The sequence below is a fragment of the Prionailurus viverrinus genome, chromosome E1 (assembly GCF_022837055.1).
Source record: "Prionailurus viverrinus isolate Anna chromosome E1, UM_Priviv_1.0, whole genome shotgun sequence".
NCBI lineage: Eukaryota > Metazoa > Chordata > Mammalia > Carnivora > Felidae > Prionailurus > Prionailurus viverrinus.
In genome coordinates, this window is record NC_062574.1 from 33,947,746 (window position 1) to 34,186,622 (window position 238,877).

Sequence of the window (238,877 nt, forward strand, 5' to 3'; positions counted from 1 at the left end):
CCCCCAATTCCATCAATTTCTATAAAAGATACGTATTGCTTTTTTAATAAGAAATAGGTTTACTTTTTTATTAAGATATAACCCTTATTGTATGGGCTCTTCATAGTTTATGTGTGGAGAGTATCATGACCCAAAAGGACAATCCAACAACTAAATGTAATAAAAAAAAGCCCAAAAACCTGCATTTCTCAAAAAGCATGAATGGAATCCAAATGTAGCCCCGGTTGACTTTAAAAAACAAAAACAAAAACAAAAACTCTTTCTTTCCCCTCTTAGCCATGCTTGGCCCAGCACTGATTTTCTCTCTTTCTCTCTCTCTCTCTCCCTTCTTTCCCAGCCCCAAACTCTGCTTTCCTGACTCTCCAATCAGGAAAAATAAATAAATAAATCGAGAATTGAGCAGGAAAGTACAGGATTTACTTTGGTGGTCTGCTACTGTAGATACATTATTGGGGGGGCTGTCCTGTCCAACTCAGGGAAGCCCCCCCACCCAATTCTGTGTGCAACTTAGACAGCTGTTCCACAGCCGCCCCTGCTGGGAGCAGGTGGAGAGTGGGACTGTCTAGTGGAGGTGCACAGGAAGTGCCAAACTCGATTTATTTTATGTGTTTATTTATTCTCATCATATGCGTGCAGCACAATGGGGGAATCTACTTTTAGTTCAGAACTCCAGCAGCACATGTCCCCTCCCATTCCAGGAACTGAAGACCCTCTTCCTTTGGCACAGTTTAGGGACCATTGTCACCGACCTGAGCACTCTGGAGAAAAAGAGTCAGAAAAATATGCAGATTTCCCATTGATAGGGACACAGACAGTCCACATTTTGCACTTGTTGGATTATATTAGAGACAAGTGTTGCTTTCCTTGAAAGTCAGTGAAAAATGACCAACTCCTTAAAGATTTCTCTGAGCAGGTGGGATTAATTATTAGAGCCTCTTGCAAGAAGTCAATTTGGGAAACACGGATGATCCCTAAAGCCTAAGGGAAGAAGAACCATCCTAGGCCAGCACTGAGAGTTACTACTAACCCTCTCCTAAGGAGGGGCTCTAGATTGGTAGCATCATTTATGTATCTTTCGGGTTCATTTCTATCAAGTGTGCATGGTAAATAATTTTTATTCCAGAATGAGGTTTCAATCATCTTTCACAAATCTTTCCCATGTGTTACTTTAGAGCAACGGGTATAGACCTACGTGTCTTGCTGGCTGGCATCTGTTTTAAATGGTCAGGGCTACGACAGACCCATTGTTAGTTTTTTAATAGCAGGACTGATATGCATACGAGGATCAGTTAAGATTCTGGTGTCTATAATAAGAAACACTAAGGGGAACATGTTGACTTATAAAATTCCTCCCTAATGAAATGTATCATAATATGATTGCACTGCCCATTATATAAACTCACCTATTTTCTTGTTGGAAAAAATGTCAAAGATGAGATAGAAATTCTGTGTCACAGATGTGGTTTGGGGCATCTATCTACTCACTGTGGGCCATTATCTAAATCTACATGTGGCAGAAACTGCCTTCCTAATAGCCATTCTTCCCTTTTGTCCTGCATATTACAGAGAAGCAATGTGCCAAGCTAAAACACTGCATTTCCTGGAGGATGAGAGTGGCTGCTGGCACATAAACAGAATTAATTTTGTGGAGTTTCCAGGAAAGTTACCTAAAAGACTTCCTTTTTGCTTTTGCCCCTTCCTCTGATCTGATGCTTGGGATGTGAGTGTGATGGCTGGAACTACAGTGGCCTCAATGACACCATGAAGCAAACTTGAGGATGAAATCCATATAGTGAGAGTAGTGGGACAGAAAGATAGCAGGATCCAAGTCCCACTTCACATCCTGAAGCTACCATATTAGCCCTAGACAACTGGTTGAGAGAAAAATAAACACCTATATCATAATCCCTACTTTTGGATTTTCTCTTACATGAAGACTTCATTATAATTTATATACTAAATTATCCTCAAGATATGAGAAGACAAAAACTCCCTTAAGTTAAAAATTCTTGTGCCAGTCAGCAACTGATTATCAGAGATATATAATAAAATCTTAATAAATTTAATAACAATAAGGATCATGGCAATAATAATAATCCCATTTTGCAGATAAGAACATTGAAATCCAAAGACATGAAGTGACTTATCTAAAATATCCAGCTCCTGAGGAAATATCCTGAGTCAAAACTAAATTTTCCATCTCCCAACTCAGGCTACCTCCAATACAAAAAGGAGGCCAGCTTCCTCCAGCATGGATGAGGGTCCCTCTCTGTCAGTGCCCAAACACAGCACATGATATCTCCTTGCACCAGACTCCGTCTCCCCCTGCCTCTCTCCCTCACAAGGTGACCTCTGAGAGTATCCCAGGATAGACTGCTAACCTATGTCTGAAAAGACATATTCCAGCAAACAAATGCACAAATATACAAGGAAAGGTAAGAAGCTAGAAGATAAAATTACTCTAAAACAAACGTCAACAAACTAAGGTTCCTGAGCCAAACCTGGCCCACTGCCTGTTTCTGTTAATAACTGGAACACAGCCCTGCCTATTCCTTTAGGTGTCATCTTTGGTCACTTTTGCACAACAGCAGGGTTGGGTAGTTGCCACAAAAACCAAATGACTTGAGAAGAGGAACATTTTACTATGCAGTTCTTTACAGAAAAAGTTTGCTGACCCCTGATATACAAGAATAAGCATACTTCCCCCCCTTGGTGACCCTCATCAACAATGACCATCTGCCCATCTAAAAAACCCCATGAGCTTCAGAGGTGGTTCCTGAAGGTCACAGGTCCACGTGGTGGCTCCCTCCAGCTCCAGCAGGTGCAAGAAGGGAGATACACACACAGCCAGATCCCTTCTCAAATGATAACACTCAGACAATGACTGTGCATTTAATGTTTGTAGTTTTCTTTCTTTTTTTTAATAAGAGAAAAACACAAACCGCTAAAATACAACTAAAGGTCACTGAGACAGTTAAGAGAGAGTGAGAGGGCAAGTTATGAGAGAAATACCGTCAGGGCATCTGTGGGATTCCAACCAATCACACCACGTGTGGAAGGAACAACGGCACATCCGAAGAGTCAGAAAAGGTCAGGGCATGCTACGTGGGTGATACTGAAAGGAAATAAGGAAAACTGGAAAAGGCAAAGTATTCGTAAGTGGGGGCAGGGGAAACGGATGGACTGTCACGGAGGGTAAATTGCTCTGAGAGAGGATGAGAAATGTGACAAAAGCCGAGAGAAAATCAAATCCTCGGCCTACCACGTGAGGCAGGGAGAAGAATAATAAAGACAAGTCTGCAAGCAAAATGATGTACAAATGGTATTTTTTCCAGAAATAGACTAATAAAATGCAGATGAAACCCATCAAATTGAAAAATGCTTTTCATCACTTGAAACACGGCACACTGTGCGGAAGAGTGTGGGGCCGCAGGAGCCACACAGGAAGGGTTTTGCATTCTGGCTTTAACGCTTGCTACAGCACCCGGTTCCCAATTACTTAGTGAAAGATTCCACAAGCGATCTTGCTTACCCTGCTTGGCTCGCCATAAGGACCAGAATCCTGACTGATCCTGGTATTTCTATCAGGGTGACTATTCAAAATAGCCAATGACAGGTATGCCAATCGCAACAGGGGTGTACCATGTAAGTACTGACACACAGCAGCAGCCGGGGTGGATTTGTGAAGAATGACCGGAGCATCCCTCTGAAGGGAGAACTACTACCTCAGTAGGCATGTAGTGAGTGAACAGGAAGAAGCTGTGAACTTGTTACCAGCTTGTGCTTCCTTCTCAGGAAGGGCTGGTGATAACTCTCAGTGCTGCCCTGGGGTAGATCCTCCTTCCTTCGGGTTTTGGAGATCTTCCCCATCTTTTCCAAGTTGGCTTCTTACTGTACGCCCTAATCACTAACCCCACCTGATCCAAGAGAAGTCTTGAAGGATTTAGTCATTTTTAATCGATTTCTAGGAAAGGCATGCCTTTCTTCTGACGTAAGCCACCAAGCACAAAATGTGGTTGGCCGTGTTTCTATCCGTGAGAAATCTCCATATTTTCTCTGACTCTCTTTCAGGTGTCCCCACACTGAGACAATAAAAGGGCTTTCATGTCTTCGAATAGGAAGAGACATTTGCTGATTGAAAGCTGAGCTGAAAATGGAGAGAAGGTGTATCACTTAACCCTTCTGAGTCCCAGTATCCTCACCTGAGGATGATTGGAGCCGAATGAAGGAATTATTTTAGCAGCTGGCACATGTTTGAGACAGGATGACAACATGAGATACACATTTGAACCTGAACTTTCTGGTTGAAAACATTCTTCCACCCACCCAGCAGAGAACACCTGTATCTCTCACCTTATCAGTGAGGGGGGGTGGGCAGGGGGAATCAAACAAAACAAAAATTTGGATTTAGGCTAATGTAGCAAAGTGGAAAAAAACTCCATCTGAAAGCCAAGTCCAGAAGCCCAGGTGTGAGTGTCTTTCTGGTGGTAACTGGCCATGTATGTGTCCTTGAGCTGACTATGCTCCCCTTCTGGGCCGTAGTTTTCCCATCTGTCAAATGGAAAGCTCAAATCTAGAACTATGTTTTCTCTGAGGCTCCAGTGAGAAGCTTCAGGAGCCACAGAGGATGAGGCTGGATATTAGGGATGCCATCTTCTCCCCATTGGTAATCCATCTCTACTTGAACAATTTGCCATAATCTGTTTTATAATTATCCGGTCACCTAACATTTCATCTGATAAAAGACACCCATTCTTTAAAGAGATAAAAAGTTGTAAAGCCCCTATTAATATTCTATGTTTCCAGAGTGCCCAGCTGTCTCAGTTGGAAGGGCATGTGACTGTTGATCATAAGTTTGAGCCCCACATTGGGTGTAGAGATTACTTAAATAAATAACACTTTTAAAATATATTGTATGCTTCTATACCATGAGAACTTTTTTAACCATTTGAAAAAAAATTGTCACACAAAAATGTAATATTTGACATTAAAATTGAAAGGCAGAAGAGAATATATGGAAGATTATGGTATGGTACTTAATACTAAATACTGAAATGTGGTATTTAGTGACAAATCATAAGAATAAAAGGTTTTTTTCTCTCCACACCAAAATGGTGGTGGATAACTGGGGTGATCATTGGACTGATACTATTTGTAATAAATTGCCTGTGTACCATGTCTTTTTGGAAATCCATATTACCTCATTTTCCTGTCTTTAAGATTGGACCAATCCATGGAAGAACAAATGCTGTTAAAATGTCAATACTAACCAAAGCAATCTACATATTCAATGCAATACCTATAAAAATAACACCAGCATTCTTCACAGAGCTAGAACAAACAATCCTAAAATTTGTATGGAACCAGAATAGACCCTGAAAGAGCCAAAGCAATCCTGAAGAAGAAAACCAAAGTTGGAGGCATCAAATTCCAGACTTCAAGATGTACTACAAAGTTGTGATCTATAGTACTGGCACAAAAATAGACACTTAGATCAATGGAACAGAATAGAGAACCCAGAAATGGACCCACAAATGTACTACCAACTAATCTTTGACAAAGCAGGAAAGAATACCCAATGGAATAAAGACAGTCCCTTCAGCAAATGGTGTTGGGAAAACTGGACAGCAACATGCAGAAGAATGAACCTCAACCACTTTCTTAGACCATACACAAAAATAAACTCAAATGGATGAAAGACCTGAATGTAAGACAAAAAAACAATTAAAATCCTTGAGGAGAAAGCAGGCAAAAACTTCTTTGACCTCGGCCGCAGCAACTTCTTACTCAACACATCTCCAGAGGCAAGGGAAACAAAAACAAAAATGAACTATTGAGACCTTATCAAGATAAAAAAGCTTCTGCACAGCAAAGGAAACAATCAGCAAAACTAAAAGGCAACCAATGAAATGGAAGAAGATACTTGCAAATGACATATCAGATAATGACAGATCAGATTTTGGCTAGTATCCAAAATCTATAAAGAACTTATCAAACTCAACACCCAAAAAACAAATAATTCAGTGAAGAAATGGGCAAAAGACATGTATAGACACTTCTCCAAAGAAGACATCCAGATGGCAAACAGACACATGAAAAAGCGCTCAACATCAGTCATCATCAGGGAAATACAAATCAAAACCACAATGAGATACCATTCCACACTAGTCAGAATGGCTAAAATTAACATCTCAGGCAATGACAGATGCTGGCAAGGATGTGGAGGAAGAGGAACCCTTTTGCATTTTTGGTAAGAATGCAAACTGGTGCAACCACTCTGGAAAACAGTATGGAGGTTCCTCAAAAAGTTAAAAATAGAACTACCCTAAAACCCCACAATTGCACTACTAGGTATTTATCCCAAGGATACAGGTGTGCTGTTTCAAAGGGGCACATGCACCCCAATGTTTATAGCAGCACTATCAACAATAGCCAAATGTCCATCAACAGATGAATGGATAAAGAATATGTGGTACACACACACACACACACACACACACACAATGGAGTATTACTCAGCAATCAAAAAGAATGAAATCTCACCATTTGCAACAGCATGGATGGAACTAGAATGTATTATGCTGAGTGAAATCAGTCAGAGAAAGACAAATATCATATGACTTCATTCATATGTCAAATTTAAGATACAAAACAGATGAGCATAAGAGAAAGGAAGCAAAAATAATATAAAAACAGAGAGGGGACAAAACATAAGAGACTCTTAAATACAGAGAACAAAATGAGGGTTTCTAGAGGGGTTGTCAGTGGAGGGGATGGGCTAAATGGGCAAGGGGCATTAAGGAAGACACTTGTTGGGATGAGTATTGGGTGTAATATGTAGGGGGTGAATCACTGGATTCTACTCCTGAAATCATTGCTAACTAACGAATATATGCTAACTAACTTGGATGTATATTAAAAAATAAATAAATAAATAAATAAATTACATATGAAAAATAATAAAGCATGCATCCTGTAGAAAAAGAGAGAGAGAAAAATGACTGGACCAATCCACCAGAAAGCACACAGCTCACCTGAAAAGACAGAGCATTCATTTCCTATTGCTTCTGTGAAAAACTACCACCAGATTAGTGGCTTGACACAATGCAGATTTATTAACCTCACAGTTCTGGAGGTCAAAAGTCTGAAGATGGTCTTGTTCTGCTAAAATCGAGACAGCACTGTGTTTTCTTCTGGAAGCTCTAGGGGAAGATCTGTTCTTTTGGCTTTCTGGCTTCTAGAGACTGCCCCTATTCCTTGGATCACAGTCCCTTCCACCTTCATCACCAACAACAATGGCCATTTGAATCTCTCTCACACACCTCCCTCTGATCTGACTCTCCTGCCTGCCTCTTTCCCATATATGGACACTTGTGATTACATTGGCTCACCCAGAGAATCCAGGATCATCTCCCCATCCAGGAGCAGCTGATTGGCATCCCTAATTCCATCTGCAAATGTAACTCCCCCTCACTGTACACCATAACATATTCACAGGTTGTGGAAATCAGAACAGAACAGGAGGACATTATTCTGCCCACCACAGGCACTCTACATGGAAGGAGGTCTCAGGACCTGCCAGAGCAGGAGGTAGGTGGGAAATAATGGAGGCAGGGAGGGTCATTACCAGGACACCTGCAAGTGCTAATATCAGAGTAGAAGGCTGAACTAAAATTAAAGTATCAGACACCAAGGCTCAAGAGTTGAGCACTCTGCTCGAGCAAGTTGGCTACAGGGCTGGAAGTATTTATTAGAGGTGAGGATGGAGAGAAGGACTAGGGTCAGCAGTAAGGAGATGGCCAGAGTCAGGAGAGGTGTGGATAGCAGATCAGGATGAAGCAGGACTGGGGCTGGGAAACCTGTCTCAAGAACCCCAACAATGATCACAACTGCCTTTTATTGGGTGCTTATTACATGCCAAATATAATATTGAGCATTTCACAATCACTCTGATTCTATCCCTAGAACAACCCTATGAGATAAGTAGTGTTGACCCCATTTCAAAGATGAGAAACTAAAGCTTAGAGAAAGGATGTGACTTGGCTAAGAACACACAAGTTTTCGAGCTAGGATTCTTTTTTTTTTTTTTAAGGTTTATGTATTTTTGAGAGAGAGCACATGAGAGAGCAGGAGGGACAGAGAGGGAGAGAGAAAATCTGGAGCCTTCTCTGTACTGACAGCGGAGAGCCCAACATGGGGTTCAAACCCACAAATCATGAGGTCATGACCTGAGCCAAAATCAAGAGTCTGACGCTTAACCAGCTGAGTCACCCTCTTGATTTCACCTCCCCACATAGGGCTCCATGCTGACCACACGGAGCCTGTTTGGGATTCTCTCTTCCTGCCCCTCCCCTGATCATGTGTGCACACATGCTTTCTCTCTCTCCCCCCTCTCTGCATCTCCCCTGTTTGCGTGCGTGCTCTCTCTCTCTCAAAATGAATAAACTTAAAAAAATAAATCTAAAATAATTTTTTTAATGTTCTATTTATTTTTGGGAAAGTGAGAGAGAGTATGAGCAGGGGAGGGGCAGAGAGAGAGGGAGACACAGAATCCAAAGCAGGCTCCAGGCTCTGAGCTGTCAGCACAGAGCCTGACGTGGGGCTCAAACTCACAGTGAGATCATGACCTGAGCCGAAGTCAGACACTTAACCAACTGAGCCACCCAGGCACCCTTAAAATAATTTTTAAACATTCCCAACTTGAAAGGTTTCATTTGAAGCATTTTTGACTATATTCCTTCTAGCGTCTAATCACCGAAGACCACCATACAAAGTACCTTAGGCCACGTGTTTGTATAACATTGTCCCAACGACAGGCAGTTTGCAAGTGTGAGTTACACTCGCATTGGAAAAACACTACCCCAAAGTGTTTGGTGTTAGAATCCTCTCCAGCATGGAGCTACAGACAAAGCCTTCACCTCCAGGTCTTCTCCCCATCCCTCCACTCACTTCTCTTTCACCCCTAAAGCTGTCGGTCCTCCCCTCCAGGTTTCTGAACACGAGGCAAAGTATTCAGTTCGCTTCAGCTTCAAGGGGAAAGAGAGCCAATAATTTAATTTTGTTTTCCAGAGTTTATTGCATGAATCAAAATTGTCATCGATTTACCTCCAGCAGAAAATTCACCCACAGAATGCCTTGACATTTGAGGCAAAGGCAGCTTTCCCTCTAATCTCAAGTGCAGTAGAAAAGTACCTTTCAAGACTGAGTGGTGGGGCCCTCCACCCACAGAACCCCATTCAGGCTCTGACATTATCTGTCCTTGATGTATCACCTTTCATACACAGGCTCTGGCTAAGCACAGTGAGAATCCTTGCCTGCCAAAGAGACAAGGTGTTCTCCCAAAGGGCACTCCTCGCATATCTGGCCAGTGATACTAGTCATGTCAGAAGAGTTAGAGACAATATGCAGGGAGAGAAACCTTTCTGAAATAAAGCCAGATCATGTCACTCCCCTTCAATTCTTCAGTGATCCTTCATCACCTACAGGATTCATTCCAAACTACTTAGCAAAACACAAAGGCTCTTCATACTCTGGCCTCTCTTGACCTTCCCAGCCTCATTTCCAGGCCTTTCTCCAACCTGCAGACAGATCCTATGCTCTGGTCTCACCCAACTACACAGTTTTCAAGTGCATCATGTCTTCAGGCATTCATCCATGCTGTTTCTTCTGCCTGGAAAGCCAATTCTTCACCTCAACTTCCACCCTGCTGACTGAGCTAAGTCTTATGAAGCCTTTCAGACCCTGGTCAGATGTGACCTCCTCCAACTGTCCATTTGGTTGCCTACTGTTGCCATAATGGTTGTGTCCAATATATGTCTTCACCCAAATAGGTGTGACTCAGGGCAGAGAAGGCAGTTTTTCTCTCCACAGCTGTTTCAGTTTCCTATAGTCATCCCTAACCCAACATCTGGGTTGAATTTCTCTCCCTTTATGATTCCTCATAGGAATATATACTTCTAGAGAGGCCAGCCTCAGAGTATCTATCTGATTGAGGGACCAGAGAGACCAGAGTTCCAATCCAGGACTGCCCCTTATTAGTTATTTCATCTTGTGTAAGTTATTATTCTGATCCTCAGTTTTTCTCTTCTGGAAAATAGGGGTATTAATATCTACCATATAGAAACTTTATAGACATTAATTAAAGTGGCTTATATAAAATAACTAACAGTGCCTGGTACATAGTAGGTACTCAGCAAGTGGTATTAGATGTTTTATATGTAACAACTTAAAAGCTCACGTTTTAATGAAAAAAAAGGAAATCTATACATAGCATGTTTTAAACTTAGTCTTCTTCAGAAGTGCAGCTAAAAGTGTTGAAGACATTTACCCAGGAAGAAGTGGGTGTGTGTATATGGAGTGGTCCCCAGATGAGTGGTCATTAACTGCCTCTACTTTGTGAAGAGTGGTTCAAACTGTCACAACTATAAAAGAGCCTAGAGATCATCCAATCCAACCACCCAACGTCGTATTCTTCAAAAAGGAATCAAAGACCCAGTGGCACCACTGGGAAACCTCACCAGGTCTGAAAGCTTCAAAGGGCAGGGTAGAAAGTAATTAAGAGAAGTTAGCTGCCTCAAATTGGCTTGAGAGCAGGGGGGGTGTAAATAATACATAAAATAAATAAAGAAGATTAATATTTTTCTTCTTAAACAGCAACAAACACTGCCTGAAGCTGATAAACCAGAAGCCAAGTAAAAAGACCTGGGAGATGAGCTGCAGATATCAACCTACCTTCAATCATAAAAGAGAGGCAATGTTTTAATAAGGACAGATCATAGTAAAACAGCCTTCAAAGAAAGAGTATGTGCCTTACTTATAAGCAAAAGCTAGAAATTAAAGTATCCTCTTTCTTAATAAGGAAAGGCTTTTGTAGAAAAGCATGGGTGAATGTGAAAGTCCATTTACTATAAGTTAGTACAAACAGAAAGTTCCCCAACGTGCTCACATTATTTCTAAGAGGATCAATGTCCCTGCCTCAGGCTAGCATTTCACCCATTAGATGACATTACTGATGAAACATTCATTTATTTGACAAATATTTATTGAGCACCTATTAAGTATCAGTCCTGTTTGTCTAGACACCAGGAATATACTAGTAAATAAAATAAAGCAAGATTCTGACGAAGAAGGGAGATAGAGTAAACAATTAAACACACAAATGGCAATTTTTAGGATGTGACAAGTGCTGCATGGAAAATAAAACAGGCTGGTGAGGAGAAGATAAAGAAAGACCTTTCTGAGAGGGAAACAAACCATAAGAGACTCTCAAAGACAGAAAACAAATTGATGAAGAGAGGTGGGCAGGGGATGGGCTAGATGAGTGTTGGGTATTAAGAAGGGCACTTGTTAGGATGAGCACTGGGTGTTGTATATAAGTGATGAACCACTGAATTCAACCCCTGAAACCAATATACTGTAATGTTGATTAACTAGAATTTAAATAAAAATTTGGGAAAAAATAAAGAAAAGAAAAAAAAGAAGACCTCTCTGGCAAGGTGAAATCTGCACTGAACAACAATAGATTCCCAAGTGAAAATCTGAAGACAGTGTTCTAAACAGAGGGAAATCCAAGTTTAAAAGTCCTAAGGAATGGGCCAGGATGTTGTTCAAAGAACAGAAGGAAACCAAGTATGGCTGTAGGAGAAAGAGCTGAAACGAATGTAAAAGAGGAGGCCAGAAAAGTACAAAGAGAACAGATAGTGTCCAGACCAGTAGGCCAGGAAAGGGAGTTTGAATTTTACTCCACATGCAAGAGGAAGTCATTTGAGGGTTTAAGCATGGAAGTGAAATGATCTGATTTGCATTCTCAACATCAGTTTTAAAATCTTCAGTAGAATGGCAGTCAATCTTTAAGACAGGTAGTCTTAGAGAAGGAGCCTGATGCCAGGAAGCAGCAGAGTTTTCCCAAGTGAGGCTAAAACATCAGTTTAGAGAATATGTGCATGTAACTCAAATAAACCCCAGGGCCCACATGGCCCAGTGTCAGTATGATTCATTCATTCATTTTTTTGTTCATTCGACAAATATTTATTGCAAACTCTGTTCAAAATTCTAGGCATACAGCAGTAAAAAAACAAAGAGGAAGGAAAGAAAAAAATGTTATTTCCTGATGGATCTTACCTTTTAAGAGCAAGACCACCAATAAACAAACAAATATTTAAAGTTAGCCAAGAACTGTTAAGAAATATAGAATGAAGTGAGGAACTAAAGAGTAGCTAGAAATGATATTTTGGATTTCCCAGTTTTCAGAGGAAAAGTCCTTCTGAGGGACTGAGATTTGAGCCTAGGGTGAAGCATGCAGATATCCAGGGAAGAACATTCTGAGGAAAGGGATAGCAACACAGAAGCTCTGTGTCCAACAAGCAACAAACAGGCCAGATGTGTAGTAGGAGGTGTGGTCAGAGAGCAGCTCCATTTATAGAAAAGACCATTTTCTCACCACTGCTCTGCAGGGTCAAATTTCTCATAAACTAAGTGTCCACAAATGGCCTGGGTTCACATGGGCACCTTCTATTCTCTTCTATTGGTCTATTGACCTTACCTGGTGTCAACACCACTGTATCAGTCAAAATACAGTCAGGAGACAGAAATAACACCATAATTAGGATCGAGAAAAATTAATATTAATCATTATTAACTAGTAAAAAGTGGTTAATTGCTAGAAGAGTTCAAAGAGGGCTCTAAAGAAGATGGAAATATAAAATGTAAAGAGTGGCTACTGCCCCTAGTGCTAAGAAAACGGGCCCTCCCACCAAGGCTGAGATTCAGACTTCCAATTACCCTAAAATTTGTGAATTGACTTGTGACATATAGTAGGGTTCACTGAGAGCCCATGTGAGACTCATGGCCCCGAAATTTAAGTAAGAATCAGTACAGTTCCAATATCTGTTAGGCTGCATTCCACTCCTTGGGTGTAGATATGGTGTTTGAAGAGAGATTTCACTTGGGGTGGTGTTTTTCTGGTTGAGTAGGACAGAGGGAAATGGGAGCAAGAAAGTTGAAGATTTATCCCAGGGGTTGAAATGATGGACCATGAAACTTAAGTTAGGTAAGGTAGAAACTGAGGATATGTCAAGGAAATTAATGGACAGTGAAAAGTGCTGAGGTCAGTGGATTGAAGGTCCTGGCAGAGTCAAAGAATTATCAGAGTCGGGTACTTGAGGGAGTAAGCTACTTAAGATGGTGGTCTGGAAGCATAATTCTTGAAACTGGTTATTATCGTGCTAAGTTTTTAGTGTAGTGCTATTCCATAGACTTTTTGCAATGATGGAAATGTTCTGTATCTGCATAGTCCAATATGGTAGCCACTTGCCACAAATGGCTATTGGACACTTGAAATGTGGCTAGTTCTACTGAGGGGCTAATTTTTAAATGTTATTTCATTGAATTCAAATTAAATAATAGCCTGTGGCTAGCAGCTACAGTGTTGGACAATGCGGGTCTAACATATGACCATGGGGATTGTGGCTGAGTGTGGTGAAGAAAAAAATCAATAGAGGTGAGAAGGTCAAGGAACAGGGGGACCAGGAAGATGGATGAATCATCCATGTGGAGTTTGAAAATACCAAGAATGATGGCAGGACTAGCAATGGAAAAAAAAAGTCACAAAACCAGGTTCTTTGATTTTCAGTGAATGAGTTTAACCATAAGAACTGAAGATGACTGCAACAAGAAAGGGTACTGGGTGGTACAGTCTGAAGGGCTGGCTTATTTAGGAATGAGGAAGGAAGAGTGATCAGGAAGTGGTGAAAAGGAACAGAAAGGACACCTAGGCCCACCTCCAATGGGGTGTGGGAAGTGAAGGGAAAAAACAACCACCACATGAGAAGCTATAGGGGAATCAGTGGCCTCAGGGAAGGGTCAGTTTTCAGATACAGCAAGAAGAAGAAGGGCATGTCCCAAGAGGGTTAGAGAATACTGGAAATTTTGCTAATGACCAAACCATGAGTTCCCAAGGGCAGAGTGGAAAGGTCTGAGAAGTCAGGATGGGTGATGTATTGGGTCAGATTGGGAGATGTACAGATCCACATGGGTATGAGAGTCCAGATGACAAAGGGTCAGCTGAGAAGCTTGAAAGTCTTACCGATTATGGAGAGTAAACACAGGTAAACGTAGGGTACGATTGGCTTTGTGGTCACTTACAGCAGTGACTTTCAATTGTTTCTTATTGAAACTCACAATAAGAAACATCTCATATAAGAAATACTAATATAAGAAATACAAGAGTATAATATCAATAGCACTACACTCATATACACATAGTGAGACAAAGGCTTTAACAAATGTCTGCCCTCACTGTCTGCCACATACTCTGTTTATTTTCTGGTCTATTCTTTTGCAATAAAAACACAATATGCGATCACAAGCCATTAAATTGATTTCATGACCCTATAATATGCAAAACACTGGCTTACAGGGAGATGGCTAATCAGGTCTTGTTATATCCTTCTTCTTGTAAATGGTGTCGTTTGAAGGGATCATGCAAGGAGCTCATATATGGGGGGTATTAGAGGGTGAGAGAGGGTGTGATACATAGAGAGCTCTGTGGTTCCCCAACACCAACTTAAATTCTGTAAAAAGGACTGTTAAAGCCAAAAGAAGGAAATTCTCACCATGGTATGATGTTGTCTTAGAGAAAACATGGATCATCAACCAAAAACAATTTTAATCTCTACATACATCTCTTGGGGAAAAAAAATTAAAGACCTTGGACCTAACACACATCTACAGAACATTCTATATGATAACTGTAAATCAACAATAGGAGTAAAACTAGAAAATGCATAAGGGCTCCTGGGTGGCTCAGTCAGTTAAGCGTCCTACTCTTGATTTCAGCTCAGATCATGATCTCATGGTTGATGACTTTGAGCTCCATGTTGGATTCTTCCCTGACAGCACAGAGCCTGATTGGGGTCCCCTCTCTCTCTCTCTCTCTCTCTCTGCCCCTCTCCTGTTTTCTCTCTCTCTCTCTCTCTCTCTCTCAAACAGACTTAAAAAGAACTAGAAAATGCATAAATACATGGAAATTGAACAACACTCACCTTAACAACGAATAGATCAAAGGAAAAAAATAAAGACAAAAATATGAAAGTATCTTGAGACAAATGAAAATGGGAACATGACATACCAAAATTATGGGATGCAGCAAAAGCAGTTATAAGGGGTAAATTCATAGCGAGAATTATCTACATTAACAAAACAAGAAAAATCTCAAAGAACCTAACTCTATGTCATAGGGACTAAAAAAAGAATATACTGAGCTAAAATTTAGCATAAGAAAGGAAATAATAAAGATTAGCAGTAATAAATGAAATAGAGAATAGGAAACAATAGAAAATATCGATAAAAGTGAGAGTTAATTCTTAGAAAAGATAAGCAAAAGGGACACATATTTAACTATAGTAACCAAGAAAAAAAGAGTACCCAAATCAAAAAATTTTAAATGAAAGAGGTGACATTTCAAGTGATACTACAGAAATACAAAGGATTATAGGAAGCTACTATAAACAACTATACACCAACAAACTGCACAACTTAGAAGAAAATGGGATAAGTCTTAGAAACATAGTATCTACAAAGACTGAGTCAAGAAGAAATAGCAAATCTGCATAAATCATTTACTACTAAGAAGATTGAAATCAGGGGTCCCTGGGTGGCTCAGTCGGTTGAACATCTGACTTTGGCTCAGGTCATGATCTCATGGTTCGTGATTTCAAGCCCTGCATCGGGCTCACTGCTGTCAATGCAGAGCCCACTTCATATCCTCTGTCCCCCTTTCTCTCTGCCTCTCCCCGACGCGTTCACTCTCTCTCTCAAAACTAAATAAACATAAGAAGAAGAAGAACAAGAACAAGAACAAGAACGAAGAAGAAGAAAATTGAAATCAGTAACCAAAAAATCTCTAAACACAGAAAATCCCAGGACCAGATGGTTTCAGTGGTGAATTTTACCAAACACTTAAAGAATTAATAAAAAATAAAAATAAATAAAGATCCAATGTATAATCCAGAGAAGTACTTCTTAACACCTCTTAAAATCCTCTTTCTCCTGGTCATCCTTCACGTTGACCCTGTCTTTGTTTCCGTGGCTTGGCATCAAGGGGCCATGAAGAAAGAAACTCCGCAAGACTAAGATTCCCCACTCCAGAATTAGTCCAAGCAGCACCTTGCTCACTAATTCCAACCTATTCCTCCGCATTTTCATCTCCTGTCATTTTCTGACCTCCCATTTGATTCCAAATCTTGGGCCCACATTTGGTGACCTTTCATTAACTACCCACTTAAGGTCTTGCTGGATCTCTGCACTGTTTGAGGGCACAAAGTTGGTTCCTTGTTATGTAATTCCATTCAGGAGCCAAGTAGTACGCCTACTTCCTGTCCATCTTCACCTTGGGAGAGAAGAATTATACATGGTCCACTGCTCAGGGGTTAAAATCTAATGCACTTCTTGCCTCTCCCCATCTGGTGTCCATCCATGGGGTTGGGCTGTGCTGTCTACAAGGGGAAATACACAAGTATCAAATGAGCTCGATGTATGCCAAACAGGGGGCTTACTCCTAGAGATAATTCCCATGAAACCTGCACAGAAAGGGGGAAAAAGACACCAGGGAACAAAGCCAGGGTAGACACAGGACACTACAAGGTGAAGATTTTAGATAAAAGAAAAGCCTGACAATAGAAAAGGTAGATACCATGAAGGGCACAAACTAAAGAAAGGTGCACCTGTAGCAGTTTTATGTCTTATTCTATGATATTGAACATCTATAAGCATTTTCTAGGTCCAAATTAACCCTTGGAAGAATATTGGATCAATACTATCCTTGCTTGGACTCAAACATTTCCACTAACAGACTGGCCCTCTGCATTCACCTTTTCTAAAGCTGTTCTGCCTATCACATGTCAGCATGATACAAGTGGTGTCAGCTTATAATGAGGAGAAACGTAATATTTTCTCTGTTGTTCAGCCACTGGGATGTTACCCCAGTTCCCTCTCATTCTTCCAAGGATCTTTGGTCAAATTATCTTCGAGAGGCAGTAAACAAAATTCTGCTTTCAGGGTAGTTGGCTCTGTGAAATTCAGTCACCTCCTGTGGTGGAAAGAACAGAGCAACTAAGATGAAATTGCTTTATGGGCTTTTGGGTTTGCTTTGGTTTTATTTCTCACCTCTTTGCTCAAGTAAGAAGCAATCTTCAGAAATTAAATGTAACATGAAAATAAAAATATAAAAACCTCCTCCTTTGGCGCAAATAGAAACCAAAGCATGGCACAACACCTTCTACCTGCCCATGGCCGCTAAGGAATTGTAGGTGTGAAAATCATGCGAGATGCTAACATCTCTGTGTAGGATGGATTAAGCATATATGCGGGAAATAATAGAACACTACGGCATAGAGATCAGACAACCTCTTGACTGGGTAGTCAAAATTAACGTCATCAATGAGGGGCAGACGGACACTGGGGGCCTCCAGATGTGATACCTTGAGAGAGACACAGCGTCCATCCAGGATGCACAATTCTAGCCATGAAGAAACATCAGATGGACCCTCAAATGAGAAACTCTCTATTAGCCACAGACACAGGAGTATACCTTCAAAAATGCGACAAGTGACAAAAAAAAAAAAAAAACCGCTGCCAACTCTTCCAGATTCAAGGAGACAGATATGACAAATAAATGAAATACTTGATCCTACGTTTGTTCCTGTGCTGGAGGAAAAAAGCGATGCTCTACAGGACATTACTGAGTCAATTGACAAAAATGGAATATTGGAGGAAAGGCTTGTACTGATGTTAAATTACTAAAGGTGACATATAAGAGACTATTTCTATTCTAAGGAGATAAGGCATTTAAGGGTAAAAAGGCATGATGTACGCAACCTAGTATCAAATGACTCAGAAAAAATTATGCGTGTGCATGCGTGCGTGTGTGTGAGAAATAGAGAGAGAGAGAGAGAAAATGAGAATGCCCAGGTTATAAAACAAATGAGGTAAGATGTTAACAATAGGCAATCCAGATAAAAGGATATATTGGTGGTCTTTGTATGAGTCTATTTTCTTGCAGCTTTTCTGTAAGCCTACTTCCAAATAAAATGAAGGGTATATTTTGGTTTGGGGCTTGTTTTCCTGAGTTCCTATGGAGTCTTACTTGATTTACCCTGAATTTCACAAGCAAGAGCCTTGGAGATGTTCTTCTTTTAAGATGAACCAAGGCAACAACAGCCCAGGAAATTCAGGCATTAGTGGAATTTAATAAACATTAGAGAAAACAGCAAGCACCATGCTCTCTTCTGCCTCCATTGTCAACCAAATGTCTTTATTAACCCAACCATTCAGGCACACGTATAAAACAGGATGTCACCCTGTCCTTGGAGACTTTTTAATGGGCTCATTCCTCTATCCTTGCCTGGCAAAAGAGTCCAATGTCTGTCCCCCAAGTAACCTGAATATCCTGAATTTCCTCATTCCAGTATCACTTACAACATGCCCAGAGGCACCTGGGTGGCTCAGTCAGTTAAGAGTCCAACTCTTGATTTCAGCTCAGGTCATGATCTCATGGTTCATGAGTTCAACCCTCGTGTCGTGCTCTGCGCTGACACAGTGGAGCCTGTTTCGGATTCTCTCTCTCTCTCCCTCTTTCTCTGCCCTGCCCCCGCTCAAGATAGATAGATAGATAGATTTTTTTTAAAAAAAGGGTGCCTGATCATCCTGATCTGTCTGGAATTGAGGGATTTTCTGGAATGTGGACCAAGACAGTCCCCAGCAGTCCCTCTCCATCATGATACAGCGTTCTGGCTCCAGATGAAAATCTAGTTTCATTCCTATTATCTACAGCAGCTCTTTTTCTTCTGCCCCTCACTGATGCAGATCTGGAACTCGGCCCCTTTTCTGTGGTGACACCTGCCATCTGCCCCAACGTGACAACAAGCCTCTAAAGTCATTTGAGGAAGTAATAAACATGTTTGAGGACCTGACACAGTGAGGAGCTTATCACCAGGTTGTTCAGTTCCTTCTTGTCCCCAAAGATTCCCTGCATCTTAGTGTCTGCACCCCCTTCCCTCTTGGGGTCCTTCTGACACACAAACCCTCTCATTTTATTAGGCAAAGAGCTTACCTCTGTGACCTGTACTTCTGCATGATCTAAAACATCTTCAGTGTCTCACTAAATAGGAGGTCAACTCCTGATTTTTCACTTTAGAGCCCAAACCCTACACAGTGGCTTTGAATTCCCACGTTTACTTTCTCTCCACCATTGCCTTCTCTCCATGATACCAAAAAATGTTCTGTATCATGAGGAAATAAAATCTCTTCTGCACAGTTTGAACTTTATGTGTACTTCATCCTATTCTAATGCTTTCGAACTGGCAGTTCATGGCTGGTGTATGTGGTAAGACTACAAACAGCATCTTACATATACATGTGCCTACATTTGCAAAGCTCTCTTCCACATGTCACCTCACTTGATCACTGAATCATCACCGACAAGACAGGACGGGTGTATGACACCCATTTAGCAAATTCAAAACGTGAAGCTCGGCAAATCGATGTGACTCACTAGAAACAATAGAACTATGACTTTGGACTCAAAGTCCAGGACTTCTGTCACCATTCTGCAGCCTCATGTTAATTCTTTATAAACAAAAATGTCCGATTAATAACAAAAAATTTTGATTGTTCAGCCTGTTTTACTTGAGAAGGTGATAGAGCAGATCTGAGTAGATGAGAGGAGATTCCTTTTGACCTTGTTGAGAACTGCTGGTCTTGGCAGGTGTAGACAGGTGCTACCCTACAGGAGCCTTTGCCTCCAGACCATGGGCGAATAAGGCCCTGGACAGCCAGTGATTATTCTCTGCTACCCTGGAAGAGTGCTAGAGGCTTTGCAGGACAAGTTTTGTCTCCATTTCCAAGCGCTCTGACCTCCACCTGCCCATGTCCACCTCTGTCTCTAGATCTCCCGGGCTCTCCTCCCTGCATCGTCTTCCACTTTCTGTGCAACGTGATAGCTTGAGCAATGTTGCCCTTCCATTTATCTCCTATCAAGCCACCCTAACTGATTCCTTTGCATGCTACTGTGTATCAATTACCCTTTATGGTTTGGTTTTTACAGCCATTTACCCACTTCCAATCCTTTCCTGTAACTGAGCCTCCTAGTTCCTTCCACCTGACACAGTCAAGATCCTATTTCACCTCTACTACTTAAACAGGGCTCCCTTACACTTACCCTAATGATTTCTGTCTCAGCTTCTTTCTCCCTGGGCTTGCCTGGAAAACAAGATAAATCACTCTGGCATACCTCATCCCTATCTGAGTCCCTTTTTCGAGGATCAAGTTAGTGGGAACAATGACCCAATAGTGTAGCATTCTCAGGTCTGGGCTATATTTAGTAGAATCCCTCAGAGCCAGGAGTTACTGGGGACAGAGTTGAGTGTAAGCTAAGAGACAGATTTGGCTTAGGATTTAAGCCAAAATGATGTAGTTGCTAGGTCTAAGGCAGGGCTTCTCAAGCCAACGCTGGTGACATATTGGGTTGGTAATTACCATTGTGGGGAATGTTCTGTGCCCTGCAGGGTGTTTATCAGTAATTCTGTGCTCTGCCCATTAGATGCCAGTAGCACTTCCCTCCAAGTTGCAACAACCAAAAATATCTCCAGGCATTGCCAGATGTCCCTGCGGGTGGAAGGGGAAAACAAAATCATCCCCCATTGAGAAGCCCTGGCCCAAGCTGTGAGCACAGGGTGGAAAAAGAGAGACAAAGCCATAAGGTTAGGGTCGAGTAAATAAGGAACAGAGAAGAAAGCAAGTGACAATGCTGGGTCAAGTAAGAATTTTTATTGTCTTTAGGAGAGGGATGTCACACGTTCACATGGCCCAAGAGCTCAGTATGAACTAATATGGTTTAAGGGAACTGAATCTAAGTGACCTCCTATTTGTCTGAGCTGGTTCTCACCACTAGCCTAGGGTACCCTGTGATCAATCTGTAGTGCATTAGCCATGCTGCTCAGGATGTGGGCTGCAGGGTGGGACAATGCTTAACGTGCTGCATTTCAGAGAAACCTGGTGTTCGTGGTTTAACTTAGGAGAGCTGATTGTTTTCACATAATAGGAAGTCCAGAAGAGGATGGTCCAGGGCTGGTGCAGCTAAGTGAAGGAAATCAACAAGGTCCTAGATCCTTCTAGCTTCTAGTTCCACTGCATTTGATATGTAGCACCCTTGTGGTTATAACCTACTGAGCTCATCCCAATTTTACATTTTACATTTTCTTTCATAAAAATAAACAAGCAATTTAGTTGTTTTTTTTTTTTAACGTTTTTTTCATTTTTTGAGAGACAGGGATAGACAGAGAATGAGCAGGGAAGGTGTAGAGAGAGAGGAATACACAGAATCAGAAGCAGGTTCAGGGCTCTGAGCTGTCAGCACATAGCCTGACATGGGGCTCGAAATCACGAACCGTGAGACCACGACCCAAGCCTAAGTAGGTCGCTTAACCAACTAAGCCACCCAGGTGCCCCGAGTTGTTTTTTTAAATTAAGAGTACAGAGAATTATAAACAAGGAAGCTTAAAAATGATGCCACATCTCATCACTGTGACTATTTGGTGACTATCATTTCTAGTAATGACCATGCATATATATGGATGAAAGGATAGATGGACAGACAGAATAGATAAATAGGCACATAGATAAACAAGATGAGGCTGTGTTATGCATGTTATTTTTAGTTAAAACAAACTTTTTTAAAAAAGGAATAAAGAGAGATTATACAAACTGAGTTCATGCAGGCTTAAAATGTTTGTATGCTGCCTTCCCTCTATGGCCTTTATATGTGAAAGAAATCTTGGCTGAGTATGAAATTTGGGGGTCCCCATGCTTTCCTTGTAGATCTCAGTAGACCCTTCCCTGGCATTGGTGTAGCTGTGGAGAATTCTAAACCTCAGGGCTCCAGTCAGATGATTAGAGAAGAGTCTGTCGGGGTGCCTGTTGCTGAGCTTCCAGCTCTTGATTTCAGCTCAGGTCGTGATCCCAGGGTCGTGCAATCGAGCCCTGCATCAAGGTCTTGTGGTGAGTGTGGAGCCTGCTTAAGATTCTCTCTCTCTCTCTCTGTCTCTGCCCCTCTTCCCCCACTTCCCTTTCTCAAAATAAATGTTAAAAAAGCGTCTGTCAATTTGTTTCCTACTTGAGCTCTGAGGGAAAGTGTTAGATTGCAGCATCTCCTCTCATTTTGGTCCAGATTGCTCCGTTTAAGGCATGCGTGCTTGATATTCATAATTCGGGGCTGCAGCCATGGCTCCATTTCACCAAAGGTGGAAGTTTCCAATTTTTGTTTAATTTTTGTTGTTTTTCCAAACGTGGGGGGAAAAGGAACTGGGATAAAAAATGACTTTACGTCATCAACTTAATCACAAATTTCCCTTGTTTTTTAATTTTGGTAACTTAAGAAACAATGAGTAGGAAAAAGAACGCACTGAAACGAAATCGCTATTCTTCGTGTACCACAAGTCCATACACTTTTCTCTGTATCTACGACGTTATCCCTCTGTGACAAATCTATCATGCTTGCCTGCCCAGGCCACTGTAATCATTTCTCTCTCTCTTTTTTTTTTAATGTTTTATTTATTTATTTTTGAGAGAAAGAGTAGGGGAGGAGGGGCAGAGAGAGAAGACGACAGAGGACCTGAAGTGGGCTCTGTGGGGCTCAAACTCACAAAGCATGAGATCATGACCTGAGCGAAAGTCAGATGCTTAACTGTCTGAACCACCCAGGTGTCCCATCAACTGCAATAGTTTCTTAACTGCCCTACCTCTTTCCATTGGTGCCTCTCTTTGCTCTGTCCTCAACACAATAGCCATGCTGATCTTCCCACATGTAAATCACATCACGTTATTCAGTCCCTAATGAAACCTTGGTTCATTGGTTCAAGCCCACCTTTGGGCTCTGCACTGACAGCTCAGAGCCTGGAACCTGTTTGGGATTCATGTCTCCCTTTCTCTCTGCCTCTCCTTTGCTTGTGCTCTCTTTGTCAAAAATAAATAGAGGTGCCTGGGTAGCTCAGTTGGTTAAGCGCCGGACTTTGGCTCAGGTCATGATCTCATGGTCGGTAGGTTCAAGCCCTGCATCTGGCTCTGTAAAAAATAAGTAAATAAATAAACAAACAAACAAACTTAAAAAAAATAAAAAGACAGGGGTGCCTGGGTGGCTCAGTTGATTAAGCGTCTGACTTTGGCTCAGGTCATGATCTTGTGGTTAGTAAGTTTGAGCCCCACATCAGGCTCTGTGCTGACAGCTCAGAGCCTGGAGCCTGCTTCAGATTCTGTGTCTCCCTCTCTCTCTGCCCCTCGCCTGCCTCTCTCTCTCTCAAAAATAAATAAACATTTTATATATATATATATATATATATATATATAAAACCTTCCAGGGGTTTTTTTTTTACTTGTTATTATTTATAATACCCAAAAACTAGAAACAAGCCTAATATCCATCAACTGGTGAATGTATCTAAAAAAAAAAAAAAAAAAAACAAAAAAAAAAAAAAAAAAAAAACTTGGGCTATTCATAAAATGAGCTACTTGGTCAAAAAAAAGGTGGAGGGGTAAGTAATGACGTACTGATACAGGTTACGGCATGGATGAATCTCAAAAGCTCATGAAAGGAAACCAAACACAAACACTACATATTATATGATTTCCCTTTACATGAAAGATCCGGTAAAAGCAAATCTATAGAGACAGAAAGTAGATGAGTAGTTGCCAAGTGCTGGGGACAGGAAGCTGCAAAGGAGCAGGAGGGATCTCTTTGGGATAATGAAAACCTTCTAAAACGGAATAGTGCTGATGGCCGCATACCTCTGCAAATTTACTACAAAGCATTTAATTATACACTGAAGGTGAATTTTATAGTATGTAAATTATACCTAAGTAAAACTGTTTTTTACAAAGAAGGGGCCTTCAAGGGTATCCATAGTACTTAGAATAATCGTCCCCTGACTTACAAAACCCTACATGATGTGACCCTACCCACATTTCTGTTCTCACTTTCCACTCTTCCCCTGTTCACCACACCCCAAGCACCAGTGCCCTGCTTTCTGTCCTTTGAACATACCATTGTTGATCTCATCTTAAGGTTTGAACTCCCCTGCCCTCCAGCTAGCCGAACCCTCCTTGACCTTCAGACACTGGCTTCCTAGAAGGGCCTTCCCTGGCTACCCAATTAAAAACAGCCACCTACTAACACCACCACCCTGTTTTCATTCTCTGCATTGCCTCATCTCTACCTGATATTTTTCTTGTGGTTTAATATTTGTCATCATCTACCAGAATGCCCACGTGAACTGGAAACTTTTCAACAGGGTATCCTTCATCCTAGCATATTCTTTGACTCATAGACAGTATCAATAGATATTCATTGAACGAATAAAGGATTGAATGAATGAATGAATAATTGAGATGGTCAGAAAGCCATGCAGATAAAAATGCTGAGATAATCCCATTCTCTCCAAGGAAGAAAACAGAAGCTTCAAGTGCTTGCCTCGAGCTATAGAGAGGATGCATCACAAAAACACAAGATGACTTCCCTTTGACCCGGGTAATACTACTAAACAAGACCATCAGCTCTCACTACCAAAGAAAATGGACTCCAGTCAAAACTAAAAGCACAGAAGAGCCTCCGAAATTATTGTTATTTGGGAGAATGCGGATTGCTTTGCTAAAGGCACATTGAGTGTCAAGGAACAAACCCATTTCAAGTGGCCCCTGCAAAGAGGAGTTTATTCAAAATGTACAAACAACAGGCAACTAGAAACATAAGGCTTCACGGAGGCGGGAACCACAGCCATTCTCTCCATGTCTCGGGAGCTCTGTGGTTGCATCTTCATTTATTTGGCTTACTAGCAATTTAGCTCCTGGTCATTTTTCCAACTCCTTCATCAAGACCTTGGCCCTGAGCAAGTGTGACAAAGGGGAGGTAAGAGTTAAAAAGACAGGTCCTGAGGACCAGAGGAGCACTTGATTGGGGTGCCCTGAAAGAATGAGTAGGGTGATGGAGGCTATGGACAGATTAGAGCGGAAAGAATGGATAAAGTGAGAGAGAATGTATAGTTGGAAGACACAACAAAGCTGGATGTGGACAATTGCAGGTTACTGGTTGGGTCACCAGATCTAGAGGGGGAGAGTCCCACATACATATGAGTGCTTCCATTCGGACCAGCACTCTGTTTGGCACAGCATCACTGTACCAAGTTAGAACAGTGAAATTCCTGACCTCAATGGCCTCAGAGCCAAGCTTGTCAGAATCTTGAACCTAATTTGTGCCTATCCCTGGGATTTGGAGGAACCCAGAGAAGTTAAGTGAACTGGATCTGTAAAAATTTCCTGAGAAAGAATTCATCCTACAGAAATAGAGCCAGGGAAAAAAGCTAGTAAGGGATCTAGGACTAGTAAGGGATCTTTGGATTATTGAAAAAGGGCGATAATTTAAAAGTCAGCATAATCTATTTGAAAATACAACTCAGGTCCTCACACGCTCCCTGCTCAAATGACACCCAAGTCTTATAGGGTGTTTGTTTCTTTTTATTTTTCTCAAAAGTTTATTGATTTATTTTAAGAAAGATAAAGAGAGTGAGAGAGACAGCACAAGCTGAGAAAGGGCAGAGAGAGAAAATCCCAAGATGACTCTGTGCCATCAGTGCAGAGCCTGATGCAGGGCTTGAACTCATGAGCCTTGAGATCGTGACCTAAGCCAAAATCAAGAGTCAGATGCTTAACCAACTGAGCCACCCGGGCACCCCACTTTTTTTTTAAACAATGACCATGTATTTCTATTATAGTAATAGTAATAATAATAACAACAACAATAATGATAAAGTTCTCTTAAAGAAAGAGCGTTTATGCATATGTGGAATTTAAGAAACAAAACAGATGAACATATGGAAAATGGGAAGCCAGGGGTGAGCGGGGTGAGAAGAGGAGAGAGGGAAACAAACCACAGAGACTCTTAAGGATAGAGAACAAACTGAGGGTTGACAGAGGGAGGTGGGTGGGGGATGGGCTAGATGGGGGATGGGCATTAAGGAGGGCACTTGTTGTGATGAGCACTGGGTGTTGTATGTAAGTGATGAATCACTGAATTCTACTCCTGAAACTAATATTGCACTGTTTGTTAACTAACTGAAATTTACATAAGGAAGGGAGGAAGGGAGAGAGAGAGGAAAGAGAGGAAAGAGAGGAAAAGAGGAAAGAGAGAGAGAGAGAGAAAGGAGGGAGGGAGGGAGGGAGGGAGGAAGAGAGGGAGGGAGGGAAGGAGGGAGGAAGAGAGGGAGGGAGGGAGGAAGGAAGGAAGGAAGGAAAGAAAGAAGGAAGGAAAAAAGGAAGGAAAGAAGGGAGGAAGGGAGAGGGAGGGAGGGAGGGAGAGAGGGAGGGAGGGAGTTTATGTTGTTAGTAATCTACAAAGGTTGAAGGAGGTATCCTTTGTGAAGTTTTCCTGGGACCCAGAACCTCTCCTCTTGTCCACTGTTACTGTCTTGTGCTCTCTTCAGAGGCACCACATTCAAGCCTGGAAACAGATGTTTTCATTCCACTCTCCACACTCTGCTTCCTGAGAGACATCCTCCACACTGGTGACAGCAGATGGCTGCTCCCATCACGATGGCAGCATTGCCGTCTGTCTGTCTTCTGCAGCGATTTGTGAGCCTTGGAAGCTGGTGTTTTCAGTGCATGTGCTTGTTTTATGGCAAATCACCACCCACACGAGGCAAAACACCAAGATGGCACCATTAAGGACACAAGCCCAAAGCAGAATGGCTCACTTAATAGTCACATACAAGTCACCTTAGTGTGAGCCTCATGTGGCAGCTACAAGTGACTGAGAGGGAGTGACATTTGGTCCAGGCTGGGATTACCTCTAGAAACAGATTGGGGTTCAGAGCCAAAAAGCAATGTGGCAGGCACTTGGGGAAGTCTAGAATCCAGGATAAGGTATAGAGAAGTGACACTAATTCAGGACAGGATCCAGGGGCCAGTGGTCAGGACAGAGGAAGGTCCCAAAATTGGAAGAATGTTCTAGAGCAGGGATTGGCAAACTTTTTCTGTAAAGGGCCAGATGGTATATATTTGTGGGCTTTGCGGGCTGTATGGTCATTATAGCCACCATCGAAATCTGTGGTTGTAAAACAAAAGCAGCCATACACAGTATAAATGGATATGTGTGTCTGTGTCCCAGTAAAACTTTATTTAGGAACACTGAAACTTGAATATTAGTCTTCTTTTCATTTTTTTTTTCAGCCACTTAAAAATGTAAAACCTGGGGCACCTGAGTGGCTCAGTGAGTTGAACATCTGACTCTTGATTTCAGCTCAGGTCATGATCTCATGGTTTATGGGATTCTCTCTCTCCTCTCTCTCTGCCCCTTCCCCCACTTACACACTCTCTCTCAAAATAAGTAAATAAATATTAAATAAATAAATAAATAAATAAAATGTAAAACCCACTGTTGTCTTATGGACCACATCAAAGCAGGCAGAGAACCAGATTTGACCCACGAACAGTTTAGCACCCTCCAATAGAAATATAATTTAAATATAAATATAATCCACAAGCAGGAGACAAACACATAATTTAAAATTTTCTAGCAGCCAGGGGTGCCTGCATGACTCAATCGGTTGAGTATCCGACTTCAGCTCAGGTCATGATCTCACAGTTCATGAGTTCGAGCCCTGCATCAGGCTCTGTGCTGACAGCTCATAGCCTGGAGCCTGTTTCAGATTCTGTGTCTCCCTCTCTCTGACCCTCCCCTGTTCATGCTCTGTCTCTCTCAAAAAAAATAAATAAACATTTAAAAAAAATTTTTTTTCTAGCAGCCAGATTTTAAAACATAAAATAAATAAATAAAACAGGTGTTTAAGGATTTATCTTAAACTCTTTAAACCCCAGTTTTCTTAACTGTAAAATCAGGCTAATAACAGTAACTTATGGGACTTGGGGGAAGATTTAATCACTCAAGCCATGTGATGTGCTTGGAACAGCGCCTAGCACATCTTGAGTCCCCAGTAAACTTAGCTTTATTGGCACCATTTCAAAAAAAGGAAACAGGTAAAGTTAATTTCATATATTTTATTTAATTCAGTACATTCAAAGTATCATTTCAATAGGTAATCAATATCAGCACATAATTTATCAGTTATTTCACATCTGGGGAAAAAAAAGGGTCTTTTACATTTGGTTTTTAAACTAAATCTTTGGGATTCAGTGTGTATCTTATGCTTATGTCACATTTCCAGTGCTCACGAGCCACATGCAGCCAGTAGCTATATATAAGACAGCACAGATCTCGAGCAAAGATGAGTCCAGGTGTCAAAGATCAGAGTCAGGCTTCAGAGCGGATCCAGGGAGACCAGGAAGAGGCAGGCTGCATCACACAGAAAGGCCAGGTCCAAGGTGAGGGACGCAGGCAAGTTATAGGCATCTGGGAAAGTGCCAAAGCAGACCACAATCCAGGAGAACATCTGGGTGGCAGAGAGAAATTTCGGTACAACCCCTTATTTAGGACCTTCTAGGCCAGGCATCATAGGAAGAAGCACTTCACGCTCACTCTCTCATTTAATCATGAAGACAGCCCTGTGAGGCCAGTGCTCTCACCCTTACGTTGGAAATGAGACTCAGGGGGAAAAAATGAGCTGTTTTGCTCAAAATCATACCACTGGTGAGTGGTAGAGGTGGGATTTGAACCTCTGGCTGTCACACCTCCTCAGCCTCTTCATTACACTATGTCCTGCACAGTGAAGGCAGGGACGGTACGTAAATACATGATCAGAATTCAGGGAAAGACGCTGAGCCGTGATGTCTCTTGAATCCGCTTACTTCCCTCGGTCCTCACTGCTTGGCTCCAGCTCATTCTCTCTTCACCTCCCACCTGAACTAGAGCAGCAGGCTCAACCCTGCTCTCCCTGCTCACCCCCCACCCCACCCCTGTCTCCTTGGCTTCAGTTTGTCCAGTGTTCAACTGACAAAATAATTTGCTTAAAGCCCAACTCTGGATGCATTCCTTTCTGGCTTAAAACCCTCCGCTCGCTCCTCTCACCTGCAGAATAAAACCCCAAGTTCAGGAAACGTGGGTCCTAGACTACCTATCTTACCCAACCAGCTCACTGACTTCCAAGCATGGCATTGCAGAGCCTCCACATTCCATCCTATCAAGCTGCCTTCGTGGTCCTTGATCTCCCTTTACAGATTTCAAGCAGATGTTCTAGCATCCCGTCAACCAGCCATGCATTCCTGACACTGACTTTTCTCTGAACACGATGTCTGATTTTCTTTTTTAATGTTTAGTCATTTTTGAGAGACAGTGTGAGCAGGGGAAGGGCAGAGAGAGGAGGACAGAGGATCTGAAGCAGGCTTTGCACTGACAGCAGCAAGCCTGGCTTGCTTGCAGCAGCAAGCAGGGCTCAAAACCACAAACCAGGAGACCATGACCTGAGCCGAAGTCGGACGCTCAACCAGCTGAGCCACCCAGGTGCCCCACAACCTATGATTTTTATAGCAGTGTCCCACATCACACTATTCCTTCAACTTGAAATGCCCTTTCCTTTTACTTGTCCCTCTCACCACTGCACGGACCCTAATGACCTCAAGCACATTTCTCCATGAAACTTGGGGCCCCTTGTCCCCTTTCTGGACTTTTCCAGCATCACGTTCTTGTCACTCTTAGAATTCTTATCACTTCCTACCTTGTTTTGTGACATATAGATGTGTCTATCATCTCCCTTTCTACACTGTGAGCCTCTCAAGGAAAGGTTCTGCATCCTCTTTCCCAGAGCATATGCCATAATGTTTCATGCTGACAGATGAGGCACTCAGGAAGCTTGTTTAATTAAAAGAATAAATCAATGTTGGTTGAATTAAATTGATCTATCATGATGCTTAAGACTTTGCCATTCGAATAATTCCTTAAGAATGTCCAGGAAATTCTAACTGAAACAGTGCACTGTATTAAACCTTAAAGATATAAAATTAAGTGATATTCAGCAAGATCTTAGAGAACCACCATTAACCAGAAGAGGGAACCATACAACTCATTGTATTTTCTTTTTGGCTTTGGCTGCTAGAAAATTCAATTGAAAATGTTGTTCTCAAAGATAAAAATATCCTTAATCTAGGCTTCTAGCACTGCTCCAACCCCGTCTTCCACTTTGTGGTTCAGTCTTGTATAGACCAATTTTAACTACTGTTTACTGAAAGCTGCCTGAAGTGCTTTTGAAAGTGTATGCAGAAGAGAGTGGCTATAAATCATAAATCAATGCTATTGGTAGGAATTGTTTATGAGCTTAGCCATGAGGCACAAGCATGAGGCGTTCTGGGCACTTGGCCCTATGAATGTATGAGCAAAGGGAGGGGCCAAGATGAAAAGGGTCTTGAACTGAAAGTGGCTCAGCAGTAGGGCTGGCTGCTGAAGGGGAAGCCATCAGTCCAAAGCCATGATCCAGCAGAACCCTGTGGCCTCAGGCTTGGCTGGGTTGTAGCTGCAATGCAAGGGAGCCAAACCCAGAGTGTGGATGAAGCAGCAGGAGGAACGAGACAACAGCAATACGCAGAACCCAGCAATGAGCCTCGTAGGAACAGAACCCATCTAATGGTGAGAAATTACTGGGATGAGGACCCGACTTCCAGGGGAATGGTTGGCAAGACCTGGAAGGGGATCAAAGCCCCTGTTTCAAAACTGGAATTCAGAACCAGACTCCAGCCCCAGAGTATAACAGTAGACCTGATCAGGAAACCAATGCAGAAACAGCTAAGAAGAATGAGCAATGATGCTAAGCTTAGGGGAAGGCCGTGCCTCTGAATGCCACAGGCTCCAGCTCCTCGGCATATCCTGCCTGATTGTCAGTGGGCTCAGAGCCACCCACCTGCCAACAAAGTCTTAAATGGATGGCTCTTACCTATTAGCCTAAAGATTGAAGCTTTCACTCCCTTACAGGAAATGTAATAAGATACATAATTTCCATTCTTGACCAAGGATCTGAGACAATGCAAGATAGGATGGGTCAGCTTTGATGAGGGGCAGTGGGCAGGAAAGCTCCACAGAAGAAGCAAAAGCCAGAGAAGGTGCCTGAATAGGCAGAAAACAACATGGAGTATAGAACCTGTTAGCAAGAAGGCAGAGGAGTGCCAAGCTGGTGACTTCACCATTTATTGGATCAAGAGCCAGCTCTGATAACAGTAAGGAAAACACATAAGAGGGGAAAGGGAGCAGCACTTCCTCCCCACCACCCCCCACTATGACCAATGCACTTTCCCTTCTCTACTTTTCTCCCCATTCTACAGGTGGGAAAATGGAAGCTGAGAATGCTATGTGCCCAAGTCATCCCGCTATTATACGGCAGGGTTAGGATTCAAATCCAAGTCCCTCTGATCTCGGGCTGGTTCTCCTCATGCACACAGGACTTTTATCCAATGAGAGGTGAAGAAAAATAAATGAAACTATTGGTGCTCACTAAAGACCACCCTGGGCCCTGGGCTGGGGTAAGGTCAACCCTTTTCCACTCTGGGACTGGAGGTCTGAGTGGCTTCTGAGAGAAAACACATGTCCCTGAGGAAGCCAGAGAGAAATTCCAGTCCCCACAGGCGCCCTCCGCGGCTTCAGCTCATGGAGCACATTAGGTTTGCCAGTTCTTCAGGCAGAGGGCTCTGCTGCAGGACTGAAAGGTCAAGAGTGCTGTTCCTCGTCACCTGATGGCAGGGCCAGGCTGGCAGCCAAGGGCTTCAATCTGGACAGTTACACCACTGAGAACACGGATCCTTCAGGCCCGCCCTGCCTGGCTTGACATTTCCTCTTCAATTGCTAACCCTTGCTTTCTACCTCTCTTTCAGGAGCTGACTCATCGTTTCAAGCTATGTAGCTGGCATTTTCACACATGCTGAGAGCATTGGGAAAAGCTTGGGCATAAAGCCTTTAACATGCATTTAACATACACTTACTGCTTGATGTCTTTCTGTTCACAAGCAACTGTGCAGGCATGATAGTGGACCCAGAGTCCTCCAACCACAGCAAAGGCAGAAATGTATATCATTATGATGCCAAACTTGCTTAAGAAATCTCCAAAAGCTATAGTGAAGGTGAGGGGGAGAGCAATCCAGTAGAGCCTGAAACCCTCACCTTGTACAATCTATGGGATCCTTTCATCCAGCAGGTTCTAGGAAGATAGCATCCCCTCCTGGCCACTAAAATCTTCCACCTTGTGCTAAAGGTGCCCCTCTCTGTTGTGCTGAAAGGTATTATAATCAACTGCTGCTAATACTTCAGGAAATCCTTTGAATGCCTCATTTGTTGACCCATCACTTCTGTATTACCATGGAGATGGGGGAGGGAAAGCCCTCTCTCTGCCAACATTAAGACAATTTCACTCTATTTCCAAGAAACGGGCCTCATTGTGTCTGTTCTTCACTAAGAAACCCAAGACAAGTTTCCATCTGAAGCTGGGTTGCAAGATAGTTGAGCATCACTGTCTGCCGTGCCCAAAGCCTCTCTCCTTGTTAGTAATCTGTGTCTCAAGACAAGAGGAGACTCACCTTCAAGGGGAACTTCTAACCTATACCAGAAACTTCCCGCAGTGATGGGTACCATGGGTTGACCCCCTCTCTTTGTTGGTGAGACCAACAAAGATTCAACCATCAGTTTTGGCTTCCCAAGATTCAACCATCAGTTTCGAAGTGCCCTTCTCTAATATCCCTGAAGTCTCTAAAGTCCCCAGATAGACAGGATGCCTGGCAACATGCTCCATGGAGCCAAAGTCCCCACAGGAGCAGACGGATTAGGCTTCTCTCTCAAAATCACACGGCACCGGTAGAGTTAGACACACACACATACATATAGTTATTTATTAAGGATGACATAAAGTCCAGGAACACTGGACCCCAAAAGCTGTGAGAGGCAATTTCTGAGTCAAATCTAGGAATGAGGCAATATTCAAGTCAGAAGCCAGGGAGACCGGCAGCAAGTTGTTATGGGATGCCTTCCATAAATGGTTCACAAGTCTGGCTGTGAATGGGGAGAAGGTGCAGGGAGCACAGTTTTACATGCTGCAGACTGTGTAACCCAAGCAGGCCCAACCAAGCAAAGGGCTAGAAGAGAGTGTGGTCAGAGAGGAACAGGCCCACGGGTCCCCCAAGGGCAATGAATTATGATGGTCAAGGTCTCATAGCTTCACACTGATCTGAACTGAGAGATACTTCCTCTTCTTGCCCATGCTTACACTGGGCCTTCTTTCAAAGCTGCCCTGAGGGGGGAGGGAAAAAAAAAAGCTGCCCTGAGAGAGGGGAGGGAGTGGGGCTGGGGCACTTGCAATGAATTGGCTGCCCCTGGAGTTCACCTTGATTGATGCTAATTGAATTCTAATTGAAACCATCCAGCCAGGCCCCAAGTGCACCTGAAAGAAACTTCAATATCCGGAAGCCACGCCCCAGAGGGTTTGCAAGCATCTCTCTCACCGCACAATTCTACCAAGTACATTATTTGCCTATTAAACCTTGATACATCTTTAAAGACTCCATGGACTGCCCTGCTACAGACAAAAGGATCACAGCCTCTATTTTGGGCTGCCCTACAAAGCTGGGTTTTGACCTGATAAGACTATTACAGTTCATTTAGCATCACTGCCATGCACCATGCTAATTAGAACTTAGGGACTCTTAAAATCACTGGATTATGGAGTGTTTCCTCCCAAGCCTTTCTGTGTTGTGGTCCAAATCCTTATGAAATTTGTATTCAGTGAATACGGAGGGGGCAGGAAAAACATGGAGAGTCAAGGGGAATAGTTAGAGGTGAATAGGAATCTTATATTGCATCATAGGGTAAATAGGTTCTTCCAAGAGCCTTTGTGCATTCATTCTACAAACATTTACTGAGCTCCTACTACGTGCAGGGTGTTAATTATTTCAAAACTTGGGGGTACAGCCTCCCCAAAAGGCATATTTTAACAGAAGGAAGCAAACATCAAACAAGTGAAAATGAGTAAATGAAACACTTTCAGGTGCTAAGTTCAATCAAGAAAACAAAATGGAGTAATAAGGTAAAAAGCAAATTGGGAGAACAAAGGGTCAATTAGGGTTGATGGAACATTTGGGTTAAAAGCTGAAGGATGGGAAAGGGATCTGTGAAAAGGTCCAAGGGAAGGGTATTCTAGATGAGGCACAGCAGGTATGTATAGACAAAGGCAGGAAAGAACTCGGCATGTTCAAGGGCCAGAAAGAAAGTCACTGTGGATGAATAAGGACAAAAGGCAGATAAGACTAGAGAAGTAAGCAGGAGCCAGATCCTATAGGGCCTTGAAGGTCATAGAACAGAATGTGTGTGTGTGTGTGCATGTGTGTGTGTGTGTGTGTGTGTGAGAGAGAGAGAGAGAGAGAGAGGAGAGAGAGGCAGGGAGAGAAATTCCCAAATGGACACCATTCAAGGGTTTTAAGCAGGAAAGTTTATGGCCAATGCCCACCTTGGGAAGATTATTCTGGCTGTTATATGGAAGGTGGTTTGAGGTGTAGAGGGGACAGAGGCAAAAACAGCCAAAGAGACCCGTTAAGAAGTTGCTGCAAGAGTCCAGCAAGAAATAATAATGACTTCTACTGCATAAGACCAGTGGAGATGGAAAAACACGGGCACAGAGTCCATGGAATGTATGAATGGATTTCATTTGTGAGTGCATGAAAAGAGAAGGAATAGAAAAGCTCAGGTTTGGGACCTAAGCAATGAAATGGATGCAGAACTCTTTCTGGAGGTGGAGAGACCTGGATGGGGGTGGGGGTGGAGTTGGAGGAAAGTCCAAGAGCTGCGTTTGGCCACATTTCCTCTGACATGACAATTGGCTATCCAAGAGGAGATGTCAAGGAGGAGGCACTTAGACAAGACTGTGCTCATGGGAGAGCCCAGCAATAATGCCTCAGCACGTGGAGCATGGACGGAGGGAATCACAAGAAAGAGGGTGGAAGCCCACTGAGGTCAGAACCCAGGGCACTGAGTGTGAAGTGGGGAAAGGGGTCCCATAGAGGCCTGGAGAGAGTGGTTAGCCCCGTCAGATGCTGCTGAGAGGCCCAATAAAGTTGTCTCTAAGAAGCAACCACTGGTTTTCACCGGATGTGGTTGCTTGGAGAGTCCATGGAAAGGAGGTGGGGATGACCACCCAACCAAGGGGAAATGAGAAGAAAGCGGGCAGTGACAAACTGGAGACAGTGAAGAAAGACAGCACTGCTTACTTACAAATAGAAGCAGAGAAATGGGATGATAGCTGGAGGGAGATGTGGGGTCAATGGAGGGTACGGACTTTCGTTTTAAAGATGAGTGACATTATGGTATGTTTATGTACTGGTGGATATAACCCCACAGTGAGGGAGAAATCGATTACCTAGAGAAAAAAAGAGATCATCCTGGAACAGAGTCCCTGAGGAGGCAAGAGAGGACAGGATCCAGGGTTCAGGTAGATGTATTAGCCTTGAACAAGGTCAAGGACACTTCCCTGGAAAAACTGACAAGGCTGTTCTGAAAGCTTATTTGCAAATGCGAGGGTACAGACAATAAAGACACAGGTATGTAAACAGGAAAATCTCTAAGAATAGTGAGTTTTAATGAGAAATAAAACAATGACAGGGGCGCCTGGGTGGCGCAGTCGGTTAAGCGTCCGACTTCAGCCAGGTCACGATCTCGCGGTCCGGGAGTTCGAGCCCCGCGTCGGGCTCTGGGCTGATGGCTCAGAGCCTGGAGCCTGTTTCCGATTCTGTGTCTCCCTCTCTCTCTGCCCCTCGCCCGTTCATGCTCTGTCTCTCTCTGTCCCAAAAATAAAAAACGTTGGAAAAAAAAAATTTTTTTTTTTTTAAAATGACAAAGTGACAAAGGGCAGCGAGACAGTAAAGCATGGCTACCTCAAGCCATAAAGACCTCAGTCACCATACCACAGTGGCCCCTGATGCATTCATGGTACTCTGTGACATAGGCCCTCTGCTCCAGCTGAAGTGGAAACTAGTTTGGGAAACCAATAACCCTCAAGCACCTTTTATCTGCTAAATGCCTTATCAGTATCTCTTATGAAGTTCTACTTTGATCCTTACAAGAACCCCATGGGACAAATATTTGCCCCATTTTATAGATGGCAATACAGAGGCTTAAAGAGTCTCCTGCCTTTCCCAGGGTCTAGCAGCCAGGGAGCGTCAGAGCTGGTATCTGACCTCAGATCTGCCTGATTTCAGATATCAGACACTCCAATGTCCCACATTGCATTTATAGTAGGAGGAATTAGGTGGGGAGGCACAGGAGATGGTAAGCGGGCACTTCCTGAAATTCTTCCTAGCATAGAATGCCCTCCCCATGTTCCCACTCCTGACTTTCAGATCCTAAATTAAAAATTCACCCTCCTGGGGCACCTGGGTGGCTCAATCAGTTAAGTATCTGAGTTTGAGCCCTGCATTGCGCCCCGCACTGACAGTGCAGAGCCTGCCTGGGACTCTCTCTCTCTCTACCCCTCCTCCCACCCCTCTCTCTCTTTAAATAAATAAATAAACTTAAAAAAAATTCACCCTCCAGAAAATCTTCCCTGGATTCCCTTTCCAACCCAGTTTCTCAACATATGACTTCTGCATCATTTGGTAAAGGGAGGATGATATTCCTTACTTGGCAGAAGAGACACCAGAATTAAGAATGAAATATGAAAGTGCTTGGCACTGAGATGCTCATTATCACTGTATTGTTATTATTATTGTTATTGTTATTATTATTACTCTGGCCTTTATTACTGTTAGCGTTATTAGCAGGGCATTGATTGCTAAAGGCTTTCTCAGACATGGTTTTCTGCCTCCCTTCACTCTAAGATACGTGGACCACAACAAAACAGAAAAACAATGCAGATAACGCTCATTTGTACACAAGTAACCAAATCCTTGCTATAGCCTGCTATCTTGTAAAGCTCATTCATAATGCAAAGGTACAACGAATTCCATCCACATCACAGCTTTCCATTTTCCCTAGCTCATTGCTTGGAGTCACACATTATAAATTGCCTTTTATGTTATCTCTCTATTCCAGTAAACCCTTCCCCTAATCCTTTTACCCTGCCCAGAGCTCATGCTCTGGGGCGTCCAGCAGCCGCCCACTAGCACCCGGGTGGACTGCTCTTTGTAAAGCTATCGATCCCTATAAACTACTTTATTAGTGGTCATTATTACTCTGTTTCTAATCACCACTTTAATTAAAGTTTTATCATCCACATTAAAGAGGGTATATGACTTTTAATAGGCTGGATGGTTTTCCCTCAGCCATGAAGCATTCCCATGAAATCAGCCAACAGACTCCTGGTTTCAAGGACTTTCTGAAGCTCGTCTCCTTTCAGGGTACAGGTGTGTGTGTTTACGAGCGAGAACGGGGGCATGGTGCATGGGCCAAGTTCCCTCCTAGGCAGCCCCCTCGTCTCCCCAACTTGCGAACCGCCCCCCCCCCCCCCTGGGCAGGGAGAGCCAAAAGTGGCTCATTAGAACATTCTATCCACAGTACTAGAGGCACCAGTTCTGTAACTCAGAAGTCAAAAGAGGATATTGATCAGGACTCCACACTTCTTATAATACATACTTTAGCTAAACCTTCTCTTATGGGAGTTACCTGCTCATTCAAGAACCAAAAGAATAAACGGAAGCAATTGCTTCTCTTAGCAAAACAACATCCAAGCAGAGTCATTTGTTGATGAATTGAACCTGCATTAAACCAAGTTCTTGGAGAGGAGCGGCACGTCTTGTTCGATTTTGTATCTGCAGCAACAAATGAAATACCCACGACACAGTGGGTCCTCAAAGGGTCTAAAGTGTCCAGAAGGCTGGGGTGCCTGGGTGGCTCATATCAGGTTCTGTCTGTGCTGACAGCTCAGAGCCTGGAGCCTGCTTCGGATCCTGTGTCTCCCTCTCTCTCTGCCCCTCCTCTGCTCGTGCTCTCTCTCTCTCTCAAAAATAAATAAAAACATTTTAAAAATTACAATAAAAATGGTAATGGTGAATTTTGTATTATAGATCTAAAATTTGAAAAGTGGAAGAGTATTCCTTATAGTTCGGGGACAGGGAGAGATAACATTTTTTGCAGATAGCCAGATCTTTTGAAAATCTCCTCTTGGGGACCCAGGAAGTCTAATCATACCATGGTACGTGAATTATGTTCATACTTTTACTGCATGGACAAGGAGTGGCAACCACATGTTAAGAACTTCAACAGCAAAGATTAACCACACATCGTGAGTTCACTCCAGGGAGGCCAGGCTCCCAATACTGCCAACCCCTCCAGGGGCCACATGTTGTATATCCCTCAGTTCCTAGCAGGCCGAGTCCCCCTGGCTCCTACAAAAGAGGGGGGAATGCCCCTGGCCAAAAGCTCTGTCACACTTTGTCACTGGGTCTAAAGCCTCTCTGTTTTCCAAATCCCATGACATCTAAGTAAAAACAGTCCTTTCACCTGAAACTGATACCTCTTCTTACTCCAGAAGGCTCAGAATGGAGCTGTCTTGGGGTCAAACCCCCTCTATCTACCACAAGGGGCTGGGACTGGCCTTGGGCACAAATTTTAAGGGGGTGCCAAAAACCTCAGGACTCAAGACAAATAATATTTTGATGCTGTATTTTTTTAAAAAATCAAATTTGATGCAAAAAATGGCAAGAGGTACAAAACACCAAAATTTTAAACAAAGACAAAGTCAGTAACTGCCTTGCCAAGGCCACCTTAAAGCCTGAGGCAAAACACAGATCAGGAATGCTGATCCTATCTTCATTTAAAATGCTGATATTTTGTTCATCGTGACTTTTTGGCATTGATTTTTATGTTTTAAAATGTTGCATCAGATTCTTACCTATCTCAATCCCTGAGTTTTTGCCACCCGAGCTCCTTCACGTCACCTTAATCAAATCCTGCTTCTCTGTGTCATTGTGTCTTCCCCAGCAGCCTGCACACAAAGCCTCCTCCTCTCAGACCTGCATCATCTCCTGCCAACAAATACTCAGGGGTCCATCTGCTCGGCAGAGAGAGTGTGGCCTGAGCCAGTCCAGACTCACCCCTCACCCCTCTCAGAACAGAGAGTGAGGGCATCTCTCCCATCAGCCTGCAAACCCTTGAAGATGGGATCTGTGTTTCTTTGTTAACATCTATATCCCTAGCACCTAGCACAGCACCTAGAACAGGGCAGGATCTCAAGCAGTGTGGTCAAACCCAATTCCATGCCTCTGAGAGCTCCTGGGGAAACATACAACCAAGTACATTTGCTTGCACGTTTCCTCTCTCATTCCCCTCTCCCCAAACTCATGGTGAGTTTCATGGCAGCTTTATAGTTTCCTTCCTTCCTTCCTTCCTTCCTTCCTTCTTCCCTCCCTCTCTCTCTCTCTCTTTTCTTTCTTTCTTTCTTTCTTCTTTCTTTCTTTCTTTCTTTCTTCCCCAAATCAGCTTTCTTGGAGAGGCTAAGTTGCTTTTTAATCAAATGAATTTCCCTCACTGCCTGTTCCTCTTGTCTTCTCTACAGCATGGGTCACCAACTCTTGCCTTCAATCACCCCATCCCCAGCTTTGCCTTCAAAAGCCTGCAGTGTGGAGTCCAGCCACTGCGGGTAATTTTCAGCTCTTCTGTGAACTCCAACAAACTCCCACCCCTACCCCCAACAACCTCTCATGGGTACTTCACCGTTCTCTATTTTATTTCTTTAATTGGATTTTAATTTGTCTCACTAAGCCCAGATTTACTTGAAAAGTCCTTATCCCATGTTGAAATTGTAAATGGAAATGATACACACACCTCACAGAAGGAAGAAGAAACAGGATACAGGCCAGGATACAGGCCAGGAAAATTACAAAGGGCAGAAAAAAAGATGGATGAAGAAAAAAGGAAAAGAAAAGAAAGAAAGAAAGAAAGAAAGAAAGAAAGAAAGAAAGAAAAAGAAAGAAGAAAAAGAAGGGTCAGGGATGACCCCTAGCTCAATTCTGGAACATTTTTACACTAGGAAAATGTTTCAGAAAGCCCACCTCACCTGCTAATAGCAAAGAGGGTCTCTGGGTTTGCCTTGGCTGGCCCAGCTGCAAGAATCAGACAACATTCCCATTGAACATCATCATGATAAAAAAATGCCTTCCCTTACAAAACAGCCTTGATGGGCAGGACTACCACCTCTGCGCTTGGAAATGGGCATCAGCTAGGATCAGCTTTCTCAAAAAGTAAGCACAGGGGCACACACTCTCTTATACCAATACAGTCCACACTGTGTGTCCCAGGCTGGCTTCTCCAGAAGCAGATGCTGAGAGGCAATTTGAGGAGAAAGTGGTTTATTATGGATCAGTACCGGCAAAAGAGGGGAGGTGTGCAGGATCAGACAGAGAAAACAGTCAAACCACAATGCAGGTGCAAATCCAGTACTTCCTGTTGGCATGTCCACATCAGGACAACATGTCCAGGCCTTGATATCCCCTTATATTCCAACCTCTCTCAGTCACCAGATATATCAGGTACGGTGGCTTTTCGGCAATGACAGATCCTGAAGTTGCTGATGGTTAGAAGGAAATCCTTGAGGGGGGACCTGGGTGGTGAATCTCTGTGTCTACCACACCATGGAATGAGACGTCAGTCTTAGCAGTCAGTGGGTTATTTGGTAAGACTCAGCATCAAATGGAAGTAAATAGGGCTTTAAACTCCTGCAATATCCCTTCTTTTTTAAAAAAAAAATTTTTTTTAATGTTTATTTATTTCTGAGACAGAGACAGAGCATGAGTAGGGGAGGGGCAGAAAGAGAGGGAGACACAGAATCAGAAGCAGGCTCCAGGCTCTGAGCTGTCAGCACAGAGCCTGACACAGGGCTCGAACTCACAGACCGCGAGATCATGACCTGGGCTGAAGTCGGACGCTTAACCGACTGAGCCACCCAGGCGCCCCTCCTTCCTTTTATAGAGTCCATTATAGGGTCAGAGACTATGGAAAATTGGGAGATGAACTTCAGAGAGTACAAGTGAGCAGAAGGAGGGATTGAGGACTTCCAGTTCGAGAAAACTGACTCCTTGAGGAGTGCCAAATGGATGTCCTGCCTCAACAGATCTGTCAGGAACGCATCATCAACACCTCAGAAAATTAGATTCTCAGGATTTCTGTTGTCATGATCCGTTCATGATTTCCCTGACCAGTGGTTCAGTCAAGTCCAGGTCCAAAACATGTTTGAGGATGTCCTCAAGATCAGCAGTAGGATCCCAGTGCCCAGAGGTCACAATGCTTCCTGTTGATCACCTTTTGAAAGGCCATGGACATGTTCCAGATGGCATCCCTGGGTATTAGAAGGTCACATCATCTTCAAAGCCATCTTTGATTAATCTCCCTCTCTGATCCAGATTAATTAAGGGCTTATAGAAGCCCTAGAGGTTCTACTTCACCCTAAACACCAGGGAATCACCCTAAACACCAGTGAAAACTCCCTAGGATGGCAACATCAAGGTATCAGGATCCTAGCATGGACAGTTACCTCTGTCTGTATGAAACCTCACTGGCAGCCTTAACCTTCAAATGTATAAAGGGTTCTCAGAAATGGAAAAGTCATGGGTATCAAAGTAGGAACTGCTCAAATCCAAGGGAAGTAAGTGTGTATAGTCCGTATGGGTGTCTCAGCCATTCACTGTGATACCCCTCCCCTTCAGAAGGCCCCCATCCCCAACCAGCCCAACCACTATCCCTCAAACAGGGCCATGTTGTGAGTGACTGGGCCCTCCTGGATGTGTAGGTGCAGTCCATCATCCACCTGCATGGAAGTGGGTTTGAGTATAAGAGGGCCACCTTGTGGCCATTTTCAACTTTACATTCAGAAAAACTTCCAATCTGTAACCCAAAAAATATACACACTGAAAAGTAATGTTAAGTCTTTACTTTGTTTATCACTCCTGTCTCTCACTACCACCCTCTCTTTGTAAATCAATATAACAGCTCTTCAGCCTCCTGCTGAGCCTCCCCATCCTTTACCCTAACCAGCTCAAGGAGGCCAGGAGCCAGGTGGATGATTACAGGATCCTCCCAGAAAGCCTTGGAGAGGTCAAGGCTATGAATACTTAGACACCGAACTATTTTTGTCTCGGTCATGTCTTCCATGCCTCTGAATCCATTTCTAGGTGAATCTCTCTCCCTCCCTCTCTCTCTCTCTCTCTCTCTCTCTCACACACACACACACACACACACACACACACCTCAGATGGAGCTAGAATACAGGATGCAGTCCAACTGCTCGACAAGAAGCAGTGTGGTTTTCCCTTACACCCCAGTTCCTGAGAATGTATGACTGGGTTCCAAGTTGTATCTCCATCCCACATTCAATTTTAGTACATATCTAGGGATGTGTTTTCTAAATTAATTGTAACTTGGCATCTGTGCCCTCTCTGGCCCTGGACTAATGTTTCCAAACTTCCGTGCTGATAAGCATCCCCTGGGAAACTTGTTAAAACTGTGAATCCCCACCCCATCCCAGACCCAATGGCTGAGAATCATTCATGGAAGGGCCTGAGGAGCTATATAATTAACAAGTATCCCAGAGGGGTTCTTAACATCAGGAAAATTAAAAAACACTTGTGGTCCCTATTCCCTACCCTCAGAAATCCCAGGGCAGAGTTTCTCAACTTTGGTATTATTGTCATTTTAGACTAGATAATATTTTGTTTTGAGGGACTGTCCTGTGCACAGGAAGAAGTTTATCAGCATGCCTAGCCTCCACCCACTGGATACCAATAGCACCTGCAACCAGTTATAACAACCAAACTGTCCCCAGACTTTGGCAAGTGTGGGAGCTTGGACAGGTAAAATCAACATGGTTGAAATCCACTGGTCTGGGGTATGACGTGAACACTGTCGTTCTTTTTAAAAGCTCTCTAGATGTACAGCCAAGGTGCTTTAGGCTAGAGCTTCTCAAACCTTCTTGTGCCTCAGAATCTCGTGAAAATGTAGATTCTTATTTCTGTGGGTCTGGGTGGCTCCTGAAAGTCTGTATTCCCAACAAGACCCCGGAGGATGCTGATGCTGCTGGCCAGCACTTTGAGCAGAAAGGCTGAAGATCAGCTTTGAATTGGGCCAGTCATGAGGGTCATTTTATCCAACTGTTATAGCAAATGTTTCCCCCCGAGTCAGCAAAGAGGGGATCACCATATAGCAATGGTTAAACTTGCTAACATGGTTCATGTAGATAGGATACAGAAAGTTTCTACCATGGAGGCTTCAAATTGTAGAAGCCAGGATTCCCACCATTCAGTCTCCTGGAAAATGATTTGTAGGAAAAGCCACCTGCATGGCTCCCCTGAATACCATGCTGCTAGCCATGGGATCCATAAATTACCCAATGATATGAGAGGATCTCCAGCATTAGCTAGAATCACCCAACTCCTTCCAGGGGACAGACAGAAGGGGTGAGCACCGCCATAGGTGACTCTGATCTTAACTGTGTCAACTAAGATAGGATCAGTCTTCTGTCCATAGAGTTCTTCACTTTTCTTCCTCAGTACCAAGCAGAGAGAGGGAGAGAGAGAATCCCAAGCAGAATCTCCACCCTGACAGCGAGGAGCCCGACGCAGGGCTTGAACATGCAAACCATGAGATCATGACCTGAGCAGACATCAAGAGTCGGGTGCTTAACCGACAGAAGCCACCCAGGTGCCCCGACAAAGAGTTCTTTTAAAGAGAGTGGCAGAACAGAGGAAGAAAGGAACCTGGGAGCACTAAGTTCGAAGCAAAATGTCTGAATCTCCCTGCCTTACCCTGTGGAAATGGGCCCTGGCCTAGCCCGGTGCCAGGACTCTGGGAGCCAGGAACTCTTCACTTGAAGCTTTAGGAAATCCAAGTGTGTTTAATGCCTGAAGCCTTGCAGTAAAGCCAAGCTCTGAAAACCAGGAAGAGTTAAAAATTCTTCTTAAACTAGCACAAGAAAGGTGCTTCCTTAACATAATAAACCAAGAGCAGCCTACATTGTTCTTATCACTGAAACATTAAAGACATTCCCATTATAGTGAGGAATGAAACTAGGATGCCCACTACCACCACCATTATTTATCTTTATTATTTATGGTTATTATTCAGATAATTCTAGTCAGTGGTAGGGAAAATGAGAAGAAAAAAGACCCATATAAATAGTAAAGGAAAAGAAAAACATGATTATCTACCTGGGAACCCCAAAAGAATTAACTAAAAGCTTTTTGACTTAATAAGAGTTTAGCAAGTGGGCTAATTAAAAATGCAAACAGCAAAATCAATAGCTTTCCTAAGCATGAGAAGTATGGAAAGATAGCCTATAATAGTTTTCATTCTTCCCAACCCATTATAAGAAAAGAGTCATGATAGTTTTCAAGATATTCCACAATGCTTTGATACCTCTTCTCTCAAGAGGTGGGGCTTAAGGGGTGTCTGGGTGGCACAGCTGGTTAAATGTTCAACTCCTGATTTCAGCTCAGGTCATGATCCCAGGGTCATGAGATGGAGACCCGCGTCTGGCTCCATGCTGAGTGTGGGGCCTGCATGGGAGTCTCTCTCCCTCTCTCTGCCCATCCCCCCTCTCATGCTCGCACTCTCTCTCTCTCAAAATAAATAAACTTAAAAAATAAAATAAAATGGTGGAGCTTAATTCCACTTTCTTTGTCTTCTTACTTGGGATCGATCTCTCTCTCTCTCTTTCCCTCCCTACCTCTCTCTTTACTCTCTCTCTCTCTCTGCCTGTGGAGATGCCCATATGGCAAAGAAATACGGCCCACCAGCAGCCACACCAGAAAGCTTGGATCCAGCTCCTCCCCCTAGTTGAGTCTTGAGATGACCATGACCATAGTCCCAGTCAACAATGAGACTGCAACCTCATGAGACAGCCTGGACCACATTCACTAAGCTAAGCTGCTCCCAGATTCCTGACCCACAGACACTGTGAGATAATAAATGTTTTAAGGCATATGTTTAGAGTAATTTGTCACACAGCAATAGATAACTAATACAGGCTTCTTTGTCACTCCAGCCACCAAGGATCTTGGCTTGGGTGGTGCTGATCAGAATAATAGAGTCGGAATAAACCTAGAAATAACTAGTTTGGGTGACATAAAAAAGGGCCTGGAGCTACCCAAGAAAGAACAGAATAGATCTGGAAGAAGAAAATGGAGAAAGAGAGAGGGGTACAGCTGACATGATGGGAGATAGATGAAGAGGAATTTAGCATGTGTTTCTGTGCGCCATGTGATGTAATGCTCCCCTTGCACCATTCTGTGAGCCTTCAGGGAAGATTTTAATTGTTTTTCAGTGTTTTTGAATATCACCCTTGTGTTCTGTTCAATGTGGCACTGCTAAAACCTGCCCAGAGGCAGTTCAGCTGAATACAGTTCAGCTGTATTTGCATATCAACAAAAGCAACAGCAACCAGTTGGAAATGTAATGGAATATGGGGGAAATATTCCATTTATAATATTAGCCAAAAACTGCAAAATATCCAGGAATCCAGTGAACATACAGGATTCATATGACATAAGTGATAAATGGTTACTATGGGACATAGAAGCAGATATGAATAAAGGATAACATTATTTATTCATTTCATCAACAGACCCTTGGTTGAAAAGTCAAGGTCTCACAGAAAATAAAGGGGAAGCAATTTAAAGGATATATAAGTTTAAATATTAATATGTATAGTAAAACAAAATGAGTAAAAAATGTAAACTATATTTCCTTCCGAAACAAACCATACATGTTGGCATTAGAACTCTTCTTTAATAGGAAACCCTTCTCTTGAAAAGAAAATTTTGAATAATCACTGCTGTGGGGCATCATAGTGTTCCAGGCACATTATCCTCAAAATATCATATTATGTACACAGTTACATTTTGAATGCCATTCCTGAATTTAAATATCATGCCTTCTCACTTGTAGTCCCTCTTCTTTGACAAGTCACCAAAAAAAAAAAAAATGCCTTTGCAGAAATTATGATGGTCTAAAGATAAATTATCCAAGACCTCCTATCCTATCTGTGTACAGAAAATTCAAATTAGAGTATACACTGATTTTTTGTCTGCACTACCCCATTAACCAATTCGTGTGGCCTACAAAAGAAGCAATGATTGTTAGAATGTTCACTTAATGACAGGTTTTTAAGTCATCATTCTTAAATTTTGTTATGCAAATATATGAAATTAAGTAATTCAAAACTGAGATAGGCAAAATCATTGTAACCTATGCATATGTGTCCCTAGAGCTCTCCTATGGCAGTGGATACTAGTATTATTCCCATTTTACAAAAAAGGAAACTGAGGCCGGGGGCACAGTTGAATACATAGCTAATAAGTGGCAGAGCTGAGATTCAAACGCCAGCAGGCTGGCTCCCACCTTGTTAACCACTTCGTAATCTCAAGGTTCAACAGTAGAGAACTCGTTGCAGCCATTAAAAATAACCTCTAACAGGGGTGCCAGGGGTGGCTCAGTCGATTAAGTGTCCGACTTCGGCTCAGGTCATGATCTCATGGTTTGTGAGTTCGAGCCCTACGTCGGGCTCTGCGCTGACGGTTCAGAGCCTGGAGCCTGCTTTGGATTCTGTGTCTCCCTGTCTCTCTCTGCCCCACCTCTACTCACACTCTGTCTTTCTCCCTCAAAAATAAATAAATGTTTTAAAAAAAATTTTTTTAATAATCTCTAAGAGCCCTTTGAAAACATGGCCTTCAAAAGCACACAAGGGGGCCAAGTGATCTGGCAGGAGCCACTGCACCCAACTTCTACCCAGAGAAGCTCTGCTTCCCATCCTGTAGATTGAGATTCCACAAAAGATTTCATTTGTAAGCAGAGGTTGTAGAGGAATACCTAACGATGTGAAGAAATGTGGAGAGAAAAAGTAATTTTCAAAACTGAATATACAGTAAGACACCAACTTATGAAAAAGATGCACAGCAGGTACTTGGACTGAAGAAACATCAAATGGTTAATGGTTCTATCTAGATTGTGGAAATACAAAGGGGTATTTTTTCTTTGATTTTTCTGTATTTTTTTAAAATTTTCTGTGATGGATATCTTTCATTTTAAATGAAAATGAAATGCCCTTCATTTTAAAGGGCATAAAAATGCTCAACATCATTAGTCATTAAGGAAGCGCAAATTAAAGGCACAGCAAGATACCACTTCATACTTGCTGATGGCTATCATGGAAAAGACAGGCAATAACAAACGTTGGTAAGGATGTGGGAAACAGGAAACCCCTAATTCATTGCTGGTGGGAATATAAAATGGCACAACCACTTTGGAAAATAGTTTGTAATTTCTTAAAAAGTTAAACACAAATTTGCCATACGATCTAGCAATTCCCCTCTTAAGTATCTACCCGAGAGAAATGAAAACATATGTGTGCGCAGATCTGCACATGAATGTTCTTTGCTGCACTATTCATAACAATAAAAAATTGGAAACAACTCAAATGTCCAGCAACTGGTAAATGGATACACAAAATGCGGTGTAAACGTACAATGACAAACTATCCAGTGATAAAAACAAATGGGCCGCTGATATATGCTACAGCATGGAAGGACCTTTAAAACATTATGCTCAATAAAAAAAGCCAGAGACAAGAGACTACATATTGTATGATTCCATTTATATGAAATGTCCAGAAAAGGCAACACTATAAAGACAGAAAGTAGATTAGTGGTTGCCTGGGGGCAGGGACGGAGAAGGAGGGGAAAGGAGAATTAACAGTAAAAATGCATAAGGGATCCTATTGAAGTGATGAGAATATTCTAAAGCTGATTTATGGTGATGGCAGCACAACTTAGTAAATTTAACAAAAAAATGATGGAATTGTGTACTTTAAAAGAATGAATTATGTGATAAGTAAAACATGCGTCAAAGAAGTCAGTTTTAAATATTTTTTAATGCTTATTTTTGAGAGAGAGAGAGAGACAGAGCACGATCAGGGGAAGGGCAGAGATAGAGGGAGACAAAGAATTTGAGGGAGGCTCCAGGCTCTGAGCTGTCAGCACAGAGCCCCATGCAGGGCTTGAACCCACAAGCCATGAGATCATGACCTGAGTTGAAGTGGGACACTCAACCAACTGAGCCACCCAGGAGCCCCAATGAAGTCATTTTTAAACAAAAACAGCATTAGGAAAACATTCAGGTGGACTCAAAACCAAGGAGGGGCAAAGATAAAATTGCAAAGTTGAAAAGTAAAATACCAAAGTGAGGACAAGTGAGTCCAACGAAAGTGGAAGAGAAGAGAGATCATTCTAAAAGGTGTTCCTCTGGGGCGCCTGGGTGGCGCAGTCGGTTAAGCGTCCGACTTCAGCCAGGTCACGATCTCGCGCTCTGTAAGTTCGAGCCCCGCGTCAGGCTCTGGGCTGATGGCTCAGAGCCTGGAGCCTGTTTCTGATTCTGTGTCTCCCTCTCTCTCTGCCCCTCCCCCGTTCATGCTCTGTCTCACTCTATCCCAAAAATAAATAAACGTTGAAAAAAAAAAATTTTTTTTTAAATAAAAAAATAAAAAAAATAAAAGGTGTTCCTCAAACTTTTCTCAGAAAGAATCCCTCTGCTGGTGGGAATGTGACCCACAAGTCCCCTCCAGAAGGTCTTCTGTCCACAGGTCCATCTGTCCACGCTATGGGTGCCTGGGTGGCCTAGTCGGTTGAGCGTCCAACTCTTGATTTCAGCTCAGGTCATGACCTCACAGTTGGTGAGTCCCAGCCCCGCATCAAGCTCCAAGCTGATAGTGCAGAGTCCAATTGGGATTCTCACTCTCTGCCCCTCCCCCCACCCACCACGTGCTCACAGCAGGTTCTCTCTCTCTCAAGATAAATAAATAAACTTAAAAAAAAAGAAGTGCACTGCTACTTTGCTCCCAATTCCACTTCTAGCAAAATATGCTCTGGGAAAATGCTGCCCAGATGTTCAAAGATACATGAACAAGAATGTACATCACAGCATTGTTTTTTTGTTTTTTTGTTTTTTTTTAACGTTTATTTACTTTTGAGACAGAGACAGAGCATGAACGGGGGAGGGTCAGAGAGAGGGAGACACAGAATCTGAAACAGGCTCCAGGCTCCGAGCTGTCAGCACAGAGCCCGACGCGGGGCTCAAACTCACGGACAAGTCGGCTGCTTAACCCACTGAGCCACCCAGGCACCCCACAGCATTGTTAATAAGAGCAAAATATTGGCAGCACCCAGGAAGTGAGGATTGGCTAAAAAAAAAAAAAAAATAGGGTGCACTCATATCGTGGAACACTATGCAGTTATTTTTTTTTAAAAATCCTCATTTGAGATGACATATATTGATATGAAAACATGTCCATAAAGTATTATGAAAGAAAACTTCAAAAACTGTAAAACAGCATAGAAAATGTCTGGAAGGCAATGTGCCAAAATGTTAACAGTTTCCTTTGATGGATGGAATTGTGAATGCTTTTCTTTCTCTTTTTTTTTCATTAAAGAATTTTTTAACTTTTTTTTTTATTTTTGAGAGAGAGCACGAGCAGGGTGGAGAGAGAGAGGGATACACAGAATCCAAAGCAGGCTCCAGGCTCTGAGCCGTCAGCACAGAGCCTGACGTGGAGCTTGAACTCACAAACCATGAGATCATGACCCAAGCTGAAGTTGGGACGCCTAACCAACTGAGCCACCCGGGCGCCCCTCTTTCTCTCTTTATAACAGCCTAGATTTCTATCCATGGAAAAGGCATTAAGGCATTTTGATAAAAGGAGGGCCTTTGAAGCAAAGTGTCATTTCCGTCCTCTACAATGCTAGCTTATGTCATCAGCAAATTATCTGGGTTTTCTAAGTCACACTTTTCCCATCTGTAAAATGGGCATAATAGTAATTTTCCCTTCTAATGTTCCTTGTACATGTAAAGTGCTTGGCCCAGTTCTGGCACAGAGTAAGCACTGAGTAAATATCAATTATGATTATTTCTCAATAACAACTCTTAGAATACATAATTTTGGGGAAAAGAAAAGTAACTTGGCAGAGAGGAATGAAGGGGCATAAAGTGGTAGAAAGGAACAAACACCAGATATGAGCATCTTTTCCTTCACTCTTCCCCAAAGCCCAGTGTGGCCTCATCTGCTCACACTGCCCTGGCCTCTCTGCAGACCCTGGGATTCCCTCTGGGAGACCACAGAGGCCAGACATGGCCAACACCGCACCTGCGCACTTGGCAGGAAGAAAGGCACCACACTGTGGAGTCTAATTTGTTTCAAAAGCCTTTAACCGTTTCTGTAACGGATGCCTGGTCTGCACAGAGCTTCTGTTTGTGGAAAAGAGCAGGGGAAAAACCATGTTCTGTTCTGCCTGCTACCTCACTGACTCCTCTCAACCTAGCTCCAAGGAAGGAAGGGGTCGCAGCTAGAATTTCAGACTGGGGAACAAAGCAGAGAGGTGCCATGGCTCATGAGAGGTGCCCCCCCTGGTGACTGCCCGGCCCAGGACTTTTGATGCTAACTCTGTACGGCCCTTCCAGTTTACAGGCTGCCTTAGCATACGTTGTCTCCTCTGCCCCTCCCAGCAACTGCCCCTCCCCAAGTCCTCCAGCCCGCAAGCCCATCCCCACAGCTTGCAGTCAGCCGCCAGTACACCAGAACTTGGTGCTTTCATGAGGGTCACAACTGGTGAAACTGCTCCTGAACCAGCCCATTTGCCTCTGTCCCTAATAACCCTGGTTTCTGAATTAGTGGCCCATTTCCCATCAGTGACCCTATTATTCCTCAGATGTCACCCCAGTGATTGCTTTTGCTGGGAGGGTGTCGGACCACAGGCCCTGGGTGGAGGGGACGAGAACAGAGGGATAACCATCCCATGAGGTCCTTTGAGAAGCTGTCTCTGCCCCTATCATAGGGTTTTGTCTCTCCTGGACCCCCTGAGCATTCTGGGGACCTACTTGTGTGCCAATATGATGACTGGGTTCGAGAACCACAACATGTCCCAGCATCCCCCTGAGAGTTTCCCATCACCTTCCAAGGTATGCCACCTCCTAAGGCCTAGGCAGTAGGACTGCTGGAGGTCTGTTGTAGGACCAGCTTGCCTTCTAGCTGATATGGTGTGAACACTTTAATCCTTGATCTGCAAGACTTACACACATTCAATAAAAGCATTTGATTCCTGCTCATGGGTTCCTGTGAGTTGGAAAGAATGCCTCCCACAAATAAGATCCCAAAGTAGGAGGACTTTTCCACAGCCAGGTCGCACAAGGAAAGGCTGCCCAGGGCAAATTATGCAGGGCACAGAAGTCATGGTCGTAGCTGTAGGAACAATGCCAAGTGTCAAATGTGAAGGGTTAGGGGATGACAAAGTCAAAAGGATGATCAGAAATAAGCCCCTCTGAACCCTCCGAGGCAGGCTCTGCCTAGAACAAAGTCCTCCTGGCCCTCCCCTACCTTGTCTGTTCAGGTTCCCTGAGAAGCAGCCACTGACCCAGGAGTAAATGTGCAAGGTGAATGGCTGTGCAGGATGAGGAGCAATGCAGCCGTAAACAACACAGTGCACACAAGTCCACCATGCAAAGCCAACATCTGTGAAAGGAAAGAGAGAATGAAGAATTGCATAGGAAGAGCCACAGACTGCAATGCATTTCTGGGACAATCTTGACCATCCCAATGGTACATCCTCAAGCAAAAGCCGTCCATTAGAGGAATCCGGCACTGGGCTGAAATAGTAAGCCTGCTGTGCTCATCATTGGTTGGAAGCAGCCTGGAGGACAGGCAGCCTCCACATTCACGGACTTATAGCTGGAAGCTGTCAGTTAACACTTCTCCCTGTAGTTTACCCTCTTGAGGTACATCCTCTACCACAGCCACAGCTGCCCACGAGCTTTCTGGAGACATGCAGCTCCATCCTGTGGGAGCCTTTCCCCAGCCTGGGCCTTTGCTATCACATCTCAAACTATGAAACAACGTTGGCCCAGGACTAGGCTCTTTCTGTCTCTCTCCACAAGCCCTGCGGCAGCCTTCACTACTTTCCCAAGACCAGGCTAGATACTCTGTGGGATCCTCAGACCTTCCTGGGACCAAATCTCCTGGTGAGATGTTTTGGCTTTTGCCAAAATTAGGTAGTTGGAGGCACGTCACTGCCACTAGACATCTCATCCTCCATCACCCAAAGAAAAGGAGAGCCTGAGGCTGCTTACTAAAAATGAAATACAAACAAACAAATCTCATAACTATGCCCCCTGCAAAGCTCACTCCATCATGAATGTTAACAAACACACCCGTATCCTCAGCTTCTTTGCAGAACCTTCTCAATTGCACCTTCATGAGAATCTGACCCTCACCTAAGAATCCCAGATAGCCCACTTCACATCAAATTGAAGTCGGACTTTCACTGGATCCCCTGCCACTTTCTAGACTTTATCCTTCTCATTTTGCCCCAAAGCTCATGCCATTTGGCTCAGCCATCCTCAACCTCACTCATCTGACCATTCAGAAACCTCTTAGTCACGTCCCCTCATTCCATGAAGACAGAGGCACCAGCTCACGGTCTTTTGCTTCACTTCAGCAGGAGGTGTGCATTGGCCTGCATATAAATGATACATTCAGAAATCTAGCCTTAGGCTTGGAGTAGGTAGGGATGCATCTGGGGGCTCAATGTTAAGAGCAGCAGAGTGTTGGAGAAGCAGTTCACGAAGTGAGCCTGGGAAGACCAGACACCTGGAAGAAAGGAGGCTGTGTGGAGAGGGGAGGCTGGTAGAGGGTAATCCACAAGGCATTGGAGGCTGGTGTCCTGTTTAAAAGAATATCTATCTCACACCTATTTAAATGGCTAAAATCCAAAAAACTGGCAATGCCAATGGCTGGATATCAAGCCATGGGAACTCTTAATCATTGCTAGTGAGAATGCAAAATGTCACAGCTGCTGTGGAAGGTATTTTGGCAGTTTCTTACAAAGCTAGACAGAGCCTTATACAATCCAGAGCCTTATCACACAACCCAACAATTGCACTCATAGGTATCCACTCAAATAACTTGAAAACTTAAGTCCATACAAACACTGACCAAGAATAGTTTGGTATTCCCCTCAGCTCAACTAGGCTTTAGACAGATTTCTTCCTGATCCCAAGCACCTGACCCCACTTTTCTTAGAGCATTTACTTTAGAAAACTTGCAATTGTAAATTCTTTCTCTGCTCCTTTGAGATGTAAATCTTCTCTCAGCCTTTTGCCGGTTTTACAACCCAGGAATGTCTTTCTCAAGGATGCGGGAGCCATGCCATTGAGATGTAATCATCAAGACAGATAGCCCCCCTATCTCCCAGTCTCTGTGGGAGGGTAGGTCTAACATCAATAAACCAGCAATTTCAGAAGTCTTAGTCACACTGAGCAGCTTCCCTCCAAAAATCTCCCCCAACAAACCCCTCCTTTTCCACTAATGAACCCCAGCATGTAAAAATTCTCCCTCCTTGTGTTTCATTGGAATTGAGGTTGACCTCTCTCCCCAGATGCAATAGTCCTTTTTTAATTTTTTTATTTTTTATAACAATTCTCCTTACTTTTATTTTTATTTTTTTTTAATCTTTATTTATTTTTGAGAGAGAGAGACAGAGACAGAGACAGAGTGTGAGCAGGGGAGGAACAGAGAGAGAAGGAGACACAGAATCTGAAGCAGGCTCCAGGCTCTGAGCTGTCAGCACAGAGACTGACGTGGGGCTCGAACCCAGGAACCGTGAGATCATGACCTGAGCCGAAGTCAGACACTTAACAGACTGAGCCGCCCAAACTGTGATACATCTATCCAATGGAGTACTATTCAGTGATAAAAAAAAATAATAATAATGATCTATCAAGCCATCCAAAGTCATGAATGAATCTTTATGCACATGGTCAAGTGAAAGAAGCCAGTCTAAAAATACTACATACTATGCAATTCCATTAATATGACATTCTAGAACGTCATATAAGCAAAAGTTGGTAAACAGATCACAGGTTCAGGAAGAGGAAGGGATTTTTTTTTTTAGGGCAATGAAACTATTTCATGGTATTCTAATGGTGGATACATGGCACTAAACATTTGTCAAAACCCACAGAGCTTTACAACACAGAATAAATCTTAATATATCAAATTTCTAAAAATTCATTTTGGAGGTTGGGAGATCCCAGAATGGATCTGTTGTATTGTTGTACAAACGTATGAATTAATCTCACTGAAAGCGATGGGAGAACAGGATGTTGAACTAAATCACTTTGGAAATGAATACTGTCTGCAGAACTAAAGACAAAAGGAATTGTACATTAGCACTATACGATAGCTGATAAAGTTGTTTCCCATGTAACTATGAGCTAACTTGAAGCCATTATACATGAATACTGGAACTGAACAATTAAGAGAACAGATAGCAGATGGTGGGGGCTGGGTTTCTCACTGTTGGAGTGAGTGGTTACAGATAAGCAAGGAAGTGGCTAGAATGATCCATGTAATTCTACTTCAAAGTCAGAGAAATCAGTATGAACTCAGTTAATTTAATTTACATACAGGTGGATGCATACAAAAAGAAGGTGCTGATAGAGAGTGATAGCACATTGTCCATCTGAAGAGAGAGAAGGAGCCCACCAGGTGTGAAAAGCCTGGAGGAGCCTGAAGGTGCCACCAGAATGGCCCACTTGAAAGATTTGCCTGGAGTCAGGCTTGCAAGGCACCCTGCTTGTGATGGCTCATCTACTTCTCAAACTTCTGCAGAAAGAACGGGAAGACGGAGGGTGAGAGATGAAAGTGAATTTTCAGGTAGGCAAAAGTGAGACACTATACATGAAAAATACCAACCCCAGGACTGCCTGGCAACACACAGCAACCCGGTTTTAAACCCACATAAAACCCAGGCATCCATGTCCCCCTTGGCCACTGCCTGTGACTTTGTGAATACAGACGTGACTCTTGCATAAGATTTTCTAATGGCTATAAAGTTTCTTCTTGACAGAATTTAGATTCATTAGCATGGCACTCAGGACTCCAAAAATATATTTCTATTCTTGTGTGACATTCCCCAAATGTTTACTCTGTGCTCCAATCACAAGACTCACTGCTGATCCAGGACCCTGAAAGGATTTTCACATCTCCCTCATGCTTTCTCTCTGAAATATCCTTCCTCTTTTACCTCCTTGGCCTAGCAGATTTGTATGCTCCAGCCTGGTGAATGCTTCTCTTGTTTCCCTTGCAAAGTTTTTCATTAATTTCCTTGTTTTCTCGGTGATACAGTAGTCAGACTTTATTACGGTGTTGGAGATATAAACTGTCAAGTACCTCCCTTTCCTCCCCTCTTGGCTCTAACTGATTGAGAACAGATACCAGGAGTCAAATGGGGTTCACAGCCAAATAAACCTCATTAATGATAAAACTAGGCTGGAGAACATAGCTTGAATGGAGCCCTACATGAAGCCTTCTTCTCCCTGCCTCACAAATGGAAGACAATCGGTCTCTGGTAAAGACCTGACATGATCTTCTTCCACCATTCACAGGCTGAGAAGCTGGAACCGAAAGAGCCAAGACCTGCAGGCTGAGCAAGAGGCAGGTCCTACCTGGTCTGTGTACCCTCTAGAGGCTGGACTGTCAAAGAGCCTGATTCTATCAATCCAGTGGTTCTTGGCCACGACTGCATGTTAGAATCACCTAGGAGCTTTGGAAACATTGCTACCCAAACCTCACCCAAGACCACTGGCGTTTGAATCGCTGGAGGTGGGGCCTAGTGTCAATAGTTTTTAAAAGCTCCTCCATGTGATTTTAATGTGCCACCATGGCTGAGAATCTCCCAATTAGTCCAAGATGGCAGAAGGAAACGTGAACTTGACCCAATTGATAAACTAGGCTAACGAATGTCAGTGGCTTCACCTGCTTCATTAGTCAGGTTAACACTGCTCACCCCTTGGAAAGAGGTGAATAATGAATGAGTAGAGGATTTCTTTTCAGCTCTTCCCTGCTAGCTAGGAAACAGTGTTCTGTTTATCCGCTTATGGACTGAGCAAGATATGTGGGAAGAGAATAAATGTTGCTGCCCATTATTTCATTTGAATTTCACAATACTTCCTGTGAGGTATACAGGTAGGCAGAATGGTCTCCATGTCACAGGGAAGGGAAATTATTTATACATTATCATTCTTATCTTCCTCTTTGATCTTTGCTTCTTTTTATCTGATTATAAAAGATATACGTGGTCATTCTGGGTAATTTAACAAAAACAAAGCAGAAAGCAGAACATAAAAATACATAATTCTACCACCAGCCACTGCTATTATTTTGTTGTATTTCCTTCCAATTTCATTTATATTCTGCCTCTTTCCTTTCACTATATATACTTTTGTATACATACTTTTAATGACAACATAATCTTCTGCCATATGAATATACCACAACTTCTGAGCCATTCACCCAATGTTAGGTATCTAAAATATTTCCTAATTTACACCAGAGTAAATAAAGTTGCAAGTAACATCTCAAGTATAGAGCTTTCTGAATTTCACATTTTTTTTCCATAGAATAAGTTATTATAGGTGTGCCTGAGTGGTTCAGTCGCTTAAGTGTCAGCTTCAGCTCAGGTCATGATCTCATGGTTCGTGGGTTTGAGCCCCGTGTTGGGCTCTGTGCTGACAGCTCAGAGCCTGGAGCCTGCTTCTGATTCTGTATCTCCCTCTCTCTCTCCCATCCTCCCCTCACAGTCTGTCTCTCTCCCTCTCTCAAGAATAAATAAAACATTAAAAAATGTTTTTAATAAAATATAAAATAAAATAAAAAATGTTTTAAACAAGATATAAAATTAAATTAAATTAAATTAAATTAAATTAAATTAAAGTTAAAATTAAAATGGGGCACCTGACTGACTCACTCAGTAAAGCATGCAACTCTTGATCTTGGGGTTGTGAGTTCAAGCCCCATGTTGGGTTCTGAGCTGTGCTGACAGCTCAGAGCCTGCTTGGGATTCTGTGTCTCCTTCTCTCTCTCTCTGACCCTTCCCTGCTCATTCTCTCTGTTTCTCACTCTCTCTCTTAAAAATAAATTTTAAAAAAACATTAAAAACTTTTTTAAAAAGAATAAGTTATTAGAAATGGAATTCCTATGTCAAGGAATACAAAGATTTTTAAGGGTCTTGATATGTTTTTCCATATTGCTGTTTGAAAAAGGTTTTACCAACAGAAGCCATAATAATTTATGAAAACAGCCAAAACACAGGAGTCTTCTTTACTAGTGACAACTCAGAGGGTTGTCCTCACATACTTTAGCAGCAAAAAGGATTCTGCTTTTATCCTTCATTCAGGGGATGTTTTCATTCCATAAGAAATAACAGAGGTACTTCTCAAGTTGGTTATCCTTACAGTGACAGTCATTTGCTTCTCACTACTCCTGGTCAAACCTCCAAGTGATTCCACTAGAGCCTGGGTAAAAGTTGTCACTCTTCCCAAGGAATAACAAGCTTTCGTGTACTCTCCCTGAAGCCACAAAGCTCCGTAAAGCAGTCATGGCAAGGTTTACTAGCCTCATGCCACTGCTGGAGGGAAATGGGGCTCAGAGTAATTGCTATCCAAGGTCAAACACTGGTGAGTGTCCAAGCCTAGAGAGTAGCCGGGCCTCCTGGTTCTGTATCTTGGTGCTTTGCCCCCTTCACCTCTGCTGCCTCTCCTTTGTCATGCACTATATAAATGGGATGGATACATCATTGCTTGCCAAAATTATTTCAGGTGTCAGCTGAGAGCTCCCTGCCTCTTGAGATCTAGGCAAGATGGTCTAATTCCTTGTATTAGTTTGCTAGGGCTGCCATTAAAAAAATTCCACAGACTGAGTGGCTTAAACAGTAGAAATTGATTCCTTACAGTTCTGTAGCCTGGAAGTCCAAGATCAAGGTGCCAGCAGGTTGTTTTCTCCAGAGGCCTCTCTTGTTGACTTGTGGATGGTCACCTTCTTGCACATGGCCTTTTCTCTGTGTACATCGTCCCTGATATTTCTTCCTCTTCTTATAAGGACATTAGTCCTGTTGGATTAGGGTACCACTCTTATGGGTTTATCTAACCTAATTACTGTGTCTCCAAATATACGTTCTAAAGGACTGGGGGTTAGGACCTCAACATAGGAATTCGGGGGGAGGGTACAATTCAGTCCATAATATCCCTCATTCCACATCCTACGGGAATGTAAAGCACTCCTCAACATGACATCGGTTCTTGGTGGTGGAAAATAAGGGGGGAGCAAGGAGGGGAACTGCAGCTCTCTGGTTCCAAACTCTTGCTTTTACCAGATTAAACCAGCGTATTAATCTTGTGTCCGTCCAACATCTACTCTTTCCACCCTACTTCCTGTTGACATAGAAATGAGAGCCAGCTCTTCTATTTTCCAGGGTAAGATTATTCTCAGAAGCCATGTGGGTGTGTGTTAGATGTTACTAAGAAGTCCAAGAAGAGAAGGGGGAGCAACGGAGTCTATATGAACAATTTCAAATAGGACTCCAGATAGCCTTGTCCTTAGGAGAGCATGCTTACTACATCTGACTCCTGATATCTGTTCTCAACCAGTTAGAGCCAAGAGGGCAGGAGGGGTGGTTAATTGATTGTTTATCTCTCCAACACTGTAGTAAAGTGAGTAAAGTGTGTTCTGTATCACAGAGTAAACAGGAGAAGTAGTGAAATTTCACCTCTGGGAATTTTTCACTGGCTACTTCATCCTATGTGGTCCCAAGCCTAGTGCACAGCATGGGTTCTTCTCTCTTGCTCAGCCTTCCTTTATTCCTTCTGGTCCTCAACCTCTAGAATTGCCACTGGAACCCCCAAATTCTTCTCATCCAATTAGGTAGAGTCTTTGACTCTCCATAGCTCCTAACAACAATCTCTGCTCCAGACTGACTTTGAATAGCCAGACCAAACCCCTTGGGAGTTCAGTAAGAGGGAAGACCTTCTCGGGCTCCTGGGCAGCTCAGTCAGTTAAGTGTCTTGCTTCAGCTCAGGTCATGATCTCACAGTTCATGGGTTCAAACCCCATGTCGGGCTCTGTGCTGACAGCTTGAAGCCTGGATCCTGCTTCAGACTCTGTGTCTCCCTCTCTCTCTCTGTCCCTCCTTGCTTGCACTCTCTCTCTCTCTCTCTCTCTTTCTCAAAAATAAACGTTTTTTAAAAATATGGAAGGCCTTCAATTTAAACAGCTCCACTTTCCTTAGATGCCAGTCACAGTTTTAAATAGTATTTGTGTCTTCATTACTCAAATAAACCTAATGATTGTTGATATTAGTGAGGGTACATTTTTAACAGCATGGGACTGAAGTGATGAAGTTGCTAAATAAAGAATGAGGTCAGAGTCACTAAAATGCTTGAAAAAAATGTCAGCTGGGATGGATAAAAGTGCACACTGTTGATGAATCGCTTAAGAATATAAACTAGAAGCATCTGAGAAAGTTAAGTGCTACACGCTACAGCCCTACAGTCCTCGGTTTGCATTCAGCTACAGCCAGAGTTACAGTTTAGTCCTGCTTGTGACCCCCAACCACATGCCAACCACATGCCAGGCATTGTTCTAACTGGAAACAACCAAACACAATGAATAAACAGACTATGGTGCACCCACACATCGAAATATTACTCAGCAAAAAAAAAAAAAAAAAAAAGAAGCAACCCCTGATACACACAATGACTTGGATGAAGTGCAAAGGCATTATTGTTGAATGAAACAAGCCAGTCCCAAAAGATCAAATGCTACTTGATTCTATTTATTTGACATTCTCAGAAAGACAAAAGCACAGTAATGGACAACAAATCAGTGGTTTCCAGGGATTCAGAGTGGGAGAGGTTGTGATGATACTGATAAATATAAAACTGATCTATATATTACTATCATAGTAGTGGTTCTACAAATCTGTACCCATATTAAAACTCACAGGACTGGGGCACCTGGGTGGTTCAGTTGGTTGAGCATCTAACTCTTGATCAGGTTCAGGTCATGATCCCAGGGTCATGGGATCAAGCCCTGCATCAGGCTCAGTGCTGAGTGTGGAGCCTGCTTCTCTCTCTCTCCCCCTGCTCCCTCCCCCTCTCTCTCTCTCTCTCTCTCTCACTCACTCACTTGCTCTCTCTCTCTTTCCCCTCCCAATAAAATCTCATAGGACTGTACACCCTTAAAAGGTCAATATTAACTGCATATTAATCATAAAAACACTTTTTAATTCCTCAACATAAAAAATAAAAAATGCATTGACACACACAAAATATCTATATGATATGATTCCACCTGATGTTTCTTCAATCCCAAGGCTCCTCACAGATGCCCCAAAGACTACAGTACAAATATGGGAGGAGGCCCAGCAGACTGGCTTCCCATCCCCTTTCAAGTAGAATCTTCCACTCTGACTTTTTTTGTGTGTGTTTATTTTTAAAGAACACTTATTTGGAGAAGAAAAAAAAAGCTTGCTATAATAAAACCTAATGATTATTTAACATTCAAGAGTTTACTCTGTCCCCAGCACTGTGCAAAATGCTTTTTTATATGCATCATCTCATTTAGTCCTCCGTACATATAATCCCATGAGATGTGAATTCTCTTATTTTAGAGAAGAGGAAAGATGAGGCTTAGAGAGATTACTTAACTTGGCCACAGTCACCCAGACAGTGAGTTCCAAAGCAGGGGGTTGGACTATGGCAGTACCTCTTATATCCCCTGTTGCTGGGAGTGAGGTTGGCCAGCAACCCCAGTGCTGTACTCTAGAATTTATCAGTGCTTTCATACAAGGCGACGCACGTCATGGGCTGCTCTTTGTCAATGACTGAGCATGGCAGGGGTACTAAAGACAGGCTTATTCCTGGGAGATGGGCATTCCTCTCATGAGTGACTCTCAAGATTCCCCATCAACCTGGCTTTGAGAACTGTTACAGTCTTCCTCCTCCCCTCCCTCCCTCCCATCCTTCCCTCTCTCCTTCATAGAAGCCAGACGGGCAGCAGTCAGATGGCTCTCCCAGCCTTCTCTGGCTCCCTTCTCATTTACCCCAATGAACCTCTTACTCGGCATCTGTTTCTTGAAGGACCCAAACTAACACATCTTACTCCGGAAGCAAAGTTCTTACAAGCTTTGCAACAGGAGAGCAGTCTGAGTCTTTGAGATGATAATACCTAAGGCATAAGGTTGTCCTTAGGATTAAGCTCCTTGTCACAGATGAAACACCACCAGATATCCCTCACCTGGCTTATAGTGGATACTCAATAGTTACTGGATGAATGAAATGAAATGGAGCCTGTATGACCATTAAGCTAGGAGATACTTAGTAAAGGCTTATTTCCTTCCAGTTGTTAAAGAAAACAGAGGAGGGAACAAAAAGCAGATTTCCTCCAGGCATCTGGCAGTTCCCATCTAAGTGTCCATGGGACCACACAGCTATCAGCTTCTTCCTCTCTCCAAACCCAGCCAGACACAGACAGGCCTGGCTGATTCTTCCCACTTCCATCAGCTTTTTATACAAAGAAGAGTTTTATGCTGACATCCCAGCTGGCCCCCATATCTCATGAGAGTCACTTCCATGGGCTGAAAAATCTCTCTCTGAAAGAATTACTCTCATAAAGTGCTGTGAATTGGATGCTGACCTGGAGCCAACCAAAGGAATTTTTCAATACCCACTTTTATATATAAAATTTGTAACCTTTTTCTTCTCATTGAAACTAGGTGGTATTGATTGAGCAGAAATTTCAAGAGAGTGTGTTTGGGGGCTTAATAGGGGTGAGCCTGTGGTAATCGTGGCTACCCACAGTTCATTTAAGATTCCTCACCAAAAGGAGAAAATAAAATCAGAATCAATACTGCCACAGGCACACAGTTTAAAATTTTTTGTGGTGATTTGAGCAGAGCCCCCTTCAGCCACAGGCTGCTCCAATTCCCACCATGGGCCTGTTTCTCCATCATTTGTCAATCAGAGGACAAAGAAGGAAGAACCGAAGGGGGGAATAGATGGAAAGCAATTCCAGCAGAGAGATAAGACATCCAACCCAGTGACAGCAAGGAAAAGAGAGCATAAGTAAGAGCCAACCAGAGAGCAAGACAAATGTGTCCAGAGAACAACAGAGTTCCAAGTGTTCCCAGGCAATGGTGAGCAAGGAACCCTCTCTCCAAAGCTTGTGGGAAAATTAGAAAATGTCAGATCTGGAAGGGTTCAAGAGACTCTTGGTTTGAAAATAAAACTGAAGCTTAGAGGGACAAAGCAGCTGACCCAAGATCTTGAAGAAATGGATGAAGAAGGGACTAGAATCCAGTCAATCATGTTACACCACTACTTTTCTCGGGCAAAACAATCTCACTTCTTATCAGCCTCCCTCTTTCCTACCCTATAGTTGTCTGGAGGACTCTACTTTCAACTTTCTTTAAGCCTTCCAAGGCCCAGGTATCCAACAGTTATCCAGCTTTTACTTCCACTGTGCTATAGGGCTTATGGACTGGTGCATAAAGCATCACATTACTCAGAGAACCCTGTCGGCAGTGTCCGACAGGTAGAGTCATGGTGCACAGTGAGAGGATGGGGATGGGACTTAGTGTTAAGGGTTCCTCTTTCTTAGGTTGACCAAAAAAGGTGGGCCCCCTTCCAACCATAGCTTTCACATTATACCCTGAATTGTCCTCTCCACTGGCCCACTATACCCTCTTCTGATAATGCATGACTAAAAGTCCTAAAGAACTGAGATCCTCTCCCATTGGTCTTGTTCTGATTATGCACTACTGTCTTGTGTAGAGGCAGGGTGCAGGATGAGTTGATCTTTTGCTGACCAAAAGAAGCCAACTTTACATTATCTTCTCCAACTCATGAGCCCTTTCTCCACAGTCCCATTTTTGGACTGTTTGGTCCATCTAACATCCAACACAAAACTTATCACTCGGTAGAGGCACCCAGGAACTGTGTTGAATGAATGCATGAAAGGGTAAATGAGCTCACACACACACAAAAAAGTAGTGTTGCTCAAACAGTGACTTTAAAGATAGGGGTTCCTTATGATAAAATGCTGTAGGGTCTTAGAATTCTTGTGGTTGCCTTTAAAAGCAATCACATTTAGGGCACCTGGGTGGCTCGGTCAGTTGGGCAGCCGACTTCAGCTCAGGTCATGATCTCGTGGTCTGTGAGTTCGAGCCCCGGGACAGGCTCTGTGCTGACAGCTCAGGGCCTGGAGCCTGTTTCAGATTCTGTGTCTCCCTCTCTCTGACCCTACCCTGTTCATGCTCTGGCTCTCTCTGTCTCAAAAATAAATAAACAGTAAAAAATAAATAAAATAAATAAATAAATAAATAAAAAGAAAAAAAAGAAGGCAAAATAAAATCTAATGTGTTTTTAAAAAATAAATAAATAAATAAATAAAAGCAATCACATTTATAAATACAGAGAGAAAAACAGAAAAGCATGGACTTTGGAGTGAGATAAACCTCATTCTGAAATCCAATTTCTCAACAATGAGCCATGTGACCTCAGTTAAATTATTTACCTGAGTTCCAAGATATCATCTACAAGGATAGACTAATGGTACATATTTCATGCAGTTGTCATGTGCTAAATGGGATAACATGTGTGTAATTAAATGGGGGAGAACAGCAAGTTTAAAACCATTTAAATAAATGGAGTCTTACCTGGAGATAAGAATCTTGAGCTGGCAGGAATCTAAGTGAAGAGTGGCCTGGCTTAGCCAGCAACCTCATAGTAGTGGCCAACAGAGATAAAAAATAAGGAATTTTAATAGTAAATTTGAAATGACTGACATTGATGTGATATAACTCCTTCTCTCCTCAACCTTCAGTAAAGTCTTCTGCCTTTCTTGCCCCAGAAAGGCCCTTTGTAACTGGAGGGTGGGGAGGAGTCTGTGGAGGGAACTGTCCCACATCCAGGTTGGTATGGTGCTTAACAGTCAACAAGAATGATCCAACCAACACTTACTTTCAGCAGAAAAATGAGCTCAGAGCCAGAGCAGACTATGAGAACTTAAGCCTTCAGGAAATTTTCATAAGTTTGGGGGAGGGCTTTGGATGTTCCATACTTCATGGAATAGCATTTTGAATCAATTGTATCTAGATCTTAAAAGATCTGGAAGAGTCAGCTGACTGCGTTACATGTGAAATGCCTTGACATTATAAACCCATGATAAAATATTGTTTTCTTTCCCTTCAAAGACACTATTGACAGATTATGTCTCTTGAAAAGCTTGTTCCACTCTAACCGCTGGCAACTTAGAATAAATGAAAAACAAAGGAATAGGTGGACAATTATCTCAAAGAAAAACACTGTCTGTTCCACCTGGGTGCACATGTCCAGCAAATGAAAGAACACAATAGTTGGTCCATCAATTTCCAGTAACACAACATTTTTTTAAAGGCACTTGGAAACCCAGATGGCTCTCAAATAGCTGAGCTGCAGCCTTATATGAGTCCTTTTGCCATAACTGCTTTGGAAACAAGTAAAGTGCTTAGTTAACTAAGGGCAGAAAAGGAAAGACAAAAAATAAAAATACTCATTTCTTCAAGAAATAGTTCACTCAATCCTCTGGAAATCCTAAAGCTACTCTACTGGGACTGAAATTACTCAAATCATGTGATGACTTGAAGCCTGCTGGTGCACTGCTTGGGCCTGTGGATTGCGAGGGCCTCTTGCAACCATGTCTAGAGTGAGAAGGTCCCTACACAACCTTCTGTGCCCTTAGATGTCACCAGTGACATCTGGCTCCACTCTGGAGATGAAAGTGAGAAAATACTTCTCAGCAATCCACTTCCTCCTCTGACCACCACCAATGACACCAACAACAACAATCCTGAGCTTCCAAATGATGGGAGAAAGGTCAAGAAAAGAGAGATTTTCCTTCCCTATCCATATGAGCTGGACAGTATAGCCTTGCTACTAAGAAGGTCTCCAAGTCAACTTCTCCCTTCTCACAGCCCCATCCTCTTCATTCCATTATGCAACTCTACAAATTTTATTGATTGAGCACTTTCTATGTTCCAGGAACTGTGCTAGAATAATAGGGATCAATGGCAATCAAAAAATAAGACACATGGGGCGCCTGGGTGGCTCAGTCGGTTAAGCATCTGACTTTGGCTCAGATCATGATCTCCAAATTTGTGAGTTCAAGCCCCACATCAGGCTCTGTGCTGACAGCTCAGAGCCTGGAGCCTGCTTCGGATTCTGTGACTCCCTCCCTCTCTTCCCCTCTCCTACTCATGCTCTGTCTCTCTCAAAAATAAACACTAAAAAAAAAAAAAAAAAAAAGACACTCTCCCTAATGTCATGGAATTTAACTAAGAGAAAAATGAAAAACATCTTGATGTGGGAGCTCCCCACCGTGCTGTGAATTGGGATTCATTTTATTAGCTATATCATTGCCGGTAAAACATGTCAACCTTAAATTAGCCAGTTCTTTTACTAGCAAAGTGAGTTTATTCAGGAATAACACAGGAATTGCAATTTGGGACAAGCAAACTATGGAGAACCCACAGGCAAGTCTGAAGAGACCAATGGAAGGCCAGCTTTTATTAGGTTTTAGGAGGAAATTGATTGTTCTGAATAAAAGTTCATTGGAGAAGGACAAACGTTTGAGGTAGAGGAGGTTTTCTGATTGGCTGCCAGTGGTGGTCAGTGCATTGTTGCTGGGGCAGGAAGGGTCTTCCTTCTTTTTCTAAAAGCAGGATTTAAAATTCCTATGTGAAAAATGTCCTCTCTTCTCAAAATAATCTTATCTTCCTTCTGCTGCTCACACAGGCTGCCGTGAATGGGATGTGCATGAGAGCTCCCCCTTCAGGACTTCTCGATTCTGATTTTGTTTGTTTGTTTGTTTGTTTGTTTGGGAGGGTTTTGTTTTTGGGTTTTTTTTTTTTGTTTTTTGTGGGGTTTTTTTTGTTTTTTTGACAGGAAGCAGGATTTCTTGGTGGGCATGAATAGGGAGAGGCAGTGACGAGGTTCTCATGAATGCAGAGTCTGCCATTTGTCCAAGGGGCCATGATTAGGGATGTATTTGACCCCACAGTCATCTGGGATGAGTCGCTTTTCAGCCACCATACCTTCAAATTTGTCCACATTACACTTAGTAAAGCTCCTGGCACAAGAACAGACACTCAGATCAATGGAACAGAATAGAGAACCCAGAAATGGACCCACAAACATATGGCCAACTAATCTTTGACAAAGCAGGAAAGAATATCCAATGGAATAAAGACAGTCTCTTCAGCAAATGGTGCTGGGAAAAGTGGACAGCAACATGCAGAAGAATGAAACTGGACCACTTTCTTACACCATACACAAAAATAAACTCTAAATGGATAAAAGACCTAAATGTAAGACAGGAAAACATCAAAATCCTCAAGGAGACAGCAGGCAGAAACCTCTTTGACCTTGGCAACAGCAACTTCTTACTCAACACATCTCCAGAGGCAAGGGAAACAAAAGCAAAAATGAACTATTGGGACCTCATCAGGATAAAAACTTCTGCACAGCGAAGGAAACAATCAGCAAAACTAAAAGGCAACCAACAGAATGGGAGAAGATATTTGCAAATGACATATCAGATAAAGGGTTAGTATCCAAAATCAAGAAAGAACTTATCAAACCCAACACCCCAAAAACAAATAATGCAGTAAAGAAATGGGCAGAAGACATGAATAGACACTTCCCCAAAGAAGACATCCAGATGGTCAGCCGACACATGAAAAAATGTTCAACATCACTCATGATCAGGGAAATACAAATCAAAACCACAATGAGATACCCCCCTCACACCTGTCAGAATGGTTAATATTAACAACGTAGGCAACAACAGATGTTGGCGAGGATGTGGAGAAAGAGGATCTCCTTTGCACTGCTGGTGGGAATGCAGGCTGATGCAACCACTCTGGAAAACAGTATGGAGGCTACTCAAAAAATTAAAAATAGAACTACCTACGACCCAGCAATTGCATTACTAGGTATTTATCCAAGGGATACAGGTATGCTGTTTCTAAGGGGCACATGCACCCCCATGTTTATAGCAGCACTATCAACAATAGCCAAAATATGGAAAGAGCCCAAATGTCCATTGATGGATTAATGGATAAAGAAGATGTGTTTTATATATATATACATATACATATATATATATATATATCCATCCAATGGAGAATTACTCAGCAACAAAAAGAATGAAATCTTGCCATTCGCAACTATGTGGATGGAACTAGAGGGTATTATGCTAAGCGAAATTAGTCAGTCAGAGAAAGACAAATATCATATGACCTCACTCATATGAGTGAACATAAGGGAAGGGAAGAAAAATAATATAAAAACAGGGAGGCGGACAAAACAGAAGAGACTCATAAATATGGAGAACAAACAGAAGGTTACTGGAGGAGTTGGGGGAGGGGGGATGGGCTAAATGGGTAGGAAGCATTAGGGAATCTACTCCTGAAATCATTGTTGCACTATATGCTAACTAACTTGGATGTAAATTTAAAAAATTAAATTAAATTTTAAAAAAAGTAAAGTTGGAACAGCACGTGACTCTTGATCTTGGGGTCACAGAGTCGTGAGTTTGAGCCCCACGTTGGGTGTAGAGATTACTTATAAATAAGTAAATAACATTTAAAAAATCAAAACAAACAAACAAACAAACAAACAAAAACTTATTAAAGCCCCCCTTCTTGGAAATTTGGATCTTCTGGCAACCAGGAAACTTGAACTTGGTCATATGTAGGACCTCAATCACATGCTCCTTGTTCTGCAACTTGGTTCAGATGGACATGATGACTTGGTCAATGTGGACCCTGGCCACTGTGCCCCAGGTCTTTCCAAAGGCACCGCACACACCTGTCTGGAGCCTAGATTGGAGAAGGCATGAGGCCAAACTTCAATGTCCACCAGAAAAAGCTCTCTCCAAGGTCCCTGAGGGCAGCCCATACAATCAAGAGGCGCATACACTACCAAGGAGGCTGCTGTTTGCAGCCATTTTACTCTCTTTTAAAAAAGGTTTCCTTTATTCATTTTCACAAACACATCCACTACTCTGCACACAAGACTCTTCCCATAGAACAACCACTGTACAGAATCATTTGTGGAAATGTTTTATTCCCACTCCCCTGGAAGGCAGCACAGACTTAAGCCTCCCCCTTTGGGGATGTCATACTCTCACATGCAAACAATACCAATATTTTGTGGATCTGACTAGGTGCGTCTATGAGGCATGATTGTCCTTGCTCAATGACTGCTATGTAGCAGGCACAGAAGTTGTTGCATGCACATATATCGTTAATGAGTTCTCACAATAGCACTGTAAGATGGGTACTATTATCACATTTTTAAAAATGAAATTCAGGTTCTGAACGTATGAGCAAATTTGCTAAAGATCACACAGAAAACAATTAGTGAAGGGGACTTAAAGAGAAATTAAAAAACAATCCCACTTACAATTGCATCAAAAAGAATAAAATACACAAGAGTAAATTTAACCAAGGAGGTGAAAGACCTGTGTGCTGAAAACTACAAGGCAATGTGGAGAAGACACAAATAAAAAGAAATATATTCTGTTTTCTGGAATAGAAGAATTGATATTGTTCAGATGTCCATACTACCTAAAGCAATCTATGGATTCAAGGCAGTCTCTATCAAAATTCCAATGGCATTTTTCCTAGAAATAGTACAAATAATCTTAAAATGTGTATGGAACCATGGGGCGCCTGAGTGGCTCAGTCAGTTAAGTGTCCGACTTCGGCTCAGGTCATGATCTCGCAGTCCGTGGGTTCGAGCCCCGCATCAGGCTCTGTGCTGACAGCGCAGAGCCTGGAGCCTGTTTCGGATTCTGTGTCTCCCTCTCTCTGACCATCCCCTGTTCATACTCTGTCTCTCCCTGTCTCAAAAATAAGTAAAACGTTAAAAAAATTTTAAAAAAAATGTGTATGGAACCATAGAATATCCCAAATAGTCAAAGTAATCTTGAGAAAGAACAAAACTGGAGGCATCACGTTTCCTGAGTTCAAGCTACACTGCAGAGCTGCAGTAATCGAAACAGTATGATATTAGCATAAAATTACACACACAGATCAATAGAACAGGATTGAGAGCCCAGAAATAAACCCACACAAATATGGTCAATTAATCTATAACAAAGAATCCAAGAATAGACAATGGAGAATAAACAGTCCCTTCAATAAATGATACTAGGAAAACTGGACAGCCACATGCAAAACAATGAAACTGGACCACCGTCTCCTACCACATACAAAATTAATTCTAAAAGGGTTAAAGATTTGAATGTAAGATCTGAAACCATAACATTCCTAGAAGAAAACATAGGTGATAAACTTCTTGACATTGGTCTTGGCAATGATTTTCTGGACTTCACAAAAGCAAAGTCAACAAAAGGAAAATCAAAAAGTGGGACTACATCAAACTACAAAGCTTCTGCATAGCAAAGGAAATTATCAACAAAACGAAAAAGCAACGTATCAAATGGGAGGAAATATTTGCAAATCATATATCAGATAAGAGCTTAACATCCAAAATGTATAAAGAACTCTTACAGGGGCGCGTGGGTGGCTCAGTCGGTAAGCATCCGACTTCAGCTCAGATCATGATCTCATGGTTCGTGAGTTCGAGACCCTCCTCGGGCTCTGTGCTGACCGCTCAGAGCCTGGAGCCTGCTTCAGATTCTGTGTCTCCCTCTCTCTCTGCTCCTCCCCCACTCACTCTCTGTCTCTCTCTCAAAAATAAGTAAACATTTTAAAAAATTAAAAAAAGAACTCTTACAACGAGAGCAAAAAAAAATTTTTTTATTAAAAAATAAGCAGAGAATCTGAATAGAGGGTTTTCCAAACAAGACATACAGATGGCCAACAGGTACATTAAAAGGGGCTCAACGTTACTAATAATCAGGGGAATGCAAATCAAAACCACAATGAACTATCACCTTTACACCTGTCAAAATGGCTATTATCAAAAAGACAAGAAACAGCAAATGTTAGCTAGGATGCGAAGAAAAGGGAACCCTTTTGCACTGTTGCTGGGAATGTAAATTGGTGCAGCCACTGTGGAAAACAATACAGAGGTTCCTCAAAAAATTAAAAACAAAACTACCACATGATCCAGCAATTCCACTTGTGGGTATTTATCCAAAGGAAATTAAAACTCCCAACTCAAAAAGATATACACACTCCTGTGTTCACTGCCGCATTATTTAGAATAGCTAAGACGTGGAAGCAACCTAAGTGTCCCCTGATGGACAAATGGGAAAATAAGTGTGGTCTATATACAACAGGATATTATTCAGCCATCAAAACAAAAGAAGAAGAAGAAGAAGGAAATCCTTCCACCTGCAACAATATGGATGGGCCTTGAGGGCATTATGCTAAGTGAATAAGTCAGACCGAGAAAGACAAAAACTCTATGATCTCACTTAGATATGGGATCTAAAAAAAAAAAAAAAAGAAAAGAAAGAATAAAAGAGGCAGTGGCAGGATAAGGAATGCAAAGAGCTGTTAGTAAGCTGGTGGTTGTTGTCAATAAATCTTGGTCCCAAACTACTAAAAAGTTGCCAGAACTGTGTGAGAAGTTTTCTACTGCTCTCCTCTTGGGAAGGGGGTTGGCAGGAGAGGGAGTAGGGAGAAAGGAACTCAAGGTGAGATGAAAAGCTATTGCAATTATTCCCTACACTGGTGTTTACTGAGAGGCACCAAAGGGGAGAAAAAATATCTCTCCAGCCCAAGGCGAAGCTATCTCAACACAGCTATTCCTTATTGAGCATCTGCTATGTGCCTACTTATGGTATTACCTTTAATGGTCACAATATCTGTGAAAGTAAGGTGACATCTCTATTTTTAAATAAACTTTTAATTTTATAGTTGTTTTAGATATCTAGAAAAGTTGCAAAGATAGTGCAGAGATTTCCAGTGTATTCCTCCTACAGTTTTCCCCATTGTCAATCTCTTAACATCACCAGGGTACATTTGTCAAAACTAAGCAACTGACATTGTTAGGTTACTATTAACCAAATTCCAGACCATATTTGGATTTCACCAATTTCCCCATTAATGTCCATGTCTGAATCCATTCGGGCTGCTGCTATAATAAAAATACCATAGGGGTGCCCGCGTGGCTCAGTCAGTTGAGCATGCGACTCTTCTTTTTGACTCAGGTCATGGGATCAAGCCTTGTATCAGGCTCTGCACTGAACATGAAGCCTGCTTGGGATTCTCTCTCTCTTTCCCCCTCTTTCTTCTCTCTCACTCATGCTCTTTCTCTCTCTAAAAAAAGAAATAAATAAAAATAAAAATGCCATAGACTAGGTGGCTTAAACAGTAGAAACTTATTTCTCACAGTTCTGGAAGTTGGAAAGTTCTAGATTAAAGTGTAGGTAGATCCAGTGTCTGGTGAGAATCCACTCTGGTTCATAGAGAGTTGTCTTCTCACTATGTCCTCAACATGTCAGAAAGGGCCAGGTTGCTCCCTGGAGTCTCTTTTATACAGGTAAAAAAAAAATTGTAAATATGTGAGAAGCTGGAGCTGTTAACTAACCTTATTTTTATCATATAATTTTGATATATATCATCATATTGTGTCCCTTAAACATATATGCTGTATGTCAATAATATCTCAATAAATCTGTAAAAAAAATAAATAAAACTTCTTCCTGATTACTGGGCTATTCAGAGTCCCTACTTCTTCTTGAGTCAATTATTGTAAATAATATTGTCTCAGAAAATCGTGCATTCCTTAGAATCTCAAATTTGTCTCTGTGTAATGGAATTGAATATCCCACTTTAATATCAGTTACTAAATCCTCTTTCTAATTCTTCACTTTCTGTGATTATGTTTTCTCCTAATTCTTGATTTGAGTTGCTAGCAACTTGTCTAATATCTTACCAATTTTTTTAAGTCTGCCATAATTTTGGTTTGCTTTACATAAGTCTATTTTGTTTGCCAATTATTGAATTAAATCCTGCATACAGTCATTCCTTATTGAAAAGCAAAGTATTTCAGACTATGCATTTTCTCTGAGTACAATGCTAGTCATTCTGTAAGTTCTAATATCTAGTGCCCTTAATGTCGTTATTGTCTAATAATACTCTAATTGTACCTCTTATATTCCCTCTGACCTAAGCATTATTTAGGTGAATGGTTTGCATTTGTTATGTGTTTTTTTTTAAATTTTTGAGTGGTTGAGTTTTTAGTTCAACTCTTTTTTTATCAATAATGTTGTCCTTAGAAAATATGACCTGTATGATTTCCCTATTTTAGAACATGAGACAGTTTTATGGCCCAGTTTTTAAACAGTCTTTTAACCCTGATGAAGGGGAGAAAGAACAATTTCGATTTACTGCAGAATTCCAGAGATCCAGCAGACTGAGGGAAGAAGCTGAAGCTGTAAAATACCACAGCGGAAGTTTTATCTCTGTGTTCATAATCTTCTGCGCCATGCTGGAGTGGCCGCCAGGAGTTGCTGGGGAGTGTCCAGTGTTTTGCCTCGTGGGGACATCTGGGCCAAGTGCCGTCTGTAAGTAGGTACCACGTGGGCACAAGGCACTTAATGAGTTCTTGCAGGATTCAGATAGGACTCGAACTGCCTGCAGCCCACCCTTGCGTCTAGTTGGCGTCTCTCAGAGTGAAGCAGCGTTGCTGAATTCTGAAGAAGTCTCCCCTACTCACCTTCCAGGCAAGCTTTTCTCTCTCTCTTTCTTTCTTTCTTTCTTTCTTTCTTTCTTCTTTTTCTGAAGCTCAAAACAAATAGCCTATTGGCAAAGTACTCATAGAGGTATAGGTTAATATTTCCCTTTCGGACATATACTTACCATTCAAGGATACGAAATCAAAGTCATTGAAAGGTGCGACCGTTACAGAATATGTTCTGCCTGAGAGTTTGGTTTTAGCTGAGCCTCAAGATCACATCCCACCCCTACCAGAATAGCAGATGTCCCTTAGTCACCAGAGCTCACTGTCAGTAATATCTTACATCTGAAAATAAATCCAGCTTTAGGCAGCTTGACCACATATGCGCCTCTGAAACTATGGCAACAGAAAGTCCTTTTACCTCTGAGTCCCAATTAAAAGTGTTCTGTTGGCTATAATTGGAATGTTTGGTCTCCAAAACTAGTATATCAAAGCAATCATGTAAGCCTCAAATGTCACCATCACACAAATTGATATTTCCCATGCAAGCGGCTAATGAGTGGTCAGACCAAAGAGCATGTGTGATTGAGGTTACAGAGAACAACTGGATAAATTCATTTGGGGATCTTTTTCTCTAGGCCCCATCTGACCCACCAAAGGGTGGGGAGAGAAAAGGTGGAGATTTTCAAGTCTGGGTATCCAGGAGGGTAGAGGGGCTTTTAATAGAAATTATTAAATACTTGAAGAGTAGGTTTCATGTAAAGAATGACACTTGGTGAGAAATGTATTTGATTTTACTCTACTAGAAAGCCAGGCGTCTGGCACTGAACCAGGACACATCATGTTTGAGTTTTCTGCCTGGTTAAAAAAAAGAGAAAAAGAATGTGGGGTGGGGGAAGGAGGAAGGAGGAAGGAGGAAGGAAGAAGGAGGAAGGAGGAGGAGAAAGGAGGAAGGAGGAAGGAGGAGGAGGAAGAGGAGGAAGAGTGTTGATTAGTAATAAGAATGTCTTTTTTTGAACATTATACTTTCAGATTGGTTTTATCTTTGTTTCTGATTGATTCTTAGCAGTAGCATGGAACAACTCAGCTTTTAGTCTCTCCTCTGTTAAGTATGAAATGATCTATAAACAAACACTTAAAAACATGCAATTGAAATGGATCTTGTGATCCTTTTGTAATGTGAAAATCTCCTGGTAATGTAAATAATTTCACCTTCTAAAAATCTGTTCGCTAACATATTCAGTGCTGTTTAATAATGTTAAAAGACTATTTTCTGGGCCTTTATTTTCTGGGAATTAGGAGATATATAGATAGATATATAGATAAGATAGAGGGAGGGAGGGAGAAATTTCTTTCTTCTTGGATGATATCATAGGAATATGCAAATTAAAAAAAGATCAACCGACAGTGGTTTCATCGACTCAGAAGGTAGACATTACATGTCTACAACTCACATGCTCATCCCTGGGAAATGTGCTCTTTTAGTGGACATGCCACTACCTTTCAGCTGGGGTTAGGTTAATGAAGAAGGGAGAAGAGTTATTGGGTAAGCAACTACCATATTCCCTCCCCATCTAACACATCTAGAAGGCATGGTGCTTTTTAGAGCAATGATCATTCAGCTTTCAATTGAGGATTTCAAGTCGTACACCATCTGTCACTATTTTAAATGAATTCAAGTCAAAAAACTTGGGATCACATGCTGGCCTGGCCACTAACTCTGTGACCTTGGACAACAAAGTGATTTACTTTTATTTCTTAGTAAAATGAGATAACTTAAAGCAATCATTGGAAAGACCCTGAAATTCTATGCTTCCATGCTACATCCTTAGCTGGTATATACCCAGGTTCTCTGGTATTGGTCTCCTGAACCCAGATCCCCACCCTTTATTCCTGGGAGATAGTCTTCCAAGGACCTAGGAGCATCGCTGCAGGAATCATAGTGCTTTGGAGAAATGAAAATATCCCCTTGTATCCCTTATACAGAGAAGATTGGAAAGCAGTGGTGGTTCTAAGGTGACATACCTGATCCATTTCAGCAAGGCCCCCGGGCTCTGTGTGACCAGCACACCTGTGCCAGAGGTAAAATGATCTCCACTGGAAGTGAGGAAGACAGAACCAACCTCTGCCACCACCACTGCACACGGACTGCTGGGGAAGCTCCTAGAAGAGAAGTAGCAAACAGGAAGGAAATGAGAAGAGAGGATTGAGAAAAGTTTAGGGTGACATGTGAAGTCTTGCTCAGATACAAACCCTACGGCATCCACGGTGCTTTCTGTCCTCCCGCTGTCTCCGTCCAGGAACCTCATCCTCACATAGCTAAACCCCCTTTCCAGTGAGCTGGAGAAAAGGTGAGAGTTCTATTTGTTACATGCAAGAGGGGCCTATTACATTCTGCATCCGGAACCTGTTTTACTACTTACACCATTGTGGGTGAACCCTGTTCCATCCAGAGAAGTTTCGCCCTCCACCTCTTTCAGCTCTGCCTACCCACCCTCTCACTGCATCCGATTTATCGGTGAACAGAGACTTTCCATAGCTGCCTCTGGTTAGCTGATAAATTGGGCTTTGCAATGCATCTGTGGCTTTATATCACCCACTAAATTTTTTTAGATATTTAATAAGAGAGAAAGCTGGTCTCTGCTGGAAATAATCCTCAAAGGAGTACAGCAAATAGAAGAATAAAAAAGGGCCCTTTTCCCATGCAAACTGCACATGTTAGAACCAGATCTACCAAAGTATCTGAGAGATCTCTGAAGTTTCTGGAAGGAAAGAGATTGCTCAGACCTCTAAGGACTCATTAGAGAAAGAGAAATAACAGAAACTTCATCTAGATACAAAGAATTTCTTCACTCTTTTTTGGACTACTATTTCACATCTCACACCAAAGTGAAACCACAAAAGTTTCATGAGAATCCATGTGAGAGGGGCACCTGGGTGGCGCAGTCGGTGAAGCGTCGGACTTCAGCCAGGTCACGATCTCGCGGTCCGTGAGTTCGAGCCCCGCGTCAGGCTCTGGGCTGATGGCTCAGAGCCTGGAGCCTGTTTCCGATTCTGTGTCTCCCTCTCTCTCTGCCCCTCCCCCGCTCATGCTCTGTCTCTCTCTGTCCCAAAAATAGATAAATGTTGAGAATCCATGTGAGAAAATAAAAATGGCACAAAGCCTGGAAGTCATAACTTCCAGTTGTAACTCAGTAAAAATGTTTCTAAATCTTTGAAACATTAGCCAAGTCAAAAGATAAATGAAAACTGGAGAGAAATGTGTAAACTGTATTACAAATAAAGACATAATTCCCTTCATATATAAAAAGCACCTGCAAAACCAATAAGAAAAAGACCAACAATCCAGCAGAAAAAAAGAAAACTGGCAAAGAATAAGAACATGACTGTTCACTGAGTAGGTAATACAAACAGAAAGCAAACATTAAAATGCTCAACTATGAGAGCTCAGTTATGCTAGGGAGGAACAGACACACTTTTCCTCCCTCAGCCCAACTCTGTCTTTCAGAAATAAATTTTGGTATTCAGAGTCATTTTGCCAAAACTTTTCACCCCACACGAGCCTACCTCCAAATCACACGTGAAATAGATGAGCTACAGATTGAACAAGGCAGATAATTGTCTATTTTTGGTGGGATTTCAGGATTGTTAATAAGGCTCCCCCAAATGATTCCCATGTTGCCCACCAATGTCTGAACTCCCACCATAGGAGACCTATTCATTTAGTTTACAGACTTCCCTGTTGAAAGAAAATAGTCATGAGAGAAACAGGCCCTGAGCCTTCTAATTATTTCTTGGTGTGAGCAGCACAATAGCAACTTCATAACTTTGTGTTATGTTTTGCCATTTACAATATTCTGTCACAACAGGATCTATCTTGTCTTGTCAATCACTCTGTAGAATAAGAAAAGGGAATATGATTCCAATTTCATGGATACCTCTTCATTGATGGAGGCACACCTCAAGTGCAAGCTTTCTGATTCCTAATCCTAAACACTTTTTAGCACCCTGTGCTCTATGTAGATCTGTAACGCCTTTCCTGGGATGGCATTGTGGCGGGGAGGGGGGTGGGTGGAGTGAAAGTGTAATACCATGACGTGCTGTTGTTGCTAAGAGTGAAGGGAAATGAAAGAGAAAGAGCCACCAGAGAGAAAATGGCACCACAGTCGTGGTCAACCACACTAAAGACACATTCAACTCACAATTTCATTTGCCAATCTGAAAATAGACCTGGTCATTTGTAACCCCTTCTCACCTCCCAAGTATGCCATGAAAAGAAAGTAAACACCTCAATGTTTCCCAAAAAGGGATTGCTGGAAATTTCTGAGCACCTGCTGATTGGAAGCATTTGAGTTTACTCATATTCTTGCCACTGTGGCCAGCCCACTCTTCATCCTGCCCACCGTTTTCATCTCAATGACCACATTTTTTCATTTCTACAAGTTCTGCTTTATTCTTTTACACATTCTCATTTCTTTCTGTTATAACTTTGATGATTTTTTAGTACACTCATTTCATGGTCTCCATCAAATAGCTCTGTGATTGGATGTTACTGGGTTCCATCCCTACTATATGCTTTGCCTGATGACCCTTAGATATGGCAGATGGCTTCCTTGTGCATTTTGTAATTTGGCTTTTGAGATTATTCTAGCGGAGCTTCATCTATGGAAGCACCAAGTGGGCAGAATTAAAAATCTACCCAGCTTCCTAAGGTAGTTTTATATTTGCAACTATAGTCATTCTGAGGGTATCACCTGCACAAAACAAGTGGTATGTTCATTTTTCGGTTTGGGGGTTTCCAAGACCTTGCATGCAGTATACATTAGAACCCCAAAGTTGTGCAAGGAGTCTGTTATAAATGTATACTGTTATGAATTCTCAAGAGGAAATTAACCCCCACTCAGAACCCGGGAGACAGATAAATTCCATTGCAGTATCTCTGCCATGGAATATAATATCTAATCATTTCTCCAAGTACATAGCCTTTCAAGTACCCCAGATGTTTTCAGAGGTCTCAGTTCCAATTCCCTGCCACACAAGAGCCCAAGATCTCATCTCCCGTCTCTATGTGAGCTTCGGAATCTAAAACCCTTGTTTACCAGAAACAGTAAACTCTCGCCTCTCAACATTGCTGGACCATCATCAGTCCTTGTCATTATCCCCTCTGTTTTCAGCTCCTGGGAATTTCCTCTTACTTTTTAGGCATTTGAAATGATGTTTGTTATAGTCTACTCAGCATTTCTAGGCATTTTCTAGTAGGAAGCTTTTCAGACTACTTAGTTTATTATATTATTGAAAATGGAACCACAAGTCTCTTTATATACATTATTCAATTTAATCCTCATCCTATTCCTGCAAGATAGATAATCATAGTCCCATTTCACAAGTGAGGAAATTGAGACTCACAGAAGTTAAATAATTTTCTCAAGGTCACACAACTAATCCTGACCTTGAAGATCATGTTCTTTCCCCTATTATGTCTGAAGAGCTAGCCTGTTTCCTCTACTGTGTCTGAAAGGAGCCCAGAGCTTTTGAAGAGTTTAAACTGAAGAGTCCTTTGAAAATTCTCCTTGAAGAACATTTTTTTTAAGTTTTGGCAGGGTTCCATTATTAATTATAAGGGTGAATGGTAAGCCAAAGAATTACAAAGCCTAAATGTGGCTTGATGTCACCTTTGGGGAAAACATCAAGAATCACTGACTAGGCTTGTGTTTGAACATACTGAGAATGTGAGAGAGGCAGACCTTCCCTCCCCAAGCAGTCAACCTCATTATATCCAAGGGTGGGTCAGCAGAAGGTCTGGAGGACTGGCTCTGCCTGAAATGTGTAGGAGAAAGTGGATCAGGAGAGGTTAATGTCCATGCTGTGGAATCATGAAACCAATGAAAACCTGGATCATTGGGTAAGAAACTGGCCCAAGGCCAAACACAAATATAGTCATAATTGGAGCCTTCCCAAGTAGAAAAAGGTTATTAGTGGAATCACATTAATCACAATGATTAATGCTGAAACCCGAGCTTTTTATTATGGAAAAGGCTAGGAAGAGTCTATTGACAGAGAGAAATAAAAAGGTTCCAGTTTTGCAGAAAATAGTGAACACAAGAAGGACAGTAAATATTCAGGATGTGATTTGAAATCAGAAACCTGGATGAGTCACACAAATCATGCTTAAAAGCCGCTTATGCAAAGAAGTTTGCCAGAAAGCAAATGTGCCTACAGATGGCCCATCAGGAGGCAGTTGGGTAGTCCCTGAGTGCTGCAAGGGCAGCCAGACTAAAGGACAGGGCAGAGGGGAGGAGGGGAGGAGGGGAGGATGAGCCCAGAACAGGGATCAGGGAACAGGGATCTTGCCATCCACCAGACTTCCTTAGTTCACAGCCTGCCAAAGGTTGTGCCCAGGATAGGTCATCTTGGAACCCCAGAGCCTTCACACGCTTTTACTCCAGATAAGCAGGACCAAAGACACAGGGCTAACTGGGTGCAAGCTGTGAGTTTAAGAAGAAATTGCAAGGAAGAGTGATTAATCAAAATGAAAGTACATAGATCGAAGCCTCACCCTTGAATCCAAACCAAGCTAGATGAGAGGTTTGTCGGTGACTAAGAGGATGCAGAAAAATGAGGCCACTTAAAAAGGAAGGAGAAATGTGACCCCGGAAAAACCTCTAAACTGGAATTAGGTGCTCAGAAGGCTTTTGATGGTCTGACCATCACCATTGACGTGGGCCCAAACTGATAGGCTTCCCAAACTGAGAACAAACCATTAAATAATTTTTCCCTGACTTATATTTTATAGGAAAAAAAAATTCTGGAAGAAGAGAGGCAGATTGTGTGTCTTTTAAAATTAATTTATAACATGCCTGTTTCCAAAACGATCCAAAGTAAGTCATAATATTAAAGTATATGCACAAGGTAGTTACATAAAGATTCTTGGCAAAGTCTGGCCCACTCTTCATCAAACTCATTTCCTCTTCTTACTAGATATAAACTAGACCACATTTCCTCCTGTGCAAGTAGGAATGACTGAGTTCTAGCCAATAAAACATGAGCAGAAGTATGTGCTCAGGACTGGCCCATAAATACCTCCCTAGCCTGACCATCCATACCCTTTCTTCATCTTCCATCTACATACGGAGGACTCTGAAGCCCCAAAGTGGAATGAGCCTAAGTCCCTGATCTCTGCTTGTGGAAGAACCACCTGATGATTGGGAATACCCATTTGAACTTTACATGAGAAAGAATTTCCTAATGTGATGAGCCACTGGAACTTGGAAGATTATTTGTTACAGCAGCTAGCATTACTCAACACAGAACTTGGTAACTTGGAGAGGAATATTGGCATAACAAAAATCTAAAATACACCGCATTGGCTTAGCAATCCGGTGGCAGGCAGAGAGGAATCTGTGAGGCCCATAATACTCTATGGCAAAACATTAAAACGGTTACATGCCATAACCTTGATGGCAGATCAGGTACAATGGATCATGAGCCTGTAGCTCTAGATAAGTAGTTGAGAAAAGACCCAGATATCTTTTGGTTTTTAATAAGGAGAGAGGGAGGGGGTAGAAAGAGAGATTGAACTTGGAACCTCTAAAGACTGAAAAAGCTTACCATTTCAAGACCCCAGATAGTCATAGTTTAGAACAAAAAAAAATTTAAAGAAATATGCCCCCAGCAAGACCCTGCCCTAGGATAAAGCTTAGATTCAGGAGAGGCACCTTCCCACCAAAGCATATTTTTGCAGATGGCATCCAATTATGACAAGTATGCAAAGAAATAAGCCAGATCAGGGAATTTTGGCTGGAAAGGATTTGGAACACGGCTCCTGGTAATTGGGACTGCCTGGGAGGAAAGAAACGAGAATTGATTGAGTTTTGAGGATTTTTTCCCCCAAAGAAGTGTGACTGGCCAGATTTGTGTGATCGGGTACCAGGCCAGAAAAGCCCTACAATCCCCAAGAGGGGGCATCCTCCCAAAGCCTACTTTACTTTAATATGAAATTTATTGTCAAATTCGTTTCCATACAACACCCAGTGCTCATCCCAACAGGTGCTCTCCTCAATACCCATGACCCACTTCCCCCCCCCTCCCACCCCCATCAACCCTCAGTTTGTTCTCAGTTTTTAAGAGTCTCTTATGGTTTGGCTCCCTCCCTAACTTTTTTTTTCCCTTCCCCTCCCCCATGGTCTTCTGTTAACTTTCTCAGGATCCACACAGGAGTGAAAACATGCGGTATCTGTCTTTCTCTGTGTGACTTATTTCACTTAGCATAACACTCTCCAGTTCCATCCACATTGCCACAAAAGGCCATATTTCATTCTTTCTCATTGCCAAGTAGTATTCCATTGTGTATATAAACCACAAGTTCTTTATCCATTCATCAGTTGATGGACATTTAGGCTCTTTCCATAATTTCCAAAGCCTACTTTAGAAGGCTGTGGAGGAAAAGGACTTGGTAGACTCTTACAGAGGGTGCAGTAGGAGTTATACAGGACAATGAACAAGGAAATAAGGAAATTCTTCAACCAAATCCGAGTCAGGTCAATTCAAGAAACTTCCCCACTAATAGGCAGTGACAGGCCTCACCCCACGTCTCTGACAAAACGCCCTTCTTGCTTTGAACCAGCCGCATGTGGTTCCCACCTTGCCCTTTTTTGAATGAGAGTTTTTTGTGAGGTATCCAGTCCCTGCTGTACATGGCATGTTGGAAGTTGGGATGGGACATGACAATCATCTTTTCAGATCCACAGGAGTCACCTGCAGACATAAGGGAGACAAATGCATATCATCAGCCAGAGATCCTGCACTTGGAGTTTGAGGGAATGACTGGGTAAGACTTTGGATGGTCTTTCTTGGGGAGAGTGTTTTCCGTGTGTGGGAAGAACAAAATGGGTACCTGGTAACCAGAGGAGAGATAGGCAAATGCCTTAGTTGGCTCAGGATGTTATAACAAAATACCATTAACTGGGTGGCTTAAACAACAGAAAATTAATTTCTCACAGCTCTGGACCAGCTAGGAAGTCTAAGATCAAGGTGCTGGCTGATTTGGCTCCAGTTCCTGGTGAAAGCTCTCTCCCTGGTGTGCAGGCCACTGTCTTTTTTTTTTTTTTTTTCTGAATCCTCACACACTGAGGGGAGAGAGAGGATGCTTTGGTCTCTTCATATAAGAACACTAATACCATCATAAGGAACCAACCCTCATGATTTCATCTAAACCTAATTAACTCCCAAAGGCCGCACGCCTAGTACCTTCACATTGGTAGTTAAGGCTTCAACACATGAATTTCATGTCAACACAGACATTCAGTCCATAACAGAGGTTGACTATTCATCAGATAAGTTTCCTTTTCTTCCAGCACACAATGTGTCAACGGTTCTCAACTTCCCTTATTAATAGGTGGAGGCTCTGTGTGTGATTGAATTCTAGTCAGTGGAACATGAGCAGAAGTTATGTGTGCCATTTCCTGATCTAGCCGCCATTTCCTGATCTAGCCCATACACAATCCTGCATTTCTTTCCTCACCTGCCCCTGGAATTCAGAGCATTTCCCCTAACAGAGACATAAAACAAAAACTGAAGACCACTGGAATTAGAAAATATATAAATGTACAAGACAGAGAATTAAGGCACTTACTAACTTAGTATTTGGCTCTGAGCTTCATGGAACCCAAACAAACAAACAAGCAACAAATAAATAGCTGGTATCGTTCACAATATCTAAGTTAGAAAGTATGTAAATGTCAAGAGACAAACTTTGGCACTCACTGCAGGGAAAGTTCATCCCGAAGATCCACATCTTCGGGAAACTACAAAATGGGCTTCTTCAACTACATTTTGGTAAATCATGGAAAGTGAGTCTTATTGGACAATTTCAATAAAAGTCACAAGCATAAAATCAAAGATTGCCTGAGTGAGGGGAACCAAATGATTTAGTGACTGACCACATATCTTTGCATATTTATTTTGTGGTCTTTCCTTACCTGATCCTATGCAATATTTCAATAGCTCTCCAGTGCCTTCCATATTAACTTCAAGGCACTAACCCGTTGTCCTTTACCATTCTTTCCAATCTCATCTCTCTCTCTTCCCCCACAGGTACCTACTGCTGTCATCAAACTGTCCTGCATTCTGTTCTTCACATTCCCAACTCTGATACTTTCCTCATATTTCTCCCTTACCTGGGACTCTATCTCTTCATCTCCAAACTTCACTAACCTCTACCCTTCCTTCAAAACACAGCTAAGTTGCCACCTCTTTCCTAAAGCCATCAGCCAGGCACCAGTCATGTGTGTGGCCTTGTGGGAGAATATATGTGGTAATTAGAACAATGCCTTCCCCTGAAAATACTCACGTTCAAGTCCCAAAACTTTTCACTGTGTTAGGTTCCATGGCAAAGAAAGTAAAGGTTGCAGACAGAATTAAGGTTGCTTATCAGCTGACATTGAAATGGGGATATTAACTTAGATTATCCAGTGGGCCCAATGTAATCATGGAGATAAATACAAGAGGGAGGCAGAAGAAAGATCAGAGATATGGCATCATGAGAAATATTTGGCCCTATGTTCCTGGCTTCAAAGATGGAGGAAGGGGCCACAAGCTAAAAATGTATGGTCACTAGAAGCTGGAAAAGCAAGAAATGGGATTCTCCCCTAAAGACTCCAGAAAGAATGCACTTCTGCGAACATATTGATTTTAGCCCAGTGAGATCATTTTGGACATCTCACCTCCAGACATGTAAGACAATATACTAAGTGTGTGGTAGTTTGGTACAGCAGTAATAGGAAACTAAAACAGCATCCATCCATGGGATCCAAGGGGGTACTTCTGATCACAATCCCACAGACCCACATTCATGCCCAAACCAGCTCTTTTTTGAGACCATATACTTCTGCTATCCAATGCCTCACTTCATATGACTTCTGTGTTCTCCAAACCATTCCTCTGTACTCTTGCTCTAGACCACTGTCTAATGAGAACTTACCACACCCATCTACCAGCTCATGGCTTGTCTCCTGTCTCAAACTTGAGCATTGATCCAATCATTAATGTGATGAATGAGATACTCTTAGGAATGGCTGACCTGGTCTGGCCACTGAGTGCTATACTGGCATTTACTACCACGTGATTAATTCTGCCCAGTTCATTTGGGGCATGCCAATGGCATTCACAGCTGAGGTATGGCCTTCTTGACCCAGAATCAGGCCTTCTAAGCCCATCACTTCTGTAGCATTTGCATACCCCACCCCACCCCCCACTGAGATACTCAGGAACCTCTGATTCCCTGGATGTTATGCATGGACGCTGGAGTACTGGAAAGTGTCTCAGGTCCAGATATATGGACACTTCCCTAGCCACTTCTAATATACATTCCTCCCTCAACCAGCACCATGTTATCAGGCACAGCAGTGAAACTGGAACATCTCTAAGGGTCCCACAATTTTCTCAGGTTATGACTTGGAAAATGTAAAGAAGATGTTTCCTGCACTAGGTTTTTCCCAAACCCCTCTGGGAGCTTCTTCTCTCTACCCCCAAATTCTTTCCTCCCACACCAGAAGGGAGTCTTTCTTCTTCCTCTGTTGATATGAAAGGAACTACCTCTAAGGAAGGTCTCTTAAAAAATATTGACCCTCTTACATCTACACTCAGCTAGACTATAACATCCATGATAGCAAGAATTCACCTTCATGTATTTATTCCCCACCTAGTGTCTGACATTCAGTAGGCACTGATGTGTGTTGAAATACATCTGAATTAAATAAACTGATTTATATTGAATTGAGGAATGGTGATATGGGCTTGGGAGCTAGATGTGAAAGAGGAGCCTCAAGGTCCCAGTATAATATAACGCTGTGTGTGTGTGTGTGTGTGTGACAGAGAGAGAGAGAGAGAGAGAGAGAGCACCAGGGTAACAAGGTGAGGCTGGCTCTGGTATAAACTTCCCAAGAGGAACTGTGAATTCAACTTGTTGCCATCCCTTTTTTCCCACAGATCCCAAGGCAAAGTACAAGCATGACACTCACAGAGGTTCAGGCTTAAAACCCTAAGCTGAATTCATTGTGATTCAAACACCTCCAGGTATGAGAGGAAGGTTGGTGGGGCAAACCTTCCAAGGGTCAGTCTGCAAGAAGCACTAAGGAGTCTCCTGAGACATAATTCATCCTAAGGGAAGGAGTTGAAGTGAACAAGTCTGGACTAAAGAGGATAATGAGTCAGGAAGGGAGGGGCAATTTTGAGCACAGCATAATGGCTGTCTTTCAGCTCATTGTCTAGTCCAGTCCTTACGGATGCATGCCAGAAACCAAGATGAAGGACACTGCACACTACATTAAAGAATAATTTTTAAAGGGATGTGTTTTTCTTTTTAAAAATTATATATATATACACATTTGTGTGTATTTATTTATATAAACATATATATGATAAAGTTGTACTCTAGAGATTATAGGAAAATTTGAGTTCTATATAGGGTGACCATATACCCCAGTTTTTCTGAACAGTCCAAGTGTACACCTGTTGTTTCAACATGGAAACATCTTCTCTCTTCCAGATGCATTGTAAAGTGCCCCAGTTCAGATAACAAATTACATGGTCACCTAGTCCTAAGGACTATGTTGGGATAAATTTAGGTAACTCATACACTCGTTCTCTGACACATAAGGTCCTTGTGTTCATAAAGGGAGCCACTTATTGGAAAATATTGTAGAACAAAGAGAACAAGACAAAGGAACATAAACAAGCCCCATTTTTATGAGACTAGAAGACATCTGTAGAGCAGAACCACAACATATGAATCCAGAAAGCAAAGAGAGGAGTGCACTTAACAGAGCAGTCAAGTAAAACCCAAACGTCTTCAAAGGGAGAAACCAGTGAAGAGAGAACTAATTGACCTGAAGAGCCTACAAAAGATTAAGAAACTGAAGTCATCAAGTACCAACATGGCAAGAGTAAAACCATCACCATGTGCTACAAAGAAGTTACCCTCCTCCATCTTGTTGGGAGATAGATGTATACTCTCTGGATGGATTAAATCAGACTGCCTCCATCTCAGGGATGCCAAGCACAGAGAAGGATGTGCATGGGATGCCAGACTCACATCAAGAAGAATTAACTGGACACTATATTTTGAAGGTAAGACCTGCTGCCTTCTTCCTTATTCCAGCTTTAGAACACTGTTATCGGGGCGCCTGGGTGGCGCAGTCGGTTAAGCGTCCGACTTCAGCCAGGTCACGATCTCGCGGTCCGTGAGTTCGAGCCCCGCGTCAGGCTCTGGGCTGATGGCTCAGAGCCTGGAGCCTGTTTCTGATTCTGTGTCTCCCTCTCTCTCTGCCCCTCCCCCATTCATGCTCTGTCTCTCTCTGTCCCCAAAAAAAAATATAAACGTTGAAAAAAAAATTAAAAAAAAAAAGAACACTGTTATCTAACTTGATTCCTCAACAAGATGTAAAAAAATAAACACCCTCATGAGAGAAAGAAGACCTATAAATAATGACATTTGAGGGAAGTCTGGTTGGCCAACAAATTTCCCTACATGAAATCCAGAGAAGTCAACAAGGCCAAAACAAGCCTAATTACCTTTTTAATGCCTCATTATTAAAAATGAATGGACACCAGGCATTTGGGGAAAGCTGAAGACTTGAAAGACAAAGACAAAAGCAAACAGAAAAAAAGACATTAGAAAAAGAAAAACAAAACAAAAAGAAATGAAGCAAGAAAAAAATTTCAAGAAAGTTATAATTAATGACTTCAGAGAATGAAGAAAGATAGCCTGCTATCTTCTTAAATAATCAGATTCCAGTAATAAGACCTTAAAATTTTAAATATTATGTCTGGCTTCCTTAAACTATTCAACAAAAAGATGAAGAAATGGACACTAGGAAAGGAAAGATAATAAAAATAAAGAATCAGTCCAAGAGGCCTAATATCTGCCTAATAGGAATTGCAAAAAGAATGAAAAACAACAACAAAAATGGTAGGGAAAATTGCTTCAAAGAAATACTGCCAGCAAATGCCCAGAACTGAAGGACACAACTGTTCCAATTAAAAGAGCTCACCAAGTATACAATACTTAATGAATAAAAGCACATCATTTGTGAAATTTCAGAACACCGTGCATAAAGGGAAGATCTCAAAAGATCTTAAGAAATTCCAGAGAGGAAAAAAACAAGTCACATACAAAAAACTGGAAATGAAAATGGCATCAGATTGTTGTTGTTGTTGTTGTTTAATTTATTTTTGAGAGATAGCACAAGATGGGGATGGGCAGAGAGAAAGAGGCAGACATAGAATCCATAGCAGGCTCCAGGCCCTGAGCTGTCAGTGCAGAGCCTGATGTGGGGTTGGAACCCACAAACCGTGAGATCATGTCCTGAACTGAAATCGAATGCCAAACCAAGCTACCCAGGTGCTCCAAATGGCATCAGATTTTTTTTAATGTTTATTTATCTTTGAGAGACAGAAAGAGACAAAGCATGAGTCAGAGAGGGGCAGAGAGAAAGCAAGACACAGAGTCTGAAGCAGGCTCCAGGCTCTAAGCTGTCAGCACAGAGCCTGATGCAGGGCTCGAACTCATGAACCACAACTTCATGACCTGAGCCAAAGTCAGATGCTTAACTGACTGAGCCATGCAGGCGTCCCCCAAATGGCATCAAATTTTTAAACAGCAATACTACAAGCTGGAAGAAATTAGAATACCTTATAAATGAGTAAAATGATCTCCAACAGAAAATTCTATACCCATTTAAACTATCAATCCATTTTGAAAGTAGAATAAGGTAAACAAAGCCTCATACAAGTTATCTCTCATATTTTTTTTTCAGAATACTGCAGAAAAATGTACTTCACCAAAATAATGGAGTTAACCAAAAAAACAGAGTGCATGGGATCCAGGAAATAGGAGATTCAACAGAGAAGAAAGGCAAAAGGAAGGTCCAGGATGGGAAACCATCCAGGGAACAAATAGCTATGATTAAAACAAGGGAAGAAGGCCCCAGGAGAGCAGACTCCAAGAAAGGTTAAATTGTTAACCAACAGATTATCTGACAGATGTGTGCATAGAAAACTGAATTGAGTTGAATTTCATAAAACTATGGGAAAATGTAAGAAGATTTAGCCAGAAATCCCACAAAGTCAAAGAAGTAAAAAATCAATGAGATCACTATTAATTCTAAGAAAAACAACTTGCCCAAGTAGGAATTAGAAAATATACTCTTAACCCAGAAGTGGACAACATTAAACAGTTATACAAAAAGTGGAAAATATGGACTTCATTATAGTTACAGTGTATAGTGCTCTCATTATATTTGAAGTGTGAAAAGAGAAAAAGGAGTAGCAGAGATTTAAAGTTCTCATTTCCCCATAATGGGAAGCCAATAAATAATGTCTAAAGGTGATTAATCAAGAGAGAGTAGTGTATCCATATTTAGAAATATAGAGGCATTTAAGAGAAGAAAAGTTTAAAAGCTCAAAGACATTGCTTCTGGAGAGGTGGAGTAAGGGCTGTTCAGCAAGGGAGAGCCAAGTATTTTTCAAATAAGTCTTTTAGCACTGCTTGACTTTTTAAAATTATGCGCATGTAGTTTTTAAACAAAAAATAACAATACTCTCTTTAAAAAGTAAGACTTCTTTGTAGGCTCTTTTTCTTCTATCTAGTAATTTTTAAAATTATAATAATAAATCTATGTAAGATGATAGGAGCCTAAGGCACTAATGAGGGGTGAAAGGCATTATCTCCATTTCAAAGTCATTGTTGAAATGCAGAATAGACCTGACAGCCTGAACAGTGAGTACCAAGGATATTTTTCATAGTTTCTGGCACCCAGTACTGTTTGAATAGCCTTCCTGAGTTTAGAAAAGTTTCCACCTTAGGACTACTGCCTCCTCAGGGGAGAAGTCAGAACCTTGCTTTCCCAGCTTCTTTGCAGCCAGGGCACAGGCATGACAATTCAGTAGGAAAGGAAATGATATGAAATCTCGGATATAGGAAAGAACACTCCAACATACACACACACACACACACACACACACACACACACACACACCAAACCATAGGTAGTAATTCTCCCAAGATTTGAGGAGTTGACTTCGTACCAAGCCTTAAATACAACTAAATATCCAAACACTTGAATGAACTGAGAATGGACATCCTCTCTGGCACAGAATTCCATTCACTTTAACATTTCCAGCAGAGTTCAGATTTGAAATGAACATGAATTAAGTGCTGCCAGTGGCCTGGTCAATGCCCCTGAGGGGAATTCAGATGAGCAGCTGCTCTATCACCTCCCTCAACTGCATGCTCATGAGTGGTCTTGTGCCCACCTGGGAAAGTGCCAATGTAACTGGAACCCACGAGTATCTGGAGGGTCACGTAGGGTGTCTAAGCTCCCTCCCAGACAAGTGAGGCCCCCACTCAGCCTGGGGTTGCTGGAGCATGCTGATGGGCGAGAGGCCAAGGCTGGTGTATGTGGTGAAAAGCAGGACAGAACGTGCCAAGGACAAAGAGCTCTCAGAAGCAGGGAGCCTTCTAGATCATTGGTTTTAAGGAATCAGGCAGAGAGACCACAACAGAATCAAGGTGAGAGGTCTCCACCCAAATGCAGGTCAGACGCAGCAGGAAGGTTCACGAGTCAGTGCCAAGAGCAGTTCCCTGGACACACAGGAGGAAAACCTTTCCAGAGCCCTGAGGCCTCACTCTTGAACAGGAAGAGAATCACTGAGGGCACTGAATCACACTGAACTTGGGGGAGGGGAGGGAGAGAACAGAGTGGCTGAAAAGGCAGCTGACATCATTGTCATCAAGAGTTGAAGCCCATATGGGCCAAAATGAAGTAGATGGAGAGCACTGAATAAACATGTCCTGGACCCAACATGCAAGGTTAACCACTCAAAAGGTGTTTCAAAAATCGATTTTTGGTAAGCCAAGGTTTTTAAAAAGTATATCAAGCAGTGATTTTTTTAACGGAGCAATGATTTTTTAAAGGAAACTCTTGTAATATAAATAATCTTTGAACTGTGTGTAACTTGAAACCTCTGGATATTTGAATTTCTGGAAGCAAGTCAAACAAGTACGCAAATAGAAATGACTGCTTCTAGTTTGCACCCTGCCTGCTGTTGGGAGGGTATATGTAAGAGCTACGTCTCCCAGACAAGCAAGAAAAAAACTTCATGGAAGCAGAATTCTGCAGAGCAGGAGGAAGGGAGGGGTCCTTTTATTTGATCGTTATGAGGATCAGAACCTTGACTATAATGATCATTTCAGACTCACCCAGCTTGGTTATCTGCATAGGATACCTGAAAACATTCTTTAACTTGAAATTTTGTGAGGGGGACAAAATCATTTTTTGAGAATGCCTAAGTTTCTTGTCTGTAGTGAGGACACCATGCAGATTATTCTGCTTGTTGGTACACAACAAACGACAGGATATGCAGGAGGTTCTCCTCCTGAATTCCCATTTCCTCTGCTTTGCAAAGCTGGTAAGTGACTATCAACCAGCAGGCTCAAGGGCAAGCATATTTGCCCCGAATCTCTTTGTTTATATTTCAGATTGCTCTTGGCAAATGATGCTTGTTACTTATCCTCTACCTTTACAGCCACTCAATATATAATTTCTAAGCACAGAAGACTTCTGTCATCTACAAGCCTTTTGGGTTTAGCATTCTCCAGTCTTGACCATTCTTATTTTATTTTATTTTATTTTATTTTATTTTATTTTATTTTATCTTATTTATTTAATTTACATCCAAGTTAGTTAGCATATAGTGCAATAATGATTTCAGTAGTAGATTCCAGTGTTTCATCCCCTATGTATAACACCGAGTGCTCATCCTAACAAGTGTCTTCCTTAATGCCCCTTACCCATTTAGCCCTTTCCCCCCACCCACAACCCCTCCATCAACCTTCAGTGTGTTCTCTGTATTTAAGAGTCTCTTATGTTTTGTCCCATTCCTTGTTTTTATATTATTTTTGCTTCCCTTCCCTTATGTTCACCTGTTTTGTATCTTAAATTCCACATATGAGTGAAGTCATATGATATCTGTCTTTCTCTGACTCACTAATTTCGCTTAGCATAATACCCTCTAGTTCCATCCATGTTGTTGCAAATGGCAAGATTTCATTCTTTTTGATTGCCGAGTGATACTCCATTGTATATACATACCATATCTTCTTTATCCATTCATCCATCGATGGGCATTTGGCCTCTTTCCATACTTTGGCTATTGTTGATAGTGCTGCTATAAACATGGGGGTGCATGTGCCCCTTCAAAACAGCATATCCGTATCCCTTGGATAAATACCTAGTAATGCAATTGCTGGGTCGTAGGTAGTTCTATTTTTAATTTTTTGAGGAACCTCCATACTGTTTTCCAGAGTGGCCACACCAGTTTGCATTCCCACCAGCAGTGCAAAAGAGATCTTCTTTCTCCGCATCCCCACCAACATCTGTTGTTGCCTACGTTGTTAATATTAGCCATTCTGACAGGTGTGAGGGGGTATCTCATTGTGGTTTTGATTTGTATTTCCCTGATCATGAGTGATGTTGAACATTTTTTCATGTGTCAAAATGGGTTGAACACATTTTTCATGTGTCATGCTTTCATGACATCTGGATGTCTTCTTTGGAGAAGTATCTATTCATGTCTTTTTCCCATTTCTTCACTGGATTACTTATTTTTTGGGTGTTGAGTTTGATAAGTTCTTTATAGATTTTGGATACTAACCCTTTATTTTATATGTCGTTTGCAAATATCTTCTCCCATTCTGTCGGTTGCTTTTTAGTTTTGCTGCTTGTTTCCTTCGCTGTGCAGAAGGACCTCCTGATGAGGTCCCAATAGTTCATTTTTGCTTTGGTTTCCCTTGCCTCTGGAGATGTGTTGAGTAAGAAGTTGCTGTTGCCAAGGTCAAAGAGGTTTCTGCCTGCTTTCTCCTCAAGGACTTTGATGGTTTCTTGTCTTACATTTAGGTCTTTTATCCATTTAGAGTTTATTTTTGTGTATGGTGTAAGAAAGTGGTCCAGTTTCATTCTTCTGCATGTCGCTGTCCAGTTTTCCCAGCACCATTTGCTGAAGAGACTGTCTTTATTCCATTGGATATTCTTTCCTGCTTTGTCAAAGATTAGTTGGCCATATGTTTGTGGGTCCATTTCTGGGTTCTCTCTTCTGTTCCAAAGATTGGAGTGTCAGTTTTTGTGCCAGTACCATACTGTCTTGATGATTGCAGCTTTGAAATACAACTTGAAGTCCACGATTGTGATGCCTCCAACTTTGATTTTCTTCTTCAGGATTGCTTTGGCCATTCGGGGTCTTTTCTGGTTCCATGCAAATTTTACAACTGTTTGTTCTAGCTCTGTGAAGAATGCTGGTGTTATTTTGATAAGAATTGCATTGAATATGTAAATTGCTTTGGGTAGTATCGACATTTTAACAATATTTGCCCTTCTAGTCCATAGCATGGAATATTTTTCCATTTTTGTGTCTTCTTCAATTTCTTTCATAAGCTTTCTATAGTTTTTGGTTTGACCATTCTTGAATAGCACTGAAGGCCCACAACACATATTATTTTGTAGTGTCTTTAAGACACAAATTTGCAGTCTTATATTCTGTAAGATAAGTAGTCTGAACCAAGTCATCAACCTAGCTAGTGAATAACCCTAACCAAATCCCCGATTATCAACACAATTCACTCATTCTCTCTTTTGTTGTCTTATATGCCATAACCTTTATGAACTGACTTAAGTTTTGTTTCTGTGTGAAAAGTAGCTCCCAGAAGTCAGCTGCTGGTGCTAATGATAAAAATGAAGAAAAGGTGAAGATACCTGAGAAAGCACTGGTTCTTATCAGAGATCAAAACGTTGGATATGTGTAGGATAGAATGTCAAATTTGGCCACACCCACACCCTGAAGGACTCTACTATGCCTTCTATATAAAAACAACAAAAGGCAATTTGTAAAACTGCTTCAGGACCTATTACATCCAGTGTGAAAATTGCTCAATGAGTGAGCAATAAATCATTTTTGTAAGAGTCACTGAAATTTTTCCATTATACTTACGGAGAAAAGTAGACATTATAATGTTGGAGATTCTTGTTGCTCTTGAGACATACCTTAAAGAGCAAAAAAATATCTCAAACATCTGTTCTATAGGTCTTTATTAGCTGGCAGCTGGAAAGGGTTTTTCTTTCCCCCAGCTCACACTACCATGTGATAGCCATGTCTGTGATGTCGCAGCTCTTGGCCATTGCTCCCACCTGAGGACTCTGTGCTGATGTAGGCATTGCCCTGTATCACCCTCATTTACTCAGGAGATGGGTAGAGTCACAGTCGCCTCAGGCTGCTCTAACAAACAGAATAGAGTGGGTGAGCTTAAACAACAGAAATTTCTTTCTCATAGTTCTAGGGGCTGGAAATCCAAGATAGAGTGGCAGAATGATCAGGTTTGGGAATGAGCCTCTTCCTGGGGTTGTAGGCAGCTGCCTTCTTGATGTGTCCTCACATATAGGAGAGAAAGACCATCTCTCTCATGCCTCTTTTATAAGGACACTAATTCTCATGATCTAATTAGCTCTCTAAGAACCTACCTCCCAATAGCATCACATTAGGGATTAAGGATTCAACATATGAATGCTGGGACAAGGTAAGCATTCAGTCCATAACAAGGAGGATGTTCCCTAGGTGGGGGCTCTTCCTGCCTGGAGTTCATACTGAAAATAGCTCCCTCCTGAGGCAGAAAATCCATGTCCTGACACCCCCTGGGTAACAACACTGAAGAATTAACCATGATTATTCCATCACTTCGTTCATTCACTGACAAATTTTTCCTTTTTGTATTAGGCCCTTAAAAAATAAACAGCATAGGTCTTCATCATCTTGAAAAACAAATTGCTTTATAAGTTATCCCTAGACCCTTTGTGTACACATACATGCATTATTGCCTGGGAACGGTAAAGTCTACAGTCTTGATGGGCTTAACCTTAACCCCCTGAGACCCACCAAATCCTGTAAGTTTTCATCTCTCTTCAGAAGAAACTTCTGGGGTACCTGGCTGGCTCAGTCAGTAAAGCGTACGACTTTGGCTCAGGTCATGATCTCACGGTCCGTGAGTTCTAGCCCCGCGTTCGGCTCTGTGCTGGCAGCTCGGAGCCTGGAGCCTGTTTTGGATTCTGTGTCTCCCTCTCTCTCTGCCCCTCCCCTGTTCATGCTCTGCCTCTCTCTGTCTCAAAAATAAATAAACATTAAAAAAAATTAAAAAAAAAAAAGAACCTGCTTCAGACCCTCTGTCCCCCTCCCTGCCCTTCCACAGCACTCTCTCTCTCTCAAAATAAATAAATAAATTTAAAGAAGAAGAAAAAACTTCTTCCTCCTTTTTAGCATTTTCACACATGCCAGGACAAGGTTCCCTAGTTCCATCTCCTCCTATGCAGGGCATGCTTAGCATATTTGACACCTGGGACAGATTATTTTATAATACCACCCTCCTCTACAAAAAGAAAATTATTTTCAGTAATAATCATAAATAAAACAAGTGACAATAATAGCCAAATGCAGACAATAATAAATTTCTTCTATTGAGTTTTGTATGCATAAAATCATGTCAGTAGGGCACCTGGGTGGCTCAGTCAGTTGAGTGTCTGACTTCCGCTCAGGTCATGATCTCGCCATTCATGAGTTCGAGCCTTGTGTCAGGCTCTGTGCTGACAGCTCAGAGCCTGGAGCCTGCTTCAGACTCTGTATCTCCCTCTCTTTCTGCCCCTCCCCTGCTCACACACTCTCTCTCTCTCTCTCTCTCTCTCTCTCTCTCTGTCTCTCTCTCTCTCTCTCTCAAGATAAATAAGCATTAAAAATTTTTTTCAAATCATGTCAGTAAAATTAACAATGATAAATAAAATATTACACTATAAAAAAGGAAAAAGTAATAGATGAATGCTTTTTAATTACTTGTACTCACCTCCCCAATCTATGTGCCCCCCAAGACTGAGAAAAGGGGTAAAGGGACCACAAAGAAATGCCACAAAGGGACACTGAGGCAAGTAACTGTCTTGTTAAGATGGTAAGATGACTCCCTCTGGCCATATCATTCTTGTTTCATTTATAGGAAGGAATTCAGACCTTCACATATTTGTCCTACATAAGCTTTTTGGTCTTATCCAGAGCATCTAATATATTCAAAACTCTTTTGGCAAACATGTGTCCAAGACTTCTCCTGGGACAACACAGTGTCCTTCTGGATCTTCCCTGCTTTGGGGCCAGATTAGTTCAGATTCATGTTTGGTTCTCTAGTTACTGTGGATAGAAATATATAGTGGCTTATAACACATTCCTATTATGTGCTAGTTATTATCTTGGCTGTTTCATCTTTTCTGAAATATGCCTGTGCATAGGATTTGGTCCTCAAGTCAGAAAGTCCATGCACAATAGTGCTTCCGGGGTACAGAGCTGCTTGGTCTACTTCTGCAGCTGCCCTCTCAGTCTGAGCTTTAATTCTGCATGTATTACATAACTGTTGATACCTTGATTTCATATCCATCACTATTCCTAGACAGTAAAATTAGTCTCTTGCCAATTCACTTACTCAGTAGGTATGTACCAAGTCCCTACTTAAGCACAGGGAATGTAAGAGCAAACCAAATCCAGTGCTTGACATCAAGGAACTTCAAGTCTACTAAGGATCCAGAAAGTAGTAAATGACAATATAGGGGGCTTTTGTGAAGCCTTGGCTCCTTGCCACAAGACAGTATTTCTTCCCTCTGTGAACCTGGTAAAATATTCACTAGATCAAAAGACTAATTCATATAAGTTACAGCAGGGAATTGAACGGATGCCTGTGAGTTCAATAGTTTTTCTTTTGTGACCTTGTTAATTTGTAAAATCTCTAATAGAGAATTCAGAAATATCAATTCTCAGTACCCAAAGAGAAAGAAAAATCTATAATGGGGTGACACCACTCGGGATAAAACAGGCAGGTTACATCAAGAGGCAGCAATGATTTGGTTGTGTCTGCAGAACCTGATGGTGGGCTGTCCTTCTACGTTACCTTCATAAAATGGACCTAGGGTAAGGTGCTCTCCAACTCTGTGCAGATACTGCAAACAGTTCAAGGAGAGAGATCACACCCACAAAGAGCTGAGAATGCACTGTTGCCAAGTCCTGATTATTTAACGTTATCTTAAGCAGAAAATGAAGAAAGTATTTCAAAACACTTATGTAGCTGTATCTTAGAATTCTGAATCATTCACTCAGTGCTTTATTTCAAGAATCTATTAACTTAATTTGAGGACTGTAAAGAAAAAGAGAATGTCCACTGATCTTTGGCTAAAATTTTTCCCAACACAGATGGGTAGGATGTAGAAACCATTGCTTTTGCCACAACAATCAGAAAATACTCTTTAAAACCATCAAAAAGCTATGAATGCAAAAAAGTCTGAATGAATTAAATTCCAGAGAAGGACAAGCCCTTACTAGAGGAGTAAAAACTGGTGATCGCTTTTGTTTCCAGAAGCATCAACCAAGTCAAGGCAGGGCAGGAGAGGATCAGATTTGCCAGAGATTGAGGGACTTTTCTGGGGTAAAGAAACTAATAATAATAAGCAGCCAAATGCCACATGTGAGCTGATAGAGCACATAGGAATATGGGGAAATTCCAAATGCTAAGCTAGTTCTTTAAGCCAGCCAATTTTTTCCATGGGAATTTTGCTTAGGAAGTGTTGATGCAGCAGCAAGAGCTAGACTGGAAAGCAGGGACAGATCTTTCATGAACTCATAGTATTTATATTCCAAAACTTTGCTGAAGGGAGGGACTTGATCCCACTGTGAAGACCCTTGAAACCAGAGGAGACCTGAAGCTAATTAAGCAACAAATGAGCCCCAACCCCACTCATCTCCTGAGTTGATAAAAGAGATCAGTCTTCTACCTAGCTGCCTGATGGAGAAAAAATTTCCCCCCTTCTGTGGGAAAATATTATCATACTCCACCATTTTCTTTTATATAATGTGTCCCATCATCAGGAGAAAAAGCGATCAATGCAAGCAAACCCACAGATGACTGAGATATTAGAATAAGCAGGAAATATCTTTAAAATAACTATTACACAGGGGTGTCTGGGTGGCTCGGTCAGTTAAGTGTCTGACTCTTGGTTTTGGCTCAGGTCATGATCTCGCAGTTTTGTGAGTTCAAACCCTGCATCAGGCTCTGAGCCTGCTTGGGATTCTCTCTCCCTCTCTGTCCCTTCCACACTAGTGCTGTCAAAATAAATAAATAAACTTAAAAAATTAAAATACATAAAATAAAATGAAATAAAATAAAATAACTATTATACATACGGTAAATAATTTAAAATAAAAACCAAAAAATTGAATGAAAATATGGAGAATTTCCACAGATAAATAAAAACCAAAAAATAACCCAACTGAAAAATAAAATATATGAATTAAAGAACTTATCAGATGGGCTTCATAGCAGATTGTACACAGCAGAAGACAGGATTAATGAGCTTAAAGACAGGTCGGTAGACATCATCCAAGCTGAAGCATAAAGAGAAAAAAATAATAGGGGGATGAAGGGGAGAAAAAGCATCAGAGACCTCTAGAACAATGTCACATGTAATTGGAGCCTCAGAAAGAGAGAAGAGAGAACATTTGAATGTTCAAAATGTTTGAAGAGACAATAGTCAAGAATTTTCCAAAATTGGTTAAAGTTATCAACCTGCAGATTCAAGAGGCTAAGTGAAACCCAAATAAGATAAACCCCAAGAAATCCAGTCTAAGAAATATGATTAAATTTCTGAAAACTAAAGACAAAGAAAAAATCTGGAAGCAGCCAGAGAAAAAAAACACTTTGCCTATAGGGGAAAACCAATTCAAACGAACAGGTTTTTCATTAGGAAAGTGGTTACTTCTGGATGTATTACCAACTGGAAAGGGAAACAAGGGAAATTTCTGGGGTGATGGAAATATTCCATATCTTGATCTGAGTGCGGGTCATGTTGTAGAAATTCATCTAGTTGTACAATTAGAATGTGTGCAGCGGACAGTCTCTCCTTTGCTGTCCTGCCTGCAGCTTCCTTGCAGTGTATTCAATAAACTTTTATTTCTTTAAAAAATAAAATAAAATGTGTGCATTTTTGGTATGTGAATTTTTCCTCAATGAAGTACCATAAGAAAATGGGGGAGGTTTAAGTGTTGATTTGGAACAAGAAGAAGAAACATGAGAATAAGTTAGTTATGATATGGCCTAGTACAATTTTTCCACAATGTCTTCTCCATCACTCAGCCACTGTGGGAGACTGTGGGAGAATAAGATAAAGCTGTCTATTCTAATAAGTTTGACTGTGATTCAAATGAGTCCCTCATCATTTTAGGGTGGTCAGACTATAGGGGACAATGCCTCCTTTAACATCTTTTTGTCATATAATTAACTCCATCCCTTGTCAAAACTAACCACTGTTTTCAAGGGTGCCTGGGTGGCTCAGTTGGCTGAGTGGCCACGTCTTGATTTGGGCTCAGATCAGGATCACAGGGTCATGGGATTAAGCCCAGCATGGGGTTCTGTGCTGAGCATAGAACCTGCTTAAGATTCTCTCTCTCTCCCTCTCTCTGTCTCTCTCTCTCTCTCTCTCTCTCTCTCTCCCCAGCTTGAGCACGCTCTCTCTCTCTAAACTAATTTTTTAATTTAAAAATAAATAAATACCTTTTTAAGATAAACCATTTCATACAAAGCTTATAAAAATGAATATTAATTAATGCAAATGTGCAGGCATCCATTTTAATGTTTTTATTTTCAATTTACTTAACAAATGTTGGTCTTCTTACTTTCTTTTCAGAAAAGTTTTTTTCTCAATGCCTGTACTAATTTGATTATACATTTTTTAAGATTTTATTTTTAAGTAGTCTTTACACCCAATGTGGGGCTCAAACTTACAACCCTGAGATCAAGAGTCGTACACTCTACTACCTGAGCCAACCAGCTGCCCCTAATTTGCTTATTATATTAATTATATTAATAGTTATATTCACTGGATACTTTCCTGTTAAGGACTTTCTGGACTTTATACCCAGTAAACATCTGAAAGGGAAATCCTGTTAGAAGGGAGGGGATGTTAAAATACAGCAGTGGGAAGGAGAGAAACGTTCACTGACAATACTTAGGAAATATAATGTTTTATATTATTACTCTTTAAAAATTAATTCCCTGGGGCTCTCATTAATCAAATTATAGAAGTTGAAGGGATGATAACCAGAGATTACTTCAGTCATAAAATTGTTTTTAAAGCTCTTCCTGTAATGGTAATATGCAGCCAGGATTGAGATTCACTGCACCAAGTACATGTGGTACTGACCCCTGATCCCCAAATGCAAACGGACCCCAAACGGGCAGCACCAAATTGGGTCCAAAAAAGGAGGAGACCTTTCCCAGACTAGCCATAGTGGGGGAAGCGGCAATGATTACAAAAGAGCATGTCAAGGTGTGTAAGTGTTCCAGGCAGACCCATATCCTCCGTTGAGCTGGGTCCCCAGAGCACAAGAGACAGCTGGGGAAAGAAAACCATGATCCACACTTCCTATTGGATTCAATCTCCTACCCAAATCAATCAAAGAATTTTTCCCACAAGATGTATAAGACTTCATGTCCTCAGACTTCAGCATCTCTGAAATAGCTTGGAGAAGACACCCATACCCCCAACACTGAATGTTGTTTGTTTTTTTTTTTAAGTTTGCCCTGAGACAGCTGGATGACACTGCAGGAGATGTTTGCAACTCAGGAAGATCCTTGGTTTTAGGTGTACACACCCCCAGGACATGAGTGTTATGAAACCCTTGCCCTGGGTGACAGCCCCAGCTTTCTCAGATTCTCCCTGTAGAGTCTAACATCAAGTTTAGTGTCTCTGCCCTTGCCCTGGGGTTGAGTGTCCTGGGGCTATGCCCTGAGTTCCTGCATTCCCTGGAGATTGCAGTTTTTCCTTTCTAGCTGCCCATCTGAACTCTAGCCCTCACTCAAGCCCATCCTCTTTGCTGGGGCTCTGACATCAGTCTCATATTTGCAAACTCCTTTCCTCTGGAAGCTAAATCCTATGTCCTGTGTCCCTGTTCACTGACTGAATACTTGCTCTGGAGGAATATGAAAATGGGCACCTTACCCTCTTGAATATCCTTGGCTGCCTTCTGCTCACAGGTCCATGAGGCTGAGTTCCAACATCAAGCTCAAGTGTTTCATGGCCATTTTAACATAGATGTTGGATCTCTAAGCCACCCTTATTGAATCTATTCACTATGGTTTTGGCAGTGTCCTTGACCTGTGTCTTCTGTCTTCATTTTCTAGCTTTATTGACACATAACATTATGTAAGTTTAAGGTATACAACATGATGGGGCGCCTAGGTGGCTCAGTCGGTCAAGTGTCCGACTTTGGGTCAAGTCATGATCTCACAGCTGAGTTCAATCTCCGTGTGGGGCTCTGTGCTGACAGCTCAGAGCCTGTTTGGGATTCTCTTTCTCTCTCTCCCTCTCTCTCTCTCTGTCCTTCCCCCACCTTCTCTCTCTCTCTCTCTCAAAATTAAAAAAAAAAAAAAAACTTTTTTTAAAAAGGTGTACAACATGATGATTTGATGTCTGTATATATTTCAAAATTATTACAATAAGGTTAGTTAATACATTCATCACTTCACATAGTTTCTTTGCGTGTGTGTGTGGTAAGAACATTTAGATCTAATCTCTTAGCTACTTTCAGATATACAATATAGTATTGTTAACTATAGTCACAATGCTGTACATTATATCTCCAGAACTTAGTTATCTACAAACTGGAACTTTGTATCCTTTGACCACCAGAACCCTTTTCCTCCACACTTCCCCCAACCCCCGGAAACCAACCATCAACTCTCAGTTCCTCTGAATTGGGTTTTTTTAGATTCTACATATAATTGAAATCATACAGTATTTGTCTTTCTCTGTCCTACTTACTTTATTTATCATTAATGCCCTCAAGAAGTATTTCCTTCTTTTTTATGGCTGAGTAACACCCCACTGTGTGTATGTCTGGGCGTGTCTGTGTGTGTGTGTCTGTCTGTGTGTGTGTTTGTGTGTTACATTTTCTTTTTCCACATATTCATCACAGACACTTAGGTTGTATTTCTATATCTTGGCCATTGTAAATAATATGTCAATGAACATGGAAGTGTAGCTATCTCTTCAAGATAGAAATTACATTTCTTTTGGATATATATCCAGATATGGGATTGCTGAATCACATGGTAGTTCCCGTTTCAATTTTTTGAAGAAACACATGCTGATTGCCATAGTAGCTACACCAATTCCCATTCCCAGCAGTACAGAAGGGTTCCCTTTTCGATACATCCTCACCAATGCTTGTTATCTTTTGTCTTTTTGATAACAGATATCCTAACAAGTGTGACTTGATAGCTCATTGTGGTTTTGATTTGCATTTCTCTGATTAACTAGTGATGTTGAGTACCTTTTCATGTACCTATTGGCCATTTGTAGGTCTATTTTGGAAAAATATCTATTAGGTCCTGTGCCCATTTTTTCCTTGGATTACCTGTTGTTGTTGTTGTTGTTTTTATATTGAGTTGTATGAGTTTCAAATATATTTTGGATATTAACCCCTTAACCCCTTATCAATAGGTGGTTTGCAACTATTTCCTTTCATTCCATAGGTTGCCATCTCATTTTGTTGATTGTTTCTTTTGCTGTGCAGAATATATATATATATATATGTGTGTGTGTGTGTGTGTGTGTGTGTGTGTGTGTATACATATATGTATGTATTGTGCCTCGCACCTTCGGTGTCATAGGCCAAAATTACCAAGACCAATGTCCAGGAGTTTTTTTCCCTGTGTTTTATTAAAGGAGTTTTACAGTTTCAGTTCTTATGTTTAAGTCTTTAATCCATTTTGGGTTAATTTTTGTTAATTTTGGGTCCAATATAACTCTTTTGCATGCCAATATCCAGTTTTCCCACAACCATTTACAGAAAATACTATAGCTTCACATTGGCTATTCCTGGCTCCTTGGTCAAATATTAGTCATATATGCATGGGTTAATTTCTGGATCCCCAATTCTGGAGTCTTATTAGTTTCTTTTGATGGTGTTATATTTGCCTGATTCTTCATGATCCTTGTAGTCTTGCATTGGTGTCAGTGCATTTGAAAGAGCAAACACCTCTTCCAGTGTTTACAGATTAGTTTTGGCAGGTAAAGACCCTCTCCTGTCAGTTCCCCAGGCTGATGAGATTACCTCTGGGATCACAGTCATACTGGGCTGGGGCTGACTTACAAGGCTGTTGCTGCATTCACAGTCATATCACTAGAGGCTCAAGCAGGCATGAATCCCATTCAGTCCCTGGACGGGTGGCACTACTTCCAGGGTCTTGTTCAGTAAGATGGCCCTGGGACAAGGGTCTGCTTCAGAGTCCACAGCTGGGTCCTTAAACAGCTCACCTATTACCAGCTGCATGGACAGGTATGGTTCCTACCACATCTCTGGGAAGGCTCCTGCCAAGTCACTGGGTAGGTCCCTGGGTGGACAAAACTAGCCCTGAACCATGGTTGAGAGGGGCTAGACCCAAGTCCCAAGGCTGTTTTAGGATCGGTAGCCATGAATGAGGTCTACAGACCTGGCTTTGGGAGACAGATGGGTGTGTCTCCCACCACATTCCTGGACAGCCTGGATGGCTCCCTGACAGTGACTGAAGCTGGAACTGATTACAGGGCAATTTAAGAATTTCTGGAGGCTCAGACAGGAGTGTGTCTCACAGGGTGCCTGCACCAGCTGGACTGCTTACAGACTGTGGCTGGAAAGCTTGGGACCTAGTCTAGGTCCTTTTCCGAATGTCCAAGACTGCAGAAGGGAGTGTCTCCCACTGGGTCCCTGGGCCAGCAGGATTGCTTATTCAGCCCTGATTTCCTGCACCTCCCCAGGATCCAAGTTCCTGAGATTCCAGTATATCCCATGAAGATCCTATCAGAACTGTAACTCCTGGAAATTGAGAGTTCTTCAGATGGGAGGAGATTGCATTTTTCTGTTACTCTTTTTTAAAAGGATAAACAGTGGACATTGATATACCTCATGCACAATAACAGAATTTTGGATAGGAAACAATTGCTCTGTGCTAGAGTGGCAAATAGTTTTCATCTCTAGTAACCCCAATCAATTAGCCAATCATTTTGTCTGCCATGGACAAGAAGAGGGAGGAGAAGGAGGTATGTCAAATATGTGCAGATACAGATTTTATTCCAAATTAGCCACAAAGTCAGGCCAAAAACCCAGGTCTTGTGGCACCCAGTTGCTCACACATTCCATTACATCCAACCAACATGCATCTGAGTTTATCAGACAGAAATTGGGCATGATCTGTTGCATTACAGAACACTTCTTTGCCTTAAAATGTTTTTACGTGGAAAATACAAGTGTTTGGTAAATTAAAGGGCTGCTTGGCAGATCATTAACTACTTGACAGTGAGACCTGGGAGCAGAATATTAGGGGCACACACTGAATGACCATTAGAGAGAAATTAAGCTAAAATGTAAGGTCAGATATGATAGTGTAAACTCCTGGTGAAATAGCACATAGTTTGTAAGAATTCCATTTACACAGAGCTTTTTCAGAATCATGGCCCCTGAGGGGATAACTATAGAGTCCAATTGCAAAGACAAAAATGTGTAATATCTTATTTTTAGGTCTTCATAAAATATGAAAATGATTCTTTTTGATATAATGATTTAAGTTAAACATTCATTTAAAAAGTGAAAGAAAGAGAAGAGTTTTAAAGTGTGAATACGCTTTGAGCCAGCAATTTTGCTTGAGCTGATGGAATAGCCAGAAGTCACAGGAAAAGATTTAATACCCATCTCCTGGGAGAATAAACCTCCAAGTGACTTTTCTAATTGTAGCTGAGGTGTAATGAGACATGATGAAATAAACAGTAAATTAAGGGAAAGTACCCAGGGACCGAGACTTGATAGACAGGAGTTTCTGGGAAAGAGTAGGAGGAAAGAAGGGAGGGGGGGAACTCTGGTCATGAAGACTCTGTAAAGCAGACTCCCCACTGGCCACTGAGCCCTGATAGGCTAGCACTGACTATGGACCCCTGGCTGGTGACACAAGAGGTTCTCAGAGGGGATAAAGTGATGAGAGAAGGCAGTCAGCTGCCTATGGAATTGCTGAGTAAGTGTCTTCTGGCTGATTCAATGGCCTGCTGGTGATCTGGGGGCCTGCAGTACTGTACTATGGGGCTCCAGCTCACAGGCTGGGATTTAGCTACAGAGTCCCACACTTGCCCCCAGAGAGGAATCAGAACCAGCTGCCCACCCCTGGTCAAGGGCATAGCCCAACCATCACCTTTTTGAATCTGCAATACAATCTACATCCACAGCATCTTGAAAGAATTAAAATCCCCAACAATAAATGAAGAGGGTGTTCAACTTCCATTGAAGCAAGAGAAGAAAATTCACACACTTTTTAAGACCCAAGATACAATCTATGTTATACCTATAAAGTTCAGGCATTGAAACTGCATTGGGATATCCATGGACAGTGGTGCTTCCCTTATCCATGGTTTCGGTTACCTGTGGTCAACTGTGATCCAAAAGTAGATCCTCCTGCTGACTTACTGTCAGGTCAACAGGAGCCTGAAGCCATATCACATGCCTACATAATTCACCTCATTCGTTCTCATCACATGAGCATTTTATCATCTTACATCAACACAAGCGGAAGGGTGAGTGCAGTACAGGAAGATATTTTGAGAGAGAGACCACATTCATGGAACTGTTATTGCAGTATATGGTTACAATTGTTCTATTTTATTATTACTGCTGTTAATCTCTTATTGTGCCTAATTCATTATAAATTAAATTTTATCATAGGTATGTATGCTTAAGAAAAAGCATAGTATATATCCCTGGTTTCAGGCATCCACAAAGGGTCTTGGAACATATTCTAGAGGATAAGAGATAAGGGGGGGTGGGGGGGGGGGGCTACTGAACATAGAGCTCACTGATTTTTTAATCTCTTTTTAAATAAAAGAAGGCAAAACAAAATTATATCAATGATTCTTGCGGACTAGAACCATATATCTATGTCAAGTGACTGCCTTTGGCAATTTTTTTTTCATTTTTTAACTGCATAATTACAAACCTGCAAGGTGTATGGTGTATAATGAAGTCGCCGGTGTAACCTTAACTGACTCCGTGCTAATAGGTGTCTCTCTCATTTTGCAAATTACAACCTGCAAAATGATGACATGCCTGGAAAGTAGTGATTGGGACTCATGAAGCTTGGCACCGAGAGTCAGAAAACGCCCATGAGAAGCCATCACAGGCAGATTGATGATGACATTAGACAATATGCGTATGGCATTAATTATACCCTCCGAGTTTTGCTAGATTGCAGCCCCAGACAGTGTGTCAGGCAGTAACACCCCATCCACGGTGTCTCTCAGCCACTTACTGGTGACATCTTGACATCTTTGTCAAACACAACATGAGCACTAGAAGGCCCCAGGCCCAGGTCCAGAGGACGAAGACTCTAAATGTTCCATCCTTCCTCTGTCTGGTGAGCCGCCAGGGGAAGCTAAGTGAATGAAAAGAAAGCAGGGCCTCTCCCCCAAAAGAGACATCTCAAGACTGAAGGGGGGAAGGACGGAATACCCGAGAAGCTGGAAACAGGACTAGAGGAGACGGAAGAAGGAATTTGGAATTTTGTAGGTCAGGCCAGAGAGGGCTAGAAATGGCAGAAGGAAAAGAGGTATCTTTATATCCTTAAATCTTTGAACTCTTAGTCCTCATGACTAGAAGGGACCTAAAACTGCAAGCCAATCCATTATCCTTCAATCCTGGTATAACATCCCACCAAAAGCCCCCTGAACCTGCCTGTACAACCCCAACCACAAAAACTCACTACTCGGAAGGCAGCCATTTTTGCTTTTGGGCAATTGTGATGACGAGCTCATTTAGGAGTTCATCTCCCTGTGGAGCCCAAACCTGCCTACCTGTAACTGACAGCTGCTGATGGAGCCATGGGATGAATGGCTCTGCCCCTCCTGCACATGGCACCCCACAAGTATTTTATGAAAACTGTTGTGTCCCACAGACTGCCCTTCCTCGATCTGGCATAGATCTGTCTCTGACCCCATTGGGACATGAGCATCAAAAGCAGAAAAGAGAAAAATGCTAAATAAAGCAGTGTATAGAACACGTGGAAGAACTCACTGATAATGAGGAATTGGTAAAGGATAATCCACCCCCTCTGCCCCAAAAGTAAAGTCATGACTCTCCTACAGATATGAAATAAACACGCATTAATGATTTTAACTCATTATCAAATGAGGAACCCAGTAAGATGTTACATCCAGTTCAAAGAATAAACCAAAGAACGGACACACTTCAAGATGAAGAACATTGACATCAGTGTGCAAATAGGAACAAAACTGGTTTCTCTTGCAGTAGGGGAAGGAAGCCAATTAAACCTCTGTGTGGACAGGACAAAATTTGCATATCTATGGACAAGAATTATTTTGCATTCCATTACCAGCTATTGACCATTCACAGACCTTAAAATAGCTCAAAGGCAATGAAATATGTTACTCGTTTTCCAGGCTGCCTTAACAAAGTGCCACAAACTGGGTGGCTTAAAAAATAGAAACATATCGTGTCACAGTTTTGGAGGTTGAAAGGCCAAGATCAAGATGTCAGCAGGGCTGGTTCCTTCTAGGGATGGTAAGGGAGGATCTGTTCGTGCCTCTCACCTGGCTTCTGGAGGTTTGCTGGCAATCTTTAGCATTCCTCAGCTTGTAGATTCATCCTCCCAGTCTCTGCCTTCTTGTGTCCCATGGTGCTCTACCCATGCATGGCTATGTCTACATTTCCCCTTTCTTCAAAGACACCTGTCCTCTTTGGATCAGGGGCCCACCCTACTCCAGTATGACCTCATGTTCAGTTTAATTACATCAACAATGACCCTATTTCCAAACAAGGTCACATTCTTAGGTCCTGGGAGTTAGGACTCCAACAGATGAATTGGGTAGGAACTGGGGGACAAAAGTTGACCCATAATGGGCTCAAAGCCCCCACAGAATCAGAATAAAATAATCTGAAAGGGTATGCTCCAAACAATACACATTTTTCCACTGAAACATAAATCTCTTCCTCACAGAGCTATGTAGAGAGCGTCCATAAAACAATTTCAGGAAATATTGGAAAAGTGGAGGCTTGGAAATTCAGAACTTGCTCCCAGTTTCTTTGTATAATTTGTCAAAAGAATGTAAATTCTGTTCTGCTGATCATTCTCTAAATAGCCTAAAATGAGGAGAAACAGTCATAACTCAAAAAAGCTCAGGAAGTTGCCCACTACTCCAAATTTACCCTAAAAATCTTGTCTAACTCATTTGTAGTGGAAGCTGATTGGGCTGGTTTGGGGGAGCAGGGAAGAATCTCAGCTTTGGTAACCATAATTCATTCATAGAGTGATTTCTAGTGTAATTCTCGTGACCTTTTGAGGGAAGCTTTGGTTCCCATTTTTTAAACGAGAGAGTTGAAGGGTTTAAATGAACTCCCTAGAGCCAGAAAGCTGTCCACAGGATGTATGGCAAGCACCCTTACTCTGCTTTATCTTTTCCCCTTTGTCCAAATGTCCTGATCAGTTATTTGAACTGTTGATCAGGGCACCTGAGTGGCTCAGTCGGTTGAGCATCTGACTTCGTCTCAGGTCATAATCTCGCAGTTCGTGGGTTGGAGCCCCACAAGGGGCTCTGTGCTGACAGCTCAGAGCCTGGAGCCTGCGTCTGATTCTGTGTCCCCCTCTCTCTCCGGCCCACCGCTGCTTGTGCTCTGTCTCTCTCCCCGTCTCTCAAAAATAAATAAACGTTAAAAAAAATTAAAACTGTTGATGAGTATTTGTTTCTCATGCCATATCCAAATGCTTTCTGGAAATGGAGCAAGGAGTAAATTAGTTAAAAGCCATACAGGGGCGCCTGGGTGGCGCAGTCGGTTAAGCGTCCGACTTCAGCCAGGTCACGATCTCGCGGTCTGTGAGTTCGAGCCCCGCGTCGGGCTCTGGGCTGATGGCTCAGAGCCTGGAGCCTGTTTCCGATTCTGTGTCTCCCTCTCTCTCTGCCCCTCCCCCGTTCATGCTCTGTCTCTCTCTGTCCCAAAAATAAATAAACGTTGAAAAAAAAAAAAAAAAAAAAAAGCCATACAACCAGGACTTGAACGTAGGACTACTGCCTATGTCAGCACAGATACTAAGACAAGGAGCCCTGCCTCCCCAACCACTGCCATCCTACCCCAGGCTCCTTTCTCAGTGGGTCTGGTGAACAGGGCCAGTGGACAAAACTTGTGGTCAGAGCCCTGCAAAAAAAAAAGAATAAAAAAACTGACAAGTGTCCCAGATTCTACATATCACACAAGTAGTCAGACATTAGCCAAAAACATGAAAAAAATTATAGCCCCTTATAGCCTCCTCATATCAGCAAGATCAACAAAAATGAGAAGTGTGGGATCTCAGTACCTGGATATGCTGTGTGGCGGGGACTCAAAAAATATTAGCAGGTGTTCAATAAATAATAATTTGGTTAGTTTCCTCCTTTCTGCTTTTTGAGTAAAACCAGACCCACAAAGTTTGTATACTTAATTCATCTCCTTCAGAACATATTTTTCATGCATTTTCCAGTGTTCAAAGTAGAAGGGATATAGGGGCACCTGGATGGCCATCCCATTTGGCCATCCAACTCTTGATTTCAGCTCAGGTCATTATCTCGCAGTTTGTGAATTCGAGCCCCACACCAGGCTCTACACTGACAGTGCAGAACCTGCTTGGGATTTCCTCTCTCCCTCTCTCTCCCTGCCTCAATCTCTCTCTCTCTCTCTAAATAAATACATACAAATCAACACTTTTTTAAAAAAGTATAAGAGATATATAAAGTATCCTTTTTACAAGGTGAAAAAGTTCTAGAGCTCTGTTACTAATAATGTAAATATACTTAACTGTACACTTAAAAATGGTTAAGATGGTAAAGTTTATAGTACATGTTTTTTTATCAGAACTTTTAAAAAATAAAGCTGGAGGGAGATCTGGAAGCTTCCTAATCAGTTATGGTTATTCCTCAGGTGTTAGTGTTTCAAGTAATTCTTTTTTCCAATGGGAGATTGGTTGTCCCACATGCACAATCATAATTGACACACAGTGAAGAAAGGGGCACTGCTAAACTTTGTTTTAATAGAGTAACCTAGCGCTGGTGATGCCTATATTATGCCACACTTTATTAGTATGTGCACATACTAATTAGTACTAATTAGTACTAATTAGTATGTGCACACACTACAAAGAAAGGGGGAGAAAAAGTGAGAAAGTCATTTGAAGGGGGACTGTTTGATCTAGGTATTTTGGGGGGAAGAGGCTGCTTTTCAAGAGATTCTCATGAGAGCCACTTCCTTTCTCAGACCGATGGTAGTTGGGATTTTCCAAGGAAACCCGTGTATGGACCCTGGCCCCTCCAAGCCCCTGCACCCACCCTGACCCCACCCCCAAACATACCTACTTCTTCAAACCCTCCCTCTGTGAGTGAAAAGCAGCAGCGGGCCGTGAGGCCAATCACTCAGACACAAATTGCATAGTGACAGCAGAGGAAACAGCTATTTGTCTCCCCAGGCGGAGTGAGGAGAATCGTCAAAGAAACCCCAAATGGATCTTTTATTCATCAAATATTTTGAGTACCTACTACATGCCAGACACTGCGACCGTTTCTGCAGACCATCATTCTGGGAGTTGGCACACGTTTCTCTACAAAAGTACCATGACTGCCTATGGGATGGGCAAATTCGGACTCCTGGGAGCGAATCATTTGCTCGGACAGAGAGACGTGAACCAACGTTGCAGTACGATGCACATCCCTCTCTCCCGGGCTAAGCAGTGTCTTTCTACTTCCTACAGCTGCAGGCTACATACTTTTTCTTGCGATGAATTCATGTGAGTCTAAGGCTTTACCATGCTTCGGAGACCTTTCACAAATAGAATTAATCCAGCAGGAAGGAGGCATGCCCACCTGGGCGACACCCACAGTGAGGGAAGAGTGGAGGACCAAACCCTCTGCTGTTTTGTTGTGTGTGTTTGTTTGTTTGTTTGTTAAGAAAAAATAGAGATAAAGGTGAAAGAGAGCCCAAGGTCACAGGTCAACAAGCAGAAGCCACATCTTCTGCCACCAAGTTCAGCCATCTTTCCACTCTCCAAAGCTGGGCTGCTAGAGGCATTCTTGCTCAAACGCGTGCATTCGTGAAGCTTTCCAGTGAAAGGGCCTCGTGTGTTAATAGATGTTGGGCCTTGCAGTATTTGCATTTTATATTCAATTTGGGTGTTAATGGCCTCCCTTTACTCACTTAGATGGAAAGATGAGCCACGGCTACTCCTCTGAAGAATGTGATCTATCTTAGTTTCCTCATCTATAAAATGAATTGATTGAACCAATTGATCTGTAAGCTTCCTTCATTTATTCAGGCAGTTGGTCAGCTATGTGTTTGGAGTTTTCACTGTTGGCCAATCTCTGACCCTCTATCCCTTTCAGGTCTCATGGCCCGTGGACAAATCGACCCAATCATTTATTCTATTTTGAGGGGATACAATTTAACCCATAATATGGAGCTTTGAAAAACAGCAATACCGGGGCCCTGAACAAAACCTGATTTAGTGGGACACTGGCACTTTTTTTAATACTCCCAGGGGACTCTACTGTGTGTCCAACATCAAGAGCCACCAGGGAGAACCCTCAATGGAAATTCTAGTCCCAGTTCAAGCTAAAAGAATGTGGACCATAGTTTTCCCAACTCTAAAATGAACAAAAGAATTTTAAAGCCTCTTTTCAGCATTGGAATTTCATGGCCCAGAGGAAAGAAAATAGTCCATAGCCTGATTCTTCTTTTCATCCTGGATCCTGCTACCTTTCAGGGCATCCTCATGAGAAGTGGCACATCTGGGGTTCAAGAGTAAGTGTGAAGAAAGTCGGAAAATTGCAGCAGGACCAACTTGTAGCCAATGAGGTAGTCCCCAGTAATACAGTGAGACAGGATACTCATGGCATGGTGCCCAAACACTTTTGCAGATAAAAGCTATCGGGAAAACATCACGGGGCCCTGTCATTACTGTCTCCACGCGGTTGCGATGGGACTCCTCTGAGAGCAAATTTGCACAAAGAGTGTGGTATGCTAATTAAAATGGAATTCTGTGTGGACGTTTCATTTGTGGATTAGTTAAAAGCAATTAGCATTTGGGGCAGAAGTGCTATGGAAAAGAGGCTGAGCTGGGGACTTTGTCTGATGGAATGGAGGGCTGAGCTTTGGCTAGGGTGCTTTAGGGAGCTGAGTCTGCAATCTCGTTGGGGGCTCTGCCACAGTGAGGAGAAATCCACAAAAGCAGGCTGGCAGAACCCAAAGGTCAGGCCCCATGTGACAGATTTGCTACATTCTTAGGCTTACGCTGGCCTTCTTTCTACTTCTTGTCTTGCTCACCACCATTGAAAGCATAATATAATAAAAGCAGAGTGCTACCTGGCATATTCACTTGTGGCCAACTGGTAGACTAAGACATCAAATATCATGTTTCTAGAAAACCCCTACAAAGAATCTTTTTTTAAAAGTGGGTGGGGTATGCCCCCAGGTGCTAGATACAGTGGACAGGGAGCCACCGAGACAAATTTGTGGAGAGCATTGGGAGAATTGATTTTTCAATTCAATTCAATTCAATTCAATTCCAATAAATTCTGGGAGAATTTATTTTTTTTCCTCCCTCTGCCCAAAGGCAAGATAGAAAGGGCTAGAAATGAAAGACAAGGGTTGACAAAAGATGAAGCAAGTTAGAGTTTAGTGGATGAGATTTTCAGTTAATGAGAAGAAATCAGGGGAAAGGGAAGACAACTATGAGAGAATCCCCAGGAGTTTGAGTCTATCTTTAAATGGGTGAACCAAGGTGTTCTTTCTTGACTGACATTAGAAACCAAGAGTCCCACTAATGCCACACAGAGCACAAGACATGGACATAACAATGAAGAGATGGCAGCAGGTGTTCCAGACAGGAAATGGCAAAGAATGTCCCCTGGTTCCTTGCCAAGTGCACCTCAGTTGGAGAATACCCAGGAAATCCCTTGTGCCCAGTGGAGGGGAAGCTAGAGGGCCACAGAAGCTGAGTCTTGGTTGGCACCCTTGACCAAGGATTTCCATGGCAAGTGGCAAGATGGCTCTGGAGTGGAAGGTTTGAAAGGCAGTCTGCCCCAGCCCCAGAATCCCCAGTTCCAACCAGAACCAACCCTGAAGCTCTCCTGAAAGAGTCTGCTAATGTATCAGGAGAAGACACAAACCACATCAGTTGTTTGTACAAAAGAGAATTTACCATAAAGAACTGTTAACTAAGTAACTGGAAATGACAAAAGGGAATTCTAAGATGTCTTAGATGCAGCAATGGCAGGAAGAGCCCCAAACCCTTACAGCTGATGGAGCAGGAAAGAGAGTAAGGCAACATGGGGGCATTACAACCACAGCATCCTAACAAATGTCTCCACCTATGCACTAGATGCCATCCTCTTGGACCTATCCACTATTTTCACCAACTTGGGACCTACAATTAATCTCTCATGCTGACTGGTGCTCTCTTTCTCTCTCAACCTCTCTCCTATCGCCTTCACATCTACACTTAAATGCACTCAAGCCTATAGAATCTTCAAAAAACCCTCCTCCCATGGTTTGCCTCCCTCCCTCGCTGTTTGTAACTATTTTTTCCCCTTCCCTTCCCCCATGGTCTTCTGTTAAGTTTCTCAACTTCCACATATGAGTGAAAACATTTGATATCTGTCTTTCTCTGGCCAACTTATTTCACTTAGCATAATACTTAAATACAGAGAACATCCTGAGGGTTGATGGGAGGGGAGGGGAGAGGGGAAAATGGATGATGGGCATTGAGGAGGGCACTTGTTGGGATGAGCACTTGGTGTTGTATGTAAGTGATAAATAATAGGAATCTATTCCCCAAACCAAGAGCACACGGTACACACTGTATATTAGCTAACTTGGCAATAAATTATATTAAAAATAATAAATAAATAAATAAATAAATAAATAAATAAATGTCAGTTTCATAACATAAATAAATATATAAATAAACAAACAAACCATCTTCCCTCCTCCTAATATGCCCCTCCAAAGACCCCCTTATCTTTCTCTTCTGATCCTCTCCCTCAAACCTCTTAAAAGGGTTGTCTACTGGCTCTTATCTCCTGTAAATCCTCAATACCCTCCACATTCCCACCATTCATCTAATGTGGTTCTTGTAAAGTCTCTTCTCAGAGAAGACGCCCCTCCTCTCGACAATCATAGCATTTTGTACCCCTCACAAGCCTCCATTCTTCCTGCTCTCCCACAGTGGACCATAAGCCTCCTGAAGGCAGGGCCTTTCTATCTTGTTCACGCCAGGATCTCCAGCACTTAGCACAGTGTGTGACCCATAGTGGACACCCAGTGATTGACTGTTAAGAAAAATGTTTAGGGAGATTTTTCAAATCATGAATCACTTGATGAAAAATCATCAGAATTTGCATTAATCCCTTGAAGTTTTATCCTCATTTATATTTTTGTCACTGTGTATATCTGATTAATTTTAATATAATGATGTTTTTACCATCTTTCAATCATCCCTAGTGTTGAACGTCTTCTCTCTTAGCCTCGAATGATTCCACTAAGTTAAATAAAAACATTTCTGCAAATTGGGAAGGGCCACTTGTATCAGATTGTATGTTTAGTCACTAATTGTGTCTTAAATTGATATAGTTATTGCATTCAGGTAAAGAGTTCTCCACTCCCTGACTTTTCAGGAACTTCAATTAAACCTGTTTACCAGCTGATTCCCTTGAGAAGCTTCAGGGACAGAGCAGAGAGAGGGGTCAGTGTAATTAACCCGGAGGTGTCACTGTCAGTCAAGACCAGATGCCCAGGACCAGATCTTAAAACATAGAGAGTGAACCTGGTTCCCACTGAAACCACAGTCTTGTTGACCATGTCTAACAAAGAGTTTGGCTTCTCTTCCCACACCACCCCCCCTTGAGTTTCATGCAGATGCAAATGGGCAGTGGAGGGATTAATGAAGCACCTTGTTATTTTTGTTATACCTAGGCTTAAGCATCTGCCTTTGGTCTGGCAATTTTAAAGTTTATCGTGTTCTGATTCATGTAGTCAAGAATGACATCAGCACAACCTCCATGTTGATATATAAGAGGATGACAACTATTACCTTACCATTGCCAAAAGCCTACATGTGCCCTTTCTCCTTCCAGAGATAGTAAATTCACATTGGCTTAGAAGACATCTTCCCAAGACAGATGTCAAACTTTATCAAGGAGGTTCTCTCCTTAGGTCAGTTGACTCAGCTGGCTGCTCTGCCCGTGCGGAATTTTGCAGTGTTACTGAGGTTAGAATCCCCTTCTCAGTGGTTGTGGCTCTTGTTCCAAGGCTACTTAAAAACAGAAAGCAATTGGGCTGCCATCCACCAGAGAGACTTTGTCACCTTCATGAAGCCAAAGGGTCTGAAAGGAAAGTTAGCCGTGTCCCCAAGCCTCTCTCAAAAGTGCCCATGTGTTGATCAAGACTATAGTTGTGTAACTCCAGCATTGCCATTATCAATTCTTTCCTCCCTGCACACACAAGCCACCCTCCCATCAAGTTGTGGAGCCTATTCGTAGGTGCAGGAATAAATAGAAAATGTTGTCCTGGGCGTTACCTCATAGGCAAAGCTTCCCTTGAGCCTCCAGACTGACCTGAGCTTACTCCCCACCCCCCACCCCCGCTTACCCATGACACTTTGCACATTCTTCCGTGACAGCACGTACCTTATCATGAGTGACCATTCCAATACCCATCAGATTACAAGGCCCTGAAGAGTTCTGAGCACAAGGCCCAGCAGGTGGTGGGCAGTGTAGCACAGTGATTAACTCCAAGGCTTTTGATGATATACAATATCAATATACAAGATTTAATTCCTGCTTCCTCCACTTACATTGTGTGACCTTCCGCAGTTCCTGAATTTCTCTGATTCTTACTTTCCTGACCTGCGAAAGTGGGTAAAGATATCGATCTCATAGTATTGTGCAAGCATTCCAATGAGATAATGTGTGTAAAGCACTCAGCACAGGGCCTGACAGAGCAAAGCCTCCGATACATGGTAGTTATTATTATTATTAGGTACTCAGCAAGTGTTATTGAACAAATGAAAACACTTCTAAACTTTCACCTGCTCTGCTGAGATGGCTCTCCATCTTATTCCCCCTCCTGTCATCTCCTTCGATCAATAGCTCTCCTTCTATCAATAGCTGCACAGTACAATTACCTGGGGAGTTTTACAGTGTTTGATGCCCTGACTGCCTCCCAAGTCAATGAAATCAGAATATCTGGCATTGGACCCAGGCATCAGGAGATTTTATAGTCTCTAGTGATTCCAACGTAGGGCCAAGGTTGAGAACCACTCCCCTAAATAGAAGTACTTCTCAAAGACCAGCCCTCTGTCCCCTGCTCCTCCTGCTCTGCATGTTGTCCCTGTGGGACCTCATCCCTACTCATTGCTTCACAGCCATCCCCTGGGCTGGTGACTCCAGGACTCTCCTTTGGGATGAACTTCCATCCCTAGCTCCAAACGTGCGCATCCTTCTACTGCTTGGCACTCTCATTGGGATAGCTCACAAAGCTTTGAATCAACAAAGCCAAAACAGGAGTCTCTTTTCTCTCCTCCACACCCTCAATCTACCCTCGTCCTGGGTCTCCCATCCCAGATAAGGGCAGAAGCAGCCTCCCACATGCTCACGCTGAAAATCACAAGATCGTGTTTTCTCCTTACTCACTCACCTGCCAGTTTCACAAAAGTCAGTCATGCAAACCTCTCAGTCTCAGCTTCATGTGGCCTTTGCATCATCCCCATCTTTCTGCTCAAGTTGCCTCTTCCCTAAATGGAACCCCAAATGCCTCTAGTGTGGACTGCTGCAGTGATCTTTCATCCCGGTCTGTCCATCCTCTCATAAATCTTTCCATATTTTCTGCAAGATGTTCCTAAACAGCTCTGGTCACATCATATCTCTGCTCTAAAATGTAATGGCTTTCTATTGTCCTCAGTCCAACCTCTTGCCTGGGCTCAGAGTTTTCCAAGATTTGAAACCAACTACCCTTCCTTATGTCCCACCTAACCCATCTGCGGCTTGCTTCCACCCATTGGTTTATCATCCCTTCCCAGGACAACTCGCCCTCATACCCTGCCCTTTGGCCTTCCAGCTTCCATCCAAGCTGGAGTTCCCACCTGATCCTGTCTATCTCTCTGCCTCTTCTTCTCTCTCTCTCCTCATCATACTCTAGCTCTCTTCCCTCTTCACAACCAATGCACCATTCAGACCTCCAAAAAGAGTTCATTTTCCTGTGTCTGGCCCTAGGTCATTTACCCATCCCTGGGTCTCCTCCAATGCTACCCTTGTAATGGAAAATTCCAGGGAAAATTCCATGATCCTCATTCCACTGTTCCATCCTGAACTGCCCAGATGTGGGGCAATTGAGCTCCTAGAGGCCCCTTTCAGCTCTGTCCCTAAAGGGATGGTCTTGGCAGGCTGGAAGCCCATCTCCATGTTAGCCTCCATGATTGAATGTAGGGTTTCCAAGCTGCTGGTTTAACATCTCAATGTTGAGAAGTTTATTATCTGTTGCACACAGGATTAACAACACAGATTCTATAGCCAGGATGATTCATAGGTTCGACTCCTGGGTCTGGCAGTCATCACCAGTGAGACCTTAAGCAAGCTACTTAACTTCTCTGCTTCAGCTTTTTCATTTGTAAAATGGAAATAATTATACTGCTGATTTACAGGGTTGTCATAAGGATTAAATGACTTAATATGTTAAGGTCCTCAGAAAACTCTCTGACACATTGTAAGGATTGTATAAGTGCTTGTCAAATACAGAGGGAACCTTAGCACATGCTAACAAGCCACCTAATAGAATGTAAACCCCCTCAGGGCAAAAATAATGTCTATTTGTCTGGAACAGATTTCGAGCTCAAAAAATATGTGAGAGCTGATAGCTGGTAGAGGTGGAAACTGGGACATTTCTGGGCGATTATTGGATGATATGTATCAAAATGTTTAACATTTCTGCTCTTTGATCCAGTAAGTCTACCTCTCAGGATGTTTTCTATGACAGAACTAAAAATGTGAAAAGAGGCATCCTTGATGATATTCCCCATGTATAGTAGGGGAAAATGGAAACAACCTTAATGCCCTAATGTCGGTTCCATCAGGCATGGGACACACATATGATGGAATATCATGCATCTATTAAAGGATGATGGTATGTAACTATATTCCAAGGGCATGAAAAGATGTCTAAGGCCTATTATTAGGTTTCAAAAGGCTGGTATGATCTCATTTTTTAAACAAAAATGTACACGTGTTTACATATGGATAGAAACACATTAGGAAGAATCCACATCAAATGTTGAAAGTTATCACATCTGGGGGTCACCTGGATGGCTCGGTCAGTTAAGCATCTGTCTCTCAGCTCAGGTCATGATCTTGCCATTTGTGACACTGAGCCCCACATCGGGCTCTACACTGTCAGCATGGAGCCTGCTTGGGATTCTCTCTTTCTCTCTCTCTCTCTGCCTCTCCCTCCCTCTCTCTCTCTCTCTCTCCAAATAAATAAATAAATAAACTTACCAAAAAAAAAAAAGTTATCACATCTGGGCAGTAAGATCATGGGCAATTTGCACCTTTTTTTTTCATTTTAAATTATAACATGGTCCATTTTTAAAATTCATATGTCTTTAAATGAAATAATACTAAAGTATATGTGGTGGGAACAGTGAAGGTTCCTCACCTTCCCAGTCACTCACATAAAGCCACACTCCCCAAATGCAACTGAGCAGTGGTCTTCCTGAACATTTTCTTCTCGCCCTTTGTCTATGTGCAACCCTACACACTCAAGTATTAGATAAGGTTTTTCTCAGCTTTAGGATTTAAGTAAAATGGGCACCAGCACCTGCCCTTACATCCTGCAGGAGATCCAATGCCTTCCCCAAGATTTCCATGAATCCCCCAAAACACATTGTCATGACCTCTGCTGGCTCTCCATCCCTGCTCTGACCACGTTCTCCGTCCTGTTTATGAATCCCCTCCCCCACATCCTCTTTCCTCTACTCGCACGAATCCTAACATGCAGCAGGGTTCCTTTTTCCTGACTTAGCCCCAAACCCCACCCCAACCCACACGTCAAGAAGAATTTGCTGAGGGTTCAGTTGCAAAGGGTAAGAATTTCTTTCACAGAAAGACGATTTGCAATTTCATATCAAAAATCCCCATTCTTGAAAATCCTCTGGTCTCTCCTTGCCACTCCCCCTCGAGCGGTGGGGGTTTTTCCTCATTCCTTTCTGAGCAGATTCAAGGTTCCAGCCAGGTCTCTGGAACTTTCCGTATCTCCCAAGACCCTCCTCATATTTACTTTGTATATGTGAGAACTTACAGACTCTGCCCAACAAAATGTCATGTTCTTTGGATCTCATCTTTATGGCGACATATTGGGGGCCCCAAAACACACTGTACAGCTGAAGCATCCAGATACTTCCCAGGTGGTGCCTCAAGGTGGAAGTGGAGGGTGACCACAGTGCACAGAACACTGGTCTGTGTGGATGATGTCTTCATCTCACCCTTCATGGGATCTAAAACTGATTCAAGATAAAGGATGAATTTCTAACTCTCCCTATAGAGACATCTCTCCTGCTTCATTGCCCTCTGGAGGGATTTTTTCCAGCCACTGACATTAATGTTACTTCATCTGCATAGAAGCCTTGGTTCAATTGACTCATCCAAGGGGTCCCACACTTAGCTTCAGATCATTGGGTGCCCAGGAAGTATGGTTCCACGTTCAAGAGTATCATTGGTCCCTCTTTCATTTTCATCTTCACTGTCCACACCCCACCTCCCTTCCCTTTTTTCTTACCATTTTGGAAACTCCCCATAAGAATATCTCCCAAAAGTCAGAAGGAAGTTGTGAAACTCCTTGGAGATCAACCATACAACAGGGGGGCGGGGGGGGGGGGGTCGGGGAGCATGAGGTGGGAGGTGGGTATGGGTAACCTGTCCAAGGGCCAAGCATGAATAGTATGAGGTCCAGAAAATTCCCTCTGGTAAAGGCAGGCAAGGAAGCCCCTGGAAGTTGGCCATAAAAATCAGCATCTATCAGACACAGGATTTCTTGAAGAGTTGAAGTCTGTTTGGGACTGATCAAAAATCCCTACCCAGCTCTACCTGCCAAGGCACACGTCTGAGGAGACTGGCTGATGAGGTGCAGAAAGAAATCAGGGGCTCGATGGACTCATCAGTAGAAGACACGTGCTACGGACACAGGGGAAATCCTAACTAAAGGCAGCGCAGGGTCTAGAGAGGATCATTGTAACGTGTGGTTAGACACGCTCTGCGGATGTTGTTAACAACACTGGCGGGGCCCCCAGGCAGAGGCGTGGAGCTGACAGCCAGTCTCCAAGTCCCTGGCTTCAAAGTCGATGGCTGCCTTAGAGCTTCAATGCCTCAGTCCCCATGGCGGACTGCCTAACAACACTCAAACAGGTGGTTGGAAATGCAGAGGGAAGCAGGCACCCAGATGCTAACATTTTGACTGTGTACCAACAGAGAGGAGAAAATAATCTCTTTGTACGTGTGTGCAGAGAACAGTTGGTGGGGACAGCGTGGGAATTCTGAGCTGGCTCCAGACGGCCGTCCATCCCCGGGTGCATCAAGGTGGTGTGACCAGGCCTCTAGGGTTCTGCCTTGGACATTCAAGATTCAGTGGAGTGGGAGAGGTCAGTGCCTCTGTCAGAAGGTCCCAGCACAGACTTAGCCAGGATCAGCAATCCTGTTCATATTTGGCTACCCGTGGAGATGGTTACAAACCAACAGGCAAATTGTCTTCCAGTGCTTAGCAAAGGGACTGTGGCAGATCCAGAAATGGGCAGAGAATGTTAGCAGCCCAGGCCTCGAGGACACAGGGTGTCTGAACTACCCCTGAGCTGGCTATCGGCACCCACGGGGGCCGGGCACTCCAGAACTCAGCACTTTGAATATCTTACTTGATGAGAGATGAACTTCAAAGGTTCAGGCAGCAGGGACAGGCAAGTCAGTAAGCAGCAAGCCCCAGACGTGGATCTAAGACTTTCTGGCCCCGGGTTCTTTCAGCTGCAGCAGACCCATCTCCATGGTGCTTCAGCAACAATTTTTAGGGTTCTGGGGGGGCATTAAAGGCACTTCTTAGCATATCAATGACTCATCTCACTTTCAACTGTAAAGCACTGTCAGTGGGTTAAGCAGGGAAATCCACACGCTTACAACCATTCCAATCAACCAACAGTTATCAGGATCTAGGCAGCGCTGGTGCATGTGCTGAGCAGGCATAGACGTCACCACACCAATTATGTCATCGCTAATATAGTAGCTGCACTTGTGGACATCTTCCCATGTGTCACATCAGCAACAGTGCTGAATGCTTTGCGCAGATCATCTCCACAGGAAGCCTATGAGGTAGCCATTGTTCCTATCCCCGTTTTCCAAGTGAGGAACCTGGAGCTCAGAGAGATTAATTTATTTTCCCAAAGTCACACAGCAAATACATTATGGAACCGAGACTCCAAAAGTTCTGCTCTGCATTGCCCCTGGGAGGGAACAGGAAGGAACAAGCATTTATTAGGCTACGACAGTATGCCAAGCACTCTCCTACGGGCTGGAGAGGCTGACGTGGGTAGAAATGCTCTCTGCCCTGAGGAAGCGTAAGGTCTCCTGAGGAAGGGTTTGTACAAGGCAAATTATAAAGCAATAACATGAGGTCAGTGGTTTTCCGCCACGGAAAGGTGAGCTGGGTGCTCACCTCCATTCCATGGCCCCCTCTGCTTACTGTCCAACCGCTGCCTATTTCCGTCTCTGTCTCTGTCTTCCCCGAGCTCTGAGCATGTAGGGGACAGAACTATCACTCGGTCAGCCCAGTGTCCCTGCTGTGCCGCATCAGGCCTCACAAACCCCAATGTCTCAACTGCACGATTCCTTTATTAAAAAGAAAATTAAATACTGAATGTATTCATTAATTAGAGTGTGAAGGCTGAGCTATTCACACCCTCAAGAAACAGAGGACATACAGGGACATAGAGAAGCAGGACAGAAAGCCAGGCAAGGCCTAGCATGGTGCTCACCCGAAATCTCCCCCCTTGGACAGAAGCAGTTAAATAGTCGAAAGAGCGCCAGGCATGAGTCAGAAGGCGGGGGTTCTTGTTCAGCAGGGCCTCTAGAGAGATGCGGTCAGCGGGTTAACTCCCAACCCCTACTTCCATTGTCTCTGAAATGGGAATAATCATGCGGGTTCTGCCTTCCCGCACACAGTTGTGGCAAGGCACACTCAGTCAAGGAGGAGACCCAATGTTAAAAAGTGCTTTGGGGGCGCCTGGGTGATTCAGTCGGCTGAGCATCTGACTTCGGCTCAGGTCATGATCTCGTGTTCATGGGTTCAAGCCCCACGTCGGGCTCTGTGCTGACAGCTCAGAGCCTGGAGCCTGCTTCGGATTCTGTGTATGTGTCTCTCTCTCTGCCCCTCCCATGCTCATACTCTGTCTCTCTCTGTCTCTCAAAAAATAAAATAAAATGTTTAAAAAAAAAAAAAGAACAGTGCTTTCTAGCTATCAAGAGCTATTCAGGAGTCGAAGGCTACAGTGGCTCCTGTTTTCCCACCAGATGGACACAAAGGTCACCGCAGGCCAGCAGGGGAAGTGGCATCTCAGGGCCAGGTGAGAAAGATCTGACTGGAACCTCATACCAGCCTCTCTCAGTAGCATCAAGCTCACACTGGTTCCCAGGACTCCCCACAGCACCCTTGCCTCCCATGGCCCCTTGGCCCAGTGGACAAATCAGCAGACTGGAAGCATCTCTTCCCCAAGAAGAGACATATACAGGCCCTACCCAGCCTGGCAATCTGAAAGGAGCCACAAGGGACCCTCTCGTTCCCATCAAAAGCCCCTTCCTATATTCCTTGACTGAAATCACTCAGCTCAGTGTGAACATCACTCACTGGGGTGCAGTAAACCAGTCTTTGGTCTCATCTCTACCTCCCATGAGCTGTGTTACCTGGCAGGGGGGCTGGGGGTGGGGGATACCTCACCTCTTGGAAGCTGTTTACACACCTGTAAATACCAAGACTAGGCTTTCTCAGTCTCAGCACCATTGACCTTCTAGGTCAGATGATTCTGTGATGTGGAGGGCTAGCTTGTAACATGTTCAGCAGCATCTGTGGCCCCTACCCATGGAAGGCTAGCACACCTCCCCCCCATCGCAAGCAAAAACATTTCTAGACATTACCAAAATCACCACCATTTGAGAACGACTGCCCCAAACGATTTCTAAGGACCCCCAACCTATCTCAGCATCTCTAGCCCAGGCACCAAGCTTTTGGTCCAGGCTTTTCATGCTTGAGACAGACACCCCCTCACATCAGCTGTCATGTCCTCTCCAACAACCACATCCAACACAAGGACCCCTCTGTGGGTCTTGCCAATTATCTGCATTCTTGTATTTCATTTAAGGGATGGTCAGAGATAGAAATCGTAGCAGAAAGGACCCAGCCATCCTATCAAGGATCCAAAGGAAAGGTACATTTCTGGAGTCAAGCTGATCTGCACTAGAATCCTGACTCTGCCAGATGTCCTTCCCAAATTCACATAATCTCCCCAAACTTTGGTTTCCTGTCTATAGAGTAAGACAATAAGGTGGGTTTGCGGGGCGGGGGTGGGGGGGGGGGGGTGACATGCAGATTAATTGAAGTATTGAACGGGACTGTCGCTGTGTCTCCCTCTCCCAGCAGGCTGTGGATGTTGGGTTGCCACTCCCCACTCTCTAAGTATGCCGCCCCTTCTGGCTGCTTGACTAGACAACTTGTTCAAGCCCATGTTCCCACCCCACGGCTCTGCTGCAGCTCCCTTGGCTGTGCCAGTCTGCAGCCAGAGCCCTGGCCAGTCCTCCCTCTGGCCTTGGCAGTGGATGTCTAGTCCCTGGGCCAGCTCCCCAAGAGGAGAGCTGATCTTTATCTTCAGAGTTGCAACCAGGGCAGAGCAATGAAGCCCATCTTCACATCCTGTCAATACATCCGGACTAAGTGCGAACAGCTGCTGGGAAATTCATTACTTGCTGAAAACAGAGTCCTCTTTTAACCCTGTCTCCCCTCCCTTCCTGTTCACCCTCCCCAGTCCTTGAAGTTTGGTAACTTAATGAGAAGGAAGTTGAGCCAACGGGAAACAGGAGCTGCCTGACTGTTTGCAATAAACACAATGAAAATTCACTTCAAGAACAAATCCAGGAGCACAGGCTATGAGTCATGCCTACTGATGAGGCTGCCTCCCTCCCTGACTCCAGCTGCAATGCCTTCCCCGAGACCTGGAGAAGGATGCAGAGAAAGAACACAGATCCCACAGTGTGCGTGTGATGTTGGCCTGCCTGCCCAGCCTTCTCTCTGTCAGAAAACATCAGAGCACATCAAGTACTCCAGGAGGCCTTGAGCAAGTTATATAACTGTTCTACGCCTCAGTTCCTCATGTGTAAAGTCGAGGGGATGAGATCCAACACAGCACCATAATCCACCCACGTTTTCACGATTGCAGTCAAAAACAGATTCAATGTTTATTGAGAACTTACTACAAACATCTTTTTTTAATCTTTACAACCATTCTATGTGACTGGTATTATTATTACACCCATTTAATAGACAAGAAAACCAAGGTTTAGGGTGTTCCAGAGAGTGTATCCAAAGATATCAGTAGGCAAAGGAGTCACTAGATGTCACATCCAATTTGACTTAGGTCTGGTTAATTCCAGAGCCTGAATATCACTGGGTGGCATGCCCAGTACTTCCCTGAACTTTGGAAATATCTGAAATGCAAAGCAAAGATTCTTGCTATCAGTACACATTTAAGAAGTCAAGCAGAAAGTCCTTTACTATTTACAGGTCTATGGTTGCAAACAACAGAAACTAATTTTGCCTAGCTTAAGCAAAAGGGAGTAACACCAAAGGAGATCAGGGCCTCTCAGAGTCAACTGGAGAGCTGGGACCCAGGCCTGGACACCACTAGGGCATAGACAGCTCCTGGAAGCAGAAAGTAGAGGAATGGCCAGACCAAGATGCCACCAGGGGAGGGGGGCAACACCAGGCATTTGCAGCATTTTCTTATTTGGTCAAGATTCAAATTCCTAAAAAGGATCATCTGATTGACCTGGTTTGGGCCACATGTCCCTATGTTTAGAGAAGGACAGGATGCCACTAGACTAAAGTCTCTGGAGAAGGGTAATTGTCCAAAAAGATTTTGGGGTGCTGTTAGAAATGGAAAGTGGATGTTGGGTGGCCAAAAGCAACCCCTCCACTACCATGATGCTTCCCAAAGTCCTCACTTCATGGCACATAGAGAAAAGGAGTCCTTTAGTGAGAGGTAAGCCAAGCTGTTTTGGGTGTGACAGAGCTAAATAAAAGTCACAGCTTGTGGAGCGCACCTGGTTGGCTCAATCGGTTGAGCATCCAACTCTTGATTTCGGCTCAGGTCATGATCAGGCTCTAAGCCGACGGTGTGGAGCCTGCTTGGGATTCTCTCTCTACCTCTCTCTCTGCTCCTCCCCCACTCTCTAAATAAATAAATAAATAAATAAATAAACATTAAAAAAAAGAATCACAGTTTGCTAGATTTTTAAGGAAACTGAGAATTATCTATCCACTCCCCCTTTCTTTTTTACAAACAAGGAAACTAAGGATAGTGAGTGACCTCAAATGTCACCACCAGTTAGCAGCACAGCCAGCACCACCCAGTGCTTCTTGCACAGTATGAAACCTCACTCACCGTCCAGAAGCACTGCCACCCATTCCAAACCCCAAGTCAGGACTCCATGCAGGTCCAGAGATCTTTCTAGAAAATCAGGTCAATCATCCTACTCTGGACTTTGTAGGGCCTCCCTCTCCTGAGGAGCCAGCCATGCACATGTGGAGGGGAGGCAGAGAGTGGGAAACCTTGGCCAGATGCAGGATAGCCATGTGCACACATTGGACCTGAAAACCCAGAGGGATTGCTCTCCACTCATTTCTCCTTCTCCATATTCCTCCCAAGCTCATGAGGTGCTTCCTTGTTGTACGTTTCCATCCTTTCCTCTTCAGGGGCCTTGTTCACCATAACCACATTTTCCTGTGGTTCCTGATGTGGGGAAGTCTGGGGTGCCCTCCATGAGACATCCCCAGGTGCCACACTCAGATAAAGCTAGCCTTATTGACTCTTGGTCTTCTAGTTTGTGAACTTTGGGCTGCCATGGCTTGTTGTCTTAATTTAGACTCTCCATCCCCACAGAGGCAAAGACAGAGGAAAATATGTGTCCCCACCTGCCAGGTGAGGACAGAGGGAAATATGGATCCCCAGATGCCAGGGAGGTGGTCCCTGCAAAGATGCTGGTCTTTGCAAATCCTAGCCCAGATATGCAGCCTATGGGGAGCGTGGGCAAAACCATACATAACATCACACAGGGGCATCGTTAACCCATCCACGCTGCGCACTCTCTGTTCACACACTAAGTCAGGGTCATGGAGGTAAAGAATTATCCAAACTTGTGGATAGGGAAGAAACTTACGGCCCCAAATGCTTTGCAAGTAATCCTCTTAGAATGTTGATGCCACTACAAGGAAAATGGCTTAAGAGAGGAGATTTCTCATCTGAGAATGTGGAAAAGAATGAATTAATTGTTCTTCCTCCTTACTAAATGCAAGAGAACTTGCGTTCCCCTAAATTACAATGAGGTACTCTTCAAAACCTTCAAAATCGTGAAAAGGAATAAAAGACTGAGAAACTATCACAGATGGGAGGAGGCTCAGGGCCTATGATAACTGCATGCAACGTGGGATCGTGGACTGGATCTTGAAACACAAAAGGGGCGTTAGCGGAAAACCCAATGAATTCTGAAATATGTAGCTTGGCCAATAATATTGGGCCAAAAATTGCTAATATTAATGGGAGCTGCATGAAGGGTATTAAAGAAGTCTCTATATCACCCCTGCAACTTTTCTGATGATCCAACGTTAGAAGTTCGTTGGGGGGTGGGGAGGTCTCAAGTAGAGCAAAGGATGTACCACCTACTGATACCAAGAGCACAATGGGCAAATGGGAGGCTCACGTGAGGCACAGTGGATAGCAAATCTAGCTCAAGGTCGCTCAGCCCCTGAGTGTTTAGAAGCACTCCAGCAGAAATGCCAGAGAGAAGGAAAAGGAGGGGCACAGACTGGGGTGAGCAAGCAACACCAGCAGTAAAGCCAAGGGAGGTCAACTGGCGGTGTCTTCCCTGCCGTGGGGATTTCACTCTTCCTGGTGAGAAACAGAAAGCAAATAAACATCAAGCTGGACCAGTCTGGGTGCTAAGTTCCCAGATTAAAATATATATACAGTATTGGGGCTCCTGGGTGGCTCAGTCGGTTGAGCACCTGACTTCGGCTCAGGTCAGTATCTCGCGGTTTGTGGGTTCGAGCCCCACGTCGGGCTCTGTGCTGACAGCTCAGAACCTGGAGCCTGTTTCAGATTCTGTGTCTCCCTCTATCTGCCCCTTCCCCGCTCATGCTCTGTCTCTGTCTCCCAAAAATGAATAAATGTTAAAAAAAATTAAAATATATATATATATACAGTATATACATAATACATATATCTTATATATAAATACATAATATATATTATATCCTATATATAAATATATAAGATATATATTATATCTTATATATAAACATATATATATTATATTGTGTATATAAACATATTTTAGATATTTATATATTAATATCTATATTTTATATATACATATATATACACATATATAGATGGAGAGAAAGAGGGAGCTTTTTTATATCTATAAGTTATCATCAGGTTAGCTAACATACAGTGTGCCCAGTGTCAGGAGCACAGTGTTGGTTTCAGGAGCAGCTTCCCATGATTCATCACTTCCATACAACACCAAGTGCTCATCCCAACAAGTGCCCTCCTCAGTGGCCATCACCCATTTTCCCCTCACCCCACCCCTCCATCAACCCTCAATGTGCTCTCTGTATTTAAGAGTCTCTTGGGGTGGGAGGGGGGGGCGCCTGGGTGGCTCAGTCAGTTGAGTGTCTGACTTCAGATCAAGTCATGATCTCGTGTTCATGAGTTCAAGCTCTGCACCAGGCTCTGTGCTGACAGTTCAGAGCCTGGAGCCTGCTTCAGATTCTCTCTTTCTCTCTCTCTCTGTCTGTCCCTTCCCACCCCCATGCTCTGACTCTCTCTCTCTCTCAAAAATAAATAAACATTAAAAAAAATCTTTGAAAAAGAGTCTCTTATGGTTTGCCTTCCTCTCTGTTTGAAACAAGAGGGAGTTTTTTAATAAAGGAAAACCTTAACATTTTATTTTTTTTTAATTTTTTTTCAACGTTTATTTTTTTTTTTTTTTTTTGGGACAGAGAGAGACAAAGCATGAATGGGGGAGGGGCAGAGAGAGAGGGAGACACAGAATCGGAAACAGGCTCCAGGCTCTGAGCCATCAGCCCAGAGCCTGACGCGGGGCTCGAACTCCCGGACCGCGAGATCGTGACCTGGCTGAAGTCAGACGCTTAACTGACTGCGCCACCCAGGCGCCCCAACCTTAACATTTTAAAGTAGCATTAAAAATAGAGTCAAGGGGTCAGGCAAACAAATGGTGGGGAGGGGAGAAAGACAAACATGGAATCTCCTCAGGTCAGGGAGAAGCAGAAATCAGCCTGAGAGCACAAACCCACTGGAAGCCAAGTACGCCCTCGCTAAGCCCCCAAGTCACCCTTCTCAAGTCACAGCTCTCTGCCAGCCTGACCCCCAGTGAACAGCAGGACAGCACAGGCTGGCATCCCACATGGTAAGCAGGCTGTCTATAAACGGGGTTGGAAGGTGGGCTCACAAAGCCCCACACTCTTGCCAACGCCTCCACCTACATTATGCAGCCACTTCTTGGCCAAGCTCACCCAAAACACTTTCACTTGAAAAGCAGAGGCTTCAGAGAAGGGCTCAAGGGAGAGGTCTTCTCATTCAGGATACATCCGAGTCTCTAGGCTTTGACTGTTTTTCTTCATTTCCCACACATCCATTGGTTTATCCAGCAACTGCACACAATGGATCTCAAAACCATTGCAGATTTGACCTGCTCATCCTTGTTAACTAGCCTGCCAAGTTATTACCATTTTAGAGCTGGGGAAGCTGAGGGCATAGTTTATGTAAGCTGGTGACACTGACAAGTGGTAGAGTTGAGACAAACACGGGTCAAGATTCAGGGCCAATCCTTGGTCTCCAACATCACACTACGTCACACTTACTGTTTGTAAGGCTCTGGGGGAATATAAGAAACTATTTTTTAAGTATTTATTTTGAGACAGAGAGAGCACATGAGCAGGGGAGAGGCAGAGAGAGAGAGAGAGAGAGAGAGAGAGAGAGAGAAAGAGAATCCCAAGCAGGCTCCACACTGCAAACATAGAGCCCAATATGGGGCTCGAACTCATGAACTATGAGATCATGACCTGAGTCAAAACGAAGAGTCAGTTGCTTAACCAACTGAACCACCCAGGCACCCCAATAAACTATTTTCTAATGGTTCCTACTCTCAAGCAGATGAACAAAGAGGCCAAAATGCCCCCTACAATCAATTGAATAAACATTTCTTAATAATTAATTAATTATTAAGTTAAATTTAATAATTAATCTCAGTAAACAATAAAAATGTGACTTAAAACTGCAATGCAACTGTTAATGGATTCCTGAAATATAAAAGACATACTCTAAGAAAAAGAGTTAACAGTGTTGCCTGGGTGACTTAGTCAGTTAAGCATCCAACTTCAGCTTGGATCATGATCTCATGGTCCATGAGATTGAGCCCCGCATCAGGCTCTGTACTGACAGTTCAGAGCCTCGAGCCTGTTTCAGATTCTGTTTCTCAGTCTCTCTGCCCCTCTTGCATTCATACTTGCATTCATATTCTCTCTCTCTCTCTCTCTCTCTCCCCCCCCAAAAATAAATAAACATTTTTAAAAATATATGTATATTAAATATTTAAATATAAACACTAGTAGAATATGAATGCATATTAGAACTTCCAATTTCCAACTGGAAAAAAAAAGAAAAGAAATAAAGAATATTTAATCAATTTAACAAAAATAAATAATGGGGAAATAAGAAAACAAAAAGAAAGTATAATAAATAGAGAACATAAAGAGCAAGAATAAGCATCCTGGATGCCAAATAAATGTTAAGAGAGTTGAATTCTACTATAAAAAACTCAAGATCCTTAGAACAGGTTTGAGAAACAAAAATGGAATTATGCTTTGTTTAAAAAAGATGAACCTAAAACAAAATGACACAGCAGAGTTGTAAAACATTAAATGAGCAAACAGATATTAGATAAAAGCAAACAAAAAGAAGCAGGGGTATAAATATTAAGAGCTACAAAGAAAGTGTTAGGCCAAAAATTTAGACAGTTTAAAGAAGGATATTATAAATGATGAAAGGTCACTCCATGAAGAAGCTACAATGATAAATACATGAAAATGTATACAGCAAACAATATTCAAGGCAATGGCTCTTAGAAATGCAAAGAGAATTCAGAAAGAAAGAAAGAAAGAAAGAAAGAAAGAGAAAAAAGAAAAGACAAGACAAGAAGAAAAGAAAAGAAAAGAAAAGAAAAGAAAAGAAAAGAAAAAAGAAGAGAAAAGAAAAGAAAAGAAAAGAAAGGAAAAGAAAAGAAAAAAGGTGCCTGGGTGGCTCAGTCAGTTAAGCATCTGACTTCAACTCAGGTCAGGATCTCACGGTTCCTGGGTTCAAACCCCATGTCGGGCTCTGTGCTGACAACTCAGAGCCTGGAGCCTGCTTCAGATTCTGTGTCTCCCTCTGTCTCTGACCCTCCCCTGCTGGTGCTCTCTCTCTCTCTCTCTTAAAAATAAATAAACATTAGAAAGAAAAAGAGAGAGAAAGGAAGGAAAGACGGAAGTGGGAGGGAGGGAGGATGGAAGGAAGGAAGAAAAGCACAGCAAGACACTCTAAAATGCCTCTGTTTAAATTTTTTAATCAGACAGACAAAAAAAGGAACAAGTATGTAAATTATTTTGACAACATAATTATCAATCTTGATTTATAGAGATGTAGAAAGAGAATCATATACACTGAAAAAAAAAAGAATATATTCTTCATGTGTATAGAAGATTGAAAAGTAGTGACCATGTACTTGGCCACAACTGTATGTTTTTTCTCAGAAGTTAATAGTTTACAGGTCATGTTCACTGACAACAATGTCATAAATTCAGAAGCAAATACTAAAGAGAAGCAAGCAAAACATTTTAACCACTGAGTAAATCTGGAAAATATCCTTTAAATAACTTAGCAAATGAAACAATTATTAGAAATAAAATGACAAAATTATTTAGGACTAAAAACATTTAGAGCCCTTCTTTTCAATCCCTTTGGGATATGGCTAAACCTATACTCAAAGGAAAATTCATAGTCTTAAATTATTTTTTAATTATAAGAAAGATTTAAAAATGAATTTTGCACAAATAATAAGCACATGTAAAAATAATCAATATCATTAGTCCCCAGGGAAACTAAAACCATGATGAAATACCATTACATACCTGCTAAAATTGATAAAATGAAAACGATTGATAACACCTAAAGTTAGAGAAGATGTGAAGTAACCAGGACTCTCATGTGTTGCTGGTGAGATGTAAAATGGCATAACCAGTTTAGAAAAATGGTTGGCAGTTTCTTAAAAAGTTAAACATATATCTATCCTCTAATCCAGGCTTTCCATCTGTAGGCATTTATCTAAGACTTAATAAGTTAATTCCTAACAAGGGTTTAGAACAGTGCCTGGCACACACAGTGTGTGCTCAATAAATGTTGACAATTATTATTTCAAAAGAAAGGAGCTGATGGCAGAGAGGCCAGATGATTTGATGAAGTCAAGCCCTCCCACTCTATTGTACGGTCTCGTATTTTAATGATGTACCTTATACAGCAGATCAAGTAGTGTGATCACCACCCCCCATTGAGGATTTCTGTCTTTTTCTATGAACAATAACAGAAAACATCTTAATGAGGATAACCCACTAGGCCTTCTGAGTCAGAAAACAGGGTGTGAACTGTAAAACCTTGCTGCCATTTCGTCCCGTCTCCCTTTCAGGAGAAGCAGAGACCAGCTGAGGGCAGATCAATGCTAAGGGGAACTGACAAGTCCCCTGCCCAGCTCTGTTCAAATTAACCTCTTGCCCATGTCCCTGCCTGCAGACATCTACTCACTGAGAGCAGCACCATTTGGAGGAAGAAACATGGATGGAGACCACCGTGGTCTGCATCCCAACACTGTGGACGTGGAGTGCAAGAGCCCCCCTGGCCCCATCTGTAAAGCCGGGGTGACTGCACGCAGCTCTCAGAGCATGGGGAAGCTCACCTGTGATGTTCTACCTAAGCAGCTCCCAGAATCGGCAGCATCCAGTACATTTCATTTCTCTTCTAAATTTAGCCAAGGCCTTTGTCGGTCACAAAATCCTTCTGACAGTTGAACTGCCTATATTGTTTGAATTTGGTTTACAATGTATACAGAGTATGCATCACTATGTAATCAGAAGAAACAACAAAGATGTTCTCTCTACAGGGAGAAAGAAATCAATAACTCTGGACAAATAACCATCTAAGCATTTATTAGCTAATCTCTTAGCAATGCAGTCTGGATGAAGTGGGGAGTGAGCGGGCAGGCAGCAACTGCTAACAATAATAATACCGCCACGTTACATTTGGGGGACCCTTCTCCACTGATGATCTCAGACGCGATTTTGCTTCAGCTGCACAGCATAACAGCACAGGCTCCTCCTTTCCCTTAGTGCTTACCCGCTTTCCCTTAGTGCAGGCCTCTGTCATCCCACAAGAGACTGTCCATTACACCATCCCCTATCCTGCTCTCTATGTCTGTAGAGCACTGATCGCTACCTGACCCTAAATACAGATAGATCCCTATCTATACCTACCTCTCTAGGTAGATAGACCTAGATCTATCTAGAGATCTGTATCTAGAGAAGTAGATATAGATCTAGATATTTCTCTAGATATAGCTATAGATATATAGCCTATCTCTCCTACCAGAATGCTTGTGTGTCTTACGTGCTATTGCAGCAACGATGGACATAGTAGCCACTCAGTAAATGTCTGTTGTATGAATGAATGACTGTGATCGGCAATATATCCCTGTGTATCCCTCCTCCTGGTCTGCACGTCTCATGTAATCTCTCCTCCTTGAGTGTGGGCTGCACTGAGTGCCTCAGTTTTAACAAATAGGATAGAGCTGAAGTGACAAGAGGTCACCTCCAAGATTAGGTCACAGAAAGACTGTGTTCGGGGTGTACTTTCTGACCCTCGAGCATCCCCCACTGCCATGTAGTGAGAACACTGAGGCAGCTTATGGAAAGGCCCATGTTGTGAGGAACTGCTATGGACTAAATTGTGTTCCCCCAAAATTCAAGGTTTGAGTTATTATAGCCTAATATATGGCTATATGTGGAGACAGGGTCTTTAAAGAGGTCATTAAGGTGAAAAAATAACAAGGGTTATTAAGGTTAAATTGTAATAATAGGAGGGGCGCCTGGGTGGCTCAGTCGGTTAAGCGTCGGACTTCAAGTCATGATCTCGCAGTTTGTGAGTTTGAGTCCCTCACCGGGCCCTGTGCTGACAGCTCAGAGCCTGAAGCCTACTTTGGATTCTGTGTGTGTGTGTGTGTGTGTGTGTGTGTGTGTGTGTGTGTGTGTCTGCCCCTCCCCTGCTCACACTCTGTCTCTGTCTCCCTCAAAAATAAATAAACATTAAAAAAAACAGTAATAATAAGGCAGAACCCTAGCCCAATATGACTGCTGTCCTTATAAGAAAGAGGGACATCAAGGACGCACATGCACCCAGAGAAAAGGCCATGTAAGGACACAGCAAGAAAGCAGCTATCTGCAAGCCATGGAGAGAGGCCTCAGAACAAAGCAGACCTGCGGGCACCTTGATCTTAGACTTCTAGCCCTCGTAATTGTGAGAAAATGAATTTCTGCTGTTGACGTCACCCATTTTGTTACAGCACCCCTAGCAGATTAAGACAGGAACCAAGAACATGGGAGCAATCTTGGAAGCAGATTCTCCAGCCCCAGTTGAGCCTTGAGATGACTGTAGCCTTGGTCCCCAGCTTGATGACAACCTCATGATAGACCAGAAGCCGGAGCCATCCAATTAGCTGGGTCCAAATTTCTGACCGGTAGAAACCTAGAGAGAATAAATGTTTGTTTTAGGCCGCTACATTTTGGTATAACTTGGCATGCAGCAGTAGGAACTAATACAATGAAGGACGGGTTCTTTGAGTTAGGTAAAGTCATATTATCATTATCCCCTGTTTGTGGGAGAGGAAGCTAGGCGTCAAAGGGTGGAGTGCCTTGCCTGAGGTCAAACAGCCTGGCAGACCCTCTCAAGGGAGAGGAGAGGAGGCCAGAGGTAAGCTTGGCCTCCAAACAGCTTTTGCCTTGGGCTACCCCGGCAGGCCGGTCCAGCTGGGGGCACCAGGATACAGACAACATTCCTGAAATATCCCAGAGTGTCACTTTAATGGTCTCCTTGGTGTCTTTGCTGCCAAACAGAATTAAAAGAGAATTGGTATTTTAACAAGGACCTTCCTGGTAACCTTACCATATGCAGTAACGAGGCCCCTTGGATGTGGCCTCAGAGAACCACCTCCCTTACTACCAAACAGCATGCTTTTGAGGGTCATGTTCAAAAGGACTCTAATGTGCAGGATCCTATCAGAAATTATAACAGCAAAGACTTATAGAACATTAGCTACATTCTAGGCGGTGTCCTAAGCATTTTATTATACTCATGTAATCATCTGAAGCATTCTGCTATTATCCCATTTTATAAACAAGGAAACTGAGGCACCAAAGAGCTTAGCAATTTGCCCAAGGTCACACAGCTAGCAAGCAACAGAACCTAGATCTAAACCCAGTCATGTTAGCCCCAGAGTTAATGCTTTGAAGATTTTTGTCCAGGTCTTCCCTTTTTTTAATATGTGCAATGGAATAGCCATTCGTTGGCAAGTCTCTTTATCCCACACTCTCTCTAGTTTTAAAATATCGAAGTGAAAAAATAACCACAGCGCATGAAAGATACCTTGCCACTCCCCATGGAAAGCTTTTCCTGGCTCCCTGGTGCCCTTGGTGTGACTTGTGAGGCCCTCCAGGCCTCCGACCCCAGCCTGAGCCCACCACCCTCCTCCACTCATCTGGCCGTGTTTCCCCTGTGGAAACCCAGCAGCCAGCGCCCCGCCTCGCTGCTTTTGCACAGGCTCTACGGGACACACCCTCCCTCCTCCCCCCACCCCTGCTAAACAGGCCTCATCCTTCACCACTTCTGGGCAGTCTTGCTGCCACCCTCACACCAGTCAGGTGCCTTAGCCCAGCCCCCAGCCCCCCACCCCCCACCCATGAATCCCCCTGCCGCAGCACCTGTGTCCTACCTGGTCTCCTTCTCCCACTGGACAATGATTTCCGCAAGAGCAGAAACAGGCTATTTGTCTTTATATTCCCGGCAATTAGCACAGCACCTGGCACCTATTAAGAACCAGTTTGTTGAATGAACACAAGCCCTCCAAAGAACCTAGCAACACTTTTAGTTATGCACTGCAACTGTCTCCACTAGACACTCCCAGAGCACAGAGCCATACAAAAGTCACACCGGAAGGGGCCCAGGAGAGATGCTGGCTTAGTCCAATACCTTCAGTAAACAGCTTTAAAAAAACAACTTCAGAGAAAACAATCAACTTGTCTCAAGTAGTCAAGGGCAGATGTGGGAGCCCAGCGGGGTCATGCTTCCAGGTGTCTGAGCCCCTCAAATTCTCAAATGCCTCTCAAAGGAATCTTATTAGTTTCCTCTTGCTGCTGTGACACATTGTCGTAAACTTAGCTTAAAAGCAACATGAATTTATTATCTTACTGCTCCAGAGATGGAAAGTCCAAAAGGACTCTCACTGAGCTAAAGTCGTTAATGGAGCTGGATTCCTTGTGGAGGCTGTAGGGGAGAATTGGTTCCCTTTTCCAGCTTCTAGACGCCACGGCGTTCCTTGACTTATGACCCCCTTCCTTCTTCAGAACAAGCACGGTAGCAGCTTCTGTCCTCTCCTCTCCTGCCTCCCTCTTTCCCTTGTCAGGACCCTGATGACAATCCAAGATAATTTCCTCAATTTCCTTAACTCAACGCACCTGCAAAATTCCTTTCGCCATGGAAAGAAACCTACGCACAGCTTGTGGGGGTTAGATGTGGGCATCTTTGAGGACCACTCTGCCGTCTACCAGAGCATCCTACTGTTTCTGACGTGAGCAGATCCATGATCTGATGGCATCTTCTGTGGACACGATGGCAAAACGAAAACAAAAACAAACAAAAAAAAAACCTTCACCAGTGTTGGAACATACATTGTTCTCTCTTTCCACTTCTGGAGGTCCAGTTTTGATCAGGTGGGAGAAGTCGTTCCCAATATATTTATATATAGTATTGTGTGTGAATAACTATCGTATCTCCTTTGTAATGTTTATGCCTTAGGCGTGTATTTCTAATATTTTAATCCTTCTGATTGATCCCCTACAGAGTCGGGAATATCTAATTTGCAAAGAGAGGGCACGGCAGAAATGTTTAGTGAGAAATGTTTTGTGAGTATCACCATGTGCCAGGTAGTCTGGGTCTTATTTAATTTAAACCCCAACATAGCCTTCTGAGCCTGGCTCTATTATGTCCTATTTCATAGATGAAGAAACTCACACAGAGAGATGAGGCAGCTTATCTAACCCACAGAACCAGTTAAGTGGCACAGTGGGTTTGGAATCTGTATTTATTTGGCTCCAGAACTTACGCTCTTCCCACTAGACCTTCTTGGTTCCCCCCACAAAATTCAACTTTCTTTTAGCTGCCAGGTTGATTGACTGATGAAGAGAAACAGAGAAAGGGGGATGGGGTAGGAGAGAGAAAGAGATGAAGAGAACCAGAGAAAGACTGTCAGGGTGGATGAATTTGGTTGAAATCTTCCATGAGCAGGCAACTTGGGGGGATCCCTTCTGGAAGTTATGGCTGCCCCTCCACCAAAATCTGCAGTGAGGTCCAGGAGGCTGCTGGTTGCTAGCCAATCCCTCACCAACCACACTTCATACCAATCTAATTAGCAGATTTCACCTGAACTTCAACTGTTGCTAGGTAACTTTCTGGGGGTCTTTTCCCCTCCCCTCCAGGCCAATAATGGATCGCAAAGGAAGAGGACGAGGTGGCTGTGCAAAATCCACTGAAGATATAGCTACATGTAAAACTCCCCTTGTGGCCTCACTATATCCACCAAGAGTACACAAATCCAGGAAATACAATGCAGTGGCACTGGCCTTGTTTAAAAAAAAAAAAAAAAAAAAGAGGTCCCACAAGCCAGTGAATTGATTCTTCAGAGGCAAGAGACTTATGGGAACAGATAAGGCCAGACACCAGGCAGAACTATCTTTGGGAACCACTTAGACCAAGAATTCTTTTTGGAGACTCTGAACTGACTGATCCTTTGAGTCACCTGAGAGGGAGGAAAGGGGGCTAATATTTATGGAACACCTGTCATTCCTGGCCACAGGTTAGATGCTTCCACAAACACCTCATTTCATCTTTGTGAGATTCCAATGAGATGAGCAGCTGTTACCATCCACGTTTTAGCCATGAGAAACTGAAGTTCAGAAACAGTAAGTAATTTGATCGTGATCCTTCCCCCAAAGGAATGGGAAGCTAAAGACAAAATAGGCTGACTAAATTCCATATGTGATCCTTCCACTCCTCCCTGCATGGGACTATCTCCACAGGATGACAGGTATTCGTTCAGGGTAACCTCAGTATCACAACAAACCAGCAACAAAAATGCGAGCTGGAAAAGCATGTGTTCCCCTCCCCTGTTCATTACCAGGGATTTAATGCCAACTTAAGCGAATGACTCTTAAACTTTTTGGTCCCAGAACCCCTTTACACTGTTAAAAATTGACGAGGACTCCAAAGAGTTTTTGTTTCCGTGGGTTATATCTATTAACACTTACCATATGAGACATTAAAACCAAGAATTAAAAAAAAAAAAAAAATATATATATATATATATATATATATTTATAGATCAACTAATCTCAACAATAACAACAAGGAACCCACTGCATGGTTAACATAAATAATTCATTAAAAAAAATTTTTTTTACATTTATTTATTTTTGAGAGACAGAGCACAAGTGGGTTGGGGCAGAGAGAGAAGGAGACACAGAATCCCAAGCAGGCTCCAGGCTCTGAGCTGTCAGCACAGAGCCGGACGCGGGGCTGGAACCCACAAACCGCGAGATCATGACCTGAGCTGAAGTCCAACGCTCAACCGACTGAGCCACCCAGGCGCCCCTAAATAATTCATTTTTATGTAAAGTAACCGCTTTCAACAAGGAAACAAAAAAGAACAGGGAAGAGGGGCCCTGTTTTACATTCCTGCAGATTTCTTTGATGTGTGGCTTCATAGAAGAAGAGGATTCTCATCCCTGCTTCTGCATTCAATGGGTAGCATTATCACAAGCCACACAGTCCCCGGAACATCTCGCTCTCCTTCTCCACTGTACATTCGTGACAGCACGGGAGTGAAAGAAGCAAATAACATCCTATATTATTATAAAACGATTTTGACCATGAGGACCCACGGAAATGGTCTCAGAGTCCCCCGGGGGATCCCCCAACCACACTTGGCGAAACATTGCCTTAAGCATACTTATTTGAATGCCCAAAACGCATTCAGGGTTTGACTGTGTTCCTTCTTGTTTCCAACGAACTGTTAGAATATCCCACATCTTTCTTGCCTGTAGCATTTCACGGTCCCTTAAAACCCCAGACTACCCCCTCTGGTATGCAATCTCAGCAATGCTATCTGCAAAAAAAACAAGATACACATACTGGCTCCCGACTGACTGAAATGGTTCAAAATATCAGAACACGTATAGTTTGTGTCTTCCCAGCTCCCTTTCCCCCACCTGTTCTGGTAACTGGCGCAGAAAGAAACTTGCAATCTCCTGGCCTCTGTGATTGGTAGAACGGACAGATATCAGAGCCAGCTAGGCCAATCAGAACCCTCCCTTCACTTTTTTTCACCGTGGCTTGCAGTTTCTTTTGCTCCTGAGGTATTAGCATCATCAACTTTATGCGGGCACTTGGGAGTCATTCCTCCTGCCCACCCACCCCAATCCCACCCTTACAGTTCACATGTTGGGGATTCTATCAGATGATTTCTGTAGCCTCTTTTAACATGGAAGCGCTGCTCCAATTCTTCTTAGTGAACACTTCACTGTCCCGGTGAAATTCCCTCTCGGCTGTACTGCCCATCAGAGTCCATGTGGCTGAATTACAATCCTCCCCCCCCCCCCCCCCTCCGCCAGAGCCTGGAACACAGATGCTCTTCTCTTTGCCCCCTCCCACCCTCCTACGCTCTTGCCCAAACTCTTCTTCAAGGAGCTGAAGTCTTCTCTGCTTTCACAGCAGGGGTGAAGCAGCCCAGGATGTCTTCCTACCTTGCAACTAAGTGCCACCCACTCTAACACCCACATTTACTGACATGGAGGTGTGCCACGGCGGGGGTGCCTTGTGACTTTGCATAAACTCATCCCTCTGCCCTAGGATTCCGTTTGATTTGCTTCAGCACGCATTCACGGAGCATCTACTTTGGGCCAGACATGTCACTGAGAATACAGTAGGGAAGACGAAACATTCAGTAGCCCCCTTTATCCAGGAGGGATATGTCCCAAGACCCCCAGTAGATTCCTGAAACCATGGAGAGTACCAAACCCTATCAATACTAAGTGTTTTCCTATGCATGCATACCTATGATGAAGTTTAATTTCTAAATTAGGCACAATAAGAGAGTAACAACAATGAGTAATAATCAAATAGAATTATTATAACAATATACTGTAAGAAAAATTATGGGTATGTGGTCTCCCTCACTCTCAAAAGATCTTATTATACTGTACTCACCCTTTTTCCTGTGATGGTGTCAGAAGATAAAATGCTGCCTGAGGAGAAAAAGTGAGCTGGATGACGAGGCTTTGTGATGTAGCATTAGGCTATTTCTGCTCTTCTGACAATACGTCAGAAGGAGGTTCATCTGCTTCTGGACCACAGCTGACCACAGGTAACTGAAACCATGCAAAGCAAAACCATGGATGGGGGGGAGGAGGGGGGAGGTGCAGGGAGATGGGAGGACTATGTAACCACTAACTACAATAGTTAACTAGTAAGCTTCATGCTACATATGGGACTGTCCAGTACAAATGAGAGATCAGCCACCCAACCCCAGCTAAAGCAAAAGGGTTTATCCTAACTAATAAACCATCAAGAACACCTTTGTGTGGGTTTTCTCCATTTACCGCCCCACCCCAGATCTGTTCTCTGCCCTTCTCTCCCCTGCTCTGCATCCAGGAGGCTGGCCTGGGCTCGATCTCGTTCTTTGATTGTGCCCAGCCAATGCAAGTACCAGCAGAAGAGACTGGAGGGCTTGAGGGGGGTGAGGTCAGAGTATTTACTTCTGCCCAGCCCATCCCCACTTCCTCTCTGCCTTGTCAGTCTGGCAGCGACTGATTCCCTGTTCCCTGGCTCCAGCTCTGGTCAGGTTCTGATAACACTGCTCCCTTGTGTCACCCCTTCAGTACTAAGGCTACCAATAGCTCCCCACTGTTGCTGGTCCCTGGGTAAATCACTGTGCTTTCTCAGTTTCCTTAATCCTCCACCCCCACACCTCGCCAACGCTTCTGTAAATAGTCCTGACTTTAGCCTCTTTTCATCTAAGCCCTTCTGAATATTCCATCTCTCCTCACAGGACAAGGTGGCTACTGGCCTCTAGAGTCTCCCACCCTCGCACCATCATGGCGCAAGGCAATGGAGAGTACCTCTCGCCTGTGAGGTACCCGCTACATTCTGGTCACATGCCCATCCCTGAACCAATCACTGGAGCTAGAAGAATTCAGTAGTCTGATTGTCCAGGTGTGGTTGCATGACCCACTTCCAAAGCCACAATGGAGCTATCATCATCCAAAGCCATGGCTTGAGTGCTTGAAAGTGGGAGAGAAGGATTGCCCAAAGGAAATTCTGGGTCCTGTTACCAAAAGAAGGAAAGGGCCTGTGTGGGCCCAAAACAAGGAATTTCTACTTCGACATAGAGAGAGAGAGAGTACCAGAGGAAAGGCTGGTGGAGTTAGAGATGAAAGAGGTCACCAGTGACAGGGATTGTCCCTCCATTGACTATCTGTGCCAGGAAGTTCTTATCTCCCTTTTACATCAAAGGTAGTTCTGAAATCTAGCCTGCTCACTATCTCTCACCAAGAAGCAGACAGCCTTAGTGTGTTCCTCTGTGGTTCTCTGGACTGTAGGCTTTCTCCAGTGCAGTTACAGGAACACGCCTGCTGCCATTTTGTTTCACGATAATAAGCTACTGCAAAAGTTGAAGTTGAGGTGTGTGACAAACCTCATCAGAGTCAGTGACTTCTTCCAAAATTATCATAATGGGCATGGACACGTGAGAACTTTCGAGTAATAACTTAAAACAAAGATCTCCCTTCATTCAGTTTAATGCAGCAAATATACTGCATGGAATTATTTTGGAAATTTTAAAACACCGTACAGTTAGCAGGCATAATTAATGTTGTGTTTAAGGCATTGTCCTGGACCCTGTCCACCCACTCAGCCCTTTAAGGGAGCAATCCCATCTCCCATGACATGCAGCCAATACCATCAAAGGCACATCCTTCACATCCACTGCCCATTCATACCTCAGAACTGCCTATTCCACCCACACCCCATCCCAACCTCCTCCAAATCCCAAGTTCTCCTGACCTCATTGTTCTTTCTCTCCTCCCTCTTCAAACTTAAAACCTTCCTGGATATGATGTTGCTTCTGTGATGTTGCCAGGCTACCTCTGGCTACCCTGTCTGAGTCCAATGATACAGGGCCTCCCTCTGACCCAGAATGGTCAAACACTCCTTTCAAGATGCTTTAGTTCTCATGTCTTCCTGATTCATAAGAAAAAAAAAAGTGGACAACTCAGGAATCCTGAGCCATGACCTCTAAAGAAAATACATTTTCCAGGCTGCTCATGATGTCAAGTGGTGGGAGAGGGTAGTGAAATACTGCAAGCCCCTAGAAGAAGCTCCTTGACTCTGAGACTTGCACACCTGTCCACCAGTGTATTCAGAGAGTCCAAAATGATGACTGACAACCTTGTAGTCGATTAAATCTGATCCCCTATGGTCAATTCGTTGTCCTTCTGTGCTTTCTCCTCCCTTAATTTGGATTCCTACATCTATGGCTATATAACATAGACATTAAAAGCAAAAGTTATAGAATCACATGACCTATTTTCAAATTTGGGCACTGTCTCTTACCAGTTGTGTGACCTCAAACAACTCACTTAACTTTTCTAAGCTGCAGTTAGTAAAATGGGAAAAACACTTCTAGATTATCTGAGAATTAAGCAAGACAGTGAAAGAACCCAGTAGGTACTTTTTAAAAAGTATGAGCGATTATTATTTTATTATTCTCATTATTATTAACAAAACTCAAGGGGACATAAATTGTTTTCCTCCCCTTCCCATCACCACACAGCACCCCTCAAATCACCCTTTGAATGCAGCTGCCTACTCCACCCAAGTCCAAGTCCTCCCAGACCACCAGGGAACTATTTTCCTCATATGGCCCTCTTGAGAAGAATCACCACTCAGAGCTCATCTCTCCATAGAAACCCAGAGAATAAATAGAAGCAGCAGGTTTTCAGCAGTTTCAATTCTGACTGGTTCAATTAAATTAAATCCCACAAAACTCTTCCATTAGCATGTGGGTGGAGAAGCCAGAGATGTCTCAGTGACCTTTGTTCCATGGTTCGCTTAGACCTTCCAATTATTTTCAGTTAATATCTCATCTCCTTGCCTGGTATTATTACAAGTAACCTGCACCAGTCTCTGTGTGAGGAGATGTGGTTAGGACAAATCTGCTGTAACCTTAACATCTCTTTCAAGGGTGGAAATTATAAATATGTTCTTCTAAATCATGAAATACTTTATCAAGTACCTTTCATTTTTCTCCTAGTGGGCTCTCTCTCCAATAAATAGCTTTTCTCTGTTAGCAGATTCTTGGACTTACCAAAAAGTAAGTGGCAAAATAATAGAAATGGGATTTCTCAGTTCAGATGAGAATGTGCCAGATATACTGTGTATATTCAAAGCCCCATGGCTGTGAAGGCACATCGCAAGTCAACATGCCATGGATAGGATGGCCAAATCTCTCCCCATGAGGGCTTTCTTCAAGAACAGGAATGCAGACATCAAGCCCTCTTGTTCCCATTCAGATATACCCAGGTGGCATCTCAAAGGTATGGTTTGGCTGGCTGCCAGGGGAAGAGGTATAACTGCAGTGAAGGTGAAGATCTCAGGGAATGAGAAGGGAAACCGTAGCTTTGGTGTCAGGGGAGATATGGGGAGGAAAGGACAAGGATGTTCCTGGTCCCAGCTGGTGCAAGGGAAGGTGCTCTGCATTTGGATCAGCCTTGAGTATGAAATAGAAAAGTGGTAGCTCCTGAGGTGCGTGGGTGGCTCAGTTGGTTAAGCGTCCAACTTCAGCTCAGGTCATGATCTCACGGTTCATGGGTTCGAGCCCTGCATCAGGTTCTGTGCTGATGGCTCAGAGTCTGGAACCTGGTTTGGATTCTGTCTCCCTGTCTCTCTGTCCCTACCCTGCTCATGTTCTGTCTCTCTCTCAAAAATAAATAAACATTAAAATTAAAAGAAGGAAGGAAGGAAGGGGAAAGTGGTAGCTCCGTACTGAGGAAAATGCAGCGTTTTTAAAACAATGAATCAGATCTGCATAAACTAACATGGAAACATCTCCAAAACACACTGTTAAAAGAAAAAGCTAGTTGCAGTTTATCTACTTATCTACACTATTCCATGCACGCAAAAGACACACATTAATTTGGCCCCAAAAGCAAAGGCAACAAAAGCAAAAATAAACAAGTGGGATTACATCAAGCTAAAAAGCTTCTACACATCAGAGGAAACTATAAACAAAATGAGAAGGCAGCCTATGGAATGGAAGCAAATATTTGCAAATCATATGTCCGATAAGGGGTTATTATCCAACATATATAAAGAACCCATACAACCCAATAGCAAATAATAATAATAATAATAATCCAATTTAAAAATAGGCAGAGGAACAGAGTAGACATTTTTCCACAGAAAACATACAAATGGCCAACAGGTACATGAAAATGTGCTTAACATCATCATCATCATCATCAGGGAAACACAAATCAAAACCATGATGAGGTATCATCTCACACCTGTTAGAATGGCTATCCATGTTGGCGAGGATGTGGAGTAAAGGGGACTGTTGTGCATTGTTAGTAAGAATGTAAACTGGCACAGTCACTACGGAAAAAAGTATGGAGGTTCCTCAAAAAATTAAAAATAGAACTACTGTATGTTCCAGCAACTCCAACTGTGAGTGCATGTCCAAAGGAAGCAAAACCACTGTCTCAGGGAGATATCTGTACCTCCACATTCATTGCAGCATTATTTACAATAGCCAAGACATAGAAATTATCTAAGTGTCCATCAACAGATGAGTGGATAAAGAAGTTACGATATACCTATATGGATATATAGAGATATAATAGAATATTATTCACCAATGAAGGAAATCCTGCCATTTGTGACAACATGAACAGACCTTGAAGGCATTATGCTAAGTGGAATAAGTCAGACAAAGAAGACAAATACTATTATGATCTCACTTATATGAGGCATCTAAAAAAACCAAGCTTATAGAAACAGAGTACAGATTGGTTGTTGCCAGAGGTGGGGAGGAGAATAGGGGAACTGGGTGAAGTTGAACAAAAGATACAAATTTCCAGATAAATAAGTCCTAGAGATGTAATGTGTCGCATGCTGACTGTAGTTAACAATGCTGTGAGATATATTTGAAAGTTGCTAAGAAAGCAGATCTTAAAAGTTCTTACAACAACAACACAAAAAACATTATACTTGTGAGATGATAAATGTTAACTAAACTTATTGTAGTGATCATTTTACAATATATCCATATACCACCATTATACACCTTGTATACCTTCTGCTAATACAATGTCATATGTCAATTATATCTCAATAAAACTGGGGGAATTGTTTAATAAGGAAAGAAAATCTCTTACATTGACCATAAAGAATATTTTGCAAATGAAAAATAAAACTATATATTTGCATAGAAGTATATATACATACATGCATAGAAGGTCTGAAAGGTTAAACACCAAACTGTTCACAATAGATAGATCTTGAGAGGAGACTGGGCTTGACAGGGGAGGAAGAGAACTTGGATCCCACTACTTGGGAACTTCTGCATTAGGCTCATTCTGATTTGCCCCATTCTCCCCATGGGAAGTCTCTAACCTTTTCCATAAACATTGAACCTCTTCCCTTTTATAAGTGAGGATGGTGTCCTCTGCTCCTTCATGCACATGTGTGTCCACAGGCATCCTGCTAGTTGGTGATTCTCACCATCTACATGCATCCTTCTAATGTATTTTATTTAACTTGGACACGTCTCAAGAGACTCCTAACCAGTCTCCTTGCTGTTATCTAATCCACCCTACACTCCCCTCTAGAACAAGTGATCTAAACCACAGGAACAACAACATCACCACTTGAAACTCTTCAATGACTCTTATCTCCTGAAGTGGCAGTTCTCAATGTCTCAGTGTACACCAGAATCATCTGGGAGCTTCTCTAAAATACAGACTTCTTGATGCCTCCTCCAAAGGCTCTAATCCGGTGGATCCTGAATTTTTAACAACCACCTAAGACATGATTCTGATGCAGAGGGTATGGGGATCAAACTTTGAATAACACTAACCACCGGCTAAGGGCAGCCCCAGTTCCTTAGAACAGTAATCAGACCCCTCATAAGTTGATTCTTACCTCTCCAGCTTCACCTTGCACCTCTCCCACATCACACTTCCTGCCACCAACGTAGACAAGCCTCTGGTCTCCCACTCACTGTCTTGCCTCTCAACGTTGTTGTTCTCAACTGTGCCCATAGTGCCCTTTATGCTAAGGGCTAATATCCAAAATCTATAAAGAATAAAGAACTCACCAAACTCCGCACCCGGAAAACAAATAATCCAGTGAAGAAATGGGCAGAAGACATGAACAGACACTTTTCTAAAGAAGACATCTAGATGGCCAACAGACACATGAAAAGACGCTCAGTGTCACTCCTCATCAGGGAAATACAAATCAAAACCACCCTGAGATATCACCTCACACAGTCAGAGTGGCTAAAATAAACAAATCAGGAGACTATAGATGCTGGAGAGGATGTGGAGAAACAGGAACCCTCTTGCACTGTTGGTGGAAATGCAAACTGGTGCAGACACTCTGGAAAACAGTGTGGAGGTTCCTCAAAAAATTAAAAATAGATCTACCCTGTGACCCAGCAATAGCATTGCTAGGAATTTATCCAAGGGATATAGGAGTGCTGATGAATAGGGGCACTTGTACCCCAATGTTTATAGTAGCACTTTCAACAATAGCCACATTATGGAAAGAGCCTAAATGTCCATCAACTGACAAATCGATAAAGAAGATGTGGTTTATATATACAATGGAATACAACTTGGTAATGAGAAAGAATGAAATCTGTCCATTTGTAGAAACGTGGATGGAACTGGAGAGTATTATGCTAAGTGAAATAAGTCAGGCGGAGAAAGACAGATACCATATGTTTTCACTCATATGTGGATCCTGAGAAACTTAACAGAGAGCCATGGGGGAGGGAAAGGGTGAAAAATTTACAGAGAGGGAGGGAGGCAAACCATAAGAGACTTAAATATTGAGAACAAACTGAGGGTTGATGGGGGGGTGGGAGGGAGGGGAAAGTGGGTGATGGGCATTGAGGAGGGCACCTGTTGGGATGTGCACTGGGTGTTGTATGGAAACCAATCTGACAGTAAATTATATTTAATATAAAAAATAATAATAATGCCCTTTATGCTCATCTGCCAATATGCTTCTGGCTACTGCTTGCACATCCTTCAAAACCTAGTTCAGGCATCATCTCTCCCAGGAAACCTTCCCCAACACTCCCACATTATGTTACATGCCCCCATCTTGTCCTCCAAATACCAGAGCTTTGTCAGACAAGTTGTTACCCCATTTCCTAGATTCTCTAGGTATCCTGGATTCTGAGGTCTTTGCAGGATGCCTATGCCTTATTCATCCTCCAAAATCCCCAGAAGCAAACACAAAATCTGGCACACTGTAGGCACACATAGGTACAATGTAGGTAGTTACACTGGTACATTCTAGCTGGTTCCACTGGTGCACTGTAGATAGTTACGCTGGTGCATTCGAGGTAGTTACACCGGGACGCTGTAGATGGTTACACTACCTACAATGGTAGGCAGTTGCACTGGTACAATGTAGGTATTTACACAGATACACTGAAGGTATTTTCATTGGTGCACTGTAAATTGTTTGCTGATGGTTAGATAAGCCACAACAAGGTGAAGGGGAGAGAGACAGAGAGAGACAGAGAGAGAGAGAGAGAGAGAGAGAGAGAGAGAGTCTTAAGTAAGCTCTGCACTCAGCGTGGGGCCCAACATGGGGCTTGATCTCACCACCTTGAGATCATGACCTGAGCAGAAACCAAGAGTCAGAGGCTCAACTGACTGAGCCACGCAGGCGCCCCAAGGCAAGACCTTTTAGTTGACACCTCTCTGAATCCACAAGAGCAAGTTGGTCAAGCACTAATACACAAGCCCCCACTCCTACTTAAACCACAGGATGGTGCTGCTCAACCTCAGGTTTGATCTTTTTGCCAACTGCATGGAAACAAAGGCTGTCACTCAATACTTTTAGCAGCATTTTGGCTCCAAAATTTCAATATCCAAGATGCCATCCACCAAGCTCATGCCACCCGCACTACAATTGAGAAAGAGGATTTTGTCTGGTCCCCTCAGCAGAGCAGACAGATGCATACTGGGTGCAGTCCTTAATCATCCCACACCCTCTCTGGGCTGCCATGCCATCCGCTGACCGTAGCCTCATCACCAAATGATTTTTAAATTCTGTTAAGTTCTCTCATAAAGACCTTACTCCCTAGAGAGCAACGCCTACTCCCAGGGGCAAAAGTGAAGAACAAACCCTTCCCTCCCTCCTTGCTTACCTGCAACATGGGTCTTGACATCCTCAGTAAGTGACTCTGTGATGTTCATCTCATTCCTGGAGGATCTGTGCTAACCAGCCATAACCCTGGTCAGTTCCAGGTCATGATTCTTTAACTTGCTGCTATACAATAGGCGTCTCTATTTTTCTTTTTCTTTCTTTCTTTCTTTCTTTCTTTCTTTCTTTCTTTTGAGAAAGAGTGGGGGGGGGGGAGGGTTGTGGCAAAGAAAGAAGGATACACAGAATCTGAAGCAGGATCCATGCTTTCAGCTGTCAGCACAGAGCCCAGTGCGGGGCTTGAACTCATGAACCAGAGATCATGACCTGAGCTGAACTCGGTGCTTAACCAGCTGAGCCACCCAGGCGCCCCTCTATTTTTCATAATGAGGTTACACTACTTTTCAACTAAAACAAACAAACAAATTAACTTATTAAAATTAAAATTCTGACAGGTTCTCATCATCTATAGCTGGATTTTCCAAAGTAGCAGATCCTATGTGAAAAAACAGGGATGGTAACAGATCTTAAGGTAAAAAAAAAAGAGAGAGAGAGGGAAGTTGATGATCAAGTAAATTTGGGAAGTATTTGATTAAACAAAGTTAAACATATCTCTTTGCTGAAGAACTTCTTGGGTACTTTAAATTATGAATGTTCATGATGAATTTTCAGATGAGGGCTAGAGTATGTGATGATACCCAAAGTTATTTGATCTTTGGACCTCAGAGCATGTCAAGGGACAAAACACTTGTTTGGAATCTCTGTCCTACAGGGAAAGATAATGAGACCTAGGAAGCCTTTCATAACCTGGCCCGGCCCACCTCTCAGACTCCTCTCGTTCATTCTGTCTTCCTGATCTGTATTAATGTCCTACTGTGACAGTAACAGATTATCACAACCTTGGTGTCTTAAACACTTCAAATTTATTGTCTTGTTTTGTTTTGTTTTAATTGTATTTAATCCAAGTTGGTTAACATATAGTGTAATAATGGTTTCAGGAGTAGAATTTAGTGATTCATCACTGATGTACAACACCAGTGTTCATTCCAACAAGTGCCCTCCTTAGTACCCATTACCCATTTAGCTCATCCCCTGCCACCCTCCCCCAGCGACCCTCAGTTTGTTCTCTGTATTTAAGAGTCTCTTATGGTTTGTCTCCCTCTCTGTTTTTATCTTATTTTTCCTTCCCTTCCCCTGTGGCCATCTGTTTTGTTTCTTAAATTCCACATATTAGTGAAATCATATGGTATTTGTCTTTTTCTGACTTCTATCACTTAGCATAATACACTCTCGTTCCACCCATGTTGTCGCCAATGGCAAGATTTCATTCTTTTTTGGTTGCTGAGGAATATTGCATTGTATACATGTACAACATCTTCTTTATCCATTCATCCATCAATGGACATTTGGGCTCTTTCCATAACTTGGCTATTGTTGGTAGTTCTGCTATAAACATGGGGTGCATGTACTCCTTTGAATCAGCATTTTTGTATCCTTTGGATAAATACCTAATAGTGCAGTTCCTGGGTCATAAGGTAGTTCTATTTTCAATTTTTTGAGGAACCTCCATACTGTTTTCCAGAGAGGCTACACCAGTTTGCATTCCCACCAGCAGTGCAAAAGTGCTCCCCTTTCTTCTCATCCTTGCCAACATGTGTTGTTGCCTGAGTTGTTAATTTTAGCAATTCTGATGGGTGTGAAGTGATATCTCATTGGGGTTTTGATTTGTATTTCCCTGATGATGAGTAATGTTGAGCATGTTTTCATGTGACCGTTACCCATCTGGATGTCTTCTTTGGAAAAGTGTCTGTTCATGTCTTTTGCCCATTTCTTCACTGGATTATTCGTTTTTGGGGTGTTGAGTTTGTTAAGTTCTTTATGGATTTTGGATACTAACCCTTTATTTGATATATTATTTGCAAATCTCTTCTCCCATTCCGTAAGCTGCCTTTTAGTTTTGTTGACTGTTTCTTTCACTGTGCAGAAGCTTTTTATCTTGATGAGGTCCAAATACACTGCAATTTATTATTTTTCAATTCTGAAGGTTAAAAGTCTGACACAGGTGTCACAGAAGGAAAAGCAAGATGTGAGCAGGGCTGTGGTTCATTTCTGGAGACTATAGAGGAATATCCATTTCCTTTCCTTTTACAGCTTCCAGAGGCCACCACATTCTTTGGCTCATGACTCCTTTGTTTCCCCTTCTCACACTGCATCACTTTAAGTCCTTCTTCTGCCTCCACTTTTAAGGACACTTGTGATTACACAAAGGCCACCCAGGGAATACAGGATAATCTCCCATTTTAAGACCAGCTGATTAGCCACCTTCATTCCATTGACAATTTTAATTCCCCATCGCCATGTGAGGTGACATAATCAAAGTACCAAAGATTAGGATGCAGGCATTTGACAGCAGGGGAGCCATGTTCTGCTTACCACACCATACTTCTCATGTCCCCTCCTTTTCTCCCATAGTACCCACTACACTTTTTGCCAAAGCCTACCTGCTGTCCTCAGAGAAAAAGAAAATATGTTCTACACCCCTAGTTTCCTCAGCCTCCAATGCCCGTCCCCACCCTTACCATTGTCTTCTCCTAAAAGCATTCCTACTCACCCATTGGAGCCATATTCCAATCTTACTCCCTCTGTGAATGCCTCCCAGAACTCCCCAGGCACAACTGGATATTTGGCTCCAAAAGTGTGTCATACATGTCACCAAGATAACATTCATCACCTATTCATAATAATATAACAGTTAATACTCATTGAGCACTTACTAATGTGTCCAGTACTGTGCAAAGGCTCCACCTACGGCTGCACAACAACCCTCTCAGACAGGCATTATTGCTCATCTATCTCTTCCTTCGGCCAAAGGCTGTGAGCACTTACAATTCATGAACCATACACACCTTATTCATCTTCATATCACCAACACCTCACTCAAGGGTTAGCACATAATTCAGGCTCGGCTCATTTGGATCCATTTAACTGCACTGCTAGTTCTTTGAGCCAAAAAGTGCTGCTGGCTACCTTATAAAATGATGGAACCAAGGCTTTTCCAAAGGTCATATTAAAGGCATGTGACTGACACCTGATTTGTCTCAAGTTTTGGGGTCAGGAGCAAATGCGAGTGAGCCTGGCACATGATGGATCACAACGGAGCCCAGCTGTTTGAAGATCACCATGCAAAGCCCACAACAACCAGAAGAGAACAGCTTGCAAAGCAAGTGCTGTGTCAGCAGCCAATTTCTGCTGCAGCATCTGCAAACACCACTGGAGTGTCCAGCTGGTCACATGCTCCTTCTAAAGGAATGAGCTATCCATCACTGACTGATGACTCAGTTCTTGAGCCAACCGGGAATGATCGTTTGTTGAGCATACCCCATTATGGGTCCATATGAAATAAATCCACCAATATATATTAATGTATTGAGTGGTAATGTTTCTTCGTACAATAAATAGCTGCTGAGGACATACCATTTTCAGGCAAGAAGATGAATAAAACCAGGCTTCTGCCTCTTCATGGTCCCACTGGAGTGACAGACAGGAAAATGAATCAGTACCATGAACTGTGATATCCCCTAAGCCTCAGTTTCCTCATTTTTGAGTTGGGGAGAATAATAGTACCTACTTCACAGAGTTTGTGTGAGGGGGTCATAAGGGTTAATGCATGTAAAGAGCTCAGAACAGGGTCTGGCACATAGAAAAATCTGATCAGTGTTAACATTAGACAAAGCACTGGGGAAGCAAAGAAATGGACCAGGGCCCATGTGGGGCCAGGAACGTCTTCCCAGGAGTGTTGATGTGAGGCAAAGCCTGGAAGGATAAGGAGATGTCCACATGCCAAGAACAGCAGGGGAAGGAGAGTCTAGGCAGAAGAAACACCAGGGACAAAGACACAAAGATTTAAATGATAGAGACAATGCTATTCAGTCATCAAATCCATTTCTTCATCCTCTTGGGCACACAGCTAAACTACATTGCCCAGGATCCCCTGCAGTTAACTGGGGTCACGTGATTGAGCTCTAGCCTATGAAAGTGGTATAAGATCTGGCTCCTAACACTTCTTGAGTACCCCTCCAGGCACTTTCATCCTCTCCTCTGCTATTGGTTGGATGACCTGGGCTGAGCTTGCAGACACTTTTAGAGATAGAGGAAACCTTGATCCTCAAGTCATTGCTTGGAGGAGAGCTGCCCAGGAAAGCCACCCAACCAGGAACAGCACATTGGGCTGTATATAAGTGGTATATAAAGTTTTACTGCATTAAGGCACTGACATTTCAGCATTTATTTGTTACCTCTGCAGAGCCCAGCATTACTTATCCTGATTAACACAGTATTAAACATCATTGTTGGGCTTGAACTATAATTGGAAATCATTCACTAAAGTTTAGATTTATGAGAGAAAAGCCTGAAAAGATAAATAGGGATCAATTTGCAAAGGAGCCTCACTAAGGACTGGGGAGTTTGTCCTACAGGCAAATTACTGGGAAATTATGAAGATGCTTTAACTAGAATAGCAGAATCAAATGTGTGCTTTCAAAAGAGCACCGTGAAAACAGGGAAGAAGAAAAACCTGGGTGGAGGTGAGTCTGGAAGTAGAAAATCAGTTATTAAAGACCATTAGCTATGAGGCCTTGAAGACAAGGACTGTATCGTTCTCAGCATTCTATCCCAGGGCTTAGCTCAGTACATGGCACACAGCAGGCACTCAGTACAACTGGATGGATGGATGGATGGATGGAAAAACAGGCAGGCAGATGTAATTACAGTAATCCTAGTGAGAGATGATGAGGCCTTAGGATTATGGCAGTGGAGATGGAAAGGAAGGGACAGACTGAAGATATATTTAAGGAGTCAGAGTAGACAGGGTTTGGGGACCAGTTGGCTATAGAGGATGATGGATTTCCAAGAAACATCAAGTTCAGGGTCCTAAAGTCAGAGCCCAGAGGCAGAGAAGACAAATAGTAGATGAGAGCCCTGTCGCCAGCCAGGCTTTCAGAAGGACCATCTCGAGACTTGGCCTTTTGCCAGACATTCAACACATATTTTCTCATAATCTCTGCAAACAGCTTTGCATCCCCCGCAGAGACAAAGGAATTAAAGGGAGCAGATTTATCGATTTCCTAATATTTCCTGGCTCGTCTTTTGGGGCTATTGCCAGGTGTGCTGAAAGTCTATATTCTCCTTTGACTCCCCTCCCTCCTTTTTCTGGAAGCCAGTGTTTTCTCCCAACCCTTCTCCTCTTCAACCTTTTGGGATTTCCTCACTTTCCTGACTCTGTGATTCCCCACTCTGAAATTCCTCCCACCCAAGCAGGCAATGACATTCTATACCCCAAATTGGTGAACTTCTCTACAGAGGACCAAATAATAGAAATTGTAAGTTTTGTGGGCCATTCAAGCACAACTCTGCTATTGAGTCATAGACAATAGGAAAATGAATGAACATAGCTGTTTGCCAATAAATTTTACTTACAAAACCAAGCAAAGGGCCTGACCTGGCCCCAGGACCATAGTTTGCCAACCTCTTCTCTAGACTGACCCAAGGCCATATTGGAGTGGAAACCACAGCAGGCAAGCAGCTGACCAGCTCTGGCCAGATTGGTCCTCAACCTCACCACCACACCCCTGGGTCTGGCCCTCAGCTTGCAGGGCCAAGAGCTGATGAACTCGTCACTCTGGACAGACTCCCAGTAACCAAACTCACAACGAACTAGTTATAAATCAGAATGTCAGAATGCCTATTTTTCATGGGGGGGGGGGGGGAGGGGGAACATGAGAATTCCTCTTTTTGTAACCACAAGGTTCTGGTCCCTTAACCAGCACACAACTCTCCTTGCTATCAGAGCACACAAAGTTCAGATTAGAAACCCCCATGGCTTCCAAGGGAGCAGTGCCAAATGCAAGTGATCGTGGGGGCAGACTCTGCTGCTGTCCAGAAGTAGCATTTGTTCTCACTTCAGGAATCTTCGTTTATCTCCACAGAGGCTATCGGTCTGGGGAACAAATAAAGCACTCCGAATAATACCCATAACAAGTTTTAAAAACAATAATAAATAACAAAATAAAAACCAGTGGATTCAAATTCCCAGCTCAAATCCTACCAACTCCGTGGCCTTGGGGACACTGCTTAACCTCAACATGCATCAGTTTCCTCACCTGTAAGCTAGTGATCGAATAATGTCTACTTTAAGGACAGTCTGAGGAGCATAAAATAATGTATAAGTGTTAATGTATGTGCCAGGCATACATCGGCAGTCTTGAGATATTTTATTATTATAATTATAATCATCATCATGATGATTACTTCTACATTATTGTTATTTATTATGATTACCGTTATTGTTGTTAAAGGAGGTTAAGGGACATCTCAGAGCCAGCCACACAGGGAAGAACCTGGGCCTTGATAAATTTCAGCTCACTGGGGCCCGTAACAACTCCATTATCACAGCCATAAACCACTGGGGGCACCTTCAGCACGCTGGCTGATATAATGCTGTACTCTGGGTGACAGAGGCCAGCCCATAAATAAATCAGACCAAGCTTCAAAGCCAAGATATTCAGACTCCTAAAATTTAGTGGTTTGCTTCTCCTCACAGCTAACACCATGCTCCCATCCACAGGACCCAACTATTCTGTCGCCGCTCGCCGGTCTAATGAAGATGGGGGGGTGAGAAGGATCACGGCAGAAGTAAGGGAGGCCGTGAGCAGAAGGGAGAGGCACGATGGTGGTAGTGGTGGTGGATGTGTCTAGGGATGGACAGACCACAAGACAACCACTGCTACAGCCTTTCAAGGACTCAGACCTACCGCCGTTCATCCCCTCAGCCATTTGAAACTAATAGAAACTGACCCAGGACACAGCATGCAGGATGCCAACCTAGAGCATAAGTTGGTGGCCAGAACAATGGGTCAAACAGGAGACTAAGGAGTCAAAGTTATTTTGGCATACCTTTCCCCAGGATATCTTTAAAAAGAAAAATAGGGACACCTGGGTGGCTCAGTCGGTTAACCATCTGACTTTGGCTCAGGGCATGATCTCATGGTTTGTGAGTTCGAGCCCCATATTGGACTCTGCACTGACAGTGTGGAGGCTACCTGGGATTCTCTCTCTCCCTCTCTCTCTGCCCCTCCCCCACTTGCGTGCATGTGCTCTCTCTCCCTCTCTCTTTCTCTCAAAACAAATAAATAAACTTAAAAAAAAAGAAAAGAAAAGAAAAAGAAAAAGAAAAAGAAAAACCGATCTGTTCTCATTAGCTCAGGCCAGCTTCCCCGGGAGAGAGGAAAAGAGGCCAAAATGGGGAAGAGAGGCCGCGAACAAAATGTCAGACGAGCAACCCGTACCTGCTCGCCATATTCTCACTTTGCTCAGAGATCAATTACATAACAAGTTTATATGCTCTAAAGTCAATCATGACATCAATTCCAAAATGAGATTTATTTCCTCTCCTGAGTCGAAAGTCGCATATTGACACACGTCTGCTACTTCGTGCCCTTCTTGTAAATTAATGCCTCTTTTCATCAGGGTCTGCATGGTGATGAGAGCAGGTGGTTTTTAGTAGCAGAGTCAGGCTCCAGCTGCATGGCTTGAAATTAAACTCCAGGGTGCAGCTTGATCCCACGCAGTTCACCCCCTCCAAGCTGAAGACCGCACCCCCACAATCACCCCCAGGAAAGGCTCTCTTCCTGTGCTCTGTTAGATGGGAAGGGACTGCCTTACCTGTGCCCTCATTCTCTTCTGCCCACTCTAACCCGTTCCTGAATGCGGGTCCTTGGGAAGGCAGAAAAAGAGGCACTTTGCTTGGACAAATGACCCCCCCCCTCCTCCATCCGCCGCCGGTTCTCCTGTAAGAGGCCATCTATAATGCAAAGCACAAGGTTTTGGTCTTAGGGAGGCTTCACTCTGATGACTCAGCAGAACCTGGGGAGAAGCAAGAACCTGAAGAGACCAGGAGGATCCCAGAGTGGAAGCAGAGAAGAAGGGGGACAGTCAGAGACAGAAGAGCCTTCCAGGCAACAAAGAGTTCAGCGTGGACTGAGAAATGATCCAATAAAGCAGCAAAGGAAACAGCTTTTACCCTCGGTGTGTTCTTCTTGGTTGGCTGTGGGGAAGAATTTCCTTCTGGCAATAGTCCGCATCACCACACCCCTGCAGATGTCATGGATATTAGCAAGGGTTCCCTCCTGCGCTGACACTCTGTCTGCCTTTCTGTGACAGCCTATTGAGAGCTCAAGAAGGACATTATTATAATATCAATAGGGATTATAATAACAGCAAACAGATTTGATGCATACCGTGTGCTGGCTGCTGGTCTAAGCACTTTACAAACATGAACTCATCTCATCCTCTCAACAGCCCTTTGAGGGGGCACACCTATTATCTTCATTTTACTAACGAAGAAAGTGAAGAGCAGAGAGGTGAAGGAATTTACCCAAAGCCACACAGCTGGACAGGAGGCCAAGCTTAAATTCAAACTCAGGCACTCTGACTCCAATGAAAGACCATGGGCCAGGATAAAGCTGAGGACCAGAGCTTACGGCCATGTCCAGAAGTTTGGCACCAAGAGACAAAATGAAAGGGAGAGGTCCATGGCAAAAGTGAGCAATGAGAGAGGATTTGAGTAATTCCCTAGAACATGCTGGCGTTCAGGACTTATTTGGTATAAAGGAGTATGGGGCATGGCAGGTGGATGATTCCACCTGGCTGGGTGGGCTGGGATAGTAGACAAACCAGGTAAGCAGCATCCATTACATTAGGGAATGAGATCCTGACAAGTTCCCACCTCCTGCAGGCAACCTTTTTCCCTTCTCTGACCTCTTCACTATATTAAATAGGAAAAGCCCATCAGTTAGGCAATAAATATTAATTGAGAGACTCCTATGAGCTAGGCACATCCTAGGTGCCGGGGGCACATGGCAGGGAATAAGACAGAGCCCTGCCTTTAATGCACTTGCTTTCACATGGGCCCAGAGGAATGCCTTTGGAGCCAGAAATGGAGTGAGCGACTGAGATGAACACATCCAAAAGGTGGCCTTGAAAACAAATGTCCAAATATACTCTGGGAACAAGGTAATGTTTTTTATAGCCTTTTTACACCAGTCTGTAGGGAATCTTGGTGCTAAGGAAACCAATTTGATAAACTGTCGTCAAAAAGCAGGGAATTGTCTTGCATGTGGTAATTACCCTAAGTCTTTTAAGGTTTAGCTGAATGCCAAAAAGTGGTTCCAATAAACTCATCATAATGAGTCATTTCTATCACCTTTTATGAGTTCCATACATTTTTAAAGTGATAATATTTGAATGCACTTTGCAAATTATGGTGCCTTCCCCAAATAATATCTAAAGTTCACGTGACAGCATTTGGGTAAGTGAGTGCGGCATACATTCCTTTATACAGTCAACAAGCAATTATTGAGTGCAGGCTCTGTGCTGGGCACATGGCATGCAATGGTGAAAAAGACAAAGGTTTTGCCCTCAAGGGTCTATGGGAGAGTGGGGACACAGATAATGAGCAGACAATCACCATACAGCATGAAACATAGCACTGAGTAGACAAGCACCCAGTACCAAGGAGGACCTAGCCTTGAGGGGTCAGACTACATGAAGGAAGGGACATCTGAGACCCGCAGGATGCAAAGCAGCGAGCATTAAAATACCCAGGTAAAAAAACATGCCATCACTTCTGTAAAGAACATTCCAGTCTTGGAAAAAAGTAGGTTTGAATCATAGCTGACCTGTTGGGTGTTTGGGGCAGATTCCTTCATTTATCTGAGCCTTGGCTTCCCAATTTATGAGATGAGCATAGTAATACTTACTTTGCAGGCTTAGGTTAAGGTACTTGTAAATTGCCCAGCACCGTGCCTGGCACATAGTCAGTGCTTAATAAATGGAAAGCATTGTTTTTATGTTAGTGAGAAGCCAATAAACATTCACCCCTTTCAGCAGAGCAGAAGTAACTCTGAGCTGAGAAGCATGGGGTGGCCAAGGAAAATAAAAACACTGCCATATTTCCTCATTAAAACCTGGCTTCGCTTTAGAAATGGAGATTTTTTCCTTCCTCTTCTCCCATACGTGGTGATTAACTAACCTACTCTAAAGTGGGAGAAATGCCACCTTCCCCTCCAATAAATAATAAGGTGAAATTTTCCAACATGCTCCAGGCCACCCAGGTCTCATCTTTGTAAGCCAGCAGGAAACCTCTCCTGAGTGCTGAGGGTGACCGTAATTGAATCATTTGGCATGAAATTGGGGAAGGCACCATAATAAATCAGACCTTCTCCTGCATCCTCAACGAAGCAGGCACCTATGAGACCCTGATGCCAGATCTAGCCGAGAGGGCCCAGCCGTGGGGCCACAGGGGATCACATGCACTTCTGCACAGTTGGCAAATATACACTTCCTGGAAATGTTGAAAGGAAGGATATTGAGAGGTCATCGCACCTATTTTCTGTCTCCAGGTAGCCCTGCGTTAACCTGCTGCACACAGATTGAGTTTTTGATGTGTTCGAAGGTGTGCTTCAGAAAGATGACTCCTCAGGCAGCAAAATCAGAGGGTAGGAAACACAGGTTCTGAGTCCAACAGCGTTGGAACCAAAGCTTGGTTCCATCTCTCACTAGCTGTGAGTCCTTGGGAAAGTTATTCAAGCACACTGAGCTTCCTTGTTTGTAGAAATGGGGAATGTAAGAATATGATCGTGTTAGTGTCCAATTGCTTCTATAACAAACTGATACAAATTTAGTGGCTTAAAACAACACAGATTTACTCTCTCAAAGTTCTGGAGGTCAGAAGTCTGAACTATGATTCACTAGGCTAAAGTCAAGGTGGTCTAGATGGATTAAATCCAAGGTGGATTAAACACTGAAATGTGAGACCTGGAAGCATAAAAATCCTACAAGAGAGCCCAAGCAGTAACTTCTCTGACATCGGCTGTAGCAACATTTTTCTAGAGGTATCTTCTGAGGCAAGGAAAATAAAAGTAAAAATAAACTATTGGGACTACATCAAAATAAAAAGCTTCTGCACAATGAAGGAAACAATCAATAAAACTAAAAGGCAACCTACTAAATGGGAGACAACATTTGCAAATGACCTATCCAAAAAAGGGTTAGTATCCAAAATATATAAAGAACTGATACAACTTAACACCCAAAAAGCAAATAATCCAATTAAAAAAAATGGCAGAAGACATGAACAGACATTTCTCCAAAGAAGACATCTACATGGCCAACAAACACATGAAAAGATGCCCAACATCATGCATCATCAGGGAGTTGCAAATCAAATGAGATATCACCTCATACCTGTCAGAATGGGTAATATCTAAAACATAAGAAACAACAGGGGTTGGCGAGGATGTGGAGAGAAAGGAATCCTCCTGCACTGTTGGTGGGAATGCAAACTGGTGCAGCCACTATGGAAAATAGTATAGAGGTTCATCAAAAAGTTAAAAATAGAACTACCTGTGATCTAGCAATCACAGTACTGGGTATTTACCCAAAGAATACAAAAATATTAGTTCAATGTGATGTATGCACCCCAATGTTTGTTGCAGTATTATTTGCAATAGCTAAATTATGGAAGCAGCCCAAGTATCCATCAATGGCTGAATGGGTAAAGAAGATGTGGTATATATACACAATGGAATTTTATTCAGCCACCAAAAAGAATTAAATCTTGTCATTTGCAACAACACAGATGGAGCTAGAGAGTATTATGTTAAGTGAAATAAGTCACTCAGAGAAAGACAAATACCATATGATTTCACTCATATGTGGACTTTAAGAAACAAAACAAGTGAGCAAAGGAAAAAAAGAGAGAGAGAGAGACGAGCCAAGAAACAGACTCTTAATTACAGAGAACAAACTGATGGTTACCAGAGGGGAGGTGAATGAAGGGATGGGTGAACTAGGTGATGGGGTGATGGGGATTAAAGACTACACTTACCGTGATAAGCATTGAGTAATGTATACATTTGCTGAGTCACTATATTGGGCACCTGAAACTGATATAACACCGCATGTTAACTATACTGGAATTAAAATTAAAAACTTGATAAAAAAATCAAAGTCAAGGTGGTCAGCAGGACTGGTTCCTTCTGGAGGTTCTGAGGGGAGGACCCAGTTCCTTGCTTTTTTCAGCTTTTAGTGGTTGCTTATATTTCTTGGCTTGTGGCCCCTGCCTCAACCTTGAAAGCACATCACTCCAACCTCTGATTCCTCACATTGCCTTTTCTGCCTCTGACTTGAGTGTCTCCCTCTTATAAAAACCCTGGTGGTGGGGCACCTGGGCGGCTCAGTCAGTTAAGCATCCGACCTCAGTTCAGGTCGTGATCTCCTGGTTTGTGAGTTGGAGCCCTGTCTCGGGCTCTGTGCTGACAGCTCAGAGCCTGGAGCCTGCTTCAGATTCTGTGCCTCCCTCTGTCTCTGCCCCTCCCCTGCTCATGCTGTGTCTCTCTCACACGTGCAAAAATAAATAAATATTTTTAAAAATTAAAAAAATAAAAACCCTTGTGGTTACATTGGGCCCACCTGGACAGTGTGGTTAAGAATCTCACGATTCTTGGGGCGCCTGGGTGGCTCAGTCGGTTAAGTGTGCGACCTCAGCTCAGGTCATGATCTTGAGGTTTGTGAGCTCGAGCCCCTTGTTGGGCTCTGTGCTGACGGCTCAGAGCCTAGAGACTCTTCCGATTCTGTGTCTCCCTCTCTCTCCGCCCATCCCCTGTTCATGCTCTGTCTCTTAATAAGAAATAAACGTTAAAAAAAAAAAAAAAAGAATCTCACGATTCTTTTTTTTTTTTTTTTAATTTTTTTTTCAACGTTTATTTATTTTTGGGACAGAGAGAGACAGAGCATGAACGGGGGAAGGACAGAGAGAGAGGGAGACACAGAATCGGAAACAGGCTCCAGGCTCTGAGCCATCAGCCCAGAGCCTGACGCGGGGCTCGAACTCATGGACCGCAAGATCGTGACCTGGCTGAAGCCGGACGCTTAACCGACTGCGCCACCCAGGCGCCCCTAATCTCACGATTCTTAATCACATCTGCAAGGTCCCTTTTACCATATAAAATTGTATAGACTCTGAGGATTAGGATGTACACACACAGTGGCGGTGGGGGGGCGGTGGGGGGGGGACCATTATTCAACCTACCATAACCATAAAAGGACAAAAGAAGACATGTGCAAAGCACCTAACACAGTTTCTGGTATCCGAAAGGCCCATGGTAACTTTCCATCTCTTCCCCACTCCTCACATAGGACACCTGTGCCCAGAGGGATGGTCGCCTGGCATGCCCTACCCTGACTGCATGGGGTAAATGGTGCACTTCAGCACCAATGCAGACTTTTATGGCCCATCTGGAAGCTGCATATCCTCTTACTGAGACTGACTATTCCTGGCCCTGTGATGAGTCACCTCTGGCCATCAGAAGCCATTCTTCTGGTCAGGAGCTATTTGCTTGCGAGGAAGAGAAACACTCAAACTAGATGGGGTCACTGCAGGACAACAATAAGCAGGGAGCATCCAGGGACAGGAAACTGGGCCACGGGAAACGGAGGCCACTCCCCACAACCCTCCCTCTGGCCCACGTGCTCTTGCAGCTCTACTTCCCTCTGTTCATGCTCCCCAAAGACCAGCTCTAGAGTCTCTCTAGCTTGCCCATGGGTCTGGCTGGCCTTGGCACCGACTCTGGCCCCAACACCGTGTGGTTTTCCTTTGCCTAGTGTCTCATCCAGCCAGTCTCTACAGCCCTTTGTTCAACTTACCAATAGAAATAATGGACTGGCCCAATGCATCATAGATCCCTGTCTTAGTTCAGGCTGCAGTAGCAAAGTACCATAGCCTGGGTGGCTTATCACAACAGAAATTTCTTTCTTACAGCTCTGCAGGCTGGAAGTCCATGATGGATGCCAGCCTGGTTGGACTGTGGTGAGAACCCTTTTCTGGGTTGCAGAGGGCCAACTACTTATTGTATCCTCATATGGCAGGGAGGAAGGAAGCAAGCTCTCTTGTAACCCTTATATGGGCATGAATCCCATTCATGAAGCCTTCACCTCAGGACCTCATCTAACCCCAATTACCTCCCAAAGGATCTACCTCCTGGTACCTGGGAGGTAGACAGCCAACATACAAATTTTGGTAGGGACACACTCAGTCCCTAATAATCTCCATAAGTTAGGAGTACACTAGAGATTCAATCAGCTGTGTGGTTAAGGGGCCAAGATCACAGGCTCTTAGAAGGGGAGAGAGCAGTTTCCAAAAAGGCAGTCTGGGCTGGACACTCACTGTAAAGCATATGTACCTGACAACCACCCATCTCTAAAAGGGACACACAATTCTGTTAATATTCAAACGTAATCATTAGTTTCATTAGTGCTTGGAACACCTGAGAATCATTAATAATAAACTGCCTTGTCATTAAGAATGAGAACTCCATGAATTGTTCATCACAATCTCCACTTCCTTGCCCTTACCTGGTATAGGGAAAGACAACAATAGGGCCCAGAATCTAAAGCTGCTGGTGCTCTGTCCCTAAAAGCAAAGTTGTCCATTTCCTCCAAAGGTCCATTAAGCTCAAAACATGGATGAGAGTGCCTGATCGCAGAACTTTAGGAACATCTTTCTATACTCTTAGACCTGAGGTGCCTGGGTGGCTCAGTCAGTTGAGCATCTGACTTCCTCTCAGGTCATGATCTCACAGCTCATGAGTTCGAGCCCCTCGTCGGGCTCTGTGTTGACAGCTCAGAGCCTGGAACCTGCTTCGGATTCTGTGTCTCCCTCTCTCTCTGCCCCTCCCCTGCTCACATTCTGCCTCTCTCTCTCTCTCTTTCTCTCTCTCAAAAATAAATAAATGTTAAAAAAAATTATACTCTTAGACCTAAGACAGTCATTGTCCAGCAAAACAAGTAACCTAAGCCTTGATGTCTGATCTTTCAATGATTAATGCAAAATTTGCCCATTTAAGGAAATATGGAGGTAAGTCTTGAACTCAGAAAGCCAAAAATTAAAAGGCAGGCAGAGAAAAAGGAAGAATCTGATCAATGAAAGACCTTAGCCACACCCTTGAATCATGGGGGATGGAGTCAGTGTGTCGTAAGAGTACCAATGGTGTCACTTATCACTAAGGTCTTGTGAGTCTCATGACCACATGACTATTCTCCCAAAAGGGAGGCGGGATATCCCTGTGTGAATAAGCCTCCCCTGCTTTGCCCAGCCCATGGAAAGGTAGTGAAATAAATGTGAGCTTGCTTCCATCCAGACCTCACCTGTTTCAAACACACTGGAGAAACGGAGATAGTTTAGGAGACTCTATTGGAACAGCCGCACTCCTGCCATCAGGGAGGAAAGGGGGGAACCCTTCTGGGCCAGAGCTGACAGGGCCCTGCCTCTGCTGAGCACAGTGTAATGGAACACAGAGGGAATGAGGGATGCGTGCTGTGTATGTTTATCAGGCCGTTTCCAATTTTGTGTCTGAAATCAAACAGCCAAGGATCTGTATGCTTTGAATTTCAATCTGTCCCTTTAGGGCAGTCACAGGTTATGAATACAGAGAACAAGTTCTGGGTACAGTGAACCAGCTATGTATGTACATTTATCCCTGTGTTTCCTTTACCACGTCCTCAGCATAGAGGTCCTCCTGGTCTTATTTTAGCCAAAATTCTCATGCCAAAAAAAAAGATAGAGCCATTTTTATTTCCATCCAATAAAGACCATCTGACCATGCTCTGGAGGCACAGAGTGGCTGATGAAATTTCATTTCCTCTCAAACAGCTTATCTACTGTGACATCTCAGTCCGCAGGTGACCAAGTTAGGAAAGGACTTTACTTATCACTGGAGTTTGGCCACCACAAAAGCGGATGCTTCGTTTTCAAAACATTCTTCTCCATTTAGAAAAAAAATGAAATGCTCATTCCATGGGGTCTCAAAATTGTAATAGAAGTTAAAATGATTATCAAAATACAGACCATTAGAACGTGGTGAGTAGCCATTGATTTTAGATCTTTGAATTTATGTATTCCTTTTGCGGTGCCTCACATTATGCATTCTAATGTCTTTGGTCACGTTCTGCATTCTCGAAAGTGATATGCTGTCTACAGATGTGAGAGACGGAGTTCTAAATTATGAGGGGTGGAAAAAAGACACATTTTCTGAGTAGGAAAAGATGATGCCACAAGCAGCTCCTAAAGTTCCCTGTAAATCAAAGCACCTGACACTCAACTTGGCCATGAGGAGATCTGACGCTCCGCCAGGTCGAAGTCTACATATTTGGCAAGTGTATAATGAATGGTTGATTGGGATTTAATCCTATTTAACTTGCGAACATAAAAAGAGAAAGAAAATGAGATAAGTTTTTTCAAGGCAAATTGGTTTTATTTTTGTAGAATCAAAGGGCAGTTCTGCTTTCTTTTCCCATTTTAGACTCTATTCAAGATGTCCGTTTAAATCTAATCAAAGGCTTCTTCTCTTGCATACTGCATCAGTGTTCCTGAAATTATGGGTGATCAACCACCATACAAGTCAGAAAATATCAAACCGTGTTTTTTTTTTTAATTTACGATCTGCTTTGATAAATGGGTTAGACTACTGAGTGAACCTACAAACTTCATGTCAATTACACTTCCTCTGGGATTGATCAATCAAAAAATATTTTTAAAAGGACTCGATCTTTTCTGGAGGGAAATCTTTGGCCACAAGCCATCTACGCAAACATAACTGTGAAAAAGAACCCCAAATTGCACAAAGACATTTATCCTTGTACTTTTCCCACTTTAAATTGGTCTCAATGCTAAATGGACCCCTGCAGTTCATTGATTTCTTTCTCTGCTGCCTTGAAGGACAAAATTTCCTAGAAAAGGTTTACTAGGAGACTCAACTCTGCAAAGTAGATTGAGAAAAGCTGCAACTCGAAGATATTCTCCCAGGAGATGGGCAACAGGGCATTTTTCTGGCACCAGGAGGGTAATCTCACTAGAAACCAAGGGAAATAGGGCTGTGCCCAGCAGCCTAAATTCTAATGATATACTTGACCTACTCTTTGTTCTGTTTCAATGGCCCCTCTTTAGCCACCCCCCAATCTTTGTCAGCTGGAAGAACCACCCATCCTTCCAGGCCTGGCCACACTGACACTTCCTCTCTAAAGTTTCATTGGCGTTTTGGCCAGATGAAGATAACCCTGAAGGAGAAAGGGTTTTTCGATGAGGATGAATGAAAAATGGTCTGAAAATGGCAATGGAGACTAAGAGAAAGTCCAAAATCACACCCCACTGAACAGGACCACTAGGCTTCATCTGCCTTCTGATTCGATCACGTGTTCTCAAGGGTCAGAACTGTATTCCCAAAACCTCCTACAGAGCCAAAGATATAATCAGCTCTCAGAAAACTGTTGAATGGATGAATGATGGAGGCCATCTACCCTTGGATACAAAGAAAGATGGAAAGTGCTATTGTCTAATTTAGAAGCTATTGAGCATGATGAGGATTTGGAAGGCAAGAACAGAGAAAATGGAAGGAAGGAAGGAAGGAAGGAAGGAAGGAAGGAAGGAAGGAGGAAGGGAGGGAGGGAGGGATGGAGGGAGGGAAGGGAGGGAGGAACTGTTGACCCTCCACAGCTTAGCCACAAATCCTTTGTCTAGAGCCACTCTTTGGCACCTAAAGTGTTTTTGACCTGCTACCCAGAAATTCATTGCCTTTATTTTCTCTCTTATCAGGGCCCACCCTCATGCCTAAACTAGCCAAATCTTAGAGATAGCAAAGGACCAGCCAGGAACATACCTTTGATATGCAAACTAACCCGTCCAAAGCCATCCCCCCTCTTATCTGACGCATACACCCCAGGAGGCAATGTTCTATTGTAATCATCCCAGTACCAGGCAACTAAGGACTACCTCTATAGCCTGGAGCCCAACGACATTTTTAAACTAGCCAATCCTCAACTGCTTATCCTGTCCTGCCTTGCCTTTCCCATGGAAACTCCAATAACGGCCATGGCCTTGGCTTTCTGCTCGCTTCTGCCCTTCTACCTCCTGACTACGACTAGTGCCTTCTCATTTGGCCTTGCATGACATGCCTCCTATTTCTGTGACCTATGAGCATAATATACTGTTTTCCTGAGCCTCTCTCTCCTGTATCTCCTCTCATGGCTATTCCTGATTGACCGTCACCTAAAGAACACACACAAAAAGCTCTGACTCACACAACATACACGCCGGAAGAGACTTCTCTTCCCCCACAGCTCTGCACACCCCAGGAGTGGATCACTGTGCCCTTCCTCTAGTGTCATTGCAACATGATAAGGTGCTTTCTACCTTCTCTGCACTGGGTGTTTCCTTTATTTGCCCCATACTCTTTCATTCCCTGCTTCTGGATTATATCTAGCCTGCAGCCAATAAAGAACAAAATATCCTTCCATGATGAGACCCAAGCTGGGGCCATGAGAATCTTTTTATGTTGGATCTGACAAGAAATACTCTCTTGTTTGGGGGGTCATGGAGAAAGTCACCTGCACAAAAAGAGAATGAAACCAAATAAGCCAAGCAGAGAGAGGTAGAGATCAGAGAGATACCAAGAGGCCTAGAGAGACAGAGAAATAGGGCCTCAGCTCCTGGTGTCCAGCTTTCTCTTTTTTTTTTTTTTTTTTTTATTTTATGCTTTGTACATTTTACCGTGATTTAATTTTAATTTTAATTTTTTAATATTTTTTAATGTTTATTTTTGAGAGAGATACACAGACAGAGCACAAGCCGGGGAGGGGCAGAGAGAAGGGGAGACACAGAATCAAAGCAGGGTCCAGGCTCTGAGCTGTCAGCACAGAGCCTGACGCGGGGCTCGAACCCATGAACTGGGAGATCATGACCTTAGCAAGAGTCAGAGCCTTAACTAACTAAGCCATTCAGGTGCCCCTCTTTTTTTTTTTTTTCTTTTTAATTTTTTTTCTTTTTTTTTTTTTTTTTTGTTGTTGTTTTTTTTTTTTTTTTAATTTATTTTTGGGACAGAGAGAGACAGAGCATGAACGGGGGAAGGGCAGAGAGAGAGGGAGACACAGAATCGGAAACTGGCTCCAGGCTCCGAGCCATCAGCCCAGAGCCCGACGCGGGGCTCGAACTCACGGACCGCGAGATCGTGACCTGGTTGAAGTCGGACGCTTAACCTACTGCGCCACCCAGGCGCCCCTTTCTTTTTAATTTTTGTTTAATGTTTATTTTATTTTTATGTTTATTTATTTTATTTATTATTTATTTTTGAAAGGGAGAGAGAAAGAGCACAAGCAGGGGAGGGGCAAAAAGAGAGGGAGATACAGAATCCAGAGCAGGCTCCAGGCTCTGAGCCATCAGCACAGAGCCCGATGCAGGGCTCAAACTCATGAACTGTGAGATCATGACCTGAGCCAAAGCTGGACACTTACCTGACTGAGCCACCCAGGCACTCCTCCAGCCTTCCCTTCTATGTACTACTCCATATTCTTACTAAATAAATAAATAAAATTTTTAAAAAGCTGTTGTTTTTAGCCAGCTCTATCCCTTCCCCTAGACATCCACCATCATATGCTTCTGACTTTCATCATGAGACCAGTCATAGCAAATTTTGGACATTGGTGCAGGTCATGCATCTTCTCAGCTGTGGCCTGTTTGTTTCCCAAGAGCACCATTTCCTGAAGAATATTCCTTCACCACAAATTCCTCAACACCACAAAGGATTCTGCCACCCACTATGATGGGGAAACACTGATGGTGAGGGGCTGAATTCCATCTCCTCCAAAATGCTTATTTTGAGGCCCTAACCTCCAGTACCTCAGCTGTGACTGCTTTTAGAGACCGGGGCTCTTAAGAGGTGATTCAGTTAAAATGAAGCCTTTACAATGGGCCCTAATCCAATCTGACTGGTGTCCTTTTAAGAAGTCATTTGGATATGCAGAGAGACACCACCGAGCTACTCACACGGAGGAAAGACCATGTGAAGACAGACACAGCAAGAAGGTCACCATCTGAAGGCCAAGGAGAAAGGCCTTGAAAGAAACCAACCCTGATAACAACTTGATCTTGGACTTCCAGCCTACATACTGTGAGAAAATAAATCTCTGTTGGTGTAGCCACCTGGTCTGTGGTATTTGGTTATGGCAGCCAAAGCAGACTAATATACTGACCATTCATCCCTTAAAGAGTTACCACATACACTGACGAGGTAAAGGCTCTGAGAGGTCCTGCCATAAGGATGACTGTTTACCTTTAAACCGCATTTCCCAAACTTCTGTATTTATTCCCTCCACACAACTGCCATTATCAAGACTGATGGCAGAGAAAAGGCCATCTGGATATCAGTAGAAATTGTGTTCTTGCTCTTCAGAAATAAAGAGGTAGATAGATAATTGTCAAAAGCATTCCCAAATTATAAAGAAAGGAGAGATGTCACAAAAATGTCAAAGTCCTAACGGTACAATAATAAAGAGCACCAAAGTTAAAACCAAAGTTCAGATTCCATCTCTGCTTTTAAGTGACTCAGCGACCTTGGTCAAGTCCCTTCCCTTCCCTGACCTCAGTTTTCCCCATTTGTAAAGTGAGTGGAATAGCTAGCCTTTGCTAGATTCTGCCTGAGTTGTCAAACGCTGGCGTGTCAACGTTTCTTAGAGTTCCATAATTAACTTGCCAGGCTCTCCTTCTCATAGTTTCTAACATTCAAGTTGGAGTTTTCTTGTGGTGTCCATTTTAAATTTGAAAGTCTCTCTCAGGACTAAGTGCCCAACTTCTCTCTGAAGCTTTCAGTGTTCCCGATCTTTAATTTTTCTAATCTTTAACTCCTATAACAGAATAACACATTTTGACAAATGACCAGGATGCCCCAACTCTGTACATTTCTTTTACCCTTTGTCCTCTTCTCTTCACAAATCTGAGCATTCATTTTATGCTAACCATCTCCAGGAAAGGATCATATAGCAAAATACAGAGAGCAAGGGAGTCCATTCTTGGCTTTTGAACTGAAAATTCATAAATCCTGCGTGGATCTGGGGCACAGAAGACACATGAAGAAGAACCATGCTGCACTGACTCGCTGGGGATTTCCCGGAAAGCCTTCAGACTTTAAAATGGTAGAGCAAAACTCTTTCTCTCCCCTGCCTTCCCTTCTCAAAAATCATCCCAAGATAATAAGGAAAGCAAGATATAGAAACAGAAACTCCATGTTAATGAGGCTACAAGTTATCTGTAAAATCAAACCATGACATATAGAAATAGAGAAGAATAAAGGAGTGAAAAATGGCATGACAGAGAAAGGTCAAAGCTGAGTGCCAGAGCAAGAGATCATGGAGAAGCACACCAGTTCGTCACCTCGGACCCAAAGCAAAGGCAAAAGATAGCCTGGAACATGGGGTACCAACAATGGCGCACTTCTTGAAAATCTGTATAAAGAACACATAGACCTTATAATAGCCACGATCTAAGATGGCCCCCAATGATCCCCATCCACTGCTCCCCACACATTTGCACTATGTCCTCCCACGCTGGACCAGGCTCAGTTGTGTGGTCAGTAGAACACAGCAGAAGCAAGGGTAAGTCACTTCCAAGATTAGGTTATAAAAGACCACTACCCCCATGCGCTAGTCTGGGGCTTCTCACAGCAATGCTGGAAGCTAGAAAATAATGAAGCAACACCTTAACATTCTGACTTAAAGTTATTTTCAGCCTAAAATTCTTGCCCCAGCAAAACTATCAATCAAGTGTGAGGCTAGGACAAAGATACTTTTCGACCTTTATAGACTCCAAAAGTTTACCTCCGTGTACCCCTGTCTCAACAACTACCGGAAGCTGTACTTGGCCAAGGTGAAGGACTAAATCATGACAAACAGAGCCATGGGATTGAGGAAACAGAGTTCCCAGCACAGGTGAGAAGTAAAGGGAACCCCAGGAGGATGGCCATCCAGTGGGCCAGGACAGGGTGGAACAGCAGCACAGAGGACTCTAAGAGTCTCTTTTCTTCGCGGGGGGGGGGGGGGGGGGGGGCGGGGGGGGGAGGGGGAGGACAAAGGTTTATATGCAAATTCGTACTAAAAAACTAGTACGAATTATTAGAGGCTGTGAATTATTAGAGGCTGTGAGTCGGTTTTGCCAGGAATGGAAAGAAAACAAGAAAACAAATAAAATGCCACAATTATTAACTTTTCAAAAGAGCTGTTCAAAAAAGGACATAGGTTCATAGTGCATTCAATAGTGAACAATAACAGTGTAAGAACACCTTGGACTGTCAAAACACAAAAAACAAAAAAATCTCTAACACAAGAAAATTGAAAGAATGGGAGAGTTGAAGGAGACAAATAAAAGCAAAAGAAAAACAAAAACAAAACAAAAAACAAACAAAAAACCTCTCAACTACCATAATAGGAATTAAGCAGAAAATGTCTAAAGTGGACAAATCAAGAGAGAGCCATGAACACATATTATTTATGATCCTGGAAAAACAGCTTTTTACAAATGGAAAAGGATGTCTCTGGGGGAGGAGAAGTCAAGGAGTGGGAGATGGAGGCTGGTGTTTTTCTTTTTCATTGCAAGACTTTCAGCACTATTTGTTCTCATGGGGAGGGGACCCAGATGAGAGGAGGACTCCCCGAGAATGACAGAGTGGACAGCACCGAGTCCCCACCTGAAACTCTGACATTACATGAGACGCCTAGCATCACGGGAAAAGGGAGAGGAACCCCAAACAGAACCTAAGGTGTCCTTTACCCAGCAGAAGAGGGGCTTGAGCTAAAAATTAACTTCGGCCACACAAATGTGAAACTACGTTGTTTTTTTTTTTATTGTTTTCAATGTTTATTTTTGAGAAAGAGAGCGCGAATGGGGGAGGGGCAGAGAGAGAGGGAGACACAGAATCCAAAGCAGGCTCCAGGCTCTGAGCTGTCAGCACAGAGCCCAACACGGGGCTCGAACCCACAAACTGTGAGATCATGACCTGAGCCAAAGTCAGATGCTTAACCGACTAAGCCACTCAGGCACCCCCTGAAAGTACATTTCTTAGCCACCCGTGTGAATGAACCGAGGATCCTACCGGCTCTCGGCATGGCCCGAAGAACCTTCTGCAGGTGGAAAGATTCTGCACCTGCCCAAGGCAGTAGCCATTAGTCACAAGTGGCTGGAGAGCACTTGAAATGTGGTCGATGGGTGTGAGGAACTCCATCTTTTTATCTTATTTAACTTTAATCATTTAAATGTAAATAACCGGGGCACCTGGGTGGCTCAGTCGGTTAGGCATCCGGCTTCGGCTCAGGTCATGATCTCACAGTTCGTGAGTTCAAGCCCTGCGTCGGGCTCTGCACTGACAGCTCAGAGCCTGGAGCCTGCTTCGGATTCTGTGTCTCCCTCTCTCTCTACCCCTCCCCTGCTCATGCTCTGTCTCTCTCTGTCTCAAAAATAAATAAGACATTTTTAAAAATTCAATGTAAATAACCACATGTGGCTAGTGCCTACTGTAGGGAATGGTGGAGCCGAGGGGCATTCCTTAAGTCAGTCTGTCGTTCTATAAACATCGGGGTCTACTGTGCGCCAGGTTCTCTTCAGGGCTATTGAATAAAACATCCCTGGTCTTTTTAGTCCCAAGTGTACAGAGGTAGGTGAGACAAGACAATCATCACTCCAATGAGAATATTATTGTGAATTATGGTAAATGCAACGGAGGAAAAGGATGGGCTGGCACAAGACAGCAGAACCAAGACTTCTTTAGACTGAGGAGGCCTCTTGGGATAGAAAAACGAAAACGAGGAATGAAAAATGTGGCTGGAGAGGCCCCGGGAGGTGAGACTGGACAGGTGAGCAAGAACCAGACCGTAAGGGCCTCCTAGGCCAAGCGGGGGATCACCTATTTTATTCTCAGTGACAGGAGCAGAAAAGCTTGCACGTTTGCACGTTTGCACCTGGCGAAGACCGCTCCGGGAGCGGAGTGGAGAATGCAGCAGAGAGGCAGAGGCTTGTAGGAGGCTGCCACAGGCAGGTGGCTGGGGAGGGGTGACGGTGAGAGAGATGCGGGCCAAGCCAGAGGCAGCTGGGTAAAGAGATGTGACCAGGTTCCAGAAGCTTCTGGGGAAGAGTCCAGGGATGGACTGGATGTGGGAGGGGCCAGGAAGGGCGCAGCAAGGAGGCCCCCTGCTTCAGGCGTAAGCGAATGAGGGTGTGCTGGCGTTGAGAGGGGGAGCAGGTGAGGAAGAAGGAGCCCCATCTTGGAGGGTCAGAAGTTGTTCCCTTGGCTCCCCACTGGCTCCTCCCACCCCGGGCCTGCGCCTCGGCTCGCAGCCCCTTCCTCAGCAGCGGCGCCCTCTGGTGGCCAAGCTCCTGCTCCCACTCCCCACGTCCCCATCTCCCCCGCCATCTGGGTCTCCAGGGCAAGTGCTCACTTTCACCCGGAGTTCTTCCGCCACTTGGGGTCTCTCAGCACCCCGTGCCTGAGACCGGTCCCCAAGAGCTTGTCGCAGGCTTCCCAGAGCAAAGACCCCATGCTCAGGACAGGGTTGGGGGCTCAGCATGAAGGGCTGGCCATGGGAAGGGCCCGGTGTCAGATTCCAGGACTTGAGCGTGACTGGAAATCCAGGGAAAAGCCAGACCGATAGAAGCAAGGAGCAGGGACAGAGCCCAAGCAGGATGGAAGGCAAGGGTAGGCAATAAGCCCCTTGGGGAAAGGTCGTGGAGAAGACTGCCCCGATCCCTCCACCCCCCACCCCCCCACCCACCTGGGGCAGTGAGGGTTTTCTACGGCCTGCCTGCAAAGGAGGTCCTCGGCTGACTCAGGATAAACATTTGTGATCAGTTCTGAAAGGCTGGGCCCATTTGTTCTTCCTCTCGTGCTAACCCAATACTGCAATTTCACGGCCCCTCTGTCTTCCTCTCCCTTTTGTGTCTGCACAGAAAGTGTCCCCTCCCCTCTGTGCCTGTGCCATCTTATCTCCCTCAATTCACACACACACGCATCTCGATCCCGCCGAGCTGTCTCCCTCCACCTGTGGAGATCCTTCTGCCGCTCCGCAGATTGATTTCCCGGGTGTCCCAAGTGATCTGACCTCAATACAGCTGTGTTTGAGTGGCGAGAGAAATCCTGGTCCCCCTACTTCTCTGCCATCTTAACTCCTTCTCCCCATTTGTTCTCCACACAGAAGAAACACTGCACCCCAAACTCAGCAAAACCTCACAACCAAGGACCATCTGGCCCAAGCATATGTGCCCTGAAGAAGCATATGTGCCCTGCATATGGCCCAAGCATATGTGCCCTGCTGGCTGTTGTGGGGCCATGCAACCCTGGCCACATCTCTTAGGCCCAGCCAGTCCCAAAGCCTCCCCGGTGAGGCCCCTGATGACCTCGTGTTAGTCTTCTTGTCCCATAACCTGACGGTTAAGTCTGAGCTCTCAGGGATGTATGCTTTCTTCATCTGGGACAGAGATCCTAGTCAGAATGGCTCAGCAGAGAGGATTCAGGTCCATCTGGAAAATCTGAAGAGTCAGGGACACTACCCCACCAGCAATCTATGTGCAAAGAAGAAATGAGGGCCTCCTGCGGTGGGAGGATAGGGATCTCCGTCTAAGGAAAGAGGAAGTGAGGTCTATAAATTTCTTTGAAAGGTTGGGGGTGGGGGGCATTTCTGGCCACAGCCCTGGGAAAAGCAGTTGGCTGAAATAAGAGCCGTGAGGCAGTTTCTGCAAGGTGATATGATGTGAGCAGAAGCCAGCTCTGCCTCTTAGCCTACATTCCATGCATCCAGACTACAGGCCTCAACATAAATGTCACCTCCTCCAGGAGGGCCTCCAGGCACCCCAGACTAGCTAAGTTCCCCCTGCCATATATTCCCATAGGGCCCTATGCTTCCTTCTCTGAGTTCATCAACTTTCCAGCAACTGCCTGTTGACTCATCTGTCCTCCCCTGCTGGACGTCACCACCCTGAGCTCGGGGACCACATCAGCCTCGTCCACTGGTAGAGGCGTAGCACCCGCAGCAGTGCCTGGCACAGAACCAGAACGTCGCGGTACAAGTGCAGACACTCTCCCCATTTCGATCCCATGTCAACAAGGGACCTTCCGCAGGGAAGGTACCTTACCATCACTGCCCTCCAGGGCCAGAGACCTCCCCAAGGAGCTGGCAGGAAGCCAGAAGAGGCCGTACTTTCACAGAAGCAGACAAACACCACACTAGTATACCCATCACCCCTACACAGGCCTAGCTGGGAAACAACAAATGCACACACTTGCACGTCCTCAGCAAAGAATACCAAGGTCAGGGCCACCTCTCTCCCATCGGAGATTTAAAACATTTGCACGAAGGTGTTGCAAACGGATGTATATTAAAGCAAAAGTTCTATCAGAAGCAACAGCATCTCCTCAGCTTAACAGAAGCTATCAGATGCCACTACAATATTCAGTGTCTTTTCCCCAGACTTAAATCATGTCCTCAGCCACAGAGACCATCAGTTTAGAGTCTGATGTACAGCTATCCGAGAGAATAACAGGCACTAGCTGCTCCAACCTTGACTCCTAAAATAAGATAATAATTCTTTTGACACCTCAGAGAATATACCATCAGTTGGTCAAAAATGGATGAAGTCATCTAACCATTTCCAGGACCCAGGGGGTGGGGGGTGATTTAAGCACATTTGTTTTAAGGAACCGAAGGTGGGGAGAGGAGATTGCTGATTCTTTTCTGGAAAAGTCACGGATTTACTACTTGACCGCAGGCTAAAACCATATTAATTTTATTTCCAACGTATGTATCCAAGCTAAGAGAGGTTGTTGCGAAAGGTTTAAATCTTAAATCAAATGTTCTTTCCAATAAGGTCATTAGTGACAGGCTGAAATGTTGCAAGGGATGTATTACATGATGGATGTTTGTCATTTATTCAAAGAAAAATGCTACAGTGAGCCTAAAGGGTCATTTCCCAAAGCACAAGGTATTCTCAGGAGGCAAAGCTGCCACGTGATGAGGTCCAAATTACCCCACTCCCTCCTCCGGCCACGTTCATTACCCCTGCACTTTGCAAGGACAAGCTTCCAGCTAGTGCTCTGCTGTCTCCCGACATTGCCTGCCTGAAGAACTCAGAGCAGCATCGTTTGAGCCTGTGATCGCCAAACCCCATGAAGGGGAGAAGGAGAGGAATCCTATGCATTCAGAGACGTCTGGAGGCTTTTTCCTGAGCATGGTGTCTATGGACATTCCAGGACATTCATATTTGGGGGTAACCAAGGACACAGAGGTGCCTGTGGATTCAAATTCCGCCAGCTGGTATAAGAACCATCACTGGGGCATTAAGTAACAATACCAGATATATCCCCAGCTTCTATAGCAGTGATGATCAGATATTCGCGAAATCCCTGAAGTCTCTACAGCAATCCAAGGTTCCACAGAGCATAGTTCAAAAACCACTGGGGAATTTGAGTTTGCATGGGTGTAGGCAAGGTCAATGGCTAACCCCACCACTTCCTCGTTGGGTGACCATGTATAAGTGATGTAACAAAGTGGGGCGCCTGGGTGGCTCAGTCGGTTGGGCGTCTGACTTCGGCTCAGGTCATGATCTCGCAGTCTGTGAGTTCGAGCCCCGCATCGGGCTCTGTGCTGACAGCTCAGAGCCTGGAAGCTGCTTCAGATTCTGTGTCTCCCTCTCTCTCTCTACCCCTCCTCCATTCATGCTCTGTCTCTCTCTGTCTCAAAAATAAATAAACATTAAAAAAAAATTAATGATGTAACAGAGTAACAACCTTCCCCGAGTGCCCCTCCCAAATCCTCCCAGAATCCTTTCTTTCATTCCAAAGACTGGCGGTATATCCTCACTGACAAGTAACTACAATAATCAACTAGCAACAGTGATTGCAGTAAACAGAATACCTCATAGAATAGGTATAAGTATAGAGCTTTACACTTTGCAGAGCATTTTCATGCCCAGAGTTACCTCACGTCCTGCTCCTGACCACCTTCCACAGGAGGGAAGGGGTAACAAGGCTCTCTCTCTCTCTGTGTTACAGACGGAGAAGCTGGAGCTCAGAGAGACGAAGCCACTAGCCCAAAATCACACAGCAAAAGGAGATGTGCAGGAACTAAAACAAAGTTTCTGTCTCCAGCTCTGGTGTGCTCTCCCCTACGTGGGGTGGCCTCCTCATTCAGCACTTAGAAGTTCCAGTCAGACAGCACACACATGGCTACATCACCACACACAGTCTACGCCAAGAGGCTTGATGTCAGCCTAGGGTCCCAGGAAAAACGACTGACCACATCACAAGACTACCATGGACTGAGCTTTATGAGGCATGGAGTAAATGAATTGGCTCTTGCATAACACCCAAACCCATCTCCTGCGTATTGCAAACAAAGGTTCATAGATATCCAAAGAAAAGACGATGCTAAGGCGACGCTGCCACTCTAGGCTCTCTGGTCAACGCTCTTCCGCAATATTGGATTTTCCACTCTGAAACTGCATGGAAAAGTCATTATAAAAGGATAATTTCCTATACTCATAGTAACTGCCAGGATGAACAAGCCGTCTTTGATATCAGATTCAAGTGGCATTTGATATTGGAAAACACTTTATAATCCACAAGTCTTCCTGGACCAGCAACTTCATGCTATATAAGCAGAGCACAAAATCTGGAAAATCAAAAGGCAAGGCAGCCTCTTTCCTTCACACACACTGACAAAACACTTCCGTCCTGCTTGGGTCTTTCCAGGCTGCTGGATTCAGAGGGAGGTACCCTTGGCTTCTAGCCGTCTTGTGACTGGTCCATCTTGGAGGCTTAGGCTCTGGGGAGCCCATGCTCTCTCCCAGAGGACCCCCTGCACCTGGGCTTTCATGCCAGGAGGGACCTAGGAAATGGTCTTATCTCACAACCTCATTTTACAGATGGGAAAACTGAGGCCAAAAGAGTTGAAGCTCCTTGCCCAAAGACAACCAGCAATTCAAGGTATGAGCTAGGACACAGAGAGACACAGGATAAGCCAAAGCAGCGGGTGTGGTTCCTAACGGACTACAATAATATAGTAACACTTTTTGTTTCTTTGGGATAAACATAATTCCCTTGTATCCCCAAGCTAAGCCCTGGGCCTTATACGATCCTATGTCGATAGAACAAAAGACATACATTCATAGCCCCATTTTATAGATGAGGAAGCTGAGACTGAGTTGTCCAAGTTACACGACTAGTGAGAAGCAGAACCAGAGTCCATAGTTTCGCCTGGCTCCAAAGCTCATGCTCATTCTCCTTCTTTGACATGCAGAGTCTCTAGAGGCACGCAGTTGGCCCGGCCTGGAGGCTGAAGGTCATCTGGATTTTGGAAGTACGGTTCCAGGTAGGCTGCCGGGCATCGGGTCCTTGCTCTCGGAGCAGAGAACTCTTGCTGCTGAGCTGCGTGGACGCTTGCTGCCCACTCAAAGATGCTGAGGCTATCCTCCTGACCGCTGCCCACAAGGTGCTTTGATGAACGGAGTAGCTGGAGTCCCCACCACGCCCGGGCCTCCGATGCACACCCCTTCCTCCTCTGGCACTGGGAAGCCAGCCAGCTTCAGAGACTTCCGCCAGAGGGTGCAGAAAACCAAACCCAAGCAGAAATGGGGCAAAGGTCAAGGAGGGGCGCACAGCTCAGACCCATGTGACTCCAACCAGCACCTGAAACCTGTCTCGCCCCAGCACAAACCCCTCCCAGACCAGGCAGCCTGCCTCCCCTGGGCCCCGGGGCTCCACGCTTCAGGAGCCGGCTCACTCGGACGAACCAAGAGACGGCCTCTGAATGCTGGTGGGAAAAGGAAAGCAATTGATTTTGTTTGGGAGAATTTCGTGTGCGTCCTTTTTATTATCTCAAGAAGGGTCAGGAAATCCTCTGAAGCAAAATCAATTACAGCCAGGCTCTGGGAGGCCAGGGCAGCCCTTTGGCTTCAGAGCAACAGGCGGGTCTCCAGACGAGGAGCCCTGGCCTTTGAGTGGCTGCTGGTCAGCTCCCTGCTGACTGGGATCCATGCCACCCTCTGCCCTCCGCAGAGCACTTACGTCAGCTTGTAGGATGGCCCTGCCTTCGAGACCCTCATCAGGTGATAGGGCTGGGAGCAGGATGGGGTGAGACCCCGGTCCATGGTGCACCCCGATTCCCTTTCCCAGAAATTAGAAAGTAGATGGGGCGCCTGGGTGGCGCAGTCGGTTAAGCGTCCGACTTCAGCCAGGTCACGATCTCGCGGTCCGTGAGTTCGAGCCCCGCATCGGGCTCTGGGCTGATGGCTCAGAGCCTGGAGCCTGTTTCAGATTCTGTGTCTCCCTCTCTCTCTGCCCCTCCCCCGCTCATGCTCTGTCTCTCTCTGTCCCAAAAATAAATAAATGTTGAAAAACAAATTAAAAAAAAAAAAAAAAAGAAAGTAGACACAGAGCCTCTGAATGGTGAGAACAGAAGGGATATTAACCTGGCATTTGGGGAGAGGGTATCTCCTGCCACATGCTCTAAAAAAGCAGAGGAAACCCATCTGAGCAGAGAGAGAGCAGCGGGTGGGTTGAAAGAAGCAGAAACAAAAGAGGGAGTTCTGGCAAGTCTTTACACCCTGGCAACCAGACCCTCTGACTGGGCTTGACTTCGGGTGGGTTGGGAATCCGCCCCCCTTTCTCAGTTAAGCTGGCTTGAGCTGATCTATCTGTGTTGTTGGCAGCCAAATATTAGAAATAATGTCTTTTCGGGCGCCTGGGTGGCGCAGTCGGTTAAGCGTCCGACTTCAGTCAGGTCACGATCTCACGGTCCGTGAGTTCGAGCCCCGCGTCAGGCTCTGGGCTGATGGCTCAGAGCCTGGAGCCTGTTTCCCATTCTGTGTCTCCCTCTCTCTCTGCCCCTCCCCCGTTCATGCTCTGTCTCTCTCTATCCCAAAAATAAATAAACGTTGAAAAAAAAATTTTAAGAAATAATGTCTTTTCAGGGCACCTGGGAGACTCAGTCGGTTAAGCGTCCAACTTCAGCTCTGGTCATGGTCTCACCGTTCCTGAGTTTGAGCCCCGCATCGGGCTCTGTGCTGACAGCTCAGAGCCTGGAGCCTGCTTCAGATTCTGTCTCCTTCTCTCTCTGCCCCTCCCCCCCACTCTCTCTCTCTCTCTCTCTCTCTCTCTTTCTCTCTCTCTCAAAAAACGAATAAACATTTTTTTTTAATTTCTAAAAAAAGAATGTCTTTTCTTCCATTAGTTTGGTAACCATAAGAAAAATACTCCATAAATATGCTTAAGAAACAGTATGTCTTTATGAAATATCCAGAGCAGGTAAATCCATAGAGACAGAAAGCAGATTGGTGGTTGCCAGGGGCTGGAGGGGAGGGGTTAATGGGAGTGACTGCTTTCATAGGTAGGGGGTTTTCTTTGGGGTGATGAAAATGTTTCAGAACTTCATATAGGTGCTGGTTGTACAACACTTATTAATGTACTAAATACCACTGAATTGTACATCGTTATAGAGGGTTAATGTTTATGTTATGTAAATTTCCCCTCAAAAAAAAAAAAAAAAAAACAAGAAGAAACAGTATGCTATACCTACGGATAACTGGAAGTCCCGTTAGAGATGCAGAATTTACCACCTAACGGGCTGAAGTATCTCATTCATTTGTTCATTTATTCGTTAATTCAACAGATACATATTAAGTGTTGACTGCATGCCACTGGGCAGAGGGCGCTGTGGTGAGGGATTGCAGTGGATGGTTAACAAGCTGTAACATTAGAGTATGGCAGGGGGGCCGGTGCTTTGTCCTCTGGCACCCGCTCCTCCTTTTCTTCCAGCAGGAGAACCCCCCTTCCCAGCATGGAATGCATTCCCTTGTGGTACAGAAAGGAGGCTGATTCTGCCCACCCACTCCTCCAAGAGGTCAACCAGGGTAACCCCGTGCTCCTGACCACCAGGATCATTGGTTCAGGAATGGACACATGGCAGAACATGAGCCAATCAGACCTCCCTGGAACTCTTCTGCCATTGCCCTCCTGAAAGACCCTGTCTTTGCCCTGACGTTGCTAAGCAGAAGGATGCAAGCATTGGATGTTGGCCATCTTGCCCATCAGTGGAGATGACCGGTCCAAGAAAGTGAGAGAGAGAGAGACACCTGGAGCCCTGAAATGAGCTACCCCACTGATGTTTCCAGTGATCGAGCCAAGAAAGTCTCTTCTTTTTGGATTGCTAATTTGAGTTGTGTCCATCACTTTAAAAAAATTTTTTTTAGGGGCGCCTGGGTGGCGCAGTCAGTTAAGCGTCCGACTTCAGCCAGGTCACGATCTCGCGGTCCGTGAGTTCGAGCCCCGCGTCAGGCTCTGGGCTGATGGCTCAGAGCCTGGAGCCTGTTTCCAATTCTGTGTCTTCCTCTCTCTCTGCCCCTCCCCCGTTCATGCTCTGTCTCTCTCTGTCCCAAAAATAAATAAACGTTGAAAAAAAAAATTTTTTTTAATGTTTATTTATTCATTTTGAGAGAGAGAGAGCAAGAGTGCATGTGTGAGTTGGGGAGAAGCACAGAGACAGGGAGAGGGAGCATCCCAGGCAGGCCCCATGCTGTCAGTACAGAACCTGATGCAGGGCTCCAATTCATGAAGCTCGAGATCGTGACCCAAGGAGGAATCAAGAGTCGGACGCTCAAGCGACTGAGCCACCCGGGCACCCCGTGTTGCGTCACTCTTATTGAAGATTCTTTCCTTGGAAGGAGGACAAGTGTTGCAGCAAGTAAAGTAGGGAGTGCCAGAGCAGCTCACAGCAGGCGCATCCGGTGAAGATCACAGGTTGTATGAGGTACTTTGTCCTGTAATTTACATGCATATTCGAGATTTCAGTATTGACTACTGAACACTTATGCTCACACTCCTATTGCAGTAAATCACTACATTATGATTTCTAAAATGTTTAGGGTCAATGATGCTTGAGAAACACTACACCACAGCCTACCGTAAGCCATCAGAGAACAGTCCGGAAGGCGGATACTCCCAGGGCCTCGGTGTCTCCAGAAACCTGAGAGAACAGCAGGCTGGAGCCACATCACAGTCTTGGGAGGGCAGGGAGAGCCCTCAGTCAACGCTGGCAGCTCAGAACAGACTGAACTGATCATGAACATTTGGTGCCCTGTATCACATCCTTCATCCCAGCAGGGCTGAGCCTCGTTCCCTAGCAACTCTGCTCCCTCCCTGCCCACCCACCAGAACTGCAGTCCATTCTTCCTCCTTAGGCTACTGGGATGGCTCCCTGATAGTCTGATTCTCAAAGCCTCAGAGAAACTAACTCTTCCTGCCCTTATCTACCCTCCACGGATGGAATTCTCACTGTTCATGGCACATGACGTTTACACACAGCTTTAAGAGCTTATAACATGCTTCCATTTACCTTTCTTCATCAGATGTTCCCTGCCACTCTGTGAAGTAGGAATTACTCTGCGTCCATTTTACAGATGAGAAAGCTGAGGCTCAGAGGGGCTGAGGAACTTACCTCAGGTCACACAGCTTGCAAATGAAGGAGCCAGGGTAGGACAGTTAAAGAAGAAATCACCCATCCCAACAGACTGCTTTCCACATGAATGCACATAGACCACACACCCTCCTGCCCAGGTTTCTGGAATTTCCAGATCATTCTAGTCTCAGTCTCATTGAAACTTTGTGCCTCCTGCTGTTTTAACTGGCATGGGTCCTGACCCTGCCTTACCAGCCTGGATGCTACATCTTGCCCACATTCTCAGGGATGCCTTGTCTCTGTTTTCCTTCTCCCTCATGGACACCCCCCAGGGGTCAGAGGCTTTGTAGCAAAGAGAACTTGACCCCAGAAGTTTCTCCAGAAGAAGGCACTGAGTGAGCAGAGGAGACTGTGCAAACTTGTTCAATTCAATTTGCAATTCTGAGAAAAATGCCAGGAGATACTCTGTCACAATGTCAGCTACGACACTTGTCTGTGGCCAGGCTGGTTGTTCTGAGCCCATTTGCCATCCCCCGGGATCGTAAGTCTCCCTGTACATGACAGTACATGTTGATGTGCATGTGTGTATCTGTGTACGTGTATCGTTTTATCATTATGGCCTTTAAGTGGCTGTTTCTGTAAGTCCAAAGCTACTGCCAATTTCACTTGGTTTGACCTGATGTTTTTGAAAAATGGAAAACTCCATATTTGTAGATGATTTATTCACAACCCTCCTCTGAAGATCTGCTTTTCAAAACCAACAAGCAACACAAAAGAATTGTTTGGGGTTTTTTTGACAAGTGTTCGAGACGGGGGGCCTGGAAGAAGCAGGCCTTGCTCCCAATTACACCCAGGACCTGGCGGCTCCTGCAGTGGGGGGGGGGGGGGGGGGGCGGGGAGGGAGGGAGGCGGGGGCTGCGCTTACAGCTGGCCTTTTAGACATTGCACCTGCTGGAGTCAAGTCAGACCCTCCCTTCCAGGTTCTGCTCTGCCCCTCTGTTTGCTCCATTTGCTGGCAAGATTATCACATCTCCCTGCCATAGCCACGGATCCAAGCGCAAGTCTCTCACCCAGCCTGCGACCCCCTCCCACTCCCGGCTTCTCAGCCTGGGGGTGTCTCCCTTGCCTCCATCCGCCCCCTCCACTTCCCCCACTCCCTGGCTATGCCCCAGTGAGTACCAACACACCACAGGACGGCTTTTGCAACTGCTTTTAAATGCCTCAGAAATGTATCACAGTGAAAATGCTTGTCATTTTTCTCCAGGTCTCTTCTCCTAAAAATGTGGGCAGTCTTGAGAACACCTCAGATAAATAGGCAGCATGCTGCTTTCAGGGAAAGGAGGTTCAGGGGGAAGCTGGGAGCCTCGCAACCTCGTCGAGGACCCAGAGAAGAGAGACCTGGTAGATGGCAACCCAGAAAGGAGCCGAGTCCACCAGAAGAAGGGTGGTAAAGAGGTCGAGCCCTGAAAAGACTCCCAGAAGAGTCTGCAAGGTCTGATTCGCCTCTGGAAGGCTTTTCCAAGGAAAACACTCTGAATTAACACCCTGGGTTTACTTTATTTTTTTTTTATTTTTTTAATGTTTATTTATTTTTGATAGAGAGAAACAGAGCATGAACAGGGGAGAAGCAGAGAGATAGGGAGACACAGAACCCGAAGCAGGCTCCAGGCTCCAAACTGTCAGCACAGAGCCCGACGCAGGGCTCGAACTCACAAACTGTGAGATCATGACCTGAGCCAAAGTCGGACGCTTAACCGACTGAACCACCCAGGTGCCCCAACACCCTGGGTTTAGACATCCCTGCTGGCAGTCCTGTAGGAAGAAGGCAGAGGTTGGGAAGAGAGAAAAGAAGTGCATAAGGAGAGGGAGGAAGTTAATTTTACTGGGTTTCAGGTCCCCACAATGATAGGAGCCCCTCCAACTCCCTTGCTTCCTATAAAACAGGCCACATCACCAAAACAAGGCTCTTGAGCTTGGTAGCGTTATGTGAAGGGTGCAGTATTTGGGCCAGGTCTATACTAAAATATGGTTCATTGTTTATTCGAAATTGAAGTGTAGCTGGGCCTCCTGCATTTTATCTAGCAACCTTAAGAGTGTGGGGAAGCTCCCAGAAGAGATACAGAACCAACTACCCAGACTGGGTGACATCTCCCCTACCCCACGTCTCTCATCAGACACTAAACCCGCACAACTCTTAGCCCAGATGAGGGACACGCTCACACTTCAGAGAGAACGTCAAGAAGGTCTCAGGATGGATATCCGAGAGACAAAAGTGTCAGCTCCACACGGCATCCCCTACTTCCGTGTTCCTCAGCTCCTCACACCCAGGCTGGGCTCTGCCCCAGCACCCGGACCAAGGGTCTAAGTGTAAATGACTTAAATAGCTGCCCACACCTCACCCGTCACTGCCAGGAGGTACTGGGTCCCTCACCCTATGCCATCTTCTCCAAGGCACAGTCTTGGAGTTGCATTTCTGGTCCCTACAGCAGTCTTGGCTAAGAATAACTGTTTCTTTTAATCTTGACTATGCAAAGGATCGATGTGAATGATGATGCAAATGATTCACTGTAAAAAAAAAAAATAGGAAATGGAGAAAATTCTAAATAAGAGAACAGGACACAATCACAATGTGCGTATACAGATAGACTCTTGCCATCTTTTTCTACGCATCTATGAACTTCTTTTCACATAGCTGGCATCAGGCTGAATGTTTGGGGGATTTTTTTTCCGGCTTTTTTCGCGCAAATTGTTTTTCATTTGACGTCATCCCACTCAGTTCAACCTTAGTCAATAAATATTTGCCACATGCCTACTATCGGCCCTGCACTGTGTGCAGAGCAGTAAACAAGCCTGACACAGTCCCTGCCCTGTGAGGCTTACGGTTCAGGGTGGGGGACAGACATTGAACCAGGGAGATAAGAAGAGAAATAGTCTCCGACAAAGTCTGCAGCATAATTCAATGGTACACGTTGCTTTTGAGGAACTGCGTTCCTAAAAATGCAGAGAGACTCTCTTAAAGAGTTACACTTAAAGTAAATATTTTGTATGTGACGCTGAGTGGCAGAACGTTTAACAGATAATGCCTGACCGTATTTTATCCTTGATTCCCGTGAGCCTTGGGCATCCTGGAATTCCTACTGAAGAAAGCGCTTGATGACCATGGGCCCAAAACACATCCTTCCACAGCACAATTTCTAGCGGCGGCATAGAATTCCATTGCGTGAACAGACCGTAAGGTCTTTGATCCCTCATTGTTAAATATTGAAGTCGATTCTGAATGTTCACTTTATAATAACAGAGCAATGAACATTTTCATGCGTGAATATCTGGGTGTGCAAATCTGATGATTTCTTTGGGATAGACTCTATGGTCTGACTGTTTCAACAATGAGTCTCGGGGCAGAGACCGGCTAGTTATACACAAAACCCACTTCGTCCTCCTGGGCGCACACTAGGCTACATTTCCCAGGCTCCTTAGTAGTTAGGTGTGGGCAAAGACTCATTTCTGGCCACTGGAATAGAGGTGGGAAAAATGTGTCAGGCTGGGCCTGGCCCGTGAACCCTCCCATCCATGCTGTTTCATGCTTCTTCCCCTTCTTCTAAGAGTCCTTGGAAGGCACCTGTTGAAAATGGCAGGGCCACAAGTTAGAAGGAGGCCGGGTCCCTGAATCACCACTTGGAGAAGAGTGATCTCCTGGCCGGTCAGGATCCCCCATTTTGAACATTTCACAAAGAGGAAATGAACCCCTTTTGTGGTAAGCCGCTGAGATTTGAAGTGACATCTGTTACAGCAGCTAGTGTGGACTGATCCAGGGATCCTGACCCCACTTCCCACCCTGAATCCAGTCCCTCCTGGGCATCTCAGAGTGTAGAAATGCAGTGGCCCCTCCACCCCAGGCTTCCATCCCTGGTCACCTGTGCATGTCCACCGGTTTCACCACAGAGCCTGGGGCCCCGTCTTGTTCTTGGCAGTCTTCCTCCCTGGGGACTGGCCCCCAAGCTGAGGCTCAACTGAAGCTGCTTCACCCAGCCTCTCACCTGGGAAGACTCAGGTGAAGGCTACCAGCTTCCTGTCCTGGGACTCGCCCAGTAGCCACTGCACCTGGAGGGCCGGCACCAGTTTCTTTCCATGGAGCAAAAAAGAATATACAGAAGTCGCAAGATAAATAGCCCCACAGACTACAAATAACCCATTCTCCAAGCTCGCCAGCACTCATTCCGTGCCCAGAAACCTCTATGTTGTTTTGTCTCTATGTCTCTTTCATCAGAAAGCAAAATGGATAATGCAGCCTTGTTCAGGGGAAGTCACGGCTGCTGCGTCTGGACACATCTGCCTGGCTGCCCAGGGTTTGGGTCGGCAGGGCATGTCGGCTTCCTGGTCCCTATCTAAAAGCCCCTTCCTCCCACTATGCACAGGGGAGGCTCCAGTGTCCCTCAAAGAGCCTTCAGGCTGGTCCATTCATTGTGCTGTGATTGCCATCTTGTGGCAGAAAGGGCTCAAGGCAGTGGAGCGTCCCTCACAGGCTTCGGGAGGACCCAACAGATAATCAGCCTCCAAAGAGCACCAGAAGACAACGGCCAAGATCAGTGTTGCTTCTTCTCACTGGCTCCCAAAGCCCTTTCCTTTGCCTGGCAAAAAAAAAAAAAAAAAAAAAAAAGCCTGCTTTCTGTTTAGCCTCCTGCAAATCATATGCTTTGCAGATTATCTGCAACTAGCTCTTTTAGCTTATTTCATTGTTATAAAAATGATACATGCACTTTATTCAAAAGTTAAAACACGACTGAGGATTTTAAAGAAGACAGTCACAAATCGCCCCAAATCCACCGCTCAGAAATCACCAGCATTAGTACCTGGGAGAAGTCACCGTAGGTGTCTCTCCATGCTACCCACAAAGAGAGAAACAGCGTGGCTTCTAGCAGGGCTTGGGCCACGGCGCCAGGCTGCAGGGGTCCCTGGTTGGCTGTGCCACTTCCTTGGGCAAGCCACTTACCGTCTGTAGATCTCGTTTTCTCATCTTAAAAACAGAGGTGATAGTCACATCTCCCGCTCAGCATTACTGTGAGGGATCAACCCTGAAATATTCAGCACAGTTCCCAGTCCGTGGGAAACCTTCAAATGTCAGCCATCATTATGGTGGATGGGTGAACAGGCAGATAGCAAGGTAGACTGTTAGGAGACGGAGATTTAACTACGTACATTACTTTTCGCATTAAAAAGATAGAACTACCAGGGCACCTGGGTGGCTCAGTCAGTTAAGCGTCTCTTGATTTCACGACTCTTGATTTCGGCTCAGGTCATGATCTCTCAGTTCGTGAGTTTGAGCCCCACATAAGGCTCTGCCCTGATGGTGGGGATCTTGTTTGGGATTCTCTCTCTCTCCCTCTCTCTCTGCCCCTTCAGCTCTCTCTCCTTCTCTTTCAAATTAAATAAATACACCTTAAAAAATAAAATAAAATAATTTAAAAATAGAACTACCTTTGATTCATCAATTCCACTTATGGGCATTAATCTGAAGAAAATGAAAAGACATACACACTCCCATGTTCGTTGCAGCATTATTCACAATAGCTAAGATATGGAAACAGCCGAAGTGTCCATCAAGAGATAAATGGATAAAGAAAATGTGATGTATATGTATATATATATATATACACACACACACACACACATATACACACACAATTTAATATTATTCAACCACTAAAAAACGAAGGAAATCTCCATTTGCAACAACATAGATGAGTCTTGAGGGCATTATGCTAAGTGAAATAAGCCAGACAGAGAAAGACAAATACTGTATGATCTCTCTTCTACGTGTAATGTAAAACCACAAACAAACAACAAAAACGAGCTCGTTAGATACAGAGAACAGATGGGTGGCTGCCAAAGGCAGGGAGTCAGGGATGCATAAAATGGGTGAAGGGGTAAAAATAAAGTTATGACATAAGTTAAAAGTTATAAAATAAGTAAGTCATGGAGATGTGACTTGCATGGAGATGTGATGTGCAGTGTGGCATCTCTACCTAATAATACTGTATTGCATATTTGAAAGTTGCTTGGAGTAGATCTTAAAAGTTCTCATCACACACACAAAAATCTGGATGAGTGGAGATGGACAGCAACCAGACCTACTATGGGGATCGTTTCACAATATATACAAATATCAAACCATTATATTGTGCCTCTGAAACTAACAGAATGTTATCTGCAATAAAAACAAAAGGACGGGGGTGCCTGGGTGGCTCAGTCCGTTGAGCATCCAACTTCAGCTCAGGTCATGATCTCGTGGTTCGTGGGTTCGAGCCCTGCGTTGGGCTCTGTGCTGCCAACTCAGAGCGTGGAGCCTGCTTCAGATTCTGTGTCTCCCTCCCTCTCTGTCCCTCCCCAACTCATACTGTCTCCCTCTCTCAAAAATAAATAAGCATTAAAAAAAATTTTTTTTAAGGATAAACCACGGAAAGGGCGGGGATAGGGACTCCATAATTGGAGAGGCTAAGAACTGAGTACCTGAATCCCCCTGGGTCCACAGGTGACCAACCATGTGTCTCCTGGCTGGTTCTCTGTCCCCAGCCACCAGCAAGCCCCCAGGGATGCTGCCTCCAGCAAGAGCAATACCCACTTAAGCAATTCCCACTCGGGAGGAACAAGGAGTGCTAAAAACCAACCAGGGAGAAACAGAACTGGGAGAGAAAACCCATCGTGCTGCCGGCACAAATCTGTGAGTTCCCTGCGGGCGGACGCTGGCTCTCACGCACTGTGTTGCCCCCGCTCCTCTCTCTTCACCTGGCTTATCGTGGATGCTCAGCCACATGCATGTACTGAAGGAACAAGTGACTGGAGGGTGGACCTGAAAGGCCAGACCTAAAGAGTCACTCGAGGGGATGCTCCCCACTAAGAAGTCACTCTGCCAGAACTCCTGCTTTCTATTAACACACGTCGGCCATAATAGAGAGCTCCCAACCAATGCTGGCAGGAAGCACCTGAGATACACCTGTCACCTTAACCTCTGAGTTAGATGCTATTGTCTCCATTTGGCAGTTGGGCACACTGAGGGTCAAAGAGACAGAACCTTACTTAGGGGCACATAGCTAGTAAGTAGCAGAGCTGGGTTTAAATTCAGGATCCTTGCTGTCTGCTTCCCAAGTTCTTCCAACTGATCCTGTTCTTACAGCAAAGGGAAAGTGATAATCAACCCACTTGCTTGTGAAGTTTCCACATCTGGCCACAACACACAATCAGTCTAGCCAAGGAATCCCAGGGCGATTAGGAGCTGGCTTTTTGATCCTTACATCTTTTGACAAGCACCTTGCAGAGTAAAATCTTGGCCATCTAGAGTCCTTATGAAATTGGGGTGGGTTGGTTAGTTGGGTCATACCAAAGAGGTAGCCTTAAATTTTTCAAACAGTGGTATTAAAAATAGTCACCACAGATCATCTAAGCAACTATGATGGATATAGGAGTGACCCTCTCCCTCTGTTCTCTTCTCTACAATCTATTGCTAACACAGCCACTGCCTTAGTTTGGGCGGCTATAACAAAGCACCATAGACGGGGTGGCTTACATAGTTCATGGCTCTGGAGGCTGGAAGTCCAAGATCAGTCCATCACTATGGTCAAGTTCTGGTCAGAACTAGTTCCCGGTTCACAGATGATGGCTGTTTTCTCACTATGTTTTCACAAGGCTGAAGGCATAAAGGAACTTTCTGGGGTTCCTTTTATGGACACTAACTTTTAATTTTTTTTTTTTAAGTAGGCTTCATGCCCAGTGTGGAGCCCAACATGGGACTTGAATTCATGACCCTGAGATCAAGACCTGAGCTGAGATCAAGGGTCGGACACTTAACTAAGTCACCCAGGAGTCCCTAATTTTTAATTTTTAAGGACATTAATCCCATTCATGAGATTATCTAATTATCTCCCAAAGCCCCCACCTCCAAATATCATTACATTGGGAATTAGGTTTCAACATCAGAACTGGGGACGCAAACATTCAGTGTCTAACAGCTACCAAAATAACTTAACCTTCTCTAACATAGAGCCCGCCTTGCTTACTGTCTCACTTAAAATTTGTCCTTGACTCCCTATCACTAAAGAACAAGGCCTAAGACCCCTTGCATGACACACAGGAGCCTGCACTATTTACCTTACCCACCGCATCCGCACACCCTCTTCAGGATAAGCCATTTTCTACATTTCCCATTTTCTACACCAGGAATTCCTTGAGAAACACCAAAGCCCAGCAAAAAAGAAAACAACACAATTACCCCTGGAAAGCTCTCTCTGATACCACTTGGACAAAATTAATCATGCCCTCCTTCATGTTCAGCTAAAACAACGGGCGCTGCCTAGGTCACCTTCACAGGTGTCCGATAGGTGATCAAGAAATGTCTGGTAATTGTTTAGAACAGATGGAGAATAACCAAACCTTCAGGGAATAATGTCTGGAAGAAAGTCTATCCATGAAGAAAGTCTACCCAGACCCACATGTTGCTCTGTCCAATGGCTTCAAAGTCGCCAAGGAGGGTGAAAGAAATCACAGTTCATTCCTGTCTCTGTGAACAGCATCTTGTATGTGGTACCTCATCAGGGCCCTCATCCACTCCCCAGGGCCTGGTTCAATGCAGGTGTCCTCCCAGCCCCAAGTGGAACATGGGTCTGCCCTGGCTCTGTCCACCCTAGAATCCAGAGGCAGGTGATTGGACCCATTCCCACTCTGAACAGTGGGCAGGATGGCCAATTGATGCAGAGCTGACCAATGGGGCCAGTGTGCTTCCCAGCTCCCCAGCTTCCAAACCAGAACGTGGAGAATGGACCCAGAGTTTCCAAAGCAGGAAAAAGAGGCCCTCAGAACAGTCACAGAGCTGGAAGGAAAGCTCCTGGGGTGAGGTGGGCAGGCGGCGGGGGGGGGGGGGGGGGGGGTGGGGGGGCGCTCTTTTCTCCCTGATCTCTGAGATCTAACAGCTAGGAATGGGGTATGAAAGATTATATCCAGTTCCCCTTATGGTTCCCCTAGCCCTATGAAAAAGGGAGACTGGCACACAAATGTGCTCTCAACAATGGCCAGCCATTGTTCACAGCCCCAGAGGCTGAGGGTGTGGGCACTCCCCTCTTGCCCAGGACAGGAGCACACACCCTGGGGCCAATATTGCCCCTTCATCCTTGCCTCCCTCCCTCCATTGAGTTGAAGACTACATCCATATGATGAGGCACCAGGAAGGGAAGAACAACATCCCTAGAAATCCCACTGGCCCACAGATTTGTCTCTTTGCCTATTAACTTGGCTTTGTAAACAGACATTGGATCTGGAGTCTGAAAACTTGGGTTCAAGTCTCAATCCAGCCACTTACTAACCATGTGACCTTATGCAAGGCACTCCCCATCTCTGGGTCTCAGTTTGCTCAGGAGCACAAGAGGATAAACAAAGACCTACCTCCAGGCCTCTTCCAAATCTAACTCCACAGTCCTCAGTGGTGACCATAGTGGGGAAAAGGAGAGGAGCAGTTATATGTGAGTCTCCTGCTCACCTGAGCTGGTCCCCAGATGTAACAAATGAATGACTGGCTGTGTTTGCACTCGCCCTGTCTGCCAAAATGTGCCTGCACTTGGATTGAGGAAGAGACTCCTGATCTTTGTCTTGACTTCATATAAGGGAGACATAAACAAGGATGCCTGGGTGGCTCAGTCAGTTAAGTGTCCAACTCTCGATTTCAGCTCAGGTCATGATCTCACACTTCGTGGGATTGCACCCCACATTGGGCTCTGCACTGACAATATGGAGCCTGCTTGGGATTCTCTCTCTCCCTCTCTCTCTCTCCCCCTCCCCTGCTTGTACTCTCTCTCTCTCAGGATAAATTTTCAGAAAGAAAGAAAGAAAGAAAGAAAGAAAGAAAGAAAGAAAGAAAAAGGAAGAAAGACATAAGCAAAATGGACCACAGAAGGTCAGGGGAGATTTGGTAGCCATCTGACCATTCCCCACATTTTACAGACAAGGGAGATAAAGCCCTGGAAGATAAAGGCAAGTCTGTGAGTGCAGTCCAGGACTCTGGGTCTACCTCCAGGAGTGACTTCAGGCTTTCCAGGCCACCCTATCTTCTGAACCAGACTTCCCAGAACCACTGGGGTCAAAATGGCGCTAGAGGCACTAGGGTAGTATTCACAGAGTATGGATGCGGAAATTATTAATTCTAGGGATCCAGATGCATTAGAGCCCAATTATTTGCATGATCTCAGCAATGGCAGTTTCATATATTTAGAGTTAAATAACTTTTCTATCTTATAAGAAAGTCAGCATAATGCAATGGTTTGCTCTGTGGAGCTAAAGAAAGCAATGGACCCTGTCCCCCCAAAACACAAACACCCGATTTTGAAACTATTCCAAAGAATCCCCAAGCCCAATGAAACCTACAAATAATCTACTAGGTGTTCTTGGACCCCAGATTAAGAACACCTAAGAAGAAAGACCTTGGGCTTTTTAGTTACGAGTCCAAGGCTCAAGTCGTTTCACTACCACTTACTAGTATATGACCTTGGGTCACTTTCCCAAATCCCTAATCTTCTGTTTCCTCGTCTACGAAATGAGATGATACTTCCTACCTCATAGGTAGGGATTTGAAGGAAATGTGAAGCCACGTATTATAGGCCTGCCAGAGGGTTTGCAGAGGTTAATAAAAGCTCTTAGAGACCATGTTCTCTGAGAGCCAGGCTCTGCCCCATGCACTTTACCTGTACTTTCTCAACAACCCTGGGAGACAAGTATTAGCTATTATAATCTTTGTTTCCATAGATGAGGAGTATGAGACACAGAGGAGCTAGGAATTTGCCCGTAATGACACAGTTTCTAAATGGCAGGGCCATATGGTGGGCTCCAGAGAAAATGTTCTTAACCGCTATACCATATTGTCTCACCGAGTGACGATTTAATTTATTCCAGAAGTGTGGTTTACAAAATAAATATATAAATAAAAATAAAAGCAGAGGAGAGGAAAGCGGAAAGAAACCGATGGATCTTATGAGAAAGGAGTTGACCCAAAGACCCCTCCGCAAACATGCCCGTTTTGCCATTTTCCTGGGACAGGAGCAGAGAAGCAGTGTCCTCAGCCTGGGGCAGCAGGTTCTTAAGATCTGTCTCACCCAGGTTCTGGCAGAAGGTGCTCTGAGGACAGTCGCATATTTACACGCACGGGCACTGTTCTAAGGATGCTTTCCATAAATCATCCCACTCGATTCTCATTATCCCTATGAGAGAGGGATACCACTAGCCTCATTTTACAGACGAGGAAGCTGAAACCCAGGTTGAAAATGTCCCGCCGAGACCACAAGCTAGAGAGAGGCAGAGCCGGGCTGAAAACCGAGACTGGCCTGAGGCCAAAGCTCTCAAATGCCGCTCTAAGCCACTTCCCACTACGGTATCCCACAATTTTAGTATAACCCGATGGTTAACACCAGAGGCTTTGGGGTGAAATCCAGGTAAATTGGGGCCGGGGGTGTTAGGGAGAGGTGTTAAAGCATCACAATCCGTACATTGCACATTGGCACGGACTCCACCCAGCGTGAACCACTTGGGTGTGGTGGGGCTCATCTGAGAAGCTGCCCAAGGACAAGAGTGGGGGGAGTGAGTTGGTGGATGTGAGAGGGGAGGGTTGGTGGACAAGGCAGGTGATACCTCAAAGTGATAATCAGACACCTGGACTCCAGCCAGGAAGTAACAATATTCTGAGTTCCAGGACCCCCTGAGGAAACTCACACACCCACGCCCACCAGCCTGCAAGTTGGCCCCACTGGTCTGGTGTAAACACCAGTAGGGTACAAGGATAGCCCCTCGCCCCATCACCTCCAGCCAGGTGAACCAGACCTTGTTCCTTGGCTCCCAATTCAACCTGAAGACAGCAGCAGGAGTCGGTGGGGTCAGACCAGGACCCTCCAAAGGAAGAAGTGCAGTGCAACCAAAACGCTGGCATCCCCTTCTGCATGTGACTTCTCATGCACTTAACCTGGGTTTTGCTTGTTTGTTGGTTTTAAGTCTTTTCATTCGTTTTGAGAGACAGAGAGCTCTCGAGTGAGCAGGGAAGGGGCAGAGAGGAAGAGAAAGAGAATCCCAAGCAGGCTCTGCACTCTCAGCACAGAGTCGGACACGGGACTTGATCCCACCAACCATGAGGTCATGGCCTGAGCCGAAACCAAGAGAGTCGGACGCTTAACTGACCGAGCCACCCAGGTGTCCCGCACCTCACCTTGTTTTAAAATAGTGGTCCCTAGGGGCGCCTGGGTGGCGCAGTCGGTTAAGCGTCCGACTTCAGCCAGGTCACGATCTCGCGGTCCGTGAGTTCGAGCCCCGCGTCAGGCTCTGGGCTGATGGCTCAGAGCCTGGAGCCTGTTTCCGATTCTGTGTCTCCCTCTCTCTCTGCCCCTCCCCCATTCATGCTCTGTCTCTCTCTGTCCCAAAAATAAATAAACGTTGAAAAAAAATTTAAAAAAAAAAATAGTGGTCCCTACACCTGTTGGAATGAGCACTGGGTGTTGTATGGAAACCAATTTGACAATAAATTTCATATAATAAATAAATAAATAAAGTAAAATAAAATAAAATAGTGGTCACTACACCTGTTGGCATATGCACTGCCAACCAACTGGAAAACCAATTTGACAATAAATCTCATATAAAAATAAATAAATAAGTAAATAAATAAAGTAAACAATAAAATAAAATAAAATAGTGCTCCCTAATCTTGGCCACACAATGGAATTACCTAAGGGGCTTTTACAAAATACCAATTCTCTCTAGGGACGGGGCCTTGAGATTGGTATGTCAAAAATTCACTAGGGGTCCAAATGTACAGCCCGAACTGAGACTCCATTCTTCATTCATCTAGGACAGCCCCTATGACCCCTGCGACTGAAAGTGTGCTCCATGGAAATTTGGCATCAGTGTCACCTGGGATCTTGCTAGAAATGCAGAAACACAGCTCCCACCCTGGACCTCTTGAACCTGAATCTGCATTGTCACAAGCTCGCTAGATGATGTATGTGCACAGTATAGTTTGAGAACCACCAGTTTAGACTTTGGCCATTACTACCCACTGGGACAGGCAGCAGCTGTACAGCTCACTACTCAGCCCAAGACAGACAACAAGACGTTACGCAGGAATTGCCAAGTTAAAGCATGCCTCAGAAGCAACTAGGCAGCTTGTCAAAAATACAAATTCTCATGGGAATGCAAGCTGGTGCAGCCACTCTGGAAAACAGTATGGAGGTGCCTCAAAGAACTAAAAATAGAACTACCCTACGACCCAGCAATTGCACTGCTAGGCATTTATCCACAGCATACAGGTGTGCTGTTTCGAAGGGACACATGAACCCCCATGTTTATAGCAGCACTATCAACAATAGCCAAAGTATGGAAAGAGCCCAAATGTCCATCGATGGATGAATGAATAAAGAAGATGTGGGATATATATACAATGGAGTATTACTCGGCAATGGAAAAGAATAAAATCTTGCCATTTGCAACTACGTGGATGGAACTGGAGGGTATTATGCTAAGTGAAATTAGTCAGAGAAAGACAAACATCCTATGACTTCACTCACATGAGGACTTTAAGAGACAACACAGATGAACATAAGGGAAGGGGAACAAAAATAATATGAAAACAGGGAGGAGGACAAAACAGAAGAGACTCTTCAATATGGAGAACAAACTGAAGGTTGCTGGAGGGGTTGTGGGAGGGGGAATGGGCTAAGTGGGTAAGGGGCACTAAGGAATCTACTCCTGAAATCATTGTTGTACTATGTGCTGACTAATTTGGATGTAAATTAAAAAAAAAAAAAAAAAAAACAATAAAACAAAAAAAAATACAAATTCCCAGGGCACAGATGTGTTTCACAAGCACTCCCTGCCTCAGGTGCTTCTAATCCAGGTGATCCAGAGGCTGTGAGTAGAAATGCTCTGTTAGGGGCGCCTGGGTGGATCAGTCGGTTAAGCAGCTGACTTTTGATTTCACCTCAGGTCATGATCTCACAGTTTCATGAGTTCAAGCCCCATGCTGGGCTCTGTGCTGATAGCACAGAGTCTGCATGGGATTCTCTCTCTCCCTCTCTCGGCCCCTCCCTCGCACATGCACATGCTAACGCTCTCTCAACATAAATAAATAAAAATTAAAAAGAAAAGGAAACGTTCTGTTAGAGTGGAGGGGAAAGGGGCATTGGGATCAGTTGAATTACACCCCAAATTCTGACTCTGCCACTTGTCACACATATGAATTTAGAGGAGTCATAAACTTCTCTGAGTCTATTTTCTTAACTAGAAAAATCAGACCCTTGCTTATAGTGATGTTATGCATTCAGTTGTGACACACACCCCCAACATATACTCATGTCCTAAACCCCAGTACCAGAAAATGTGAACTTATTTGATATTAGGGTCATTGCAGATGTAAATACTTAAAAGGAGGTCATACTGGAGTAGGATGGGCCCTTAATCCAATGTGACTGGTGTCTATAAGAAAACACCACAGTTGCATGAGGGGAGAGTGACATGTGGCAAAGGAGGCAGGGATCGGAGTGATGTGGCTGTCAGCCAAGGGACGCCACGGACCACCACAGACCTCTAGAAAGTAGAGGCAAGGAAGGGTTCTCTCCTCCCAGTTTCAGAGAATGTGGCCCTGTGACACCTTGATTTCTGTTGTTCCAAACTACCCACTTTGTGGCGCTTTGTTATAGCAGTTCTGAGAAACCAATATAAGTAGGGTTCAAGAATTAGGGCGCTAACATGAGAGTTGCACAAATAGGAAGTATCAATAAAACAGGGCTATCATGTCCTGTATCCCAATTTTTGACCTTCTAGTCCTTTGTCATTACATAGACATGACGGCAGTGTGGGTGCCCATTCCTTCAGAGCAGAGGGTCCAGTGCGAAGTGACAGGGGAAATTCTTTGCAGGGAAATACATGAAGAAACTCAAAGTCCTTGTCCGATGAGCAGCCAGACAACAGCTCTCCAACCAGGGCAATGTGATCAAAACCTAACTCTGCCTGTGCAGAGACAGGGGTGGCAAGGAGACCCCTGCGTGGCCACAGCAACTGTCAGCAACCCTGAAGGAAGCCTTCACCCTGAACAGCCCACTCCCCCTCCTGCCCACACCACCAAAGGAGAACACAAAGGCTGGATCAAAGAGCTAGTCAGAGTTGGAAAATAATTTCTGAAAAGCCATAAAATCTTAAAAGGAATTTTGAGTGATGCCAACTGGATGGGGTAAAAGAGAAAAGAGATGCAAGGGATATTTGAATTGGAAAAGCAAAGAAGTGCTCTTAGAGTGAGTGAAGAATCTTAACACATTCACAGTGAAAGGGGGCTCCCTGTCCACACCATCATGTTTGCTGCAGCATCATTCACAATAGCCAAGACATGGAAACAACCTCAGTGTCTGTCCACGGATGAATGGATAAAGGAGACGCGGTATATATACAGTGGGCTATAATTCAGCCACGAGCAAGGGTTATCTTGCCATCTTCAGCAACAGGGATTGACCTTGAGGGTGTTATGCTAAGTGAAATAAACCAGAGAAAGACAAATACTGTATGGACTCACTCACACGGAATCCAAACTCAGGGTGCCTGGATGGCTCAGTTGGTTGAATGTCCAACTCTTGATTTCAGCTCAGGTCATGATCCCAGGATCCTAGTAGTGAGCCCTGCATCAGGCTCTGCACTGAGCGTGGAGTCTGCTCAGGATTCTCCTCTCTCTCTCTCTCTCTCTCTCTCTCTCTCTGTCTCCTTCTGCCCCTCCCCTGCAGCTCTCTGTCTCTCTGTCTCTCTCTCTTTCTCAAATAAAAAAATTAAAAATAAAAAGCCAAATTCATAGAAACAGAGAGCAGAATGGTGGTTATGCGAGGTTAGGGGGGAAATGGGGAGATGTTGGTCAAAGGGTATAAATTTCCAGTTACAAGATGAATAAGTTTTGGAGATCTAATAATCCTGTGTTATGTACTTGAAAGTTATCAAGAGAGTAGATCATAAATGTTCTTCCCATAAAAAAGAAATTGTAGTTATGTGATGTGATGTGATGAAGGTATTAGTTAATACTACAGTGGTAACCATATCACAGTATATAAGTGTCACCTTAAACTTGCACAATGTTATGTGTCGATCACAGTAGCCTTCCCCCTTATCTGTGGGGGACCTATTCCAAGATCCCCCAGCAGATGCCTGAAACCACAGGGGGTACCAAACCTCATACGTATTGTGTTTTTTCCTATGCATAAAGTTTACGGTGAGGTTTAATTTCTAAACTCTGTTTAGATTAATAATAAAATAGAACAGCTATAACAATATACTACAGTAAAAGTCATGTGAATGTGCTGTCTTTCTCTCTCTCAAAATATCTTCCCGTACCATATTCACCCTTCTTCTTGTGTGGATGTGAGATGATAAGATGCTACGTGATGAGATGAAGTGAGGTCAGTGTCATAGGCATTGTGACATAGTGTTAGGTTACTACTGACCTTCATACCATATGTCAGAAGGATCCTCTGCTGCCAGACCATGGTTGACCACAGGTGACAAGCTGCAGATAAAGGGAGATGACCGTGTATCTCAATAAACCATATCCCATCTAACCATGTCCCATTCCCACTTGTTGAGAGGCCAGTGAGCTCACTTAAATCATTTTACAGATGGGGATACTGAGACCCAAAGCCAGGAAGACTTCCCAAGGCTGTATAAGTAAATATGCAACAGAGCTAAGCCCTAAGACTTCCAAGCCCCAGACTGCTGCAGGATTCCTGGAAGAGCCCTTCCTTCCCTTGCCTTTATAAGATTGTCGCGTCCGAGTTGGGTTGACTGGGAGTGACTCTCTCAAACCATCAAGCTATGGGCATGTGAAAGAAACCCCACCCTAGATTGCGTCCTCACCCTTAGGATGCTGGGATGGCTAGGCCAGGAGGGCCCTTGGGGAACTTCTGCTCAAACCCCCTCATTTCGCCCTGAACGCTAAGCCCAGAAAAGGAAAGAGCTCTCCCAAGAGCAGGGCTGAGTCAGGGACGGAATCAACTGGAACTTGGGTCTTCTGGCTTTAATTCTACTTCCGCACAAAGCTCTATTTTTTTGGCTGCAGGTGTTATGAACTAAATGTGTCCTCCCAAAATTCACAGGTTGAAGCCCTAACCCCCCAGTGTGACTATGCCTGGAGTAAGGCCTTTATGGAGGTAATGAATGGTTAAATGAGGCCATTAGGGTGGGGTCCTAATCCAATAGACCTTATAAGGTCCATGATAGGAAGAGGGAGAGATAGCAAGAGAGGGCATGTACAGAGGAAGAGCCATGGGAAAATACAGCAAGAAAGTGGAGGCAAGCCCAGGGAAGAAGCTCAGGAGAAACCAACCATCCCAGCCCTTGATGTGGACCTCCAGCCTCCAGAACTATGATAAGATAAATGTCTGTCGTAGCCACCCTGTCTGTAGCATTTTGTTACCGCAGCCCTGGCAGGTCAATATGGTAAGCTTTCCCTCAGGCCCCCTCAAGTACTGGGTATTTATTGCTCTGATGCTTGTTACCATCTGAGAACCACCGGGCCCCCTCCTCTGTGGGCCTAAATGCCTCTCACACAAGTTGGGTTCAATCACGGATCATACCAAAGGCCTATGAGCTAATTAGAGACCTTTCAGAGGACTAGGGGAGATGAATTGAAAATAGTGAAGAATCAGGACCCTAGAACATATTAAAAGAAATGGTGTCATTATTTCCAGGGTCTTCATTTGTGTATCATTTCTTATTCCTGAAGTTCGGTTGTTATTTCCAACTACTAGAGGAAGTTATTCTTATCAAAGATCATTAGAACAGCAAAGAATCTCAAAACTCCCATTTGCAAATGGAGAAACAAAAGCCCAGAAAGGCTGTGGGATCTTCCTAAGGTCACACGGAAAATAGGTGGCAGGACAGGAGCTTGAGATGATGCCTCACATGGGGATGTGTGACTAAATGGGAGCAGTCCCACCTGCCCATGAGGCCTCCCCATGCCACCCTGGCTCATGCGTGACAATACAAACCACTGGCCTCATCCAGAAGCTCAAGGGTTTCCTTCAACATTGATGAAAGCATCCTTGGAATGATAAAGTTCTTCTGGGCACATGCAGATCCCTTTTATACCTTCGTCACACCAGGCTAGACAATCATGTCGTGGAAAGCTCCAAAGGGGAGACTGCCCACACACTACCCCTCTCGGGGAAGGAAAAATGTGCCACCTGGAAGTGAACTCTGCCTAGAAGTTCCAGACAAGCCACCTTGTGGGACAGGAGCCTTGCAAAGGCAAACGGGTGGGGAGGATTTTACAGGAATTTAGAAAGCCTCACACCTTCTCCTGTACCAAGCAGAGCTGGCTCACTTCACATTTTGCCTCTTCCTTTCTGGCAATGAGAAGGATTCTAAACCCTGGATCTCAGCTCCAAGAATAACCCTGATTGCTCAAGCACAATATCTCACATTCCCTTTACATGTCCTGCTGGGACCTCTGGAAGCCTTGGGAGGATATTATAATTTATTGTCATGCCCATTTTATAGGACACCGTGGTTAAGGCAACTAATCTGAGAACAGTTAGTTACACAGCAGAACCAGGATAAGAACCTGGGGGATCTAAATCCAAACCTGTGCCTCTCTGCCACACCAGTTCTGCCTGGAACCTCTCCATTAGGCAAATCTTATTATGCCACTGCCTTGCTTAAAACACCTTCTGTGGCTCCCCATTCCCCCAGGACTGAATCCCAGTTCCTGAGCCTGACTGGAAAGATCCTCATAACCTGGCTCCTTCCCACTTCTGCTACTGTGCCTCCTACTTTGTGCCCTACACCTTGCCTCTGTGACTTTGCCAATGCTGTTCCCTCTGCTGGACATGCCATTCCCCTCCTTCTGCACTTGGCAAATGTCCATTCTCCCTTTAAGGCTCTTGCTTTATTCAACCTGGAAAGAGTGAGTCAATTCTCCCGACCCCTGCCTTTCCCTATAAATGTGTCTAGGGTGGCAGTTGCCATAGCTGCCCTGTAATTGTTGCCTTTTTGGACCAGGCTCCTGAATGCCTAGGAGGCAGAAACTGGCTCTTATCCACCTTTGACTCCCCAGTCCCCCACCAAAGCAGGTGCAAAAGGTTAGCTCCAGCGACTGCAGTAGACTCCAGCTGCTGCCCACCAAGCTTCATAGATGAAGGGAGCCACCTCCCAGAACCAGAGATTCCTGCCGAAGCAAGATGCAAATATTCAGACTCTTGGCAAAGCTACTCCTCGCCCTGCATTAGGAACACATGAAAGGCTCCAGTGATAATCATGCCTAAACAGTAATAGCAGGATGTCTACATGTTCCCAAGGGGCAGGGGGTCATCTTTCCCAAGGATTTCCCTCCTGCCAGTCCCAACAAGTCAGAATGAGCCAAGCTCTTTGGCAGATGCCAGAAGGACTGTCTCAGTGAAGGCCCAGAGCAGACTCAAAGTGGAGTGGAGGGGAACCTCCATAAGCTCACTGGGTCATTGGATCTTCACCCCACACCTTGTGATGCATGCCCCTCCAAGGGTGGAAAAGGCAATGAAAGACGAGCAAAATCAAACTGGTTAATGTTGCTGCTTCTCAGCAGATGACTCTGGGACCACAGTTCTAACAGGATTAACATACCTACAGCTAATCATGTTATTGTGGGGTCCTGCAGGAAGTGATTAGTAAGGCTGGTGGTGGGAGGCAGGGAATCAAAAGGCCTTTAAAAAATACAGAGCTCAGGAGGGGCCAAGATGGCGGAAGAGCATGGAAGGTTTTTTTGCAGCTCTCATCCCTGAAACACAGCCAGATCAACACTGAACCATCCTGCACACCTAAAAAACTGATTTGAGGATTAACACAATAATCTTCACAACCTCAACCAGAGAACTCAGCAGGTACATGGCACACGAAGAGGTGAACTTGTGGAGAGAGAAGCCATGGAAGGCAGGGAACTGTTTTTGCTTGCAGAGAGAGGATGGAGATGAGAGGAGAGCACGGAATGCATCCCACCTGCCTCAAAGCAGCTGGAGGGAAAAGAAAGAGCATGCAAGGGACTGAACAAAAAAGGGAGAAGGGAGAGGGTTTAAATTCCATTAAGACTCTATAAACAGGGGGAGCACAGAATCTGAAACTCTGCAGCTCGATACCTGGCGGTGCTCTGGTGGGAAGGGCGAATTCCCAAGAGCAGAGTGAAGTCCGGGGGTCCTTGGGTCACACTGGGAGAGGCGGTTCCCCTGCTGGGAGGACATTTGGTAGAGGCTGTGCGGACTCCCCACAGGCAAAGGTCCCATTGGATCCTGGAGAACAACCACATTCACTGGTGCTGGAACAAGGACATTAAGGGGAAGCCCTGCACCAGATGTGTGTTGTGATTTTCTATAATCCATGAAACACTGCTGCTACACAATCATGTGAAATTTTCTGGGGCGGGCCGGCGGCTTGGCCGAAGTATCTGGGCGTCGGCAGCAGCACAGTCCTTTGAACATTCCTGGGTGTGGCCGGCACCTATCCATTGCTTGGTGAGACCGCCTCCAGAAGGTCTGGGCGAGTCATACCCACAGTCCCTCAGAAGTGAGGGATCCGGAAACACATCCACATCTGAGATAAAACACAGAATAGAGGTGCTGCTTGGCAACCTGACTGCTTAGTCACAGTGTAAAAGCGGGGAGTGGACAGAAGCCAGAGACAAAGGACGGATGTACAGTTGCTGATTTGGGAGAACAGAGTTCCGATATTAGAGCCTGGGTAGCTGGGTGACGCCATTTTCACCCCTCCCACGCATGCGCATACACACCTATGAGCACGACAATCCACCCCCATAAACTAAGCAGCACCATCCAGTGGAAAGCAGAGCTGTTACACTAAGCCCCGACCAACTGGGCCAACCTCGCTTTTCAGGAACACCACAAGTCTCTCTGCCTGCTTAGTTTACAGACTATAAAGTGCTTCATAGTTCAACTTCTAGGCAAAACCAATGTTATTTCAATTGTACTTCAGTCTGTTTACTGGTCCATCTATTCAATTTTTTTTTCTTTTCTTTTCTTGAATACAGAAAGAGAAAAAATTTATTTTTATTTTCCATTTCTATTAAAAATATTTTTTAATTTTTTTCTACTAAATTTGTTTCTTTTATGTAAATTTTTCAAATTCTATTATTTTACTTCCATCATTTCATTTGATTCTATTTCATTGTATTCATTTTTCAAATTTTTAAACATTTTCCTTTTTTTTTCTTTTCTAATCTTTCCCTTTTTTCTCTAATCTATCAAGCTCCTTTCAACAACCAGACTAGAACACACCTAGGATCTAGCACCCTTTATTTGATTTTTTGTGTTGTTTTTAATTTTTTAATTTTAACTTTTTCTTTACCTTATTAATTCCTTTTCTTCCTTCAAAATGATGAAATGAAGGAATTCACCCCAAAAGAAAGAACAGGAAGAAATGACAGCCAGGGACTTAATCAACACAGATACAAACAAGATGTCTGAACCAGAATTTACAATCACAATAATAAGATTACTAGCTGGGGTTGAAAACAGATTAGAATCCCTTTCTGCAGAGATAAAAGCTAGTCAGGTTAAAATAAAAAATGCTTTAACTGAGCTGCAATCTCGAATGGATGCCACAGCAGCAAGGATGGATGAGACACAGCAGCAAATCAGCGATATAGAGGACAAGCTTATGGAAAACAATGAAGCAGAAAAAAAGAGGGAGAGTAAGGCCAGAATATTTAAGAATTAGAGAAATCAGTGACCCATTAAAAAGGAACAACATCAGAATCATAGGGGTCCCAGAAGATGAAGAGAGAGAAAAAGGGGTAGAAGGGTTAGGTGAGCAAATCATAGAGGAAAACTTTCCTAACCTGGGGAAAGACACAGACATCAAACTCCAGGAAGCACAGAGGACTCCCATTAGATTCAACAAAAACCGACCATCTGCAAGGCATATCATAGTCAAATTCACAAAATACTCAGGCAAGGGAAGAATCATTAAAGTGGCAAGGGAAAAAAGGTCCTTAACCTACAAGGGAAGACAGATCAGGTTTGCCGCAGACCTATCCACAGAAATTTAGTAGGCCAGAAAGGAGTGGTAGGATATATTCAATGTTCAGAATCGGAAAAATATGCAGCCAAGAATCCTTTATCCAGCAAGGCTGTCATTCAAAATAGAAGGAGAGTAAAATTTTCCCAAACAAAAATTAAAGGAGTTTGTGACCACTAAACCAGCCCTGCAAGAAATTTTAAGGAGGACCCTCTGAGGGGAGAAAAGATGGGGAGAAAAAAAAAGACCAAAAGCAACAAAGACTATAAAGGACCAGAGAACACCACCAGAAACTCCAACTCTACAGGCAACTTAATGGCAATAAATTCATATCTTTCAGTACTAACTATAAACGTCAATGGACTAAATGCTCCAATCAAAAGACATAGGGTAACAGAATGGATAAGAAAATAAGATCCATCTATATGCTGTTTACAAGAGACCCACTGTAGACCTAAAGACACCTTCAGATTGAAAGTAAGGGGATGGAGAACCATCTATCATGCTAATGGTCAACAAAAGAAAGCTGGAGTAGCCATACTTTTATTAGATGATCTAGATTTTAAAATAAAGACTGCATGGGGCGCCTGGGTGGCTCAGTTGGTTAAGCATCTGACTTCGGCTCAGGTCATGATCTCATGGTCCGTGGGTTCGAGCCCCGTGCTGGGTTCTGTGCTGACAGCTCAGAGCCTGGAGCCTGCTTCGGATTCTGTGTCTCCCTCTCTCTCTGCCCCTTCCCCGCTCATGCTCTGTCTCTCTCTGTCTCTCAAAAATGAATAAACATTAAAAAAAATTTTTTTTAACATAAAAAGTATGGGAACTGATCATATTGGTTGGCCAGCTTTTTTTAAATGAAGAAATAAATAAAAGGAATATGGTAACTTTTTTTAAGAACCACTATGAATCATTAAAATCAATTCATAAAAGTGAATCTCAAGTTTTATGTCCTCTGGACTGTAAGATGTTTCAGGGGATGAAGCCTATTTTCAGCTTCAACCCCAGGGCCGGGTACGACAGGCACTTGGGATGGAATGATAATGATTGCGATAGTGATCTAACTGATGGTTCTTAAACCCGGCTCTGCTCACCATGTGCCAAGCTGGCCACTTGGTTCTTTCGTGACCTCCCTGAATCTTCACACCAACTGGGGGAGGCACTTGGATCAGTCAGGGTTCGGTACAAGAAACTGGAACAACTCTGGATCTTTTAAGGAGGGAGGGATCTCGCAAAGGAAATCTGATGCTGCAAAGTCATTGGAAGGTGGAGATGAGTAGGCTCTCCTTTAGGTGCCCAAAACTGATTTCTATAACAGTAAGAACTGGTCAACGTCAGGAGAGGCTTCCCTGAGGCTGACACTAGAAACGCTGAGTCCACAGTGCAGCCCCGTCACTATGAGCCAGAATCCAGGACCCTCTGCCCCCACTGCTGCCTCCACAACTACCACTTGCCCCAAGAGGCTAGTGACAGGACCCTAGGATATTGCCCCAAAACCTTGCATTCTCATGTCCTCGCTTTGCCAGCAGAAGAGTCAGGAAGAAATTCTGCACGTCCTCCTCACTTAGCCATGCATATCTTGGGCAAGGGTCTCTAATTAGCAGACCCTACATTGTAACATGAACCCTCACTGCAGAGGCATCTGGAAAGTGTAGACTTGAGCTCTCCAAGCTCTGTAGTACAGGAAGGCAGCCTGCAAGGAGGGTGGAACAGAGATTGAGCAAGCTAAACCACAGTATCACCAGCCAATCCATGGCAGTTATTGGAACTATTTCTATATGTTGCAGACAAGGACCCTGGGGCATGGAGATGGTTAAGTAATTTTCCCATGATAACACAGCAAATTAAAAGTGGAGTCAGGGTTTGAAACCGAAGGATCTGACTTCAAAGCCTCACTCTTTAAATGATCCCTTTCAAGAAACAACTGTTTGCAACTTTAAACAACATATTTATAAAAGAGATACACTTTTTTCAACTGCAGAAAATTACACCATAAAACTTTATTTTTTGATATTATACTATCAAAAAAAAACAACAACAACAATATGGGGCTTTAAATTTGGCAAAAGTGCCTGAAGTAGAGTTCACATATTTAAGATTTTTTTTTAATAGCCATTGTATAAAATCCAGCTTCACTTGTTGATAGAAATAGAAAGATAAAGTAACACTATTTCATTCAACTCAGCATGTTCTGGGAGAACAGACAGAAGCCAAGAAACCGCAACCCCTAGGATTGTCCTGCCTTCTTGCTGGGCCATGAGGAGAGGCAGATCCACGCCTGGAGAGGGTTCCATGAGTTTCCCAGTCCAAGAAATATATATCAAGGAGCTATACTAAAAACCAGGGACAAGCTGGTCAAGTTTGACCAATGGTTCCCAAACCCTCACGTAGGGCACAAGACCCAGAGGCCTGGGATGCAGGCAGGCAGGAGAAATCAACAAGCCTCGTTCATCACAGTGACTCTGGCCTCTGATTATCTTACCTCAGGATCTTTGGGTGACTCCCCTCCTTTCTTCAGTTTTATAAATCTGACCTTCACATATGGGGTCTAAAACCCCAGTCCACAAAGGAGGCTGGGAAGATGGCGGAATAGCGGGACCTAAGCTTACCTCCTCCCACGGATACAACTAAAACCCCAGGCAGCATAAATCTGACTTCCTTCCTCCCCATCTTCAACAGACAAGAAGAGAACATTTTAGGGGAAGCAAGAGAGTCTATAAATTCAAATAAAGTTTAAGATTAACTGAATTTTTCTTTCTTTTTTTTTCTTAATTCTCTGTGCTTTCTACGACCACGGGAAAGCATGAGTGATTTGCAAGGGTTGTCCCTTAACTAAGTATCTTAACCTTTGCAAATTCAGAGCAATGGCAGGCATAGAGGAATGATTAGATAGATGAATGATGGAATCTGTGGATGGATAAATTGGTAGATAGATAATACCAGGAGGGAAGGAGGTACAGAAACAGGGAGAGGAAACTTTCAAGGCCAGGGCTGGAACAAACACTGTCTCTCCAGAAATGTCAGGAAGAACAGTGTGGCTGCAAGGAACCTACTGGGGTATCCAGCAAAAAATATGCGAATTGCCAAAAGAAATAATAACAGCAAAAAATAACAGTCACCAAACTACAAAATGGCAAACAGGATGATTATAGGGGCACCTGGGTGGCTCAGTCGGTTGAGCGTCTGACTTTGGCTCAGGTTATGATCTCACGGCTTGTGAGTTCAAGCCCTGCGTCGGTCTCTGTGCTGATGGTTCAGAGCCTGGAGCCTGCTTCAGATTCTGTGTCTCCCTCTCTCTCTGCCCCTCCCCTGCTCACGTTCTGTCTCTTTCTCTCTCTTAAAAACAAATAAACATTTTTAAAAAATGTTAGAAGAGGAAGCCAAATGGAAAGAGAGACCTATGAAAAACCCTAACACCTCTATCTACCACCAGGTTCAAAGTCAAGTTGAAACCCATCATGGAAACTCCTGAGAGGAGCCTGCAGCTGCAAGAAATCCTACCAAGGTCACTAGTCAAGCCCTGCCTCATGGCAGAGCTGTTCCTAACCACCCTCCCCCAAGGCAGACGCTCACTACTGCTCAGGTCCCACAGGCTCACCCCTGAGCCTTGCAGAAACACTCCAAAATTAAAGGATCCCTTTGGCAGATCCCCGATCTTACCCAGTGGTGCATTACCAAAAGGAAGAATGAGCTGCCACGGTCAGGTCCAGCAGCCCCACACAAGTTGAGGAAGTCTACGTGTGCACCATAGGTAGGCTCCATGCCTCCCTCACGCCCCAGAGTGAAGGCAGCTCCAGACTGAAATAGCAGGCTCACCACCAAGCCTTCCTTGCTGCCATCCCCCCATCGCGGGGTCGTCCCAGCACTGGGGGTGGGCCTTGACCCCCGTGTGTGCCTGCAATACCTTGTTCTCATAAACAGCCTCATAGTTTTACTGGATGTTACCTGAACACCTGCTGACTCAAGACCCTCCTCCAACAGACACCCTATCCTGCCTGGCTCCTGCCTTGCTCTTGCCGTCCCTCTCCCGGAGATGGGAGCCCCCGTTGGCTGGAAGATGCTCTGTTATTCAGCGGGAGGCCACCATGCCAGCAGAATGCTAGGGATCTCCTACATCAGGGTTCCTGCAGCGGCATTCTGCCCACTTCACCCCTCTTCCCTTCATTCCAGCCCCACCCCTGCTTCAGGCTGCCTGCCAGAGCTCACCCAACACCTCCTGCCTTCCCGCCAAATCTCTCTCCTTCTGCAGCATGTTAACTTAGTGATAGAACCAGACTACTCTGTCCATCTACTATGTGACCTTGGGTGAGTTCCTTCACCTCTCTGAACCTCATCTATAAAATGAGGATAACAGGGGGTCTGGGTGGCTCGGTCAGTTAAGCGTCTGACTCTTGGTTGCAGCTCAGGTCATGATCTCATAGTTTGTGAGATCGAGCCCCATGTGGGTCTCTGAGCTGACAGCATGAAGATTCTGCTTTTGGGATTGTCTCTCTACACCTACCCTGTTTGCTCTTTCTCTCTTTATGTCTCTCTCTCTCTCAAAATAAATAAACTTTGGAGCACCTGGGTGGTTCAGTCGGTTGGGCATCCAACTTCTGCTCAGGTCATGATCTCGTCATTCCTGAGTTCAAGCCCTGGGTCGGGCTCTGTGCTGACAGCTCGGAGACTGGAGCCTGCTTCGGATTGTGTGTCTCCCTCTCTCTCTGCCCCTTCCCTGCTCATGCTCTATCTCTCTCTCAAAAACAAATAAACATCAAAACAAATAAACTTTAAAAAAATAAAATAAAATATAAAATAAAATAAAATAAAATAAAGGATAACAGCTTCACTGGGCCATGGAGAAAATTCAAGGCATGGTGTGCATCCTAGCCTGGTGCAGTGTCTGACACATAGGGAGTGCTCCCTAAAGGCAAACTCCCTCCCTTCTGCCTCCTCCCACCCCAGATGGCCTGTAACTAGTCCTACCTCTCTAAATCCAGAGATATGACAGTGGTCATTAAAATAAATTTGTCACTTGATTCTATAGCCAGGTGGCACATGACAGCCATTAATTTTTCACATGAAAAATGGCTCTGCTAATTGAAAAACATCAAAAAGATTGAGGTTTACACAAATGTTCAGCTCCGTTTATTTTTTCTAATTTACTTTTCAGCAGTCAGTAAGAACTTAATGAGCTCTCATTTATGGCTTCCTCCCTATTTATAGATATTAGCGCCTGTGGTGTTCTAGATGTATATACTGAGAGCATTCGGCCTGCACTACACAGCCAGCAGGGAACAGTTACAATACCCAGGCGAATTCCAGATGGGAATTACGGCTCCTCACACACCTAGCTGATACACTTACTGTTCATCAGTTAAACACATCAGCTAGTACCTTACATCAGCTGGATTCTCTTTTCCTTTCTTGGCATAGATTTGTCTGTCTTGAGAGTTTTTTATTGTTTTATTTGGTAGGAAATGAAAGTTGGTAACATTTATTGGGCAATTACTCTGTGCCAGGCCCTGTGCTGTGCCCTTGACGTGGATTGTCTAATTTTATCATGACACCACGCGGAAGGCGCCATTACTACCCCTGTTTCCAGAGGAGAGAACTGAGCTGAAGGGGGAGATTGGAAATTCAGACATCCAGGCCTCCCCAGGTCCAGAGCCCATTTTGTATTATTATATCTAGACGGCTGTGTTCTCTTTTCAGCAAGCAGAGCATCACCGATGAACTCTGCTCATTGAAGGAGGGAGATGTCAAGGAAAGAGGACCAGCCAAGAGTCAGAAGACCACAGTTCAAGTCCCACATCTGCCGAGAGTCCCCATGACCTTGAGCGAGCCCCTCACTCTTTCTGCTTCTGAGTTTAGAGATCTGGCATAGGGGTGGAGCTGGAACACTGACACCCACCCTTCTTCCTCTCTACCTGGCCAGCCACCAAAGACACAGGAAAAACTAGGGTATGGATTTTTTCTTTTTCTATAAATTTTTAATGTTTATTTATTTTTGAGAGAGAGAGCGAGGAGGGGAGGGGCAGAGAGAGAGGGAAACACAGAATCAGAAGCAGGCTCCAGGCTCTGAGCTGTCAGCACAAAGCCCGACGCGGGGCTCGAACTCACTCGACCGTGAGATCATAACCTGAGCCGAAGTCAGACGCTCAACCGACTGAGACACCCAGGTATCCCAGGGTATGGATTTCTTAATGGCCAGCTTTGTACCCAATAACTCCCAAAAGAAAGAGCCCTCCGTCAAAGCTGGAAGGGCAAATACAATTGGACAGAGGTCAAAGTGGAAGCCTCCCACCTCCTCCCCAATTTAGAGCTTAGAACCCACAGGACTGGAGGACGTCTCTCCGGCCAGGCAAGGGTTGAGAAGAGAGCTCTTTGGTTCCTGGGGTGGACAGGTCAAAAAGACAGAGTGGAGACACCAGGAACCCTGCCCACTAGTATAACATGACAAAACCAATCCTTGGTGAAGAAAAACAAGTAAGAGGGAAAAGGTGCTCCCACAGCCTCACTCTCCTGAGCGGAGAGCCCTGATGGGGAAGTTCCCTCCACCACTGGCCCAGGTGGGCACTTGGGGAGAGAAAGAGAAAGAGAAAGAGCCCCTTAATTTCTTCACCTGTAAAAGAACAGGCAGGACCACTGAGGCAAGAAGCCTGGGGGGATGGACTAGAGTAACAAGGAGCAGAGGTGGAAAGTGAATGAATTCCAGAGGTTTGCTGGTATGTGGCTGCACATCAGAGCTGCAGTTGGGGAGAGAGTAGAGTTTCTGGTTTCAAGAAATGGAGGATGATGCCCCTGGAGGAGGAGTAGGAAGGGGTCTTATTCATTTCTGAGTCCTCTGCCCCCAGCATGGAAAGAGCCTGGCTCAGGGTCAAGGCAGTATCTGCTGAACGAACAAGAGAAGGAACAGAACAGCTGTGGTTTCAGCAGCGCCCGGAGATAATAGGCTCATGGGGCTGCTGAGATTTGATTCATAATCCTTATGCAGGGAGGTTAGTTCGTGCTATACCTGTTCGTTCTGACCCCCAGTCACATAATTAACAGCCAAGGCGACAGCAGGCTCTATAAGAGTGTTTGCGGGGAGATCATAGAAATTGAAATAATTCACTCAGGAGATCAAGGTGTTACAGCTCTTGCATAATCACAGACCTCAGGCCTTGAGAAGGTATTCAAAACTTAGCCTGGAGCCCTGGGCCTCTGACTCCCCTTCCAGTGCTCTTTCCCTGCACCCTCGGGCAGGGGCAGAGGCTGCTGTGGAGGCAGAGAGCTACACACAGCACAGGACTCTGTGATGAATGGGGTTTGTCACCTACTCCCAGCTTTGCCATCATCCTACAACCTCCGAATAATCACCATCCTCTTCTTAGGCTCCAAATAAATGCCAGGGATGGGCAGAAAAAAAGAGGAGAGGAGATCTAATCCCTCCCCTTTCCAATATTCCAAAATTCTGTTCTGCAGATCACTAATCATGGAAAACACTCCATAATGATAAGAGCTCTGAACCCAAATAAAATGGGAAACACCACATGTTATATCCTCTTGTTGACAATTCACAACTTGTTAACAATTTAAACACCCTGATAAGTCCTGCAGTAAAGAACAGGGGCTCTCCAAAATCATTCGACTATTTTTCTCATGCCATACCTATTTAATATTCCACAGAACCATGTCAGGGAAAGACTGCCATAAATTAATTTCAACAGCCACGTGGAGAGTGCCCACTCTGACATCAGCCCCAAGGACCAAAAGCTCTTTAATAGAACAGTCTATTGCTACAAGTTTCCTATGCGGCCCCATGAGCATCACAAATGCCCCGGTCAAGCCCCAGGCTTAAGGCGCCCATCCCCAAGACTACAGGCATGCGGAATGAAACTCACACTCACCATTTGATCTCTGGGCAGAAGGAGGAGGAGGCATGACTCGGGCTGGCTTAACAGAGATTTACTTCCCCGGCATCCTTTGGAATGGATATCCTGCATGATTGAGCCGGGCTTTGTTCAATTCTCAAAGCAATTTGCCAGGAGTGAGAAAGGAACGCTTAGTAAAGCAAGTTGGTCAGTCCTGGATGATTACTTCTTATTCCAAAACAATTACTATAAAGGTAAAATGGGTTATGTTGCTGTAAAAAATATGACTCTCTCCAAACAGTAACACATGAATTCCCAACCAGAGCCTCAAGGCCACGGCCAAAAGCAGGCCAGGCATAGGAAGTACGGGGAAGGCATTTTTGCCCTGTCAAACAGCGCTGGTTTCAAACAGAATTAGAACAAACTAGGGAAGGCTAGATAAGTGGAGGGGGTGGGGAGTGATGGGGTGCCCTGGAGATAAGTACCTACTTGGCAGCCGGAGCCCATCCCTACAGGGTATCCTGTTTCCTTCTACCCAAACCCCTAGTCTCATTGAACCTCCTAAGAGAATAGGGCTAAGCAGGGTTTCTCAACCTTGGCACTACAGACATTGGGGTTGTGTAATTCCTTGTTGGGGCGGGGCTGTCCTGTACACTGTAGTCCCTGACCTCTATCCACTAGATGCCAGTCACACCCCCCACTGCCCCACAAGTCGTCTCCAGACATTGTCAAGTGTCCCCAGGGTAGGAAGTGAGGCAAAATCACTCCCAGTTGAGAACCACTGGACTAAAGCAATATGGGCCAGGTCCCTGGATCTAGCACATCTCCAAGAGAACACTGTGCTCAGGACTGGCCTCTCCCAGACAGCAAAGGGGAGGGTATTCAGAGGCTGTCACTTGTCCGGGCACTGAGGAGAACAGGAGTAGCCTGAGTCCCTGGACATGCTGCCCAGTGGCTGGCATCCTAACAGTGCACCTGCTCTTAGTGGGCAGCCATCATGGGGAATGGAAGCCGACAGATGTCAGGGAGCCCTCCTGACAAGCCCAGGAAACCATCCCAGGGAGCCTCTCCCTTTTCCCTACCAACCGTTCCTGTGCTATTGAAGAAAGGCAGTTTAAACTAAAAAGGTATTGAGGGGTACCTGTCTGGTTCAGTCGGTGAAGCACGTGACTCTTGATCTTGAGGTCATGAGTTCGAGCCTCATGTTGGGTACAGTTTATTTTTTTTTTTAATGTTTATTTTTGAGAAAGAGAGAGAGAGAAGGGAAGGGGCAGAGATGAGGGAGACACAGAATCCAAAGCAGGCTCCAGACTCTGAGCTGTCAGCACTGAGCCCGACTGGGGGGCTTGAATCTACGAACCACAAGATCATGACCTGAACCAAAGTTGGACGCCAAACCGACTGAGCCACCCAGGCGCCCCAAGTTTACTTTCAAAAAGCAAGAAAAAAAAGTATGAGGCATCTGGGTGGCTCAGTCGGTTGAGCAGCCGACTTTGGCTCAGGTCATGATCTCGTGGTTCATGGGTTCGAGCCCTGTGTAGGCTCTGCACTGACAGGGTAGAGCCTGCTTTGGATTCTCTTTCTTCCTCTCTCTCTGTCCCTCCCCCCCTCCTCTTTCTCAAAAATAAACATTAAAAAAAGAAAAAAGTAGGGACACCTGGGTGGCTCGGTTGGTTAAGCATCTGACTTCAGCTCAGATCATGATCCCGAGGTTTGTGGGTTCAAGCCCCACATCGGGTTCTGGGCTGACAGCTCGGAGCCTGGAGCCTGCTTTGGATTCTGTGTTTCCTTCTTTCTCTGCCCCTCCCCCGCTCATGCCCTGTCTCTGTCTCTCTGTCTCAAAAATAAATAAAACATTAAGAAAAGAAAAGAAAAGAAAGAAAAGAGAAAAGTAGCAACGTGTCCTGGAAGACTCAGGGAGGCTCAGCGAAAAGAGCTTCAGGGCTCTTCCTCAAAAGGCATTGTTCCTCTAATGGCAACAAGTGACATTGCTGTACAATGACCTCCATCCATTTCCCACCATTTACGACTAACCTCCCATCAGCATCAGCTGCCTGTGGACAAAAAAATGAGAGGACTGGCTTGGCTGGAAGTGGAAGCTGTGGTGTGGGTTGCGGTGCTGACATCTACTCAAGGTCGTTCATTTCAGCGGCCCTCGTTTTCTCCCCACCCTCAAATGAAAACGGTAGCAATCCCCAACCTCACGCGGTCATTTCAAAGTTCAGCTGGGACAAGTGCATCCACGCACTTTGTAAATGTAGAGCACCGGGCAGATGCTAGTTGTTTCTATGAACTCAGGAGGTGTCATGAAAGTTGCAAAGCAAATCCATTTTAATTCACTTAAAAGTAGATGCTGTGCAGACATTTGCGGAGGAGAAGCCTGGGAAGGAATACCTGCTTTGAATACAGTGATTAAGAGCAGCTAGGAGGGAAGAAAAGAACGTAGGAGAGTGTTTTTAAGATTTTAAGTGTGAATATTAAAACACCTCAAACTCCTAGGTACACTGAGAATAAAATAGCGCTGCTCTTCAAAGTGGTCCTTTCTGGCTCTTTTTTTTCCACTTCTTTAGACCTTTATTCTCTTTTTCCCCATTCACCTCATTTCCATTGCTGCTCAGGCACCTCAGATGCACTTAATTGTCATTGCCAGCCTCATCCAGAGCTCCTAAGAAGCATTTAACTGCTCATGGCACCATACCAGCCACTGTACCAAGAAAATTACTATTGGTGTGGGAGAAAGGGGGTGGGGGGGGGGGTACAGGGAGTGGAACGGAGGGGAAAACTGGACTGGACCGCACCGCTCTGAGGCTGTAAGTCCCAGACTGGATGTCCGAATCGGGAAGTGGGAAGAGAAACTACCATCGACGGGGCTCCCAGTGCCAGGCTCTCTGCCCCCAATCTTTACAGCACCCGGAGGAGGCCAGCGGTCCCCGAAGCACATTCCATGTAGTGCAGGCCCAGTCCTTGATTCATTCATTCAACCTGTGTGTTTACTGTGTATTCTCTGCACCAGGCACTGGTCTTGTTTAAAAAATTTTTTTTTTCAACGTTTATTTTTGGGACAGAGAGAGACAGAGCATGAACGGGGGAGGGGCAGAGAGAGAGGGAGACACAGAATTGGAAGCAGGCTCCAGGCTCTGAGCCATCAGCCCAGAGCCTGACGCGGGGCTCGAACTCACGGACCGCGAGATCGTGACCTGGCTGAAGTCGGACGCTTAACCGACTGCGCCACCCAGGCGCCCCCTGGTCTTGTTAACCGTAAAAGCAAATGGAGAAAGTCCCTGCTGTTTGCCACACACTTTCTCTATATGTTAACTCATTTAATACAACTTTATGAAGAAGATATTAGCATCGCCATCCCAATTTGACAGGTGAGAAGATGAAGGCACAGAGTTAAGTTATTGTCCAAAGTCACACAACTAGGGTGACAGGCAGGCAGACCTCCCGAAGGCCCCTGATGGTCCCTGCCTCCTGGTATTCGTGCCTTTACATAGTCTCTCCCCTTGAGTGTGGGCTGGTCAAGTACTTGTAACCAAGGGAATTTGGCAAATGCACACTTCCACGATTAGGCTACATAAGATTGTGACTTCCGTCTCGCTAGCCGACTGGATTTTTTTTTTTTTTAATTTATTTATTTGGACGCCTGAGTGGCTCAGTCGGTTAGGCATCCAACTTCAGTTCGGATCATGATCTTGCACTTCACGAGTTCAAGTCCCATGTCGGGCTCTGTGCTGACAGCTCAGAGCCTGGAGCCTGCTTCTGATTCTGTGTCTCCCTCTCTCTGCCCCTCCCCCACTTGTGCTCTGTCTCTCCTCTCTCTCTCTCAAAAATAAATAAACATTAAAAAATTATTTTAAGTTTATTTATTTATTTTGAGAGAGAGAGAGTGAGCACAAATGGAGGAGGGGCAGAGAGAGAGGAGAGAGAGAGAGAATCGCAAGCAGGCTCCTCGTTGCCAGCCTAGAACCTGAGGTGGGGTTCAAACTCACAAACGGTGAGGTCATGACTTAAGCTGAAACCAAGAGCCGGACGCTGAATCAACCGAGCCACCCAGGCACCCCTCCCCTGCTGGATTTGAGGAAGCAGACTGCCATGCTGGAGAGGCAGGCATAGTAAGAAACTGAGGGCATCCTCCAGCCAATAGCCCCCAGGGAACTCAATCCTGCCAACAAGCACACAGGCTTGGAATCACATCCTTCCCCAGCAAAGCCTTCAGCTGACACCCCAACCCTGGCCAAAACCTTGATTGCAGCCTTGTGGAAGACACTTAAGCAACGACCCAGCTGCACTTTCCCAGATTCCTGACCCACAGAAACTGGGAGATGATGAATCTGTGTTATGTTCAACCCCTAGGTTTGTGGTAATATGTCACACAGCAGCAAATAACGAATACAACTAGTAAGTAGCAAAGGTGGGGCTTAGGCTCAGGGAATCTGGCTCCCAAGTCCATATCCTTCCCCCACTACACGACACTGCATCACCTATCGTGTCTAGGGGGATATTCGAGGGCTAAGAACAATTTAAAATGTTGAATATTACAGGCCCCTCTTGAAGATTCAAATTGCATGAAGAGAAGTCTTACAGCAAAGAGGAGTCTTTTAACCTTGCCCACATTTACCTGATCACATAACTCTGTTCACGAGACACCTGTAGCCTTTTCCCAAACCAGGATCCCACAGAAAAAATTTTGGGAAAATCCTGAGACAGGTATACTCCCTTGATTTTGCAGACGAGGAAACGGAGGCTCAGAAAGGCTAAATAATTGTCAGAAGTCACACATGAAAGTGCTGAGCCTGGGCAGTGGAGAAGAAATAGCCTGAAGGAAGCATCAGTTGGCGGGTCATTGTGCACGACTTTAACCTCAACCCATCAGAAGGCAGCCAGCCCCCAAGGCTCAGAAGCCCGCAGGGCCCAGATGATGTCACCTGAGCAGTGGGAAAGAAGGAAGTCTCAACCCCAGTGGCCACTGCTGCAAAGTGAGTGTGGTGAGAAAGGCTGGGTGGGGAGGTGTGGCCTGGTGAGCAGGGGAGAAGGCGTCCTGGGATCTGTGTCTGGGCATACGCAATCACAACTTTCCTACCTCTTCGCTTTGCTTGGCCAAACGGGCCCTGAGTCCCTGCAGGTGCTGCCAGAAATGAACTGGAGAGCCGCTGTCCTCTTAAGCTGAGGGGCCATCCAGAATCATTCCCCATTTGAGGCAACTTAGCATCATCACACCTAATTAGTTCACCTTTTCAACAGACTCTAAAGAAATGAGGGGAAGGACAGAGGAACATTACCAAGTGGCTACACAGTTCCATGCTCTCTTCCCTCCCCCCATTTTACAGATGAGGAAACGGAGGCTCACAAAGATTAAGGCATCTTCTCAAGGTAAGGAAATGGTACAGCGAGGCTCTAAATGCAGGTGGGTCTGAGGCCAAAGCCCGGGATTCATCTACATGCAGTTTGGGGCAGGCAGAAGTTTAATAGAAACCCTCTCCCCTCTCTCTGCCTTCACATACAGGTGATGAAAAATGGATGCTTTGGGAGCTTCTGGTGAACTAGCATTGCGAGAGGAAGTCACCTGCCTCTTCAGCACGTGGGACACTCCATCCTTCCCACGTTTCAGAAAAAAACCATGACACTAAGAACACCTCTAGAAAGGGAACGTTTTTTATCCCATTGGTGGACGAATGTAGAAAAATGCCCTCAGGGTTAGCTTAGGGTGGGAGGTTTGGTTTCCTTTTAATAGCCATTTTTATAAATGAAATGAAAGGAGCTACACTTTCTGAAATAACAGAGAGGGAGCTTTGTCATCAGGACGTCTTGGAAGCTGCATGGCTCTGACAGAGCCGAGTTCGTCCACAGCAGAAGTTCCGCCTCGTACAGAGGCGTCATTTTGGTACACGGTTGGCATACCAATGCAAGCGGACTCCACAAACAGCACTCTGTGCAGACAGGCTGTGAAAGCAGACATCTCAGTATTCCGCGGAGCTACTCCTGGGCTCACATTTCCTTCTGCAAATGTGTGTGTGTTGTAAGGGGATGGCCACGATTCACTCATCAGTCCACAAAGGAATGTGGACGAGGAAATTTGCGTGTAATCAATTCACCCCCAACTCCGCACCCGGCACTGCACGTGCATTATTTTTCATAAGGCTCAACATGCGACATGGGACCTTCCCCCACCTGCTATCCCCGAGTCACAAATGAGAAAAGGGAGGTCTGAAAGGTTAAGCCACGGGCGCGGGACCACGCAGCTAGTCCATGGCCAAGCCAGGATCTCAGCTAAGTCCCTCTGGCTGCAAAACTCACACCCATCCTCTGCACCACGCTACTTTCTAAAGGAGAGATGACAGAAACAGGAGGGAGCAAACACGAAGGAGTCCCAACTCTACGCGCAGTGTCTGTGCTGGCCACTTTGCACGCTCAGTGCTTACAGGGATCCTGTAGGGCATTTCTCATTATACTCATTTCACAGATGAGAAGGCAAAAGCTTTCAGAAAGGGTCAGTAAATCGCCACAAGATAAGCCGCGGTCTGGACCTAGATGTTTCTGACTCCAAAGCCTTTGGATTTTGTTTTTCCTACCACCTCATCAATACTCATTGACACATCTGTGCCCCTCTTCCCCACCCCTCCACCTCCCTACCCATCCCCTTCCCACGTTGCTGCTGAAGCACCGACTCAAGGGAGATGAGAAACAGGGCTAGGAACTAGACCGGTCCTTTGGGCACCAACACATAGAAGGGGCTTGGGGGATGAGTGCTTCTTCTCCCCACCAGCTATGGTGAGAAGTGATGGATTCCAGGGTACAGCTAAGAATGGTCCTCATTTATGGAGTGGCACGTATGCCCTGAGGAGGCTTTGGACTCGGGAGAAAACATGTATTTGTTGCCTCTGACCCAGTTTCTGTGCTGGCTCAGCTTCAGTGGTCCCATTTGTAAAGCGTGGTCAACTCAACCATCCCTGCAGGCAATTAACCCTAGAGACGCACAGGCAGAGGGCGGAGGTGGTTTCTGGAGAGGTGCAGCACACGAGGCAAGTGCATTTGGTCCGAAGCCAAAATCATTCAAGCGCCAAGTGGCTAAAGAAAGTTCACACGAGACGGCACAAGCTCATCTTACACGCCTGCCTTCCTCTCCCACTCTCCCCACCTCTCCGTTCTAGAAGATCCATGAATGTTACATTTCAGTTTCCAGTCTGTTTATTTTTGCCTAGGTAGGAACCACTTTGCTTCATTTTTTTTTTTTTTTCTCGGATTACATTATGTGATTCCTGGTTTTAGTTCAATGCATCCATTCAGGAAAGCTTCTTAAAATAATGAAACATGTTTTTAAGTAAGTACTTCAAAAATGAGTCTCCATCTTCTTGCAGGAAGCAAGAGATCTCAACCGGGTGTTCTGCCTTGTTCAGTTTTGCCCTTGATCCCCACACAGCACGCTGCCTTGAGTCAAGGCTCCCTGTTGCATCATCCACTCATTTATTGGTTAATTCCCTCATTCACTAAAATGTATTTATCTATTTATTTAACAATTACCAAGTCATAGTCTGTGTTGGTTGCTTGGGAAACATGGTCATAGATGAGCAAAAAATAAACAATATCCTTCTCCTTGTGGAATTTAAAGTCTAGAGGAGGAGAAAGAAATTAATCACATATTATTCACATATTAATCACATATTATATATATATTTATATATATACACATTGTATATATATATATAAATATATACATATATATACATATATATAAATATGTACATATTTATATGTATATATGTATATAAATATATACATATATATACAAGTATATAAATATATATAAATATATAAAGTATATATAAAGTATACTTATATATAAATATATAAGTATATAAATATATAAATGCATAAATATATACATGTATATATAAATATAAATACATACATGTATATAAATATATATTTTTTATATATTATATATAATATATATAAATATATATATATAAGTATATTATATATATAAAATGAGGAAGTCATGCTAGGGCCTTGGAAGGAACAATCCATGGTGCTCTAAAAGCAGATAACGGGGGCGCCTGGGTGGCTCAGTCGGTTAAGCGTCCGACTTCGGCTCAGGTCATGATCTCACGGTTCGTGAGTTCAAGCCCCGCATCAGGCTCTGTGCTAATGGCTCAGAGCCTGGAGCCTGTTTCAGATTCTGTGTCTACCTGTCTCTCTGACCCTCCCCCATTCATGCTGTGTCTCTCTCTGTCTCAAAAATAAATAAACGTTAAAAAAATTTAAAAAAATAAAAATAAAAAAATAAAAGCAGATAACAGAAGGACCTGACCCAGCTGGAGAAAGTGAAGTTAGAGATGAGATCTAAAGAATGGGGCTGGAACAAAGGCTCTGGGACAAAGGTCGGGAGTGGTGCAGCCAGAGAGGGTGTGTGCTCCAGGAAATAAGAGAAGAGCAGACAGAAGGCTATCACAGAACTCCAGGAGGAAGGTGACATTCCCCTGGACAAGGGTGATGGCTACAGGGGGGAGAACAATGGACACAGTTATGTCATTGACCAGAGGGTGACAGGAGGTGCCATGATAGACGGTTAGCTTTGGATCTGGGGAACTGGATGCTATCACTGCTCCCTGGACTGTGCTTGGAACCCAAGCCAGAGGGAATCTCACATTCTTTCTGTCCCAGAAAATGCCAGGCCCCATTCTGGATTCAGAGTAGACGGAACAGAAAAGGACTTTCCTTCCCATGCTGACCCCACAACCCCATTTGCAGCCACTGTCTCAGCCCCTTTGACTGTTGTGACCTTGCTGTCAGCGTCCATCCTGTCCCAATTTCCATGGGCTTCTCATGCATTGCCCGCCCCTCCCCCCATATCATCCATTCATCTAGGGTCTGCATCATTGATGACTATATTTGGCCCCTCTGGTGTCAGTTCTTGCACACCATGAGGTCAGACTCTGTTCTTGCTCTGGTTCTTTCCACTATCCTTACAGGGCGGGCTTCTATCATTAAGACAATTGTAAGAGAGCGATTAAAATCCCTGTGACAAAGAACATGAGTGTATCCATTTTTAGTTTTGTTTTGGGGGAAGAACAGTAAATGTGTGAGAATGTGACAATTATCTACATCATTCAAGATTACCAGAAAGCAAGAATGAAAAGTGCTTATTTATTTTTTTATTTTTTTTAATGTTTATTTTTGAGAGAGACAGAGACAGAGAGTGAGCGGAGAAGGGGCAGAGAGAGAGAGACATAGAATCCAAAGCAGGCTCCGGGCTCTGAACTGTCAGCACAGAGCCCAACGCAGGGCTCGAACTCATGAACCGTGAGATCATGACCTGAGCCAAAGTCAGACGCTTAACCAACTGAGCCACCCAGGAGCCCCAAGAACGAAAAGTGTTTACATTCTTCTGTGAAATCACCACTGTGAAGACAGGTAGATGTTCTCGTGAAGGAATATTTACGAGGTTCTAGAAGAAGACCAAGCTTGAGTCCCCACTCAGCTGTTTGTTTAAGTAAACAGTATCAGGGAATTTAGATAGTCTTTCTGAATTTGGTTTCTTTCCTCCGTAAAACAGAAAAAACATCCACCCAACAAAGTCATTATGAGGTCCACATAGGGTTGTGGCAACCACAAGCCACTGCACACAAGCGGGTCTCGTTACTGCCAGCAGGGCTATGGGTTCATTTTAAAGCCTCTGTCCTCGTGTCCACCTTCTTCAGACATATTTCCTCTGCCCTCTGTTCAACAGAGCACTGTGGTCTGCAGAAGACTTTTGCAGAGGCCTGACAGATATTGTTTCTTCTCTCTCATCCAGAGGAGAAGGGAGTGATGCATTCCAGTCCCAGAATTTCAGCCCAATAGGGTCACTCCCTGGCAAGGCACCCTGACCCATTCATTCAGTCAGTGAATATTTAGTGTGGATCAGTTTTGTGATGGCCATGATTTGGGTGCTAGGGGTGCAGATATTTTTTAAAGACAGCATGCTTTAAGAAACCCATGGTCAGGGGACACCTAAGTGGTTCAGTTGGTTGAGGCTCTGACTCTTAATTTTGGCCCAGGTCATGATCACAGGGTCATGGGATCAAGCCCTGCCTGGGACTCCACACTGAGCATGGAGTCTGCTTAAGACTCTCTCTCTCTCTCTCTCTCTCTCTCTCTCTCTCTAATTAAAAATAAATAAATAAAAAGAGGCAGCCCATGGTGGGGTGGGGGTGGGAACAGCTAGGTCAACAGACAAGTATCATGATAAGACACGTACCTTAAGGCAGTTGGGCTTTTAAGATAGAATGGCAACCATGAGGAAGAAGACTTATCCAGAATCCAAGAGAGTCACAGAAGAAGTAAAACTTGAAGAGGGCATGGGACAAATACAGCCAACCTGTGATCTTCACGGGGATCAGGAGCAGGAAAGAGATGTCGACAAAAGACAGGCTTTCTTGAAATCAAAGGAAACCATATTGGAAAATAGAGAGACAGTAAGAATTTCCTCCTTATGTTCCTCTCTGGGTGGTTTCCTGTCAAGTAGGGTATTTTTCATCACAGAGGAATCAAACATTCCTGGATTGGAAAGTGAGACAATTCACGCATGCATGTTCTTTTCAAAGTGTGTTGCGACCAAACCCAAGACCTGGTAGGAGCCTATGATGAGTTGTCTTCGTTTCTTAATTCCTTTGCTCCCCCCTTTACCTGCAATGGACAAACATGATATATACCACCCACACTGACAAATGAGATGGCCACAAACCATAAGCTGAGCAACATTTGGGGAAAGCAAATATTTTTCGCAGCAATCACACACAAGCGTAATCAAGAGACAAAGAAATTAACAAACTCTTCAAGTTACATTCAACACCCCATCCCTGTCATTTACTTGAAAATATTAAGTACCTCAAGGCAAATCACTGAAGTGGCTCAACAATCTCTACTGCAATATTTAATGATGCTTATAAATCCTAAAATCCTTACGGGGCCATTCCTGGCTGGCAATGAACAGCGTTTGGTGTTTCTGAAATTGCAAGTGCTTAATTATGTCTAACAAAGTCGGTTATCAATAAAGTGCGCATCCATGTCTGAACTCAATTTGTCTCTGCCTCTGTCACTCAGGGTGTCCGGGAATCTATCTGAACAGGGTTGGCAAAGTTTTTCTATCAAAGTCCAGATTTTTATGTTTTTTCATAGTTTATGTTTTGCTAGCCATGGTGTCTTTGCCACAACTACTCAACTCTGTCACGGTAGGGCAAAAGCAGCCATAGATAACCTATTAAGAAATGACTAGGTCCCCATTCGAACAACACTTTGTTTATGGACACAAGAATGTGAATTTCATGTGATTTTCATGTGTCCTGAAATATTCTTCTTTTGATCTCTTTAGCCATTAAAAAATGTAACGACTATTCTTAGATCATAGCGGCCCAGAAACAGGCAGCTGGGTGGATTTAGCCTGCCAGCTGTGGTTTGCCCACCTCTGAGTTTGAGCAATGGGATGGGGTATGTTGAAATAGTTCAAAGAACATAAACTCTGCCTTTCCATAGTCCTTACACCTGGGAAGCCAGGCAAAATCTTTAACCTCACTGGGTCTCCATTTCTTCTCCCTGAAATGAAGACGATCAGAGAAAGTTGGTGCAAATTTAGTGAGGCGATGTTTGTAACACAAGTTCCAGAAGAGTCCGGATAGGTGGGCTCGGGAGAAACCGGAGTGCTTCATGTGCCAGTTGTTCTTGTTTTTACAGTCTGTCTTTCTACCTTTGTTTTTCATTTCTTTCTCTTATTTTGTATTTACTGTTCCCTTGTAGCAATGGATTCAATGATGATGCACGAAAATGGATTTGTTCCCAACAGGAGGAAAACCAGCCCCCTCCCTTGTTGACTTGAACGCTCCCAGCCTGACGTTTTCCCCTTGGTGTCAGTGCCAGAACTGGCCCCTGGAGGGCTGGGTATCAGCTACCATTACATATCAGGGAGAGACTAATGAAGCCACAATTGATTCATCAAGCTGGGTGCCATTTCCCTGTGAAGGCATCCCATTAGGGATGCAATGTCTCTCTGAGAGGATTTACGGTAGCAGCAAATGTCAGTGGCAATTATATATGTTTCATCTTTCTTAACAGAGCTGCCACCCACTCCCCCCACCTTCCTCCAGCTCCCCAGGGTTTGCAGTGATCACAGCTTCCAATCACAAAACTACGGGTCAGAGCTTCCTCCCCCAAGTGCAGTGTGTCCCACAGGCTAGATGGAGGTGGGGAGACATCCCTCCCCATCATGGAAGGAAAAAGTGAACAACGAGACCCAGGAAGAAAGGGGGTGGGGGTGGCCTGAGATTCCTGAGAGCTGGAGAATAGAATCCAAGTGGAGTCTTCAGAACCACCAAAACTTGATCCTTTCCAATTGTGAAAATATCCAGAAGCTATTTTACAAAGGCATGTTCTGACTTACTTCTTCTTGAGGAATGGGAGCAGATAAATCCCCTTTTCAAGTGATTTCTATCAGACCATGAGAACACCCAGGAAGTCTATTCCCTCTGGCCAAGACTCCACAGTTGAACAGGTGTCCTCAGGAAGAGTAGATGAATTATATTAGGAACAGTGATGCTTTGGAATTAGGAGTCAATGCCCAAATGCCACTTACTGGCTTGTGACCCTGAACATACCCAAACGAGATACCTGGTGAGACAGTACCTGTTGAGCTGCTGGGTTTCCCTATTAGTGTTTCTTCCAAGAAGTTCTATATGATCATAAATTCCTCTCCAAAGGTTTTTGCCTTCAGTGAGATTTTTTTTTTAAGTTTATTTATTTATTTTGAGAGAGATCGCAAGCAAGGAAGGGGCAGAGAGAGGGAGAAAGAGAATCCCAAGAAGCCTCCACACTGTCAAAGGAGCTCAATGTGGGGGGCTCAAACCCACAAACCGTGAGACCATGACATAAGCCAAAACCAAGAGTCAGATGCTTAACTAAGCCACCCAGGCACCCAGCCTTCAGTGAGATTCTTAATGGCGGGGGGGGGGGGGAGTACCTCATATCCCTCACTATCTCCAGTAACTAGCAGAGTACCTGGACCCAGCAAGTGCTCAAAAGGTCCAAAGTCTACCTATTGACTTAGGAGTTTTGGAAAAGGGGAACAGAGAAACTAGAGGGAGTGCAATTATTAATGAAATAGTTCAAGATAATTCCCAGATTTAATGTTTCTACACAGAAAGTTCCACTGAGTACCCAGAACAGAGATGCAAAAAGCCACATACCAAGACATGTCATTATAAAGCCCTGTTTTACCAAAAATAATGTACTCCAAAAGTTTCCACAGGAAAATATTTTTTAAGTTAACTTGAAAGTAAATAGAATTTTAATATTATCCTTTTTCTCAGTAATAACACTGTATGTCAGAAGAACAATGCCCCAAAATACTAAAGGAGTTAATTTTCAGACTTAGGTAGATATTTTCATACACACACATTCTTAAAAAAAAAAATTATCTTGGGGCACCTGGGTGGCTCAGTTGGTTAAGCATCCAACTTTTAGATTCAGCTCAGGTCATGATCTCATGATTTGTGAGTTCCAGATCTGCATCGGGCTCTGCACTTATGGTGCAGAGACTGCCTGAATTCTCTCTTTCTCTTCCTCTCTCTCTGCCCTTCTCATGCATGCACTCTCTCTCTCAAAAGAAATACACCCCAAAAACAAATAATCCAGTGAAGAAATCGGCAAAAGTCATGAATAGACACTTCTCCAAAGAAGACATCCAGATGGCCAACCAACACATGAAAAAATGCTCAACTTCACTCATCATCAAGGAAATATAAACCAAAACCACAATGAGATACCACCTTATACCTGTCAGAATGGCTAACATTAACAACTCAGGCAACAACAGATGTTGGCGAGGATGCGAAGAAAGAGGATCTCTTTTGCATTGTTGGTGGGAATGCAAGCTGGTGCAGCCACTCTGGAAAACAGTATGGAAGTTCCTCAAAAAACTAAAAATAGAACTACCTTACAACCCAGCAATTGCACTACTAGGTATTTATCCAAGGGATACAGTGTGCTGTTTCAAAGGGACACTTGCACCCCAATGTTCATAGCAGCACTATCAACAAAAGCCAAAGTATGGAAAGAGCCCAAATGTCCATCGATGGATGAATGGATAAAGAAGATACACACACACACACACACACACACACACACACACACACACAATGGAGTATTAATCAGCAACCAAAAAGAATGAAATCTTGCCATTTGCAACTATGTGGATGGAACTGGAGGGTATTATGCTAAGTGAAGTTAGAGAAAGACAAAAATCATGACTTCACTCATATGAGGACTTTAAGAGACAAAACAGATGAACATAAGGGAAGGGAAACAAAAATAATATAAAAACAGAGGGGGACAAAACAGAAGAGACTCATAAATATGGAGAACAAACTGAGGGTTACGGGAGGGGTTATGGGAGGGGGATGGGCTAAATGGATAAGGGGCACTAAGGAATCTACTCCTGAAAAAATTGTTGCACTATATGCTAACTAATTTGGATGTAAATTTTTAAATAAATAAATAAATAAATAAATGTAGTAAAAAAAATAAAAAGAAATAAAGAAATAAACTTAAAACAATTATATCTAATACACCTTATTTTAGGAAGTTATTTGAGAATGTGCTAGAGCAAAACAAGGAACCAAACCAAGAAAATGGAAGATGTGGGACCAGGAAACAGAGGATAACAACCAAGAAAGGAGATGGAGAATCCCAGATTCCAGATGAGGGCAGAAGGAAAGGTCCCAGGAAGCAGATACTTGATCTAATGGCACAGCATGGGACGGGGGTGGGGGTGGGGTGAATATAAAGGAACGCAATGCAAGAAATTAAATGTAATCAGAATACACCACTTCCTTTTGTAGTAAATAATATTTACTTAGTCATAATAATGGAAATACCCTTTAACTGAAAAAAACAAAATTGCCATATTGGAAGAATTGTACAGGGGAGGGGAGACTAGTGCAATAGATACTAATCCTCTATTTATTATAGCAGGAATCCTCTATTTGTTATAGCAGGAAGAAAACAGAAAATGTCTAAGAATGATAGATCACGAAATAATAGCATGAGCGTATTACTTATAGAAGTAACTACCAGAGGGAAGGACTAAAGGGACTCAAAATGGCAGCCTCCAAGGGGCACCTGGGTGGCTCAGTCAGTAGAGTGCCTGACTTCTGCACAGAGCCTGCCTGCTTCAGATCCTCTGTCTCACTCTCTCTGCCCCTCCCCCGTTTGCACACAACTCACTCTCTCTCAAAAATAAACAAACCTTAAAAAAAAAAAAAAAAAAGAATGGCAGCCTCCAAGAAGTAGGACTGAGGGTTAGGAGGGGTGAGGCAGGGGACGTTTTTTCATTGTAAACTTTTGGTATCACTTGATTTCTAAACCATGCATATTACTGCTTTCACAAAAATTTTTAAATCTAAGTGAAGTATGACATGAAACACTAAATCTGATGGACAAAGACTTGAGGAAGAACACAAATCAACTCAGGGACTGGGGGCTTTGGGTGTTTGTTTTCTTTCCCTTTGTCACATTTTGTTGTAGTGTGAAATTGTATATATGTCTACAAATATACATACATTATATGATTATATGTTATATAATTATTGTTACATATGATACCTTTTTATATCTATTTTATACATATTTCTTTTTACATCAGGCCTAATTTCCGGACCTGATATAACATGAAAATGTTTAAATTGTTACAAAGAGGATTCTAGGAAGATGGCAGCCACGGGATCATAATTTCTCAATTATCTCCATATCAAAAGCAAACAAATAAACAAAAAGCAACCAAATAACAAAATCAAACACAGACAACATTTACATCAAAGTGTGACCAGGTGTACTCATGAACCCCAAAATACAAATGAGTGGGGATAAACCACAAAGGCCACAAGACCTGAGCACTATCAGTATCTGTGCAGGAGGCAGTACCAGAGAAGTCACCGGGGAGCACCCAAGAACAGGAGCGCCTTGATAGAGGTCGCAGATCCTCTCTAGGAAACATGGAGGGCCATTCTCAAAACAGCAGCTGAAATGGGGAAGAGTCTAGCCCTCTCCCACCCTGGGTGAGCAGAAGGGGTGTGCGGTAAAGACCGAGGGCTCGCTTACTTCCAGCATGGGGCTCCATACCCGGGAAACACTGCACACAGAAAGACAGGTCCTTAAAACAAAATAAAACTATGACTGTTTCCAATCAAGCTCAAACACATTTTTCAAACAAGACATAAAAGAACGTTATAGATCAGAATTGGAAAAACTCAGAAGTGAGGTGACAGATACCCAGGAAAGAACAGAAAACGAAAGAAACACTCCATTTCAGAAATGAAGACTAGACCAGAGGGAACACAAGATCAGACAGACACAACGTGTTTCTTAAGAGAAATAGGGGAAAATGGGGAGAGGGGATGATTAAAATTAAAAGATATAAAGAATAAATACAAAAACAAGACTGATAAGTATTAAAGACAGGCAAAGAATATCAGACAGACAGTAGAGCTCCTGAAGAAGAAAACCCACACAAGGGAACAAAACAGATACTGAAAAGCATAATTCAAGAAAACTTTCCTGAGTCACTATATTGTACACCTGAAACTTATAAAAGACTGTATGTTAACTACACTGGAATTAAAATACAATTCATTAATTAATTAACTAATTAATAACAATAACACTTAATAAAAAAAGAAAGAAAGGGGCACCTGGGTGGCTCAGTTGGTTAAGCAACTGACTCTTGATGTCGGCTCAGGTCATGATCTCACTGTTTGTGAGTTCAAACCCCACGTCAGGCTCTATGCTGACAGTATGGAGCCTGCTTGGGATTCTCTCTCTCTCCCTCTCTCTCTGCCCCTCTTCCCCACTCACTTGTGTGCTAGAAAGAAAGAAAGAAAGAAAGACTTTCCTGAAATAAAAAAAAAAAATTCAAAACCTCACATTGGAAGAGCAGACCTCATACCTGAAAATGTGGACCCAGAATGACTAGCACCAAGACAGTCCAGTACAATTACCCAGGACTTTTAAAGAAAAAAAGAAAAAAAAAGAAAAAAAAAACTCCTTTAACCATCTAGAAAATAAGAACATGTGACTTGCTAACCACACTTTATGCCGAAAGGAAAAGGAGAAACATATTTAAGATACTCAGAAGGAAAGTATGAGACCAAAATTTTGTATCTAGTGAAACTGACCTTCAAGTGGAAAAGGCTGTTGGTGGTCGAACCCAGGAGCTTCCAAGTGGGAGTTGAACCAGCCCCCAGATGGGTTGGGCGAGGAGAGACGGAAGAAAGAGGCAGGCAGCTCTAGTTGGGCAGGTGCGGGGTGAACAAGCAAGAGAACTTACTTCCCAGGCTGGTCTAGGGTTGCTTAAAGAAGAGTCCATCTCAACCTACACCCACCAGAATCTGTAAACCTTCTGTGGAGGCCTTAATGGGGTTCAACCACATGGATCGTCCAGATTCCAACAGATGCTGAGTCAGGGCTGCATCCTGCAGACAGCTTCTAGCGTGGGGAACGCAAGCAGGAAGCACACTCCAAGGACAGCGGAGGGGGTGACGAGCCTCGGGTTACCAGAGTTCAGTTCCTGGGTCAACTGGTGGTCATGTCCTCTCCATGACCTCTTCCACACAGGCACAGACAAAGCTTAGCAACATGGAATAGATTCGCCAACGCCCCCCACCCAGTTCTATCCATTGAAAATGTTTAACACAGTAACCAACCTCAGTAGCAGTGATCATCACTGGCAAGACTGTGTGGTTCTGAAATACAATGTCTCACTCAAAGAAAGCAGTGATTCTCAGAGAAACGGCTCCTTCCAGGTCTGGAGCAGCAAATATGCAAGGTGAACCTGGAACATCCTGTCATACCAAATAGCGAGGAAGCAATTAAAAAACCACTAGAGCATGTCTCTAGGGCTCAGAACAAACTTGAAGAAGCTTCCACTGCTCCAAGACAATAAATGCAATAGATTAAAACCCATCAGATACTTAAGTCCATAGGTTTGTAATAATATGTACATGTACATGTTTTTTTTTTAAACTACAAGTCACTATCAGAGCATGATAGGAAACTAACTCGTCTTGAAAACTGGTCAGTAAACGGAAATAATCCAGCATTTATCCTGCCATTCCTAAATGACTGGTTACCAACATTTGGTAACCAAATAGTAAATGAGGGTATCTCTTTATAAAGGTATTCCAACTAATAAATGAAAAGGGGGCACTGGGTGGTTCAGTCGGTTAAGCATCCGACTTTGGCTCAGGTCATGATCTCACAGTTTGTGGGTTGGAGCCCCGCTGACAGCTCAGAGCCTGGAGCCTGCTTCAGATTCTGTGTCTCCCTCTCTCTCTGCCCCCCTCCTGCAGGCACTCTGTCTCTCTCTCAAAAATAAATAAACATTAATAAATGAAAAAGAAATGACAGAATTAGAATATCACCATTTTGCAACTTTTCATGAACATAAGCATAAAAAGAAAGACTATCAGACATTACCCACCTCCCATAGTCATGTCTAAGACCACCTACAGTTTGCTAAAGAAACTGACCCTGAATTCTGAGCCAGTCTCTGATCTATCTGCCAGTTTGTAAGAAATATAGAAGACCAAAAAAAAAAAAAAAAAGAAAAAGAAAAAGAAAAAAGAAATATAGAAGACCAAGGAATATGCTTAACTGTACCATGAGCACACCATCAGCAAAACCCAGACTGCAAAACTCTGCAAGTCACATGGCTTGAATTCTCCACAATCCTTGTAAAAAAAAAAAAAAAAAAAAAGAGGAGGAACTTACAGTTTGAAAGAGACTTACAAGAAATATGACATTTTTTTTTCATTTAAAAAAATCTATTTATTTATTTTTGAGAGAGAGAGACACAGCACGAGCTGGAAAGGGGCAGAGAGAGGGAGAGAAATAATCCCAAGCAGGGTCTGTGCTGTGAGCACAGAGCCTGGCGTGGGGCTCGAACTCACAAACCGGAAATATCACATTTTTTAAATGGGCTAGACTAACCGATATTGTCTCAGAGCATGCATTTGTATAATAAAACTTTAGAAAAGCAAAAAAGTGGTTGGGGTGCCTGGGTGGCTCAGTTGGTTAGGCGTCTGACTTCGGCTCAGGTCATGATATCATGGTCTGTGAGTCTGAGCCCTGCACTGGGCTCTGTACTGACAGCTCAGAGCCTGGAGCCTGCTTCGGATTCTGTGTCTCCCTGTCTTTCTGACCCTCCCCCATTCGTGCTCTGTCTCTCTCTGTGTCAAAAATAAAATAAACATTAAAAAAAAATTTTTTTTAATAAAAAAAAAAGCAAAAAAGTGGCAGCTATGCAAATTGAGAGAGAGATTATTTATAGGAAGAGAGGATGTTGGGGTTGGGACAGTGCACGTGGAGGGGTCCCTGGAGTGGGGGCAAAATTCTGTTTCTTAACCTGGGCGGTGTTGACCTTATAAGAATTCATGAAGCCATACATTTGTTGTGTGTGGCTTTTCCTTTCTGTGCTCTGTTTTTCAATAAAAAATTACGATATGCTTAAGATAGTAAATCGGGGATTTTCACGCAGGATCGACGAAAGTGTTAACCGATAAAGGTTTTTGTAAGGCCGTTTACCATATCTATCAATATTTCAAACTAACACTGGTCCCCTGTGCTTCACAGGGTCAGAAGCAAATACAATCATGAATGTGGCTATGGATGAATAAATGTGAAAGTCTACAGAAATACAAGATAAAGATGAACTCAGGCTAAGTGAGTACTCACTACATGGCAGGGACAGTGCTATGGGAGGCACTTTAGACACATCCTCTCACTGAACCCTTTACATGATCTCTGCGAGATAATTATCATCCCCCTTCCAGTGTGGCAACAAAGGCTCAGAGGGGTTCCGTGACTTACCCGAAGTCACCTACCCAACAGGTGAAAGAACTTTTCACTTTAGAAATTAATACTCCAGAGGTAAGAGAATAAGGAAACACTGGCATCTGCCCGTCAATGCAGTAAGCAACGAGGAAGGATGAAACCCAAGGCTTTTATTAAACAAAATGGCATGTTCTTGGTGACATACAAAAGCAAGAAGCCAGAGGTCTTACGTGAGGAATGATCCTTTGTAGAAAGAGCAACGGTGTAAAATTCATTTGTATCTTTTCAGCAATTTCGTATATGTATTTTATAATACCTGTTACGAGGAATTAAACAATTCTGCAAACTTCAAATGCATGAACATATAGATAGGTCTTTGGAGGGACTCGAAGTAATTCCATTTAACAGACAGCTAAGTGAACGCCCAGCTGAGGACTCCGTGCCCCTTCTGTCTGGGGGAACCTACCTGCCCCGTGGCCACTGAGTACTCTTCCTGATCTGTCCTAAGATCTGCATCCCATCCTGGCGACCTCTGAGCGACAGGCCTAAGTTTGGCCCTTGGGTTTCTGCAGACAAGCAGCAGACAGAATTCTGGCGGTCAGAGGAGAAGCAGAAAAGAGAGAATTCGCAGGCATGAAAGTGGGTCAGGCAGGTCCCCAAGGGAAATACCATTCATTCCAGAGGCCATTCTGAGAGCAGAAAGAACACTGAACTCAGAGTCAGGACACCTGGGGTCCTGACTGCCATTTACTGCATTTGTGACCTCAGATCAAGTCATTTAACATTTCTGAAACGGAGCCTTCCCAGGGTATAAAAGGGTTAATAACTCCTGCCCTGCCTACCTCCCCAAGCTGCTGTGGAACCAGATGAGAAAATAATAAACAGGGCCCGCGCTCTATATGCTGTAGCTCCTCCTAATTCTCCACCAACCCTCTGAAGGGGCTCTGTTGTTGTCCCTCTTTTACAGGGGAAGAATTTGAGGCTTGGAGAGTGTCCCTGATCTGGGCTATTTAAATACAAGCTGATTGGGGCGCCCGGGTGGCTCAGTTAGTTGAGCACCCAATTCTTGATTTTGGCTGAGGTCACGAGCTCACAGTTTGTGAGCTCAGAGCCCCTCATTGGGCTCCATATTGGCAGCACAGAGCCTGCTTCGGATTCCCTCTTTCCCTCTCTCTGCCCCTCCCCCCCTTAAAATAAATAAATTTTTAAAATTAAAAATAAATAATAAAAAAATAAAATAAAAGCAAGTTGATTAACTCTGGGCTCTGTGCTTTTTACTATGATGCCATACTGCCTCCCGGAGCACATCTCTAAGAAGGCCCTGTATCTCTCTCTTTTTTTTTTTTAATGTTTATTTATTTTTGAGAGAGAGAGACAGAGACAGAGATAGAGGGAGACACAGAATCCGAAGCAGGCTCCAGACTCTGAGCTGTCAGCACAGAGCTCAATGCGGGGCTTGAACTCATGAACCACAAGATCATGATCTGAACTGAAGTCGGATGCTTAACCAACTGAGCCATCCAGGCGCCCCAAAAGGCCCTGTGTCTTTAAAACTGTACAACAGTGGGGGCACCTGGGTGGCTCAGTCAGTTAAGCGTCTGACTTCAGCTCAGGTCATGATCTCACAGTTTTGGGTTCAAGCCCTGCGTCGGGCTCTGTGCTGACAGCTCAGAGCCTGGAGCCTGCTCCGGTTTCTGTGTCTCCCTCTCTCTCTGCCCCTCCCCTGCTCATGCTCTGTCTCTCTCTCTCAAAAAGTAAATAAACATTAAAAAAATATTTTTTTTTTTCGAATAAAAAAATAAATAAATAAAACTGTGCGACAAAAGACACAAGTGTTCTCCACAAGCAAAGCTGAAGAGAGGCTTCAAGAACACCTCCAAACCAACACTAAGGGATGTAGGGAGCTCCAAGAACATAGGTCCTCCAGACCCTCACGACTGGACAGACTTGCAAATAGTCCAGAGTAACCACTGTATGTTCTTCCCATCCCACGCCCTCCCCAAGAGACAGCCAGCAATGCTCTCCCAAGAAGAGAGAATTTCCGGGGGCTGCACTAGAGAGCCAACTTTTTGCAAAGGAGACAAGAGGAGCCTTCTCAGAGCTCAGACCCAAGGCCTTTGTTACTCTTCCGGTGATAAGAGACAGTGAGCCCCACCAACAATCCCCACAGAGACTGCAGAGCATGGGATACTGCAGTAGAAAGTGAATTATATGCAAGCTGAGAACTGGTCCCAAGTCTCATGTGACATTAACAAGTTAGGTGACTTTAAACATCCACTGTTGGAACCCAACGAGCTCCAGGGTCCCTACTGAACATATGACTTCTATGGCCCCATCTTCTCTGCCCTGATTGGGCCATGGGGCCCTGGGACAGATGAAGGGACCCAGCTCTTATGATGTGCCTATAATGTGTGATGTACCATCTGAGTCTTTAAAAAAAAAATAATAGCAGTAATAAAACTTTTCAAGAGCTTACTCTGTGTCAGACCCAGTGCTAAAGTGCCTTATGAATGTCTTAAGGCAAGTTATCCGAAACTTGGAAATAAAACAAAATGATTACTCCATGCCCTTTCAAAGTCATGTTAAGGCCTCGTCTAAGAAGAGTTTCTGGGGGCGCCTGGATGACTCAGTCGGTTGGGCGGCTGACTTCGGCTCAGGTCATGATCTCATGGTCCATGAGCTCGAGCCCCGCGTCGGGCTCTGTGCTGACAGCTCAGAGCCTGGAGCCTGTTTCAGATTCTGTGTCCCCCTCTCTCTGACCCTCCCCCGTTCATGCTCTGTCTCTCTGTCTCAAAAAAATAAATAAACGTTAAAAAAAAAAAAAAAAAAAGAAGAGTTTCTGCAGCAAGAGTCCTTCCTCAGCAAACTGAGGGGGGCAAGGTGGGGCAGAGTGATCAAAGAGGAGGCAGAGGTCGGGGCAACTGGATGGCTCAGTTGGTTAAGCTTCCAACTCTTGGTTTAGGCTCAGGTCATGATCTCACAGTTTGTGAGTTCGAGCCCTGCATCAGGCTCTGCACTGACAGTGTGGGGCCTGCTTGGGATTCTGTGTCTCCCTCTCTCTCTGCCCCTTCCCACCTCCTCGTGCACTCTCTCTCTCTCTCTCTCTCTCTCAGGTCCAAGGGAGACTCAGGAGTTTCAGGGAGGACCAGGGTTCCACATAAGGAGAAGCAGTCAGGGAATGCACACGGAGTCGTCACAAGAGGTTGGGGAATTCCATAGAACATGATGGAAGGCAGGCCCTGGGGAGAAGGGGAGTGAGGTGGCTGGAAGAGGAGTGAGGCTGGAAGGGCGGGGGTGAAATACTCCTCCTGCCCTGGCCAACTCCTACTCACTCTTCCAAACTCAACTTCAACATGGCCTCTTCAGGGACCCAACAGGCCAAGTCAAGTTTCCCTGCTCCATGTTCCCAAAGTATTCGGCCCTTCCCCTTTGGTCACACTGGTTGAACTTGTCTAATGCGTGAGTCTCCCTCCGTGAGGGCGTGGACTGTGTCCGCCCATGACTGCTGGGAATCCGGCATGAACAACATAGTGCCTGACATACACAGGCGCTCAACTGAGGTTCCTTGGGGGTTAGGATGGGTAGGGAGGTAAGGAGTTGGATGGACGATCTGAAAATCCAGGTGAAGGCAACAGGCGGAAGAAATTACATTTGAAGAAGCAAGGGCTTGAGGGAGAACGGCGGCACAGAAAATAACAGTAGTCCATCTTATTGGAACTTCTGGAAATTTTATTTCATTTTACTATGCCAAGCCCATGTGTGCTTTCTGATGGAGAGGCAGGACCTACAATGAGGGAATTTTATCACTGCTTAGCTGTCAATGCGAAAATGCATTTGCCGGCTGCCGGCCGATTCAAAGTTTCACGGTTTATTCTCAACTCATCATCTATTTTAAAAACTACTGATTTGAGCTTCGCCTCTGGCTACCTATAGTTCATCTCTCCTTATGCCTCAGGATTCTCTCTTAAGCTCTACTTTACAATTTAACCTCTAAAATAGTCCCGGTTCCAAAAATTCTGACCTGCTGTCTGTACAAACCATCAAAATACCTTAGAAGTTTCATCATTTCTGATTTCATATTATACCTCCAGGATGGCTTCTCACATCTGAAAGTGGCACAAAAATCCTTAGTCAATCCATGTATCTTGATTTGGATTTCAGGAAATGCACCCTTGGTCGTTATTGCCTCATATTTACCCTTTGTTCTCTCCATAATCAAGTCAGATTTTTTTTAAGCTAATAGAATTATATATCTAATATATGCAGCAAGCATTGAAGCAGATGTTGGAGATACGAAGATGGATAAAGTGCTAACAGGAGAGAAATAGATTAACAAATACAGTCAAGAAAGATGGAAGTATTAACTTCTTTTAGAGACTGTGAATTAATATAACTTGTCCCTTTTCCAATGGAAGAAATCAAAATTACAGCACAAGCAAACTAAAACTATAGCTATCATTTTTCACTCATTAGGTTATAATATCTAGTGGTAAAATTTTATCACTTCTTGGATGTCAAAGAGAAAGAGGGGAGGGGATTCTCTCATCTACTGTTGGTGGGAATGTCATTGTCATAGCCATTTTAGAAAAGAATTTTATTCAAAAAAATTTAATGTTTATTTATTTTTGAGAGAGGCCAAGTGGGGGAGGGGGAGAGAGAGAGAAAGGGGGGCAGAAGATCCAAAGCGGGCTCTGTGCTGACAGCAGCAAGCCTGATGTGGGGCTGGAACTCACTAACCATGAGATCATGACCTGAACTGAAGTTGGACACTCAACCGAGTCACCCACGTGCCCCTATCAAAATTGTGAATCAAAATTGTAAATGGCCATTCTACTTCAGGTATCTCTTGTGGAGAAATACACAAAGAGACCTGTATAAGAAGGTAACTCCAGGGGCACCTGGGTGGCTCAGTTGGTTAAGCATCTGACTTCGGCTCAGGTCACGATCTAGCGGTCCATTGGTTCGAGCCCTGCATCGGGCTCTGTGCTGACAGCTCAGAGCCTGGCACCTGCTTGGGATTCTGTGTCTCCCTCTCTCTCTCTGACCCTTCCTCAGTCACACTCTGTCTGTCTGTCTCTCTCTCTCTCTCAAACATAAATAAGCATTAAAAAAAAAATTTTTTTTTAAAGAAAGTCCAGTATTATTTGCACTACTGTGCAAAAGTTACGTCTAAGAATGAGGTAAATCCATTATCTACCCCATCTACTGCATAAGTGAAATTAAATGAAAATAATTGTTGGAGAATATTAAAATCTGGGACCAATAATGTTAAAAAATTAAAAAGCAGGCATGCATGTACCTGTGGCAAGCGCTGTTTTTCTCCCAAAAGTCATTCCCTACTTCTGCTTCCTCTTGCAAACAGAATGCCTAGAGTTTTGTTTTTGTTTTTGTTTTTGTTTTTCAAGCAACAGGCATATAGCTATGTGCTCAGAGACAGCAGGCCCCACTGCCAGCCCCTGGGATGAAGCATGAACAGTTTTATGGAAAATTCCTCCTTTTTGACAGTGGTCTGGAGGCCTGTGACCCAGTTCTGCCAAGGAAACATTAGGGAAAGTCTGCAGGGAGACTTCTAGGAGAAACTTTCTCCTTTGATCAAAAGGAAGAATCCTGCCAGGAATGAGACTGTTTTTCCCCCATCCCCTTCACTCTGGCTTAGGGTGCTCTCGTGTTGTGAGAGGATGTGGGACTTGAGGTATACAGCAGCTATTCTGCAACCATGAGAAACAGGCAAAGTGAACCAAAACCACACTGACCAAAGATGGGACATCGGTGAGGCACCAAATGGATTCTGAAGCCAGTCAGCCACCTCTAGACATCTTAAATACGTTAAATACCCTTATGATTCAAGCCACTGTTTTTCAGGATTTGTGTCTCGCATGTAAACACATAATTGATTCAATGACAAAGACAGAAACAAAACCTACTAGGAAGATATACATCAAACTATTAATAGAGGCTCCCTTGGATAGGGAGAAAAAAGACAACTTTCGCTTCTTCTTGAAATACATTATTTTCCAAAAAATATATTTGAGCATTGTTTAAGCTAAAAATTAAAAAAAAAAAAATTACAGTTCAACTTTACTAACCACATATGGCCTACATACTTGGGTTCTAATTTCTCCAGTCTTATCTTCATTTTCCCAGAACCTGATTCGTTTCTCTTTTTTCTCTTTACTGTGTTTGGGAAAGCCACTTCAAATCTTCCATGAAAAGACCATATAAACAAAGAAACAAATGCAACAAAGGGTGTAGGTACTATGATAGAAGTTCATCTCTGTCGTGCTAGACGCACAGTATTTGAAAGGCAGAAAATGAAAAGGCAAGGAGGAAGCATCAGCAAGAACAAAGGAAGGGGGAAGAAAAATAGCTTGGCTCCTTCAGGGAAATTTCAAGTAACTCAAGATTTCTGGAGCACAAAGTAAGTGAGAAAGCTGGAGAGAAGGGAAGAGGCTGAGATAATGGGCCTCTCTACCAAGGGAAGGAGCTTGAGTATCATCTTGTACAGGACTGTGGTCACAATGATTATAATGGCAGCAGCTAACATTCACTGAGAGCTAGCTTGCTCTGGGCCAGGTACTGTTCTGAGCCTGATAACGAGCCCTGCGAGGCAGGTCTATTATTACGCCTATTCCATAGATGGGGAAACAAAAGGGTTTGGGAGAGGAGCCGTTGAAGGATTTCAAGCAAGAGTAGCATGTTGAGATTTGTAATTTTAAAACACATCTCTATATATACTCAAATATTTACAAATGAAGTGATACATTTTGGCTTGGCTTCCAAATAACCAGAGAGTGTAGTGTGTGGGTGGGGACATAGAAATCTCCAGGAGCTGATTATTGCCAAAGCTGGGTGATCCCTCCGAAGAAGTTTATTATATTAGTATCTCTCTTTCTGTATATGTTTGAAGTTTTCCATAATAAATGTTTAAAAAAATCCTGGCTGCAGTGTGGACATCCAACTGAAAAGCGGGAAGCAAGTCAGGGGATTAATAGGCGAGAGCAGATTAGAGCCAGAGAAGCCACAGGATAGGAGGAAAAAAAAAAAAAAAGAGGACTTTTTGAGAGCAAAATAAAAGCACTCGGCAACTCCTCTTTGTGGTGGGAAGCAGAGGTAGAGAAAAATCTCAGGTTTAAAGTCAGTCCCAGGTACCTAGCTTAAGTGACTAGGTTAATGGTGGAGGAACTATTAACATTGTAAAGAATACAAAGCCAAGTTTGGGAAGAATGGAGGGGAGGGTGTGGCAACCTGTGCAGTTTGGGATGTGTCAAGTTTGGTGTGGCAGGAGGCCGGGTCTCTGAACCAGTGGCCCTTTCGTAGAAAATCTTTGAGCACATACCCCCATGTAAGCCTATTTGTTTATAAATCATCTACACGATATGTAGCACAAATACTTTATGCACGGCACAGGAGTTCTATTCCTTCCGTCTAATGAGCTGTCTACTGTTAAAGAGTGTGCACACCCAGCCTTGAGGATCAGTGGTCACTGTGAGGATGACAGCGTTAGGGACTGGCATATTCAACCTCTCTGACCCTCGATTTTCCTGTATAAACAAAGTATTACTTTCCTCACAAAGGAACCAGGAGAGTTTTGTGAGATTACATGTACATACAGATGTCGGTGAAAGTACAGGGCCAGGGGCTCAGAAATGCTGTTCCCACCCCACATTCTACCTTTCCCCCACACCTCTTGCCCCAGTCCCCATTTCCTCCTTAGAGTAACAGAAGAGACCATGCTCACGTCTCACGCGACTTTTCTTTGAGATGAGTTTGGAGATGCATGTCAACGGGATGCCAAGAAGGCCTAAGAGCTAGCTGCCTGCAAGTGTGGGCAAGCACTTCCTTCCGTGGGCATTTGCTTGCTTTCATCCTGCCCCCCCCCCACCCCACCCCTTAGCTAAAGTCCAGAAATGCTGGTCACAAGCCCTGTAGCAGGTCACTTCATTCTGTGCAGACTTATGAAGGTCTCCAAGTCCTCACCGGAGACACACACATGCCCGTAAGACTTCTCACCTGTAGTTGGTTCAAACAACAGGAAGAATTTCGATAGGCTAGTAATTCTTTACTTCCCTATTAGTGGGGATAGGGGAGAAATGGGGCAGGTGCACCAGATTTCAATAAGTTGTCACTGTGGGTAAACCTATGTCCCATGAGGCTCTGGATGGCAAACTATCACCTCACACCCCACGACATCCCCCGCCCGGAACAGAGATAAGCCACAATCACACTATCACAGCAAGTGCCAATAAAGAACTGTTAAGTGAGATCATGGCTGTGGCTCTCACCTCCTCGAGGAGTTCGCTTGGCACTTGCTATGAGAAGCAATGAGAGCCTGACTCAAATCCCCAACTCCCATCGAGGGGAAATAAACATTAAACGACAAGACACAGGTTTGGTAGCATTTCTGTCTGTAGAACAAATGCACATTTGTCTATCTTGGAGATTAGAACAGAGAGTTCTTTCCTCTGTCTCTAGCAGAGTATAAAAATGATCTAGAGGTGTTAAGAAGTAGTTAAAATTTCAACTCCTACTTCCATCATTTTCTCTAGAATGGTAAATTCCTGAAAATCTTTACACTCTTAGGAACTGAAAATCGTATCCAAAGTAAGCACATATAAGGCTCGGTATCCGTATCGGAGCTAAACAATGAGGTAGCTAAGAGAGATGGTAAACGGCTGTCAAGAGCCTGGCCTCTGATTACTCACGGCCCAATGCTGCCCTCTAGCACTTCAGGAGAGAATCAACCCTGACAAGCCAACCGGTTTCAGGACTGGACTCGAGCATTTTTACTATGGAAGCAGTTGCAGGGAGGGGGGGGGGGGGGCGGGCGGGCGGGCGGGCAGGGCAGGGCAGGGCCTCTACAATTACACAG

The 238,877-nt window shown here is 43.8% G+C and overlaps 1 long non-coding RNA gene and 1 pseudogene across 1 annotated transcript; both read right to left on the reverse strand.

Annotated features, from left to right (window-relative positions):
* Positions 1-67,778: 67,778 nt before the first annotated feature.
* Positions 67,779-67,876, reverse strand: LOC125152235 (uncharacterized; annotated as a pseudogene).
* Positions 67,877-71,131: 3,255 nt separating this feature from the next.
* On the reverse strand, positions 71,132-227,665 carry LOC125152121 (uncharacterized). The gene is made up of 3 exons (XR_007147050.1): positions 227,353-227,665; positions 74,537-74,674; positions 71,132-72,612 (listed from the first exon to the last, which is right to left on the reverse strand). It is a non-coding gene; the product is annotated as an uncharacterized LOC125152121 (long non-coding RNA).
* Positions 227,666-238,877: the final 11,212 nt, after the last annotated feature.